Source organism: Podarcis tiliguerta (assembly GCF_965153285.1).
Source record: "Podarcis tiliguerta genome assembly, chromosome: 1".
Classification (NCBI taxonomy): domain Eukaryota; kingdom Metazoa; phylum Chordata; class Lepidosauria; order Squamata; family Lacertidae; genus Podarcis; species Podarcis tiliguerta.
Window position 1 is genome coordinate 62,273,520 of NC_139534.1, and position 273,825 is coordinate 62,547,344.

The window sequence follows — 273,825 nt, forward strand, 5'->3', positions numbered from 1 at the left end:
AGACTCCTGTCTGAAACTCTGGATAGCTGCCGAGAATCACTGCCGACAATACCGAGTGGGTTGGGCCAATGGTCTGGTGCTGGGTATAAGCTAGTTTTCTGTGTTCTTTGTTCTTTTGTGTGCGAGCGAGTGGGAAGTCGAAAGAGTAGTCAAACTTGCAAATGCTAAAATATGGACAGGGATTCCATACAGGGTATTTTTTAAAAAGAGACCTATCACAGACATTGACAGGTTGTTTCGAGGTCAGAGGGGGAAAAGGAATGTTATATTCACAAGCAAGCAAACAAAGAATAATCTTGACTGTACTAGAAAGAGCAGGGATAGGCCAAACCAGTGGTTTTCAACCAGTGTGTCGTGGCACCCTGGGGTGCACTGAACGAGTCTGGGGTGCTGCAGGCAACACTGGCCTCTGTCCCTCTTTCCTTCCCTCCCTCCTCTGATGCCTCCGCCTCCCAAAGGCTTGCACAGCTGTTTATTGCAGTAGCCCTGACTATAAGCTCTGCAGGCAGCACCTCTCTTTGGGGTGGGGGGTGGGGCAGCTTAGAGACCAGGGATGGCGGCAGCGGCTGCCCAGAGGACTCCCAAGGAGAGAGGAGAGGAGGCTGATGGAACACTAAGGTTACCAGATTTTTTTTCAATGAATCTGGGCACCCTTTTCAACTTCAATGGATTTTGTATAGGGATTGATTTGTAAATCTGCGGACTGTCCGCGGGAAACAGGGACGTCTGGTAACCTTATGGAACACTCCGCAAGGGAGGGTGTTCAAGAAAGGTCAAGAGGCGGCCAGCTCTGCAGGCGAGGGGTGACATAACTGGGCTCCTGAGCCCCACAGGAGTGCTGCAGAAACAATGTAGTTGGTCAAGGGAGTCCTGGACTCAAAAAGGTTGAAAATGTCTGGGCTAAACCATGCCTGCTTTGGTAGAGAGCTCTGTGCTGCCCTCGTGTGGATAACATTGGTATAAACAGATTGGCCAGTTTTAGATTCTGCACCAGTTGCCCCACTTAAAGTCAACATTCCACTGACCTCAGCAGAATTCTGGATGTGGTTGAATAAGGCACTCATGTATGTACTCTCTCATGATGAACCTTTGATGCTTCTGTTTGCAGTTCCTTCCAGGCTGTAATAATAAACCTAATGTAATACTTGCTAATATTTTATTTGTCCCTAGGGGCAAACAACTTCCTTCCCCCCATTAAAGCTGCATTGGAGGATTTTTACCATTGCATGTTATTGAGCTTTCTAGGCCCTTAATAACCCTAATTTATTTATTTTTAAAAATCTATTTCCATGTGCACTAACAGAAACTTTCTTCCCCGGATAAATAGCAGGTGCTTTTTGGGGTGGGTGGATTTTCATTGGGACGGTAATGTGGGACTGCCTTGTCGCCTCCGCTTCTGTGCACCCAGAAAATCTGTGCCAGATGTCTGAGGAACCTTCTGAATCTTGGGGAGAGGTGAGGGGGAGGTCCTATTGCATGAGTGGAAGCAGAAAATTCAACATTTTGGGAAAGAGTGCAACAATCACCACAAGCGTGGACTACCTTAGAGCCACCCTTCCCTCCTTTCTCAGAGGTGTGGTTCCGATGGTTATTATTGTTTTGCTGTGTTATTATAAATTTGTTTTTGTGGTGTTTGTTTGAAATGTGTCCTTGTTTCTTTGTTGTAAGCTACTTTGAGCATTTTTTTTGTGGAAAAGTGGCATACAAATAAAATGACTCAATGATGAGTTCAGTGAAATTCTGGGGAGATTAGCTTATCTCCTGCATTTATACCTTAGGACAATTTCACCATTATATTTCTGATCAGTGCCATTTTAGCTTTGTATTTTTAAAAACCCACTATTTTTATTTCTGCTCTTTTTGCATACACATATATAAAATATTAAAGGAACAGCATTTAAATGAAAATGCATTTTAGTGCAATAAAAAAGGCTAAAAACCCCCAACAATCACTCTGCTTTTTTTCTAGTCACCATTTAGCTATCAAGTTAATCTGTTATACTTCAGTCATTGTTCCTTTATGAGCTTTCCGCTGTTCAAGTTAAATGGGTCCATATATTTGAATTTGTTCAGAATATATCGCAGCAAAGCAGCCAACACTGTATCTTCATGCAGCAGTTTTGTTCCCTTGGTCCCTAAATGTAGTCAATGCCGTTTCAACTTTGTCCTGTCAGTCTGAAGCTTTGCCCAGCCATCCTTCAATTTGTTCAATCACCACAATATTGCGGCCATGATGTGGTCCCTGTCAGCAGTCACAAAGAACCAGGCCAGAGGGTATGCCAACTTTCTGGGCACCCTGGATATTGTGAAGACCATCGTCAAAGAAGATGTGGGGCTGAATCTTGGAGAGTATGGGGTCTTTAGGTGCTCCATCCATGAAGAAGGCCTCATCAATTGCCAGGCCCCATTCCCGAAGCGTTTTTATGGCCCGGATGCCCATGTCACGGCCACTGCGGGCAGTTACCAAGTAAATGCGGATGGGAGAGTCCTCTTTGCCAAATTTTTGGCGCATCTTGCCAAGATGCAAAGCAAATGCTTTCATTGGGCCCTGTAAAATACAGTAGACAAAAGAGGGAGGCATTATATTATTCCACAGAACAGTAAATTATAAACCAAACAATTCTATTCAGAGAGGGACAATAGGATTCTTGGGACCTTGTTTTTTATTTTTTTTTAAAAGTATAATGTAAACCACATGGGTTTATCTTACTTTATCCAAGTGATAACATTCAAGGAGTGATTATAAAAATGGCAAGTTTTTAAAGAAGTCACTGTATATGTGATCATTTTATCAGGGCATGGGAGAAGAGTTTTAAAGTGTACGTCGGCTGTCTGACTTTAGCATTCACTAGATCAAAGTACAGAAACCAGAGAAGATTGCTTTGTAAAGATAGATCAATGCGGCAAAGCCCCATCAAAAGAATCACCTTCCTGGCCACTTCAGTCCTTTGAATTGGGTGGGGGAACTGTGGCATTTCAAAGAGTCAACTGACAGGTGAATATGTGTCATTTGATGACTTGCAGTTGAACATATTCATCGCCTCCATTGAAAAGAATCAGGTTTGAGATAGTGCCAGGTGATAGGAAAACTGTCAGACACATCATCTGTAGTCGTCAGGTAATGAGCATGCCTGTGTGAATTCATCCGTCATCTCTCAGGCCTCTGCCAGTCAGGACCCATCATGCCTCTAGTGCAGCCTCCCCACTTCCACTAACCGTACAAATATGAGCCTTGCTGCTGTTATCTACACTCTGGTAACCTGGTAGTTGAATTACTGCAATGCATTATATACATGAACCTGCGTTAGGAAATGGTTTGGAAACTTCACTTGGCCAAAACAGGGCAGCTAGGTTATTACTGGGGAGTGGTAAATATGATCGTATTACACCAGTGCCCCATGATTTGGAAGCCACCCACAGTGACTGGGGCAACCTAGTTAGATGGATGGGGTACAAAATAAAAATAAAAATAATTAATATTAGCAGCAGCAGCACCATACCTTCCAACATTTCTCCAATGAAAATAGGGATTCCATGATAATAGTTTTATTTTTTTATACCCCATTCATCTGACTGTGTTGCCCCAGCCACATTGGGCAGCTTGCAACATATATAAACACATAATAAAACATGAAACATTTTTTTAAAAACTTCCCTATACAGGGCTTCCTTCAGATGTCTTCTAAAGGTTGCATAGTGACTTATCTTCTAGGCTCAGGGGTCGCATAACTCCATACCCTCCAACATTTCTCCAATGAAAATAGGGACTTGCTAAGGAAAAGTGGGACATTCTGAGATCAAGTCAGAAACCAAGACGGCCACTGTAAATCTGGGACTGTCCCTGGAAAATAGGGACACTTGGAGGGTCTGCTGCACTGGCTCCCAATCTGTTTCTGGAACTTTTAAAGCTCTGCATGGCTTCAGGACAGGCTACTTAAAGGATCATCTTCTCAGCAGTTGGGTATGTGCAGCTGCATGAGCAAAGCCCATCGACTTAAGCATAACCCTGACCTTGCCACCTCACCCTTGCTCAAGATCTCAATAGCTAGTTATATCGATTCATATATATTATAGAAATGAGTCTTAGAGGGAGAAATCACTCATACACCTAGTGGGGGGTAGGAATGGATGCAAGTAAAGGGTAAGAAAAGTAAGCAACCTCACCTCTCCCATGGGCACACTTTCCATCCTTCTCTCATACTCTACAGCCCCCTCCAGCCCCTTCTCACGAAAGACCCGCTCCGTCTCGTCTGAAAAGAGTACAGCATCACCATCAAAGACGACGCGCAGCTGGGTGCTGGGAGCCTGTATCTCCTGCTGGAAGATGAGTGCTGCTGAAACTCCTGTATGACAGAGAGACGGTTAGATTGCCTGCCTGGAAGTGGTTCAGCAGAGGATGCATGATAGACACAGCTTGGGCTAGGCCCCAATTTAAATATCCTATTCTCTGGCATGAAATGATCTCCTGAGGTTAAGCAGACACAGATGTGGTGTATCTCTGGAAGTGACAGATGTGAGGCATGCTCTGTTGGTTCACAGCCTGCTCATGACTATTAAAGCTTTTAGATGTCACAACTGACTGCTTTATTTTTTGTTTTATTTTGCTGTCAGCCTTCAAAGGGAGGAGGACAGGTTGTCTTTGATGCAGCTGCCTTGTCACAACAACAGGCTCCAGGGGGAAAGCAGAAGAGACGAAGCAGTCTTGTCTAGGGTTGAAGCCTCTCTCCCACTTTCTCTGCGCACTAGCTGAACAGGTCAGTGTTTCCTCAAGTTGTCTGTTCAGAAGTGTGGGGAACATTGCAGGGAAACGCTATTCCTCTTCAGAAACGAATGTGACTTTCCTCACAATCACACTACTAGAGGAACTTACAACACTAAACAATGACACCAACTGGGATTTATCCTGGGTACAAACCCACAAACAGCATTTCGGAGCGAGAGAGCAAGCACATTTCTCTGTTGTTTGAACTTGATGGTGCACAGATAATTTTGAGAGGACATATGGAAGGAGAGATGGTAGGCCCAGGACATAAAATCAAAGCAATGTCAACAAACTGTAACAGGAACTTTTTAGGCGAAAGAAAAGAAGAAATGGAAACAAACCTCTCTGAAGCGCATTGCACACATCTGTCTTGTCAGCTGAGAGGAAAAGCTTCACATTGTGGGTTTTCAAGTACTGGGTAGAATCTTCATCACTGACAAAACAAAACTTGGAGATCTCCAGACCTTTAATCCAGGGGCAAATAAATATTGTGCGGTCAGTTGTAAAGGGGGGACTACAAGGAGTTTAAGCATATTAGAAGAAAATATACCATATTACAAGGTCTGATTTGCAGGGCTGAACTAGGCAACCTCTTATTAATCTTGGTTGTGTAACACTTAGAAATTGTCACCAGATGTCACTATAGTGCTACTTGCACAGCTAGAACAAAAAAGTATCAAGTCTTTCATTCTGGACCAAACTGGATACAATGTCAATGGCATGTAAGCAATTGATGGGCATAGTGTTTTTTTAAAATGCCAATGTGGGGAGGCCCAAGCAGGATCAGGACTGTTATGCACAGGGAGGGGCATCATCAGTCATTTCCCCGGTCATCACCTTGACAAAAATCACCCCTGAAGTTGGCATTAGCCTTTGGAGGGAAGCTCCCATTGGTGCCCTAGAACCGGCACCTCACAGACTCAGTCAAATCTATGCCCAGTCACAGCACCAGTGTTGGAGTGCATCTCTGATGGGGTAAACATATGTTCTTTTTTAGCCCCATCCTAATATTAAGCAGTCTCTATTGTAATAAAAATCAAGAAAATCATAGGCATTGACCTAGCATTCAATCAGTTGTTTATCCTGTTTAGATATATGTAGGTTAAAGTGCCAGATCAGAATGTGGAAATGTTCACTTTTAATAGCAACTCAATTGATTATTGATTGTTGATTAGTCAGCATTGCAAAAAGATTACCCCACCATCTATAGAAGGCCAGTGTCTGCAGGTATGAGATATGGCTTATTCAATCCAACTTTGTAAGAGTCGGAGAAGGGAGGTGCCAAAATAATGTAATTATTGAGAAATTGAACTTCTTCACACAGTATTGGAACAATAGAGTACAGGACACAATACAGCCCTGCTCTGTTTTGGGATGGATATAAGCAACAGTACTAATTACTAAAATCTATGATTATATTATTCTAACAGCACTGCTGTTCTGTTTTTATAAATACTGTCAAGCATGGCAAAATGATTAAAGTGGTCATACGATTGGAACACCCGCAAACTATTCTGCATCTTTTATTGTTTTCTTTCATTTTCGCTAAAAAAGAAAGAGGAAGGAACTACAGAAAGTTGTGATTTTCAAATGGTGGGTTTTTCTACATTTGATGCACGTGCAGGGATGGGAGTAGTTATCTAAAGCACGTACCCAAGCCCTGAGAGAGGGGTTTGGGGCCCATGAGATGGTGCTGATAGCTTGAGGCAGTCTCAGGCTCACATGCCCTTGCATTTTGAATCTGAAAGTCCCTGTCTTGGTTCCAGGCACCTTCCCCCCTCAGGACTCGCACTGTGGTATGCCCTCAAGGGTGCCTGTTCCACCCATACAAGTCCTGGGAAATAAGTACAGCTGGTTAAACTGTACCTAGGTGAGTCAGAGCGTGAGACCACACCTTGGCTGCTTCCAGGTAGCCTTGTGTTTCTGCTCACATAACTTCACAGCGTCCCCAACTGACATCCTCACACAATGGGGAATAAACACCACAGGAAAAGTGGCAACCTTGCCAACATGTAAATGCAGCACTTGTTCTCTGCTCTTCCCTGCTGCATCCTTTGTCGAAATTTCCCTCCATACTTTTATGTTTGTAGCACATACCCTTTCCCTGAAAATTGTGGGGAGGCTGCAAAGTCTCAGAGCTCATGTTCACAGCTATAACCCAGATGATTGTTAAATGTGTCATCTCCTTCTTGGAGTACATGCCTGGTTCTGATTTTTTTTGGAATGTGGACCTAGTCACAGGCAGACTAGGAAACCATCTCCCTCCCACAGTGGTGAAGCAGGGGTACATACAGACACAAGTCTTCAAGGAAGCTAGTTGACATAAGTATAGACTGAACTATTTGCAATACGAGACACTGCTACGTGTGTTCATTCATGAGTCTCTTCCATCTCATCTCCACATTTACCTGTGTGTGTGTGTTTTTAAAAGCATGAAAATTCATAGTTAAATGTGGATTTAAGCACATATTTTATCACAAACAATGCATTTCAGTACATATTTCATTGCAATGTGGGCAATCCTAAACATACTTTATATAATGCACAAATTTCAACAGATTTTTATACATTCTTTGAGCCAACACAATGACTGTTTCGCAACATTTGGAGAGGTGTGAAATCCAAAAGAAAATTTCAGTGCAAATTTGGTCAGTGCACTGAAATATGTAGGCCAAACAACATTATCCTCCGTCCTGAGCTGCCAGTAAATTTTGGAGCCAAGCACTCCCTGCCTTCTTCACCTTCTGCCTGCAAACAGTATAGTCCTGTTCATATAGATCATGATCTTAAAACAAAGATGGTGTCTTAGGCTGCAGTCCAAACCATATTTATTCAGAAGTAAGTTCCCCACTGAATGCAATGGGCTTACTCCCTGGTGGGATTCCACCATAAGTTACTTACTGGTGTTATTTGTTCCTCCCTACTCCCTGGCATGTATATTGTTGTGAGTTTTTTCACACTTAAAGTGACCTCCATGCATGCACTTTGGCAATATACAGGGACTATTTGTACTTTAAGATCAGCAGGATGACCTGTGTGGTGTGAGGGCCCAGGGAAGTGCATTTTCAGTGGTGATTCTTTGCATATGGAACTCCCTCTATTTCAAGGTGTGTGCAGTCCTGCCTTTATGTAGTGTTAGGTCAGGCACCCCCAACCTGCAGCCCTCCAGATGTTTTGGCCTACAACTCCCATGATCCCTAGCTAACAGGACCAGCAGTCAGGGATGATGGGAACTGTAGTTCAAAACATCTGGAGGGCTGAAGGTTGGGGAGGCCTGTGTTAGGTGATTTGTCAAAATGCACCTTTTTGGTGTGCATTTGGAATACAAGGTTGACTAGAAAAAAGGTCTAATTTGCTGTTAGTAAATTGCTACATAAATTGAATCATTATGAGCTGCTGTGCTTTACATTTTAAATGAGTGTGTGTGATTTTTTAAAGAGTTTACTTCTTTTTAATTCGTTTGACCTTTTAGCAAAGTGTCCTGTGGCTTCTGCAAAGGACAGGATATATATCACTGAAACAAACTAATAAATGAACCACATCTATGGAGGGGCTTTGCCAGTGGCTGCCTGATTTGTGCAAATGCATGAGCCTTTTTCTAGATGACTACTCCAGTTATGAGTCTCCCAAGACACTCAGAAGAGGTCCTGTATAAGCATAAACTAGCCTCCTATTCCATACTAAGTGCTGTCTTCCTAGCACAGGTATCCTGTCCAGTGTCCTTACCTCTTTTCGTTTCGCGATCACAATACATACGGACTCGTCATTGTAATGTGCAGAAATGCAAACGAGCTCATGATGAAATCAAAATTACCCCCAGAAAGAATGAAATTTACAATGAGTGGAAAAAATGAAATCTAGAGGTTTCTGGAAAATGGCTTAACAGTCTTATGCCTAGGACACCTACCATGTTGCTTAGCACTGTTGATGACTCGCACACCACTCTCTGGACTGTTATTGGAGAGGACAATCACGTCAAAGAGCTCCTTCTCCTCTGGGTCTCTTTCAAGAAGTTTCTTGTTCACAAACTGTGCTGCCTGGGGCAGGGAAGAAGTGTCCAGAGGTGTATTACCATTCATTACAATATAAACCCTGGCCTTTAAGGCTATAAGTGGTGAAGGCAAATGTGTTAGCATTTTAAATATGGCTCAGATTATTTGAAAGCATCTTCACAACTCTGAAAGCACAGGTGCATATTACTGTGCGAGAGGGAGTCGTGAAGAAGAAAAACCAGATCTACAATTTTCTAGCAGTTTCGGGGAACTGCTTCTGTCACAGGCAAAACAGATTGTACAGTATTTGCACTGCTTATGGTGCTCTCACATACCCACTCCCCAGTTGTGGGACAAAGCAGTTTTGCAACCATTTATATATATATTAAAAACTGGAATTTTTTGCAAGGCAAAGTATGAATGTGCATGCAAAAGAACACTTATACATTCATTTAAAACATATTTACTGTCTGATTGAAACATGAGGGCGGCAAGATTAACAGACACTTTTGCTGTTGAAATGGGTGGCAGTAGATTTTTCACTTGCACTGTTAATCTGGCATTGCAATATGCTTTACACCCATAGATATGTAAATAATCTATGGGTGTAAAGCATATTGCAAAGCCAGATTAACAGGGCAAGTGAAAAATCTCCTGCCACCCATTTCAACAGCAAAAGTGTCTGTTAATTCTGAGATGAGAATTCTAAAAGACACAGGGGGTCTGTGTTTCACACATGCCTTGACCGAGCTGTTCTGGGCACTTTACCTGGATAAAAGCAAAGGCTGTCCCTGGCTCCAAAGGGTTGTTCTCGTTCGTTTGCTGATGCTTCACGTACTCCTCCTTTCCCTTTGTCAAAAAGATCTTGTGCTCCTTTTCCAGGTTGAAAATAGCCCTTGTTGTCACAGCAATGACCAGAGCTTCCTTGGGATCTTTCTGAAGAGGAGAAGCCCGAGAACAAAGTCGAGGTTTGGCAACCAACATTGGTCAAGAAGGAAAACTGCGCCGAAGGAAACCTGAACGAACATTTGTGTCTCTCCTGTATATTTGCAACTCCTCCCACTCAAAGCCACACTATTTGCATTTAAGACTGTTTCACTGCTATATGTTTTGGCCACCTCTCCTTACACGAACGGACCTGGCAACAGTAATCATCATCCAAGGCCCTTCTTCATGAGCCCCTTTCATAAGAGGTCTGGAGGGTGGTATCCCTGCTTGGGCAATGCTCTCTCCAGGAAGATTTCCCTGGCACCATCTCAATCTATCGTTAGGTGCCAGGATAAAAACTTCCCTTTTGACCCTGGCTTTTGGCCCTTGATTTGAAGGAGTTCTAAATATGTGTGGGCTCTCTTAGTGAGGGGACGCGGGTGGCGCTGTGGGTAAAAGCCTCAGCGCCTAGGGCTTGCCGATCGAAAGGTCAGCGGTTCGAATCCCCGCGGCGGGGTGCGCTCCCGTTGCTCAGTCCCAGCGCCTGCCAACCTAGCAGTTCGAAAGCACTCACGGGTGCAAGTAGATAAATAGGGACCACTTACTAGCGGGAAGGTAAACAGCGTTTCCGTGTGCGGCTCTGGCTCGCCAGAGCAGCTTCGTCACGCTGGCCACGTGACCCGGAAGTGTCTCCGGACAGCGCTGGCCCCCGGCCTCTTGAGTGAGATGGGCGCACAACCCTAGAGTCTGTCAAGACTGGCCCGTATGGGCAGGGGTACCTTTACCTTTACCTTTTACTCTTAGTGAGGCAGGATCTCTAAAGCCTGTCTTTTATTTGTTTGGATATGCTTTTAAAGGTTTTTATTAGTTGTGCTTATTGTAACTGGTTTTAATATTTAAAATTTGTGTTGCTTTCGTGAATATAATCAACAGCAGCAGCAACAACAATCTGCTTATAGCACATACCTCTACCTTCTTGGGAAACTAATTCTCAGAAACATGCATATCCTGGCAAGCTTAAGGCAAGCTATCGCTATAATTACATCCGCTGCAGAGAGCACAGATGTGATGAAGCAGAACTTGAACTCCAGTGTCAGGACTCCCAGCCCATGACTTCAATTTGTGCGCTGGCAAAGGAACTACAGAAAGCAGCCAGACTAGTTTTAGGCATGTTGGAACAGCAATAGGCCAGAGTACATCATCTGGTACCAGCAGCTTGCAGGTTAGGCTTGCTCACTTGAATTGAGTAACGAGAAGACTGTTATTAGCCCTTGTGAGGTACGTGCAAATCTGCAACCTTGTGGTGGTAAAAGCAGCTGTGGGTGGAGTTTTAGGAACCAAATGACTGAAAGGATAAAGGTAGTATTCCTTCTTGTTGTCATCCTTGGATAGAAACCCCTCACCAACAGTTCACAACAGAGATATGACCTTTAGGATTCCCAGGGAGCATTCTGCCTTTGAGTTAGACTGAGCCTAATGGGAAGCACCCTGCTTTGTTTTGGAGGATGACTCAGGATCCAAGGCAACTTCCTATGCAGTGGTACTTCGGGCTACATATGTTTCAGGTTACATACGCTTCAGGTTACAGACTCCGCTAACCCAGAAATAGTATCTCGGGTTAAGAACTTTGCTTCAGGATGAGAACAGAAATTGTGCTCCGGCAGTGCGGTGGCAGCAGTAGGCCCCATTAGCTAAAGTGGTGCTTCAGGTTAAGAACAGTTTCAGGTTAAGAACAGACCTCCAGAACGAATTAAGTACTTAACCCGAGGTACCACTGTATTCCTATGGTCTCTGAATCATAGAATATGCCCAACCAATCTGTTGTTCTAAGTTTGGGACCAAATTTTGAATCACTTGGTTTTCATTTGCCCATAACAGGCATAGGCAAACTCGACCCTCCAGATGTTTTGGGACTACAACTCCTATCATCCCTAGCTAACAGGACCAGTGGTCAGGGATGATGGGAATTGTAGTCCCAAAACATCTGGAGGGCTGAGTTTGCCTTTGCCTGGCCAATAACAGTGGTTCACATATCTCCAAACTGTATTTGTCTGGAAAACAAGACTCCTCAGTGTCTTAGTGTATACTGAAGGGGAAACCAGTTTCATTATGTTTAAAACCGTATTGTGCTTAATTGAAAGAAAGCAAAATATAGTTCCTCCTTTAATATGCTGACTATAAACTACTATAGCTATTAATGCCATACCTGGGTCACACTGGTGTTTATGACTGTGCTTTCGAGGTCTGCCATCTTCCGCTTCTGACCTTGAAGGAGGAGAAATAGCTGAGGCACCAAGCATCACATTACATTCTATCCAGTGGCAGGAAAGGGAGTATTTATCAACCGTGAGAAAGATTGCATATGACACCTATGCCACGCTACCTCTTTCCATAATTTGTAGAAACAGACCTGCAAACCTCTGTGGCACAAACATAACTTTTCATAAACTGAAGATAACATAAAAGCCAGGAAATAGCAACAGATTAGCCACTGAGACAAACAATATAAAACACAAAACAATATAAAAGCACCCGCAGAGAAAGTAACAGAGAGAAACAGAAATAAAAGGCTACCCTGCTAGCATTCTCCCCAAACTGATCTCACCTCCAAGGAGCACACCACAGCCATCACCACAGCAGCAATGGGTGATGCATGTTCTGGAGGCAAGACCTGCTGCCGCCGCTGTGGATTATGCCGCCTGAGGCAGTTGTCTCAGTTTGCCTCTGGGTGGGCAGGCCCTGCATACGAGGAATCTTTAAAAAAGCAACTAAGCAGCCACTCATGAAAGGGAGAGCCTCTGATCACCTCCAGGTTAGACTTTTGCAATGCATTGTGGGGCTGGCAGGGGTTGCCTCTAGAGACTGCACAGTTAACAACAGCCACTTGGCTACGAAAATAGCAGTCCTAACCCCACTTCCATAAGAGTAAGCCCCGCTGAAGTCAACATGGCTTGCTTCTGAGAAGACATGGTTACAGAAGACTGTAACAGAAAAATCCTACAGGTCTACTTAAGTTATCTGCATGAAAGGAAGACCAACTGGAATTAATGGGAGCTACTTCTAGGTAAGTAAGACTAGCGGTCTTGACTGCAAAACATTATTTATTTGCTTATACACCACTTGATTGTAAAACGAAACCAAACCCTGAAAGCGGTTTACAGAAAAGATAAAACAATAAAGTTACCAATAAGATGAATTAACCATAATAACTTATGACTTTTGAAAGGTTAAAATAACAAACTTAAAATTAATTAAAACTCATATCAACTTTCTAAATATCTGGGTTGCCTTGTCTAAGTAAAAATGCTTTTAGCAGGTGCCGAAAAGAGTACAGTGAAGGCGCCTGTCTGCTATCAATAGGCAGGAAGTTCCAAAGTGTAGGGTGCTGCCACACTAAACTATCAAGTTCTTACAGATGTAGAATAGGTATTATGTGTCACCTTTAACAGTGCCAGTTCTGCAGATCAAAGCAGCTGAGTGGGTGTATATGAGGTAAGGTGATCTCACAGGTAAACTGGTCCCAAGTTGTTAAGGGCTTTATATACTAACACCTTGAACTTGGCCCGGTAGCAAATCAGCAACCAGTGCAGATATCTGAGCACAGGTGCTATATGCTGACTAGGCCTCAGTCATGTCAGCAATTGTGCTGCAGTATTCTGCACTAACTTCAGTGCAGAACAGAGCTCAAGAACAAGGGAAGCTCCACATAGAGTGCATTGCAGTAATCCAGTCTTGAAGTAACCAATGCACAAACTACCCTGACAAGGAATTCCCAGCCCAGGAATGACTGTAGTTGTTGAACAAATCGCTACTGGTTAAAGGTACTTCTTGCTACTGTGGCTACCTGAACCCCCAGTGACAGAGCTGGATCCAAAAATTTCTTGGACACAGGAACAACTTGCCCACAGTGTCTCTGTCTTGCCAGGATTCAAGCTCATTTTACAGATCCCTTGGTTGGTTGGTAGGTAGTTAGGAAGTTACCCAACAACTTCCTGTTTTGTTTCTAAATTCTGTTAAACGTCTGCACATTCTTTTCTAACTCCTGGCTCGCCAAAGATCAAAAGTGTGGAAAGGTGGGAATTTTTTGGTAGCAAATCTGATGGGTTCAACACAGGAGCCCGAGAAGACCTGGTAGTCATTTGCTCCAAATCCCGTTGTTCATAGCAGAGCCCTACAAGCCCCGAGGTAAGCCAGAGCTATAAACTAACATTTTGACCTGTGATCCCATCACTGCCCCTACAAGCACGCGCAACTCTGGTGTGGAGCCCAGCTCACCCCAACGGATCTCCTTCCTTTAGCACGCCCCAAAGTTTGAGAGAGAGTGCTTGGGTAAAGAGCAGTAGCGGGGCAGCAGAAATAATCTCTGATTCCTTTCTGCAGAATCCCTGCATCTCCTTTTAAGGGCTGAGTCCGAAAAGAAAAAGAGAACGGGAAGGATCGTCCCGGGGGATACCAACTTCGGCAGCTTCCCGCATGAAAAGTGAGCGAACAGCAAGGATGGCCTGGGTTCCCTTTCACTATCTGCAAAACACACCCATACGCAAGAAATTCATAAAGACCAAAACTCACCAAACGCAAATGCAACTTGTCTCATCCAAAACACCCAGTATTTGAAAAAGATGCTGCCTCTTTCTATCCGGCAGAAGTAGAGGCGCCAGGCATCCTGGGACTTGTGGTCAACGCCGCTGCCTTTCTTCCCTCTTCCGACGACGACAAAGAAGGCGGCGGACTCGCTTTCCCAGCGTGCTTTGCGCTAGCGCGCTGTCAACATCCCAGAGCGGTGGGGTGAGGAAGAGTCTGGCGATGGGTGGAACCATCACGGCGATGACAGGGCATCTCTGAGCAGCGCTGCTAAGGGGCAAAGAGAGGCAAGCCCAGAATTAAATTTCAGGGTTGCCCTAGGCTAGCCTTTCATTTTGGGATAGGCTGCGCATTCATCAGCCGTAAGCCTCCCAAAAGCACTTTTCTTCTCACTGCTTATAATTTTACTACAACCCTTTAATTTTATGGGCTGTAAAAGGCAGCTGTTAAATATAGTCCTGCCACAAACCTCATGAAAATACAGGCTGCTTATAAAATACAGCGATCAACATATGAAGAGAATTTGCAAAAACTGATTTCTTTACCAAGTGTTTGTCTGTGCTCTTTCCTTCATTTCTGTTTTATTTTATTTATATATTTCAAGATAGATTTAGGGTTGTCATCTTTAATATTATTATTTAAAAAATAATAATTCAGATGCCTCTGTACATGTGCAGAGCACCATTGCCTTGAACAAAGCAAATATTTTTTAAAAAATCAAAACAAAAACCTAAGGAGGGGAAATGCCTTTGAATTTCCTCTTTTGACAAGAAACTGCCTTAAAAATACTAACATGCAAATATCGAAAGCACCGGCCACAATGTTTCCATTCTGCTTTTTATGACAACTGGCCAGGAAGAGAGAATTCTGGTAGGCCAGTAAAATTCAGCCTGGTTGGTAATGGTATTTAGACTGTTTACCGAAGGCTGTGCTCAACTCTCACCCTGTTTATATTTCCTGTAAATTCCAGAGCAGCTGAAATGGATAGGAACTTTGACATGGCGATGCCACCCAACTCCATGAGCTGTTGAGTTTCCGCCAAGTGAGTTACAGTCATTAAATTTTAAAATGTCTAGGCTTCATCCTGATGAAATCAGGGTGCAAGAAAGCACACTTGTAAGAAAGCCCCACCTCAGCGTCATGCATACTTCATACACTTCAGACATTTTAAGATCTAATTCACAGGGAAAGGCGTATATGCTTTGTTTGCAGGAAGTCCCAAGTTCAATCTCTGGCTTCTCCACACAATTCTCACTATAGCAAAAGACACACTGGCTGGGAAGAAAACCACATTTTCCCAGTAAGAGGACACTGTCTTTTGAAGACTTGGGAAACGCAATACCGCTGCAACAGAGGTACAGTGGTACCTCGGTTTTCGAACGTAATGTGTTCCAGAAGACCATTCATGTTCTGAAACTTTTGAAAACTGAGGTGCAACGGGGAAATTGAGAAAAATAACATATACACTCAGCGGAAGCTGTTTGACTTCCGAGGCGTGTTCAAAAATGGAAACATTTACAGCGTTTGAGTTCTGAAACGTTCATCAACAGAGACGTTCGAAAACAAAAGTACCACTGTATTGTGCTTTAAGGAGAAGATATTTGAGCACTGCACAACAAAGACACAACAACTGCACTAGGAATGAGTATTACAGTACTGTGCTGCAAATTGTCTGGTCAAGTCTTTGGTCAGTGAACACCTCTGACTTTTTGAAAAAGGATGTGGTACAAGTATCTCTCGCTAAGGTATTCCTCAGCTACTCTGGAGCTTGCCAAGCTTTGTTTGAGCTGCTGTTGCTATACCCAAGCCAAACAAATCCCGGAGGCCTTTAACTTGCAATGCCTTTTGCGTGACACACTCCGCTCATTGCCAAACAAACAGGGCAGACCTTCTCCTGAGGAGATGGGACACTGTCAGAAAACACTCTGACTGACAGCCTTCATAAACATGGCAGCCCTGCAGGCATGCTTGTTGCTTCTCAGGAATTTATTACTTCTCCCTTACAGGGTGGAGTAAAAAAGTATCCTAATTTAGGCGAGATAAGAAATATACAACCATAATGTATGCAAGATGCATTGGGTTTCCGTAACCCTTTGATGTGGCACATTTCAGTGCATCAAGGTGGACCTGTTCCCACACAGACCTGTTTTATAAAGGTTATGGGATTCCATTTTTATTTTTCAAAGTTAATCTCCAAAAGCTCCCTGTTGACTAGTTCATTTTATCGTATTTACATATTTTCTTAGACTATTACCATATTTTTCGCCCTATAGGACGCACCGGCCCATAGGACGCACCTAGATATTTTTTTCGGGGGGGGGGGGAATAAAGGGGAAAAAAATATTTCCCCCCCCAGGCGTGGGGCTGGCGCGGGGGAAGCTCGGGCTTCCCCCGACCCCAGCTCCCAGAACGGGACCCAGAGCGATGCCGAAGCTGCGCCTCCCCGCTGTCCCCCGAGTTTGCTGGGCTGGCGACAGGGAGGAGCAGGCTTCTCCCCCCCACCAGCCTTCTAACAAAGTCGGGGGACAGCAGGATGGCGGCGTTCCGCCTCCCCGCTGTCCCCCGAGCTTGTGGGGCTGGAGGTGGGGCTCTCCAGGCTTCAGCGAAAGCCTGCATTCGCCCCATAGGACGCACACACATTTCCCCTTCAATTTTGGAGGGGAAAAAGTGTGTCCTATAGGGTGAAAAATACGGTACCTCTTGTGTTCTGAAGTATCTCTGTTAGAGGAGAGACATGTAAACTGTTTTACTCCAAATGAAGATTGGGCTGTATATATGACCCATTCACTCCTTATTTCAATGTCCCTTCAATTAGTAATAGTTGAGAGCTCTATCTTTCCCCTCCCCAGATATTATGGATTACTGTACATTTGGGATGAGGAATAAATTTGTTTCAGTTCACATTTAAAGGCAAACCTACCTAAATTGCACTTTCTGAAGCAATATGCACGCAGAAACAAAGAATTCACATTTTCCCAAATTTTGTAGTGCAGCTCTCCAGCTATGTAATGTGTTTAAAACTGCCTAGAGCCTGTCATCTCACCTGTATGCCAGCTGTATGTCATCTACCCCTCCTTATGAACTGGATTTAAGCCAGATTCCTTGGCGTGCAGCAGGACCAGTAGCAAAAATTTATTGTTGCTTAACTTTCACATTTGCTTTGTATTTATGTACTTATTCTTAGAGTGGGCTTTTTTGTTGATTTTTGTTATTTTGAATTTACTGACATATTCTGTATTTTGTATATTTGTATTTCCAATGTTCTCTATTTTGATGTTTTGAATGTTCCACAGCTCATTATGGAAAACCAGCATGTAAGTGAAATCAACTAATGAATCAAAGTGTGCACAGAAAGCATGTATTAGTGAAAACAACATAAAAAATGAATTCCAAAAATGTGTATATTAGAAGAAAGTTGCATTAAGATACTTTTTTATTGCAAACTGACATGAAAATGTGGATAACTGAACTAAATATTAGAAAAATGAGAAACCAAATGAAACCAAATTTGTCAGATTTGCCCTATCCCTACTGTAAATTCACACAAACAGGGTCCCCCCCCCACAACCCTAAATATTTTAAGTTTGACAATGAAACCACTGTTTTCAGGCAGTTATTAGGGGATCACATTAGGAATATTGCACAACATCATCGTGGAATCATATAAGACTGATTTGATTGTGAAGTTGGGTTCATACAGATCCATTTGCAAATATGTTTGTATTAGATAATTCTACAGGAATTTAACCTGAGATCTTCTGGATGCAAAACACACACTCTACCAATGAACTATAGTCCCTTTCCCCTGAAATCTTGGCTGTACCAAAAAGTAAAAAAGAGGAAAATAAAAGAAAGCATGCTAAGGACATGGGTGTTGTTTGAATCCAGTGCAGAAATGTATATGTGTACTTAGATTCATTCGTTCGTTCGTTTCAATATTTATAAACAAGCCTAATTTATATAACAAAACACTTGGTTCACATGAGAGGGTCCAAACTTAGGAATGCCTCAGCTTGAGGACAATTGCATGGAGGGAACTGGATGGCACTACCAAATGGGTGAATTCATCCATCCATCATTCTGCTTCTCTCAGATGAGTTCTATTTCTTATTGATTTTCTATTCTCCAGAAGAATGAATTGCAATTAGAATTGTCCTGGCCACAGCACAAGCACCACGGAAGTAAATATTCTGCACCTGACTGTGGCTCACGGCTGGCTTTCAACGGTTGAAGGGTATGTCTCATGCAAAGCATACCATGGCATGGAGTTAATGATTAAACTGCCTATCCCTGAACTCTGCATATGGAAATAGAAGATTGGGTGGAGCATTACACAGAGCAAATCTCGGAGAGGCAAGAGACTGACTGACATGTACACACCATTCAACCAGTTTACTGATTTGGGTGCTGTGAACTTTATTCAGCATTAATTTTGCTGGAAAGGAGCACCTCACTAGTCAGAAACTATGTGTATGAGTGCACACATGCATGCATATTATTTAGTGAATGCAACATCAGATAATTATGATTTATTAAATATGTATACCACCCTCCATCTGTAGATCATAGGGCGGTTCACAACATAAAACTACAAAATGAAAAAGCAAAATGCATAAGACAAAAGCAAACCAACCAACCAACCAATGTCTCCCTAGAATTTAATCAGCCAAATGCCTGGTTGAAGAGAAATGTTTTCACCTGGCGCATAAAGATAGGTAATGAATGTGGGGAGAACATTCCACAAATGAAGGCCCGTTCTTGTGTTGCCACCCTTGTGGAGAAGGCCCATGAAAAAGGGCCTCAAATGGTGATCACAGTCTCCGGGTTGGTTCATATAGGAAGAGGCAGTCCTTGAGGTATTGTGGTCCTGAGTCATTTAAGACTTTGAAGGGTAAAACCAGCACTTTTAATTGGACCTGGAAACTAATTGGCAGCTAGTGCAGTCTGGCCAGGATCGATGCCTTATACTCAAACTGTCTTGCCCCGTGAGCAACCTGGCTGTTGAATTCTGAACCAGCTGAATTTTCCAAGCTGTCTTCAGAGGCAGCCTTAAGTATAGCATGTTTCAGTAATATAACCAAGAGCATCAGAGCATAGAGAAGAGCAGTTGGGCTATCCTTGTCCAGATAGGGACACAACTGAGGCACCATCCAAAGCTGATGGAAGGCACTCTGTGCCACTGAGGCCACCTGAGCCTCAAGCAACAGTAAAGGACCCAGCTACATACCCACTCCTTCAACTGATGGAAATGTAAACCCCTCAAGAGCAGGCAGTCTCCCATCCATCTGGTGTAGGGAACCATCCAATAACAGTGCCTCAGTCTTGTCTGGATTGAGCTTCAGTTTGTTGGCTCTCATCCAGTCCATTGCCAAGGCAACACGATGGTCCAGCACATCTATTGCCATGCCTGCAGATGTAAAGGAGAAGTAGAGTTCTTTGTCATCAGCATTTTGCTGACCACATACTCTAAGGCTTCAGATAACCCCACTCAGCAGTTTCATGGTAGATGTTAAACAGTGCAGGGGATAAAACTGAACCCTGGGGAACCCCACATGGAAGGCTCCATGGGGCCGAAGCTCATTTCCCAAGCATCACCCTCTGGAAACAGACTTCCAAGTAGGACTGGAACCACCACAAAGCGGTGCTACCCACCCCCAACTCAGGCAGCTGCTCCCCAAGAATACCATAGTCAATGGTATTGAAAGCTGCTGAGATGATGTCTTGCATATCTCAAACATATCTCTGAGTCGGTTAGAGTGGAATATAAAATTAATTTAAGGTGAGCTCTCTTTTCTGTTTGGAAACCCCCCCCCCGACAATGGGTATTTCCTTCCACATGGGTATTTATTGTGGGATTGGTGCTCCTCATGTATGCAACTTTTTATTCTATCTGACATGTCCACACAACATTTCCCTCAGAATACCAGCCTGTTTCTTCTCCCATCCAATCTGCAATCAGTTTCAAAAAAGACCTGTAACAGAAAGCAGTGGAAACAGCAAAAAAGATTAAACTCTAAAGACTAACTTTCCCCCTCCAGCAGGTCTTTTTCTATTGATGCAAACTAACACATGAATGCAGATGCCCATTAACTCAAGTTTATGGAGCCTGTTAGCTCTGTCACAGTGCTGTGTGGGTCTCTTATAATATTAGCATCTCACTGGGGAGTGCCCAGAGTTCCTGTGTAAAGGTACATAGTTTAACAACTGAGGTGGAGCTGACCAGAGCCATTCCTATCACCTTTCTGGTTTCTCAGTTGACAAAGAAGAATTTCCGGTTTAGCTTCTGCTTTACGCAGAAAAGGCAGCCAATTCCTGCGGTTGGGGATTAAATTCAGTGCATTGAGTTGAGGGTCAACAAGTTTTGCCACAATGTGCTCCTTTCAAGCTGTGAGGTAGGAAGAGAAATGGCTAAACACCAGGAAGAAGGATTCTGTTAAGCTATGATGAAGAGAAACTAAAAAACGTAAGTGGTCTTGCTTCTGTTTCCAATTAATACTTGCATTTTTAAAAAATCAAAGCTGCCTGCCTTACCTTGATGGCTGTAAAGTTGTTACATACAGGGTTTTGGGGGGTATTTTTTTTTTAAAAAGGAATTATATATTACAAACTATTTTTGAAAAACAAAATGCATCAAGAAATGTATTCTGAGGATTTAAGATATGGGTTACATACCAGCCCCCTTTCTGCATTTCAGAAGTGAAGATCAAATTGGCATTGTTGTACGAATGCAACCAATATTGCAAAGGAATTAAGTGGATGTGGAAATGATTTCCCATGAATTTGTTAATTATTTGGTGGCTTAGGCAGATGTGTGACTCCCCAGCCTTCTAAATTGTCATCATCTGGTATGCTTAAGAGCTGCCTATGGTTGTTGTTGTTGTTTTTGAAAAACTGGATTTCTGAAGCAGCTCATTTCTAATTCCCCAGAGATCTCTGATCTGTTTTATACAACTGTAACTGTTTCAACTTGTAATAGTTTCCTGCCTTTTAAGACTGAAGGTGATTTTGTGGTGAAGCCAACTGAAGGAAATGTAACCCCAGGTTTTGGGGTTTTTTTTTAAGGGTCCATAGGTAGGAGGATCAAGGGAATTATAACCCAGTTAGCTGCTATGAATAAACTGTAAAAATGGAAAGTCTTTTTAGAGTTAAAATTACCAAGCACAGAAGCACAGTTCTTCCCAAAGAAATGTCATCATGGCTTCTGCAAAAGTAAACCCTCCTGTCACACCAAACTTTTAGCATTCTGAGAGTGTCAATGAACATTTGGAACAGGAATGGAAGATACTGCATCTCAGGAAAGACTCCTGAGTAAACTTAGTTGCCATGGCATAAGAGTGGGGGGTCCTCTTATGGATGTGTAACTGGTTACAGGAAGTAGGAAGTAGAAATAAATTGTTAGTTTTCAGAATGGTGGTATGTAAGAAGTGGGGCTCCAAAGGATCAGTGGGGCCAGTGCTTTCTATCCTGTTCATAAATCTAGAGTTAGACTTGAACAGTGAGGTGGCCAGCTTTGCTGACAACATCAAGTTATTTCTATGGAATTTGGAGAATGAGGGCAGTTCACAGTCAAGCGAAATCTGCTTGAACCAAAATGAATGAGTGTGCATGCTATCAAAAATGATGCCTCTGTCATACCACCTTCAACACTCTGTTAGAAATTAATGTCTTCTCCCAGCCTGTACATCTTCTCCAGGCCTAGGAGGAGAATTATATTAGAAAACAATTTTCTGCTTTGTTTAATAGTGGCATGTTTAATGGGGGTACATTCATTTCTGATCTTTCACAGCGCCTCGTAGAGTAGTGTGCAATCAATATTTCATTGGAAAGGACATTTTCATGCACTTGTTACCCACCGTCAGATGTAAACGCTCTTACATTTCGGTACTATCCAGAGATAGAATCACTGAAGCAAAAGCTTCTGTTTGAGCTTCAGCTACAGCCTATTCAAGCAAGTGGGTTTGGGCTAGCCAGAGCTTGGGGTCCTCTGAATGTTGCTGTTCCCCTACTGCATTGGCAACCTGCCCCTGCAACTACTGTCATCCATGACCATTAACTATGCTGGCTTCGGCTGATGGAATGGGAGTCCAAAAGCACCTGGTGGGCTTCACAATCCCTGCCCTAGAATGCCCTACTGTTATTGCTCTTCCATTATAGTGGCCCTTTTTCCAGAGACCTCACAGTGTCAGAGCAGGAGCTGCAGGGGCTGGCTTCCTCTCCATTCTTGTTCTCATCTCAACCACCCAAAGTCTACGGCAAGGTGCTCTTGGGACATGTTAAGGAATTTCCACCAGGCTGGTGTAGCTGCTGATGGCTGCTGCTGCTGCCTTGCCACTGGATGAAAGGCAGCAGCAAAGGGACAAAAATTGCCCTTAAGGCAGCACAGGGATACCAGAGTATAATATAGAGAGCAGAAGAATAGATTCAAAAAGTGAGAACTGCCACAAAACATTTCAGTAAGGATGGTCCAGTTCGGGGTTCTAACCAGACAGTAGCAGTTGCGCAGGTGTGGCTGTGTTGCCCGACTCATTTTGCAATTCTGCAAGTCCCTGTCAGTTACTGGGAGGGCATGGGGTAAGGCAGGGCAGGGCAGAGAGCTCAGCTCAGCATGGTGCAGGTGCAGTGTGGGGAGCACTGGATTGATTCCGCTGCTGAACTGCACCATGCCAAGCTCCCTGCTGCATTGCCCCATCCCCTTCCCTCTCAGTAACTGGCAGTGATGTGCGGTACTGAGAAGTCAGTAAAGCAATGCAGCCTGCACAGCCCCGCCAGCTACTACTGCAATTAACTGGCAAAACCCTTTCCAAGGATGTTCCTTTCTGCCCACTTCTGCAACAGTCAGTCAGTATTCTGTGGCTATTTTGAACATGTTCAGTACCCATTGGGTGTTTTGGGGTCTGCCCATCCCCCGCCTTAGGGTTTACCATTCTTATACTTCCTTAAGGTTTCTCTGAGCCTACTGATACCTCCCTCTGCTGCCATTTAGGTTGCATAGGAATCCACCCTTCTCTGAGTTTGCTATTATTGTGTAGGATATTATTAGTATTATATTGCTATTATTATATAGGCTGTATTATTTAGGAGTATAGCTTGCCTTATCTTGGGGAATCACAACCCATATAAAAATGTGCATTCTTTGTGCATTTTTGTTCTGGTTGCTATGTGCTCTTGCAGCACTAAAAGTTGCTTATTTTGGTTCTTCACAGTGTACAATATCCTTTGATAGTTTCCCCTATTCCCCAGGGATGGAGAGGTACAAATATGTGTTGGGAGTTGTGCCCTTACAGTTCATTATTTCCAACTACCTCCACCAGAGCAAAACACACAGTACAGTTTCAAAGATGTGCTTTGTTACGTATGTCAGAGTGGGAAACAAGTCACATTTTCTTATGGTGGAAGTGGTGAACTGCAGTGCCCCACAGGCCCAAGTATTTTTTTTCAAGTGGGGGGAACAGGACCCAGGGACCACCTATCACTTCTGTCTGTGGTGGAAAGGTATCTGCTGTAGTGGTGGTGAGAATAATGATCCAAACAGAGCTGCATCCAGGCATTTTACTGGGAAACTTGGGGGACAGACTTAGATCTATATGCCTATGTATTATATTATTATATTATATTATATTATATTATATTATATTATATTATATTATATTATATTATATTATATTAATGTTGGCTTGGATGGTGAAATACTGCAGCTAAGAACTAGGAATCAAGACATTGACTATCCTGGAGTGTGCCTGAAATGCAGGAAGACTGGATTGGGTTTGGGGAAATAAAATTCAGCCCACAACCGAAGTGAGTGGAAAGATGGGCAAGAGACAGGGGAGCAGTGGTCTGAAGTCATGGGTGAAGAGAAAAAACCCTTTACACACTTATCCTGTGTGCACCTCAGGAAGGCATTAGGGAGTCAGGTCTCTGCAGCTGGTGGTTCCAGAGGCAGCCCCACAGCCTGTGGAAGTGATTTAAAAGCCTGTGAGTTACGGTGTGGATTTGGCTCCACTAGTATGAAAGGAGTAGGTTTAAGCCACCCACTGATCCTTTTTTCCTTCTCTTAACCCACCCTGGCTGATTTTTAGCACTTGGTCCCTACTTATTTTAGTGGAAACAAACCCAGTCGCTAGAATGCATTGTAGTCTGTTGTTCAGACGAGCTAAGTCTGTGTATCCAGACTCTGGCAAAAGAAACCCCTCTGCTGATATTAGGTCAAGCCTGGGTCAGCGCAGCTCTTCTCTGAACCCCCCATCCTGGCCAAAAGTGGAAGCCAAGGCAGTCTGTGGCTGCCCGGCTTAAAGGAATCACATGTAATGCATAGTCTCTTGTGATTTGGCTTCTTGCCCTTCTGTTTTTTAACCTTCTGGATGCCTAATACATTCAAGGGGAGGAAGCACCATCTTGTTCTATGCCTCAGGCAACAAAATGTCTTGGGCTGGCCCTGTCAAGGATAGTTCCTGTGTACTTAGTAATGTTATGCTAGCGAGAAGCCTGGAAGCATCAGCTTTTCACAATCATGAGTGAAGCTGAACAATCTTGTCTGTTTCATGCAGTTATGAATACGTAGGAGCATTCTGGAGGCCCTATTGCAGGGGCAGCTAACCTGTGGCCCTCCAGGTTGGACTCCAGCTCCCATCAGCCCTAGCCAGCATAGCCAATGGATAATGGAAGTTGTAGTCCAGCAACGTTTGTAGGGCTACAGGGTCTCCAACCCTAGCACAGAGCATCTATCAAGAAAAAGGTGTCAACCTTAGACACAGGGCAGGCCCCAATGGATGGTGTTGTGCAATGCTCATGATCTGTGTTTACAATTTTTTAAAATCTTCACCTGCTGAAAAGAAAGTTGAAGAGGCAATCTCCAGTAAGGAATGTTGTTTTAAAAACCATTCTTGCATTGATTGGAAAGCATGGCTTGCTATTTCCAGCTGCGTTTCTTGCTCGCTTACAGAAATGTTAACTCTCAGTATGAGTGGATGTGGGACAGGAGCCAAGATAAATAGGCAAATATATTGACGCATCTGCCGCCCTGATTTGACGTGCCTCTTGTGAGTGTGTCCCCAGGGCGGAGTTGGAGTTTCACACCTTGTTCTGATTACAGAATAGGTAACAGGCAATATGCAGGCAGGTAGAAAGGAAGGGAAAAGTCCATGTGTCTTACTCATTTATTGTGTATTATTAGCTAGGACTTGGCTAAGTAATGTGAAAATAATGAAAAAATCCTTATTTTAAAAGTCCCCTTCTCAAATTTGGAAATATTCCCACTTCCAAGTTCTATCAGTTCAAAGAAATACATACATTCTGTTGGGGTGTGCCATTTTGGGGTGGATCAGGAAAGGGGACAAATGAGTCTTCCACAAAAGTTAATCTGCTTATTCCTCCCTTATTGGACCTTAGGATGGCCCCCTCCACTCTGTACATGCTCAGAGGAGGAGATTTCTATTATTACTTCACACTTTAGAAAGCTAGATGTAGCTACAAAAGGATTGTTTGTGGTACTTGTTTATTTTTCTTTTCTTAAGGAGCTGGTATTAAAAATGCCTTCTGATTTCTGGTTCAAATTAGGCCCTTATTATGAACTGTAACCTGCATAGGTGAGGTTGGAAGATCATAAACTTTTAAAGGAAATAACGATTCCATTTGTTTTTCCAGCTTGCCTTCCTGAGTCAGAACAATGTCTAACACCAGCACTACACCTAGCAGCCCCAGTAACCTCACGGCAACCACTGCTGTGACCACTGCTCAGCCAAGCATCGTTGAAGACTTTCTTAACAAAATTCCATGTGAGTGCATGAAAGGGTGGGTGGGGTGGACTCAAATGTGATGTTTAAAGGATTGCTGGAAGACCTTGTCATGGGCCTCATTTTGATTTTCTAAGTTAAAGCCGTTATTTCTTCCTGTTTTAGCTTCCAAAATATGTGTATGTGTTTTAACTGAAATTCACTTGACTTTTTCCAGAACTTCTGCATGTTGTACAGTTCATTAAGGAAATTCAGTGCAGCCCATAAGGACAGTAATTTCGTTGGCTAATTCAACTCAACATATTCAACTCAACATATTCAAACCCACCCCATTCCTCTCTACATTGACTTGCTATATTTCCTCTCGAGGCACAATGGAGTACCATTTTGTGTAGGTCTGCACACATTGGAGAATACAAGAAGGGCAAAATCTTCTCCACAAGCTTAATTGAAATGAACAGGAGTTCCTCAATGTGTTCTTGAGCAACTTCTGCTCACTTCAATGGCTGTTGCACAGCTGATGATCGTGGAACATTTTGCCTCAGGAGTTCTTGACAACTTGAACCCTTCAGATGGTCAGATTCCTGCCTCTTCACTCTTTTCACTTCTCTTCCCTCATGCCTTCTCCCCATTTCCCTGAAAATATGTGAGGCACCAAATAAGAATAACAAAGAGAATTGTGATGCTATCCTCTAAAAAGAAAAAAAGAAAAGGAAGATGTTTGGCAAGAAGAGACACACTTACCTTTTGCCCTGCACTTTCCAGGCACAGGAGCACACTTTAAAGCTCTTTTTTTGTCCCTGCAACAAATGGCAATTTGGATTTTCTGTGGATTGCCATTTGCTCCAATTCAGCTTTAGAGAGTGGGTTTTCACAGGAAAAGCTACAGAGCGGGGGGGGGGGGAATCCCCAATGCTTGGACACAGAGCTTTAAAGTGTGGACCTTGCCTGGAAAGAGCAGAGGAAAGAAAAGTGTGAATAAGCCCATAGTCAAGTTGAGCATACAAATCACCGATAGTCATTTATAAGCTATGTCCACCACTGTGTTCCCATTGGTTGGTTTCTTTCCATTTCCTTTTCAGTCTATTATAAATTGACTTTGACAACATAAAGTGAGAGAAGAAATTATTTGGCTGTTTTCGTGAGGGAGACTGCATTACACATTTTGCACAAATGAATTTCCTCTACTTCTCCCAGAACAGTTTTCTCTAAGGGGAACAAGCATGGGGAGCAACTATGCCACCTGGTGGTTATCATTACAAGAATTAAAAACAAGAGGGATTAGCTCAGGAACTGTTTTTCACCCCCCCCCCCCCTTGAAGAAGAGCAGAAATTAAAAGGATTTACAGAAGCACCATAAAAAATAGTTTCTATTTTCCTGGTGGCTATATGGATAGGACTGTAAAGGCTTAGATTTCAACATTCCTGTCTGATCAATTTATAATTTGCCATTTTATATTGATTATTCTGATAAATTGTGTTCATTGAGTTGTTTGCTGCTTGCTGCATTTTGCAGGACCTAAAAGCAGAAGGATATAAGCCAGTAAGTGAAATGAAACAAATGCAATAATTTGCCTGATGTTAGGAGGTGATAGTAGAATTCCCAAAGATTTTGACTGCATTTGGATGAGCATATCTTGGCTTAATAAACCAAGGTATGAAAAAGCCTGTTGTTTGTGCACAATTAAACCAGGAAGTCTCTTATTCATACTTTCCCATTTTGTCCTGATTTGGAAACCATGGTTATCAGTTTTGGAACAAGCTAACATATTAAGTCAACTTCAAACCATGATTCAACATCCTGGCTTGTTCTGAATGAGGAAGCTATGGTTTCCAGCTCCAGATGAAACAGTAAAGGTAAAGGTAAAGGTAAAGGTACCCCTGACCATTAGGTCCAGTCGCGGATGACTCTGGGGTTGCGGCGCTCATCTCGCTTTACTGGCCGAGGGAGCCGGTGTTTGTCCGCAGACAGCTTCCAGGTCAGGGATTTGAACCACTGACCTTCTGATTGGCAAGCCCTAGACTCTGTGGTTTAGACCACAGCGCCACCTGCATCCCAGATGAAACAGTAAACTATGGTTAATTTAAGACTTCCTGGCTTGTTTGCTCATGATGTGAAGGAAGGGGCAAAGAGGCTGCTTGCTAATCTAAGATGTGAATGCAAACATTGCTTTTGGGCAAGGATGCTTTTATTAATGTGCACTACACAGAAAGTAAGAATGAGCACCTTTCTTTCTTTCTTTCTTTCTTTCTTTCTTTCTTTCTTTCTTTCTTTCTTTCTTTCTCCCAATGCTGGAACAGTACCCAGATGGGCTCTCATAGCTATTGCTGTCGCAGTGGGCCTGGTCCTCCTCCTCTTACTCATCTGCATCATCAAGTGCTGTTGTTGTAGGAAGAAACGCAAGAAGAAAGAGAAAATCGCCCTTCCCGGCACCAATGGCTCACTCACCCAAGCCACTCTGGTAGGTCTTATTGCTGCCCCATTGTGCCCTGGTGGGGTATGCTATGCACAAAGCAGGGGCAAATTAAGAAAACTTGAGAGATCTTCTCAGAGCTTGATATTTGGGGAAAGCCAACTTGAAAGAGCAGTCTACTTGTTTGGTTTGTTTGCGTTTGCTATTGCTATTGGCACTCTAGTTTTCACTACCTGGTTCCAAAATGGCTGTTCCTTAATGCTCACTCACAGCAACTATATTTTTGATTGCTGTTAATGTATCAGCTATGGGTTTTAAACTGATATTTTGCCACCAAGTGAATATAGAGTGAATAAAGTACAATACGCTTAGCAAACTGCCTCTTCTGTCTTAAAATTGTCCATAAAGAGAGGGTGCTGCTGTCTTGACAATAGATCCAACCTGATATCGATGACCTGGAGGGTGGACTGCAGAATGAGAAGCGAGGACAGCTGCAATATTCTCTGGAGTATGACTTCCGTAGCCAGGAGGTATGATTCTCAAATCCCAGGGTGAAATATTTGTGACCCTCTTTTATTATAAAGCTATATTATCACAACCTCTTCCTTTCTCCCTCCTTCCAGCATTCAAAATCTTTCATTTTCACATAACCAGATTTATATCCACACACACCCCTACTCTACAACAGAGCAATCCTAAAATGGAGGTGGGGAGATTTCATGCCAGAGAAAACACCCTAATGGGACTGCTCCTCAGCTGCCTTTCCTGGGAGCTTACAATTGCTTCCTTAATGATCAGTCCCAGCCATTGTCAGTATAGCTGGCTTTTCCTTCATTGTCACCCAGCCCATATGTCCAAAGCTGGAATCAGGAGGTCAGCAATAAAACAATAAGCACTTGATGTCAGTGAAGTTAACTCTTTATTCAAAGACACAAAAAAACTCAATCCTAGTGGCCACAGCAACCCTTCCTAGTAGGTCTTTCCCCAATTGTAGTTGTAAGGATTGAAGGTCCCCACCTGCCCACCGTTCTTTAAGTCTCTTCCTCCCCTGGTTCCTTCCGCAGCAGCCTAAGGCTCCATCATCATGTCTCTTTTTGTTCCACCCTCTTCATACCTCTTCAGGTTCTGGGAATCCAGAAGGGAGGGGAGCTGGTCACAGCAGGAGGGGGAGACTCCATGTCTTCTTTAGCAGCCTGCCTCATCTCTGCCTCTTGGCCGCTTCTACTTCTGCCTCTGATTCTGGGCTGCCATCTGCCACAGCCTCTTCCTGCTCACTAAACCCTGTTTTCTTTTCAGCTTCTGACACTTCTTCATCCTCCCAGTCTGCTCCCTCTTCTCTCTCTGACCATGCATCGCCATCCCACCACCAATCTCCAGATTCTGAGCCTTCTTCCCCGTGGGGTTCCCTTGGGGGTTCACCAGCTGGTGCCTCCCCCCACTGCTCTGCATCGAGCCAGTCATGACACTATAGCTTACATCAGTTATGCCATCCTAATAGCATTTTTTTCATCTGATTCCTTCCTATCCTCTGCTACTCGGAACAGTTTTTTCTAACTTTCCTGCTTTTCCATAGCATATGTAGCCTTGGTTTCCCTCACTCCAGCTGTAGCCTATTTCTGCAGTGTCTAAGGGTATGTAAGCCATTCTATGGTGTTAAATGCTTTGGTGTTGATTCTCTTTAAGATGAAGGTTGGAGTGAAGCAGGCGGCAGATCTTAAGGCTATGGACAGCGGAGGCACTTCTGATCCCTATGTGATTGCCTACTTGACATCTGATATGAGGAAGAAGTATGAGACAAAGGTTTACCGTAAGACACTGAACCCTGTTTTCAATGAGAGCTTCATTTTTAAGGTAGGAGGTAGTCACCTCTATCAATCAGTTCATTCCTCCACTTATATCCATTTTAGCATTGCAGTGTGTAGATTTGTTTACATTATGCAGAAAATCAATTAAAAGACCTTGGGGAAAGGGGAAGATAAAATCAGCATTACCAATCTGGTGTAGTTTAATTGATTTGACTGAGATTACACCCCCTTAAATGGCCAGCAAATTGTCTCGTTGAGACTAATATCTCGCGCTCACGTGATAGCAAGCACAGTGTCTTCCACCTGGCAATAGGCAGGGCAGGGCAGGGTGACATTGCTTACTTGGCTTCCCAACACTGGGGTCATGGCCAGTTCTTGAGAGGGTCAGGGGTGAAGTGGGAGGCAGGCTGGTGCCACGTTGGCACAGTGGCAAGAGCTGAGTACCAGTTGGTGTGGACAAATGGCAGTAGATAGTTATTTCCCTCTGCTTATAAGCTTCCTTGGGTTATCTTTCTGTCCATTGTTGGAGACAGTGCTATACACTGTGGACTTTCAGCCCAGTCTGTTATGCTGAAGTATGACATTCCTGTACCAAACACAATAATTCTTGCATTAAACCCATAAAATAGCTGTGGGCAACCTTTGGTCCTCAAGATGTTGCTGAACTACAACTGCCCTCAGCCCCAGCAAGCATGGCCAGAGGCTAGGGATTCAGCAGCATCTGTATGGCCAGACACACCATACAACTTTAGGCAGGCCTGCAATTTAGGCCTACTGGAAAAAGCTGGAAATCAGTTTGCTTTCTCCCTCTTTCCTCCTTGCCAGATACCCCAGGCAGATATAGCAGAATCCACACTGGTGATGCAGGTGTACGATTTCAACCGCTTCTCCAAGCACGACATCATTGGTGAGATGCGGATCCCTCTTGGTGATGTTGATTTGCAGCACGTCATTGAGCAATGGCAGGAGCTCACTGAAGCCAGCAAGATGGAGGTTGGTATTATCAAGCAGTGTGGCAAATCCTCTGGGCATTGCAAGTGTCTCCCAGAGTGGGTTACAAAAAATAATAAAAACAAAATGTGAATACAAAAAAGTAAAATAAGCTAAATGTCACTGTGGTAAAAGCAGCACAAAATGGTGAGTGGTGTTAAAGTTGCATCTAAAAAACTTCTGCAAAATAATTTTAAGGAGTCTTTGCCAGGCACTGAAATGACAATAAAGCAAACAGCAGGTGAGTCTTTCTGGGGAGAGTGTTCCACAGGTAGGATGCTACCACTGAGAAGGCCCTTTCAGGTCCTCAGATGATAAGCAGCCACAGGAAGCCTTCTATTGAAGATCTGTATGTATGACTAGGTTCACGAGGAGATAGCACCCTTATCCTATGCCATGAAGTGCCTTAAAGGTCAAAAGCAGCATTTTAAATTAGGAAACAGGCTGGAAGCCTATGTAGTTGGCTTAGCATAGCATAGGTGCAATCCCATTTATTCTGCACTAATTGCTGTTTTCAAAGGCGGCTGCACATACAGTAGTCTAACTTGGTGGTTACCTGAGCATGGATAACTGAGCAGACATGCTCAGACTGATTCTGAACATGGTATGGACAACACATGCTTTTTGATGTTGTGACTTAGTCCTATGCTGTGCAGCAACACCTGCCTTTGCCAAGGATGCCAACTTAGCTAGTTTAGCACAGGTTTTCACTTCTGCTGTGCCAGCTGAAGCAACAACATAGGGCCAGGCTGCACAATGTTCAGAGGGGAGTTATTGCTCATTACCCCATGCCCTTGCAAAACCTGCTAGGGCAAGCCCACAGATCAATGTACAGGATAAAGAAACTGCTTCCATCAAAATATCACATCACAAAAAGGGTTTGTTGTTAGCCTGAAATTCTGTGAAAAGAAAATGCCAAATGGATCCATTTAGTCACAATATCAACTGATTTGACCAATGGCGTCCAATCAAAAAATGCTCTAATTATACACGCTTCATTATATAAGTTGATTACATAAGGAGTTTGCCATACTGGAAGTTATATAATTTCTGCCACTTGCAGGGTGGCGTATGTTGCAAATTGTGCTAATTTTTTTGTAGGTTGGAATGCAAATCCTTTGCAGTCTGAGAACAGTGTGCCAAAACATCAATTCTGATTTTGGTTCTGATAAAACCAAAGTCTTTTTTCCATTCTGTTTTGTAGAGGTTTTCCAAAACAAAGTATGACATAGCGTGTTTGCTGCATATTCAACTTTTGTGAGCCAGCAAAACAGGATGGAAGGCTAAGCCAGGGGTGTAGGAGAGGCTATGGTCAGAAACAAAGCAGCACAGGCTTTAACTGAAACAAAATAAAAAAAATTCTTCCAGTAGTACCTTAGAGACCAACTAAGTTTGTCTAAGGTGCTACTGGAAGGATATTTTTTTATTTTGTTTTGACTACAGCAGACCAACACGGCTACTTACCTGTAAATAGGCTATAACTGTTAAACACTTTCTAAAATACCTTGTCTGAGAATACTATCAAAAAGGGGTGTGGTTAGCATGCAATTTCCAAAAAGACAAGTTCCAAGACTGAAATTGTATGGAAACCCCTATACAAGGAAGCCTTGTCCATCAGTTTTAAGTATATGAGGACAAACAAAAGTTGCTCAGTGACTGTACATACTTGTATGTATTTTTCTGTATTATATAATATTTCAAATCTGTTTCTTTAAATACAAGGCTTTGCCAAGCATGGAAGGGGATGTAATGAATGGATGTTGTTAAAAGGAATGTCTGCATGGCTGCAGGATTGTCAACAGCAGCAAGAGATTTCTTTTACTTATGCCGCTGGGATAAAGCCAAGCTCTAACTTTATATCCGACTACTTATTGTCATAAGGGTTTGGGAACAGGCACACACTATATAGTTATTATTTAAATCAAGATATTTTTACAAAACTTGTTTCTGCTTTCATTCTCTTATAGAACTAACTAATCAAGAAGTGCCCAGATTGACAACTGGATCACTTCTAGCTCAGACAAGTAGCTAGAGAGCCATTTTCAGTTGTAATAGCACTGCTAATATTGGTCATATCTAGTCTATCTGGATAATAAAGTCTGGAAGGAAGGCCTGTTCATTAATTCTAAGTATGTACAGACAAGCTGAAGTTGTCCAGAATGCACACAGCCTCCTTGACACAAACCTGTGGCTGCCACAGGCTAGGCTGGCCATATAAAGTCAATCTGAGGTCCCTTTGAGTCACAGGAGCAAAGTGCCTCCTAGGAACTGACACTTTCTAGAGGGAACTGTCTCATCAATAGTTCACTGCCTAGAGGCTACATAGAGGAACAAGGAAGGGCTGGATCAGGGATGGTGCACTGGGGCTCTCCAGAAGTTGTTTGGTTCCTGCTTCTGTCAGTCACAGCCAGCGCATGGCCAATGGTAGGAGATGATGCAACATCTGGAGAGCCACCATCCTTGGGCTAAATAAGGGCATACCAACAACAAGGGAGGGAATGTGTCAGCAAGTAGCCCACTGAATGCAGAGGCAGATGTAAGCAGGATGTGTGAATCAACCTGGAGTAGCTACTTCCCTCTGGGTCCATATGCCTCACCTCTCCCATGATCATGTATCCTGCATTCATACTATTCCAGACTATGAAATGTAGTTTAATTGTATTTAACACATAACTAATCCATAGTAAACGAACATGAATAGGTGTATCCCAAACAGTGGAACATTAGGTACTCTGAAGGGTTGTAAGAAGCAATGCCCACAGGCGTTTCATTAACATTTACCATTTTGTCCAAAGAGTAGTAGTCATGTCATCTATTGCTCATGACATTCCTTCAGACAACTGAGTTTCAATGATTAATCCCTATTGTTTGGTGATAGCAAATGCCAATGTGCCTCAGGATAAAACTGGCTTTCTCAATCAATCAATCAAACAATTTATTGTGTATAGCCAAAGGCATTTACAATGAACAGCAGAGGGCAAAAGCAAGGCTGAAATCACACTGGCTTTCTGAAGCACATCTTTATTATCCCGAACCGTTGAGGAAAGGCTAAGGAAGCTTTAATTGAAAAAAATGATCATGCGCTGCTTGAGAATTCCCCATGGTTCCTGGCTGGTAGCTACTGTAGGCAGAGAAATGAGTTTGATAGTATCTTGGCCCTAGCAAGGCAATTCTTATTTTCTGATTACTGCTGTGGAACTTGTATATTCCTCTTGAGCAGAATGTTGGGAATGTTATTCTGCCCAAGGGCTACATTCCTTTCTGAACAACCTTCTGGGATCCACAGACCAATGGTGGCTGGGGCCAGAGGCAAAAGTGGGCAGTGCAGTAAACATGACTGCTATCTCTGTGTAGTAGCCTCACTTCCACACACACACACACACACACACACACACACACACACACACACAATTCTTCATCCTGTTGAGCAAGTAGGGCCATCAGAGTTGAAGGACACTTTCCAGCCAACCCAAAGCACTCAAAGAGCAGTGCTCTGGGGAGAGTCTTGAGGGCTAGATAAAGCAGACTAGAGGGTCACATTTGACCCCAGACCTAGGATTCCCCAGCCCTGGTCTAGAGAGCACTATGTAGTGAATATAGCAGATAGGATACAACAGTTTAGGTTGTGCAAAGACCTAACATAATTAGAAGGCTGAGGCCAATATACTCTTTTCACAAACCATTGTGTTTTTTGGGTGGGTGTATTCAGCAACATGACCTTCAGGTAATAATAGTGCACTAGGGGCGGGTTTATACTGGGCTATACACATGTCATTCCCGTTTATCAGTTGTTCCATTATACTTCCCCAATGTTATTACAGTACAGTTGTACCTTGGTTTTTGAACAGCTTAGTTCATGAACAACTTGGAACTCGAATGCCGCAAACCCGGAAGTAGGTGTTCTGGTTTGCAAACTTTGCCTCGGAAGCCAAACGTCCAGCTCAGCTTTTGATGCTTCTGAGGCTTTTGATTGGCTGCAGGACACTCCTACAGCCAATCAGAAGCTGCACCTTGGTTTCCAAATGTTTTGGAAGTCGGATGGACTTTCAGAACGCATTCTGTTCAAAAACCAAGGTACGATTGTATTGCCATCTGGAGGGGCAATGTAGCACTATATCGCAACAACAATGGGACACCCCCATCCCCAAATGGAATTTTTCTGCTGTGAAAAACTACTTGTATGTCAACAGAAAGCTATGCTACATGCTCAAAAATGAAGCAAAAATTTTGCAGGAGCAAACAGCATTAAAAGCAGAATCACACATGGCCACCCTGATCCATCTCATCCACAATACACAACAAAAAGGATGTCTGGAGGGATCCTTGTTTCCTCTAGAATCAAATTCTGAGAACACTGATTCTCTTGGTCTGTAGCAGAAGCTGCTTGTGCACCGTGGTGATTGATTGATTCCTGTGACATTGCAAACTCATATTCCCAAGAAAGTGTTTCTACTTAAAAATATATATTGTGGTTTGTTTAAATAAATAAAAATCAAAGCAATGAAAGAACATTCCATCAAATAAACTAGCAGGTGGTACAATATTGATATAATAGGAAGGCAGGCTTCTTGCCTGGGGGTGGGGAATGACAAGACAGATGGCTCAATCAGCATTCAAGTTGCTCTGAAGTACAGGGAAAAAATCGTTTTCATCTTGTGGAAGAAAACTATATGGCAACCCCTCCCCCCCCTTAAAGGTATGCTTGTACATGCCCTTAGAACAGAAGCAGTATTATTCTCTAAATGCCCACATGGAATAGTGTATCCAGCCAATACAGTTGTCATGTGGGCGATCCCTCCCAACTTTTAAATAGCCATGGGCTGATTCAGTTTTGATGAGAGTTACTAGTGCTGCCAAAGGGGAATCCATGACATTTCCTAGAACTAAATCACCCCCTTAGCCAAAACTGCTATCAGCCCTGCCTGAGGTAGCGGATAGAGACAAGTAGATGTTTGGTTCCTTCCTGTAATTTCCTACATTAACCCTAGTGTGGCTAATAACAGCTTCATAGGAGCGTCCATTTAGATTGGGGGGAAATGGAGTGGAATCAATTTGATTTGAGAGGAGAACATCTCTTTGCATAGTTGGAGAGCCCTTCTTTAATCTCCATCTCATCACAACATCTTCTTCTGTGGTCAGGGAAAGGACTTTGAAGGACAGTGATCATGGCTCCCAGGCAGCTTTGAGACTTGGACACTCCACAATTGGGCCTTCAGTTTCTGCTCTTAGTTTGTCAGTGGGTTGAAAATTGTTATATTTAATCTTCCTTCTTCCTCCTGCCTTTTTCTTCTTGCAACAGCAAGAGCGCCTTGGGGAGATTTGCTTCTCACTCCGATATGTTCCCAGCACCAGCAAATTAACTGTGGTCATCGTGGAAGCCAAAAAGCTCAAGCGGATGGATGCACATGGCCTGTCAGGTAATGGGAAAGGATAGCTGGAGCTCACTGTTCAAAGTGAAGGGATGTGAAATAGATGTAGGGGCCCCTCAAATGAAGTCTGGAAGGCTAGGATCATCTTTGACCTACTACAACCTGGAGGACACCATGCCAGCTATCTTGCCCTGACTTCCCACTGCCCTTGAAAATAGGAAAGATGCCTCAATCATAAGAGCTGCACACCTATCTCTTATGCCATGACAGAGAATGTGCTTGTCTGCTGCTGCTGATATTCAGATCATGCTGCTGGAACAATACTTTAGGGCAAAGATTTACATCTTAAGATAAGGGAACTGTGTCAAATCTCAGCGAGTCTTATTTTTTAGAAACTAGCAAGGAATTATCCTTGCCTCCTCCAAAAGGGACGCGGGTGGCACTGTGGGTTAAAGCCTCAGTGCCTAGGGCTTGCCGATCGAAAGGTCGGCGGTTCGAATCCCCGCGGTGGGGTGCGCTCCTGCTGTTCGGTCCCAGTGCCTGCCAACCTAGGAGTTCGAAAGCACCCCTGGGTGCAAGTAGATAAATAGGGACCGCTTACTAGCGGGAAGGTAAACGGCGTTTCCGTGTGCGGCTCTGGCTCACCAGAGCAGCGATGTCACGCTGGCCACGTGACCCGGAAGTGTCTTCGGACAGTGCTGGCCCTTGGCCTCCTTGAGTGAGATGGGCGCACAACCCTAGAGTCTGTCAAGACTGGCCTGTACGGGCAGGGGTACCTTTACCTTTACCTTTACCTTTTACCTCCAAAAGATATCAGAACAGCAGTTTAGTCTCAGGATGACCCTTTAAGGAAGGACAGGCTGCATCCAAGGCTCAACAAGACCATTCAACACGTTTCACGAGCAAGAGATTTGAACCTGGGTTCCCACTCCAAACCCAACACCGAGTCCTAGACACTGTTGCTGCTGGCAAAGCTAAGTGGTGATGAAGGAGCTAGGAGAGGGGTGGGGAACTTGTATTCCCCCAGATGTTGCTGGACTACAACTCCCATCATCTCTTGCTGCGTTGCTGGGGCTGATGGGCATTGGAGTCCAGCAACATCTGGAGAGCCACAGGTTCCCTGCTCCAGAGTTAGGATGTGTGATTAAAGTCCAAAAGCCTGGGATGTGGTGATAGGAAACCCTTTGTAAGGTTGGGGTCTTGTGGAAAATGGTCCCATTTTGAATTAACTTGGTTTATAAAGACCTCAGAAAGAGACCTTATTCAGTACAGCCCCCTTATATTGTAGGAATATATAGATTCCTTCTTCAGACTGTCAACAGTTTCTGACTTTCCCCTCTCCCTCCTCCATCCCAGATCCCTATGTCAAAGTGCAGCTTATTCTGAACAAAAAGAGATGGAAGAAGAAGAAGACAAGTGTAAAGAAAAACACATTACATCCCTACTTCAATGAGGCATTTGTTTTTGAAGTGCCCCTCAGCTTGATCCAGGTATGTTTCCTCTGTCCAGAGGGCACCTTTTCATGGCAGACACATGTTTCTAGGGAATTAGCATTAACCTGGACATCTTTGCTTGTTGCCTGTGCAGAGGATCTGCTACGAACACTTCTCTTGTTACACTGAAATATGCTTTGATGGCTACAGCTGTTTTTACTATTGCATATCTGTTACTGAGCCTCTCCTTCTCTACCAAAGGCTCATAATGGTTTTACACATAGGGAAACTTACACAAAACTTACAAATAAAAGAATCTCAACACCATATTCATATCTAGCCACACAACACCTGCATTAATGGTGCGAAGCTGTAGCTCAGTGGTGGAGCATCTGCTTTGCATGCAGGCTAGGACAGACCCGTCTGAAATTCTGAAGAGCTGCTGCCAATCAGCGTACTGAGCTAGGTGGACCAAGGGCCTGACCAATGGCAAGACAGCTTTCAATGATTTCTGCAGCATCATGGGGGCTGCTTTTCCATGCATTCAACCCATGGTGTTGGTGCAAAGTTTAAAGGCCTACCACCATGGGGACATGGCCAATGGCACAGGTCCTTATGATGCAGTTGTTTCCTGTTGGGACTGACAGTTGGATGGTAACTGGTATGTCCAACATCCTGGAACAGTTGGGTGATAACTGGTACTGATGACAGGATGGTGGCCTTTAAAGATTTCCCGCAGTGCAAATAGATGAATTCCATGCCACTACTATAACATCTAAAACAAGGGTGGGGTGTTAGAATTCCTGATCCATGATTGCAGTCATGGGATTGTTGTCTGTCACATGATGGTATATGTTTTGACTCCACAGAGTGGGATGTGATGGAGACAGGATGTTTGTGTTACTGTGTTCCGTGAAGTGGGACTATTGTCCTTTGTTCTCTCTCTTTGCTATCTGATGCTAGAGAGAGAGGGAGCCATGTTGCAGTGCTCCATGTGTGTTTATGTGTAAATAAAGTAGATTAGCCAAAAAGCTGAGTTGCTGAGGTCTGTTACACAAGCTGCAAAGACTCTGCAGATCCCTAAGTGTGCTGATGTCTGTTGGCATCGGTAGCTGTGATGTTCAGGCAGAAGAAAGCTTATGGAGCTCCTGAACGATCAACCAGGAGGGAGAGAACATGCCAGTCGGGCATGTGTCTTTGCCAGGGTCCTACTCGAGACTATGACAAGTTCCTGACATGGGGAACCTGTGGCCCTCCAGATGTTGCTGGACTACAACTCCCTGGCTGGCTGGAGTTGTTGCGCATTAGAGGGCTACAGGTTCCTGATCCCTGATCTAGAGAACATAACAGTACAGAGGCAACCTTATGGGAAGAGGAGGATATGTTGTACATCGTGTCTGCAATGTGATGAAGCTCTCCCCACTCAGTGTTAAAACTACTTTAATGTACCTGTAGGTACACACTGGGCGTATGCTTCCTGAAAAGAATACATATTCCTCAAAGCTTCCATACTGCCCCATGCTTCTTTCTATTCTCTCATCTCATTGCTTTGTGTCTTCTTTCCAGAATGTAGACCTGGTGATTTCTGTCTGGGATCGTGACAAAGTGTCCAAAGATGACCAGATTGGGAAGCTGTTCCTCAGCTGCCGAGCAACAGGCAACCAGCTACGTCACTGGTCGGATATGCTGGCCAATCCTCGCAGGCCTGTGGCACAGTGGCACAGCTTGCAGCCCGTGGAAGACGTTGACAAAACCCTGGGACTGAAGACTCGCTTCAAGCTGCCACTACCGAACAGCTAAGAACAAAACAAACCTCTCCACTGGAGAAGAAACCCCCAATGTGCTTGGCTAGTAGGAAAAGTTTGCAAAGGAGCAGCTGGTAGCAGAAATCACAGTGTAGCATCATGATCACTTAGTCAAAAGTGTTCCGAAGGAGAATATTGATCGCTCTTTGCTTGAACTCAGACTCTAAAGGATATTTATCTTGGATGAGTGGGAATCCAAATGTGTGTATGTGTCTACAACCCATCACCATGAAATGCAGTCACTGTTTCTTCATGACGAAGAGAAGCACACAAGATTCACAAGGCTGTACTAGCTTGGATTTAAAGCGATGCTACTAACAGGATGTGCGGAAGGCCATGTGCGGACATGTGTGGAGCAGGAATTTCCACCAGGCCTATAAACATATTTGCAATCAATGCTCATTGCCCATGTTAAAAATCTTAAAAATCAGGGAACACATGCACACACACACACACACACACACACACACACACATATATATATATACACACATACACAGTGGTACCTCGGGTTACATACGCTTCAGGTTACATACGCTTCAGGTTACAAACGCCGCCAACCCAGAAATAGTACCTCGGGTTAAGAACTTTGCTTCAGGATGAGAACAGAAATCGTGCAGCAGCAGTAGGAGGAGGCCCCATTAGCTAAAGTGGTGCTTCAGGTTAAGAACAGTTTCAGGTTAAGAACAGACCTCCAGAAAGAATTAAGTTCTTAACCCGAGGTACCACTGTATATATATATAGCTACTAACAAACAGCTTGCTAAATAAAAAGAGACAGGTTAAATCGAAAGAATCAAATAAATTCTCCTTTCAACATTGCTGCTAGGTATTTTAGACAGGTTTTTCAGAGGACATAAGAGCCTGCTGGATCAGGCCAGTGGCCCATCTAGTCCAGCATCCTGTTCTCACAGTGGCCAACCACATGCTTAAGGGAAACCCACAAGAAAGTCCCAAGCACAAGTTCCTGCGGTTTCCAGCAACTGGTATCCAGAGGCATCATTGCCTGTGGAGGCAGAGCATAGCCATTATGGTTAGTAGCCACTGATAGCCCTCTCCTCCACGATTTGTCTAATCCTCTTTTAAAACCATCCAAGTTGGTGGTCTTCACTGCCTCCTGTAGGAGCGAGTTCACAGTTTAATGATGAGCTGCATGGAGTACTTTCTTTTCTGTAATAATCAGGTGTATGTGTGCCTGCTCCTTAGAGTATACCAAGAAAAAAGCACACCAAGAACTCTGGCCAATAAAAGTTTCAATAGTGGGAGTGGTCCCTACTCACAAATCAAAAGTAAATTGTAACAAAAACTAATTGACTATTGATTTGCGAGTTATGGGGATCTGAAACAAGATCTGTGTGTGAATTCTCAGCAACAAAAGCAAGCAAGCAGGGAGGGACAAATAAATCTTTATGGTTTCAATTTATTATGTTTGGGGCCAACAAAGAATAAATATGCTCAGTGTGACACAAAGGAGCATGCCATGTCATTATTTTGTTCCAGCTGGGTACATTTGCTGCTTACGTTGCCAGAGACATGTATGGATTGCAATTGCCACCTGCCACTACTATCAAGTGTGTCAATAAATGCTGCAATAACTAGGAGAAGATCTTGATTCCTCCTGCTACTAACCTCTTTGGAAGTCAAGTGTAGCTCAGCATTATGCCACTCTATCTTGTTCCTTCCCCTGGTACTTCTTCTTCACTATCCCTGCAGGGTTTATTGTCCACAAATGGATTTGTGAGATGATATTAAAAACAGGTTCTTCCTCTTATTTGTGGAACAAGCAAGCAAAGACTTTCTGTTTCTGGATCTCAGGCAGTGACGTCTGCCATCATATAGAGAGCAGTATCTTGGATACCCAAAATGAGCAGTGGTCCACCAATCGCAATTGGCTCTGTGGAGGAGTAGACCCTTCATAAATGACTGGGGCTCCTCGGCTGTTTGATTTATTCCAGCAGCCCCAGCAGGAGCTGCAAACTGGCAAGTTTTTAGCAACAAGGAAGCAAAAATAAAAGCCAGTTCATCAGTCTCCGACACTCCTGCTTTTAAAGCTAGGTAAGTGCCATTATGTATATTTTCTTTTAGCAATTCTCAGCTGGAGTCCTGAAGAAGAATGAGGAAACTGACCTGCATCATTGTAATGCTGCCTCGTACTTGTTTTGCCGACCTTGAAATATGGCCAAGGATCAAACTGAATGCTTTTGCTTGGCCACCAAACTGAACTGCAGGATTCCTGTGTATTTTAGAGCATAATCCTGTACTTAGAAGTATTCCCAGGTCAGTGGGTCTAGGACTGCAGCATAAGGCTAGTAGCTGAATTAAGCCTACAAATCTATAAACACACTTAGAGACCTTGAACTCAACAAGGCTTCCTTTTGATGCAAAACAGCGGTAACAGAGACTATTTACCATGAAGGACAGTTATCTATGTAAAATAAATGTGGCACCAAATAAATCATTCTAAAAATACATTTCCCTGCAACTCAGAAAGCATACTTTTACATTTATATGTAATGAATGCACATATTTTATGTAATGAATGCACATATTTTATAACACAATAAGACAGAATAACATTCGGAATTTCCACATGGAGAAAGTTGTAAGATTGAGCTTTCAAATGTGATAGCAATCTTTTGTTGCTCAGATTGATACCATGGCCGAATATGCCTTGATAAAAAAAATGGCATGCTCTTTATTTGCAATCTGTATATGTAGGGAGAAACAAGATCCTTCATCTAGTAAACAGCCCTACTAAATAGCCCATTTGGCTATTTAACCATGCTATATGGATACCCAAGCTTTTCACTCAACTCGTGAAAATCAGTAAAACATTAACGATTTTGTTGCAATTATATGTACTGTAAGTAAGAGTATCTGGCCCCGATACTTTAATTACCTGCAATACACAGAACTAGGAAACATCACCAGCAACCGGGTTGTCAGAGTGGCTATAACTCTGTTATCTTTCCACCAAAGAATCCTTAAGGCTAGTACTGTAGAATCTTAAAGACTAACAAATTTGTTCTGGAAAAAGTTTTCATGGACCAGCAGCATAAATATTATTCTCAATTGATGAGAATAACATCAGATGCATGACATGTTATTCTCCGTTGGCAAATGTGTGCATGCGCACATACAGCATATATGTGTGAAAAAATGGAGATAGAGTCAAATGGCAATGATATGCAAAAATTACAGGATGAAAATACAATTAAAGTTTAAATACATGTGCAGTAAGCACAGTGACTATTCACAGGAGCCATACTTAGTGAGGGGGTGGAAATCCCCATCCACACAAACACATACACCCCCTAAAGGCAGTGCTGTCAATCTTATTCGAACACCCATCTGCTCTCAGGAGATTGATACAGCAGCATTTTTTTTCATCACCTCAGAGTTACAAGAGACAAACCAATAAGATCCACCCACAGGACGCTTTGCAAATGCACAGTGTGTTCTTTGGATTTATTTAAATACGAGCGATCCGACAGATGATTCCGAGATGATCTCTCCCCCCACCCCGCGCCCCCAACTACAGCCTTGTTTCTGAGCAAGAGAAAAGATTTGCCTGCCAAGCACTTCGTGGCACTCGCTGAAAGCGACACAGACGCGGGCCACGACCACGGGGGCGGGCCAAGTTCGCCGCCCACCGCGGGCAGGCGAGGGGCGTTCCTGGGAAGGCGGAGGCGCCCCGCTTGCGCCTCGCAGACTACATTTCCCATCCTGCCCTTGCACGGTCCTCGCGGCCCCCCTTCTTTCCCTCGCCAAGAGATGGCTAGGAAACGCCGAGAGTCCGGCGTGGATCTCGGGGCGCGGAGCTCCTTCCTGGCAGGTGCAGCGCAGGGCGATCCTCGAGGGCTGCGTCTGGAAGCGCAGCCAGAACTTTAGCCCGAAGTTCTGCTGCAGAGCGCGGCGCCACTTCCCGTCGAAGCGGAGAAAGGAAGCTGCGAGCCCCGACTCCGCGTATGTGGGGCTGCCCGACGGGCGGAGAGGGGCGCGCTGGGGATCCGGAGGGCAAAACTTGTAGCGTGGCCTCTGCCACGGAAGTGGGCTATGGGGTCAGGGAGTGGGAGCCGGCCGCCCCAGGAGACACCGGAGTCTTTTATTGCTGGTTTTGCTTTGTTTGTTTTACGTCTGATGTCTCAGAATAGTTTATATCTTTCTCTTTCCTTTCCCTTGGTGAGCTTTATTGTGTGCGCTGGTAAACTTCCTCTGTGGTGCTCTGGGAAAGGACCGGGGCACCAACGTTGCCATTTTTCCTATAAGACCCTAGTGTCTCTGAATACTAGTCGCTGGGGGTGAATTGGGGGCGGGGGACAACCATGGTAGCCAGGGTGCTATTACCCTCATATCCTGCTTCCCAGGAGGTATCTGGTTGGCCACTGTGGCCAATAGGAAGCTGGAGGAGATTGGTCCTTGGTCCGATCCATTAGGGCTCTTTTTATGCTCTTGTCTTCTGGATGAGACCAAGATGTGGGTAGCCCAGCCCCAAGGGTCAAGTGGGGTGGTCTCAAGCAAGCGGTGACCTTTCGTCCTTCTGCTCCTGCGTGTGTGCCAATATCAAGTAATCAGAGATTGCCTCCGAACATGTTCCGGTTTGTGTGGGAATGTGTAAACATCATTTACAACACAGTGCCAGTTTGCGCATTTGATGTGGGGTGATTAATCTCAATGTGGAACATTTATAACATCATGCCGGATGGTGGTTAAATATACAAGACAGAGAAGCCGACATTGTGTAATGAAAGCTGGAGCATAGGGGGCAGGGGAGATAACTCGGGAAAGAAGACATTATATTGAGTCTGGATCATTGAATGATGTTCTCTTGCCCGCCTACACAACATCCACTTCTGTGCTGGCAGAGTTCCTCTTTCTAATGCTTTGGAGCAACATGCTTTCAGGCTGGCTCTTAGAAGGCAGCTACAGCTGCACCCTGAGCTGATGGGGCCTCTACAGCCAGAGTTACAGCTTTGTCTACAAGTGATGTTAGGGATTAAAATTATTAAAATTATTGAATAATTATTCAAGAACTCCAAAGGAGCTACAGCTCACAAACAACTTCTTCATTTTCTATGGATGAGACCTTCCTCTTGCAAGCACTTAAAGCTACTTTTAATAATCAGACAGCTCCCCTGAATATTTCAATTAATAATGCCACATTTCCCCTCCATTGCGACTTTCCCCAGGCATAAGGTATATAATGCTTTCTCATGCCTATATGATCTTACTGCCCATATATGGATATATACTTTGGCATGTTTTCACAACATGAGGAACTTTAGAACTCTAACAAGCAACTTGCTGCTTTCTTCATTTCGGTTGGGGACGAGTTTCAAATACAGTGGTACCTCTAGTTACGAACTTAATTCATTCCTGAGGTCTGTTCTTAACCTGAAACTGTTCTTCACTAGAGGCGTGCTTTCGCTAATGGGGCCTCCTGCTGCTGCTGTGCTGCCGGCACACGATTTTCGTTCTCATCCTGGGGCAAAATTCTCAACTCGTGGTAACTCTTCCGGAGTTTGTAACTTGAAGCGTTTGTAACCTGAGGTACCACTGTAATAGATTACTTACTCTCTTCTAATTTTGGTAAGAATAACAATTTGGTCCAGTTTTCCATTCAGATTTGGTTTGACACCTCTGGAGCATGCAAGCTTGCTTCTGTTCAGCATGCACACTTGAACTGTTTCATTACCACCCTTCAAAGGATTTTGCATATGAACTTGCCATTCTACCTTTTTGTCTTCTCCCAGTAGGCTAGATCTTCTATGCCCTGCTGTAAATCTGAGCTGTCCTGCTGCTGGTTTAGAGTCTAGAGCCCATCTGTTCTTCCATATTTCGGATTTGGATGCCATGGAGTCAACGGCAGGCATAATGATGAACAAAGGACCAGATTCTAGGAAAAGTGGGATTACGGGTAAGTAAGAGAAGAGAGACAGACCCAGTTCTAAAGGTACCCTCAAAGGGCTTCTACTGCACGAAGACATCCTGAAACACACCAGCACACCTAATCTGCATCCTGTTGTTCAGATAACTTGCCTGGATCTGTGGCAATAGCCTGTTTCCCTGTGTGAGTCCATTTCTTGTTCTCCCTTTCTCTGTCCCTGCCCCATGGAGGGCCATGGACACGTGGGTCTTCAGGATGAAGCCTCCTAGTACTAAGTAAGGTCACTGGTCCACAGAGCCAAGAGAAAGGCCGTAACTCATTGACATGCAAAGATTCAATCCCTGGCATCTCTATATCAGATGGAGAAGGACACTCGTCTGGAATCTGGAAGAGGTACTGCCAGTCAGTGCAGACAGTTTCAACCAATGGTCTGACTCAGTAGAAATCAGCTTCATATGTCTCATGTGTAGCTCACTGTTTTCTCCTATGAATGGCAGTGGCTCTCTAGGGTCTCAGGTGGAGGTCTTCCTTGGGCTGAGATCCTACCATGGATTGAATCTGGAGCCTTCTTCTCTGAGTTCATTGGATGCTTCCCACATCATGCCCCACTTGTAGACTTGCTGTAAGCATCTCATTGACCTCTGTTGTTGTGTGTGCCCTGGATAGGGAACTTGTGGCCCTCCTTGTGTTGTTGGACTCCAGCTCCCATCAACCCCAGCCTTTTGGCCAATAGTCAGGGATGATAGGAGCTGCCATCCAGTTTGTAGAACCAAAGCTTCCACATCTTTGTAGCATCATTATATGCCTGTCCATGGTACTGGGGAGTTGTTCGGACTATGAACCTTGACTCTTGCTCTAAATGTTTTGAGTTGATCCTCTGTGGTTGATTCAATGCATAAGTGCCATTTTAGGCAATCTCTGTTCATGTCAACATGGAAAGTCTTGTGCTTATTGTATTGACCCTCTTACAGAGACTCTGCCTTGTGCAAAGTATTTCATTTCATTTCATTTATTGAATTTATATACCACCCTATACCCGGAGGTCTCAGGGCGGTTCACAAAAAAAGATCACAATATATAAAATAAAAACAAAAACAAAAATCCAATAACCCCCCCCCCCAAAGAGCCACATTTTAAATGGTATAGGATATTGATTAGGTTAGCCAAAGGCCTGGTTAAAAAGAAACGTTTTTGCCTGGTGTGTAAAGTTGTATAATGAAGGCGCCAGGCGAACTTTCCTGGAAAGAGCATTCCACACACGGAGAGCCACTGCAGAGAAGGCCCGTTCTCGTGTTGCCACCCTCCGGACCTCTCAAGGAAGAGGCACACGAAGGAGTGTCTCACAGTGCAGTCTCTGGAATACCTTCCCTGGTGCAACATCCCAAGTGTTTTGCTGCATTAATGCATCACCGTCATTGCTGTGGCGAAATGTCCCTTGCACAGCAGACATAGGACTCATTTGCACAGCTCTCAGATTTTTTAGGTGCTTCAGTATGGGCTAAATGGTAATAGTATTGTCAACCATAAGCATTGCACGGGATTGGGGTGGTGGTGGCAGCTCGCATGTTGCATGCATCAGCTTTAACATGTGCTTTTATTTTGGCTTTTGATGTTATCTGATAAGCCATTCCTTGCTAACATGCATTTTTCTCTCAATTTCCAGGCTTGCTTACAAAGCACCTTTGGAAGGCCTTGCGCCTGTCTTCCCCCGTGGCACTTTCCCAACACTGTACAGGTAGGTGAAGCATGCGATGCATTCCAATATACTATCTGCTTTTGTATTCTGCGCCTGTGGACCGAATACTGAAACTGAATCTGGACGGTAAGAAAGAATTGGAACATTTGAATGATGGTCACATCATTTGTTGTGACTGTGAGAACAAATCATGCACATCAAGGAAATATAGGCACATCTCTATACTTTGCATGGATGAGACAGGTTGGACAGATATACTTCTTCAGGGTACAGAATTTGTTCACAACTCTTAGTGCAGAATCCAATGAATAGGGCAAAAGTAGCTGCTGTCTTTGATGGAGAGATGCTGGCCACACAGCAAAACACTGGATTCTTACTGGGAGGAAAGATGGTAGCCTGTGCATGTTCAGCAGCTAGAATTTCTTGTTATGGGTTGGATCCCCTTGTGGCTTTCTCCTTGGGCTTTTGATTCAGCAGACTAGTGAAAGGTGAAGGTGATTTTTGTGGATTCCCCATTTCTAATGCCTGCCACCTTCCATGTGGTTCTGGAGGATCCAGATTTTTCAAGGACTGCAGGAAGGATTGGTGAGAATTGCTTCTTTCCCACCTTCTCTTAGTGGAAGCTTCCGCTGGATCAAAAGCCTTTCTGCAAGCAGTGGAAGAGCACAATTGGACTCAACCCTATTTACTTCATTTATTTCCTGCTTTTCTGCAACAGTTTTCACTCGAAGTAGCAATCTTATAATATAAGTGCTGCTTTACCTGGAATAGTCTCTGTTGTATAAGCATGTAGAAAAGAGCATCTTCCAAATTAACAACAAATTGTTTTGAAGCACAGAATACATATCCTAACTGCATGTTTGGCTGTGGATTTTTGTAACTGGATTGCAATGGATTAGCAGCCTAGCAGGATGGATTTGTGCTACTGGGAAAAGCTTTGGGTGCTGCAGGAGTTGCTTTGGCATAAGCCATTTTGTCCTCTGTCACAGCTACGCTCATTTGTAGGATCAAGGTATTCTCGGGCTTTCAGTATGAACAGATACTGCTATTTACTAATTAGTTTTAATGTATAAACAAGTTAAGGCCTAGAGCCTCTAATAACTGTCACCCATGTTAACAACACTCAGTGGTGGTTCTTTTTCCATGTTGCCTCTGGAAGGCAAGTGGCACATCATACAGTTATTAACTGCATGCTCTTTGCTGAAGGCACAGGCAATGTGCATTTAAACCAGCCTTGCAATTGCATTTAAACCAGCCTTGCAAATAAGCCCATGAAAGTTACTAGCCTGCAAGCAAACCTACCAGCTTGCAGAGGATGACAAAGAGCTCAGTCTCTCCTACGGCAGCTTGCTGCACTTCTATGCTGGGTACAGAGGAGGGGAGCTTCCCTCTTCTTTCAGCAGCCAGCCTGGGTTCTGTTCTGGTTGTAGTGGAGCAATGGAGCGCTCCATCTTTCTGCCAGCTTGCTTACTCACCTGAATGGAATTCCTGATCACCTATGACTGCCAGGCTAGTGCTTAAATATCAGGCTGATTCAAAACACACAGGGTTGTTAGTCCTACTCAGAATGGGCCCATTGAAATTAATGGACATGGCCCACTAAAATCCACTAAGTTCAGCGGCTGTACTGTAAATAGAACATACAAAGGATACAGCTCACACATTTTAAGGAGTAGATGAATCATTTTAATTTGTTTTCGTTAGTGGTCTATTAGCATATTTTACGTTTATACGCTGAGACAGAGGGAATGCTTATAGAAATGGATGTGACAGCTACCTTCCAGTGAAAGGCTCTGCTTAAAGCTCTGTGTGTGCTCATGGCAAAATATAATCTAAAAGCAATGGCAATGGGAGTTGCGTGAAAGGAATTGCCTCTTCCCAGAGGCACAATTCATTAGCATTCATGATACGTTGTAGATCTGTGCAAAGGGGAGCTATTTCATGAGCATCTGTTCTTGGGGGGAACCATCCTGTTCTTGCAGGTTCTTGCCCAGACTTGATAATGAGCAGGAATGAAGTGCCGGAACAAAAGATAGTCCACAGAGATAGTCCCATGAAGACTCACCAGACACTCTGCTTATCCCTCTCATCAGACAATGCCAGGCAATACAGTGGCTTGGTCTCTCTGGAGAACCTTGATACTCAGGTGAGTGATGATCTAAGAGACATTTGTTGGGGAATACACAGTTTGTTGTCTGTCATGCGGCTGCATCAGTTTGTGAATCTAGTAGCAGGAACTTAACTGATACCTTTCTCCTCTTTTTCAAATAGATGAAACAAGCCCACAGTGGTGGGGCAGCCAGCAGCACTGGTTCCCTGGAACGGGCATCCTTGTTTTGTGCCTCTGTACCCAGTTCCTCATCCAAATCCATCCCCTCCAAGCCAACGGGATCTCCATCCAAGCCCAAGTCTTCCAACTCGTTGTTTTCTCCGTTGTTGCCAAAAGGCAGCTTTGAATTCAATCCCAATCCGTCATCTGTTTCTAGTTCCAAGAAGCGCCGCAATGGGAGTCTCAAATCCGGGGAGGCCAGTGATCCAAAGCCAAGGGAGCTGCAGGCGGGCTTTGGTTTCTTGGAACCGGTCATCGCCAGGGTAACGGACTTCATCTACTTGGGGAACCTCCGTGCGGCTTACAGTGGGCAGGCGCTGTGCAAGAACCAGATTGACAGCATCATTGATGTGAGCAGCTTGCCTAGCGACTGCAGGCTGAGCTTCATCCCTTGCACCTGCAGCCGAGGGCCCCAGCATAGCTGGTCCCGCCTCAAGGTGCACGTCCAAGGGCCTTTGGAGGAGGAGCGCCTTTCTCTGCAGCAGCCGTGCTTCTGGGACATCAACCGGTGCCTTGAGGCCTCGCTGGAGAAAAGGAAGCGGGTTCTGATTCACTGCAGGGATGGCTACTCCCTGGCTCCTACCTGCGTCATCCAGTACCTGATGGTCAAACACCACATGAGGCTGCTGGCTGCTTATGAGTTTGTCAGAGCAAGGTACCCAGTGAACATCCGGGAGTGTCACCAAGACCTGCTGGTGGACCTAGAGAGGTCTCTGTGGCCTGGAGAGGTGGACATGGAGTGCTCTAAACAAGCCATGTCGAGGAAGATGGCATGGACATAGGGTCAAGTTAGATGGCAGCAGTTTCATCTCACACATGTAGAAAGGTGGGGAGGAATGTGGTTCATGGTGACTGAAGCTTCTCTCCTTGCCTGTCCCTCCTCTCCCAGCACCTTCCCAGTATCTAGGAGAGGGAGCAGGTTTTTCATTGTACACACTCTCTTCACCCACCTCCTTTTTCCACAGCAGGGATGGCTCAACTTTTTCCACTGCATTCACTCTTGGCTAGCCTTTCAGGGGCCGTGCCCTGGTGGAGGGCTTGAGGAAAGCAGAAATGGGTGTCTCCAAAGTGAGCACGATCATCCTGGGCCCACTGTTTCCTACCCTTTCTCAGTTCTTTCACACCTTTTCTTCCACGTACACACTACACATCCCTGTCACAGTGTTGAACTTCCCCGGGGAGATTTAAATCTCTCCACCATGTCCAGTGCTGCAGTGTTGAGGGCTATTGCTGTCTCCCCTAAAAAGGGCCCAACCTCTGAAGACCATAGGCAGTGGTTTTCCTCCCCCTTGCAGCATTGCACTGGGGGAGGAAAGCAACCACTTGAAAGGGCTTGGCAGGTGTGATTTGGCCCATGGGTTTACCACCCTTGTTCTACAGCAAGTTCCTGGTTTCAGCACATGGGACTGCAGCAGCCATGCCTACTTTGGATCTTAGGATACAGTAAATAACCAAATACCATAAGAAAGCATGTGAGCGCTCAAAGCCAGTCAGAAGGCCTAAGGATGCCATTACGACGTTTCTGTTATGGAGAAGCTGCCTTATATTGAGCTGCCTTAAACCATCCTCCCCCAGTAGATCCTTTTGCAGCCCATCTAACTCCTTCATTGGAAGATGCCATGGACTAAGTTTATGTATGCAAGTATCTGCTTTGTCACTGAGCTGTGGACCAGGGCTATGTTTGCTCTAAAAATACTTTGCAGGGTGTGGGTGTGTGTCTTTTTTAAACTTGATTTGGCCAGTAATGAAAAGAACTGAAAGGGGACTGAAAATATTCAGAGGACTGTCACCACTGGAAATCTTAGTTTGCAATTCTTCTGCTTTCTGAAGTTGACCAGGGCATTGGCCAGACACATTCAAGCAAATACTGGTAATCACCATAAGACTAAAAAAAATTGCTTTTTTAAAAAGTGAAAACTGAGTTTCCTAGGAAACGAAATTATGCATCTAGTACCACAATCTGTGGTTTGGGAGGGTTTTTTTTAATGCTCCTGTGAAATTACAGTTTGCATACATCCCTGATCCTTGCTTTTGTGCTGAGATACACCAACAAGCTCTTTAAATTACCCAATTTGATGAGGTAAATGGCTCTCCACAGCAGCTATGCCTATTTCCATAACTCTGTAAATGTGATAATTCAGCCCTTTCTTAGCAGAGCCACCGTAGGCCTCTTTTATTGTCAGGGAAATTATAACACTGGAGCAGAACGTTCAAAGTGGAGGTTGTCTTGACAGCACTTTCCAGCTCCTACAAGATGAGAGTTTGTAAGATTTGCATAAAAGACTCTTAAATCAGGGATGGATGCGGCATTAGAGAGCAGGTGGGTTGTCAGCAGTGGAATTTAAATCTGGTGCTTAAAATCCTAGATTCTGTGATTGGAATAAAGTAGGTATTTATTCTTTTTTCATATATTCTGGTTGTATTTTTTTTCTTGTTCTTTCAAATTTTGTACTGTGGTTGCAGATTTTGATCATTTTTATGAAGAACACTGGCCGGTTTCATCCCCAGCAAACTGAAGCAGATGGGCGGGGGGGGGGGGCGGGCGGGCGGATGTCTATTACAGACTAGGGTGGTTGGGATGTGAGCTGGCCCTTGATCCTTGTCTGTTGCACCTGTAAAATGCTATAAATGCTTTGACTCTACCAGTCAGTAGCCTTGAGAAATTCTAACGCAACAAGCACAACAGGCAGCAAGAAAACTTGGGAGTTCCTATGTTTCCTCCAACTCTGCTTCAGCATCCTGAGCAGCAATGAAAACAGAATCCTTCCTTTGCTCTACCTTTCCCACCCTGAGCATTACCCAGGTCACATGCACCCCCTTTTAAAAATCCAATACAAAATGTGGCTCAGAACATTATGGTAGTTTTGCACCTCCCCTCCAGGTAGCTTGGCCAACATTCAAGGTGCTGGAGGAGCAAACCAGCCCTTCTGTTCTCTACCTCTCATTTAAATCAGAACCAGTGAAGGCGGTGAATGTCCTTTGTGAGTGTCTGAAGGCTGTTGGAGGATGGATGGCAGCTAATGGATTGAAGTTGAATCCTGACAAGACAGAAATATTGTTTCTGGCAGACAGGGTAGGCAGGTGTGGGGGACTCCCTGGTCCTGAATGGGTTAACTGTGCCCCTGAAGGACTAGGTGCGCGCCTGGGACTCATTTTGGACTCAAAGCTGTCCATGGAGGCGCAGGTCAATTCTGTGTTCAGGGCAGCTGTCTACCAGCTCCACCTGGTACGCCAGCTGAGAACCTATCTGCCTGCACACTGTCTCGCCAGAGTGGTACATGCACTGCTTGGACAACTGCAATGTAGTCTGTGTGGAGCTACCTTTGAAGGTTACTCGGAAACTATAATTAATCCAGAATGCAGAGGCTAGACTGGTGACTGGGAGCAGCCACTGAGACCATAAAATACCGGTCTGAAAGACCTACACTGGCTCCCAGTACATTTCCAAGCACAATAGAAAGTGTTGGTGCTGACCTTTAAATCCCTAAATGGCCTCAGCCCAGTATACCTGAAGGAGCGTCTCCACCCCCATTGTTCAGCCCAAACACTGAGGTCCAGCGCTGAGGGCCTTCTGGCACTTCCCTCCCTGTGAGAAGTGAAGCTACAGGGAACCAGGCAGAGGGCCTTTTTGGTAGTGGAACCCACCCTGTGGAATGAGTAGTTGTATAACATTTATACAATCTGAAGACAGCCCTGTATAGGGAAGCTTTTTAAGTTTAATGTTTTACTGTGTTTTTATATATGCCGGATGGGCAGGGTACATAATAATAATAATAATAATAATTATTATTATTATTATTATTATTATTATTTTATTAAGAATAAGACAGAAATCACATTGTTATCAGTTCTACCAGTTTGTGGTTCAAAGCAGTCCAGCATGCTGCAAACTTATCCCAGTGATAAAATTGACACTAGAATATTTAATCCTTTATAAAGCGTTCTGATTGAAGTTTGGCTTCAAATGTGTCATATGTGAGTAGCGTTTCTATAATATGAGAAATTATGTTAAATAAAGAACATTGTGACCCTATGTAGACCTGGCATTAATAGAGATGTATTTAAGAGGTGTCTGATTGAGACTATCCAACTGAAAAGTATAGGCAGAGAAGTATAGGCATATCCTTGATGCACATACATTCTGACTCAGAAAACACACAGGGGCTGCCAGCATTCAGGAATCAAGAGCCCTATGCATTTTGAGCTCTTCGGTAGGGTCAGGAGATTGATAGGCCTTTTTCTTATTCTGACTCTCTATGATAGCTGCTCTTTGTGTAAAGTCCTGTTAGCATTCTTTCTATGAGGACAGCCCTTTCAGTTTTCTGAGTTTTTGTTCTACCCAGAAGTTTCATAAATGATTCTATGAAATTAAAAGTGTCTTACACTCTAGGTATTGCAGCCCCAGCCCTACTGCAATAAGTTAGTTGTTCGGTTCAGGCCCGGTCCTGTTACTTTCAGCAAGGCTCTGTTGCAATTGACTTGCTGCATTTTACCTTTTGAATGTTGCTTTGGCTGTGCTTCTACCAGCAGGTGGCAGAAGGAAGCTGTATTCCAAAGCAAGAGGGGCGATATGAAAGCTGGACACTTGAGGTTAATAAAATGAAGTCCGATTCCACCTTGATCATGCCCATGTGACACAAGCTTTTCTCACCAGGCTATGCCAGAGCGCATTCATTACTAAGACGAGTTGTTCTCCCTTCTCTGGCACTGCAATCTCTCTATGACAGTGCAGGCAGCCCTTTCCTGAGTTGCCCAGGTGCCAGAACAGGAAGTCAGAGCTATAGTGCTTTCTGACTGTTTGCAGCTAGCAGGGTGGTTACTGATTAACAGGGAGGCTTGAGATGGCATTGCGTTTGCTTTTATAATCTAGCTGAATCAGAGCGGACATTTTATGCCAGAATCAAATGTGAAAGTGGACTTCTAGCAGCCTGGATTCAAAACATGAAGTTGAATTTTCAGGCTCCTGATTTATTCCAGAGTTCTGTGCAGGACTGGCTATCTTGTGGCCCTCAAAATGTTGGACTACAACTCCCATTAGCCCCACTAGGTAGGGATGATGGGAGTTGTAGTTCAGCAACATCTGGAGGTTCAACGGTCTGCCCTCCCCCACTCTGTAGCAGGGAGTGCCTTCTATCAGTGTGCCCCAAACAGTTGGACTACAATCCCCATCATCTCTGACCACTGGTCCTGCTAGCTAAGGATGATGAGAGTTGTAGTCCAAAAGCACTCTGTACTCTACTTTGGGTTTGTGTAGGGTTTACTCCTTAGCCTTTTCTCCTCCCCAAGATATCCCACAATGCAGCAGAGGCTTAGAATAAGTGCTTTCCTTCTAGAAGGGTTCCCTTCCCAGGTTGGTGAGCCCCGTCTGCCCCTCACTTCCCTCTATAGCACATGGAGAAACTGCCTTCTGCACTTGGGGTTATTTCTATACAAATTGCCCTGATCAATGTCACATTTATAATTAACAGCAAACTATCTTCCTGTGTGATGTCTAGATAATGCAACCACCCCAGTTTTTGTACATAATTATCTCTATGATCAATACATGGCAAACCCATTGCTTGCATTTAGAAATAGCATGTATTTGGGGGCTCTTGTACTTATTTCTGTCTGTCCTAGGTAGCCCAAGAAGACCCTGTGGGAAGAGAGGCTATCATACCAAAAAGGCAGGTTTGGGCTTCTTCTTCTTCTTCTTCTTCTTCTTCTTCTTCATCATCATCATCATATTAGCCATTCAGCACCTTTAAGGATCAGCATTCCAGTGCTATACTAGCCCTGCTTGCTGCTGTCAGGGGAATGAGATTTGCTGGAAGCTGTGAGGAGAATTTATACAGCAGTATTGCCTTGGGTGCTGTAATCCTTCTTTAGTATCTCTTTGAACTTAAGATCTGTACCTGCACAGCGTGTCAAACGTGGATGTATTGAGTCTGCGGGAAGCATTGAAAAGGGAGAGGAGGAGCAGGAGGGAAGAGAACATCCGAAATCCACCAAACTACTGAGAAGCCTTAAAATCCATCTTCCTTGGATATAAACTTGAAAAGCCAGTTTTCATGGACCGTGCAGCTTAAAGCTGCAGCTGATGAATGTGATTATTTCCTCGGTATTGACTTCTTAAACGATACCCAATTAGAATTTGTGGGAAAGTGGTGGATTTGGGCTGTAGGATGCTGACCCTTCTCTTAGCCAGTGGTGACCAAACTTGGCCCTCCTGCTGTTTTTGGACTACAACTCCCATCATCCCTAGCTAACAGGATCAGTGGTCAGAGATGATGGGAATTGTAGTCCCCAAACAGCTGGAGGGCCAAGTCTGGCCACCACTGTCTTAGACAGAGTGGGGTGGCCATGGTGGCAACAGATTTGGAGGCAGCAAATAGGGAGTTGTGGTGAGGCTCTGTGTGCTGCCTGCTTCCCTCAGGTGTGGTGGAGGTTGATGGCCCAGTGCAATTTATGAAGTAAAATTCAACTGTAAGTTCGTAGGGAGGACCTTTGCTTCATGCTGCAAAATGTATTGGACTAGCCCTTATGTAAAAAGTTTGCTTCAAATTCCTGCTTGGTTGAGAAATTTGCTGAGTAGCCTCAGGCAATTTGTTCAGTTGCACAGTGGCAACGAAACTGAGCTGTGAATCAGGAAGTCCCATGTTCAAATTCTGCTTCTGCAATGAATTTGCTAGGCGGTGTTAGACAAGCTACTGTTTCTGAACCACGACTCCCCCCTCCCCCCACTCCCCATCATGAACTGCTGACATTTACTTTACCTTGCCTTCTGGATTACTACGTATGAAGCACTTTGAACACACTAACACGCTATATAGATTATTATCACTTCACCTAGCCTACCTCATAGGGTTGTTGTAAGGGTACAATAGGAGAATCCAATGTGTACTTGGAGAAAAGGTGTGGCATAAATACAAAAAGATCAATAAGGTAGTATGTACCTGAATTGGGTGCACAAGGGAATTAAGGTGGGCCCTGTAAACGTTGTCTATGTTAAAAATTAACTGAAGTTCTGAGCATGTGTATATGTATATTTTTCATATGTGTCTTTCACTGGATTCATTTTACCTGTTTACCATGTAAAATATATGACTGTGCTCCCAACACTCTGCAAAATACACTTCCTCTTCTGTTATTCTCCCTGCTGCCTGACTTCTCCAAGACTTCTTGACTGCTTCCCAAATTGATTGCTTTAGCCGAGGGGGGTGGTTTGTATTTCTGGAACCTTACACACCATTGGTCTAAGGAAGACTCCATGCCCTTAAAGAGAATGGGTTTTTTGCTGAGCTGTTTAAGAAACACATTTATACCTCCTCAGTAAGCCAGCTGCCTGTGGCTTGCCAGTTGATCCAGTCCTCCCACCAGCGCTGTGTGTTTTTCTTCTTGGGACTTAGGTGAGCCCTTTGCATGTCTCTTATTGACCCCCCCCCCCCGCTTGCTGTTCAAAAAGGCTGAAAGAAAGAGTAGAAACTCTGTGGTTCCTAGATTAATGATTCTTGACTGGGGGGGAGGATCTAAACCCCAGTGTTGGAGTCAAAGTCTGTCCTCTGAGCACCCATCTGTCTTCTCTCTTTAGCCTGTTACAGCAATCAATTTCATCGGACTTTGTTGCTGGTCCCACTCCATAAAAGTGGCTTTGGCTCTCATGATTCAAGAGCTGGAAAGCTCAGATTTACTCCGTCCTCCGATTTAATTCCCACGATGTTAAGGAATCTGCAGTGTAAATTTGCACCTCGAAACCTGAGCTTGAGAATGCCGTCAAATTTCCCTGCTGAAAACATGGCCTGTTTTTACATTAAAACTTGCTCGGTAGAGAAAGCCTAACCAGGAAAAGAAAAAGAAGAAAGCATACGAATTTGCCTTTCAGGAAAGAAAAGCATAACTAATTTGAGTAAGCAATTTTGGGGCGGTAGGGAGCAGATGGAAATGCCACTTGTTGAAGAAGAAAGGGGAAGATGTAATGCTTGACCGCGTGACCTTTTTCGCACTTGCTGCTAAGAAAATGATTAAAATAGAGTGCTTTGTTTTCAGTGAGTCTGAGTGGTGCTGGTTTCACAAGTAGCATGCTGACATTTCTGCAAAAAAGGCAACTGACAAGTTGGGATATACAGTAGAAAATACAGAAAGGATACAAAACTGCAAATGACACAAACGTCTATTTTGATGATTGGCGTGATTTCACTCTGTTGTTCCTTATTTGTATTTTGTTTTATTTCTAGTATATGTCACGCCCACTGTCATTTGCACCTTTGCCACCTGTGGTTACCACAGTGACTCCCCTTATTGGCCCTCCTGAGTCACTAGGACAGGCAGGCCACAACCCAAGGAGACAGCTGCAGCTCCTTTGCAAGCCATTTTTAGAAGCACTTTCTTCTCCATTATGTGATAGGCCCTACACATTTTTCAGGATAAGGTTTCTTTCGGGAGGTCAGCCATGGCCTTCGGGGGTGTCCTTTCTGGCCATCTTTTAACTCTTCCTTGTCTCATTCTGAGTATAATGGCCATCCGTTTGCGATCCAAAGATAGCAAAGTAGTTCACACACTGGTGGGGGGTGGGGGGTGGGCGAGGCACATACCTTTTAAATAATCGATTTGAAACAATACAAAAATACAGGAAAACCTTAAAGTTTAATGCAACTTGTTCTCGAGAAGCCACTGAAATGGAAGCAAATTCCTAAATGTATAGCTGTGTACTTCTCTGGTTACCACCATTATAGCAGTCAGTAGAATGCATACATGTACTGATAAGAATCACTTGCAATAAAATGTAAGCTATTGACTAAGTAGCAAAGCATGCTTTGTCTCCTCACACCGGCTGCAATACGAGTTTATTGCAGAGGTTTCAGCACACAGTGTTCTACAAGGGTTAAAACTTGCAAGTTTTCTGGAAGGCTTGGTATAGATAGGTTTTTCCCATTGCGACTGAGCAAAGAGTATATTTGTTTATTATTGTAAGGTTGGATTTGTTGTGTTATAAAAGGAAAAATTAATAAAAATTATACGGGGGAAAAAGAGAGAATGTATATCGCTGCCTTCCATACATTTGGCAACTACTTCCTCACTCAGCAGATGGGGAGCAGTTGGGCAATAAGTACAAACCAATTTCTATTTTCTAGTAGTGACCAATGTTGTTTAATCCAAACAATACACTTGTATTAAATATATATATATGTCTTTGGTTTGTTGCAGGTGCTCATCAACAAAACCAAGATGTCTGAGTAAGTTACTGTTGTGTTTATCTTGTGGAACACATTTTTAGAAACACAATTCTAGAGCTACAATTTTTCTTTCAATCCTGTCAACAAGAAGTAATACTTTTCTGCACTCCCATCTGTCTAGTGCATGTGCTGCATCGGCTTCTCTATGCATATCGTCAACTGGATGGAGAGAGGCACATGCAAATAGATGCAACCCAGCAGGCTGGAGCTGTGTGCAAAGAGCTCTTTCAAAAAGTTACAATTCTTCTGGTTATCTGGCTTATCTTTCCCCTTCCTTCCCTGCCAAACAATAGATGGGTGGGATTTTAACCATTTCCAAAAATGCTTTGCCCACTATTGCCCTTATTGCTCCATGCTCAGTCTTTTGGATCATAGAATCTGTCTTTTTATTCTCAAAACTAACCATCTGTTTTTCCTTCCTTGCTTTCTGCTTGTGTCTATTTCTTTCTCCCAAACCAGTGAAGAAGTAAGTTTCCCTTTCTATTTTGGCTGGGGTGGATGGGGTGAGGTTCATGGGTAGAACTTTGGATCAGAAGAGCACTGGCATGGTCATGCTATCAGTCTGGGATAAACTCTGCCCTCTTGGAGAAGAGCTTGCAGGGCAGTGAAGATTACTCATCAACCAAAAAGCATTGTCTTTCCTCCTCTTCTATAAGCGAGTTTCAAACATTCCATTCCACCCTCCCAACATTCCATCACAAGATGGAATCTAGAATGGTGCTATGGAAATGAAGAGACAGCTGTGTGTGTGTGTGTTTGTGCCTGTGTACATGCAAATTTAGGCTCTCCTCAGTGGCACCCTTTAGTGCAACCGTTTCATTTTTCTTGCATAAATGAAAGGTTCTAACAAGAAGAAGTGAAATGCTGTCCCACTTGGGAAAGCTTGCACCCCCATCTCTGATACTGGGTTGCCTTGCCCCACCCCCATCAAAGAACTTCCAAGGTGTGCAATGATTAATAATAATAATAATAATAATAATAATAATAATAATAATTTATTACTTATACCCCGCCCATCTGGCCGTGCCTCCCCAACCACTCTGGGCAGCTTCCAACAATGATCCTCCATGCAAAGCTCACAACTATGTTTCACTCAAATCCACCCTCCCAGTACACTACTTCTACTATAATAATAAGTGGTTCAATAGTGGTATTTTTAAAAATCCAACAAGAGGAGGATGTGCTCTTTGGGGGCTCTTTTTCTCCTGTTTGCCATTGCTGACACTGCAATAAGGAAATGTGGACACCTATTTGCCAGGCTGACTTAGAAATTGTGTTAGCAGCTTCTGTGGGTATTAATAGATTACTCACAGAAGAGCTATTAGAGTGGACTGGCCCTAGGGACTGTCGTTGACCAGAAGGCTGATCCCTGCTTCTTTAAGCTGCCAATATGTTTGTCCACATTTATCATCTAATCTCATCCTGATGGAAGGCAGTGAAAACAGAGACACTAGAAGTTGAGATTAGTAACAATGGTCTAGGACTCTAGGACATTAAAGAGTACCTTATGTACCTTCAGAAAGTTTTAGAAGGGCAAGGCATGTGTTACTTCTGCTCTGCCTAAACTCTAGAGAAGATTGTGGAGTCTGGAATGCCCTCTGGGCATCTGCAGAGGGGCCTAATGCAACCTGGTTATGCCTGGAAGTGAAGCTGATAATTGCTGTGCATTCTCTGAATAGCAAGGTGTCAAGGGCATTACTGACCCTTCTTGACTGGATGCTTCTGTGCATGTGAAGTAGCATGTTCAGGCTACAGTAGGCCTTTCCTCACAAGCATAGAGGCCTTTGGCAAGATGCAGTCAGTGATCTCACTGCCCCCTTGCCATGCCAGAGGCCTACAGGCATACAAGATTATGCCATGATAGATCTTGGGTGCCATTCCAGGAGCTGCTGAAATAGTACTCTATTAGTACTATTTAGTAGGTGAGGTCCCTGTTCTGCTCCAAAAATCTTACTGTTGTAACTGGAACATTTGCTAGCCCAAATTTTGGTTGTAGCAGAGTATGTCACACTTGGTCTGCCTCTGTGATGGTTTTGTACTGTTCAGTGTTAGGTTGTTGTGGTGGTGGTTGTGGTGGTGGTTGTTGACAGCATGTATGCCTTTATTCATACATTTGTTTGTTTGTTTCCCATCCCTCCTATTTATCTAAAAGGATCGCTAAAGTAGCTTACACATAACATAGCAAACTGCAGTCAGAACTGTTTAAAACCATTAAAGCCATCCAATTAAGACCACTAATCAAAATTAAGCAACTAATACAAGAGAACAAACAGACATTAGTTTTACAGTCTTAACAATTAGGTAACCCCCCCCCTCAAGGGCTTTATTTTTATTTTACCAGATCCCTAACAGTCAGAAGGGAGGTGTCTTGGTGGACTTCCTTGGATGGATAGTTTCATAGCGCAGGGGAAACCACTAAAAAGGCCCTGAGTTTTATAACCACCTTCTAGGCCTCAGAAATCTAGAGCAGCTGAAGAAGGGCCCATCGAAACATATATGACTTACCATATGGGTTCCTTTTCTTACTGGTGCATTTGGTTTCTTTTCTTTTCACTTGGGAACAAACTTCCCCTCTCTTTTGCTTAGTCCCCACCACATGTATTAAAATGGATTTTCCCATAGGGATAAATTGCACAAGAAAGAGTTACAAAATGGGCTTCTGGAAGAAGCATCTCATAGCATACGTAGGCACACTAATGATAGATTTTGACCAAAGCCTACTGCAGTAGAGCCAAGTCTTTCCATTGCCTTTAAAAGTCACCTTTAAAAGGCCAAATTCTGGTCTGGCTGCCCCCATACTGTGGTGACCTTATCAGATTTCTTAAACATTCATGACTTGGATGGGATGCCCTCAAATGAAAGTACAGCAAGCAGGTCAGGGAGCTATTCAAAACATGAATGGCTATTCCCTCTGCCCCAAAGCACCAGAGATAGAATGTGCTGTTGTTATGAGGAGCCAACTTGCAGAAGCAAAGGGTCCAATTAGCATCATTCGAGGGCAAATCTTGACATCTATACCCAATTGCCTCTTGAAGCAATGTCAAAAGACATGCCTGGGGGAGGGGGAGAAATCGGCTGTGACTGTGAGAAGGACAAAACACTTAAGTAACCCACTTCTTTCTCGTTTTGCTTCTTGCCATTTCAGAAAAAGAAGAGGGCAATCACTGCCCGCCGGCAGCATCTCAAGGTACCTTTTCTCTCTGGTCGTTCCTAACAAAACGACTTCTGTTTCTTTCTTACTTTTCCCCTTGGATAAGAGATGTGGATGGTAAAAAGCTCTAAGCCTCACAGCACTGAACTCTGCCTGAGTGGCCCCTTTTCCAAAGGCCTTCTTGACATCTACAGAAAATTGGCCTGACTATTCCACACTAAGACCCTTTTCTATTGTTGCTTTTCATCTACAAGAGCTCTTTTAAAATGTCAGACACTTGACGGCATGGATAGGGAACTGGTGGCCTTCCAGATACTGCTTAATGACAGCTCCCGCCATTCCTGACCACTGGGAGCTGCTTCACAAAGTCTGCCATGTTTAACTTTTCAAGTACAACAGCCCCACACTTGCCATGGCAGTGGCAGCAATGATGGCAGTTTAGACACAGAGCTGCCACAATCATGTGGAAGAGGCCCCCTCACCCATATGTCAACAGGGAAGGGGGCAGATGGATGGATGGATGGTGTTGAGACTTCTCCACCACACCTCCCCCCCCCAGTGTTTTTTTGCCAAGCTGAGGCAACTTGTGATACTGGAGCTGATCTGAGGAAAAAGGTGCTCAGGGAGAGAATCTGCGTGGACATAATCCAGAAGTGTGTGTGTTGAGGGCAGGTATGGTTTTGAACCTCTCAGATATGGATCCTTTTTATTGTTAAAATCAGTGCCTACCCTCTCTTTCTACATGACTGGCGCAGCTGCATGTTTAAGCAAACAGAACATCTGCTGTTACAACTAGCTTGACTCTGTATCCAAACATTATTGTATTCGTTTTACACAGGATACTGAAGCTAAGGGGCAGTGGCTTTCCCAAGACCACCCAGTGAAGTCATGGCAGAGCCTGGCCATGAGCATAAGCCCTGGCCATACACCAGAAATGGGGGACCTGTGAACCTCTAGATCAGGGGTAGGCAACCTAAGGCCTGGGGGCCGGATGCAGCCCAATCGCCTTCTCAATGTGGCCTGCGGATGGTCCGGGAATCAGTGTGTTTTTATATGAGTAGAATGTAGAATGTGTCCTTTTATTTATAATGCATCTCTGGGTTATTTGTAGGGCATAGGAATTCATTTATTCCCCCCCCCAAAAAAATAATAATCTGGCCCACCACATGGTCTGAGGGACGGTGGACCAGCCCATGGCTGAAAAAGGTTGCTGACCCCTGCTCTAGATATTGTTGGCCTACAGCTCTAAGCAACCCTTACGGTTGGCTATTCCGATTGGGGTTAATAGGAGTTGGGCGTTCAATAAAATCTGGAGGGCCACAGCTTCCAAACCCCATCCTACCCTTTCCCCATTAGGCCCATGCTGGCTCTGCCCAGTCCATTTCTCTATGCCCAGCACTTCACCCTGGTGGGTGTTTGTGTATCATTGTGTATGATGACGATTGCCTTGAGAAGTCGTTCTGTTCCCCCAGTCATTGTGCTTGTCCCAACTTTATCCTCCAGAGTGTTATGCTCCAGATTGCTGCTGGTGAACTTGAAAAAGAAGCTGTAGCCAAAGAACAAGAAAAGGCCAACTACCTTGCAGAGCACTGCCCACCTCTGTCACTCCCAAGTTCCATGCAAGAATTGCAGGTAATAATTTAATCTCCTCCATTCACTGCTGCACAAGAACCGCAACATAGGATGTCAGTTCTAAGGTGTAGTTCTGAGGTGTAGTGACAATAAAGGTTTATTATTATATTATTATTGTTATTATTTAATTTCATTCACCTCTACTTTGGTCTCAGTCCATTGCCTGCTCCAAACAATCTTCAAACCCAGAGGTCTGGACATGCCTGTGTAAATGATAAATCTCCTTTCACACTAGGTCTTCACAGAGCATGCGAGTGAATGCATATTGGTCCAGACAGTGATTTTTATTTTATTTTTTAGAACACAGCTTTGCTTAACAACTTTGCCTGATAATACATGATGCAACAGCATTGGTAGAAACAGCTACATAGAACAAGGGTGGGGAAGTGTAGACCCTCCATATGTTGTTGGACTCCAACTCCCATCAGGCCCAGCCAGTTTAGCCAATGTTTTAGAATAAAGGGAGCTAGAGGTCATCAACAGCTGGAGGGCACCAGGTTCCTTTCAAACCTGACATAGGATATTTTATCAAAATCCATACTGTTGTTTAGTGATCAAGGTTGACATATTGAGTTGCAACATTTGTTATTGTGTTTTTGCTCCTATGTTGCTTTTGAAGCAAAGACATCATTTAAGTAAGGTTGGACTGTATTTCTAGGGCTGTATACACACACACATTCCGTCATGTTCAGCTCCCGTGTGATTTTTTTCACTCAGAATCACCTATATATCTGGCCTGGTCATTGCTTCTGCACATTGAGTGACTATTGTTGTAAACAACAGTCCACCCCTGTGCGTGCTTATTCAAAAGTAAGGCCTAAAGTGTTCAGTAGGGCTTACTACTGGGAATATTGGTTTAGGATTGCTGTTTAAGGGAGCCTCCTACATCAGATACACATTTCAAAGGCACAGAACCCTTTGCTTTTTTAAAAAAAAAGTGTTTATGTGTCTCACTGACCTGTGTTAACATGAGGTATGAAGAAGCAACTACAATGTGTTTTCCAGAAATATGCTGCTTTTCTGCAGTTTATGGTTGGATACACCAAGAGTCTTTAAGTTTTCCTGAAAATTTTGCACCCACATCTCTTCCTGTCCCACAGTCCCCTGGTCACTGAGCTCTGATGCAGTGTCCCTGACTGAGGGGAAAGCAGACTCAACCATGGCAAGCAAAATGCCTCCACCACCTTTCATGACTTGCTCAATAATCTCTTGATAAAATAATTCACATCCCTCAGCAGGGCCTATGCAAGTAGCCATCATTGCATCTAACCACATAGCAGGTTTCTTGTTCTGCAGTGGAATCTAGTCCAGTGAAGGAGGTGGCTGAGAGTGCAATATTAGGGACACAACTATGAACTAAGGACAGTATTCAGCTATGTGGTTGTAATAGGGCAAGGATTAGCACTAGTGCAATGGGATCCACGCCCCCCCCATCCAGCCCTGTTCATGCCCCACAATATTCCCAAATCTGCTCTGGAGGGTTAGGGGAACCCACAGAACAGATTTAAGGGGCATTTGGGGCAGACAGAGAGGGGGTGAGTATTCCATCATGCAGTGACAAATTTTGTGCTCATGGAATGTTCTCCTTAGCTCTGCTTTGACAACAAACCCAAGTCCCACAGAAGTAAGTAAAGAAAAAGAATTAAGCTGTAAATTACATCAGGTGTGAATCCGGATTCCTTGGTATGAAGGACACACTTTAATGCAAAACTAGCAATTCAGTAACACACACACACACACACACACACACCATCCTAAAGAAAGCATGAAGTGGCATAAGAGAATCCCATTTATTAATATATTTATATTCTGCAAGCCTATGCATACATTTCCCAGGGAAGTAGGTAAAGGACACCTGATGGGTAAGCCACACTGAATTCATTGAGACTCACTTCTGAGCAGACAGACACAGGATTGGATTGTGAAAATGCTCTCCACTTGATTTAGGTTCTGAGATTTTCAAAAAAGCAGCTGGACTGAAGAACTCACCATGAACACTTCTGAAACTGTGTAGCCAGACCTCTGTGCTGAAGACACATAAAATATAGATTTCCCCACAGAAAGACTGGGGAGGAAATGCCCTATGGGTTTCAGCAACCCTCTTTAATAATCTCTCCTTGTTTCTCAACAGGAATTTTGCAAAAAACTTCATGCTAAGATAGAGGAGGTTGATGAGGAAAGATACGACACAGAGGTTAAGTTACAGAAAACTACTAAGGAGGTAATCCAGCTCTGTGCTCTATTGAGTGTGTGTTTCAATTTCTGGGTTTCATTGTCCTACTTTTGTTTCCAAAGAGTGGGTTGGGTCCAGAAGGATACAATAACTTCTTGTATATAGCTCTTGAACAAAGGTAAAAATTCCACAGATGGATTCAAAGTTACATTTCTAGACTGTCGGAGGTCTCACTTTCTGTGTTAAGGGTGTGCATAAAGGGTATACCTGACATATACGATGTGTGTTCAGTAGGATAAGAAACCACCAAGAAAATATGGAAGGCTGGCATCTGCCACCTAGAAGAAAGTGTTTACTTGTTACTAGGGGTAGTTGCATTGGTACATTGACACCAATTTTCTAAAAAGCGTAAAAAGGAGGAAGAAGTTATGGAACAAATTACATTTTGTAATGTTCAAATTAGCTGTGGGAGGGTTAGTTCCTCTTTTGTGAGAACAGAAGCAGAGCAATAGGAGACAACTCTTGGGATTAAATGCAGTCTTTGCCATATATTTGTAGTACATCTTTGTAGTATATTTGTGGGCTATCACACAGAAAAGAGTAGGTACAGACATACCTTCAGTGTAACTCCTAGAACGACTTTCCCTTTGTATCCTTCCTTCAAGTGCCTGCTTCTGTCCTGTAATTTCTGTATACTTTACTTGGTCAGGCTGTGTCCTATAATTGAGTAGTGCTTTGTGCTGTGTCCCCCTAATCTAATTTCAGACACCTTTCCCACCCTTGCACCTTTTTCTTTCTCTGCCTCTCCCTCTAGCTTGAAGATTTGAGCCAGAAACTGTTTGACCTGAGGGGCAAGTTCAAGAGGCCACCTCTGAAGAGAGTCCGCATGTCTGCAGACGCTATGCTACGTGCCCTTCTGGGCTCCAAACACAAGGTCTGCATGGATCTTAGAGCTAACCTGAAGCAAGTCAAGAAGGAAGACACTGAAAAGGTATCGAAAGGGGTTAAAAGAAGCATCCGCTATGACTTTGCTGTGTAATTTAGCAAAGCTGTCTACCCAAATCCTGATTTGTAATGAAACTGCATGTCAAAGACATGGACACATTGTGTTCAGGTCTGGTATCTACTGCCCTACAAGTTTTCCTCCCCTTAGTGCCCAGTTACTTAGTTAGCATTTAACAATGTTCCCTTACTTCTTTGTTGCATTCATTTCCTTGTCACTAGCAACTAGCTTCAGGTTCTTTCTTTTGCTTCACCTGGTAATTGTCTAAAGTAGCTCAGTTGGGGGAAAGCCTGGGATGCTGTTTACCCCCCCCCTTTTTTTGGTACTACATTCAATGTCAATCATATTTGGTTGTACTTAAGACAATTACGCCAGTTTTTTTTTCCATTTTACCTCTTGGAGGTATGTAGCTACTAGTACTGTAATTGCAGATGCACAAATGCAGGCAATGACCTTTCAGTCCAATCTAGACTGCAGTCCTGTACGAACATATTTGGGAATAAGTCTGATTGAACATAACGGGGCTTGCTTCTGAGCAGATGTGCATAGGGTTGTGCATTAATTTAAAGCTACAGATCACAAGTAAAATAACATAAATTCATTCTTTTGTTTTACCTCCCCCCCTCCAAATAGAGTCTCAAGGCAACTTACAGCATTGATTTAAAAAAAACCACCACCCTTTAAAGCCAGAATAAAATACGAAGCTTTAAGACAAGCAGTAAAAGGAAAAACTGTCAACTATTCATAGCCCTGCATTTTTTTTCTGCGTCCCTCACCACTCCCACCAAAACCTGTCAGAGTGAAAACCTACCAGTTTGCTTCCTATGAATCAGCAAGAAACATGCTGTGTGGGTTTCTTAAAGGAGGACATATCCAAGAAGCACACTGATAACAATGGTAACAAAGAACCATTACTGAGATAATGGTGAATTTTAAAAGGCCACAATTAGACAACAGTGAGTTTTTAAAAATTGCATTTTAAGTCAGCTGGAAGATGACAGGAACCAGGAAGGGCATCCAGCTTAACCAAGCAGTAGGTGACTGCAAAAGCAGTACAGTTAGTTGACTTCCAGGGTTTTCTGATTATGAGGCTGTACCCAACTCTGTTTTACTTAGAGCAGACACATAAAAATTAATGGGCTCGAGTCAGTCATGTCTATTAATTTTGGTGGGTCTGCTCACAGTATGGCCAACATTGGGTGCGGCCCATAGTGTCCAAGACTCTGAATTGTGTCTGGAAGAATAATCATTTTCACTTCTTGCTGTGTTTTGTGTTGAGTTTTATGCTGTTTTGGGATTCATAGATACCAACGCTCAACTTTCCGGCTGGGAGCTTGTGAACCAGCCCTATATAACTGACACTCTTTGTTCTTACACAAGTGCTTGTAGCATTCTCTCTGTCAAGCAAGGCTGCGTAAGGAAAAGCAAATGGATGTGGCCCTTTGTTCAAGGACATTGACCAAGCTTGACTGTTTCTCCCCTTCCTCCCATAGGAGAAGGATCTTCGTGACGTGGGTGACTGGAGGAAGAACATTGAGGAGAAGTCTGGCATGGAAGGCAGGAAGAAGATGTTTGAAGGCGGCGAGTAATAGGAACCATGCAGCTGTTCAGTCCAATCCTCATCCCCCATCCAAGTCCCACTGCTCCTTTTCCACCTATCCTGCCACCTCATTTTCTGCCAATCCTTTACAGCGCTGTTTTTGGGATGACTGTCCTCAGGCCACAGTTGCATTTCATAGAGCGATCCACCTTACAGACCCTACCCGCAGCCTGACCCCATGTTATTGCTGGAAAGACAATTGTCTTGAGCTGTGAAATGTCTTAAAACCCATTTTGCAACAATGGTAGCTGCATGACCTGAAACAATCCAGTCATTAAATCCTGTAATTTGGTAGGACCTGTTGTTACAACTAAACTGATGTAAATAAAGCTTTGGAAGTGTGGCTGAATTTGTAAGCCTTGGGAGGCTGAGGTACAAAATGACTTTGTGCCGTGACTGCGTTGTATTTTCCTGACATGAAAACTGCAGATAGATCTCTCTCAGATACAAACTGCAGTTGCTGTTTTGCAATGCATACACAGAGGACTTCCTTGTGGTGCTTTTGTATTATGTGTGCCATGGAATTAACTCTTGCCTTTGAGAAGAGTTCCCAGAGTTTGAATGTAAGCAAGTTTGCAGCTGCACTCCAAATTATTTTTTGCCTCATAGTCACCTGTTTCTGGAGCACTAGGGACAGTTTTAGGAGGCACTTGTATGATCACAAAACAGCAATAGCTATTACTGACTGGGTGAACAAGCTACTCAGCTGCAGATCAAATGTCCATAAAAGCTCCTGTCTTCAGGACCTTGCTCTGTCCACAGGCCGAAAGGAAGAGAGGCTTTTTGGGTGCTGCCGCTGAATAGAGCAAAATGCTTCTGGTGCCAGTTGAAGAGAGTAGCTTGTTTTTAAGGTATTAGCAGGCAAAGGATTAAGCAGGATTATCCGTCTTCCACTAACTCAGATTTCTCACTGCAAGGACATTTTCTTTTAGCATAGTCATCATTATTGACACCAGGGTTGCTCGAAAAACTACTCTGCCTGCCTCACACCTAAAAAATCTGAGCAGCTGCATGTGACTTTTTCTCAGTGTGTCTGCTGGGCAGGCTAATGAGGTGCTCCATCCCAACTATGGCAGTGAGAGAGCTTATTAGATGCTGGACATAATAATTGACTGGCCTTCCAGTCACCTGTGAGACTCAATCTATCATTATTATTTATTAAATTTGTATAGCCCTTCATCTGAATATCACAGAGCAGTTCACAACAATCTGCTGCTTCAGTTACATGTGGGATCAACAACAAAATGTTGCAGTGTGGAGTGTCATTCATTCGATTCCAGGCCACCTTAGTTTTTCATTGCACACCACTGCCTCACTCATGACTCAATCAGCATTCGATGGTCACAGAGCATGCTCAGTCCTCAATGTTCTCTTCTGTGCTCCTCCCTTCCTTAGGCTTTTACTGTTTTGGCTTCATAAGCAATAGCACTCACAACCTGAACTTTGAAACCAAGAGAAGGATACGTCCTTAATGTTGAACAGGCCTCACTGGACTCCATGCATGGGACTGGGCAGTCAAAGGTTGATAATAGGCATAATGGATCAGAACCTTTATTGCATTGCCACTATGATGGCCATCACTTCAGTATTCCATTTCCAAATGGACTGCAAACCCCAATCAGATATTTATTATTATTATCAAAATAAAATCCAAATTAAATTACAATCTATAAAAACCAAATGGAATTACAAATTTAGTGAAGGGCTTCATATCAAAATATGCACAAATGTAAATACCACAAGAGAACAAGAGAGCACAAATAAATACCAAAGATTCACTGTGATTTGCAAGACATTTCCTAGGAACGAGTAAAATACAAAAATATGTATCTTAAAATTATAGCCATGCACTCCAACAAAACAATAAAGCATCTATTAGCAGAACCTCTCATGCTTTAAGAACCCATTAATCTAACTCAGCTACCATTAACCTCAATTAGCTAATGTACTACTTTTTGGAATGCAGCTATTATTTGGCTGTTATCAGCAAATTGACTATAATTTTAGTTTCATTCCAAAGGATTAGAGAATGATGGTTTTGAATGGTATATCCCAATATTTGACTGAGCATGCTGAGAACTCCTGCTGCGGGAGCTAGAAGTACTTGTTCTTCATCATGGCTTTGCAAGTAAGCTGGGGAAACTGCTGACTATTGAAACAGCGTGGCAGTGAGCCACATCACTGTGTTCGAAGGAAAGAAGGAATGTATCTGTATTTCCAGAAGTGGAACATGTGCAAAAAGGAGTGTGGAGGCCAGCTGAGCTAGATCCTGAAGTGAGAGGTGAAAGGAAGGAAGCCCAAGACTAAGCAGGAGTCTGAATGGAGAGAAAGAGATGTAAGAAAAATGCCCTAGATGTGAGACATAGGGGGCCACTTAGCCTGGAGACTTAGGGAAGGTTCAGCGGTGAGCTGTGACTCTGCAGGGAGAGCATGGCAAAAACTTCAAAGGCAGCATACTGTCAACCATCAACATGGCCTTGAAGCTGGAAACGATGAAAGGAGCTGGAAACAACACTTAGGTATAATCTTGATCTTTACAATAAGCCTATGGAGGATTATGACACCTCTTGTGATGCTGAGTGGCTCACTGTCCCTGGTAAACACTACGGGGGCAATTTATAGAAAACTCAAGTGCCCACCTGCAGGCCCCAACTCTTAAAAACGCATGCATGCAGGCAGGCACGTGGAGAGGGGAGTTGGAGGGAAAAGGGAAGTGGGGGCTTGCATGAGACAGATGGCAGAGGCTTTGGGGCAGTGGTGGTAGTCCTTCCCCCTGCTGCAGCTTCTTGTTATAACCTTCTATTGGAGGACAGAACAATGTGTGCAATGTGGCCTGATCAGAACCTCCCTAACTAGCCAATTGCCCTCAGGTGCTGTGGAGAACATCATTGTCAGGATTGAAAAAAGATTCAGCTGATGGTCCAGTCAGCTTCTGTACACAGAACAAGGTTGGGTGGTGGGAGACCATTTTGTCCTTTGGTCTTGGGCTGGCCTATGGGACAAATAGTGCTTAATGAGCTGTGGAGTCTAGAAATTGAATAGCGTCAGCATGTATGGGTCTTCTCCATTCTACATGGGTAGAACTGTGAACTGGGTCTGTGTCAGGTGAAATAAAATATGTTTCCATGAGCGTTGATGATGGAACAGCTAGCTGGAAGCATAAAGGAAGTACCGCATTAAAGAGTCACTTCCTGTTCACAAAGGAGTAGAGCAACTGTTGTTCCATTCAACCAACAGTGTCGCTTGCTGGTTCTGACAACCCTTTATCTTTAAATTTTGTTTAAGGTTTAAAATTTGTTTGGAAGGGCCCCAACTTCCTTCTTCCCAAAGCCCACTTTATTCCAAGGATTTTTCTTCAGGTACATACCATGGCTTACCTATCAAAGCCAAGATGGCCTAACTCTGAGCTGTGTCTGAGATATGAGCTAGTAGTGCTCAAGAAGTATGACACTCCTTAGATGCAGAAGGGGAGGAAAAGGGAGAAGCGGACGCCCCTTAAACTGCAATCAACCTGGGCCAATGGGATAAGTTTTCTGGGAGGTTGACATTTATTGATTAGGGAATGGGGAGGCAGACTGCAGGTTTATGCCTGGTATTATTTGGACAGAGCCAAATGCCCCCACCCTTAATAACAAGCAATTTCCTGCTTGGTGTTTATTATTTTATTTTCTGTATCATGAAATATGTCACAGATAGGGGGTGGAAGAAGCTGTCAGTTTCGGTTTTCTCAGCTTCTCATTTTACCAGTCTTAAATTCAGTTCTCTGCATCTCTGCAGCAAACCGTGATTTTTTAATAAAAGCACACTTTCCCCTATCATATGCGTTTTCGTGAACAGTGGTTGGGGAACTGCATCGTGAAATTTGGTTAACTGTGAATTTCGAAGGATGGCTGTGCTTAGGTTCTCATATTGTTTTGGGGGAAGTGTACATTTGATAAATTTGGTTTTAAAGGCAACGTGAATTGGCTTTCTTCCCTGTCACTAGCTGTGGAAGCTGCTCTGTTGAGCCAGACCTGTGATATACAGTGGTACCTCGGGTTAAGAACTTAATTCATTCCAGAGGTCCGTTCTTAACCTGAAACTGTTCTTAACCTGAGGTACCGCTTTAGCTAATGGGGCCTCCTGCTGCTGCCGCACCACCACCACGCGATTTCTGTTCTCATCCTGAAGCAAAGTTCTTAACCTGAGGTACTATTTCTGGGTTAGCAGAGTCTGTAACCTGAAGCGTATGTAACCTGAAGTGTCTGTAACCTGAGGTACCACTGTACTGCACAATGGGAAGCACAAAGTAAATGAAGGTTAGGAGAAGTGACTCGATTATTAAGTCCTGCAGGAACTTTCTCCAAAAGATAGATAATTTACTGCCCTATGAAACAAACATCTTCACAGCTGAGTTCCTCCCAACAGCATCTCTGACAGCATCATCTGGGGGGAAATATCCAAACGCATAACAATGAGGCAAAAGCTCTCATGTTCAGAGATCTGGCAGATCTGCAAACCGTGAGGCAGAAAAGCAAAGCAGGCCAGCTGTGCTAGCCCCCTAAGGCGAAAGAATTCTTTTCAAGCATCTTAGGCTGTGGGGAGGGATAAGTAGATTTGTTGGCATGGAGACGGAAACAGGTGTCCCTAGCAGAGGATGGAGCACACATCAGGTGAGGGGTTGCCCAGAATTAGAAATACTATAAATTGACTGGAAACATTTCCCCAAAATTGAAAATAGATTGGGGCAAATGCACAAGCAGTATATGTCATGCATCTTTTTCACAATGCTTCCATGGAGAGCATATCCCTTTTAGAAATACTTGCCCCAATCAGCATGGGCAAGCCACACGTGGAAACAAGTGTTGGTGCGTGCTGACTGTTCTCACAGCAATCATTACCTGTGTGAGGTGTGGGTGATTGACTCCAGAGGCTCACTCCCCCCCTTCTCTCCTAACAAGGTGAGCAACACTGGCAGGACTTGACAGTGCTGATCACCTGTGCAGCGGGGGAACTCCTGGCTCACAGCGGCAGCTGTATAACATCCTGGTGTGTGGGAGGCTCGCTGGATGAAGCCGTTGTCTTTGAATTAAAGACTGCCTTTTCTTTAAAAATCAAGAGAACAGCTACAAAGTCTATGTAACGAAAAATATATTTATTTCTCTCGCATAAATATTCTGATTTATTAATTTAGCAGAATATTAACACAGTAAATAATTTAAGTGTGCGAGTGCGTATGTGTGTGTAAACAGGCTTTTAACGTGGCACTTAAATATGGTTGAATTGCTAGAGAAAATGCTACGGTTTTGAAATATTTTAATAAATGTGAAAAAATATTGAAAGTCCCGTTAAGTTCAACAGGACTTGCTTCTTAGTAGACATGCAGAGCTTTGCACTAAGTCTTCAAAGCACGGCACATACATGATCTCAGTCATCAGGGAGCCTAAATGCTCTAAATGTAACTCCTGTCTCTCCTTTCATCACCTTTATTCAGCTCTTGTGCAAGGGATTTGAGAACCTTGTGCTCTCGCCTATCTAAGGGGCCCTCAGAACTGTGTCCTCTTGTCCAAGCCATTTTGGAGGAGTTGCTTCATCCATGAGCACACGGAAAATGTAGCAACACAGAGGAAAAGAAGGCACAGGAAGGAAGTGGTAGACTACTTGGTGAGGTTACCCCACCATCTCTCATTTCATCTGCCACAGTAGAGACCAATCTATGTACAAATCGTTCTAAGGCCTTTCATTAACTCCCCCACCCCACCCAGATGTTTCAGTTTGTTGTCCTCTGAGCTGTTTGGATAGATAACTTGTTAGAAGCCTTGGACCTGCAGATTAAAATATTCACTGATACTCAACAAATGTGTTTTGCATAAGCTGGGAGAATGATCTAATTCCTCACAACAATTCAAATGCCAATTATGAACCAATTATATATGGTGATTTTGAAGTACAGTTGCCTCTGTGAAGGGTAGCTCGTCTTAAATGCATCTTCTAATCCATGTAATGTGATCAAAGGGACCTTCCAAATTAAAATATATGTGCTATTTAATCAAAATAAATTGTTACTTTTATTAAAGATATTGAAAAATTACCTGCAATTGAAATGCAACATATACATATTTAATTGATTCATTAATTGAAAGACTCAAACCAGTTAATAAAAAAGGCAGGATTTAAAAGATAAACGATCAGCTCTTCAAGTTTATTTTGATATATACATGTACATACACTAGAGATTTACTGAAGAGAATAGCTTTAAACTGTTAATACTACTTGAGATCGTTCTTTTTTATCACAAACTCCAGTTCTGGGTTGGCTGATCTAAAAGCTAAGCCAAGAGTATTAAGCAGGTTTTATCATATTGCTTTTAAATCAGCTTAAATTGGAATATGTGCACATCAATCCTGAATGCATTTACTTGGAAGTAAACCCATTGTTCATAGTCAAAGAGCTCAGTATAACAAATCCACTTTACTTGCTATGGCACAGCTGCATACTGGGGCCATCAGCAGCCCCCTCTTTTTGTATTAAGGCCGTGTTTGGAAAGCAATACAGAGCAACACAATTACTAAGGTAGTTAGTAGTAGAGTATGTGTGGCATAGGGGTTAGAGTGTTGGACTAGGACCCGGGAGACCAGGGTTCAAATCCCCACTTGTCCACCTGACTTGGGCCAGTCATTGCCACTTAGCCTAACCTACCTCACAGGGTTGTTGTGGGAATTAAATATGATGGAGGAGTGACATGGAGAAATGCATGAAACAAATCAATAACTTTTGGGGTGTCATGGCGGCTGCTTGACTGCCATGAGGCATTTTACAACCAACCCTCCAACTGACTTAAGCGCTCTCTCTGCTCTCCCTTCTGGGGTGTTCCTTTGGCTCCATATTTGCCAGGCTGTGGACTTTGGCCCTCCCTCCATCCCTTCAAATATGCTGCTTGTAGATACTTGCTGAAGCAGTGTTGCAACTGCCCAATCTCCCAGCCCTGCTATTTGTTCTAAGGATCCTAACATAGACAAAACATAGATAAGACTAAGAGAGAGAATATGAGTTATCCATACATGTAGGAACAGAGGCTGCTGATGCAACATTTGTGAGGTTCAGCTTGATTTAAGGACAAAGACTCTTCTTCAAACTGCGATCATTCTTTCTTCCCCTTTGCGGCCTGCATCTTAGGGTGGGTGGGGAAATTTGTTCCTCTTTTTTTTTGTTGCTGCTCTTTCTGAGTGAAAAACAAACTCGCACCTTCAGCCTTACATGATATCCGGCGCTGCTGGCTTTAGAGTCAATACAGGAAGAGTGGGGAGAGCTCAACTGCTTGCTCGGTGTTCTTACAAAACCATCTACAGAGCCAGTTGACTCAATTGCACTCTTCGCAAGCAAAGAAAATGGCTGATGCGGAATGTCTGAGGGATGTCGAGTGCGAGATTGAGGTAGAAGAAGGGGCTGAAGGCGAGACACAAAGGTAAGGAAGGGCCTTGATGCATGTCTCGGCTTCAACAGGACACATTTCGGCTTGTCGTTCTCCTCATGTCTTGTGATGGTTTCAATGTTAGCAAAGTGAAAAAAAGAAGATAGGAAAGGGGAGGTGCTTATCTAAAAAGAGATCAGTCGGTGGGAGATCTGGAGACCAGGTTTGCTGACTACTTTGGGGGAACTTGTTCATGCTTCACACGGATGAGTTTCTGAGTCATTGCTGTTCATGCAAAAACAATGGTTTTAGCATAGAAGTGGTGAGAAGTGTGAGCTGGGTTGCTCTTGTTGAAGTATGGCTTCATCATATGAACGTGCTTGGGTGTGGTGGGATGATTAAGTACTTTGAACACACTTAAGGTGCTATATAAATGCTGAGTATTAGGGCTAAGATTGATGTGATGAGAGTAGATATTAAATTTTGACCTGCCTCAGCCATGTGAAAAGGTGGGAAGTCTAGCTTAAGGAGCAAAATGGGACAAGTGGGCAAGGAGTGCAGAACCCTCCCCTCATCCATGGCTTCCCTCATCATAATCTATAGTGGCAACTCAAGGCATTTTGTTGCCTTAAGCATAGCCCCAATGAAAATCACCCTCTGCTGCCAAGGTTTTGTTGTGCCATTCAGGCACCAAATTCCTGCTCCCCCCCCCAAAAAAAATCAGGCCACTTCACCCCACTGCATGGCAGGACCCACCCCAAAAATCTGTTCCCTCTTGATGTTGCATCCCCCCACCTCAAGCAGGACTCTTAATACTGGGAAGCATGAAATACTTGTGGAAAAGTAGCTGGGGGGGGGGGGAGCTGCAGAGATGTTAAGTTGTTGGAAGGGGAAGGGTTCTGTACTCCCCACCCAAGCACTGATGGAGCTGCTGCCATCAGGTCTAGTTTGGCTTTAAGAATAATGGGAATGAGAAGATGGAAATCTGTGCATTTCGGAGCACATCTCAAGAGCCAAAGTGATGTGGCCATGCATCTCCACTCTTCCAAATGCTTCATATCAGCTACGGAGTTCAGACTCCAGGACTTCAGATGCCCCTGACATTACCTGCACATTTGGGGAGATTGGGCTGTGACTTTCTTTCTTTCTTTCTTTCTTTCTTTCTTTCTTTCTTTCTTTCTTTCTTTCTTTCCCTCCCTCCCTCCCTCCCTCCCTCCCTCCCTCCCTTCCTTCTAGAAAACAGTATTGTTCAGCATTAAGTATTAACCTGAATAAAAAAAAGGTCGTATCTTCTCAGCATCAAAAAATGGAGCCATGTGGTGGCAGCGGGGTGGTGGAGGAAGTAAAATAACACACAGGTAAGGGGAGCAGATCAGGATTGAGACTGCGGCATGCAGTGGGGGATTTTTATTTTACAATTTCCCCTTGCACTGTGGTCTTGATGAAAGCCGCTCCTCTCCTTCCACACTGCAAGCCAGAATTTGCCTCGGAAGCAATGCTGCTGTTGGCACCAACAGCACTGAGGGATAAAAAGGCTATGCTTGATTCATGTTTTGCAAGGGTTGGGGGAATTGCTTATTTCCGTTCAACATAAAAGTGAAAATCACTGCATATCAATGGAAGTCTGTTCACATGATCCGTGGGCATGCAGCCAGTTTATTCTTTAACCATGTTGGCACTTCTTGGGATTGCTTTTGGTGACATGCTAATGACATAGGCACAGACCTATGGCTCACTGCAAACACATGTAAGGTAACATTTTTGGACAGACAGTTAGTGGAGACAGCCCTGTGCCCACCTTGCTATAAAATTTTGCATGAAGTTAGACCTCTTAGAAAATTTGTAATAAGGGACAAAAATCAGCACAGAATTGTAAGCACACTCCTATAAGCCTCAGTGCAAATAGTAGAAAATGGTCTTCCCCTTTGATTGATGTTTTAAATTGATGGATTTGAGTGAACAAAATAGTGGTTGAGGCCTGTTAAAGATGTATGGGTCCATGTAAGCTTGAGAACATTTGCCAAAATGAAAAGTGACAACCATAATCTATTTTAAAGGTGGTGAGTAGCTCAAGGAATGAGTTATTTTAACTGCCTTTGACTTCTGCTTCTTATGTTGCATTTCGCCTCTGCATCCACGCCCACCCCTTGCATTTTGAAAATGTGATGTAGGGAATTGGTCACAGAGCCTCATTTTTGCAATCCACATAGGAATTATCCCTGAGGAAGTCTTTGCAGGACTCAGACATGCACCTAGCCACTCCCTTGATTGCAAGACTCAAGGCTCTTTTCTAGTCACTCACTTCCCTTCTGCACAAAATGCCAAGAAAGGATCTGCAAGGATGAAAATGGCTCTTCATTATAACCTCCTCCTCCTCTTCTTTCTTGAAACTGAATCTGTGAACAGCATATTTCCTCTTAGGGTAACCACAGGGCTTGCTTAGTGCAGTTCCTCTTTCCCCTTGAATTGTTGCTATAAAGTTTTGTTGAAGCAAGTAACAGTGCTCCTCAGCATTCTTGCATTTTGTCACAGGCAGCTTTTGTCACAGGAATAGGCAAGGATAATTTATGGAAACTCATATGTTATATCCCTACCTCCCCCTCCCCTGGCACTATATGAGGTCATTCCTGCATGTTGATATCTCACCATAAAAAACACCAAGAACCCTTCACGTTTCTCTCAGAATTTGCCTTTCCATTAGTTCCTGAGGTCACCAATTAAAAACTTTAGGGTGATGCTGCAGGAGCTTATATGATGCTGGCTACATATAGAGTATTCAATCTGATTTGTTTTCTGGGGGAATATATGATGGTTGCATCACACAATTTTATGCCATGCTTTCCTGTGCATTTTCCCATGCATTTGGCCAACACAAAACACTGCAAGGAAGGTGCCAGCTAGAACTCTCTGGGGACGGCATTCTATAAGCAGGGCACCACCACCTGGGCTTGCCAATCAGAAGGTCGGCAGTTCGATTCCCCGCAATTGGGTGAGCTCCCATTGCTCGGTCCCAGCTCCTGCCCACCTAGCAGTTCGAAAGCACGTCAAAGTGCAAGTAGATAAATAGGTACCGCTCCAGTGGGGCTGTAAACAGTGTTTAGGTGCACTGCTCTGGTTCACCAGAAGCGGCTTAGTCATGCTAGCTGGAAGCTGTCTGCGGACAAATGCCGGCTCCCTCAGCCTATAGAGCAAGATGAGCGCACAACCCCAGAGTCATCCACGACTGAACCTAACGGTCAGGGGTACATTTACCTTTACCGCCCAAAAAGCCCTCACTAATGTCACCCGGAAAAGGAGCTCTGACAAAGATCTTAAAGCCCAGACACATTTGTAATGTAGACAGCCCTTTGGACAACACACTCCTAAGCAACAAAGGACTTCAAAGCTTAAATGCAGCACACTGGATTCTTCCTGAAACCAGTGGCAAGACACATTTCCTGCAGCTGGTACCAACCTATAAGCAGCCACTTCATTTTGCACCCACTAAAGCTGGTACAATAAAATAACATGCACATTGTGTTGACGTAAGTACAGGCCAATATCTTACGAGGCAGGCTAGCACCTCTCTTGTTGTGAAGCTGGGAGGTACATCACTAGAAAATAGCTTCTTACAGACACAATCAACTATCCTTGCACAACCTTCAAGGTTGCCTTCCTACTCAGGCTTCTCGTTTCCAATGCGCTACAAAGCTCAGAGGCTGCCCATGTATGGTCATCGATTAAGGCAAGCTTTGCTGTGCCAGCAGGCTCCATCCCTTCCTTTGCCACGTTCATCCTCAGCTGTCCTGAATTCTCTAGATCCCTTAGAGGAGACTTGGAGAGTCCTAAGTAAGATTACAGCAATTGCTAAGAATATCCAGCACTGGAAGGAGATTGTCTGGGAAAGTTGATATCTAGTGAGGTATCTCTGGACCCCTGGAACTGCATTCCAGAGGGTGGGGCAGAGGAGTTGCAGCTCTATGTATAACTCAAGCATGCGTGGCTGTACTAAAAACCTGGTGAAAATTCGGTGAAAAATATGGTGCACTTGAGTGAACAAAAGGAAAAGCTGAAATATAGCTTGACTGTTGCAGTGAGGCACAATGTATGATGACAGCTTACAAGGAAACCAGTTATCAGTCCATTTAAAGTTTCCCACTCTTTATTTGCTTTAGATTCTCCCTTCATTTTTTTTAAAAAATCTTTTCTTTGTGCAGTCAAAATTCCAGTCATGTCTCGGTTAACAATTAGCATGATAGTGATTTTATAAGTGCCCGACAAGGGGATGTGGGCGCTCCTGAGAATCAGTCTAACACTCTCTGTAAAAACTATTTAGTTACAGTCACAAAAACTTTTGATCACTTTGATCAATCTTCTGGAGCTTTCCCCTGAAAGCAAAGAGAAAAGAATTCTCATTATCAAGCTTCTGAAAAATGTCTGACTTATGTAGTTCAGGTCCTTTGAGAAACACACTGAGATAAGTGTTGCTTTGTTAAGCCTGAAGTATTTCCTGGAAATTGCAACAGCACTAGACTAACAAAGGCAGGGAGATAGTAGCAACTAATGAGAATGTGAATTTTGATTCATTTCTCTTGATTCGTTCAGACTTTGATGTGAAAGATACCTACCAAATCCAAACCTTCGTTGTTGTTGCTTTAGCGAAGGCCATCATAACTCATACAACAGTACAATGAAGAAGTGGGACACAGCTCAAAGCACCATAAAATATAAACTAATAGCATAACCCACTGTGATATTCAATGTATGTCCAATATCTTTTGCAATTAAAAAGAAAAAAACACTCATTACAAAAAGAAATCTTGAACAGGATTCTACCGACTTAGGATACAATACAATATTTTTAACAATAGACTTGATAGTGACCTACAATCTGGCATTCTTCGTCCTCCTTAATAAGCAAACCTACTAGAAACGTAAGGCTCAATGGACTTATTTTTGAGTAAACATGCATAAGCTTGTGCTGCATGTAATTTTCCATGCCCTGCAGACCTTCAAGAGAGTTTCACATGGAGATATGCAGAACGTGCATATAAATCACACAGATAACGTCTTCAGTGTTAACTATGCACGGGTATTTGTCCAAGCAACGCACTGGGTGGATTGCTTCCCAGATGAAGGTTATGAAGACAACTGAAGTTCAGGAGGAACAGTATTCTTCCATGGCTTCAGGAAAGGAGTGTGTTTTCATGAGACCTTTGGTGAAATAATCAAACAATTGAAATAGAGGAGACTGAGAGGAGATATGATAGCCATCTTCAGATATCTAAAGGACCATTACATGGAAGATGGAGCAAACTTGATTTCTCCTGCTCTGGAGGGTAGGACCCATACCAATGGACTCAAGTTACAAGAAAGGAGAGTCCAACTAAACATCAGGAAGAACTTTCTGATGGTAAGAGCTGTTCAACAGTGCAATGGACTCTCTTGAAAGGTTGTGGACTCTCCGTCCTTGGAGGTTTTCAAACAGAGGTTGGATGGCCATCTGCCGTGGATGCTTTAGTTGAGATTTCTGCATTGTAGGGGGTTGAACTAGGCAACTCTTGGTGTCTCATCCAACTCTACAATTCTTTGAAATGAAGTGGTGGCCGTAAAAACACATACCTTACCAAGGAAATGACAGACACAAGTATACCAAGGGACCATGGCACCTAAGTTATACCAACATACCTAGAGGCAAATGGGAGAGATAGCACTGGAGAGTGAGAGAGCAAAAAGAAAAATTCATTGAGCATAATCGCAAGAAAACCTGCAGAAGAACACAGGAACATCAACACTGAACTCATTACTATTATCATTATCATTTATATGGTTTCACTGATGTACATGGAGCTTACAATCTAAATTCAAAAAAGGAGCATCCACCAAGGGAGTGGAAGGAAGAAGAGGCAGGGCATGCAGGAAGAGGATATGAGATTGTTTCAAACCACGATCTTGTCTAAAACAACTGCAAGCACTTTCCTGTTTGATGTGATTGCAGAATAGTTTTGTTCAGCATATCGTTTGAGTGATCTAAATCAGGTACCTATTCCCTGTTCTTCAAAGCAAAAACATTTTCACTAAGTGGATTACAGTATCACACTGCTACAATAAGATTCAAACACAATTTTAAAACAGGGCTACATTAAGACAAAACAGTTAAGTAGGTCTTCTGAGCACACTTGAAAGCCACGAGGAAGGGGGCTTGGCTAATGTCCCTGGGCAGTGAGTTGTGCAGTGTCAGGGCCACCACTGAAAAGGTCCTGCTTCTGGACCCTGACAATTGTTGGCAGTGTAAGCCTCACCTCTCCCACATACATGTGGCCATATATGAAACAATCCTATGCTGAATGGCTCAGGTAAAATCCTAGCCACTTTCTAAACAGGAAATGACTGCTTAGTATTGAGTAGTAGAATTCTAACCGTTGGGGAACCATAGCAGGAAAGTGGTTGCAGTTTTTGCTGTGAGTACTCATACATTTTCATATTCATGCTTACCCATGGTTTGACTGAGCGCAAGGGTGGGGAATTTTTGGCTCTCAATATGTAGCCGGACTCCAACTTCCATCATCCCTAGCCAGCATGGCCAATGGTCAGGGCTGATGGGAGTTGTTCAGCAACATCTGGAGGCCAAATGTTCTCCACTCATGGCTTAGTGTTTTATTGCAGTAGCACAAGGGAGTGCAGATCACGAACATGCACACTGTAGAGCAGAACTCTTTTCTGGAACAGATTGTTCCTGCTTTGATTAAACTAGACAGTCATAGCAACTACTTACTTTCTTTTTTAAAAATATAGTGTGTTGGCTTTAGAAAAGTTAATAAACAGCACAGGAGATCAGCCATATGCAGTCATATTATGGATGTGATTTTAAACACTCTTCCCTGTGAGAAAGCTCCATTGCACTCAGTGGAACAAACTTCTCAATTACGCATAGGATTTTGCTAGCTCTTGCACCCCAGTCTGATTTCATGTTTTGCTTCTCGACATACATCAAATGGCCATGTGCACAACTATACAGGCTATGGTTATGCCAAAATATGTGTATTTAGACAAAACTGCGCCATGGCTATAAATCTTTGAGACTGTTCTGTTTCACACATGGGGAAAAACCATTCATTCTGCCTGAGGGACATGTACATTTTAAGCAGCCAGAAATCATATGTATTTTCTTGCTTGCCCTCAAGGGGGCAGGCTCTGCTTTGCCATTTTCTACCTCTTCACAAGACTGCTAAAATGTTTTATTTTAGCAGTTTAGATAGGGTTGCCATATTTCAAACAGTGAAAATCTGGACAGAAAAGTTGTTGAGCTATGCCGCTTTTGAGCTATTTTTATGGGAAAGCGGCAAAAACGGCACTGGTGCCATGGGCTGCCATATGTCCAGATTTTCCCTGGACATTTAATCCTGATTTCCACCTGGACACTGCAGTATTCTGGATATGTCCAGGAAAATCTGGACGTATGGCAGCCCTAGAGAGCTGCTCATAGAATGACAAGAGAACATTAAATCCATAGAATATGAAGGCTCCTTGTCTAGCCTGATATTAAAACATAGTGGGTTTCATACTGTTTTAACACCCCTATGGGAACCATACCAAGGCCTATTTTCTTGTTACAGAATGTGTGGAATATTGCCATCCTCTGGCATGTATATGGCTGAACCTTTCTGCACGCTGGCCCAGAGTATTAAAAGTATGAATATGACACATCCAGAGATAGACAAGGGGCAATGTTGGTCACATACTAAATTCTGAAGAAGATAACAGTTTAGTATTGTGAATTCTGAAATGAACACAGATTCATTTTGCTGGAGGGGGGGGGGAGTATCTAGCTTATAGAAAGCTACAGCTGGGCTCTGATTCACATATCCCTCCCCCCTCCCAGTGTGGTCAACATTAACTGACATCTTCTGACCATTTTGGGCATGATGAAATAACTTTATAAACGCACCCTTATGTGGCAGGCGACATCCTTCCATGTTGTTATTTGTAATGTTCATGCAGTACTTTCCAATGTACTCGAAGATGTACACTGAGTATATTTGATTGTCAGTAACACTGCATGGTTGTTGCTAGGTAGAGGGTTAATGATTTGCGATGGATTTACAGAGACCTGAGAAGGGGCTTTCCATATCCACATCCACACCCAATTCTTAGGACTGCTTTACACATTATGCTGCCCCAAACCTGGGGCTGCTATCTTCTGCTCTCAACAGGGAGCCACAGTCAATCCCGGCTTACTGAGGAGCGTCCCTGGCATGTAATTTTTTTATACCATTATGTTTTTTAAGTGTATGACTTTAGATTTTAAGATGTGAACTTTTTAAAAAAAGCATAATAGGTGAAGAATTCTCTCTGTACGTGCTGGTAAATTCCTGGAAAACATTCCAAGGCTGCTTTGAGTGGAGCCAGCAGCAATCTCACCACATGCCAGAGAAATTACCAGAATGAATAATGGCATCAAAATTAACGTCAAGTTATCGTGGCCTTGCGAGCTTCCAAAATAGTAGCACAAATTAGCCTCCTGAAACTACCTTGAGGCATTGGTTAGATTGTTAGGCCACGAAGTTCTAAATTCAAAGCCACACTTATCTGTGAAGCTCACTGCATGACCTTGGGGCCAGTCACCATTTCTTGGCCTAGCCCACCTGAAAGGGTTGCTGTAAGGCAGGCATGGGATACTTAATCCTGTCAGCCCCAGCCAGCATGGCCAATCACCAGGGGTTATAGGAAGTACAGTATAACAGCACTACGAAAGCCACTGGTTCTCCATTGCTGTTGTAAGGATAAAAACAGGAGAGAACCATATAAATCACACTGAACTCCTTAGAAGGAGGGTAGGATTTAAACGTAATAAAATGAAGAGTTGCCATCTCACCCAGATGGAGGCGGCGGTGGGGGAATCTCTGCAATGCATGAAGCCACAGACAGTGAGTTCAGATACCTAGAAGTTTTGAGACTGAGGTTTGATATATTCAGCAAAATCCATTCAGTGTTGGGGGGAACAGCTAGAAGCTGAAGGCCAGCTTCCCCATTCCCAGCTCACTGCCTTCCCCATAAGGCTAGGATTGTTCCCTCTGACATGCCATTCTCAGCCCCGAAGGGAAGGGGTTAACCCCACTCTTGCTTCAGATTGGAGTATATTTTCTTTGTCAATGTATCCATCTTAATGCACACCAGATGTGCAAGGCAGTTCCTTGAGCATCTTAATCCTGGGCTTCAGTAGTTGGAGTTGTCTTTCTTGCAAGGGGTAGGGCCGCTGGGGGCTCTCTGGAGATTTGATGCGATTAAAGGAGGGGGGGAGCAAAAGTCCCGCCCCCCACCTGGTCCCCTCTTCCCACACAGGAAAAAGCTGCCCCCAGCTACTAAAAGGAAAGTATCAATAAACAAACTAAAAGTCAAATCTGTTTTGTCGTCTACTGACTCCATTAGGCAGTGACAAGAACCTGCCTTCACCATGCCATCATTTCTCATTTTAAAAGTAGCCACATCAGGGCCAAGAGGCATTAATTGCACCTAATCAGCACAACGGGCATTTCATCATCGTGTCAGATTGTGAAGACTGAGCATGCAGAGATCTATGGCAAGGCTGTGGTGCTATCACTCCTCATTAATTGCATCACAAATAATATTCAAGAGATGGCCGGTGCAAATTGCACAACCGCACTCCACACAGCTGAACCCATAATAGCGACAATTGCACTATCTGGAGAGAGGGCTGCATTTTCCCAGCGTTGAGATCTTGAAAATATGTTATCTTCATAATAGAAGCACAACCTTGAGGGGAGACGTGAGGACACAGCAAAATGAGAAACAAAATGTGCATTTCTTGCACAATAAACAGAGAGTGCTGTGGATTTGCAGTTGCTGCTAATCCTTTTTTACTATTCTTTGGATGAACGAAGGCAAAATGCTTTAGGCACTTCAGTAGGGATTCATGAGGAGCAGCTGCCTTATTTCTGAAGTATTTGCACACATTTTACATAAGGTTGTATTTTATACTGCTGTCGCTGTCCCCTACACACACACACACACACACACACACACACACACACTTCAGAACCAAGGCAGTTACATGAGGATAGCCCAGCGGTTCTTGCATCTTTAAAACATAAATCTGGTTCATTGTGTATCTGTGTTTATGCCCATTTGTGCAAGCAGACACAGGAACAGGTTACAAGTTTGCCTTGGATTTGCACCCCTCAGTATCACAGAAGTCATGTGCAACGGTGCATGTATCTCCTGCATGTGCAGTCTTTCAAAGGAAGGGTGGGCCAAGGGTAGATATCACATGTGATGTCCTGCACTCAGGGTGTGGGGCTGTTTGCAAGCCTGAAATTCAGTCCCATGCTTCACTGTGTTAGAGCTCACATGTTGAGGAACTGTGCAACAGGCATTAAAGTGCATTAAGGAGCTAAAGGATTGTTGTGGGTTGGGTGGGTAGGCTATAAGCCAGAGTTCCCTTCTAATCCCTGGATCCAGCAAGGGTTAAAATCTCATGAAGGATTCAGCTCCTGGAGTAGCTGGGCCAGCTTCTACTTACCCCCTAAGTACGAGCCGCTAAGGTAACAAAGGATGTGGCTCTGTGCTAGGGAGGAAGTGGGTGGGCCCCCATCCTTCAACTTTCTGGTAGTTAGAAGGACAAAGACCGGAGTGGTGTGAGCTAGAAGTTAGAAGCAGGCTGCAGGCTGGGAAGCTGAGAGACAAAGCCATGCCTGATTCCTGCTGGAATCCAAGGCTGTGGCTAGGGAAGAAGCAAGATCTTCTTGGGGTGTTAATAATGTGAGTCTGTCCAACTCAGGCTCAGGTTATTTATTTATATATGCATGTAAATAAGCCATATATCCTAAAAACACCACAGTCTCTGCTGCCCCTCATTCCAGGGAAACTAAAACCTGGGTAAGCACCAGTAACTCCTAGAATCTTGCACTGCTCAGAGACTGGGGTGGCATTTAACAGTAAAATAAGGTGGGGGCGGGGAGGAGGGCAGAATCTGTTGGCAGTTGATCACTGCAGCATCCAGAGAATTGATGGGACAGATTCCAGTTTCCCAATGAAACACTTTGTTATTGTTGTTGGCAGCTTATGGTTTTATTGATCAGAAAGCACGAAACAAGAGTCCCTCCCTACAAATAACAACAATAATTTCCTTATCCAGCTTCTCACTTTCATTTTGGTTCACTTCATGTAAAAATGAATGGAAGGAAGGAAGGAAGGAAGGAAGGAAGGAAGGAAGGAAAATTGTTCTGAGAAAATTAGCATACTAACATATACGGTCCACTTTCACAATATATGGTCACTGGCACCAGGACCATCACTTTGGTCCTGCCATGGGGAAAAACATCTCTTAGGGCAGGGGTCTGAAACTCTTCTCAGCCCAAGGGTCAAATTTCCCCATGGACAACTTTCCATGGGCTGCATGCCAGTGGTGGGTGGAACCAGAGTCAAAACTGGGTGCAGCAACAGCTGTGACTCTTACTCTCACTCTTCCCCCAGCCCCCCCTGCTAACCTGGGTTCAGCCATTGTTTGGCTTAGCAGTATTTCTGAACCTAGACTCACAGTTCATCTGAAATGAGACAAACCCTGAGGCCAGGCTCACACATTATGCTAAGCCAAACCATGGCTTAGCCCCAGGTAGCATAGTAGCAGGGGGACTGGGGGAAGAGTGAAGCTGCCATGATCTTTGTTCCAACAACCTGCATGTTTGTTCATTTGTGGTTTGTGTCAGTATATAGATACAACAATTTGTGTGTATAAATGCTAATATCACAGAAATTTTCTGTGATCCATAAGCTTCCAGTATGTTTTTCTGGTCTGTTTCTAAACACCCATATGCGTGATTCATTTATAACACTCCAGACCAGGCTTCCTCAACCTCGGCCCTCCAGATGTTTTGGCCTACAACTCCCATGATCCCTAGCTAGCAGGACCAGTGGTCAGGGATGATGGGAACTGTAGTCTCAAAACATCTGGAGGGCCGAGGTTGAGGAAGCCTGCTCCAGACTGTGTGGAAAATATGTTCTTTCCCGTTTTCATGCATGGGATGATGAGAGGGAGAGAGAAAGGTAGCTCTTGTCCCACAGATGGGAGTTTTCATTAAAGACCGTGCATGTGGTGGCTGCTCTGGATCTCTGGAGAAAAAATATAGCCTGTTGGCAAACTCTCCATAGGCCTAATTTCTGACTCACTTCCAAAGGGGAATCTTAATTTCAGAAACACAATTTGTGGCTGTGCTGTTATATCTGCCATCAAGCAGTTCCTGTTTTCCTAAAGAAAGAAAGAAAACAGTTTCCTATCTCCTGCATTGTACTCTTGAGGTCTTGTTGACAAGATCACTTAATGTGGATTAGATAACCTTTACCACTTTTCAAGTTCTTTGCTGTTCAGCTACAATGGCTGAAACTTGGTAAAAGGGGTTGGATCTTCCCTCTGCTTTTTCAGGGCATATGAAGAAAATCATTCTTAAAAACGGATGGATTCCTTACCCCCCTCTCCTACTTTTTCAGAGCATGTTCATGGAATTATTCAGTAACAAGGTATTCTACTCCTTCCTTGGAATATTTTAGGAAAGACACATGGAAAGAGTAGGCAGTCTGCCCTGTCCCACACCTCAATCACCCACAAGGAATTAACAAGGATGGATTAGGACGGGGTAAGCAACCTAAGGCCCATGAGCCACAAGTGGCCCGTGGGGGTTATTTAACCATCCCACGAGCCACCCCCGAACTGAGCCGCCCACTCAGTGAGTCCCCGCGCGCTGTGCTAAACCAGCGCAGTGCGGGGACTCGCTCCTGCAGTGCCAGATCGTGTGCACAATGCAAATCGTGTGTGCATGCTGAGATGCCAAAAATCACGCCTGCGCAGATGCAGACGCCGGAAATCGCAACCACACGTGCGATCTGGCGCCCAGAGGGATCTCCGCTGGAGTGAACCGGCCCAGGCGAGGTAAACCTTGCTGACCCCTGGATTAGACATTAAGGCGTCTTGCAGCAGCTGCTTAAGAAATTACCTTGTGTTACTTGCTGTGCCAAGGTAGTGGCTGCATCTAGCTGTCAACAACCTGATTAAGCTGAGTGTTTGCAGAAGGTTGGACTAGATGATCCTCAGGATCCCTTCCAACTTTATGATTCTATGCTGCCCCTGTACTTTTGCCCCAATAGCAGTGATAATGCTTGGGCTGAATGCAAGTTTGGAAGCTCCCGAGGGACACTGTCCTCACTAAAGTTACAGCAACTCCCTGGTAACCTTATGCCACCTTAATCTTACCTAACTTTGAAAAAATGGGGTCCAAAGGAGTGACTCATCTACAGGGTGATCTTTCGAAACTAAATCAACAGAATGACTTCTGAGGTTCAAGGACGATGTGGCCCTCCAAGTAAACAGAAGGGTTTCCTCACTCCAGCATGATAAAGATCAAGCTGTGAGCCTAATTTGCTTTGCAAACTCTTCGTGAGATCTCTTTCTGAGCATGTTCAGTACATCATATACTTGATATTGCTACCATTACCATTTATCATATAATGAGTGAAAGCATGCTCAGTGCTGCACAGAACACAGAGCCGAACAGAACCCATGCCTCAAATGTGTGCACTCTAAAACAATGTTAGACAAGCATCTTTTCTGCTGGTGGCCACATTTCCTCAGGGAGTCATTGGTCTGGGGGTGCATGTTGGCAGTGGGCGGAGCCTGACCTGATGACAAAAATGCTCTGGATTAATTTATCCAGAATAAAGGTAAATTTTCACTATGATGACCTCACGTTAAAAATCCCAATTCTGCATAGAAGAAAGTCCATTGGTTTTGATAGGGTTACTCAGAAATGACTATAAAGAGGATTATTATGTTCATTTTTTGAGTACAAAAGACCATTACAGTCCCTGTTCTGGAAAGCAAGTGATAGCAATTCTTTTCTGACTTTCATGTATCACATACACATAACATAGATGGCAGAAGCATACCAATTATCTTTCAAACTTCTGAAAGGAAAGCTTCTTCTCTCTAAAAACCATGCAATCAGAAAAAAACACTATAAACATCTGTTTATTTTTTTAATCAACTAAAATGCTACCCCTTCCAAAATACAAATAAAGAGAGGAAAACACAAAACACTTTCAAACACTTTCAAAAGCAAAGTAAAATGAAAAGGGGAAGCAAACAGGAAGGAACTCTGACCATCCCTGACCATTGACCAGCTTGGGTGGAAGTTAAAGTTCACAGCATCTGATGGGTCCATATTGGCCAACTCTGATTTAGGGGATCCAAATATTACAGAACTTTATGCCTGTATAAGATAGAAAATCTTACAAGGGACACTTAACATTTCAGTTAAATGAAAACAATATATTTCTAGATAAATTAAGTGTTGTGCAGATGGCAAAGCAAGGAGAATGAATGCATGGACCACACCGAATTGCCCCAACCCTGATTGATGTGTGCTTATTTGAGCTTTTGTACAGACCCTAATAAGTACAGTCTCTTAATTCCCAGCCATTGGTCTCATGCTGGCTGGGGCTGATGGCAATTGTAGTCCAAAAACTCCTGCCACATGTTAGCCGCCCCTGATCTTGATGAAAGATGGTGAGGGCAAGAATGAGGAGAAGCCTACAAAGAGAGAATATTGAGGTGATGATTACTTGACTGTGAAGCAAAGAAATGAAATGCTTTTGTTATTTTATACGTGATATGAAAATTGAATATTTTGGAAATTTGAATACCCCCTCCAAATATTAACAGGACAGGTAGGAAAAAACATCAGCGAGGCAATGAGTACTGTAATAAAAACTTTAAACCATAGTGGATAGAGATTATTTTCAGTTCAGTGCTGTTTGTCTTACAGTGGTACCTCGGGTTAAGTACTTAATTCGTTCTGGAGGTCCGTTCTTAACCTGAAACTGTTCTTAACCTAAAGCACCACTTTAGCTAATGGGGCCTCCCGCTGCCGCCGTGCCGTCGGAGCCCGATTTCTGAGCTCAACCTGAAGCAAAGTTCTTAACCTGAAGCACTATTTCTGGGTTAGCGGAGTATGTAACCTGAAGCGTATGTAATCTGAGGTACCACTGTATAAGTTGACTATCACACTCCTTCTTTATATCACACTCCTTCTTTATAGCGTCTTTCACACTCCTTCTTTATATCACACTCCTTTATAGCGTCTTTCCTCCCAGCATCTGTTCTTCAAAGTCAACATCTCTCTTGTGAGGATTTTTAACATTTCACAAGGAAGAAAGGGCCTGTCAGAAATTAAATGTAACGTGTTGCTTCATCACAAGTTGGACGAGGTACCAGGAGCTTTATTCCAGAATTCCAAAGATGGATGTTGGGCTAGGGATGGGCATGGCAGGCAAAGTTTGATGGAGTAGAGGTTGTGGAAAGAGGAAGGAAATGTCTGAGGGGGTGAGAAATATATGCCTTGAAATCCTAATTCTCCACCTCTCATGCCTCTCTCCCAGTTCTATAGGAGAGCTGAGGGACAAACTGATTCTCATCTCGTAGGCCGCACAAAGCTGTTCAGACTTGCTATGAAAATATTTACATTGAGTTTTCCTGACTGCTTGGGCAGTGGCCACAAGTATGCATTTTCCCCCTATACCTCAATTTGTCACAGACCCAAACTAAAGTCACTTGCAGTAATTTAGCCAATGCGAACTCTCAAAGGGGGTTCATTTTTTAAAAAAATCTCCACATTAGCAAGCCTCAGTGGCACCTAGGCTCTTTGATAAACCTTTCCTTATCTTTCCTCCTCTCCCTGCTCCTGTTTCTCTTCACATTCTCTGGGCTTTTCCAGAACTAAGGCCTAAGTTGCCCACTGGATATCATATTAATAAATACAGAGGCTTTTAAGGGCACATCCATATTTTGTACACATGGAGACTGTTATGGCATACACGCAAGGATTACATTCACAACGGCATTGGCAAAACAAAAAGCGCTGGAATACTAAGTAGCATTTGGAGGAGGTCATACCCAAATCATTCCAGTAGTTTGTGTCTTTTTATCATCTGGGCCTAACATAACACACCTGTGTATACCTGGTCATTGCAAGATGACGCAGGGACTGCAGTGGGCTTATTTCATTACCACAGTCAAAGGGGAATTCCTGAACCTTCTGGACAGGCTCTCCCCTCTCTTCTTGACAATCATCGGTTCTTCACAATTAGAGTTCAGATTCAACCTAATGACCTCTTGGTGGTTTGCAAACACTGCTGTTCTTCCTCCATTTTACACATTGAAACACGTGTGGGCAACGAGTCTTCCATTGTCCAAAGGAGCTGAGTCACTGAGTGCTCCAGGGACAACACTATGCATCCAAGTGTGAAACAAAAATCAGATTCAGGAGGACCCCACAGCGTCTGCTTGAGCTACAAACCCACATTTCTATGCTGATACAAACATATATGCATACTACAGTGTTGAGGTAGAATTCAGCTGGTGGTCTAGTCCACTTTTATACATGGAATGAAGCGGGGAAGGAGGCACCATTTTGCATCAGGCAGCAAACTCTCTTGTGCCAATCCTGCTTGGAGTCCGAAGTGGTACAATGTGTGATACCTGCACATTTAAATTTACTCCTAGATTATGTGTTTGAGGCATATATCGTTAGCACACCTGTCTTGCTATACCTCACTCATACCTGCTGTCTTCCTCTCCTCTTTGCTATGAACTGACTAACTGGACTTTATTTTATTAAGCTTTTTCCTTGCAAAGCATGATGTCCCAGTGTCTTTTGCGTGGAACACAATAGCTTTGTAGATACAGAGTAATCTGCTGGGATTATTGGGTATCAAGAAATGCATCTCAGTGTAATGAGTTGAGATACTTTCCACTTTTGCAATCCTATGGCTATGTGAATTTGTTCATGTGATTGTGCCCTTGGTTAGTAACAGTTTGTTTGAAACTTGCCCCCAGTACCAAGCTGTTCTGCCTGGGAATTGCAACAGTATTTGCAAACAAGTGCTGTTGAAAGAATGAGGATGGGATACAGCTCTTAAAGCTCTAGTTTCATGGGGATTATCATTTGAAGCGCTCAGCCCTTTAACCTAATGCCCTAGTTAAATGAAAGGGATTGTGTTTAATGGGATCCTACCCCCTGACGATAGACACATGTAATTAGCAAATCTTTACAGCACGTCCAAGATATAATTCCAGTTTCTACAAAACTTCCATAGGGGGATGTAGATTTCAAAAGCCGAATATTCCAATATATCCGTGGAGAGAAAAAAGAAAAGTTGTCCACCGTGCCAAAGGCTCTGCTGCTCTCAGTGATACAGATATTTTGAGCATCCAAATCTTGTATGGCAGCCTTAGCCATACTTGCAAAGTATGTCTTCATCTTAACTTGCTTGCAGAGGGATTCTGCTCTAGCAAGGAGCCATGGGTTTATTTAGTTTTAAGAAATCTTAAATTACCAATAACAAGGCAGTCTGGTATACATTGTAACACTATTGGTTTGTTTAAGCCAAGAATGGGGAACCTCAGGTCTGAGAGTGGCAGGGAGTCACATGTGGCCCTTTAGGCCTTTCTCATTTGGCCCTCAGAACTCTCCTCAGGCCACATTCCTCATCAGCCCTTCTTGCACCATTCTTTGATGCTTTGTGCCTGGATGGAGGGTAGGAGCAATTGTATAGAAACTAGCCTAAAGTACAAAGGTAAAATTCATATTCCTTATTATGCCCACTTTTGCCTCTGGCCACACCCAACATAGTCAAGTGGCCCCTAAAAGGTTGCTTAGGATGGAATGTGGCACTTGGGCTTAAAAAGTTTCCCCAGCTGTGGTTCAAGACACGAGTCACACAAGAGCTATCCTACAGGTGATCAGACAAACCTTGGTTTATTTCTCCAGGGTTTGGTTTGCTTTCCATCTGCTCTTGGCTCAAGCCTTTGCAGTTGAATGATCATCTGGTGTCTGTCTGGTGAAGCAAACCATGGTTAAGAAAGTGTGCTAGCTTTACATTTGACACTAAGTCATAGTTATAACAAACAAAGGTTTGTAAGCCAAAAACAAATCATGGTTTCATGTGATTTATTGGCGGTAAACAAATCACAGCTAAGGTACTGAGCAGCATTTTTGCACAACACTAACTTGGCTAATTAAGCCATGGTACATCTTTGTGTGGGATGCAGGTGGTGCTGTGGGTTAAACCACAGAGCCTAGGACCTGCCAATCAGAAGGTCGGTGGTTCAAATCCCTGTGATGGGGTGAGCTCCCATTGCTCGGTCTCAGCTCCTGCCAACCTAGCAGTTCAAAGGCACGCCAAAGTGCAAGTAGATAAATAGGTACTGCTCCAGCGGGAAGGTAAATGGCGTTTCCATGCGCTGCTCTGGTTTGCCAGAAGCATTTTAGTCATGCTGGCCACATGACCCGGAAGCTGTATGCCGGCTCTCTCAGCCAATAAAGCGAGATGTTGTTGTTCTGCAAATCACAATGTACAGTGGTGGATCCATCTACAGTAGCACCACTTTCACTTTTGCTTCACGGACTGTGCAGAGCCTTCAGATATATTGGTAGAATTATAAACAGAGAACAGATTAGCAAATTAAATAGAAGAGAAAATGTCCTTGAAAAAGAATAGATATCAACTGGTATGGAAAACACAGAAAAGTTAAATATTAGCCAGAAGAATGTGATGGCTTCAATGTGTATCTGAAAAGGACCGCCATACATGTTGAGGAAATACCTAGCACTTTGCTCAGCCAGAGAAAGCTGAAAATCCCCTTTTTTCCCCTGGAGTAATTTGTCAGCTCCGTTCAGAGCAGGGTGGGGGAATGTGTAGTCCTCCTCCCATCATCCCTGGCATGCTGGCAGAGGGTGATGGGAGCTGGCGTCCAACATCTGGAGGAGCCACACACTCCCCATCACTGCCAAGCTAACCAAATCACCTCACACTCACACATGGCACATATACATCTGTTAATTATTCCAGAACAATTACTCTTTCTAGTCCCACACTCACAACACTCAATATGGATTAGAATTGTCACTCCACCTATAACCACTCATTGAAACGGGGGGAGGGGGGGAATACTCGCTATTTTAGCCATTTGTTAGCCACTCAGTGTCAAAACTATTTTCCCAGCCCCATGTGGAGGCCATTGCAAATAACGCCCTTGCTGTGTTGTTGTCATTTTTATGGCACCATCACTGTGTGTTGCAATTTACTGAGCACAGGAGGAGAGGTCCCTACCCCATGGAGCTTACAATCTAAAAATTAGCACAGGGGAATGAGCGGATGAATGGGAAGGGTAAATGTGTGGAAACTAACTTGCACACAGAAAAATAATATATGAACAACCTGTTTGCAATAGAGCAAAATTTGCTTCCACCAGAAGCCGCCTAAATGTATTTGTTTCCTTTTCAGATGACAGATGTACTACCACCAGGCTGCTTTGCAATCCCTTTATGCTGGGGTCTTATATACTGTGTGTGTGTGTGTGTGTGTGTGTGTGTGTGTGTGTGTGTGTGTGCGTATATATATATATATATATATATATATATATATATATATATATATGCAGGCCTATCCTGCTCTGTGAGAAGGCCTAGCCAGAATTGATTTTTGCTAGAACTTTTTCCTCTCTTCTTGCCAAACATGTTTTAGCTTTCTGATGATTTTGCAACCAGCCCCGCATAGCAAAAGGATTGTGTAATTAATGAAGGCTGGTGTCCTTTTCCCTCTCTGGGGCTCTCTCCCTCCCACCCACCACAAAGACTGATTCACTTCCTCCCTTGAAATTTCTCTTACCTTTAAACCCTTCCTCTTTTGCTGTGAGCTGATAACTGGCCCCCTTCTCAGTTCGGCTGTGTTTTCACTTCATGGTTTACTGTGCAACATACCCCTGCTTTAGAGTTCATTCTTATTGTACCCCTGTTTTGGAGTAAGTTCGTGTGGGGTACACTACACAGTGTCATTTCAATGGGTCTACTTCAAGTAAACATTAGCTGAATACAAGCCTAAATCTACCACTGCTTCTTGTCCTAATCCTGAAATCTGTAGCATGGTGCCTGTGTGTGTATCATAGCCCCATCACCCCTCACATGAAGTTTTTTAGCTTTTTCATGGGGTTGTTTAGTTGTGGGGGTTGCCTGAGTATTATAAGGTTTCCCCCTGTCATTTGTTTTGAGGTGTGTTTTGGCTGTTTGAGGGGCTTCTGTGCATTACTAGTTTGGGACATTTTTTGTGGTGATCATGACAGTTTAGATTCCTAACTAATACATGACTTGGCCCAGAGAGAGGACAATGGGATGTTTCAGCAGGAGATGGTAGCTCAATGTATGAGAAGGATATTATTTTATTTTGTATTATTTAAAATTATTTCTAAGCAGCTTAATACAGTGGTACCTCGGGTTACATATGCTTCAGGTTACATACGCTTCAGGTTACAGACTCCACTAACCCAGAAATAATACCTTGGGTTAAGAACTTTGCTTCAGGATGAGAACAGAAATTGTGCTCTGGCAGTGCGGCGGCAAGGGGAGGCCCCATTAGCTAAAGTGGTGCTTCAGGTTAAGAACAGTTTCAGATTAAGAACAGACCTCCGGAACGAATTAAGTACTTAACCCGAGGTACCACTGTATGCGAAATCTCTAAGCGGTACATAAACATGCAAGCAGTAAAATGTATTGTCTTATGGGTCAGGGAAAGCTAAGGTGAATACCTGGCTAGCCTTGTGGGATGGAGGGTAACAACAGAGAGACATTCATGGCAATGTCAGCAGAGTCCAATCCTTCATCACCGCCCTTCTTGGCTGCTGGGAGAATGCAGTCTTGATTCCCTTCTGCATGTCACAAGATTGTGATGGTGGTCTTCTCTTGGTGGTCAGGAGGAAGGACTTTTTAAAAATAGCAGCCAGACCCAAAGTGGGTAGTTACAGGGGGGAAAGGGCAATTTAAAAATCCTCATCATGCAAACATTTTGTTATGCTAGGCGATGTAAAAAGTGACTGATAATAATGTGAAATGTACTTTAGTCCAGGCTTCCTTAGAGCCCCAGACCATGATCAGATGGACCTGTTTCTTCCCCCCCCCCACCAAAGACACTCCCTGAAGACTCCTCTGCAGAGTATTCACCAATGTTTCTAACATGAAAGTAACACAACACTCTTCCTTATTAGTGCTGTCAAATTTCCAGCTCTGAAGATTTTCTCCCACTCCTTGGCTTCTAAATGCCATGCATTTTCCTCATGTGTGTAACACGAGGAAAATGCATGTGTGTGTGGTAGTGGCAGATGATGTGTGCACAAATTATAACCCCATTTCACTGGGCATTTTAAGAAGCCCTGTTGGGAGGGCAGAGGATGAGGATAAAGTAGGGTCTCTTTGTTCCATCTCCTTCTTTTGTATGTAACAATAGTTTCTGCCAGCTGTACCACAGCATAGGACAGGCAAGTCCAAAGTCCGTTTCGGGGGGCCCAACTTGGCTCATCCCCTGTGGCAGTATATTTCCTGGGGTAAAATCCTAAAAAAAGGTCAACAACTTTGGACGGCTCTCCCACATGTTCATTTCATCAAATCTGGCCCTCTTTGAAAAAAGTTTGGACACTCCTAGCACAGGAAGTCACAGTGGTACTAAAGCAAGAGTAACACTCTTCATCTCTTGTGGCAAATATAAGCATACCCTTGGGACCAGCAAGCCATTGTCTATTGGCTATGACATTGAATTATTTGCTGCTCCAGCCAGGGCATCTTTCACCCAATGTTTGGACTAAAACAGCTCCATTTGTTGCAGCATCGACTCACCGAAATGGCTGGCTCATTCTTCAAAAATCCCAGAAGAACTTATCTTTTCTCTCCTTCCATCTGCTTTCACCACTGCCCACCCCTCCCTACTGCCATTCAGACTTATCCTTCTCCTTGATCCTAACTGCCCTATTAGCTTTGGAAACTCATCTGCTAGCATACAAGTGTTCACCTATCATATCATTGCGGATTGAGACTTACATGATGCCTGAGGAATGAGGGTGGGGGCAGAGGAAAGAGAAGCTGTGAGGTGTTGGAGGGGGCAGTCACAGAGAAAGGCATGTGCAGTGCTCCTGCAGGGAGCTGATTTTCCTTTATAAAATCCAGTCGCTGCAATCCATGTAAATCAGGAGTTTCAACATGCAGTCTTCCCTTGCATCAGCACATTGTCCCCACCATTGGGGACAATGGCGGTACCCAGATGGGCTGCCTGTGCAATCATTTTGGTAAAGGCCATTGAGCTGAGTGGCCTTGTCCTTCCCCATGCTTACCCTGTCCCCTATGGCAACCATGCTCCCAGCCCCCCTCTTGTCACCAAAGTCAGCTTTTCACATTCCTCCCTGCCCCTCCTCAGTTTGCTATGAATTGTGCTGCATACCAGGCTATAATAAGAGCATGGTGACCAACCACTGGACCATTTTTTTTCATTTAGCTCCAGTCTCGGCTGGTGATGCTATGACTCCTTGCCCTCAGCCTTTAAATTGCTCACTCCAGATTAACTCATTTAAAGCCCTTGGGAATGCTTTCCTTTAGGGACCAGAGGACTTCAGATATATCTACAAACAAACAAACTTGCTGCCCAAATAACTGTCCTGGCTTCTCTAAAGGATTGTTGGAGTTCAGTTCGATGAGGGTGCTGAGAATTTGTTTCAAGATGTCTGGCCTCTCCTCACAGAACTACGGTTCCAATGATTCACATGGGGAGAAGATGGGTAAAGCATTTTACAATCTAGAACCACTCCTCTCACACGATGGATCCTAAAGTATCTGAATACAGAGGACCTACGTAACACTTCTTCACTGATGTCAATGCATAGTTGGCTTGATTGGCCAGTATAATCTATCTGAAGACTTCCTTGTAATAGAAATCAGCAAGAGATTAAAAGGTAAAGGTAAAGGTACCCCTGCCCGTACGGGCCAGTCGTGACCAACTCTGGGGTTGCGTGCTCATCTCGCTTAAGAGGCCGGGAGCCAGCACTGTCCGAAGACACTTCCGGGTCACGTGGCCAGTGTGACGAAGCTGCTCTGGCGAGCCAGCACCAGCACAGTGCATGGAAACAGCGTTACCTTCCTGCTATAAAGCGGTACCTATTTATTTACTTGCACTTAGGGGTGCTTTCAAACTGCTAGGTGGGCAGGAGCTGGGACTGAAAGACGGGAGCTCACCCCGCTGAGGGGATTCGAACCACCGACCATACGATCGGCAAGTCCTAGGCACTGGGGTTTTACCCACAGCGCCACCCGCGTCCCTATAAGATTAAAAGGTAAAGGTAAAGGTAATTCCTTGTAATAGAAATCAGCAAGAGATTATTCTTATTGAAATGCTGTTTTCCTTCTTTGCAACTTCACCATGGCACCTATCAACACAGAGCCACCATTGTCTTGGCCTGGCTAAGTCTTCCTCTTGTTTTTGCCCAATCTTCATCTGAGTGGATCGGGTCAAGACAAGAGCCCAGACAGGACTTTTTCTTTATGCAGCAGGTGAAGTACATGGGAAATGATGGATACTCCCTGCTCTTCCGTTCCCAGTAGCACAATTTCTCTGCACCGAGAAAGCGCACTCCTTCTTGCAGTGACCAGTTGGGGGCCTCCAGGAAGCTTATAAGCAGGGCATAAATGTGATAGTCCTCCCCTGTTGGATGCTCCACGGTCTCATCATGGTTGGGCAACAAAAGGGTACCAGATTTGGTGCAGTGCCTACACTATTGTGCGGACGGGCCCTCGATGTATGGCTGTCTCACTGTAATATAGAAAAGGTGCCCAGTCTACATTCACAGTCCCTGAATGAGCTACTGTGACTCTGCTATCTATGCCTGCAAATTTGTACGTGGAGGTGCTTGCCTTTCCACTCCAAAGTTTTCTGATGACCCTGTCTTATTTTCACCGTCCCTATCAAATTGATTGCACTGGAAAGATTTGGTTTGTGGGGAGAGGGTATTTTATAATTTCCTATAGCTTTTTCATTACGCAATAATGCAAATTGCCGCAACTTCCCTGTAGCTGATGTGCACACTTGGTTTTTTCCACTTTGTGAGCAGACTCTGGGGAACCATGAGTAGCAGTGGCTTCTCATCACATATGCACTAGATGAACATATAGCAGAGCTCTCTCCTATGTTGTCACCTCAAAGAAAGGTATCATAGAGCTGGAAAAGAGTAAGAAAAGGGTCAAGGGGATGGAGCAACTCCCTTGTGAGGAAAGAAAAATATAACATCTGGGGCTTTTAAGTTCAGAGGGAAAGCAAGCAGGAGGAGACATGATAGAGACTTACAAAATTATGCATGGTGGAGAAAGTTAATCCATCTCTCATAACACTCAGAACTCAGGGACATCCAAGTAAGCTCGGTGTTGGACAAATTAAGGGCATATCAGAGAAAGCACTTCTTAGCACAACACCTAGTTAATCTATGCAACTTGCTCCCAGTGACGGCCATCAACTTGGATGGCTTTAAAAAGATGATGAGACAAATTCAAGAAGCATAAGGGTATCAACAGCTACTTTGCCACAAGGGCTGTGTTCTACTTCCACTGCTGGAGGCAGGATGCCTCTGAATAACCATTGGGAGAGTACTGTGTAGTTTGGCTGCTATGGATTGTTGAACAAGATGGGCCACTGGCTTAATCCAGAAGAAGAAGAAGAGTTTGGATTTGATATCCCGCTTTATCACTACCCGAAGGAGTCTCAAAGCGGCTAACATTCTCCTTTCCCTTCCTCCCCCACAACAAACACTCTGTGAGGTGAGTGGGGCTGAGAGACTTCAAAGAAGTGTGACTGGCCCAAGGTCACCCAGCAGCTGCATGTGGAGGAGCGGAGACACGAACCTGGTTCCCCAGATTACGAGACTACCGCTCTTAACCACCACACCACACTGGCTCTTATCATCAGCAACAATTTACACACCAGTTGCACACTAAATCCTACATGATTGTGCCTTCTGTGGGGTATTTGATAACCCTGATTCCATGGGGGTTTACTGGACTACAGTGGACCAGCAGACTTGGCCCATAGCTTCACTTTTTTTCAACAGAGCACAGTTGGATTGCCTCTTAAGTGTTTTAGCAGCCACATAAATTTATCTTCAGCCACTTGCTCAGCTCTTATTAAGAAATGCCTTCAGCCTGGCTTCATACTATCGATTTGCAAACATTTGCTTTGTGATTACATAATAGGGAAACAGCTAGGGGTCGTTGAATGGATCAGAAATGGAAGGGAAGACAAATGGGAAGTGGAAGCGAAAGAGAAAGACCAAAAGATGAATGAGGAAAGGAATGAGAGGCAGTATGGTGTAGTGGTTAGAGTGTTGGACTAGGAACTGGGAGGCCAGGGTTCCAATCCCCACTTGGCCATGAAGCTGATTGGGTGACCTTGGTCCAGTGACTGCATCTCAGCCTAACCTACCTCACAGGGTTGTTGTGGGGATTAAATAGGGAGTGGACCACGCACCTTGAGCTACTTGGAGGAAACGGTGGGCTAGAAATGCAATGAATTATTAACGAAGCAGGGAAGTGTCCCATTCAGTTTAAACTTCCCCCTGAGTTTATTCTGCAATCAGATGGGAGAAAGGGAGGGGATTCACCTCTGCTAGCTAGCTGAAAGCTTTCCTTCTCCCTGACATTTCCAGTAGTCTGAGAAGGAGAACGTGGAGGTGGAAGAGACCAGGGCTGGGGGGGGGGGGGGAGACGCGGATAGGGGGGCTTAGAGAAACAAAAGGAAACCAGCTGCAGAACTTCCTGGACAGGGAAAGAGAGAGGGAGAGCGCGCACACTATCTAACGAGATTATTAAAAAGCAGGGAGAGAAGGGAGGAGGAGGAGGCGGCTTTCCGCGCAGGCAGGAGTTCAGCGCCTGCCCCGGGTTCATTTCCCCAACCATGACCAGCGCGATCCTGAGGCGGAATTCCAGCAAGCAAGGCTTGCAGAACCTCATAAGGTAAGCCTCCCTTTACCTGCCACGGGCGAGATGGGGTACCGAGATGGAGCTCTTCCTTTGTTTACACGGTGCTCGTGCCACGGACGGGGCTGATTCCTCGCCCCGAGGGCTCTTCCCCCTAACCTCACCCGCCCACCAACTGGCCGAGATTTTTGTGGGAAGACGCCGATTCTTGATCCTACGTGAGTCCACACGGCGTTGGCTTTTTCTGTTGCGAAGGCAGCGACACCCGCTTGCAGGCTGGGGATTTCAGACAGCGAGAAAGCCTCTTCCGTTCAGGGAGTGATGGAATTTGGAGCGGGGGGAGCCCCGGATCTATGGATCGCTTTCCCAGATAATCGCACCCTACCGAAGGTTGCACCTTAGGGCTTTACCTGAGCCTACAGGGCTCTGGCATTTGTGGAGGGCGGAGAGAGCGATCTGGCACTGAAGGCAGTTGCCTCTGGGGATCTGCTTTTTGGGGGTGTGAGAGAGAGATGGGATTGGTAGCTAATATAATTTGCAGGGTAATTAACTTGAATAAGGAGAAATTTAAACGGTGAGGTCTTTTAAAGAGACAGGGTAGTAATTAACTAGTAAAAATGACCGAACTTCTGACCAAGATGCTAGAATCTTTCTTTACTGTGAGCAGTGTGGTGGGAAAGCGATTGTTTTCTTTTTGTCAGTGAAAAGGACAATGTGCACTGAAATCTCGTTTGGAGAACTAAGGCGGCGATCCCACGCACACTTATGACAAAGTACATCCTATTGACTGTCATGGGGGTTACTTCTGAGTAAGCATGCACAGGATCGCACTGTTAAGGCTGCAATGTTATACAGTGGGAGTAAGTCCCAATGAACGCAGTAGGACTTACTCCTGAGTAGACATGTATAGGCTCACACTGTAAACATCTTTGGAAAAGAGAACAGTGGAGCTCTGGGAAAGGCATTGACTAATTCCCTTTAAAAATAAAAATAAAACCATCTCCAGGCTGTAGAATAATGAGGTTAATGAAATAATGTTACCGAGAGGCAAGTTGGACATTAAACTTGACCCTTCAAAGAAGACAGGTGTCACTGACAAGATATTCTTGGATAGTTTGCCAATGTTAGTTTGTGGGTGTCTATGCAAATTTTGAAGCATTCCATTGTCTAAAACTGAGAATGGGTAAAGGTGGCAGGCTGACTGGGCAGATGGAGATGTCTTTCGACAGAGTTCATAGGGGAGTTTCCATGGGATCTCTGCCTACTCTGCCTGTTCAGGCATTGCTCTATGCCCTTGATCTTCAACTGGTGGGTCAGGACCCACTGCTGGGTCACAGCCTGGTCTAAGGTGGGTTGCAGCAGCAGCATCTCTACAACCATACTGATATATGGTTATGGAATAAATAAATTAGAAATGGGTCCCCAAATGCATGTTAAAGGTGGGTCCTGGGTCTAAAAAAGTTGGAGGACTGCTGCTCTGTGCTATGGCTGGCCAATGCTATTGATTAATGCTGATCCAGCAGTAACTAAAGACCACAGGGGGGAATTAAATCTATGTATTGGTTAGAATAGTTCCAGTTCAGAGAACATCTTCTATCACAAAGCAAGAAACATGGTTAGGGAGGATGTAAGTCAAATATGGGAAAAACAGATGATCATATATTCTGTGGTCACTGCTTAAAAATGTTCCATGTGGCAGCTCTAATCCCAGGTGGGACAGAGCCCATTGTCTGCAAACTTTGGCCATATACTGTAGTAAAACTTGTTACACGCCCCAATTCCACATGTTTCTAAGGGTGTGGTATAACTCCTAACTCTGACAGGTGATCAGCTCCTCGTTGCATTAGAACCATTAGGTGCCAGGCTAAAACATTGCTCCTCTCCCAGGCTTTTGGTTAATCTACGGCCTTTGAAACTGTGTGATGTATGTCTGCGCGCATGCGCAATTGCTTGCTTTATTGCTACATTATGTATTTTTGTGCTTTTATATTGTAAATTGTCCCATGTTCCTCAGGTGAAGGGTGGTTCGGAAATTTAATAAATAATAAATCATCATCCTCAACTTGGATTCTCCCCCACCCCCCCCAAAATGTAGTGACCATAAAGTAAATGGCAATCTGCTTTAATATATAGACCCTCACACACGTGAGCCTATACTGTTAATAAACCGCCGCAGAATATTGAAGATTAGAGAGATAACATTGCATTGCAAAGGTTTTTGAGCAAGTAGCATCACATCTGTGCAAATCAGAAGAAATAGCTCTGAAATTATGTGGTAACCCCCACAAAAGTTACTACAGGAGAAATGTTGTTCCTGGTATTGTGGTTCCTGGAAGTAAGTTCCCCTTGTATTGTCTTACAAATGGTTCTTGTACTTTCAAATATGCAGTCTCTTGAAACCTTACTCTATAGAGTCACAATGAAATCAATGGAGCCACTTTTAGAGAATAGGACTGGAGGGTTTCAGCCCAATAGATTTCTAGGATGTTGATACATTCATTCACTATGTTCAGTTTAGATTTCCCTTCCTACCTTAAGGGGTGCCTCCCTTCTATAGATAACTTCTCTCTTAAGTGCAAAGGAAGGTTGTCTCCCTTGTCCAGTCTATGGAGGGTCTGCCTTGTACAACTCTTGACCTGAAGATCAGGGAGGGACCAATTGCAGTGGTAATTCTCAAGCTGACTTCAATGGATACTTGGCTTGGTGTCTTGTCCCCATCCCCACCCCGCTAAGATGGATTCTTAATCTTGTTTGAGTTAATGAGTTTTAACAAAGTAGAGTGGGTATGTAAAAAAAAGTTGAGAATCCCACAGAAATCAATGAGCCTGACAGCACTTCTTACTCAGAAGTAAACCCCAATGAGTTCAATGAGACTTAACTCATATAAAGCCCAAATTTGCAATCCTATTCTCACCTAGGAGTAAGTCCATTGAACTCAGTGGGGCTTACTGCTGAAAAGACATGCACAGAATTGTATTGTTTAAGCATCTACCTATATGTTAACAGCACAATAAAAGCATTTTCCACTGTGTTTATTCTGATAGACATGTGTATTGGATTGCAGACTACATTTCAGTGATTTCATTGGAATATTGGCATACTCCCTTTTCTTTGGATTGCTCCCAAATGTTATGTTTTTTAAAGAGCTTTTCTTTTAATCTGCCTTATGGGGTTAAAAGAATCTAAACTGAGAAAGAGAAGCCCCCTCCTCAGCATGGGGCACAATAAGTTGTTATATTGCATGGAATCTCATTTTGGAATAATTCCACTTGCAGTTGGCTTGGGATATGTAAATAATTTCACGTGTAATGGAGCTGTCAAATGCAGTTCCAACACTCTTAAAAATCTGGGGTTCCACGCATGGGAAACTAAACAAGATTGGGTGGTGGCAATATAAGACCAATGAAGATAATGACACACTGTCCCATTTTTACCAAAATACAAAGCTGAAGATAAATGTCTTGCTAGGTGGGGAGAGCAGCAAAGTCTTCCAAAATAAATGATGAATTGTGGGGGTGGAGAGGGTAAACCAGCTACAAACATTGAATCCTTCAAGTACCCATAACAGGTTTGCAAATATCACCTAGTTCATAGTAGGAGAAATAAAGTTGTATCATATTTGATGGTCATTTACTGTGGCAAACCCTGACAGCTCAGGCAACACCTTCAGAAACATTACATCTGGGTTTTATAAACTGTTGGGAAAGAGAACTTCAAGCAGAACCACCAGGATAATAATAATAATAATAATAATAATAATAATAATAATAATATCCTTCCCCAAACAAGAGTGCTCTTGCTTGCACCTGTGATGCTTCCTTTATCCCTTCCTCTGGATCTTCTGAATACCTGAGATGGTGGAGCAGGAATCACACCAGAGCTAGGATTCCACATGGTGAAACATTCAGAACCCACCAGTTCAGTATTTTTTTTAGTTTAAGCAGTAGCCATGCTTCTCAGGTTTCGCCTGGGTAAAAATTCTTCTTGAATGTTCCACATTACCAGTTCATACACATTCCAGAGCCAGTGTGATCTGGAGGTTAGAGTGTTGGACTAGGATCTGTGAGGACAACAAAAATGAAACCTGCCTGTCCCAGAGTCATAAAGCTACCATAGACAAAGAAGACTTAAAAGGTTCAGTAGTTAACTGAGCAGCTAAAGTTAATGGGATCAAAACCATTATTTTCCCCAATAGAGTTCTGACTACATATCAAATTTTCACCTACCCAGCTTCCAGTAAAACAAATAGAGGGACTGAACAATGTACAGTTTATCTTGAGGTGTTCGTTTTACAACTGATACTTAAATCTTCTTTTGACTTTTCCGACATCTAAATTGTTTCTTGTATAGTTTACATTGGTCAGAATTTACATTTGGTTCTTAAAACTGCCCCCTTTCCATTTTGATCCCACGTTAGTGTGAGCCTTCAAAAGTGGCGTATTTCAACTACTAGGCTCTCCTTGCCAGTGAAGTCAATGAGGCCAACTCAAGAGTCCTTTACATGTCAGTGAAGCCAGTGAATGTGTCCCCAAAGTCAGGGGAAGTCATATCTATGGCAAGTCTGGTAAACAAAACTGAAAGAAAGGGTTGGGATAATGTTGGGGACAAAGTGATGGGATGGGGAGAAAAGGATAAACAGAATTATTTTGTTTTGTGAAACCTTACGTGCATAAAACTTGAGTGAGCTAATGTCAGTGTACAAGCCTGAGATTTGAGTAAATGTAAAGGCAGGCTTGGAGGGTACTGTAGTGGCAGACATCCTCTCAGAAGTGCGAGGCATTGTTGTCATTGTTTACTTATTATAATCTGGGATAAAGCAACTTGAAGCAATGCTGCATCTAACAAAGGCTCTGTTTAACAACCCTGGCAGGCACTGGAAGGGAAGGCGAGAGTTAGATAAGATGGTAATTGTCCATTCTTTCCCAATGTCATTCCTAGTTAATTACACAGTCCCTGGCAATAAGGTCTCCCAGCAATCACCCTGGGCTCCCTCGGCTTGATGGGCACTTCCCAAATGCCAGGCTTTTCAGATGCAAATGGGGTACTCCTTGCAAAGCTCTGCTTGTTATCTCTTTTCATAGGTCAGGGAAGAGGCAAAGGAGACAAAGCTCACCTTTTTAAGGCTATGTTTGGGACACTTTTATGGGTTCTCCACAGCTACTCAGGATTTTGTTAGGAGGGGGGAGGGACCTTTTCCAGGCCAGGGGCCCTGTTCCCATCTGAAATATTCTCCTGGGGCCAAATACCTGTGGTGGGTGGAGCAGGAGGCAAAAGTAGGTGGAGCAATGAGTGTAATTTTTTTACATTTGTACTATAAGCTAGTTTCTAGAAAGACTCGGAATAGTGTGGCCTGGGAAGAATTCTGAGGCTAAATAGAGATGAGCAGAGGGCCGCTTTTGCCCCCCAGGCCCGAGGTTCCCCACCACTGAGCCACAGTAAAATGTGTCGGAGAGACATGTCTCCAAACACACTGCTGGTGTGCACCAAGCAACAATGGGCAATGATGACTCCGTCACGCATCTCCACCATGGGCTTGGAAACAAGTGCCTCTCTTCCACACCTCATATGTTTCCTGCAGAAAACATCAAACTGACCACAGTGAACAAAGCTGCTGGCTGTCATTCTTGATACTAAACAGAATGCAGCTAAAAGTTCACTCCTAACCATGACTACTCAGAAGGATGACCTGTTGAATTCAATGGGGCAAGCATTCAGTTATGTAGGGTCAGAACTGCCACCTCAATTCTAGAAGCATGGGGCAGGAGTGCATTATACTGTAAGAACTAGCTTCTGTCAAGTTGTGGGAGGAGGCCAGGCAAAACAGGTACAGTGGTACCTCGGGTTAAGTACTTAATTCGTTCTGGAGGTCTGTTCTTAACCTGAAGCACCACTTTAGTTAATGGGGCCTCCTGCTGCCGCCGCGCCGCCGGAGCACGATTTCTTTTTTTAAATTTATTTATTAAGGATTTTCTTGTTTTACAGAACTAAGTGTAATGCCTCGTTTTTTTTGTCCCCCCCCCCATGTAACATTTTTACAAATCCATTTCATTTGTTGAGGCATTAGGGGGAGAAGAAAAAAAAGAAAAAAGAAAGGGGGTGGAGAGAGGGAAGATGGATGGGGGTGGGGTCGGGTGGCGGTGTTTCTATTATGTTTAATGTATGTAGAGTTTGGTGTCAGCGTTGCTTGTGTTGTTCACTTGTGTTCCTTTGGTGGTGAGAGAGGTTGGGGTTGGCCTAGGGTGTGATTGTTTGCTTGTGATTGGCTGTGGTGATCTTTGTTTTCATGTGTGAGTGAGGTGGGTGGGTGTTTTGGATCAGGTTAGCCATATTGATTTGTATGCTGTTGGTGGATTATTGTCATTGTCTTGTTTGGCTGTGTATGTGATAAAGGGGAGCCATACCGGGGTGAAGGCATCTTCTTCTGTTTGTCCCTGCGGAGCACGATTTCTGTTCTCATCCTGAAGCAAAATTCTTAACCCGAGGTACTATTTCTGGGTTAGTGGAGTCTGTAACCTGAAGCGTATGTAACCTGAAGCATATGTAACCCAAGGTACCAGTGTATAGGCAAAAGTTAAGTCATAGCCAGTGCGGGAATAGCATTGGTGGAGGCCAGTTCATTAGGGTAAATGGGGAACTGCCCACGAACCTCAGCCAGTCCCCACCAATCTTTCTTCTTACTGACAACCATGCATGGGGGTGGAACTGGCTGCCAGTTTCCTCCTCCTCCTCCATCCAGAGTTGACTTTGTAGAACTCGACAGGGAAGAGCGTGGCAGTGAAACTAGAGCTAGTTGGCTCCACCAGTCATTGGTTCTGTCTCCCAACTACTTCTGACCTCCCTCCTTCCTGCCCCAATGAGCACCAGCCACCATTGGTGGAGTATCTGAGTTGTTCCAGGGAATATGAATACGGGAAAATAGAAAGCTGCTTGGCACTGAGCTTGACCAATCATACCTCCAGCTCAGTATTGTCTACACTGACTGGCAGCAGCTCTCCAGGGTTTCAAGGAGGGTCTTTCTCAGCCCTACCAAGAGATGCTGGGGACCTTCTGCACGCAGAATTCATCTGGTCCAATTCTTTTGTTAGTTGTGAACATCCTTTCAGACCGCAGATAGGGAAATGGTCTCTAGCCTCCTGCATAAAAGGGTGTTTGTTAAATATAGGAATGACAGTAATCACAGATAGTTATCAGTTAGCAACATTTGGTCAAGTAATGGGTTAGATGTATAAATTAAAACATTTTGATTAAAAATATTTGTGCCCCCAGTTAATTGGACAACACAATTTTTTTGCCGGGGGGGGGGGGGAAGGTTACTTTATTGGCCTGAATATAAGCCGCACCGGAATACAAGCTGCTCCCTTAAAATTCTGCAGGCACTCACACCTGCTCTGTTTTACTGTATGTCTGTTTCAGCGGCGATATATTGAAAGCCCATTTTTGTAAGGTCGCGAATTTAAGCCGCACGTTAACTTTTCATGGTCAGAATTTGGGGAAAAAGTGAGGCTTATATTCAGGCCAATACGGTATTATTTTTACTATAATAACATTGACAAGGACAGGGGCCCATTGTAGAAGAATTTCCCGTTCTGTCTCAAATTGAAGGCTGCTTGGTGATGATGCCTGCTGTGACACAGACTAGTATCATCAAAAAGCAAAGAACTTGTGCTTTTGCACTTAAAGCATAACTATTGCTTTGTTCATGTGCAAAGTTATGCAGATGCAATCCATTACCTAGTGAAAGAATTATATGATTTAGCAACTAAGATGTTGAAATGAGGTGGTGGGGAATCCTATTGGTTATCCATGGTGGCGTATACAGTAGCATCCTTTTGGCTATAATCCTCTTCACACTTACCTGGGATTAATGAGACTTACGGTACTTCTGAAATGTAGATATGCACTAGACTGCACTGTGTATTAGTGATCATAGCAAGCTCAGTGGCTGTCACTCTCTTCCATTTACAGAGGGCAGTACTGAGGCACTGTGGAAGCTTTGTAGTTTGGGGAGCATACCAGTGGCGTAGCGTGGGGGATGCAGGGGGGGCCGGCCGCACCGGGCGCAACATCTGGGGGTTAGGGGGCACAAATCCACGGGTTAGGGGGCGCAAATTACTTGCCTTGCCCCGGGTGCTGACAACCCACGCTACACCACTGGAGCATACTGAACATTCTCTGCTTGAGAACCCTGACCCTCTCACAGAACTGCAGTTCCCAGGTTTTCCTGGGCAGAGGGAATAGCTATTTAAACCAGTTAAAATCTTTGACTTGTAACTTCCGAAGCTGTGCACCAAATCATGAGCAATGCCAGGAACAGAACAAGGAGCCCTGACACGCATGCACAAAGCACTCTTTTACATCATAACAAGTTAGCAAATGACAGGAAAACAGTTTGGTGCTGATACAAAAATTGAGTGGTGAGTACGCAGTGCTGAACACATCTAAGGCTGGTGTGCTGCCTGCCTCTGGGGTTGCAAGATGGAAAGTACCCTGAGCCGAGCTTAGCTCAAGCTGCTATTTAAATGGCCGGATTCCTCTTCAGCTGGGCATTCATGAGATACCCCCATTCCACTCCTGATGCCCACCTGTCCCTTGGAAGCCTGATAGCTAAGTCCCCTCTTGTCAGTGTAAGAATATGAGCTGTCCCCCTCTCTGAATACTGTATGCGTTCATTCCCAGAATTTCCAAACACTGTGGGTTGCTGTGTCCCTAGTGCTGCAGCTGCCTTCTACCCAGCCCTTAGCTGTGTGTCACACCTCTAACTATGTGCAAGGACTCCTCGTGGCATGTCTGGTGTCAATGGACTGCAGTATCACTATGTCAGTTACCTCCTGAATCAGAGGGATCTCCAATGGACACAAGCTATCTTGGACTCAAGTGGGACTTCTTGACAGAGAACTCAATGAAATCCAGCCTGGGTACTGGAAAGATGCTTGAGTGATGGCTCTGGAAGAGTGAGGCTGGTCTACACATGCAGTTCAGAGAGTGGGCAGAATGGACTGTACCATTTCAGATTGCAGGTGGGGGGCTGCCAATTTTTGAATGCTTCACTTTTAAAGGATCTCATGGGGTGGGGGTGGGGAATCTAGCACATCAAGGGGAAATGGTTTATCCTGCTTGGTGGGGGATAACCTTGAGCTCCTTGAAGGAAAGGTAGGATATAAATGCAATAAAAAAAGAAGAAGTGTGGCAAGAGATGCAATGGGGGCATCTCCCTTCATTGCATCTGTATGATTGAGGGTATGTGGGTAGATTATCCAGGCTGGCAACCCTACCCCTCCGAAAACCCTTATAAATTTTCAATCTCTGAGTCAGCATACAAATCTGGACTTGTGAAGCCGTGTCCGAGGCATTAATGCACACATTCTTAAGCGTTGCCTTCAGCCATTCTAGACTCTTTGTGTGGCAGAAGAAGTTGATTCACTGCAATCCACTCTGAACTGCATGGTGCCACAGAGGCTATAATCAGTGACCTACTAAGTTGTTCAGTGTCTGCAGCCCCCTTGCTCACTGAAGAACTATGGAATCTGGGCATGCTGCCAGCTGGACAAGTTTAACATCTGATCCCCAAGTGATAGGGATTTTTCCACCCTAGTGGTCTTTGCATGAGGGCTACCAATATCTTTAGAAATGCATCCTAGACAGATTCAGAGTGCAAGTACCAAACGAAGCACAACTTCATTTTAAATATCCTTTGAACTGGCTCTTGGTTTCCCTGTAGTACGTACGCTATTATATCAGGAAGCCTGCTAGTCTGGGAAGGCTCTCCAGGGGTCTTTCCTCTGAGCCTCCTTTCATCATTCATATTTTGCATTCTGAAATATGTCTCATCTTGCCTTGCAGGCTTGTGGAACGTGTAAATCAACTGTTTCAGGCTGTCACTGCCCATCACTTTGCCAATTGACAGCTTCTCTTGTTAGAAGAATCTAAAGTCGTGGCTGGCAGGATGTCTTTAATTGTTGAGGGTTTTGTTCTTTCTTTTTTTAAAAAAGCAAATCAAATATTTAGCATGGCATATGTTATTCCTTGCATTTCAATTTTCTAGGTAGCTTGTACTGCGATTTCACATTGCTCCTCTTACGCAGACCCTGCATTCCTTGCGCGAGACTTTTGCTCAGTTATCTTCCACTCACTAGCCAGTGGGGGAAATGAATAAATCTGGATGCCACAATTCCCAAGCTGGGAGCCTACAATACATGCAGGCATGAGCTGAATCATGTATGAGAAGGATTCTGATATCTGTGGAGAACAAACACTGTTTGGCAAACGCAACTGCGGGAGAGGCGAATGATTGATGAGAGACCATTATAGCAGCTAAGGAATGAATGGAGATAAACACTGGGGGAAAAATGGAGTAAAAATACTGTATTCACAACTGGCTTGTTAAAATGGTCATCAGCCACCTTCTACCTGACAAATATGTTAACTGTCTCATTAATGGAGTCATTGGGCAAAAAACGCCCGTCTCTTTCTTTGTGCCCTTGATATCAAAGAGGCCATCCCAGATATTGTATTCCATTTGGAAAATGAGCTGGTGCTGCAACCCACATAGGGACGCCAACAGTTTGTTGCCTTTTACACTGTGAAGCAGGGGTGCGGTGGGGCTTTTCCATTCTAAGAGCGACTTTCCCTTTTGAGGGCTACATGCCAGTTCAGGGCTGGGCAAAAGTGGGTAGCAAAAGAGGTAACCAATCTTTGTCCTCAGAAGAGTTTCAGGGACCAAGCTGGAGAGGCCAGGGCTGTCCCTTGTTCCCTCGGTTTCAAAACTCTTGTAGGGCTCTGGCTACTCTGGGAAGTAGCAATTATCTGAAAAGCTGGTCTCCCTACCTCTGAACCAATCAGACACTCAGTGGTGGACCTTGGGATCTCAAATTTCAGCAGCACCCTGTGTGATGCTGAAATTCCCCCCGCCTCTCACCTTCCATTCTACAACATAGCTGTGGTGCTCCCAAGACTTTATGCCCAGTGCCACTGAACTGGTCACACTCCCCCAAATCTGCCTCTGAGGTGAGGCTCTGTCCACGATGTATCACATTTCACTTACAATTGGTCAGTTTCTGCTAGGTAGGCTAACACTTATGTGTTGAGCTTCCCCTTCCTGGCTCTATCCTCGTGTTGACAATATTTTAGTTAGAAACAGTATGATTTAGAACGTTTTCAGGCAATTCCATTTGGGGGTCTCCTTTCTATCTCCCCTCCAGTCATTCTTAATCCTGCAGTTCTTGAACTCAGGTCCACAGAAGACATGCTCCAATTCATTCTTAAGTCATCCAGCAAGATATGCTATGTAAGAGAAGCGGGCAAGGACAGACCCCTATTTTCAGCTCATCCCCAAGGCCTGAAAGAAGGCTCACATTTGTCTCTCGTCCTTTTGTGTGAAAGGTGTGGGCAGACAAGCCAGTAAAAGTGGGTGGGCGTGGAATGGGGTCAGAGGAAATGGCTGTTGGCTCTATTTTAAGCAGGACAGACAGAGCTAGGCTAGAGGAAGATGCTCCCTGTGGAGGTTTTTGGGGGGCGGGGGGGGGATGCTCTGTTTTGTTCCACATAACAATGTGACTGTTATCTTGTGTACTACCGAACTAGAAATACAAAAGGGTCATACAGTTAAGCCACCCCCTTGTACCATAAATATCTGAGCACATTCCGACACAGTTAATGATGCTTTGTAATAAATTCATGCCTTCAGAGACTCAATGTTTGGTCTGAGTCCCTAAAAACATAACCTATCGTTGTTTCCCTTTTCCATACCAGGAAATCACTGCCAGGAGCTTGCAACACATGAACAGTGTGACATTTTAATATGACATTAGGACACTGGGGAAGTTGTCAGAGCCAGGGGCTGGAGTCAGACTATGAAAGGTGGACACAAATTGTGGCGAAAGAGTTTCAGGTGGAAGATAAGCCAGAGGACGTCAAGGTTAAATTATTCCCTGTGTCTGCACAGCACCACTGGAGTGTTGCGCATTTGCTGGGAAACATTTGGTGTAGAAAATACATTTAGCCATCCATTTAAAAAGGAAATGATATACTAGAGGGGGTTATTTATTTCAGGAATTTAATATATGGAACTAATTCTACTATGCTGGTTAGCTAATGAGTGTAAAATGCCCCAGTAACTGTTGTAATCTATTCATTTGGCTTCCTCACCAAGGAAGCCACTCTACAAAGCATTTACTTGAGGAAATCATTTATAGCATTGCAATAGCAATGAGTGTGGAGATTACAGAACACCCTAAAGGTAAACTAGTGGAATTGTCTGTAAGCAGCTATTGAAGTGCTTGCTTGGGTGAAACCTGCATATAATTGCATTTTTCTCATTTACATAGAAACTAAAATTTAAAAAAAATGTATTAAAATACAGCGAAAATACACATGCAAGGAAAGCAAGTGCCTGATGAATTCTGAAACATGTTTACACAAAGAATCTAGAAGGCTTCAAACATAATTATCTCAGGATTATTTGATCCTGCACCAACCTCTGTCTACATAGACAAGGAATTCCAGGGTGTTTCAAGCAGGAACCCTTGCTGACTATATGTAAAATTAGAGTTGATCCAAGCCAGCATAGTATACTGGTTAGAGCAGGCATAGGCAAACTCTGTCCCTCCAGATGTTTGGGACTACAATTCCCATCATCCCTCGCTAACAGGACCAGTGGTCAGGGGTGATGGGAATTGTAGTCCCAAACATCTGGAGGGACAGAGTTTGCCTATGGCTGGGTTAGAGTGTCAGACTAGGACCTGGGAGACCAGGGTTCAAATCCCCACTCACTGAGTGAACTTGGGTCAGTCACTCTCCCTCTCAGCCTAAGCTACCTCACAGGGCTGTTGTGGGGATTAAATGAGAAGCGGTGAACCATCTTGAGTTCCTTGGAGAAAAAGGTGGAATATAAATACAATAAAGGAATAAATAAATTTTGCTGCCTTATTATTGAGCACTCCTGCATTAAGGTGCATAGTAACCAAGCATAGTAACCCTTGCAGTAAAAATGCATTGATAATAAATTGATAATTGATAATAAAGTAAATAAGTAGCGATTTGCTCTCTTTTTGTGACTTCCACGCTTTGTCCAATGGCAAGGCTAGGCTGATATTCTGGTTTGACAGTTCCATACAAAATGTGTACACCACATGAATTGCATTTGAGCTTTGTATTTGTGTATTCGTAAGCACTTCGTCTCTTTAAAGTGAATAAAATATCTTTCCTTAATCATCTCTAGTGTGTTTCGAAGAGAGAAGTGAATGAAAGGCCCATGCCCACAGTTCAGATATGACACACAGTGAATGTGTATTGTGTTTGGTAGCATATTTGTCTTCTGCCACAAAGCAACCAACCAACTAAAATACAGGCCATGTTACATGACACACGATGGGGAGGCACATTGTGTCCTGGAGTTCTACATTTTACAACAAAAAGATGGGTCAGGGTGAGGGGAGCTGAACCTAGGCTCTCCCATCTTACCTCCATGGGCACTTTTGCTCCCAGATTGGATGCCAAAAGTGTGCTGAGCTGGGGAAGAGCAGGCATTAACTGATAAGGGTGCAGACAGGCAAAGTGAGATGAAGAAGGGAGCAGGGTTCGATTCCCCGCATCCATGGGTGCATAGTGTGTGTGTGTGTGTGAGAGAGAGAGAGAGAGAGAGAGAGAGAGAATTAGACCCCTATTTGCCCCTACCTCTTTATCAGAATTAACAGAGGAGGCTGCCCTGTTATGTCTAGGTAAGCCCCAGGTCTCTAGATTACTCTGTATTCCATGCCCATTTGTGCATCAGAGATTGCAATCCTGCTAACATTTCTACCATCTCTTATCACTGAAAAGAGAAGTGAATCAAGACTCAAGAAGCTGTTTCTTTGTGTGTGCATGTGGGCTCAGACGTTGATTGCTTTCTTTCAGCTCTTTCTCCTGTCTGATTCACCAGGAAGCGCAAACAACTGAGAAACTCAAGTGGATCAAGAAGGATAACTAATTGTGCAAAGGGGGCCAAATAAAAAGAAAACATGTTTTCGATGTAATTCTTTTCCTTGGCTTTTCACTTGACCATCCCTTACGATGCAGACATAATACATATATGGCATAGTCCACAGGTGTTTTTTTATTTTTTATTTTTGCATACAGAATGCCAAACTATATATCATGCTTAATGAGTAGTATGCTTTTGTTTATATGATTACAGGCTTGGGGGATTATTACTGGGTCTGCAGCACATATTTCTTCCCTCTCCAGCAGCCGTGACACCCCCACATCCCTTCTGCACAGAACATTGGAAAGTTTAGGGCCCACACCCAGAATATCTCTGGCTGAAACTGTGCATTATGGGAAAAATGTGTTTGGATTCCTGGAAATGAAGAAGAAAGCTATGGCGTGATGTCATTGTGTTAGCATTTTCCCACTTGGCCTCTTCTGTGGGTGCTGGGGAAACACTAATGTGGTGAGATCATGCCACAACTGCTTAATACTGGGGTAACTTAGAGGAGAGGTCTTTCCATAATGTGTAGTGCCTGATAACAGCAGTCAGATGTGTTTATGTGCCCAGCCAATGCCACGTGATTTTCAGAACCACAGACAATTGTACCCGCAAGCCAATCGACAAATCCTATGCAAAAATATATATTCCAGGAGGTGCACAGCTGTGGAGAAAAATAAATTTCCTTTGACTAAAGTCCTAGTGAGGTGTTCCTATATCAGCGTGGTGCAGGTAGTAGGGACGAGTGCCCTTGCCCTGCACTCTCTGCCATCTTTGTTGCCCTCCACAAGTTGGATGGTGATTGCAGTGTGAGCCAGCTCTGCTCATGTTGTAGACTCCCCACTCATCATCGAACCCTGATTTTCAAGGGTTCTAAAATCACAGGGAGCCTGTAAGAGGAGAACAGGCTCCTTGTTGCAGCCAGAACACCTCCAAAAGAGGAAGGAAGAGCATTGAATGCAGGAATATATCTGTTATGTACTGAAGTTCTCAACCTGGGCCAGCAGGGGGTTACTGTAGATAGTTTTTACTCAGGTCCACATATGCAAATAAGGAATTCAAAGTGACGTTCAGTGATTGGATAGCTACAGAAAGTTGCTACTGTTGCATTGTAGTGGAATTCTATATAAGCAGGCTGGCTGAACCCTTCAGTTCAGTTCTGTTCTGGCCTGTGAATAAACAAGAGCTGTTTGAAGAATCGCTGTGTCGTCTGATATGTTCACCTACAACATAACAATATCAGACCTGTTTTATCCCTGTTGCAAGCAGTCACCTTCCAGCTTGTGGAGGGGGATGGGGGGTGAGAGAGCTTGTCCCCACTTCCTTTTCCGTGGGGTGTTAATCACATGGAGTAGGAACACCTGAAGTGGGCTTAAAATGGCTTCATCGCAGAGGAAGCACAATTTCCTGTCCAGCTGTAGCTGTAATGCTTCACTCTGACTCATCTCACCCTTGATAGAAACAGAGGACCATTTCTATAAAGATAACTATGCCACTTTAAGAATCTTGAGCAAGTTTTTAAACCCATACATCTCCACATAAAATGATCTCCACAAAAATTGTGGTTTTTGAGGAAAAGGTACTGCTGCCGTCTTGAATTGATGTAGTGAGTTGAGTCAGCTGGTTGCAACTTCTCCAAACTGGCAACAATTGGTGGTTCGTTCATATAAATAATGCAAACATGAATACATCTACTTTCTGCTACTGAAGTTGAATTAAAAGGAAGAACCTGATAATGGAGAGACAGGTGGAAACCGTAGGAGTGAGATTGTTGCCAGGAGGATGCCATTTGGCAGAGCGCTAGTGCAGCCTATCTTTCAAGCATGTAGCTGTATCCTTTTTTTGCCTTTTTGTATGCGATGTCGCTGGGCTACTGTTGCTCTTGAAGTAATTGTCCTTCAATTAAATTCCGTGCAGCCAGAGCAAAAGAAAGAGCAACAGATCATGAGCTTCTGAGGTCATGGAGAGAAAATTAGTCACATCCAACTGAGAAACAAAGGGAGCGGCGAAAGGAGGCTACAATGGCAATATAAATGCCTGTTACAACGTTCCTAATGGACTCCCAGTGGTCTAATCCAGGGCAAGGATGCAAGCTAGATCTGGGAGGGGCGTTGCAATTCCAATTTTAAACCCTTGGTTTGACATTCTGGAAAAAGCTCAGTTTAAACAAAATGAAGATCCCAAATACATCTACCAAAATTGTGACTTTCTCTTCCTACTGGAACGGGGCAAGCTGGAAAATTTTGGATTAAGAGTGTTTCTGAATCAGGCCTTTTGCCAAGTATTGTCACATACATATGGGACAGGGGTCATGATGGAAAGTCCATGAATGACTTCATTTAGATTACTGTATTAGAAAAAAAAAAAAAAAGAGCACACTACTTTGGCTTTTTGCCAGGGCCTAGACAACTATTTCCATGGAAACTGTGGAGAAAACAGTAAATATGAGCGCAGAATGAATTAAGATAGAGGTTTCTCAGGTCTATGCATCTGACAGTTTTGCTGTCTTTGTTCTTGGGTCTGTACGCCCAAGCTCAAAGTTATGGGGTGAAGCTAGAAAGCAGAAAGGGGAAAAGAAAGTGTCCGTTTACCCTGAAATACTTGTGTGTGTGTTTGTGTCTATCTAATCTATATATAGAGTTGCATCCAATTGTGTCCCTCCTCTGATTGTATTCATTTATTTAAATATTTTCATTCAGAAAAAGATCACAGTGTGGTTTCCAAAACCCAGTAACAAAATTAAGCAACACAATATGATAAAATGTGAAAAATTGAAATAGAAACAAAAACATATCCTAGAATATGCTTCCATGAACAAAAATGTGCTTAGGTGGTGACAGAAGCTCAAGGATGTAGTTGGCCATGTTACTAGGCGAAGGGAGTTCCCCGCGGCCCCTCCATACCTGGGACCCCTGTTTTGTTACATGAATGACTTGATGTGGTTTTTCGTGCTTGTCGTGTATGTCAACTGCTTTGAGATCTTGTAGACAGTACAGCGGTCTATAAATGGTAAAAACGTAAAGGTACCCCTGATAGTTAAGTCCAGTTACGAACGATTTTGGGGTTGTGTGCTCATCTCGCTCAAAGGCTGAGGGAGCCAACGTTTGTTCGCAGACAGCTTCTGGGTCATGTGGCCAGCATGACTAAGCCACTTCTGGTGAAACCAGAGCAGCACACCGAAACACCGTTTACCTTCCCGCCAGAGCAGTACCTATTTATCTACTTGCACTTTGACATGCTCTCGAACTGCTAGGTGGGCAGGAGCAGGGACCCAGCAATAGGAGCTCATCCTGTCGCAGGGATTCGAATTGCCGACCTTCTGATCGGCAAGCCCTAGGCTCTGTGGTTTAGACCACAGCACCACCTGCATCCCCTATAAATGGTAATGATAATTAAATAACAAACACATACATTTGACCTGTAGAAGCTGGTATTTGATAGCTGTCATGATGTCAACAGAGCATATGCCATGATTTGGTATGCATCAATCAACATTTGACAGTCTCTAGCTGCAGATTTACAGTAGCAGTCATCATTTGGCCACAGCTGACAGCTGACATGTAGTAGCACATGTTATCTGACAATATTGGATAGATGGTTTGCGATAGGATTTAATAAATCAACTTTGCTTTGCATTTACATTTGGATTTCAAATTTCAGTTTTGAAAATGACATTGGTATTTGGCCCACTGGTGTTGATGCCCAAATCCAGATTTCAAAATGTCAGCATGTCCATTTCACACGTTCCTTCTGAGAGGGGAGGAAGGAGAAGCAACAGAAAAGGGGGGGGGAGGGAAGAGGGCGCTGACAGAGATGAAGGAAGAGAAAAGGGGTAGCAGAAAAAGAGAAAAAAGGAGTGGCCTATCCATTTTGGGCTCTGACCCATCCCCTGCTTGTGCCAGCTCTGTCTCTCACACACACACATTGCCCCACCCACATTTTAATGTAAAGAGCATTGGGCAACAGTCAGGCTTTTGGTGTCATAAATGAGAAGGATTACAGCCCAGTACTACAGCAGAGTCCAGCTGATGAAGAGCACTGCATCCTGGGTTGCCTTCTCTAAGCTGTCATCTGCAGGCAGCAACTGGGTTGATCCTATTTTACCTAGGCCAAGAGACTCATGGAGAGGACATCTGCTTTTCCCCTGCTGACATCAGAGACAATCAATGGATCCATACCCACCAGCTGAACCTATTCCCGCCCCCACATCCTGCCAAGGGGCACTGGAAAAATAAGTGTGCCCCTTTGGTAGGGATGCTGCATGTTTTCACTTCTATACTTCTCATTTATGAGCAGATAGGGGAGGTTGGGGAGTATGGGAGGACTGGCATTTACACAGCACTCCTGCCATACAGGTATGGGATTTTGCTTCCATGTTCCTTCCACATTGAAGCAATGTGAGATGTAGCCCTCAACAGTTGCCGATAGCATGGTGGGGTGGCAGTGGTCATCTGGCCCTGGGTCAGTCGTGTTGCTGCTGCTTTTGGGAAGGGGTGTGTGAGGCAGAGGTGAAGTGGTTCAAAGTTGCTGGATTGTAGTAATAATGTGGTGAAGGAGAATAGAAAATTCGAAGGTTAAAAAGATGAAGAATTTAAGGTATAATACACTAAGATAAAGATAAGGACAAGACAGAGGGAAGGGATTTGCTGATTAAATATTTGAATTGGAATACAGAGAGGGGAGGTGTGGGGAAGTCTGGGAAATAAGCGAATGTAAGTAATATTATGAAAATGGAATTGTTTTTATTTGTTTTTACTTGTTTTTCTTTTTGATTCTTGTGTTTTCTTTTTTCCTTTTTTCTATGTGAAAATCTTAATAAATTATTATGGGGGAAAAACAACAACAAAGTTGCTGGATTGACTGCACAATTGCATTTGGAGCACTTTGGAATTCCCTGCAGATTTATATCAGGCAGATGCCTTCGCTGTACAGTGGTACCTCAGGTTACATACACTTCAGGTTACAGACTCTGCTAACCCAGAAATAGTACCTCGAGTTAAGAACTTTGCTTCAGGATGAGAACAGAAATCGTGCAGCAGTGGTGCAGTGACAGCAGCAGGCCCCATTAGCTAAAGTGGTGCTTCAGGTTAAGAACAGTTTCAGGTTAAGAACAGACCTCCGAACGAATTAGGTTCTTAACCTGAGGTACCACTGTATTCTTTTCGGCACCTGCTTAAAACATTTTTGTTTAGGCAAGCCTATCCAGACATGTGTTATAACTTCTTTTACTGTTCATTTTAATTATCTTTAAATTTTTTAAACTGTTTTAATAGGGGGGGGGGAACACTGGTAGTTTTAGTATCTCTTGTAAACTGCTTAGAGGCTTTGCTACAATCGAGCCGTGTATTGACTTTGTTAAATGAACTAAATTTGTGCTGCACCGCCCTTGCCACTGCCTTGCCCCTCTATCTCCTAGTAAGCAGCACCACTGCAAGACCCTTCTCTGCTGGCCCTCATCTTAAAAATTAAAATATGTGAACCTGCACTTTTATTGCTTTTTTGGGCTAAGAAATGCTGGTTGGTTGATGGGCTTTGCACGCAGGCCTTTATCCTGCTGGTATGTTTTGCAGAAACCAGCGTGGTCTGCTGCTAAAAGGAGCTGGCACCAGAACCCATGTTATCACCCATGTTGGAATGTTACGGAAACCTTATCGTTCCCTCTGGGATCTGAGGGGTAGTTCTGCTGACAGAGAATTTTATTATCTGGTGGCTGGGATGTTCTGAGAGGAGTTTTATGTCAAAATTTTAATCTTCTGTTGGGGAGGAAGGAAAAACAGCATGTAGCAGAGTCGGTTCGGGAGGCCTGCGGGACGATAGCACTGGGTGTCCTCCTCCAACTTTCTCACACACCCACCCACTCCGTTTGTAGCAATGGTACAGCTTGGCTCAGGAATTCTGACTAAATTACTATGTTTCTAAGAAAACATGTCAAAGTCCCTCACCATTCACCATTCTCCCTCCCTCGTGGAGACTGAATGGCGGCCCAGGCTTTTCAGCTCTTTTCTTGGCCTCTCTCCCTGTCAGAATCAGCATTTTCTGAGTGTCGTCTATTTCACTTAGTTTCAATTTACTTTGTTCTCGTTTAAATCTCAGTTTAAGTCTGCCTCTAATAGCCCAAGGGGCTGAATTCACTTGTGCGGTGATGCAACAGGGATGTGAAACCCAGTCTCACCCCGCCCCTTCTGTGAAATCTAGATGACATCATCTGCCAGAGCAAAAGGATAACTGATGGAATTTCCTTGCTCTGGCAAGTGAATGAGGTGATGAGGAGGCTTTCAAGTTTATTTGTGACAGATGCGCCATGGCTGCACGCGAATGCCGAGGCTCCTAGGGAGGAGATTGTGGTTGCGTTGTGCTTCCCCACTCATTTTGCTGCTGTGCTACACTGAGCTAAGCCATGTTTTGACTTAGATTGTTGTCTCAACCCAGGCTTGTGATTTAGCTTTCTCTAGCTATAAACTGTAACCAATGTTTGTTCTTGGTTTACAGTTCTTGGTTTGCCCAGGAGAGCTAAAATATCAGCCCAGGTTTGTGCAACACACTAAGCCAAAACGTGGCTTATCTCAATGAGACACAGCAGCAAAATAACCAGGCAGAAGCAACATGGCTGCAGTCTCTTCCCCAGTAGCCTGCGCGCTACTAGAATATGCTAGAATAAATTGGAGAATGAGGAAGACTATCAAGCAGAGACTGGATACTTCTTTCCTTTTATTTGATAGGGTTTCTGCTTCCACACTAGCACTTTAAATGGTAACAGTGCTTTGTGAGATGGTTTGCATTTCTAATGAAATGCCAAAGGATGCATTTCATTTGGCTAAATATGTTTTACATGTTGAATGTATGCTGTCACAAGTAAGCTGCAGCGAGTTCCATGACGTGTACTCCTATCATAGGCTGCTTCCTTTATATTTAATTAAATGAATTGTGCATTTACTTTAATTGTGTAGTTGGTAATGTTTTACAGTTCTGCTGTGATTCTCTGCTTTGGGAGGATCTATGCTCTTGAAAAGGGGCACAAACATATCACTTAGAACAAACCAAGTAATTTGTCAAGCTGAACTACACGAAGCATACTTTAGCTGAGCACGCTCTTGGTTTGGGTATGCCTTATATTTCAAAGGGATAGTGGTAAGGCCCAGCAAACTTGGCTTGTGTCCCAGGTAAAGGGAGTGCTGGTGCAAGAGTTCCATTGAAATATTATTGGAAAGGTAATAAGGTTGACTTCCACTACACTAGAGGTAGGAATACTACAGCTAGCTGTGCATAGAGTTGCTAGAGTAGAAGCTACATTAGCGATGGGCTTCCACTACAGCTAATTTTATGATCAAGACAATTGCTGTGCAGCACAGTGCCTCAGAAGCAATACAGCACACAAAGTGGCTGGTCGGGGGTGGGAGTGGGGCTATTGTGCTAGGTTCCTGTCAGGTAACTGCTGTTATTTACCAAGAAGGGGAGGGAAGGTTTATGCTGGGCAGATGCTCCACCAGCAGGGCTGGATTGGCTGTGCTGGTGCATTTGCACCTTACCTCGGAGCCAAGACCATATAACACCGGTTCTGAAAGACCTACATTGGCTCCTGGTACATTTCTGAGCACAATTCAAAGTGTTGGTGCTGAACAGTAAAGCCCTAAACGGCCTCAGCCCAGTATACCTGAAGGAGCATCTCCACCCCCATTGTTCAGCCTGGACACTGAGGTCCAGCTCCAAGGGCCTTCTGGCGGTTTCCTCATTGCGAAAAGTGAGGTCACAGGAACCAGGCAGAGGGCCTTCTTGGTGGTGGTGCCTGCCCTGTGGAATACCCTCCCATCAGATGTCAAGGAAATAAACAACTATCTGACTTTTAGAAGACATCTGAAGGCAGCCCTGTTTAGGGATGTTTTTAATGTTTGATGTTTTATCGTGTTTTTAATATTCTGTTGGGAGCCACCCAGAGTGGCTGGGGAAACCCAACCAGATGGGCAGGGTAGGTAGGTAGGTAGGTAGGTAGGAAGGAATGAATGAATGAATTATTATTATTATTATTATTATTATTATTATTACCACCACCAAACTCCTTACCCCTCCCCAACCTGGAAAGCTGATGTAAGGTCTCTGCTCAACCCAGCAAGCCCTTTGTGTCAGCCTGAGTTCACCAAGTGTTCTTTCATATGTTGGCATTTTCTAGAAAGCTTCTTTATACTGCCTTGGACTACCTAGCTCAGTATTGTCTGCCCTGATTGGCACTGGAGGCTCTCCAGGGCTTCAGGTGGGGTCTCTTTCTCTTTCCTGGACATGCTGGGGACTGAAGCTTTGGCCTGCAGAGCAGATGCTCTTCCACTGAGCTATGACAGTTGAGGATCTGTGCTGCACATGGTGGTTTGAGCTTTGTATTTTCTCCATTGAACATAGCAACATACCTCTGCTTCACCTGACTTCTCTTTCTCTGTGATCGATAGGCTGACGGCGCAATGGAGTGTGGAGGACGAGGAGGAAGCAGCCAGAGAGCGGCGCCGAAGGGAGCGTGAGAGACAGCTGAGGTCCCAGGCAGAAGAAGGCCTGACCACCACCAGCACTTCTTCCGAGAGTGGGGTGGCAGCGCAAGAAAGCCGGTGAGAAGCGACTGAGCATAAAATGACACCCCCCCACACCCCCTTATTCCAGTCCACTGTTAAAACACAAACTAAAATCTCACAGTTGGCTGCTTGATGAAGAATTCTCCAGAACTCAACAGTATGTCCTCAAATAGAAGTTAATTCAATAAAAGTGACAAGGAAGTTTTGCTTTGTTTTTATTTCATTTTAAGGAAATATTATTTACAGTTGTATTATTTTGTGTAATAAATTAATACAGTGGTACCTCGGGTTACATATGCTTCAGGTTACAGATTCCACTAACCCAGAAATAGTACCTTAAGTTAAGAACTTTGCTTCAGGTTAAGAACAGAAATCGTGCTCCGACGGCGAGGCAGCAGCGGGAGGCCCCATTAGCTAAAGTGGTGCTTCAGGTTAAGGACAGTTTCAGGTTAAGAACGGAGCTCCGGAACAAATTAAGTACTTAACCCAAGGTACCACTGTATAACATTTTTCAACCAACTAATATGGTTACAATAATACTGAGAAAAACATGATTATTATCTGGCTTGGTATGCCAGCACTGTGTGCAGGCCAAATGAATCAGCTCCCATGTGGTTGGCTGCAATCTCGTTATTTCAGGAAGAACAATAATTTCCTCTAGTGTTTGAGATGGCAGTAATTGGGCTCTCCTCATTTAATCCCCACAACAACCCTGCGAGGTAGGTAGGTTAGGTTGAGAGGTGGCGACTGGCCCGAGGTCACCCAGTGAGGATTATGAGAAGAAGCCCCATGTTTTCCTCCCTTGTAAGTCAAAGGCAGGGGGAATTCAGCTGGTAGGAGAGGGAAGGTGAATCATTCTCTTGCTTGCCAGTTTTCCCCTGCAAATGTTTTCCCAAGCCATCTCTAATATTTTCTCTCTATCCCGGTCAGGCTCCAAAACTGAAAGTGTAAATGGGATGAAAATGTGATTTTTTTGTGGGGGAGTGGGAGCAATTGCTGGAGAAAATGGGGTGGCTCAGTAATGGCTAAGCATATATCCCTGCAACTTCCCTCCTCTCTCTCTCTTTCTCTCTCTCTCTCTCTCTCTCTCTCTCTCTCTCTCTCTCACACACACACACACACACACACACACTGTTCTCTCAGAAGATGCATGGTTGGGGCCATGTGTTTGCTAGGGAAATGCCCCATTAGAAAGTGACCCTTTTTTAGTGTTGCATCTGAAGTCTGGATTTTGGAGGAGACGTTAATACAAAGAGAGAGAAACTATGCTTCTAGTTATTTTTCTATAAAAGAAAGGTTTTCATTTTCACTTAAAAAAATAGTTGACTTGATCGCTTCATGCCGCTCCCCACCCATTTCTCAGCCTTTTCTGCAGCTGTTGATCTGGCTGCAAAGGTCAACATATGAATACTGTCTTTCTCTTAAGTAAACTCAGCTCGCACTTATGGTGACTCATCCTCTTCTTGTACCTTGTTGCACCAATCCCTCATTTCCAGGAAGGAAGGGGGCTTCTTGCAGCCACTTTCAACAAACAGCTGTGATAACTTCCCTGTAGGTCCAGATTATGCTTGTTGGACATCCTTTATAGGGTCCCTTACTCCAGAGCATCAGAACCTCACAGAATGTCTTGGGCACCTCTCTACCTTCAGCTGAGTATGATGAGTATACAGGACTGAGAGTGGAGGAATGACAATGGCCAATACCATCAACACTATGCCATGCTTGGCTTCCAGAGGCATCCAGCTGGTGACTGTAAGGAGAAACAGACTAGGGTGGAATCGTAGATTCTTACTTCAGCACACTAGAATTATCCATGCAGCCTCAACCAAAAGACCAAGTCCAAGAAACATAGTATTTTGTGAGCTCATTTGCAAATTGTACCAATGATAGTCTGTCTTCAATACAGTATTTTACCAACTCAAGCTCCCATTTTAATTTTCCTAGCTTTTTACAGTTATCTGAGTTGTGCAATATTTCACACAGTAGATTCAAGTTGTCATCATTCCTGTAATGCTTGCAGACTTGCTACTATAACAGTATTGTCTCTTTCCTTGAATCTGTTTTCCAATTCATTGAGTGCAATGGTCAAGAACAATGTCATCAAGCTTTCTGAGCTCTAGTTCTCTTTCATTCCCTCCTTCAAAACTGACACCCTCACTGTCAATAAAACTGTCAGAAAACTTTTATGTGAGCTTACAAAGAGGTTTTGATGATGCTTTGTGGTCAGCAGTTTCCATGCTTTCCTCAGCTGCTTCCATAGTGTTACTGAAAACAATATCCTTTTGCATTTCTTGCAAGTGCCTTGTAGCACAATAAGTTTCAATGTTGCCTCAATATCCGGAGTCTTCTGCTATAACAGTGATGATATAAGTTTAAGATATCCCAGTTATTTTAGCATAATTTCAGTAAGAAGGGAGGGCAGATAGACGACTAATCTAATTGAACAATTCAATAGCTCCAGTTTTTAGATGACCAATTTTTTCACAAGGGAAAGATGCACTGATACATTTGTGTTTTCCAAAGAAATAATTATTTATCTGAATGTATAATCATAAATGAATCCGAATGTCCAGTCCATTTTGAACCAACAGGCATTTTAAAAAGCTACCATTATAAATCTGAGCAACACACCCATTCTTAAGAAAAATACATACAACTGTTTACATAAGTCAAAATATTCCTTCATATTAGGTAGAACCTCAGTTACGGGCACTATTGCCAAATGGAGTTGGTGATTTAAAGCAATGAAGAAACAAAATGTTTCAGTCAAGTTCTTTTGAGATCAAAGCTTGAACACCACCAGATGTGCATTTCGAGACAGATGCTTTGTCATGCGACTGAGTAATTAGTTTGTCAAAATCTGACTGTAAGCCAGCTAATGTGGACAACATTTCAGATGTTATACTTCAGTACTTTGTGAATGAAGCTCTACAAAAATAACACAACTGTCTTTCTATCGGCTTCATGATATAGCAGAGCAATTGCCACATCTACAATGCCTTGTTTCGGCAGGTCCACATAGCAGCAGGGTCGCTTTAATATGTCAAGCGGTATATAAATAGTCCTCATAAATAAAAGTAAAGATTGCTTTATCCAGAGTCATGAAAAAGGAACATTTGTATCATTTGTATACGTGAAAATGTACGTAGAAGGAAATGTACAGTGGTACCTTGGTTTATGAACTTAATCTGTTCCGGAAGTCTGTTCTTAAACCAAAGCCATTCTTAAACTGAGGCATGCTTTCCCTAATGAGGCCTCCCACTGCCGGTGCCCTTCCACCGTTTGGCTTCCATTCGTAGACCGAGGTAAAGTTCGCTAACCGGAACACTACTTCTGGTTTTGCGGAGCTCTTATATCGAATAGTTCGTAAACAGGGCTGTTCTTAAACTGAGGTACCACTGTACATAGAAAAATAGCATGTCTGAAATGGTTATCAGGTAGGGCTAACTGATCTCCAGAAACATTTACTGATTCTCTGCTGATTCTCCTTTCCCTTTTCTCTGTCATGTCAAATGTACAATATATGATATATATTTCGTGATCAATGTTGCAACTTGCGAGTGTGTGCTGCTTAAACATTCTACGATATCCAGTTCAGAAACCTCAGGAGGACCTGGCATTGTGGGACAGGCAGAGCATCATCTCAACTACGGAATCATTTTGCATTTCCATAACTGTTTCGAATCAAACAGGCACTGTGAGTGCTTTAAATTGCGCCTGTCTGCTGTCAGAAGATCTTTCATTCTAAAAGCAGCTGGGCTCAGGCAGTGAAGGAAGCCTGTGAAAAACAAAAACAGTGTAAGAGGTTCTAAGCAACTCTCTCACATCCCCGTTTACTTATTTTCCTTTTAGTTAACTCTGGCCTAGGAGTTTGTGCATCTTTGTATTAAATTGCAGCCGCTGTGTTCGATCATAGCTTTGGAATGCAGTCTGTATACTCCGAAGGCCAAATGACGGACTCTTGCCAGTTGGGTATAAGTGCTCCTTTCCCTCTCTTCCTTTATTAATGGATGGAAGAGATTATTTTCTCAGTGCTAACACATACACATACACAATCCTTAACATTAAAAGCATAAGAAATATCTAAAGTTTAGTTCCCCACCCTCGAGTCTCTCCCCCCCCCCCAAAAAAAGAATGTAGGATGCTTTGTATTGCTTCAGACTGTATTCTTAATGTGAATTACCTCAATACTTATTGCTGGTGGTGCAGTGGGACATTTGTCTGCCAGCTAATTAGGAATCACTTGGATAAAATGTCGGAATATATTTTAAGGAGAACTTTCTGCACTCCGAAGCCAACAGGAAACTCTCACTGATTTTTTAAAATAATCCTTGAGTCAGATGATCTAGACTCAGTTTGCTGATAAACTATATTGTATTTGTGGAACTTCTGCCATCACATGAGCTTTCAAAAGAACAGAGCAAGATCAATTTTCTCCTGCGCCAGCAAATAACTGTTGTGACCAATAAACACATAGCAACAGCCCAAGTTATATATTTCAAACTCCTACTGGTATCAATTGGAGACTTAAGCTGCAATTCTATCTGCGGTTTCCTGAGAATAAACCCCAGTGAAGACAGTGGGGCATGCATCTGAGTGAACATGCATAGAACTGTGCTGCTTATCACTCCCACTGAAACCAACAGGATTGATCAGAGCCTAGTTTTGACTGCACACAAACCTTATAGCCAGCAGCAAATTACAAAGCGCCAAGCATAGGCAGAGTCCTATAAATTAATCACCGTTGTGAGTTTCTATACCAAATCACATTGATGCTTTATAAGGGCTTTTGTAAACAATCAGCGAAAACATCCCCCAGTTACCTTTAAACTAGGGTTTAAGCTTTTTTTATGAGGACCCCAATAGTGTTGAGCTTTTTTTCAAAGGAAAACCCAGAAGTTTGTGCATCTTAGACAAACCCCAAAGTTGTTGTCAATGGCAGGTGTGTGAGTCCCAACATAATTCATGGGGAGAAGGGACAGTAGCCAGGCTGCAGCAGATACTAGACCACTATTTCATGACTTAAACAAAACCCACTGACTGAATCTGTACTGCGGTGGTGGGGAGGACACAATCTCTAAAGAATTAATAAGAATACCACATAACTCTAAATAAATATTCAGAAATAGTGCAGCATTGCTAAGGATGCTTTTGTATAGATGGTTAACCCCCCCCTCTCTCTCTCGTGTGTGTGTGTGTGTGTGTGTGTGTGTGTGTGTGTGTGTTGACATCCTGAAAAGGAGAGTGCACAGTCTTCAAAGAGCTAAAATCCAAAATTTCACAAAATGGCATGAGCTTGAGAGTGGAATGGTTGTGTTTCTTGTCACTAATCAGGACTCCATCTGCACTATAGATTTAAAGCCGTCTCATACCACTTTAAACAGTCATAGCTTATCAGGGGAACTGTAATTTGTAAAGGGTGCTGAGAAAAGAGACTTCTGCTCCCCTTGCAGAATAAAATATTATTTATTGAATTTATATACCCTTTTAAACAATCCCTCTGGAAATTGTACCTCTGTGAGGGGAATGATGTTATGAAGGCTTGGTGGTGCTGCAGTTGGGGCTGAGTGGGTGTACCAGCTCTCTTGCCAGTGCACCCACCCAATCACAGTGTCCCCACAGCTCTGTCCAGGTAAGCGACAGTGATTCCAGAGTCTGGAGGGTGGAGTTGCCCTAACTCACCACCCGCTTCTGGTTTCACTCCAGCTCCCATCAGCCTGACCATTGGCCACAGGGGCTGGGACAAAGGGGAGTTTGCAACATCTGAACGACCCACAGGTACAGTAGCTAAAATGAGAACAGTCAACAAAGGCAGTGACCAGAACAATGTGTGTGTTATTCTGAACTTCCATTGTGTTAAACATCTTTCTTTCTTTCTCCCGTGTTTCAGGATTGATGGTAAGCCTTCTGGGACTACAGAATTGGAAGAGGATGAAGGCTTTAGCGATTGGACCCAGAAACTTGAGCAGCGCAAGCAGAGGTGGGCAGGGGAAGGAGTGCCGGAAGCAGAGCAGACATGTCAGGGCGACTGGAGAGAAGCCCAGCCGGTGGCACCTGCATGCTGTGAAGAAAGGTAGAGATGCTTTTTTGTTGCTCCGAAAGAAGTGGCAAACTCTTACGCACAAACCAGAAGAACTGGTGTCAATCCAGTAACAATTCTGTGCAGGTGAACTTGGAAGTAAAGCCCACCAATTGAATGGGGCTTACTTCTAGGTAAGGGGATGTAGCCTGGCCACTCTCGGGACAAAACAATTTGATTTACTGCAAGCCATTTCCGTTATCAAGAAATTTTCCAGTCCAGGCAGATTTTTATTTGACATTCCTGCATTAGTTCCACTGAGTAAACACATGTATGGTGGGTTTATTGTTTGCTTCTAAAAAAATATATGGCTGGGGTATGTAGGCTGTTTCAGCTGGGAGAGAGAAAATATGGAACACCTGCAGCAGGACAGTGCAAAGGAAAGGAAAGGGAGGGTGTGTCCTGAAAACCTTAATTAGGAAAACACATTTAGGTGAGATGACTCTGCTTTGCTTCCTGTTTTCCTGGAGGTTGAGGGAGAGCCACAGCTCCAGTGTAAGTAGACTTTTGATAGTAGGCCTTTTACCAGACTCTGGGTGGAATTTAGAGTGAAATCTTTCTCTTGTGTCCTTTAAAAGAGTTGCTTCAGACTCTGAAGTGCATTGTGAGGTTTCATTATATCTGTTGTAGGCAATATGTACTCTGATAAGTTATTACTGCCTTAACACAGGGAGACTATAAATTCTTTGTAAACTTCCTGGGAATTTGTTCTTTCTAACTGTTGGTTAGCTTTCCCCATTGGATTTTAGGATTTCTAGGATTATTGGGCCTTGGGGGAGTCCACAGAAGGATATACATAGAGATCTCCTACTTGCGAGTTGAGAGTAGGCTTCATATCACAGGGACTTCCCAAGAGTAGAATGCCAAATGGACTTGGGTGCTATTTGGTCACAAACAGGAGGTTGCTAACTCTGTAACTGACTTTTGGCATGTGCCTCTTAATGCCAGCTTAATGTGCTGACCTTAAGCTGGTCGCCTCAACTCAAAAAGGATATTGTGGAGCTGGAAAAGTCCATCACTGGCTACCAGCCACAGTGACTGTTTTGCCTCCACACGCAGAGGCAGTAATGCTTCTGAATGCCAGCTCCTGAAAACAAAAGGGGGGGGCGAGTGCTGTTTTGCTTAGATCCTGGTTGCAGGATCTCATAGGCATCTGGATGCCTACTGTGAGAATAGGATGCTGGACTAGATGGGTCATTGGCCTGATCCAGCAGGCCGCTATTATGTTCTTTTGATGAGGCTTTTTCTGTCCTTTCGAAAGCTTCATTGTGTGCAAAGCTGCTGCCAGCTCTCATCTTACTTGGTTGGCAACCCTATACAAACACAATGTTGTTGGTTCTTCATTGGTTTGGGGTGGTGTTTAGGAACATGGCCCCACATTTTAACTAAATTATAAACCAGTGTGCACATTTTTATTTTCACTGCTATGGGGGTACCTTATAAGTAATGAATGCAATGCTCATCTTTATACAGCATTCATCGACCCCCTGCCCTGCGTGGAGATTCCCGGTACATCATAGTTGCACCTGGGGCCTTCTGAATGCAAAGCAGGTGCTCTGGCACAGAGCTGTGGTCTCCCCACCCCTCAGTTAATTAAAGCAGTGACTTTAGAATTAAAGATATCGTGATTGGTGAGGAAAAGCATGGAGCAGAATGGATGCTGCCTATACGACTACTGTGTATACGAAACATTGTGAGAAGTGCATGCCAAGAAAAGTGTGGAAATTCATTCAGTTGCAATTTTCTTTGCAATTTTGCATAGCAGAAAAGCAATGAGTAGTATGCTGAGAAGCACCTGGGGTGAGCAACGCTTTATAATTGATTATTCATAAGCATAGGACCTATAGGTAAGCCTTGGGTACTTTTTACTGCCAACAGGACTCTTTGCATAAGGAAGAAATGATGTTTTAATGGTTTACATTTCTAGCATTTTGTTTGTGGTTAATACCTGGTTCCAAATTCACATAAATGAAGATATGGATTTACCTTGTGCTCCATGTGAAATGCAGGGAGGGGTTGCCAGAGCTACGACCAGCATTTATTGGGTTAATTTGGCATGCCTGTCCACCTTCCATGCTCATACTTTGCACTGCTTTAGTAGGAACATCTGCTCTGCCTCAGAGCCCAGCAATGGAACTGTGTAAACACAACTTCTCGTGGTGCCTACACACATTCCCATATGTTTTTGGTATGGACATTGTGGGTCAGTGGAAGGTTAAATCAACTTCAGCTTGGCATTTACATCCAGGAGAGTCATAATATAGACAAGCGCCGCCATGCAATAGTGCTTCGGTTTAGGAGATGAAGAGGAAAGAGGATTGAAGGGGAAAGATACATGATGCTGAGGTTCTGTGGGGTTTTTCCTTGAGGGATTTTGAGTGCAACTGTGACCCAGAGGTCAAGCATCCTCTCTCCCAGTACTGCTGCTGCCATCAAACTTGCAACCTGACATTTCTCCCCTGCTACCACCGCAAAAGGCAGGATATGGCTCGCAAAGCGTCACATGTCATTTCCCCCTTGTTTTTCATTGACGGACCACAAAGCAGGGGGTGTCTTTGCTCTGAGATGTATTGCACAAGTATCCTACCAGTAACATGAATAACTTCTGCTTCACCAGATTCTGGTTATTCTGAATGCCCTCATCTATTTTTCCCTGGGTTTTTCAGATATAGTAGTTCCTTGTTTTGAACAATATATCAGGAGCACCACTGGACTTGCTATCTTTACTTTTGATACAGGACAGTTTAGAACCTGGTAGAGTCAGCCTACTCATGCCACTCATTAGGCAGAAGGAGACAATTGCACCAGGCAGCAATTTTTGGAGACTCTCAGTGACATTGTGTTTCACTTGCATTTGGGTGTCAAGGTGGCTTGGGCTAAATCTGGAATGTAGACTTTGTTAACAGAATACAAGGCTCCCATATATGTGTTGTGCTGGGTGCTCCACAAAGTCTTTCCCCTATATATACTCTCCCATTCTGGCCCCTACTTCTGGGAAGTACTAAGGAAATGCAAACAAGTGTCTCACCATATTAATGGTTATGTGGCAGCTCATTGGCACAATGCCGTATTTTGTTTTCCACATAGAACTCAAATTGGTGGCGTCATTTGAACTAGTAGACTTCCTTTCCTGTGAATATTATAACTCTGCTCTTCTTAAAGATATTAAAAGTGGGTGCTTCACTTTTAAAAGAAAAGGAAGTTAACTGATACCTTTGTCCTTTTCTCTTATCCTTTCTTCCCATTGCCAATTTTCAGTCCTAGGTCACCAAGGCGTTCCTATGAGGAAGAAGAAGGCAATCTGATGGAAGCAGAAGCCAAGCTAGGGCAGATTCACCTGGATCAGGAGTCTCCCATCTTCATCCGGTTTGCACCTGGGCCTTCAAACTTCCTCAAGTTTTCCTCTGGTTCCATCTCACAAGATCAGCTTGAAGAAGAAGCAGAGCTGGATCAGCAGCAAAAGCTTAACGAGGATGTGGGTATCAGAGAAGAGAATGAGGATGTCAGAGAGGAGCTCCAAGATGTCGAAGAGGAGCCACAGCATGTCGCAGAAGAGAATCGGCATGAAGAAGAGAGAAAAATGCAAGAGGTCAGATGTGTTCTGTCATCATATGCCTACAAATTAGTAGGCTAAAACCAAAATGGAGGAAACAGGACCACAAGGGAAATGGGCAAAATAAGGACATAAAGAAAGACAAAAATCTGCTCGGAAACTTTTATTGGCCCTCAGTGTCTTGTAGCGGTACACACTACTACTGTTGTCACTGCAAGCCATGGGAATGGGATGAGGTCAAATATGAAGTTAGAATAGAATCATAGAATCATAGAGTTGGAAGTTTAAAATTACCTTGAGAGAATGGGAAACTCATCTGAATCTGACAAAAATAATTTTAACAGACACAAATGCAAAGTTATGCACTGAGGCAAAAAATAAAATAAAAATGAAATTCACAAATATAGGATGGGGGAATATCTGGTTAGGCAGCAGGCCATGTGAAAAGGGTCTGAGGAGCACAGTTGACTACAACTGTTGTTGAATCAGCAGCATGATGTGCCTGCAAAAAGGGGGGGGGGCTAATGTAATTTTAGGCTGCAACAATAGAACTGTAATATTGATATCCTGGGAAATTCTTCACTAGTCGGAGGTCATCTGTCTGGACCACTGTGTCCAGTTCTGCACTTGGAGAAGGGAGTAGGGCAACTGGAAGAGCAGAGAAGGTAGTCAGAGGTGTGGAAAACAACTCCTAGAGGAAATGTTGCACAAGCTCTTTTTGCTGAATTGCCACCAATTCTTTCTCTTCAGGAGAAGAAAAGGAGAAGGAATGAGGAGGAAGAGGCACCAGAAAAACGGCAAAGAACTCCAAGCACTTCCAGCCAAGAGGAAGAGTCTCAGCCTCCTTCAAGCCCTACGGTAAAGGTATGCATCATAATCCTTAGGTTCCTTAGGACACTGGAAATCCCAGTAAACAAAGGTTGGGTCTCTCTCCCCCCCCCCCCCAATTTGGGGGACTATACAGTGGTACCTCGGGTTACATACGCTTCAGGTTACATACGCTTCAGGTTACAGACTCCGCTAACCCAGAAATAGTACCTTGGGTTAAGAACTTTGCTTCAGGAAAGAACTTTGCTACAGGCTGTGCTCCAGCGGCACGGCAGCAGCGGGAGGCCCCATTAGCTAAAATGGTGCTACAGGTTAAGAACAGTTTCAGGTTAAGCACGGACCTCCAGAACGAATTAAGTACGTAACCAGAGGTACCACTGTACAATGACCTAGAAGAGCAGAAGGGTACAGAACTGTACAAATCAGGTGGGAGAAAGGCAGTCGTTACACTTTTTTCTTCTCTTTTCCCAGCCTTAGCTTGGCATTTTGGGGTGGAAGCAGGAAGGTTGTATCTATCTTCTAGACCACTGACTAAGCTGGTATGTTGTCGTTTCTTATTTAGATCGTTGAAAGAACTGAATCCCTGAACCGCTCCATACAGAAAAGGTAACTTCCACCCAAGGATTGAATGTTCTTAAGTTATGCAATGTTGATGCTGTGTTTCACTGGGTTAAAGGCAACTATGCTGAAAGTAATAATAATAGTAATTTATTATTTATACCCTGCCCATCTGGCTGGGTTTCCCCGGCCACTCTGTGTGCCTCCCAACAGAATATTAAAAACACAATAAAACATCAAACATGAAATACTTCCCCAAACAGGGTTGCCCGTTTTACTTACTTCCCATGTTACATGCTGCCTTTCAGAGCAAAGTGATCCCAATGTAGCTTCTATGAATAGTAAAATAAAAATATAAAAACAACCTAATTATATTTGCAAAATTAAAAGCAGCAGTTTAAAATGATATAAAACCCAAGCCGTTAAAAGTAGATTGAAATAAGTACAACAAATTGAGGTCCCTTTAAAAGCTAATAAATATGGGGATGGTGGGGCCATAGTCTATATTATTACTATCTGTAGATCAAACCTCCCAGGCATATTGGGCCACCACTGAAAAAGTCTGATCAGAAGTGCCCACAAATCTAATTAATCTTGACATTTAGCCTGCATGCAGGATCTCTGAGGGTGATCTTAAGGCCTAGGCAGGTTCAAGTGGGTGCTGTGTTGTCCTTCACAACACCTGGCCCCAAACCATCTGTTCTTCTTGATAATGAGGGCAAAGAATTGGGCTGTGTATCTCTTTCTTGGGCATAACACTTAAAACTTGCTCAGACTTGTGCTTCTTTATTCAGACAAAGAACTGAAACTTGGTTAGATATTTAGCCAAAAACACTGGCCACAAACCAGGATGTGCAACTAAAGTTTGTGCTAGACAAGGTTAAATACTGGTATAGTTCACATATCACATTAAGCTAAATCATGTGCAGGGCGGAGATTGTGGCCACTATGCTCTTGCTTGGTAGTTTTGCTCCTGCACTGAGCAGGTTAGTCTGGGTCATTCCGACCCAGAATAACCACAGGCTGTAACCAAGATTTGTCCTATCACTTGTGGCTTTTCTGTGAGATCTGTACTACAAGGAGAAACAAAACCATTCAGGGGGAGCAGAACAGCCTTGATCTCTTCTCTAGGAACCCACACATTCTCACTAAAGCAGAGTTTGGCTTGGTATGATGTGTGAGCCAGGCCACTATTTATCATGAACAAACCATGGTTCAACTTGGGTTCAGGCAATCTCCCCAGTCTTTCTGCTTGCACAATGACAAGCAGGTATTACTGGTGTCTCCTTTATACAAGTCCTCTGCAGCTGCAGAACTTATTAAGCAAGCTGGTTTCCTTGAATTCTGAGGATCTTAACCCAGGGTTACAGCAACAAATCATGGTTAAGAATTTTCTTCAATTAGTTCTTATTGTATTCCAAAAATCACTGGCAAGTGGGAAGATGGCGATATGAACATGTTGGGCTGGATTAGCTTAGAAATGCACAGGTTTGCGAGAAATCCTCTTTCCATTGGCCTCTTCTGTTCTCCTTCCAGTAACAGTGTGAAGAAGACACAGCCACCTCTTCCAGTTTCAAAGATTGATGACAAACTTGAGCAGTACACTCATGCCATTGAGGTAAGGTGAAGCTCCTTGACTCTAGTTGTCCAAAACTTTGCTGAGGTTGCAGGCTGGTTTCCTTCCACTCCTGATTAAGTTAGGGAATGTGTTAATGGCTTTGAAGAACCTGCCTTGATTGGCTCTAAATGGATGGCAAGCTGGTTAGGTACTTCTGCTGTTGCACATAATAGGATTCAGATTCTGGCATGTCTCTGCAGATGTCATGTTTTCTGTGGCAAGCAAAGTCCTATGTGTGATGCTGTGCATGTGCTACTAGATTGGTGTAGGCTAGGAATCAGCATGTGAAGGTGCCTCCTCTGCCCTCCTATCCAGTTATCACATGTGTGGGTTGCGGCTGACTTTTGTTGGGCCTAGTGAGATACTTTCTTGTTACAATGCTCTGTTGCGCGTCTACTGTAGGATGGGAAACCTGTAGTGCATGAGATTATGTAGAATTACATAACCCTCCTGCAGCCAAGCTGGTGCCAGATGTATTGCTCTGCTTTCTTTTGGAGCAGCCCAGGACCTCCATACATACTGCTCAGCCTTGAACCTTGGGGAGGTTACTTTGGTGCTACTAATGTAGCAGTTTGACTTCACCCCTGGTGGTGCACTCCATTGTCCTTTGAGACAGACAACATCAACCCTAACCATTGGCCATGGAGACTGAGTCTGCCTATTCCTGCCCTGCTGGCTACAGATTTTCCACCCTTGTCTTACCAGCTATGGTATAGTTTGGCTGGCTAGTTTGGGCGTGTGTTTTCATTATGGGAGTCTCTGAAATGACGGTAGTGTCTGCACTAGAGGTGTTTAGGAGCTGCTCTGCACCCTGCCTGCCTGTCCTACCATCAGCAGGAGCTCTGTTGGCACAAAGCGGTTGTGCATTGCAATTCCTGTCTTTGAGAGGAACACACCCACCTTCCATTAGAGCTTACTTAAGCAGGAGCATCACTGTGATGCAGATTCTGCCTCATGTAGGTACCTGGTGATGGGAGTCAATTGAATGTGTTTAGAAAGAGTCTGATACACATGGTTGTAAAAGAGGTGAATTGGTTCAGAGTAAGAAGCTCTTTCAGATTTACGTATGTCCCTTCCAGACGTCCATCAAGTCTCCAAAGCCTGTGCGTCAGCTTTCCATTGACCTGCCTTCCACTAGTGCTGCAGTGGCCAGCACGAAAAGCCTCTGGGAGACAGGGGAAGTGGCTCAAACTTCTGTGAAGACAACCCCCTGTAAGGTAGGGCTTCTGTTGTGCTTTGTGTTTAAAGAGCCTACTGTTGGAAAAGGTTGATGCTGTTATAGAAAAAATGAAAATGCACCTTATTGCAGGAAGCATTTACATGATTTAAGGTGCAAAAATGCACTCAATCAAATGGGGTCAGAATATAGGGCTCCCATACTGATACATAAGGGACGTGGGTGGCACTGTGGGTAAAACCTCAGTGCCTAGGACTTGCCGATCGCATGGTCGGCGGTTCGAATCCCCACGGCAGGGGTGAGCTCCCGTCTTTCGGTCCCAGCTCCTGCCCACCTAGCAGTTCGAAAGCACCCCTAAGTGCAAGTAGATAAATAGGTACCGCTTTATAGCGGGAAGGTAAACGGCGTTTCCGTGTGCTGCTCTGGTGCCAGTTCGCCAGAGCAGCTTCGTCACACTGGCCACATGATGTGGAGTACTGCTTTCCTTGAGATACTGCGTAGGCTGTATTTCTGTACATTCCCTTCTAAGGGACCCGGACCCGGAAGTGTCTGCGGACAGCGCTGGCTCCCGGCCTCTAGAGTGAGATGAGCGCACAACCCTAGAGTCTGTCAAGACTGGCCCGTACGGGCAGGGGTACCTTTACCTTTACCTTTATACTGATACATTGCATAAAAGTTCTGTCATTCTAGTAAAGCCTCTTGCATGGAGGTGCCTGTGGTAAATGTTGACACCTAGGTTGTTATACAGGCTCCCAGTATACTTCTGAGCACAATTCAGTGTTGGTGCTGACCTTTAAAGCCCTAAATGGCTTTGGCCCAGTGTACCTGAAGGAGAGTCTCCACCCCCATTGTTCAGCACAGACAGAAGTCCAGCTCTGAGGGCCTTCTGGCAGTTCCCTCACTTCAAGAAGTGAAATTACGGAGAACCAGGCAGAGGGCCTTCTCGGTAGTGGTGCCCACCCTGTGGAATGCCCTCCCGTCAGATGTGAAACCAGTAAGCAACTACACAACATTAAGAAGACATCTGAAGGCATCCCTGTATCAGGAAATGTTTAATGTTTGACATTTGCTGTGTTTTTATTATGCTGGAAGCTGCCCAGAGTGTCTGGGGCAACCCAGTCAGATGGGTGGGGTATAAATAAAAGCACCATCATCATTATCAAATGAGCTGGAAGAAAAGCAGCTCAAAATCCTACCACTGTGTCCATGCTTTTTCTAGGACATTGTGGCTGGAGACATTGTGAATAAGAGAAGCCTGTGGGAGCAGAAAGAGAACCCAAGGACAGATGAAAATGCCAAGGTGAGAGATCCACTTGTTTTTGGAGATGCTCAGGGTTTAAACTGGTGAAGAGAATCTTGGGGCAACCTGGAGTCTGTGTGGCTGCTCCTTTGGAAAGGCATTGTTTATTCATATGGTGCTAAATGTTGTGTGGAATTTGCTTTTAATATTGCTTCTTGCAAATTGTGGGAAAGCAGTGCCTCAGCAGCATGAAAAGGGCTCTAGTGGGGAAGCACTCTGGAATAATCACCTATAAATGGAAACGTGTATGGTGTCTTTAACACCTTTGGATCGCTAACAGTTCAAGTGCTCTTCCAGGGTTCTTACTTAACACTACTTTTTGACATGAGCTCATCTGTGGCAGGATGACCATCTGTGTACAGTTTCACTTCTCCTATAACATGCTTTGTTACAATAAAAATCCCCATACTCCCTCCTCGGGTGTAAAAGGAGAAGTGTAATAACTGGATCAAAGTCAGACCACTTCAGAAATACTGAAAGTTGGATAAGCACACAAAACACTTGGAAAGCGGGTGGTGTGGGAAGAGGAGTAAGTACTTTAGCCTCTGAAGCATCTTCCGTTTCCTCCCCTCACGTTTAGCTTCCTCAGAAGCTTCCTGGCAAGAAGTACAAGTACGTGGCAACAGGGCACGGCCAATACAAAAAGGTCTTGATAGAAGATGGGGCAACCGAAAAATAGCCTGCTTTGGCACCAAAACACACAGGTAGGTACAATGGGCCACGCAACAGATTAACTACTAGTGATTTTTTCCTCAGTGCTTGAAAGACCACCTTGCGTGCAATACTTTAGTAATCTTCACATAATTTACCGTTGCCATATTACAGGTGGCAAGTGAAGCAGAGCAATATGTGTGTGTGTGTGTGTGTGTGTGTGTGTGTGTGTGAGTGACCCCTTTGTACTTCAAACTCACTCGCTTTACTGGTTCTCATCCAATCTGAAACTGACTTGTGTACAGACAGCTGCTTGTGTACCATTCTTAAGTGACTCTGTCTTGAGCCACAGTGACAATTATCTCTTCTGCATGTAGGGAGAAGGATTTCTCTGGTAGCTGTGGGAAGCCTTATGTCTCTCTGGCAACAATGCTATGGCATTTATTTAGTCATGAAAGACAGCACTTACTTTTTTCTCCATAGAAACACTTTATTCAATCTATATATACAAAGGTAATTAAAAAATAAAGCCTTGATTCAGGTAGCTGGGTTTTGCAGGAACTGCACCTAGAAGGTACAGACAATGCAAAGCTGTGGAAGGAAATCTTAAAAAGGTTTCCATCGGAGTCTTATGAAGGATTGTAGTGTGAATTATAGGCTCAGAAAAAGCCCCACAGAGGCACCATCTTACCAAATTACTTTCCCCCTTCTTACTACATCCTACCTGACACTTCTGTTTCCAAATATGCCTGCTTCCTTTTTACTTAACACTTTTCTGTGTTCCATATTAACACTTTCCTTTTCTGTGTTCCTGATATGCCTACGTACTTTCTTGGTTCAAAATCCCCTTGCGTCTAAACCATCATTGGAGAAAGAGCATTTATGAAGACTGACTCAAACTGAACTTTGTCTTTCACATCCACTTTTGAAGGGCAGCTGATACCCAAGACAGCTCACAACCTATTTATCGGTTTGTGCATTACCCTTTATGTCTTTGCGTGCATTACCCTTTACGTCTGAAAGACCTCATAATTCTCCAAAGCTTGGCTTGTTTCCTGGTTCTGTAATGAAGCACACAATGCCTTCTGATCCTTCTCTTTACTCATGCATTAAAGCTCCTTTCCTTAAAGGTGGCTGTAGGGATTTTGGGTCCCATAGCTTAAAATTAAAATGCAGGAAGTTTCCACCTATGAGCCATATTGTGTTTTAAGAGCAGGATGACTCAATATGAACACTGCTCGTGTTAATGGAGCACACTAACTGGGAAGGAAAACATACCTGTCAGCCAGATGTTGGCTCTGCAACCGGGTGAGGAGGAAAGGGCCCTTCATGCTTGTTGCAGAATCCTTACTCTTAAAGGTTGCTGAAAATAGGAGGGAGGTGACCAGAACGTAGCCAGAATCGCCAACTTTTGGCAACTGAGGCTCTTCCAAGGATCATTCTCCCTGTGCAAAGCATTGAACTTTACAGCTGTTTTTGCATATGGCAGGGGAGAATTAAGCTAGCTAACCCTTTGTTCTTTAAAAAAAGAAAAAGGCAAGTGGCCTTGTGCCATCACTAGTGCCATATCTTATTTACCATCCTTTTTACTCTTGGCAACATTCCCTATTGGCAACTCTTGGGCAGGCAAAGTGGAAGTGCATTTCAATCCTACTAAGAAAGACCTATTGAATCTTCCCTAAGAGCAGATTCCAAAACTTTTGCTTCTCGCCAGAGCTATCTTTCAAAGCCTTAACTGCATATGGTGCTCAGCAATATATAAAGTGTATCCAACGCTTTTTATTTTTCAAAATGCAGTCGTGGAGGGGCCCATGCTATTTTGGGGTTGAAAATTCTCCTGTCTCCTAATCTACTTTTTGATTTACAGGGGAAAATATATGGGTGCCTATATCTACATTGTGGGGCAAAGGTGGCATAAGTGGAAATAATTACGAAGCTGCCTCCTTCCTCCTCCTCCTCCTCTTCTGGCTTTAGATTGCAGCTTCTGTGGTGGCATTTTTTTAAAAAAAGATGTGTTGGGGACAAGTTACACATGGCTGGACTTAAATGTTTTGGCTTTTGTTTGCTGCCACTGAAAAGCAGAACATTAGATGACTGCACTCTATGATAAAGCACAAGAAACAGTAGAGGAGCTGCAGAATATTAGAAATCACTATTCACTTCACACTTTTCAGAACCATTAGTGCAAAAATAAAAGCTTAAGGGTGCAACTGTGTGGCTATAAAATGGCAATAAAACTCAACACCTCATCTTTTAGGCAACCATCCTAGCAAACCTGAGCTTGGAGCACCCCTGGAAGGAGCGGGACCTTATAGTTCCCTTTACACTTAGGAGAATTCAGGCAGCTGACTCCTTTGAGCTCTCTTGCAAATTCCATCTGAAATGCTTAAATGGTTACACTTGCACTGGGAAGAACACACTCCTTAGAGCCATAGTGTCTGCATTGGTGATGCTGCTGTGGTAAGTTTGCGATTTGCTGTGGCAGCAATGCCTCAACTGAATGGCAGTATTAAGCAGTGTGATGGGTCTTTGTGGAAACTATGGGGAATTTGTTTTGCATGGTACAAGTGTGGGAGTGGGTAAAATATGACCCCCCCAAAAAATGCTCTGAGGCTGCAGCACAAGGTCATCCCAAAACAGATTGCCCCAAGTATTCTGCTAGAACTGCTTTAAAATAGCGGACAAAAGCTCTAAAGCTAGTATAGGAACTGCAAAAAAGAAGCATGAGTGAGGGCAAGGAACAGCAATCTGTGCTCCTGATGATGCTCCCAGGCCAAAGGGCCACATTAGCATCCTAGTGTCCAGAACTGACTCTGGATCATTCCCTGCTAAAATGCTGGCATTAAGCAAACAAAACTCCAAACCAATAACTATGTTATTGCAGATACTGCATTAAGCAACTCACTTGATTCTCGGTGCAAACAATCCACTCCCAACCCATGATTGTGTGCTCATGTGAGGAAATCAGTGTGTGAATTGGGTGCTACGTGGATCCTAAAGTAGTTGGAACAAAGTGTCATGCACCCCAGTGGTAGAAATTGCTGTATACCTTTTCCACGTGTGTAGACATGTGGCAAAGGACAGTTTGGCTGTGCTTTGGGGTAGAGGAACGTGGCTCCGAATTGGCCTTAAGTGCGAATCAGCAGCAGTGCACTTGGATTGTGGAGGCCCACCACCTTCTCAAGGTTGCTTTCAGTACTTGCATCCTGCAAATACTGTATCTGTAGCAAAAGTGACCAGAAGTGCCTTTTAATGCCAGGGTGGGCATGCTTGGTTGTAGTCATGTATGAGTTGCATGAATCCCTGGCTGATTTTTGTGCTGCATCTATAGCCATCTTCTCTTGGTAAATAAGTAAATGCAAAAGTGGAAGCAGCCCTAGAGTGAGCTGGTTAAGATCTATTGGAGGAAGATGTACAAAGCTAAAGTCCTTCTGTGCCCTTGCACAGTGGGCTTACTGCTAGCTTAGTAGTGCTGTCCTGGAAATAAATCATGGAAGTTGGCAGCCAATGCACTTTTACTTGCCTGGCTGCCCAGGTATAAAAACAATACCTTTTGTCACAAATCTCCCTAACCTGGTTATCTCAAGGCAATGAGAAAACTGCGAGTGACCTTTTACAAGCTAGGCTCAGTATGACAAATGATGGCAGAGTATTTTTTATTATTTATTCCTGTAGTATATAACATGTTTTGTCTCAAACTGTGCCACTTCCTAGTGGACAAGGATCTTGACATGGTCATCTAATGTCTCAGCTAACACCACAAATGGATCTATTGCAATGTATTTTGCATGGCATCACCCTTCAAGAGTGTGTAGAACCTGCAGCTGCTGTGGAATGCCTCTGCCCACTTCTGGGGCTCAGGGAAGATATTACAGACCAGTTCTGGTGGGATCTACACCGCCTGCCTGTGTGAATGCAATTCATTGTGCTGGTTCTGACCTGGGAACCTCTGAATGTCTTGGATCCTTGGGTGCCTTAAGGAGATCCTGTTTATATGAACTTGCCAGAGCCATTAGGATCTGCAAGGGAGGCTGTTGAGATCAGTGTTTGAGAGGCTGAATCTATCAATGGGCAGAGCAGAGCAGAGCACAATTCCAGGTGATGGAATTATGAAATGCAGTCTCTGAGGAGGGCTGCCAGGCAACAACATTCTGTGTATGTCCTTTGTAATCTCCAGGACTTTAGGCTCTGAATCTAGTTTGAACACCTTGTGATGGTTTGAGTGTATTTTGCCTAAAGACTATATGGCAGCCTTAAACGCACATTGCTGAGTGGAGTGCTGCCTTGTTATTAAGAAATGTTATACAGTTGAATCAACTGTATAAAACTGCCTTTGAGAGCCTTTAAAACCATTGGTCTTTGCTTTTAATTTGCTGTTCAACTTGAAACTGAATGCCTTATGAAAATAAGACTTGAGGGGAAAGAGGGGTTCACCTCACATTCCTTTTTGACTTACTTAGGGTCACTACATGCAGGTACACAAACAGCAACCCTGTGACGGATTTTATTAATTTTCCTTTTGCGTGATTCCTCCTTTGGCATACTCGTGTATTTATTTCAGCTCCTCCCAGCTCAGGATGCATCCTTCAAAAGAAGCCTTTAAGGGGAATGCAGATTCATTCATTGCTTCCCTTCAAGTTGCCACCCCGAGGCAGCCCTGTTGAAACTCATCAGTGCTTCGGGCGGCTGGCCTTGGATTCGGCGCACCTCAAACAGGGTAGTGATCTTTGTCATGGGTTTGGAAGCCAGCTCTTTCAGCTTCCGGGCGTCAAAGCGCGGCCTGTGGAGGAGAAGGGGCAGACGCCGCCGGAACGAGAACGTTCCTTCTCTCCTAACTTCCTTTTCCTCAGCTGCCTGCTTTTTCTCTTTGCTGATGGTCATCTGATACAAGATGGCATCCCACATCTTGACAGCTCTGGACTTGGTTGCTCTCTGACCAGGGCCCTCTTGAGAGGCTTCTGTTTCCGCCTTTTCTCCCACCTGCTCAGGCTTGGCTGGCTCGGCCTCTGAGACCGGAAACTGGGGCTCCTCCGACTCCACGACCAGGTGCTTTTTGAGGCGAGACCAGCCACTAAGTTTGCTTCTGGGAGGGACTGGTGGCTTAGGCTTTGGTAGGGGGCCTGCAGTGCTTGGAGAAACCGCAGGTGCCTGTGGCAATACAGTCTGCTTGTCAGCCCTGTTTTCTGGCGAGAGAGCAGGGGTGCCAACAGCTGGTGGAGCAGATGTAACTACCTCTGGCATGGTGGGCTTCTGAGGGGCGCTGGGACTTGGCTGCCTCTGGGCCTCGCCTTGTGGTTCAAGGCCTCTGTTGCTTCCTGGAGTCACAGGCCTTGTGAACTGAGGAGTTGGGGATGTGACCACTATGTGCTGTCTGGGGACATGCAGTATTGCAGTTTTCACTGTCCTGATGGGAGGCTCAGGGACTGGAGTCATCTCTAGTCTAGGACTAATTGGCCTGGTTTGGCTTGCAAAGGGCATGGCTGGTGCCTGGCTTGGTGGCGGGTGTGAGTGATTTGTCTGCAAATGGGTAGGTGTGGTGGGCCTCTTGGGAGACCCTGCTGACTGTTCCAACACGGGGGTCTTCGCCTGCGGTGCCTGCATGCTGTGAATGTAGGCGTGTGTTTCGGTAACATGGGTGACTGCCGCTGGGGTCTCCACCACCACAGGTGTGGGGGAAACAGGGTGCTCGGGGAAAATGAACACAGAATGTGTGGCACTTGAAGAGGGCAAGTGTGTGTGTGTGTCTCCTCTGGGTTGCCACAAAGGCTCAGGGGTGCTCTGTCTGTGAAATGGCGATGGGGAGGGCGAGATGGCGAGTTTGAGATGCTCCGAAATGCTCCTCTGCTCTGCAGCGGTGAACGTGAAGGGTTTTCCTTTAGGGAAGGGAGACGAGACGTGGTGGGTGACAGGCTTGATGGAAAAGCGGGGAGGGAGGTTGATGGTGATGTGCGCTGTGGTTTCTGTAGGCTTCCGCGGGGAAGAGCGGTCATTGTGCTCCAAGTCTGGGCTGGCTTCACTCACAGGGGAGAGGCTGGTCCGGAATGATGTGGCTTGCTGTGCTGATAACGTTGCTTTCTTCTTGGCTGCTTTTTTCAAGAGTCTCTGTAATTTAAGATTGTCCATTCCAGGCTTTGGTAGAATTGGAGGGGGTGGAGCCTGTGAGTGTAGGGAGCCCGGCTCGTGGGGTGGTGTCACAGTTATCAGCATCTTGACCCCCTGAAACAAAAAGTGGGTATTTTTCAGTTGAAGATATAAACTTCCTGACTGTTCATTATGATTTTACTCCATAAATGTGCAAATGAGTCTTTACTAATGTATGTAGGGAAGACCAAAACATATTCATTAGCCAAGTACTTAAGACTACCAACGGTTTAAAAATCCTGAAGAAACTGGGTGAAAACAATTCTGCTCCACCTATTCCTGCTTTGAATAATTAAACTGGAACAATGTGGAGACTGGGTCATGTTTTATCACACCAGTGAGCCATCTGAGATCAAACACCCCGGCTAGAACTTCCAAACTGGTTCATGGCACCTGAGAGAACTTGGTTCGCACCATCCGTCAACTGAGGTGATGCATGTACAAGGCAGGTCTTAAGATCTCGACCATTAAGTATCTGTATGGATTTCAACAATCTCCTTGATCCCTTTTACTTGTTAGCTTGTGTGAAGGAGGTCTGCATGCAGAAAGGGGTCATGCTGCTGACCCCATTCCTGAGGCCTTGCACCTTCCTTGCCCTGATCTTTTTAACACTTTTTAAGCCATCCGCCCACTTTATATTGAATGGGGCAGATTTGGGTCAAAAGATGCTGGCTTGCTACTGTCTTATATAGCCTTTATTTGATCTATAATAACAACATGGATTCCTGACGTGATCCTTTGCATGCTGGCTCCCCCAAATTTGCTACGCTATGAACAGCGAGTCAGCTAAAGGTGAGCTGTGCAACATGAGAGCTTAAGAAAGCTGATGTACAAGCTGCAGGTTCCAGCAATAGATGGTGTTGAGTATCACTCGTAAAAGTTCACTGGGGCTATCGGGTCCTCCGTGCTTCTCCTTGGTGATTCGTGTGCTTATTTCAGCTGCTGTGGTGTGCTAGCCAAAACACATTGCTCAGCTGATAGCAGGTCCTCCGGGAGCTGGAAAGCATCTACTGAGATGGAAAAGCCCTCTTTGCTTATCCTGAGCCTTTGATATGGAGAACAGATGTTTCCACTTCAGGGTACACAAGTGGCTCAAGCAGCATTTTGCCTAGGTTGCAGTTTGTCTTTCAGCACAAGCTAATTTCTCCTCTGGAAGGCTGACTTTTTTCTCTCTTACCAAAGGGGCCTAGAAAACGCTGTCTGCAGAACCGTGTCTCCAAGTGTCATTTTAAGGGTGATTTGCACTTGGAATCTAGGGACTGGGAGCTGACTGAAAACATAGCTCTGGTGAATACTTGTACAGCAAACTACCAGTTGGTGGAGCTCACCTTTAACCCAAATGGCAGTACAATATATTTATATTGCACAAATTGCCACATGTGTGCATAGGGCTGAAACTCCCAAATGCGGATTTTGGGTTTTCTTGTGGGTCAACATGATTACCCTTAGTTTTTTCTTTTTCAAAAGTAGTCCTTGCATGTTCTGAGGAGTGTGAATTGCTGCTTCTGTAACACTCAAAGAGGTATGTGCCACATTTCTATCTCCTTGTGCCTCCAGGGCAGGGCCTGCATCAATCACCCTGAAGGAGAGGCATGAGCTCACTTTTTCAAAACAGAAACCTGGCGAAAACAGAAACCATGGTTGATTTGTGCTTCCTCTTTCTCAGGATGCTCAAAATCTTAATCCATCCAAATCCACAAGAAGCAATAAAATGTAGATCCCGTTAATCTCTTCTGACCATGATATGGAACAGGAGGAAGCATAGTGTATTATGCTAGAGCAGACATGGGCAGACTTCAGGCCTGTGGGATCTGCTTGTGGGTTGTTTTTTCCTAGGACCTACCCCTCCCCCATGCCCACTGCAAAATTGTAGTTTGGGAGCAATGACAATTGCCTACTGCAATTTGAATACACACTCTTGAACCAAGTAGACTGCCAGAGAGGGCAAATGGTCAGAATGGCGCAATGATGATAGACCACTCCAACTCTGCCTTCTCACCACTCAGATATTGCCTGCTGCTATACAGAGAATCTCAGTGGACAAAGCAGAGAGAGACTAAGCCTCTCAGATTCATCCAACTAGGTCTCTGTAACACAAATCAGGTCAGCATCCTCATCCAGGATCAAGTCCTGGATAACTTGTTTTGTCATGCACCTACCTGGATTTTTAAAGATGGAGAAGGGACAAATGTTGGACTGTAGGCCCACTTTGGTATATTAATAGGTAGCTGCATATACACCAAATGCTATCTCCAAAAATATTTTGAAAGGATATGAGGTCACCTTTAAAAGCCTTTTTTGCTTCTTACAAGTCAGTAATAACATAGGAAGTTGGCTTCTATTTACCTTTATTCCAAATAATAATCCTTACCAGTGCTTTTTTTCTAGAAAAATGTTTAGGGGGTACTCTCATTTTCCTACGCATATTGAAATACTGCCCCTCAATGAGGCCAAACAATGTTCACAAAATGTTTAGGGGTATGCGTACCCCCAGAAAAAAAGCACTGATCCTTACACTTGCTGACAGGAAGCAAAAACTGGTGGAATGTATCTGCAGGAGAGTTTTTTCAAGGGCACCAATATTTAAAACCTTGGCTGTTCTTCCCCACTCCCCAAGCATGGTGGTTTTATTTGTATCCGGATATCTTCCAATCTATAAAATCCTTATTGTGATTGCTCTGAGAATGTGTTTACATTTTCCACTTCTAACCATGCCAAAACCTTTTCCAGCTCCAAATTTTTGCTTAATATCATTTTTCATGTTTGGAGCCAGGGATGGTAGAAGCTCTCGTTAACCTTTCTTTGGGATCATGTGACGTACTTAGAAATCTGGTGTGGCCCACCGCTCTCTCCTTCCCTGTCCCCACCTCAGTTCCTGCTTTGAATTTTTCGCACATGGCTGAACAATAAGTGCAGGGACCCAGTGGCATTTTGTGTGGTCTTACTGAACAGTCATTTTTATAACTGATCGTGACTGTGCAGCTGAGTAACTTTTCAAGGACCTCTGATAGTTTGGGATACTTGCAAGTCGAAACTTAACTAAAGCAAGAGAAGCGTGAAAAGGCCAGGGATTAACAAGCATTTCCTTTAAGATGGTGCCAAATCACTTTGCTTCTTGCGGGACCTCTGCTGTTCTCTGGTGTGTCACTTTATATTTAAGCCTTCAATCAACTGTATACCTCTAGCTTCAGCAGAACAGAATAGCTTCCAAGATGGAAAAGTAATTTGCAATCCCCGAGTCGAATATAGAACCAGCTGTTCAGCTTGGAGAGAAGACTGAGATGTGAGGAAACTTGATACTTGTGCCACAGTTGCTGAACTGCTAAGGTAAAACTGTAGTCCCTCTACTTTTGCAAGGGCTATTATTATGCTTGACCAAGTCTTCTTCATTTTCTCTTGGCTCAAAGAAGAATGGCAGAGCCTGACTGACCGGCATGCACTGGTACCAGAATAGCTTGCTGAAAAATGCACATGATCTCTCTTCCAGGCACAAGAGGTTTTAGACCTCGGTTCAAAGTGCTTCATTCTGCAATGCTATTATAGCTACAAAAGAAGGAGGGGAGTGTGCTGGTGTTAATCATCCTATAGTCTAGTAGAGTAGAGAACTTGGTAATAGTGAGCGTCCAGGTGGATGCTGCTTTGGGGTGGAATTTGGCACACTGGCAAATTCAAGTTGTGCAATTAAAATTTTGCTGGAACTTTTTGCACAGCAAAGCCATTTCCCCCTAGAACTGGACTTCCTGCAATCAGGAAAGAGTTGGGAAAATGCACTTGAAAGTCTGGAATAACATTTGCTTGACACAACATAGCTAACGTCTCTGCAAATAAACTGTAATGAATGCTCAATAAACAGGTATTCTGGAAGTAACCTCAGTGCCGTAGTTCCTTTTTATTTTTTTGTTTTGTGCCAGAAGATGTGCGCTTCCTTTCTTAGATGAACCAGTCCTACCTGGTCACTGACGGATGTCTCAACACACACGAAGTCTCCATGCCTCCTTGATTACAGAAAACCAATCTCGCCAATACTGTTTTGGGCAATGGAAAAGAAGTTAAAATGGGAGACTGTAAAATTGCCTAAACTGGCGGTGAGACTGGACTCCAGCCGTGACTTTGGGACTCTCCAGCAGGGAGACCTTGCTTCAGGCAGGGACCAGACACTGCTGGCATCTGTGTGGGCAGAAAATAGCTGTTGCAAGGCTCCACCTGTGTGTTGCTTGTGGGTGGTAAGAGGCAAGAATAGACATTGGTAGTAAAGAGCAGGGAGCACCCAGCATGGATTCTCAGCCGTGCAAGGGATGACTTGGCTGCACACCATATCCTATCCACAAGCTGCCTCCGGTCCCCCAGGCCAACAAAGTGACTGTGAATTTGCTTTATGCTCTAAAAGCCGGTTTGCTTCCAATGCATCTTGCTTCAGGCTTAACTACGAAAGGTAAAAATAGCTGTGTTGGCACCACACCTTTGCCTCTTTGCTCCGCCTCACTTGACAATGCATTCCCCAACCATCTATAGGCAATGTGATGGCTCTTTCCTAGTGTGAAGATTTCTTGGACGCAAACACCTGATGTTCATTGTCTGCTGTGGCCACATTCTCGGAGCGAGGGCTGCAGGGGCAGTGCCCTCTGGGGTCAGGAGGGTGCACATGTGTGTTGCTGCAAGAAGTGCTTACCTGCAGCATAAACTTCCTTTACTACAGGAGTGAGGGCGGGGAACTGTGGTCCTCTAGATGCTGTCTGACTACAACTCCCATCATCCTTGACCACTGACCATGATGGCTGGGGCTAGGGTTGCCATATTTCAAAGAGAAGAATTCCTGACACCTGCAAGCCTAGCTGGGGAAGATGGTATTTGGGAATCCAACAGAGTCACCGGACAGCGGTTCTGGGGACATTTTTCTACCTACAGCTGCATGATGCCATTTTGTGGTTTTTCTTTCTTTTTTACAGGTTGGCTTGCTCCATAATTGATGGACACCTGAGGCAATACTTCTATGCAGTGCTGATGTTCCCCCTGCTAAAAAGGAACTGTGTTCAAAGGATGACTTCACTTCCCAGCTCAAATCCAGCAGCCTGCTTCAAAACCCAGCTACTGATTTCTTCACAAATGGGAGCTTCTCCTCAAGTTTGACTTCATTTAGACTTGGACACAGCATCAACTCAAGTGGCAATAATCTAGTTGTTTTTAAAAAGCTATCTCTAGATCGGCTTTTCATTCTTTTTTTTGGAAAATTAGCTTGCGTGCTGTTCTGTACCCTAATTTCTTAATTTAGTAAAATGAGAGGTTTGCCTACTTCTCCTGGCCAAGCCTAGGGCCTATCTTAATAACCAAGGAAGAACGTTTAATTTTCCTTAACTACTTTTCAGTTGTGAGCAAGAAAGTGAAAGCAGTAGGAAAACTTAGGAGTTTATGGCTGAGTCTAAGGATCTTTCCACCACCTAAGCCTTCAAAATGACAAGGCATACCAGTGTCTCACCTCTTGACTAACATGGATGCTTTTGATGATACAGGATGCAATCTTGAGCATCCTAGTGCCCAGTGCACCTAGGAGGCCTCTTCCCCCTCACACCTGAACCATTCCTGCCTTGAAGGGAGCAGGGTGGTTCTAGCAAAGTTACCAGATTGGTGTATCGGTTGGGATGAAGGCCTGCTCCCAGAAGACAGCCAAATGGACCCATGGCTGCTAATACTTTGCAAGGAGTGCCTGACTTGCTGCAAAGAGTGCCACACCTTGCAGTATAAATGCATCTCTTAGCTTGCCAACTTCAAACACTTTTTGCCTCTCCCTCATTATACAAAAAAAGGGGGAGGGCACAATATCCTGCTTCTAGCCTCCCAAGACTAGCAACTCAAGGGCTTAGACAATGTTATACATATCCCCACCCCACCTCCTCTGTTGCTTCTACTTGGTACCATTCTGTGTGACCTGGACTTGTTTTTGTAAGCCTTTAATAAAAATTCTGAGAAACAAAGGTTTGGCTCTTGTAGTGACACTTAGCCATAAAGCCTTCGGCTCTGTTTGTCTAAACTGGAAGTGACACTAAGCAAGAACTTTTAACAACGGTATTCTCCAAATTGCTAGAGAGCAGAGTGGGAGCAAGAAAAGACGGTGCACCATGAGGATAATGAATTTTTGCAGCCCTTTCAACTATAGAAGGGTTCATGAGGTGATGCAGCCTCATGTCCGGCAGGTGTGCCCCCATCTATGTGCGTGGCAGGCATGAGAAGGGCTTGACTTGCAGTGAAGGCTGGTGCCCACTGGGGCCCGTAGGTTAGAATATGGGGAGGTCAACAGTAGATGGACCTAGAGTCAATGATGGACCCTGTGGTGGACCCAATGGTGAAGAACAACAGTAGGTGAACCCAGATGGATTGGCAGAGCTAACTGATTATGCTTTGGTCCCATTCCCTTCCCTGCTGAATTCTACAAAGGCAACACTGAGATTAAAGTGGAGGAGGCTGATAGCCAGTGTCACCAACTGGACTGGTTGTCAGTAAGGAGGCAGGCAATGAAGACAGCCTTAGCTTGGTGGGACAGTGGCCCATTTGCTCTAATGCGCCAATCTCCACTATATCTTTGTGCGCCAGCATGTTGTGTGGAGCTCCTTGTGCTGCATGGAACAACTCTATGTGCATGGAGCCCTTTCTGATGTCCACCAATGTGCAGATGGTCAGGTTAACCCATTAGTGAAATGGAGTAGGGCAGCTTGACCGCCAGACCCCTCTGAGTTCTGGATTCCTGTATTTCACAGCTGGTTGTGGGCACCAGGCTGGCGCTTTCTCTACATTTCTTGCTGCTGTGCATGACTCGGAGCTAGTTTTAAATCAATATAGCTTCGTTAATGTTGCCACATTAAACCTTAACACTTTTATTTGAAGATAAATCCCATTGTTTTATAAATAAAGGATGTCTTACACATTACACAGCAACAAACCCAAGCTTGCCATGGGTGTGGAGTGTGCACATAACTAGAGGCTGCAGCCAACCCTAGCACTGAGTGTATCTGTGTAAAAATATCCCACCTGTATTCTGTTCCGTTTCATACTTTAGGCGAATGCAAGCTTAAGCATACAACTAAAAAATGGAATGTCTGAAGAAATTGTTTTGTATTTCTAGAACTGCAACAGTTCTAAATATTTAGATTACTGGAGAATGTGACTTGTAGAACTGAAGGCCAAAAGAGTATATAAAATGGCAACAGGAAGACTTGATTTAGGGCCAGTATTCTTTGTCCTGTAATGATGTACAATGCTAGTCATGCTTGGAATAGACCTGCTGAAATCAATGTGACATGCCAGAGGTTTAACAGGTTTCAGTGGGTCTACTTTGTATATGAATAACATTGGCTACCACCCACAGTATATTTTAGGTGATTACTTCATGGGCAGTATTCAACTGACTTTTACTTAGAGTTGGCACCTTGAAATTAAGAAAGTTAGATTTATTAATTTCAGTGGGCCTGCTCTGAATGAAACTTGGTTGACTGCTGACCAATGGATGTGATATATTGCTTAGGGATGGATTCAGCTAATGAGTCCTGCTGGTGGAAGCTTGTGTGAGGACTTCCACTAGCACAATGGGGCTTCCACCTCACCTCCCTCTGGGCTCTGGCAGGACTGGGAGAGCCCTCAGAACAGCTTGCAGGGGGAGGAGAAGGTGGATTGTTCTGTCTGGCAAGCAGAAATGCTTGCGCTGAGGGAATGATCGCCATAGCACTACGTTAAATTCCTTCCTTGGTGTGGATTTTCAGCACTCCATTAACATCAGCGTCTTAAACCTGAAACCTCTCTTCCAATTCCAGAATTTTACTGACTTAATTTCTCAGCTATGCAACAAACAATGTCTAACTGTAAAACTATTCCCCTCATTAAAATTCTGCCTGCTGAAGTAAACGGATGAGATTTTCCTCTCTCCCTCCATAATTCATAGGCAATAAACGTTTTGTGGGTTTCTCCAATCCTAGAAAATATTCAAACATATCAGTGATGATCCCAGGAGAAAAACTGTCCGGTTAACAGGACAGCAATATCTCTCTTATCCCACTGATGATCTGTCCCTCTGTAAGTGTCTCAGTTGGGAGCTCCAGATGATCAAAGACTCCACATTTTAAGAAACTGAATGAGATAAGTCATTAAATCTGTTTCACGTCTGGATATCCTGAGTGGTTTCCTAATGCATCTGGACAAAATAGCCTGATTTGCATATCTTGGCAAGCTGCCTTATGGCTGACTTGGGACTGTGTGAATGTGTGGGCTCCTGGATGCTTTGCTCTTCTCTGCTCTTTTAAAATTCCACACAGAGCAAAGTCAAGGTGTTGTCTGAACCTTGGCTCATAGTTGAACACACTTCTTCCTACCTGTGAATTGTAACCAAGGTCTGTTCTTGGCTATAGCTCATGGGCCGTGAGAAAGAGTGTTTAATCATGAGTCTATGAGTTCAGAAAATGTGCTAAACTAAACCTTGGGTTTATCCACACTTATGGCAACAAATGGCAATTTGGGGTTTAGCTCTGATTCAGTGGTAAAGAATGGGCTTTCATGGGGAAAGCCCTGGAGCAAAAAAGAGAATGCTTCGACACAGAGGTTTAAAGCTCAGACTATGCCTGAAAAGCATGAAGGAAAGGTAGGAGTCCTTACTGGGTGGAACACTGCCCCAGGCTACAAAGACGGTTCAAAACTCACTAATACTTCATGGGTGACGTGGGTGGCGCTGTGGGTTAAACCACAGAGCCTAGGACTTGCTGATCAGAAGGTTGGCGGTTCGAATCCCCACGACGGGGTGGGCTCCCATTGCTCGGTCCCAGCTCCTGCCAGCCTAGCAGTTTGAAAGCACATCAGTGTGCAAGTAGATACTTCCACTCCACTCTGGCGGGAAGGTAAATGGCGTTTCTGTGTGCTGCTCTGGTTCTCCATAAGCAGCTTAGTCATGCTGGCCACATGACCTGGAAGCTGTCTGTGGAAAATGCAGCTCCCTCCAGTAAAGTGAGATGAGAGCTGCAACCCCAGAGTCGGCCACAACTGGACCTAATGGTCAGGGGTCCATTCACTTCTATTCACATGGCTGCTTAACAGCGGGTTGCATTACTGATATGGCATTTGCTTTCTCCCATGCTAGGAAGAAAACTGGCAGCTGCCCTCCATGCCAGAGGTTCTCAAACGCTGGTTTTCAGAAGCTGGTAGAACAGGAGACAATATCTATACTTGGCTCAGTGCTTCATTTCTCTCTTCCAGACCCTCCCCTTTCTCCCTGCAAAAAGGATTGCTTTTCCCAAGGCTGGATTTATAAAAACAGGCCAACAGATCAGGTCTAGGGCTCATGATTTTCACAATATGGTGCTTGTGTAGTCTATTATGTTTTCCTAGAAATCATGAGCTAAAGGGACACACACACACACACACACACAGAGAGAGAGAGAGAGAGAGAGAGAGAGAGAGAGAGAGAGAGATTGATTCATGTGTGTCCCATTAGGCTGAGCCCAGGAATACACATCAATTAACATACAGGAATAATACAATAAAGCAGATGCAATACATTTTTAACTGCCTATGAATTGCTGTTAGGTACACTGATAGGAATATTCAGGCAATTTATTTTTTAAAAAAGTTTTTTTAAAAAAATAATAATTCAACGTTCATACTTCTAAACAAAAGGATTTAGCAGAAGACAAAAAGTACAGAGGAATCATGCTCCACTGTGCAAACATGAAAGGCTCTAATCCTGGGGAGGGGAACCTCTGGCCTTCCATGTTAATGAACTATGACACTCATCAGCCCCAGCAAGCAGAGTTCAGTAACATGGGGGGGGAGGTCAAAGGTTCCTCGCCCCTGCTCTGTTCTGCTGTTGGACCACAACACCACAAGAAGGGCACCCACAGATGACCTCAGTGATCAGGCAAGTATATAGGGAATAAGATGATCCCTTTGATATCCTGGTCCCAAGTTGTTTAGGACCGGCCACCCCTCTACTACCACAACAACCCAAGAATAAGCCAACAAATGAAAGGAACTTCAAACCACCACCTCAATCTTCCAGCAATTCATGGACAGCCCTCTGCCTCTCCTCCAACTTCCTTTGCCCCTCACCCTGGCAGTTTTCCTCCCCTCCACCTGCAACATGGGAGGCAAACCACATGGGACTCACCTATACAGCAAATAAAACATTTTAGGTTTCATTTTCGGAACATTTTTTTTAATGTGTGTGTAGATTCCACCTTGGTTGCACACTGTCTCTCCATGCAAGTCTCTCTCTCTCTCTCTCTCTCTCTCTCTCTCTCTCTCTGGATGCTGTTTCCCTGCTTCTGCTTCTCCATCCTCCATCCCTCTCCTCTCCTTCTAAGGTCTTCAGAGATTCGGAGTAGGGAAATAAAGACTTCCTTAGTTAAGCTTCTTAACCTCAAAAGGCTGTGTCAATGGCAAGACTTTAGTGGCCTACAGAAAGTGACAGCAGATTGATAAAAATAAGTCACACTGAAGTTCAGCCTAGTAACATTGGGTGTGAAACAGAGCCCCCATCTTCCTTATGCTTTAAAGGCCAGGCAGGTGACAGCAGAAAACAAAGGAACCGAACAGCTGCAAATTTCCTTAGTGGTAGCTGGGGAAACTGAATGCCATAATCCTCTTGGCCAAAAGGGGCACATTCAGTTTCTCTATAGGACCAATATTTGAAGTACATTTTCATGAAAACTATGGAATTGTTTTTCAGTATTTACTGAGTAACTGTTTGCAACACTGAATTCTGATATTGAGGAGATTACTTGCTATTTCTAGGAGGGAAAAAGATGCAGGTGACTGGCACTTCTATAAAAACCCATCTCCATTAACACATGGAAAGTTCCATGACCTAATTATAGCATGGAGATACTATTTGGGAATTCAGGTTGCTTCGACAGTACAGCTCTTTAGTGCTGCTGAAGTAGTGTTTTTCAAAAATGAGCTAGAAGTGGAATTAAAATGGTGATTCCGTACCATTAATGGTGCTATATTACTCAGCAACACCACCCTCATGGCCAAGAAATTTCCATAATGCTTATGCAGCTGTAAGTCCCAGGCAGCGAAAATCCCCTGCAATGTTAATTAGCAGCTTCCTCCTTGCAGCTTCTATCCCTTTTTGCTGCCTGTTGAGGGTTCAGCAGCTCTACTGAGGGATAGCCTCTTAATTGCACCTCAGACGAGAGGAAGCCCTGAGTGTGCCCCCTCCCGTTGCTCAAAGTTTCACCTTACTAATTTCGGCCTTGCTTGGCTGGTAACAGGGAAAGGAAGGAACTAGGAGAGAGGCTCGTATCCCCACTGTATTGCTAGTTCCTTGTCACCAAGGTCTGCTGATAGGGCTGAGCCTGGCTGGTCCCTTCCAGTTTTCAGGCAGGAAAGGAAGTTCAGTCATGTTTCTGCAAGACTCATAAAGTTGCATTCTTGTTCTAAGTTCTTATGGTGGCAACGTCTACCATACAATGAATGAGATAGGAAAAACAGGAAGCTGCTGAAATGGATGTACACTGCACACACTGACCCATGTGTTTAGGTTGCACCTGTGGTCCAGGACCTATCACCCATGGTGAAAGGGGGGATTTCATTTCCCATAAGCCTGCATCCTTTGTATCTCCTATTGAGCAGTATGAGAACAAAAAAAAGAGAGGGCAGGAGTTTAGAGAGCCGCATTGATGCTTGCCAGGAACAGTGCAGATAAATTTCCAATGTGTTCCAGAAAGGATGCTTGAAGATTCACATGGCAAGAAGTTTTGGCCTCTTCTGACCTAGTCTGAGTGCCATCAACCTCCGTATCTTATTACTAGTCCCTTAGCTCTCCGGTCTATCTAGTTATTCTAGGGCATGTGAAATATGGATCTAAAAATAAGGTACAGTTGAGGAATATGACGGCCAGTGGTAAGGGAGGATGGTTCCCAGTCTCAGTGATAGGAAGTGACAACAAACATAGAGTTAATGACAATACAGGGCTTGGTAACTGGTGAAGATAAGGCTCAAAAGATGGAAGGAATCATTGAGTCCTTTCCCACAAAATTTAATTTAGTAGAACAGGTTCTGCTGGAATTCCAAAAGGAGTTTGGGATTCCAGTTGTCCACTTCTGATGATGAACGTATCAGAATTCAGTAAGGTCCAGAAGATGGATCCAGATGCTGAAATTGCATCCCCTCTATGGCAGTCCAATCTAAGATTTTTACATAGCAGCAAAGCCTCCCTGCCATTGACAGAACCCAAACGTGTTCCAGTAAACCCCAGCAAACAAAAACACATTTGTTATGGGCAGCCCTTCAAACCTGAAGGTTATAGTTATTTCTAGAATTCACCAGCATCTCTATTAAGGCTCTGAATAATTGGGCTGAGGGTTTGGGTAGAATCATCAGAACACACCTTGAATGATTTTGCATCAGTAAAAGAAATGTCATTAAGTAACAATGCTATCCTAGTCATATCTGCTCAGAAATTCAAGGGGGTTTACTCCCATATAACTGTGTAGGACTTCCACGCAAATGGAAGCCTGTTAATTACACCTATTGCAATCTTGCATCACAGTGAACTCAGACAGAGTTTCTCTTCTGTTTTCCCAAATTACAGTCCTAACTAGTTATATTTCTAGCAGGTTCTTCTTTGGAGAATGTCTGAACCTACACTCATGTTTCTTCTCACTTCCTTATTCCCTTGCTGCCTTGGAATAAATCCTCACACAATTCTTGTGCTTATGTGCTTCCTCCCACTTGCATTGCAGGTCTCAGAGATACACACACACACACACACACACACACACACCTATTAGACTATTAGATTATGGATTTGCACAACTGCACGTTGATGCGAAAACATCTGATGCAGCGTGTACCAGAAAAGCAGGGAATTTAAAAATGGCATTGCGAAAAAGCCAGATATTCAGATTCTTCTAGCATTTGAAATCATCAAGGTGCATTGATGAAGACAGAGGTGCATTCAGTGAAATAACATTGGAGGTTCTGAAGGGTCAAACTAAATGTGACATGGGAGATATGTAAGGAGAATATTCTGGGGCTGTTATTTTGCTAGAGTTAGAGAAGGGGTGCTCTGGGAGATGGTGTTTAACCTTTTCCCCCTCTTCCCCTGACCTAATTCTTTCCTAGTTGCTTTCAGGAGATGGCAATTTAGATTGCAAGGAAGATAAGGGTTAAAAGGCCACTCTCAGAGCGCTCTTTCCCTGATCTTGTGAGGCTGCTAATGTGTGTGAGTGAGAGAGGACTAGCATAGCTCAGCCTATCAAGAGCCTAATCATGGATAGTTCATATCACATAAAGGGCTCATCCACACTTATCTTTTGCCCCAGCTTTCTAGGCACAGGTCTGGGCTTTAAAACCAGACATACAAACACTTTTCTTCTTCTTTTTGCCCTGGTGCTTTCCCTGTGGAGACCCACTCTTTAACGCTGAATCAACCCATGCTTTCTGGGGATTGCTGTTTGCTCCAATTCAGCGGTAAAGAACAGGTTTTCTTAGGGACTGTGCTGCTTTAAAGCACATGCCTGTGCCCAGAAACACAGCACAAAAGGAAGCCTGGAGGAGCCCCTAGTTGAGTCAGAAAACAAGAGACAGTACAACTGGCAGCGTGCAGAAAAAGCATGTACCAATTCTCAGCAGAAAACTTGGAAACAATCTGCAACCATAAATCACACGATCCAGCATGGACCCCTTTTCAACAGCACATTTTGGTAAGACAAGTGAAAACAATTCATGTGGACATACATTTGATTAAAATAGTATAAGAGTTTAGATGTGCTTATTAAAAAACCAAAACAAGAAAAGTAGCATCCTTCTACCTGCTGCTTTGGGGGGGAGCACTGCAATAGCATTCCTCTAGTTGGGCCATCATTAAATCACTGTGAGGTAAATACTGTGTCCTTGAAAGTTTCACAATGCATTAGCACCTAGAGACAAAAAGGCCTTTTTTCTCCCATTATGTTCATGACACAACCTTAGCCTATCAAGGATGACTGGTGTGCTCACTTTCAGGTGACCTTGGTGGTAACCGTTTGATGTTGCTGCCAAAACAATGGCTGGCCCTTGTTGAGGCCAGCAGGGGGAAGTAGGATTTGGTCTGGATAAGGGAGTAAGTGGGGAAAGAAGCACTTGATCACACAAGTCCATTCCTCATCCCTCAAAGTGCCCCATCGTTACAGCTGCACTGAGGCATAGTTTCATACTAAAAGGGTTTAGTGTGTAGAACTCGTATTTCCCCTTTTATATGCATTTTTGCAAGCACTATTCACAAAAATAGCATATTAATCCACACGTACCCCAAAATATGGTCCTAAGTACACATTTTTGGTTGGCGAATTGCATGCAAAATTCGAAGAAGTGTGAATTTTCAAGGATAGCTGCTTTGGGCTGTGCATATTTTGAAGAAGTGCAAATTAGGTAGGATTGCATTCAAATGCAAACTAAGCAAATTTCTTCCCTATCTCTAGGTGGGAGTTTCGAGTCATAGCAAGGTTTGTAGGTCAGTTGTTGATCTTAACTGAAAATTAAATTGCAAAAAGACAACAACAACAAAACCGCAAATATGTTGTTGCTACTTTGTAACATGCAAGAAGAATTATAGCTATGTTTTGTCATCAGGGGTCAAACATATGCACAGCTCACGGAAAACATAATTTGTGCACGCAGAACATTATTATTTTTAATTATTATTATTGCTGTGGATGAAATTATTACCTGCCCTTCACCAGCAAATCCCAGTGTGGGTTGCAACAATTTAAAATTCAGCATGAGAAACAGTTAAATAAGTTTACGGACACAAGAATAGGGTAGGCCCTGACAGCACTAATTTCAGGTGTCAAAGTCCAAGGTAAAGAGATGGTGCTTAGGTCATGAGTATAAAGGGAAAAGAACTCGTTCAAGGTAAAAGGTACGGAGCAGAGAGATGAGCTAGACAAAGCAAAGTGATGCTGAAGCAGAGAATGTCTACATCTGCTCTTCATGAGTGAACAGCTATTAAGATCAAGGAGAAGGACTGTAGTAGCTGTTTTGCAGGTTGTTAAAATAAACCCAGTAGCGATGTATGGAAGTGAGAGCTGGACCATAAAGAAGGCTGATTGCCAAAGAATTGATGCTTTTGAATTATGGTGCTGGTGGGGACTCTTGAGAGTCCCATGGACTGCAAGAAGTTCAAACGTATCCATTCTTAAGGAAATCAGCCCTGAGTGCTCACTGGAAGGACAGATCATGAAGCTGAGGCTCCAATACTTTGACCACCTCATGAGAAGAGAAGACTCCCTGGAAAAGACCCTGATGTTGGGAAAGATGGAGGGCACAAGGAGAAGGGGACGACAGAGGACGAGATGGTTGGACTGTGTTCTTGAAGCTACAAACATGAGTCTGACCAAACTGCGGGAGGCAATGGAAGACAGGAGTGCCTGGCGTGCTCTGGTCCATGGGGTCACGAAGAGTCGGACACGACTAAACAACAACAAAAACAAACCCAGAAGGTGTACCTGACCCAGTGATATTTTATGAATTAGGACAGTGATGCATGCATACAATTCACACGGGTCATGGATCAGGCATCCAGCAGGTGAGCCAGGTACTACAGCTGGCTTTATGAAGGATCTGAAATGTGCACACCATGAAACATGATAGGAATCTGGCTCGCACTGTTGGTCTTTCTAGCCCGGAGCTGCCTTCTCCAAGTGACAGCAGCTTTTTAGGCAGAGGTCTTTCCTAGCTCTGCTGCCTGAGGTCAGTTACCTGGAAGAGATGGTAGGGACTGAAACAGGACCCCTCTCCATGAAAGCATGTGCTGTGCTGGTAGCTACTGGCTCTTTGCTATGTAGGCAATCCTCCTCCTGGATGAACCTGATTGGGAATTCAAGTCTGCTGTGCAGTCTCAGGTTCTGTCCAGCCTTTGCCAGCCCGGTGCCCTCCAGATGTTTTGGACTACAATGGGATGAGAGTTGTGGTGCAAACATCTGGAAGGTGTCAGGATGATGAAGGCTTTCATATGTTTATGCAAACTGCATAGAGATCAGGTAGGTTGGCAGGAGAGCTGCACAGTTGTGCTTCCCAGACTGTGGAACATCTTGCCTAGAAGGGTTTGCCTGTCCCTGTTCACCTTTCAGCAGTCAGCATAGATGAGACTGAGCTGGATGGACTCAGTAAAAGGCAGCTTCTTATCTCCCTGTGTTGGGCCAGTATTAAAAAAGGAAAGAGAATTTCCGGATGCCAAGATCCAAATTTGGGGCAAGTACTCTTTGGTGAGAAAACCCCAGCAAAATGTTTAAAATCACAAAGATATGTAGCAAAGCAAAGCATGGAAATAAAAGCCACTATACCTTTAAAAAGGCCCTCCCAAGTTCCAAGACCACATGTTTGGTAAGCTAAAAATGGTTTACTTACAAACTCTCCAAAGGTCATATTCATGTGCTTTGCCATACAGCATTCAGAAAAAGTTGCACAGGTAGAAAAACTTAACTTAGTTCCTAGATTATTGGTTCCTAGATTATTGCAGTAAACGTTTTTTCAAACTGCTGCTTTGTATTGTTTTACTTTTGGTTTTATTCACCTGGGAGTAAATCCTATTGCACTCAACAGAGCTTACTTCCAAGTAGACTTGCCTAGGATTGCTCCACAAGGGTCCACGTAAACTAGAGATGGGGAACCAGGTGGCTTCCAGCTGTTGTGGAACAACTTCTCGCATCACTCCCAACCACTGGCCTTGCTGGCTGGGGCTGATGAGAACAGGAATCCAATAAAATCTGGAAGGTCACAGGTTCCCCATCTTGGAGCTAAACGGAGGTGCAGCATTTTATACAAAGCACTTTATATGAGTCTTATTTTACAGAGTCACTAGATGCAATACTGTGAAAGTGCAAGGATGCACCCCTTTTCTTGTCACAAATGTCCATAGGGCAGGCTTAAACAGTGTTTGGGGTCTAGAGACCCCAGTTAAAAATAAATGATTTGGAATTAGGCAGAGGTTGGAAGACAAGAATACAAAACATCAAGCCAACTCTTTGTAAAGATTGATTATACAGACCTCAGTGCTGCCTGTGGTTGTTTTGCCATAAACAGAAAATCTGAGCCAAATCAAGACGAACACATGGGAATGGATGGCACAAAACAAGAGAGGAATGGAATGCAATGAAGGAGTACAATGCCCACAAATGGTGTGAGAAGCAGAATTTGTACTAAGAAACTAGGCATCAAATAAGAGCTTGTTATGGCAGACAATAAATGTGACAGTCTGCATGATGCCATAGGACTCTCAGACTGTGTGTGTATTACCAGTTTAAAACACAGCTAGGTTGGGTTATTTTCCTCCATTCGGACCTAAACTGGTTTGGGGGAAAACATATCAAAATGAAAAGAAATTACAAAATAGATACAGGATAGATTATGGGTAGATACTCTGTTATGTGTACATTCCTTCCCAAACCACCACCACCAGCAGCACTGGTTACAGGGCAAAAGGGAGTGTGTACACAGCCTTAGGTGTTAATGCTACAAAAGACTCACTGTGCAATCCTATACATGCCAACTTTTGAGCCCCACTGAGTCCATTGGGGCTCGCTCCCAGGTAAGTGGGAGGGCTGCAAATCAACATGTCCAGCAACACCGCAATCCCTCTGGTAATCCTGAATACCCCAATGAACGGTTTCAGTCGTAACCTTCAGCAGCAAAAATAAACGCTACTGCAGCAGTAGTACTGCTCGTGATGCAGATCTTTCTGGAGTGAGCTTGCTGGGGTGGGGGGAGAAAAATGACGAGAAAAACGAGAAAGGCTGCATCTGAAGCCAAACTAACAAATTAATCAAATTTCTCAAGACGCTAAGTCATGTGCGCTTGGGAAGGAGCTGACATGATAGTGTACTTGCAATCTAAGTTTAAATATTTTGTCCTTTCTCCATATGCTTCTTTCCTTTTCTTTCTTTCTTTTATTGCAGACTACTGTCCAAATAAGAAACCAGCTGATCTATCTGGAAAGGGGCCTCTCACAGCCAGCTCGCTGGGTATAAGTTTCTCCTGTACGCATAACTGCCAATGCACAGACCTCATCTCTCTAGCAAATCCCTTGTACTGTACGGTGTTATATCAGCTCCAAAGGCTGCCTAGAGTAGGCAGCGAGTTCGGCGTTGCTGGGGATGCCATCTCTTTTCCTTTCAAACGCTGCAGGGCGCCTTGTGCAGCTTGTGTTTTTAAAAGCAGTCAACAACAACAACACCAACAGCCTTATTCACGTCCTGATTCCTGCCTGACTTCCCATTGCTTTGGAAAGTGACCGTGGTAAATAAAGCAGTTTCTCAAACAAGGGGGTTGGGGGAAAGCGTGGCAAATGCGTTCCTGCATGCAGAGAAATAGACATAATAGCAAAGTACGTATTTGCACTCGACAGAGCCTTGTTTCAAACCAAATCGAAGCACTAAATCGGTTCTTCAATGCATGCGCCTCCCACCTCCTTTCAAACCCAGAATGTGAAGAAAGATTAAATCTTTAGTATAAGTGAGCAGAATTTGCTCCCTTGGGCGTTCATTCATTCCAAAGGGGAGGGATTCTGCAATAAAGACGAGCAAATCGGGGGAGGGACCGGGTGGCTTTTACCTGTTGAATGTTGCTGAATGGTTAAAGGCTGCAGCTTGTTGCTCTCAGCTCCGCGTGTTTAAAAACCGGTCTCTGCATCCTTGCCTGGACTCTTCCCTTCCAAGGGAGGGGGAGAGACTGATGCTCCCTGCCCAAAATAAAACATGCCCCGCTACAGCTCCAGACCTAAAGGTCTCCTCTGTGTCTCGGAGGCTGCTAAAGCACAGAAGCTCTGCTGAGGGGTCTCTGTGTTTGTGTGTGTGTCGACCCCTCTGGATGGCATAGGGTTACACAGCAAAGGAGCCGTGCCAAAGTGGTCTATCTTGGAGAAGAGGCGGGGGTGGTGCTGGTGATGGAACAGACAAGGCAATGGAGAAGGCGTTATATACCTTTGCGCGGTGGAAACAGGGTTTGCAACTGAATGGTTGCGCTCTGCCCCCTACTGGCAGAACGGAGCAGCTGCGTTCTCGTCCAAAAAACGTCCAAATGCGCCTGCAAAATATTTGGTATGTACTTCTCTTGCTGGTCTAAATCAAGGGGCTTCTTTCCTCGCCTCCCCGCTCCTCCTCCCTGAGTCTCGAATTCGTGCTCCAGGCAGAACCCAGATTTTCGTATTTAGAGAAATAAATACATTATTTGTTTGAGACTCCCTCCCAGGCCTGTCCTTTAAAATTCTACTTCTTGCAACCAAGGAAGCGTGAAATGCTTGTCAAGAAGTCATTTCCCATCCTGCATTTACAGCGCTTTGTGCTAACCACGGTTACTGAACACCTCTTAATATCAGAGGGTTTGCATATTTTAAAGAAGTGTCCCTTCTTCCAAGCAATCAAGGGTAACATGAGGATATTCATGCTTTTCTTGAAGATCCCTGGGTGAACATGAGCTAGTCACTGTCTCTCAGCCTAACCTACCCCACAGGGTTGTTGTGTGGGTAAAATGAGGAGGGGGGGGCGGGGCGGGGAGAGAAGCAGCATGTATGCTACCTTGTGTTCCTAAATGGAATATGGGATACAGATGTAATTCATTTTCTTTGAATTTTATTTTATATAATATTTTGAAAGAAAGCTGGCGAGTAAAACAGTGAAGTGACCAACTGCCACTGGCCACTAACAGGTCTTTGTGGCTATAAAATCAAATCCAATCAATCTTTATTACGGTCCAGAGACCCAGCAAATCGTTACAATAAAACCAATAAAACATCTCAAACATGAAATGTGATCATTTGACAGTATGTCCAGAGAGTCAGTTAGATGTAGCAGCGACCATTTTAGGTCAGAATGTCTCTGTTGTTGATATTTCGATCTGGAAAGCCAAACTGTGTCTCTCTGGCAAGGCTGATGCTACTACTATGAGGCAAAAATGAAATAGCCATCCTGGGCAGCGTATTTTGGGGGCAGCAGGGGCAAACTGTGGTGCTGAAGAACAGAGCTATGGGGTCCACCCTAAACTCCCACAGCTTATTGGCTGCCTTCAGGTGCAGTTTAGGATACTCTCCTCTTCTCAGTGCTATACAGTACATACATGTAAAGTGCCCCCAACAATCATGGGAACTGTAGTTTACCCCCCGAGAGAGCTGCAATTCCCAGCACCCTTAGCAAATTAGAGTTCCCAGGTTTCTTTGGGTGGGTGGGAATAACTTTTAAATGTATGGTGTGTACAATCAATTGCCAGTCTAATCAGCTTCTGTAAGTGGAACAGGAGAGGCAGTGGGGCAGGATAGGTGCCAGCGTATCCTTTGCCTCAGTCAGGCAGCAAAATTATCTTGGGCTGGCTCTGCTGCTACCCCACCCCTGGTTCCACCGAGCTTGTGATACGGTTTGCAAAGCTGGTTTGCCCTACCTTGCTAGACCAGTGTTGTTTCTGATGTAGTTCAAGCACTGGGACTCCTCTAATTTGTCATGGAAACTATGTATCCCAGCAACATCCCTTCCTGAGTGTGCACACTGTACCTTTAACATGCATTCTTTCCCTCAAAGAATTCTGGGCATTGTAGTTTACCCCTCACAGAGGTACAATTCCCAGCAACCCTTAACAAACTACAGTCCCCAGAATTCTTTGAGGGATAAGAATGTGCTTGAAAGGCACACAGTCTTTTACCTCAGACCTTTTTGAAGAATGCATATGCGTGGCTTCTTATGTGCGCAGCCTGTAGCGTGGTCAAGACAGGAACAATTAATGGGCTTTAAAATAGCGTAGACAACTGAAGAGCACCAGGCTCCACTCTTCACCACACCAGCTCCTTGGCGCTGGACCTCCTCCTTTAAATTGTGCTTGCTTGCTTGGGTTTATAAATATAGAAACCTAAGCTATACGATGCCCCCCCCCCTCCAAACTTGTCCCTCCCATCTCAGCCTGGTGCAGTTCCTTCAGCTGCTCCTATACTTGGTATGACCTTTTCCCATCTCTTCCCCACCCCCTTCCCGGCCCTCTCCCTTTCCTTGCTCTTTTCCTCCCCAGTGTTGTGAGCCTGGTGGCCAATGAGCTTCTCCAGAAGATCAAATGTCCCTATAACAGGAGGACTTAATCGCCTGGTGGAGTTTGCAGACCCCGCAGCCTTTCTCCCATTCGGCAGAAAGCTCCTTGCTTCTCACAGCAGCTCCCCCCTCTCAGGTAAGGAGGAGATTCAGGCAAAGGGCGTAGCTCTGTGTGAAGGGGACCCAAAAGGAAGAGAAGTTGCAAATCTCTGAGAAAGGAGTTCAGGGAGTCGTGGGCCTATCATAAGGCTGCGTGTGCACTTGCGTTCTTTTCTGCAAAACATTCTGGGTCCTGTAGTTTAAGGCAGAGGTTGTAGCTACAGGGTGGGGCAACCCAGGTTTTTTGCCCCTTGTGAAGCCTCCATAGGGGTGCCACTGAGGCCCCCCACCTGTGTGTGTGTGTGTACACAGATGCGCATGGGTTGTGTGTGCCCAACTGGGTCTTTGACCTGGGTGAAGTAAAGCCTAGTTTTGACCCTAGTTAAGGCCAGCTGGGAATTGTAGCTTTGTGAGGGGTGAACTGCAGTGCTCAGAATTCTTTGAGGGCTTGGAAAGTGCTTTAAAAGTTATAGTATGTACACATCCTAAGTCCATGTCTCGCGGTCATTTCCCTGTTGGGCCTACCATTTTTCTTACCTCTTTTGAGGGGGGCTTGCTTCAAGGTTGTACTAATAAGCAGCGGCAGTCCATGATAGACAGATGATAGATAGATAGATAGATGATAAACAGATGAGGGAGGGAGGGAGAGCATTTCAAAAGTGGAGCCTAAAAGTGAGCACTTTTCCCAACCTGTCGCCCTCCTGATGTTTTGGACCACAATTCCTGTCAGCTCCAGTTTGTATGGCCATGGTGGCTGCAGCGTGATGGCTGTTGTAGTTCAAAACAGCAGGAGAGCACCACTAGGTTGCTGTACACAAAGCTCTCAAAATCTTCCAGTGGTTGTATTAATCTCTGCTGAAAATGCTGCTCCAGGTGCAGTTTTCCCTCACAGCTCGAATTTAGTTACAAAGGGGAGATAGAAGTTAGGGTAGAGATAGATAAAAGTAAGCCTTTTATGTCAAATGAGGTAGCCATTGAAAAGGAGAGCAGTCTCAGAAGGCTGTGGAAATAAAAGTGAATACTAATTAGTACAGCTTTTTGGCAAAATCCCATTTACTTCAGAGAGTTATAGTGGCATGGTTTGGGATTGTTTTAGTTGTGGACTCAGTGTGTCAAACATGATGGGAGTTCAGTTGAGAGATGAAGTGATATTGAGTCTCACGGCCTGGCAGCTGTTCACACATTGCATGCATTGGTTATTCCCAAGTCTACTGGTGAAAATGTAATAAATGTAATTCACTTCCTTGAAAAGTAATGCTGGACTCCAGGAATGCAAAGTATATGGATACATGTTGCACGTATCATGCAGTTCCCACAAACTGGATGAAAAAGTGTGAATCTGAATAGTTTGGGGCTGACTAGGATTTGTTAGGATTCTTCAGTTTGCATGTGCCTGACAAGTTTCTACAAGCAGATCAAACCTGATGGGGATTGCAAGGCACTAAATTAAATATATAGTTGCCATATTGGAAAACAGTGGCATAAAAATTCTTTGGCAGGAAACAGGCCTAAGCATAAAATGACTGAGGAATCAATGAATGGCCTCTTTTGAGTAGAAGTGTATCAGTAGCATGTTTGTTGTCGTGGCTGAGGCTGCAAGCTTACCTGGGAGTAAACCTCATTGAAATCTCTGGGACTTACCTGTGAGCAGGTGCATAGAATTAGGTTGTTTCTCAATCTTCACAAATGTTGGGGTCATTTTGATTAAGAGCATACCAACAGTTAATTAGTGTATTGTTTTTTTCCTTCACCATATACGGAGAAAGAGACACTTGCTGCTCCCAAAAAGGAACGGGTGGGGAGAATGAATCCAAAGCTCTGCTTTCGTACACTGAGATATGATTTTGGTCAGTGAGGAAGTTGCCTGAAAATAGCTGGGCTGTGTGACGACACAGGACGAAGAATCAGTGCTTCCTTCTAGAGGCTGCTTCGAACCACTCTGCATGGCAGCCTCTGCCCCCCAGATGGCAAGTCATTTTGTGCACAGCAGCTCACAAGGTGGATTGGATAACTTTCTCCATGCCACTGCAGGCCATTTTTGGCTGTTCGAGCTGCGATGGAGAACATTGCCGCACGAGGACTGCCACGTGTGGTAGCCATAATCTGGGAATCAGCCCACAACAAGTGGACTAGAATTTCTCCCTTGTTTTTCCAGAAGTACAAGGTCCAGTGCACCACCCCTGGTCTCCCCTGCCACTCTCACCTTCTGAAGCATTAGCGATCAAACTGTGTGTGTGTTCACCATAATTTAGGTTTGGGCCACATTGACTGGCTACTCTTGAATATAAGCAGCAACTTTTTCTACGGGCTAGGGTGCAGCAATCTTGTGTGCGTGTCTGAACATGTTATTTGTCTGACAGACACCAGTATCTTTTTTCACCTTAGACCAGGGAAGGCCTACGAGATCTACTTTTTTCCACCCCTCACTTGAATCTCAAATCTACCAATTGGAGCCTGGTGCAAAATATGTATATTTAGAATTGGAGAATTTGTTTTGAGTACCAGAACGGAACACAAAAATTCCACACAAAATCCACTCAAACTTCCAGTGTAATTTTGGATGGAGTGGTGGTACGGGGGAGTATTCATGTTTCTGTGATTGTGAAATAATTGGGAGTCAGAAATCCTTGCTGACTGATTGTGACCTTCCAGGAGATCTAGATCTACCCTTTGCCCTGCTCTGCATAGACCAACCAATCTGCTCTTTTCTTGCATTATCATGAGCTAACTTGTCATTGGACTATTTCCCCCCCCTCCCATGTGGAAGATTCTGCTTTCCTGACCAGATATTCCTATCTATCTTTGGGTTGAAATCTTTGCACATTTGAGACTAAGCCTCATTGATTTTAATGGGACTTACTTCTGAGCAGATACACAGAGGATAATGCTGCAAACATGCAGTTGTTTTTATTCAAAGCGTCATGTTTTAAAGGGAAAATGCTGTGGCTTGTGGATGTTTAACTATGAAACGATCACATTGAGGTAGAGTTTGGCTGCCGTTTGGTTTATGTAACACCTTAGCATATAGCCATCCATAATGTGTTTTCCTGTTGCATTTATTTGCGTGGAAAGTTTGAACAACATCTGTGATGCCTTCTGCTGTCAGATCCTTAGCAGAAATGTCACAAAGCAGTCCAGCAGAGGGTGCAGCTGTGTGAAAGGGGATCGATAGGCCAGGTTTCCGAGTCTTTCTTATTCTTAGCTGACTTTGCTTGCTTTGGAAGTGAGCAGAGGCATGAGAGACCAGCAGCACAGATGGATGGGATTAGGAATGAGCAACTTGGGCTGCTGCTTCTTACTCTCAGGGCTTGGTTTTTTTAAAAACTCCGGCTGTTGGAGTCTTGGTCCCAAATATAGAATCGCATTGCCACCATCTAAATGTCTACAAAGAATTTCTACTGAGACAGGGCAAGGAAGAAAATGCAGGGAGTGTAAAGAAATATGTCCTAGATGGTTATCGGATAAGTCAGATTGACTAGATATTCTGCCAGGGGAGTGGATCTATCTGCCAAATGATAGATGGTGGCCCGGACAGTTGCTTCATGATTTTCTCGTGCCAGCAACCCCCACCCCCGCCTCAGACTTCTAGCTTTACCTGCCAGGTCTGCTCTCCAGTGCATGCCCATTTTCTTTCTCTATCTTCCTCTCATCATCTTGCCGCCTCACCTCCCTTGTATGGCCAAGGAGAGGGAATGATTGATAGGAGGAAGGCTATTTTCATAAATGGCTTCTGAGGTGTGAGGGAGTGAATTCAATCTATCAAGGGGAAGATGGGTACATTCTCAGCTGTTAAGAAGCTCCGGAGGAGATGGGGACTGTGCTTTTAAAGCCAAGAGTTGGAATAGATTTAGGCCGAAAGGAACATATAGTTCAGAGCAGGAAGCAGAGACGGGCCTGGGGATTTATGTGACAGAATCATGATCCACTTTGTCTCATTCGATTTGGCTCCATTTCGAGCATTTATTTATAACTTCTGTAGTTCTGCACCGGGGAGGGAGGGCCTTACAGAGGGTTTTTTGGGGGGGGAGTTTCTTTGAACAGCAAATAAGGTGCGCCTGCCTGGTAACTATTGTAGTATTGGTTCTTTTGCCACTGACAGAATCATTGAATGTTTTAAAGTCATGCAAAACTGGCATGTACTACTGCTAATAATACTACTACAGCAAACTGTCTTAAAAGGATAAAGGCCATGGGATGAGAAATCTGTGATTTGGCCTTTTTGACCCAGCTTTTTGTTTTCCTTTTTTTGAAATAATTCAAAGCAGCTTTTGTGGGCTCTGATACTGATGAGAGCTTGGAGGGGGGAAGCAGGTATAATATAAATGCCTCTCTCTCTTTCTCTCTGTTCCCCCTCCCTCTTTCTGGTGTGGCAAGAATAGTAGCTTGAGAAAGCAGTTTAGTTTAGGTGGTGGTTTAAATATCCTCTTCAATCAATGTGGGAATTCTTTTGTAACTATTACTGTTCTTTGGAAAAAAACGAGGGTCTGTTCATGAAACTTCCATATCTCATCTAGTTTTGGCTCCAAGTCTTCTACTGTCTCCTGAAGACCAGCAAATTGGGATGTCTGATAGATCAGGATATGGAATACATTCCAAAGACTGTCCTACCACAAGTTGTCTATAAGATGAAATGTCGGGAGAAGATTAAAAACAGAGTTTATTTTGAACCAGGCTCCTTAGGACTTTGAAAGAAGGCACATCTACCTTAGATGTTGAAACTGGTCCCCCTCAGGAGCCTTGAGGGTGGGCAGCACTTATCTCATAGGGTGGGAGGTACCAGAATGCAATTCTCAGATTCTGCATGGACATGCATGATCCGAAAACTATATCCAGGCAGCAATGGAGCAATGGAAAGGAATACTTGAGTTGCATCTCTGGGATTGTATACTGCTTCAGTGGCGCAATATACCGAAGCACTAAAATAGTGCTGCCACAGACAAATGATTAGGTTGCCTGTGCATTTGGGTCAGCCTCAGTTTTGATGTGAGGATTCTTTTGAGGGGTATTTCTAGCCCTTTCACAGCACTTCCCCTGATTCCTGGGTCAGTAATTGTTATAGCTGAACAGGTTTGAGTCTTATTTAAATGTACAGTGTTGATATGCCATTGGGACCACTTTTCAGTAGCAGAAGTCAGCTGTGGTACATGTGATATACTCATCAAGAAGCGAGTGCCTCTGAAGGTGCATGTGGAGTACATTTACTTGCTAACTTTCTAGCACCACTGAACATTTTGGGTAAAGGAGAAAACTGAACCCTGGCTCTTCTCCTTTTTAGCTATCAGCCACAGGATATTAGAGGAAGGCAAGGTGGTCTTTAATTCCCATGATGCTGTTTATGAGGTGATCTCCCAGACTGCCATGGCCCAGAGTGCATAAAGCCTAGGAGAAACAGTTTGAAAGTGTTAAAGAGACTAGCTTTGAGACAACTTTGGAATATATGGCTCTCTTCTTGACAAAGTGAAAATACGTTGACACTCAGATTTAAGAACCAGTTGAATGAACAGCCACCCCCCCATTTATTCCCCCTAACATTATGAATATTCCATGTCAGTTTTTCCATGTTTTCCATGTCAGTGCAGGGTGTAGCCTAGTTATCATAAATGGTGATGATCTGTATCACCTGAATATTTCCAGGTCATTTGGATTCTTTTGTTCAAGTATTTGAGTTGTGTCATGATCTTGTTGCTTATTTTTTATCAGATGCAAGCCCTCACTACAATTTAGGCCCCCCCCCTTTTTTACAAACAATTCACCAAACGTGTGTATGTTCATATACCAAGAAGCACATATTCAAAATCTGTACACCATTTTAAAAAAGCAGAGTTTGGATGATATGCCCCTTCCACATCATGGTTTAGTGTGCAATTTTTTTTGCAGGGTCCACATAACATTGTCATTATCAGAATGCCATCTCAGATTTTTCTCACCCATTTGATACATATTTACCATTTCTGGCTTGTTTGCTGTTTTATTTATTGGATTTTCTGCAGAATTTCCGCCCTCCCTTCCCAGCAGGTGGGCGGGTTTGTGACACCCAGTGGGTTTTCCTGCTATCGTCCCACCCCCTCCCAGCTAGGACAATGGTCAGCCGGCTGGGGTGGGGGTGGGGGTGGGGCGAGGGCCAAAGGAAAAGAGGCCGACCCCTCGGCCTAATCCTCACTTCGTTTCCTCCTCTTGCAGGTTTATTTGATAAATGAAAAGAAAACAAGACCATCTGGAAACAATGCCAGAATAGGACTGAACCAGATTTTCTGGAATGTTTGTGACACAAAAAGGAGCTTTTGGGGGAATGAGATGTTCTTGAAAGACACCCCCTTCCCGGCCCACAGCCCTTTACCTTTTTTCATGGTAGTTCATGGCTGTTTGTCCTTGCTCTCCATTAGCTGGTCTAGTCCAGCACCCTGTTCCTACAGAGGTCAGCTCAGATGCCTCTGGGAAGCCCACAGGGAGGAGGCGAGCAACTGGCATTCAGAGGTATGCTGCCTCTGATACTGACAGTGATATTCAGTGGTACCTTGGGTTACATACGCTTCAGGTTACATACGCTTCAGGTTACAGACTCCGATGACCCAGAAATAGTGCTTCAGGTTAAGAACTTCGCTTCAGGATAAGAACAGGAATTGGGCTCCGGTGGCGCGGCAGCAGCCGGAGGCCCCATTAGCTAAAGTGGTGCTTCAGGTTAAGAACAGTTTCAGGTTAAGTACAGACCTCCAGAACGAATTAAGTACTTAACCCAAGGTACCACTGTACAGCTACTGTGAGTAGCAGCCATTGATATCTTTATCTTTTGTCCATTGTCACTGCTGAAAAGGAAGAAGGGTGATTTAAAAAAAAAAGTTTCAAAGTTGTAGTTGATCAGGACTGCAAAGAGCATTCTATGCCATGCTGCTTCCTCAGACGGTGCTCTGAATGATTGTTAGAGGGCACACTGCATGGACACTTGGGGAGGGAAGTCGTGGATGTCATGGGGGGCCTGCAGTGCTCACCTGACCTTCTTCCAGTTGCACAGATGCTGCATACTTGGTCAGGGAGGGAATGATGAGGTGACGCGATGGGGAGGTCATTGTGACGCAGATGCACCAACAGGGAATCTGACCTCACCACCACCTTGCCCCTCCATCTCAATAGGCAGCAGCAACACAGCTGGAGGGAGGTCAGGTGAGCAGCATCCCACATTACTGTGGGGGGGGGGCATATCTTGCAGGGGGAGTAGACGTCCCATGGACTGTGTACTACTTTCCTTTGGCTCAGCCCTATACCTGAATGAATTTATACACAGAATTTGGTGGTTCTGACCTAGTCAAGCTTTGCCATCTCTTGTATCAAGTGCCTACTTTTGTCCGAGTCACTCATGTATCGTCAGGTTTTGTTTTAAAGCCTGACTAATTCTATGCCCCCAAATACATATAGCATATGTATAAAAGAGTCAAGCTCCATGTGGTACCCTAGTTCTTCAGCACAGTTTATTAATACATAATGATCAGTTATAGGCATTGCTGCATGTATCTGTTTCTGTGCTGGTTATTTTAGGAATATGCCTTTATTACAAACATAATAATGTATGCAATCGTTGAGATTTTCTGAAAGTTGCATCCCTATCTGGCTAAAAATCTGTCCAGGGAGGAAATCACTTATCAAGTCCGGTACGCAAACTTTTACTCGAGGAGTCCTAAGGAGCCAATCTGTCACTGCTTAGAAGCTCCTGTTATTTTCAACTCCTACCCTGGAAATTAAATATCTTCTTTTGCCACATTCCCAGGACCCAGTACTTACTGGCAGTCTACCCACAAGACTCTCATGACCATTATGAAATCCCTAGTCAGTGGGGACCTTTTCTCAAAGTGTCAGCAGCAGAAGAATATATATATGAAAGGGCAACAGAATGAACCCATTTTCGGAACCTTACTTTTTAAAAAGCTTACACGTCTTTAAAAGATGTGTAAAAACGACCATGTCTTTCCTATTAAACTGTATTCTGTGATTGACTGGCATAATTATAAATTAGCCTTGTAGTCAGTCTTTCCCAACCTGATGCCCTCCAGATGTTGCTGGATTACTGAGCCCACTGTCCCTGACCATTAGACATGCTGGCTGGGGTTGATTGGATTGGTAGCCCAAAACATCTAGAGGGCTCCATGATGAGGAAGGCTGCTATAATTTTTTAATAGCATGCTCACAGGCATTTTTGCAGTTGTTGGTCCAATGGATGACTTGTCAGTTGAGGTCCCACTGGCAGGGCAGGGTGTGGGGGGGGAGTTCTTGGCCAATTTCTACCATTAGCAGCAACCACCCTACAGATTCCTGATGCACCTAAAATGGCCCCTGCTTGCTTGGAATTGCATTAGCAAATAAATCATTTTTTTAAAAAAAATTGTCTGTGCTTCTGCATCTTTATTTCTAAGCTCAGAAGAACGTTAAAATAGGCGTGTTGGACAAAAGCTGTTCCAACACCTCTCAGGTGGGCGCCATTTCCATTCTAAGAGAATGAAGGAGGTGTTTGTGGTGAGTTCCAGCACCTCTTTTTCTAGAAAAATAGCACTGACCAAAACTATTTTGGGAACAGTTAGATTGGAAGGGGACTTTGGTGACTCTTCTGTGTTTTCCTCTTTGCTATGGAGAGCCTGTACCACGCCATCCTCAAAACCAAAATATTTTCTGCCTGTTGTCAGGGGTTTATCACTGGAACGCTCAAAACCTCACGACGCAGCGGAACGGGTGGGGTTCGGGGCAGTGTTAAGTGCACACCCTTCGGAGTGTTTACGTTGTATCATTAAGTGTTGTCACTGGGAGCTGGGCAGGACCCCTTATATGGCAGGACTCTTGCCTCCAGGATTATGAGACCCTTCTGAAATAGAAACCTTGTGAGCCGCAGATGTTCCTTTAGGACGCACATCCATCTGCCTGCTCCTTCAAGACTCCTCTCATATATCAGCTGAGTAATGAACTCAAGTCGGGGCTTGGGTTTCCTGGGGAGGAGCCTCTGTTTTCTAATTAAAGCTCCGTCCATCATGAATTTTGCTGGATGTTGGACGAAATCCCTCTTGCAGAGCTCATCGTCCCTGACCTCTCTTAGGTTTTCTAACCCTTTAAAAATAGTTCTGCAAAGGCGTTGCTAACCATCACCAAAAAAGTTGTTGCTGTGCTTTCAGTTCTCCTCTGAGGCTTCTCCTGCCGCATTGTGCAGTGTAAGCAGCAAACGCAAGGCCAGGTTGACCAGGCACTTAGCTGCTTGGGCGAAACAGTGATAGCATCTCTGCCGCCTTGAGCACCATTTGCTATGCTGGGAAAGTGGGAACCCAAATCCCTCATGATCCCAGGTTTTTCCGGAGCTTACCCAGTGGTATTAAAGCTGGCTGTAGTAAATACAAGAGCTAGCCAGATAACGTTACCCAAATAACCTTGTTAATTCTGGCGCTTTTCCATCCACCCTTTAACAAATGAGCCTACAGCTGATCTCGTTGTAGTTGTCTTTGGAATGAATAGAAGCCCTGTAACCGCAGCAAATGGTGTGTGTGTTTGTGTGTGCGCATGCACTCACACACAGAGCCTGCGTTTTATTTTATTCATTCAATTTATATCCTTCCTCCCAGAGGAGATCAGGGTGGCAAACATAGCAAAGCAAATGATAAATATATCTAAAAACTGTTTAAAAACATTCTAGAGGAAAAAAACCCAGCAAAAACGTTTTCTCAAGATGTTATTGCCGGGCTGCCAGGAATATTGTCTTTCAGCCACCATGCCTGGGTGAACAGGAATGCTTTTAAATTTACCCTGAAAATCAGCAAAGTGGAAGATGGATATAGCTCACTAGGGAAGGCATTCCACAAACGGGAAACTGCCACTGAAAAAGCCCTATTACCGGCCACTGCCAACTGGGCAACCCCTGTGGTAGTACCACAGCAAGGCCTTACTTGCCAACTGTAGAGTCCAAGAAGGTGCTCTTTGGGGTATTTAAGACTTATGCTAGTACTAACCAGTGGCAACCAGTGCAGTTCTTTCAGGAATAGTGACACGTGGCCTCATTGGGCTGCCCCACTTAACTAGCCTAGCAGTTGCATTCTGCACTAGCTGAAGTCTCCACACCATCTTCGGGAGCAGCCCCCCAAACAGTGCATTACAGTAGTCCAGACAGGATTGCAGCATTCCTCTCCCAGTGGTATTTCCGTGCTGGTTGCTGAGAAAGAGATATGGACCCAGTGGGAGCTTTTTTTCTATGCCTATTAGCTGTGGCGGCAGTGGGTGGGGTGGGTGTAATACACTAGACTGCAGACTAGATCCAGCCCATGGGCCAGTGACTTTCCATCTCTGATCTAGGGGAATGTTTCTCACTACCAGATATCAGGTTGACATGCCTGAAGTTGCCCATTCACATATACATCACACAGTGAGGGCCTGATTGTGTTCCATCTAGTGCTCATAATAACGTGAGTTCAATTTGGAGGGCTTGAATACCACAGTGTTTGACATCTTATTTCAACTTGGAGTTAAGTGTATGAATTACTGTAGCTTATAAGGTTCGGCTCAGACAAGTGACAGCTAGCCTCCCATTTGATGATTAATTTTACTGTAGGGTTTATGAAGTGTATTGCTACAATAATCCCTTCTTCAACTCATTTAATTGCCATTGCTCCACATCATATCATGGGATTTTTTTTTACATCTATAGAAAGATCAGGTGTGCATGGGTGATATGTCACATACTTATTCTGCTCTTCACTTGTTCTTTCATCTAGAAACCTGCCAACATGTCTGACAACGAAGAAGTGTAAGTAGAAGCATATCAATATTACCATTGGTTTTAAAGGGCATTTTTTTTTTTGGGGGGGGGGGAGGTTTTCTCAGAGGAGAACAGTCATGACCTGTTCTGAAATCAATGAGAAGCAACCCTTAAATTTACTGCATTTATTTATTTATTTATGAAGTCATATGACCTAGGGCCAAATCCACAACCCTAAATAGCCAGTGCTATTTGCTGCTTGCAGAGATCATGGGCAGAATGTAACATCTTAACTGTATAGTTTGGAATTAAGGTGAAGAAAATGAGGAGGTTAGTGGTGAAATACTGAGGAAACAGAGCACATATTATGTATTTATTATGTATTTTAGAAACCCAGGTTGTTCTGCACCACACAAGCCTGGTTTGCACTCAGCACTAATTCAAACTATGGTTTAGCTTGAATGAGGAAGTATCCTGGTGCACAGGGAGCAAATTGTTGCTGCTTTGTTCACCTGCTGCCACTATGCTATCAGGAGAGAAACCATGGTTTAGTTTAGCATTATGTCCAAGCCTGGGGTTGTGATCTGTAACGAGGTTTGTTCTTAATAACAACCAATGTTTGTTTGTGGAGAGCAAACCACAAACCTTGGTTCGGACATAACGCTAAGCCAAATCTTGACTTTGTTGCTTTTGTGGCTTTGTGGCAGCAGTACAAGCAGGGAAGGAGCAAAGTAGCCACAATGTTTTCCTTGTGTGCCAGCATGCTTCCCCATTCATGCTGAGCCATAGTTTGGTTTGTCTCATGTGCAAGTGAAGCCATACCATGATCGCAGCACAGTTTCCAACGTGATATAATATAGCAACGTGCAGCATTAAATGACATTAGTATTCATTAATTAATAAAAACCAGTCACTGATAAAACAAAGCAGTGCAGCCTCAGACAACTTTAACTAATTTAATCCAGTGTGGTGTAGTGTTAAGAGCAGTGGAACCGGGTTCGCATCTCCGCTCCTCCACATGCAGCTGCTGGGTGACCTTGGCCAGTCACACTTCTTTGAAGTCTCTCAGCCCCACTCACCTCACAGAGTGTTTGTTGTGGGGGGGGGGGAGGAGGGAAAGGAGAATGTTAGCCGCTTTGAGACTCCTTCGGGGAGTGATAAAGCGGGATATCAAATCCAAAACCGTCTTCTTCTTCTTCCAAACATGCAGGATGAAATAAAAAAGGTTCTATAGTACATCCCCAGGAGAATTAGATCTGTCATTGGTAAAAACACAGAAAGCTGATAAGGTGATGGTTTAGTGGAGCTGAAGCTAGAATGCTTCATAGAGAAAGCTAGAATGCTTCATAGAGAAAATTTAGTTTTCAAGGGAGTCTTGAAGTCATGATGGAGTGTCTTGACAAACAGAGAGAGGGATGCAGTGCTCACATGCATAAAACCTCCAGCCTCCAGCCAAACTAGTGATGCTCTACCATTTTTTTATTCTGACAATGACTTGGAGCTGAAAGATGATAGCACAAATAAGGCAGGATCTATGAATTATACTTACAAGCAGCAAGTACATCACATGATAGCTATAATTTAGTCTGCAATACTGTGCACATTCACCAGACTGTGAGTCCATTGAACAGAGTGAGATGTCCTTTCAGTGTAAACACACATAGGATTGCTCTGTTCATTAATTTGAATATGGTCTTATCTTCTGTGTTTCCTTTTCTGTCTGTCTTTTTTTTTGTAACAGGGAGCAAGTAGAGGGTGAGTATTTATAAGCTTTTCTTAATTGTATATCAGCGTCTATTTTTTTTAATATACCTTTCCAATGCATATTAGGTGTTGTTGTTTTTTTAAAGCATCTTAGTTTTTAAAAAATGTTCTCAGCATATATATAAATATTCAGAAGGCAGAATCCTAAGAGGGTATCTGTTTCTATTATTCTTGTCATGGTTTCATACTGTGAAGGTCTCATAACTTAAGTCATTCATTTCTTTATACCAAATTCCTCCCCTTCCCCATCTGTAATCCATCATACACAAGCATTCTGGGTTCTGGCTGACCATGAGCATAGGATCATGGTATCTCATTTTATAAAATTCTGACCAGTGTTGACCTTGCTTACATGGTCAATGCCCGTTTCACACGGTTGGATTTCCTGTTCACTCAAATCATATCTATCCTCTCTCCTCCACCTCCTATTTTTGCTTTCTTGTCATGCAGCTGCTGCCATCTGTTGGTGACGGATTTGACAATCACGGATCCCATAAATATGTCTCTTTTTGTAGCTTATTCATTTCAAGATTATCTTATTGCTGCTTGTTACCCTGTGGAATTTTGAAAGTCATTAGCAAGGATGGCCTAAAAATGAATGAATTTTTTATTTTTATTAAACAAAAAACTGTATTTGCACACTGTCTCCAACCTATGCATTTTAAAAAGTTTTGCCTTTTTAAGATAACACCATTGTAGGCTGGGGAACAAGTACTATGTAACTTTCTATCCTGTGTCTGTTTCCATTGCGCAAGATTACGTATCCAAACATATTAGCTGTTTCAAAATATATGAATTTGTGCATTGTAGTTCATTGCTGTTCTCTGTATTTGTTCACGCTCTCAGCATATGTTCCCTGTCAGAAAGCATCGTACTATCAGTGCAGACTTTTGTTGTCTTGCAGTCGCACGTGGAAGCAAATTTTCTGCGCAGGGTGCTTGGTCATGTCTATGAAGCATATCTTCTTTTTGGACTGAAGACAGACGACTCTCTTTTTGAACAGTCTTTCCTCAAGCTGATGCCATTTAAGAGGAAGCTGTCTCACAAAACTGTAAAGCTGGAATGAAGCTGAAGATCACATAGCTGCAGAGAAATAGTTCGGCCTTTTGAGGCAGCATCTTCTGGGAACAATTTAAGCACAGCACCTGTGGTCAAGAGGAGAGTGTTTGACCTGTCCTTGTTTTTGTCTGGAAAATGGCTTCTCCAATCTCCCCAACCTCTCCTGGTGACGCTCCAAGATCAGAAACAACCCTGCCAGGAGAAAAATTAGCTGAGTAGAAGCAATTGTTGGGGGCATGGAGTGAGAAGAGGAGTCATCATTTTTTCCTCCCATACATGTGGCACTTTAAATTATCCCACACCCCACTTCACTTCGTAGGATCTTGGCATGACCTGTATTATCATACATGGGCTGGGCTGCCATTATGTCTAGTTCTTCCCTAAATTGCACTGAGAAGCTGGTTTGATCTTCCCTGAGGATGACTTTCACAGCAGCAGCATGTCATATGACCACCGGTGGAAACCTCTTTAAAGTGGGTTGACACAGCAGCCACTTAGCAGGATGGTGCCAGCTTGCTGTACAAGATCGCCTGGCTCCCACCATGAGGTTTCTAGTGCCCGAGACTGCTGAAAGATGCCACTGTGAATATTTCGTAGGGGCTGATCTACAAGGTGAGCCAGTGCAAGAAATACTGGCCACTGCATGGAGCACTTCCAAGGTGGAGATAATTTTGCGAGCAGCCTCCACATTGTGGCTGTGTCATGTGGAATTGCTCCAAAAGCAAAAGGCAGCATTTTGTGCATTGCTTACTCATTCCACTACCAAACATGAGCAGGGCTGCTGAATAGTATATTCCATATTGGATATGAAATATGTTCAGTAAAATAAATCCAGATTGTTGCAACAGTAGCACTAAATATCTTGATTCAAAACCTTTCACTGATTTTAGCAGCCTCTAGTTATACATTAATGAAGCAGGAACATTTAATGGAGGAAATTGCATTGTTGTTTTACTATCTATTGAGGCTTATTGACCAATACCATAGCTATCCAATATAAACAGAATCAGGGAAAAAATATTACGGTTGTAATTCGCTCTCAAATTGAAATACAACCCTCTCCAGCATTTACTTGTTGGTATTAAATTAGTGGATTCTGAAGCTACCATTCCACCTACAAGAGATCACCAGAGTGAATCAGAGCAGGCAGTGAGCTACCTTTGACTGCTTGTGTGAACCACACAACAGTATCCTATAGAAATCATTTGGAAGGAAGAATTACTTCTGCTGAAAGTTCATTTATGCAATATGCCCTTCCTTTACAGAAGTGCAATGGAATCTCAATCAAATTTTTACATCGGGACATGCTACATCTATTAGAACAATATAATTTACTCATGCCAACTCAGTTGAAATCTCTTATTCTTGAAAGGAAACAATGGCCAGTTCATTATTTTTTTGTACTTGATTAGCTCCAGACTTTTGACTGAGAAGAACCATGGAAATAGGTTTGGGTGTTTTGTTTTGGCTTTTTATAAATAAAGGGTGTTTTTATTTTCAGTGAGTTTTTATCTTTTGTATCGGTCTTTGTGGTCCATGTACTGCGATTGCTATGCTTTTTTGTTGATTCTGTTGCTTTTCTCGTTTTCTTTCTTTCTTTCTTTTATCTAAATGCAGAGGAATACGAAGAAGAAGGTAACCAAAACCTGGAATGTGCCTTCTCTCTCCTGGATGATCCCTTGATCTTCAGCTCTTTAGCTGCCTGTCATTCACCCATCTCTTTGTTATTGTCTGCTAAAGATGATCTGAAATGCTAGGTGAATAACCAGCCCAGTGACTTTAGAATTAAAACTGGAGGCATTTCACAAGGCCAAAGGGGAGATCTTGACAGCCACCAGATTAAATGCATATTACACAGCTAGCCTTTAACCCAAGCAATTATATGATTGCTCAGTTGTGCATCTTGCTGAATTCCCTTTCTGGCCCTCATAATTAGATTTGAATTTGTGGTGGCAGAAACTCCCATTATAATATTTAAGTCCCCAAACAAACTGTCATCAGCACAATAAGTTAAATGTGCAAGTTGATAATATAAAATTGGGAAATGTACATCATCTTTAGCTGACTACAGGTTTGACAAGTTACAGTAGTGTATAATGATACAGGCACGTTTTGAAGATGGAGTGAAGAAGATTCCCTTTCACACAGTTCTATCAGTGCTGAACTTATTGCTTGTACTGTAGACTCTTGGCAGTGACGGGGTCTTCAGAAAAGCTTACAGGATCAAAGTGTTGAGTGAGACTACACATTAGATAGCCTATTAGGTACTTGGATGTGGAAGTGCTAATACGTTTTTCTAGTGCAAGAGTCTTCTTTGTTTTGCTGTACTCCATACCAGGATACCCCTCAAATATTTTGAAACAGGCTACTTAGGACTCAGCTACATTGGCAAAGAAAAAGCGCTTTATATGTGTTGTATATGCCTTTATATGGGACGCGGGTGGCGCTGTGGGTAAAAGCCTCAGCGCCTAGGGCTTGCTGATTGAAAGGTCGGCGGTTCGAATCCCCGCGGCGGGGTGCTCTCCCGCTGTTCGGTCCCAGCGCCTGCCAACCTAGCAGTTCGAAAGCACCCCCGGGGGCAAGTAGATAAATAGGGACCGCTTACTAGTGGGAAGGTAAACGGCGTTTCCGTGTGCTGCGCTGGCTCGCCAGAGCAGCGATGTCACGCTGGCCATGTGACCCGGAAGTGTCTCCGGACAGTGCTGGCCCCCGGCCTCTTGAGTGAGATGGGCGCACAACCCTAGAGTCTGTCAAGACTGGCCCGTACGGGCAGGGGTACCTTTACCTTTTTATATGCCTTTTAACACTGTGACACCAGAAGGTGCTGATCCATTTTTGCCAACCTGATTTCTCACAAAGTTTACAACGCATTTAACTGAAATGCTTCTTTGATGTGTTTAGAGTCAGCCTTACAATCCCTTGGCATTTGATGATAGAACTTTGCTCTCGGGTTATAAAGGGAGAGAGAGAAACCAGCTTGGAAGAATATTGATTTTGTGATTGTTGTTCAGTGATATATAAAGGATTTGTTTTATTTTAAAGCATTTCTAAACAGCTTAATATTTAAACATAAAAAGAGTAGAGTGATTGAATAAAGCAGGAATCTAGTAATACCAAGGACCAGTTGTATAAATCAGGGAAACCGTGGGCAAGCAGAGATGCCTTTACAATATGGATTTCTTCTCCCACCAGGAAACAGAGGCCTGCCCCATTGGGCTGGGCTGTGTGTGTTAGTCAGACCTTCTGGGCTAGCCTGCTCTCCCATGTACCGCAGTCATTTCCTTCCTATATGCATGTGATACTGTGGATAGCCTGGTTCAGTTGTTAACACTTTTAGTTGTACCAGAAGAGAATGCTGGGATTGGAGCAGGAATGCCATGGTGTTAAAAATGTAGGGCAGTGTAGCCCTTGATGCCCAACATGTCTAGTGTTTGGGGGGGGGGGAGGGAAAGACTATGGAAGACTGGAAGACTATGAGCAACCGACTCCAACACAGAAACTCCATAAAATCACAATTGGAGGCTTAAGGCTAAATTTTTATTCTTAGCTCCTGAGTACGATGCTGCTGAGGAGAAGTTCGTTTCCTTATTGAAACAACAGCTTTTAAGCCAGTACCCTAATTGAAAAGCAAAGAAAAAAACAGTGCTTTGCTTAGGATGATTGTGAATGAAGGTCCTTTTCAAACTCCATCTTCAGCCACTTGTCAAACCTAACAAAGAAATAGTCAAGGGTGCTAACCTAATACAGGCAGCTTCTTCTGGGAAAAATGAATTTCCTTTTCCTTTTCTTCCTTCCTTCCTCCTTCTTCTTTTCCTATGTTCCTTCCTTTCTGTTGGACAGGGGGAAACCCCACATTGATTTCAGTGTGTGATTGCTACGCTTGGCGTTTCTCTTCTCTTTAAACTGCATGCTCCCCTCTCTCTTGAATTATGTTTTTCTGGTTTCTGAATTGACCATCTTTGTTTGATCTGTAACTGTCTTCTTCTGTTTGCTTCCTGTTTTGTACATTCTCTTTTTTTCCTAACCACTTATTTCTCCAGCAGTAGTTCACAAAAAGAGTTTTTAAAGGGTTTGGGCCGCTATCTTAATGTTATTATCTTGTTTGTCTTTGCCTCTTGTTCCCATGATGTCTCCTATCAGAGGAAGCACAAGAAGAAGGTATGTGTGTGCGTATGTGTGTGGTGTTGCCCTCTGGATTTCTCTCTCTTCCTTTTCAGAAGAGTGGTTTGTCTGCACAAAGGAATCCTAGGGTGGCAGAAGAAAAAGAACGAGATAAAAGAGAATATTAACTCCAAAGGCTTGATTCCATGGCATCAATGTGGGTGGGTGGGGGAGTCGATGAAACTGAGTTGATGTTGCAGTCTTCATGACAACTCAGTTTTGAATCCCCTATACACTATAAGAAGTGTTATTTTTTGTTGTTGTTCATGGTAAATAACAGAATTGGTTGCATTTTTTTCAAACTTCTATTTTTTCCCTTCAGAATAAGACTGTGCCATAGCATCCCTCTTTGGAGAAATATAGTCATTTTTGGTTCATTTTCTCCACAAATTGCAGGATTTGAAATGTGACATATTATATAAATAACCTCTGTCTAACAAAATATGGGATTTTAGGATTCAACCTAACTCTGATCTATATGCATGCTTTATAAACAAAGAAAGCCAAAAACTGCCCATATTCTTACTATCCAAGTAACATTTCAAATCACTGCTGAATGTGTTGTGTCCATTCAATGTGTATGTGATTCATTTTTCCCTGCTTGACTTGCAATATTGTTATTTCTAACTTTACCCCTACAACCTCATGTTCTTCACACAGTTTGGGCGGGCTGATTTCATTTTTATTGTTTAACTCTTTTTTCTTTCTTTTGCTGTTTCCTTCTCTTTTTTCCATTCTTCCTCCAGAAGAAGCTCAGGAAGAAGGTATGTGTTGAGGCATCTCTGGTTCTGACCATTTAAATGGAAGTTGGAGCACTGCATTTCTTAAGGCTGTGGAAGGGAAGGTGTGATTATAGTACTGTCCTTGCTAATTGAGTGCAAAAGGGCACTGACTGTAGGCACTGACTATATCTAAATAGACCCTTTGAAAAATGTACAGCCACCGACACGCCCTAAGCCATCTGCGCATGGTGCTTGATTTTCTATTGACTTCAGCTGAATTACCTATGGCGTAAGAGACTGGATAGTTGGAATGAATGGGATATTATGTAGGTGGCTCAGACTTCCATTCCACAGCCCTGCCTTGGAGCAAGCAACTACTGTATATCCTTTGGTGTGTGTTGCTGCTAATTCCAATATAATGGCTTCTCTCCTACCCTCACAGAGAAATTAAGGCAGAAGAATACAATTGGGAAAACATTGCATTGGAATTCAAAATCCACATCCGCTTTTCTTTCTGGCACAACAGCTTCCATATGTGCTCATGGGGTGAAAATATGTAGCCAAAATCAACTCTTAAAAGTTGGTATTATTTATTAGTAATAATAAGGCAAGATTTAGGATTAGCTGCTTGATGAAAGCCCACATGAGCTTTCAGCAAAATGCAGCCCAAACATTGAACTCATAAATATGAACTCATACAGATGACCAAATTACCCTGGCATGACATAAGTTGCCTGGCGTAGCTTCCTTCCTTCAATGAAGGAAGACTTTACCACACTTCTGTGCAGATATGAGGGGGGGAATGTGGTGAAATTGACAAACGTTCTACCCTAATCTACAGAACTCGCTGTTGAATTTGCCCTGCTGTGTTGCTTAATATCATCCTGTACTTGTGAAAGATACTTTCTGTCTGCTTGAGTACATATACGCCTTTAATTCAGCTCCAAAGCTTTAGTTTGGCTCTTTAAAGAAAAGTAAGAAACGGTTATCTGCTTTTAATGCCCTCTTGAGACTCGATGTCTGCAGCCATGATTCAATTCAGGATTTAGTGGAATAGTGGAATAGAGAGTAATTTGTTTCCGGGCTCCTGCTTCTTCCTGAATTGACAATGCATTGCATTGGCCTCAGGCTGATCCACCCATTACCCAGAAGTCTGTGCTGCAGTCCCATGCTGAAGAATTCATACAATAGACAAACATGGCAAGATGTGAATGCATATTCCCAGCATGTGCCTGCCTGTTGACTGGCACTAGCTTGCCTCACATAGTTCCACAACAGGTTTTTGAGCGCTGGTTCTTCATGGCCTTCTTCTTCCTGCCCTGTTTCAATGGTTGAAAGGGTCAGAAGCAACCTAAACTTTGTGCTGTTTTGGCTTAACCACATGTGGTGCTAACAATGTGATTAGCAATAACACTGAGAAACCGTATTGGCTTCTAGTACTTGCTATTAGTGAATGAAACCAGTGTGTCTACTATCTGCTGGCGAGGCTCAATGGAGAATTACGCACATGACATCTGCTCTGTGTCTGGCTGGGAGCTGCAGCATGCAACCCAAACCATAGGTAGTGTTTCTAGAATAGCCAGGTAGCTCTCCTTGTTTGGGATACAAAGGAGCCGACTGGAAATCCAGTTGTGCCTATTTTGCTTGCCATACTGATGCCACTACAGTCCCCCATGCCATCTGCAAGGACAAAGTGTGTGGTGAGAAGGAACGGCACAGGCCAAGGCACATTTTGATTGTGGGGCTGGGTGGTCTCTGTGAGTTTGTTCCTGAAGTATGTAGATGTGCCCCAGGAGGAAAGGAACAGCTTCATAAACAAAGCCATTGGCCATTCTTGGCTTACAATTCATTTGCAGTCTGAACTCTTTACATTTCCTATTCCTCATTTGCATGAGCTGCATTTGTCTATGTGCATTTCACCATCCTTGTCTTAACTGCATTAATTTGCTTTCCCATAATGAGCTGACTTACTTATCAACACTGTCTTGAATTACTTTAAGCCTCTTGTAATCGTGTTGTCATTTTTCTAATATTCTTGTTTTCTATTGCCTTAATCTTGTTCCATGATACTTCCCACCTGGTGAAGTTCATGAACCAGGTATGTGACTTGACTTCTGAATTCTTCTCTTTCCATCTCATATCAGTGTGTGCAAGAATTTGAAAGTGATGGAAGAGAACAGGAGAGCAACACATTACCTTAATATCTATGTTGGTTTCCCTGGAGACAATCTCTCTTTCCCTCTATCTCATTTTCATTAACAAATGGTGATATTTATTGTGCATTAGAACAGTGAAACCTTGTCGTATAGGACAGACACTCAGCATATAGGATCTAGAGCAGGGGTCAGCAAACTTTTTCAGCAGGGGGCTGGTCCACTGTCCCTCAGACCTTGTGGGGGGCTGGACTATATTTTTGGGGTGGGGGAATGAACAAATTCCTATACTCCGCAAATAACCCAGAGATGCATTTTAAATAAAAGGACACATTCTACTCATGTAAAAACACGCGATTGGACCGGATCCGGCCCCCGGGCCTTAATTTGCCTACCCATGATCAAGGGCAGTGGTTCTCAACCTGTGTGTCCCCAGATGTTGTTGGACTACAACTCCCATCATCCCTAAGCTCCGGCCTTGCTACCTAAAGGTGATGGGAGTTGTAGTTCAACAACATCTGGGGACCCACAGGTTGAGAAAGGCTGATCTAGGGTTTATCCATTGACTGCAGTGCTCTTGTATAAGCCAACTGAGACTCTGCTAAGAACACGGTGAAGCACAGGATTACTAGCTGCCCAACACTTTAGACATTCCCAGGGAAATACCTTTACAGTGGTACCTCGGGTTAAGTACTTAATTCATTCCGGAGGTCCGTACTTAACCTGAAACTGTTCTTAACCTGAAGCACCACTTTAGCTAATGGGGCCTCCTGCTGCTGCACCGCCAGAGCACAATTTCTGTTCTCATCCTGAAACAAAGTTCTTGACCTGAAGCACTATTTCTGGGTTAGTGGAGTCTGTAACCTGAAGTGTATGTAACCTGAAGCGTATGTAACCCGAGGTACCACTGTATATAGTATTTGGTTAGTGTACCCATCTCTATGATCCAAGCATTCCCCTAATTGCTAGCCTTCCTTCAGATTTTTATAGGACTGCCTTTTGCCTTTCCCTACACATGTTCCAAAAGACTGGGAAAATTAAAATGCCCTCTTTAGTCTACTTTCTTTTCATTCCCTGGATAAGCTGTAGGATATACGTTTGCTCACACTGTCCACCAGTAGCTGATGGACTTTGGTGGAACCCTTCATAGACAACTAGAAGCAGGTCTGAGGTCATTTGGGGCGGGAAGCGGGGAGGTGGGTGGCTGAGAGAATCATGACAGGAGCTGCTGAAGCCCCTTCAAAGTACAAAGGGGCAGGCTATCTTGTCCTCCTCTCCCGCAACTTTGCCCATCACTTCCACATGCTTGCCTCTCTAAAAGAAAGGTGAGAACTTATGTAAAGTCCAGTCCAGATGACACAAGTAATTCATCGTTGACATCCTTTAAAAAACCGGTATAGTTTATCTGATTCTTAAGGGCTTCGGTTTTCTGAAGCACTTAGCAAAATAAAATAAAATAACTGCTCTTCCACAGATGAAGTTCACAACAGACATGAATCCTTGTGCGTTATGAATAGTGCATTTGTGTTTTTTTAAAAAATTGGAAAACCATGTCATGTTTATTAAATTGTGAGCCTGAAGGCTAGTATAGTATAGGCATTTTTATAAATATTAAATAGTTATGTTGTTTTTACACCTAACAACAGCAGGTGTACTATGGTTAGAGTCACACATGCACACAGACACAACAGCCATGGCCCATATCAGAAGGATATATAGCTTTTAGGAAGTGCTGCTTCCTATGCTACTTTTCTGAAATGGAGAAATACGATCCATGCTCAGAAAAGCAACATGTGAAGTGATCCTGAATTCCATGTATGCAGACAATATGTGCATATTTCATATTCCACATATGCAAATCACCATAGGGTGATATCCAACTAAGCCATGTTCAGAGCAGACCCATTAAAAACAATGGCTTAAGTGCATTGATTTCATTCGGTCTGTTCTGAGTATGAGTAGCTGGCTATCATCCCTATGTATTTAAGAAAAGTACAAATAGATTCCAAGGGTTTCTATTCACATTTGCAAATCAACTTAGGCTGCAATCCTATACCTACCTACCTACCTACCTACCTACCTGGGAGTAAGCTCAATTGAACTCAATGGGACTTACTGCTGAGTAAGCATGTATAGGACTGCACTGTTTAATATTATACAAGAGACCCCATGTTAATTTGCCTGTCTCTCCACCTCTTTTCCTTCTTTTCCCATTCATGTTTGTCTCCTTTTTTATTTTAAACAGGTCATTAATTTGTGTTCCCCTTTAATCCCTTTTAATCAATTACTTATTTCAACCTTGACTTGCAAGAGTCAAAGGTTGCAGTCACCCTGTATTTATTACTTGTCTTGTCTTCCTTTTTCTCTAATGGCACGCCCCACCTCACGAAGTCCATGAACCAGGTATGTGACATGACTTCTGAATTCCACTGATTATCTGAAAGGGTGATGTGTACAGGAATTCAAAGGTGGAGCAAGGAAACAGGAGATAACAGTTTCAATAACTCTTAACACTTGCTTGGTTTTAATTTCTTTTCCTGCAACCTCCTTGATTTGAAAATAATGCATTTTTCCCATCCTTCACATGTAAGTATCTGGGAGAAAGAAAACATTTGCAGGTGCTTAAAATAGAAAAGGTAGAAAAGACATAGGGTTTTCTTAAATGGGCAGCTAGTGAGGGAACTAGGCAGAATCAGGGAAGATCTGAGTCCTCTTCACGCATTATGATGAGCACAGGTAGAGGGGGGAGCAGGATCCCACCCACTGTCTTTCCTTCAATACAACACACAGCTAACTTAAGTCGCACTGATTTAATCTAAGTCTGGATCCAATCTATTGGCTATTTCACAAGCCATGCTGAAAGTGCTCCTCCCTCAACACGTTTTCATTGTAACGGGTGAAGAGAGCTAGAAACTAGAGTTCCTTTTAAATGGCTTCAGTTTATTAAACTGTAATGGCTTTGTGTAGACAAGAGCTACTATGGATAGGCTGCTGTATTCATGAGTGAATATTCTTTGTAAAAGGGCATGGTCGCAAAGATCCATTTTTTGGTTTTGGAATTCTGCATGTATAGCTTCGTTTTCCCCAGAGACGCAGATGGAATCAGAGTTGGTTTCCATCTTTGGGAATGGAATGGAAGCCACTGATGTGCAAAGAACCTAACCACATGACAGATCAAATTTATTCTTGTAACAAGAATAGATTTAAATCAAACCTTTGCTAGATAACCATGGAACTTCCTTGCTTTCTTGCACGCCTAGGTACTAAAATGTTACAATGAAGATCATAGCTACCCTGAAATTGACTGCAGCTTTTTCTTACTATTCAAAATATGAAAGCTTACCATGGTGCAAATTGCCATGAACAAAGCATGCAGATGCAAATTTCGGACCATACATGTGGTTCTAAAATGGGCTGATGAGACTATCTAACCAGAAACAGAAATAAGTGTGCTCATTTCTGGTTCTGTGGAGATGATTCCATGCAAGCTCTTTAGAACTGCTGCACTCCAGATGAATGGAATGATACTTGCATTTCTTCTGGATCAGCCAAGAAAACATTTTTGTAAAGCATAATGGCGAATTCCTCTTGGCCCGGGCTATGCTGACAAGTGAATGACAAAACATGTGGCATTTTTCTATGTGCCTTTTTATCTGGTATTTGCCATTCACCTTCATTGATTCCCCACTGGGCTGCTTTCATGTGATTTTTTTCAATGTTATTAATTTTCTTTCCCTCTACTCCCCCCCTCCCCCTCCCCTCTTGAAGCTCTTAGAAGCGCCCAAAGACCTTGTAATAACATGTTCCTCTTGTTTCCGTTCTCTCGCTGTCCGTTACATCTTGTTCCATGACACTTCTTCCCTGATGAAGTTCATGAGCCAGGTATGCAACACGACTTCCACATTCTTATGTTGATTCTGATATGTTCACAGAATGTACATAATGTCTTTGAATGGGATGTTGGAAGAGAAGAAACAAGATAAATAATGATTAACAAACTGTCACTTACAGACTAGTGGGTTGTTTTTTGAATGCTCCACACTTATACCAGCAATAACCTAGTTTTTCCCTCCCTCCCCACATTCCTACAGCTTCCCTCAGTGCCTCTTCTGCACTAGATGTTTATATTTAACCAGTATTCTTCTATTCCCTTTTACCCATTCCTTGATCACCTGATGACGCTCAAGAGTGCTTACATGCGTATTCTTTCTTCCTTTATTCTCTCCTTCCCATCACTGCTTGTTTCCACCTTGACGCCTCCGGCAGAAGTCCAAGAAGGTATGTGCTCTCTACTTAAGGAACTGTTTGTCTTCCTTTTCTCCTCTAGGGCGGTGCAGAATAGCGTTTGAAGCTTTGCAGCGCAATCTGACACACGTTTACTTGGAAGTAAGGGCGCTGTCAGACAGTTGCTATTTTTTGGTGGGATTCAGTCAAATTCAGGCTGAAAAACTGTAGTTGATTGGAAGGTCTTGCGCAATGAACACGCTTCTCCAAAAGATCAGATTTATGGTTATAAGCAAAGGGACAGGAAAATGCACTGAGAAGTGTGGGATAACACTTGCTTTGACGTAAGGTCATCTCATCTGCCTGGCAACAAATTCTACGGGAATGATGGTTAAATAGCCAGCATTGTCTAACCTCCCTGCAAACAGATCAGGGTGAATGTTCAATAAACATACAGTATTGCCTGGAAGTCTACTTCATCATACTGTTTTAAGTGGCCCTTACTTCTAGGGAAAGTGTGCATAGGATTGCAACCTTAGATTTCATGTTGTGAGGAAGGATGGGCAAACTCCTTGCATAGGAGTTTTCTTTGCAGATTTTCACAGAAGGTTCCAGATATGCACACGCACTTTCAATTCAATCTACCTCACAGGTTTGTTGCGGATATAAAACCTAGATTGCCTTGAACAGCCTTTGAAGAAAGGTGGAATGTACATGGAATTGAATACAAAATGGAAAGTTTTCATCGATAAATCTTTACAATATGAAAAGGGGACTTAGATGTTCAAACTGAAGAGTGCCACTCTAGTTTTTTGAAAGAGATTTTCACCTGCTGTGCTTTAATACTAGAGGATATTATGCTTCTGAAAGGCATCCTTACTTTCAGAGGGTTAATATTAATGCATTATGGGATGGTGAAGTTTTAGAAGGCCAGAAGGATCATGAAGAAAGGCAAGAAGGTTACTAGTGGCTGTTGAAGTTTCCACTAACTCATTCATTTGTTGAACATTAGTCATCAGGGCTGGTCATAGACTGAATGCTGCCCCAGCCAAAGGGTGGTCTTGGCCTCCCCCTTCTGTTTGTTCAGCTTTTGATCACCTTACTTAAGATATCATTTGCAGCAGTGCTTTTTTTCTGGGGGTACGCAGGGGTACACATACCGCTAAACATTTTGTGAATCTAAGTTTGCCCTCATTGAGGGGCAGTATTTCAATATGAGTAGGAAAATGAGAGTGCCCCTAAACATTTATTATTATTTTTTTTAGAAAAAAGAGCACTGATTTGCAGCCTATTTCATAGCTTTAATGCACAGTTTGCATATAGGATCTCTATCTTTGGCATATAAGTTGACAAGTTCAAACATTAGGATCTGTAAATATGAACTGTATATATGTTTTATTTCAGCTACTGAGCACATGGTTTATTTATTTAATGCATTTCTACCCCATCTTACAGGCTGCAGTACCCTTGCAGGAAAACACTGGAGCACATAAAACACCAAAACCACAATAATTCTATGAAATACATTTTCAAAAATCAGTAAAAGTTAAAAATTTCCCCAAACAGCAAATTAGCCAGCCACAGACCTCTTGTTACTTTGTATGATTGTCATTCACATCCATTTCTGGAAGTTATATACTCAACAAAATCTAAGGATGATGATGTTGATAATAATAATAATAATAATAATAATAATTTATATGCCACCCATCTGACTGGGTTGCATATCTGAAAGACTGTCTCCTGCCCTACAGACCCTCTTGGACGTTAAGATTGGAAGGAAGGGCTTTCTTGGTCATTCCACAATCCTCCAGATTTTGGGAGGTTGCAGTGACCTGGGAGAAGACATTCTCTGTGGTGGTCCCTAAGCTGTGGAACTCCCTTCCCACAGAAGTGTGCCTGACACCTTCATTATATCGTTTTTGCTGTACGATGGAGATGTCATCGTCATCATCATTATAGAAACAAGCTGTTCCCCGCTACAAGGACCTTACAGTCTACACAGTAAACATGGCATTTGTCCGCCCATGAAGCCAACAGGACTGCTTGGGTGGAGAAAAATATGTCTTGTATGTATGACCTGGCCCTCAGAAACTGACATTTTTTGACAGTCCCATCGCCTATTTCAGTCATAGGACACAATGTATTGCTCTTCTTTGTTTCAACTGCACAGGAAGAACAAATGGTTTTTAGAAACTGGAAAGGAGAAAGGGGAGAGACAAATAAGGGTGTTGTGAAAAATAGGAGGAGGAAAATCTGAGCATGTTGACCCAGTTCCTTTTTTTCCTTTGCCTTTCATCTGCAGCTGGAGCCGAAGGAGAATATTGTGATGGTATTTTGGTGACATTTGGAGATCGCACACTGTCTTTTCTAACACCTTTCCCCCGCCTTTCTGCTTCTAATCCTCACCCAATGTAAAACCAGGAACTGGGCCAAATCATCACAGTTGCAAATGTACAACCTTTCATGCCTCCGTACTGTTAAGAGATAAAAGTCTTAAGCCGTCAGCAACCCCTCCTCTTCCCCCAATCTGTTGTCATTCCCAACAAAAGTAAAATAGCATTGATTTAAGTCCAAACAACTGCAAGACATGTCTTTAGAGGGGTCCCTTTGCATATACTGTGCAGGTTTCTAAATATATATATATATATAAAATCAATAGCATCTGGTGGCAGACGGACAGTTATCAGGATTACAGTAAATGAGGAGGGGAATTTAATCCTTTCCTCTCCTGCTGTGGTCCTTAGAAAAAATTCCTCTTCTGAAGGGATTTACTTTGGGATGAAATCCCCCACAGTTTGGCCCCCATTCAGGCCATTAATGGGGTCTTCTCATAGTGATTTGAGGTTTTAGAGTAGAGACCAAAAAGGACCTTGGGACAGAACAACAACATTCCTTACTGATGTGTTTTGATCCTTTCTAGATTTCAGATTCTGAAGGGAGAGTGTAAACTGTTTTTTACATGAGATTACTTCAATTCCCTCTCCCCTTTTAAAATCCCATGCTTACTTTCCAGCTTTCTGAAGGACTCTTTCTTTTGGCAGGATCATTTTAGGGATTTATGCCTTGTATCTCTTGTTTGTAAGAACCAGAACAATCTGAACCTCAGATAAAGTGAGGGGCAATTGAAGAAAGGGTTTTGCCATGATGATTGGGTTTGTTTGTTTTATCCAGTTCCTTAAAGAAGAAGAAGAAATGCTGTCTTGAAGATACAACAGTAACCTTGAGACTAGTCTCTGTGCACACACTACATCTTGTTTTGTCACGTGTTTTCTGTTAATTAAAAAGAAAGAAAGTAGAATAGACTTTTTGTTTTTTGTTTTACCCTTATCCTGAAAGTACAGAAATGTTACTTTTTATTCCAGGATCAGAAAACTAACCTTTTCAAAACTACATGTTCATGGAATTATTCCTGTATAATCAACAGATGCTCAGACCTATGGGGTGATATTCCACTTTAGCCATACTCAGGGAAGAATGGACTTCAGAAACTAAAGTCCATTGATTTCAGTAGATCTTCTCTGAGTTTGGCTTAGTTGGATATCACGTGGGGTGGTTATATTGGCCAATGGCACATGTATTTCAAAGCCAGTTGTGAGGAACAGATGAACAATAAAAATATAAATATGTGATGACATTCTTATAATCTGTTCTGATATGATGAAATAGGAATATATATGGCACAAGGAAGGAATGAGGAACCATTGACCCTCCAGATGTTTTTGGATCCCAGTTCCTATTACCGTATTTTTCGCCCTATAGGACGCACCGTCCCATAAGGCGCACCTAGTTTTTTTGGGGGGGAAATAAAGGAAAAAAATTATTTCCCCCCCAGGCGCGGGGTTGGGGAAGCCCGAGCTTCCCCCGACCCCAGCCCCCAAACAGGCAGCTCTCTGCAAGCCGCGGGAGCCCAGTGCTGGCTCCCGCTGCTAGCGGAGAGGTCCGCGAAGCCTGGACGCGCTGAGCTCAGCGCGTGCAGGCTTCGGCATGCAGGCACCTCTCCGCCAGCAGCGGGAGCGCTCCCGCTGCTAGCGGAGAGGTCCGCGAAGCCTGGGCGCGCTGAGCTCAGCGCGCGCAGGCTTCGGCATGCAGGCACCTCTCCGCCAGCAGCGGGAGCGCTCCCGCTGCTAGCGGAGAGGTCCGCGAAGCCTGGGCGCGCTGAGCTCAGCGCGCGCAGGCTTCGGCATGCAGGCACCTCTCCGCCAGCAGCGGGAGCGTTCCCGCTGCTAGCGGAGAGGTCCGCGAAGCCTGGGCGCGCTGAGCTCAGCGCGCGCAGGCTTCGGCATGCAGGCACCTCTCCGCCAGCAGCGGGAGCGCTCCCGCTGCTAGCGGAGAGGTCCGCGAAGCCTGGGCGCGCTGAGCTCAGCGCGCGCAGGCTTCGGCATGCAGGCACGTCTCCGCCAGCAGCGGGAGCGCTCCCGCTGCTAGCGGAGAGGTCCGCGAAGCCTGGGCGCGCTGAGCTCAGCGCGCGCAGGCTTCAGCATGCAGGCACCTCTCCGCCAGCAGCGGGAGCGCTCCTGCTGTTTGTGGAGAGGTCCGCGAAGCCTGCATTCGCCCCATAGGACGCACCCAGATTTCCCCTTCATTTTTGGAGGGGAAAAAGTGCGTCCTATAGGGCGAAAAATACGGTAACTGCAGTCAGCCTGGGTAGTGGTCAGGAATGATGGAAGTAATAGTCTAGAAAGATCTGGAAAGTCACAAGTTCCCCACTCCTGATGTCAGGGAGTTGAGGCAAACAGGACTTAGTGGGTCTCTGAATAACATCCATGAAATATTGTTTGGTGTGATTTGTATTTTGTTCCTTAGGTTTTAAAAAAGCTATTTCAGATCAAAAAGCTCACTGCTTACCACATGAGAAATATAAAGGCCTCTAAAAAAATTACACTTCTCATATATCAACTTCACTGAGAACATCCTCCTATTCACATGTTATGTAGCAGTAAAGGTAAAGGTAAAGGTAAAGGGACCCCTGACCGTTAGGTCCAGTTGCGGGCGACTCTGGGGTTGTGGTGCTCATCTCACTTTACTGGCTGAGGGAGCCAGCGTACAGCTTTTGGGTCATGTGGCCAGCATGACTAAGCCACTTCTGGCGAACCAGAGCAGCGCACAGAAATGCCATTTACCTTCCCGCCGCGGCACTACCTATTTATTTACTTGTACTTTGTCGTACTTTCAAACTGCTAGGTTGGCAGGAGCTAAAGGATGGGTTAAGAAGAAGATTTGGATAGTTCCAGTGCTGAAATAATCAGCAATTCCCAATGTTTTAACCTTTACTGGCTTAGAAAAATCCCAGGCAATTCTATTCCAGCCTTATCACTTTCCAAAGCAGAAATTTACAATATCTCCATTTAAGGCTGATACTTTAAAACCTTGCTGTGAGTTGGAGGGTGGGGAAAAGAAGAGTCTTGCTTCACAGTTTATTTTACCTAAACATTATTGCTGTAAAAACAAATAGCCCTGCTTCAGCTGAGGGGGTGACATTTTAAACTTGATTCTTCATATTATTTGCCTTGTAAATTCAGAACCTGAATGTTTGGAGTTCCTCAAATAAGTCTTCGTTCATGATACACTGACCAAATGGGCTCTGAGCTTTTTATTCCTGAAATCTCACTGCAAAAGTGACAAAGGTGGCACAGAAAGAGCATTGTATGACAGAATTCTTTGAATTCATACATAGCATGTGGTCATAAAAGACATTCAAGTTTCGAGAATCAGCACTCAATGTGGAGAAGGAAGTTGCTGACTTCCTGATGCTATGTTGGAGCTTTCATGCAAGCTCTTGTTTCGTTTTTCTATACTGTTTTACTTCGAAGTAAAACTGGTCTGCCGAGGAGTGTGTCTCTATGAAGTGTCAAAGATATGATTCAAGTGCCCTTGGGATGATTCTATGAGAATGGACATCCCTTTTGATTCTTTTGCTTTAGCAGACCAGACTAGGATATATTGTTGTTCTAATATTGTCTTTCTCCATCTTTCCTTTCCTTGCTTTCTCTTTTCTTCCTGGATTGCTCTATTTAGAGAAGAAGCCCAGAGTTGTACCACCGTAAGTGTGCACTTCCAGATATTGAAAATACCGCTTGTTCTAAATAATCATGTTAAAACTTGAAGGTGGCTTCAACCAGATGTGCAGTGACTTTCGTATTTAGCTGGCTGAACTTCTCTTCCCCTTGTGATGAAATGTGAAGATCCCCTTGGAATATGGCAGGGAAGTTCTGCCAACTGAATGCAGAAATGTGCATCCAACTGGTTGCACTTATTTAGAGCATGGGGACCCTGTGGCCCCTCAGCTGTTTTTGGACTCCGCTCTCATCAGCTCCAGCATCAGCAACATCTGGAGGACCATAGGTTCCTTACCCTAATTTAGAATGTCCAAAGCCACTCTTCTGGTACGAACCAGCTATGCCTTCAACAGGGTATAGTGCCACAGTTCATGTCTGGAGTGGCATGGAATGAAGAAAGAAGAGGAACAAAGCCAGAGTTAGATAAAGAAACTGTGATGGTGGTGCTGATGGGGTACTTGGGGATTAACTAGTCATGTACAGTGCAAAGTAGAGTGCACTGGTCCAGGAAAACATTTATGGTAAAGACAGACTTTGAGAAGGGATTGAAAGGAGGAGAGGGAGAAGGGTGGAAGGACAGAGAAGGAAGGTTATTCCAGGTGTATTGAAGCCTGGAAGAAGGTAAGGAGGACAATGCAGGGCAAGGGATAAAAGGGGGCATGGAGCAGTGGGAGTTAGAAAGGGACTGTGGTGTTATGTACATTAATGGCAATGCCATCAATGCATGTTAAGGATGTGAGTATTGGGGCTAGGGAATGAGTGGCATGCATTAAAGCAGATGACCTTTGACTGAGAGGAAAACGGTGATTTCTTAAGAGTGGTGGCTGTGGACCAGTGGCCTTTCAGATATTGTTGAACTTCCATCATTGCCACCCAGGGATGATGGGAGTTGTGGTTCAGCAGCATCAGGAGGGCCATGGGTTCCCCACCCTGGTTTAGATACTAGCTGGTTTATAGTAGCATGTGTTTACAAATGGAAAAAAACTAGTATTTCTCTGTTGCATACTAAGATTGACACAGCAAATCAACTATTCTGTAAAGCAGGAGTGTCCAACCCAATGATTAAGGGCTTAATCTAGCCTTTTTGGGGATCTCTAATCCAGCCTGCAGCATCTCTGTCATACTTCATCCAAACTGATCCATTCACATCTCTATGGTGCCAGCACTCTTAGTAGACCAAATGTCATGATTATTGTATTTATGCTGCAATCTTTAAAGGACAGATATTTTATCAGATCTGAAGGAACAATATTTTCAACTTACCGGTAACTTATAATTGAAATGCAGTAGATCACTTGGTGTTGAAATCAGGTGGAACTGACATTTTGTAGCCCAGAAATATTTGAGAGTGCTGCTGTTGGACATCTGTTAGGAGGTGAAATTGGTCCGTCAACATTTTTTAGTTTGACACCTCAGCTCTAAGTTGTCATTGTATTAAGCTTTCCCAATTAGTGTTCCTACAACCTTAATTTCAGTTACATTTTCTTCTGAATAGTTCTTTCGAATAGCATACCTCTCCTTAGAATGTTTACCTTTGATGTTTATATGTCTTACTTTCTCTTTCTCCAAAGGCTGACTGCTCCTAAAATCCCAGAGGGGGAGAAAGTAGACTTTGATGTAAGTATTGTTGGCTCCTTTCAACACTATTGACTCCTGTAAATTTTCATTATATTTTAGACAAGAGGGTTAAAAACAGGACCTTCACCTCAATCCTAAAAACATATTCCTAATTTTTTTAGGTTTTAATTAATGGGGATGTGGAAGGATTCTTTGAGTGGGAAAACCCAAATAATCCAAATCGTTCCATTTTCACTGTTTGCATCATAGCCATCATTCCACCTTCTTTTTCTTACTCCAGGACATCCAAAAGAAGAGGCAGAACAAAGACTTGATTGAGCTTCAAGCCTTGATTGATAGCCACTTTGAAGCTCGGAAGAAGGAAGAAGAGGAAATCCTAGCCCTTAAAGAAAGAATTGTAAGTTTCACTGGTGTGGTCTCCACAATAATTTATTCTCCAAGAGGACAGTTTACTGCTGCTCAAGAGTCCCACAATTTAGTTTTAATAGAGACACAATACTTAATGGTTACATCCAACTGAGAGTAGAACCATTGAAATAAATTAACATTACTTATTTAAGTCTATTGATTTCAGTGAGGCTAGCCTTGAGTACAACCCAATGAACCATCCCTACTCTCTAACACAAAGGAGTGATTTTTTAAGAGCTAACACTTTTTTATCTAAGTATAATTGCACCTTTTTGTTTAGGTGGAAGGGATACCATCCAAATGAGCTTCTAATAACATTATTGTTATTTTGAGTGAGGGGGAATTTGATTCTTATGCTATTTTCTCATCTGAAAAAAAACCACATGACATAAAATCCACAATCCAAATGGGCATTGTAGTCTTTACTGTCGTCTGCAGCAGAGGTACTGCTTTATCCTTTGATCGGCTTAAATACAAGTGTTTTAGAAGACATACAACAATTTGACCACACCCCTGTGGCTAATGCAGACCCTAGGTGGAGGGACCTCCTCTAGGGATATTTTGGCTATCTGTATGGGATCACTGTTGAACCAATTTGGACTGTTTCACTCTGAGGGAAGTTTCTTCTGTCAAATGTTGTTCCAGCCAACAGTACATAAAGAGTCACAATGAAACATCTAATTGCTTCCTCTTCTTTTGCATGAAATGAACAGGAGAAACGTAGAGCGGAAAGGGCTGAACAGCAAAGAATCCGGGCTGAAAAGGAAAAGGAGCGTCAGGCCAGGCTTGCTGTGAGTTGTTGTTGTTGTGGTGGTGGTGGTGGTGGTGGTGGTTGCTTATTGAATCCTATACCCGGAGGTCTCAAGGTGGTTGACAGAATAAAATCACAAAACACATAATCAAAATAACAACCCAATAACCCCCCCCCCCAAAACCCCACATTTTAAAAGGGCATAGAGAGACAGAGCAATCAAGAGACTTCTTCTGGCAGAGTTAGTCTAATACTTTTTGCTCCATTCTGCAGTCTACTGCTGCTGGTCTCCTTTTGGCTCCATCCCACAATCTACCATGGCCACTCCCAAAACTCCTTGTTCTGCACTTATGATCCCCAAGTATGATGTTGGCTATTTTCCTCTTGTCCCTTTGTAGGAGGAGAAGGCAAGAAGAGAGGAGGAAGATGCCAAGAGAAGGGCTGAGGATGACATGAAGAAGAAGAAGGCTCTGTCCTCCATGGGTGCCACATACAGCAGCTATTTGGCTAAGGTACATCCACTGCGTGACTTGAGGGAATGAAAATGTGGCAAATGGCACACAAGTGTAACCACGCTCATCTGAGAAACCCTCTGGTTAAGTGTTCCCTGTATCTCATGGGTGGCTCTTATCAGTTGCTAGGAATTCTCTAGCCCCACATTGGCTCTGAAAAGCTTTTCCGCTTTCAAGGGAAGCCAAGGGAGCTTCAGGATCCGCGCAGAGACACTTGGGCTTTGGTTTTCTCCTGTACAAATGCCAGCAACTTAGTTTTGCTTGACATCAGCCCCGCTGGGTTCTAAGGCCTTGGCATGGGCCCCAGCACTTGCCCCACAGTGCCAGGGGCTGATACTGGGCCTGCAGTCAATAGTCAAGACCAAAGAGCAAACCAGAACTGGAGGTCAAACCAGGAGGCAGGATCAAGAAGCAATCCAGGAATTAGTCACGAGCAAAAGGACAGAGCTGGAGGCAGAACAGGGCAATAAGGACACAAGAATTCCTACCTATATGCATCCTGTGATATACTGAAAGTGTTTGGGTTTTTCCCCCCCACAGGCTGATCAAAAGAGAGGAAAGAAACAAACTGCAAGGGAGTTGAAGAAGAAGGTCCTGGCAGAGAGGCGCAAACCTCTAAACATTGACCATCTTAGTGAGGACAAGCTGAGGTAAAATGGAGTTGTACGAAATGGAAGGAGTCAAGTGTATTTATCATTTATTCATTCAGTTTTGATCCTGTCCTTCCTTGCAAAGGAGCTCAGCAAACAACAAAGGACTAAAACAATTCAATTAAATTGAGTTAATATAAAATAAATATTGAAATACATTACGAACATCTAGAAATAGTCACATGCCTGCACAATCCACAATTGCAAGGTTATCAAAAGGAAAAGGAACGCTTTTAAATTCCTCCTGAATGCTAATAATGTTCATACACCTACCAGGGAGGGCATTTTAAGCTTCCGGATTATGGCGAGATCTCCCATGGTGAGGGCAGCCCTGCCGTCAGAACCCAGAAAAGCAAGGGGGCGACCAGGATTGGTGGCACCTTACCCTTTGGCCATGGGTTCAAAAATGGGACTGGCTACCCCATTTGTACACTCCTATTGAAGGTAAAGGCAGGTAAAGGACCCCAGACGGTTAAGTCCAGTCAAAGGCAACTATGGGGTGCGGCGCTCATCTCACTTCAGGCCAAGGGAGCTGGCGTTTATCCACAGACAGCTTTCTGGGCCATGTGGCCAGCATGACTAAACCACTTTTGGCACAACAGAACACCGTGACGGAAGCCAGAGCACATGGAGATGCCATTTACCTTCCTGCCACAGTGGTACATATTTATCTACTTGCACTGGTGTGCTTCGAACTGCTAGGTTGGCAGGAGCTGGGACAGAGCAACAGGAACTCACCCTGTCACACAAATTCAAACCACCAACCTTCTGATCGGCAAGCCGAAGAGTCTCAGTAATTTAAACCACAGCACCACCCACGCCCTATTATATTCCTATTGATATAAACACCCTTTAATAACCCGTGCTTGTAGTATTGCTCAAGCATATCATTGTTGTCCTAGTTTTGTTCTTTTAGTTTATGTGAACTACGACAGGTTAATAAAATCTCAAAAGTGCCATATTTGTATAAACAAGATGGCCCTTTACCTTTGCCAACCTGGTGCCCTCTAAATGTTTTGGACTACAACTCCCAACAGCACCAGCTAGCGTGTTGCATAAAACTTTGCCTTATGGCTACTAGTTCTTTGGGATCTGTGGAATCTCACTGTATACAAGTTGTACAAGTGACAATAAAGTATTTCATATTTCATATCTACGGAAGATGTGCTGTGGGAACGTCAACTGTTATCCCCTTTCTTCTTCTCCTCCTCCTCAATTCACAGGGAAAAGGCCAAGGAGATGTGGGACTGGTTATATCAGCTGGAAACGGAGAAGTATGAGTATTTAGAGAAGATCAAGAGACAGAAATATGATGTGAGTAGAAAATGAGATCATTCTGCTTATGTCCAACACCTAAGTGGAAAAGGGTTGCAATTCTCCTGGGAGAAGCATAGTGTGTGGACCTTAAGGCTTATCAATGGGATTTACATTTCATTTGACTCTGAAACTATTCGCCCAGAGTGGGTTTTGGTTTTCTAGCAGGAGAAGAGAACTTATGCCTTCATGATGTGCCTGGAAGGAGAGCATGAAAAGCGTTTTTAGCCCGATCCATGAATTTACCTGTCTCCATCATAAAGTGCCTTGAAGAGTAGAATGACTAATTTCATGGTTTTATTTTCCATCACAGAAACCAAGAGAGGTACCCTATAATCTCTATAGGTCTGTCAGCACTTTTCAGCACTGGGTTGAAATATCGAGGGGTATTCTAATGCTGAACTCTGTTCTGATGTCACCTGCTTCTTTCACCCATGGATCATGTCACCTCCCTCACTACAAGTAGACAGAGAAACCAGCAACATGTCTTCTTTTGTCTTCCTAACCCTACATGACACCTGCCATATTTTTTACTTTGAAAAAACAAACCCATGTGTGTGTGAATGATCACATTGGATGGGAACATGGAAATATTCCAAATTTCTCTATGAACTGTGAGCATAGCCCCTGCTCTCCTGTCATGTGATAAAAGAGAAACCACTCTGTATTTGTGCAAAATCTAGTGTGCAAAAAGCTAAAGAACCTGCAGTCCAACCGCACGTTGCCAGGCCTATGCACACTATACAGGTGGTACCCTCCTTATACATGTACGTGAGCTGAAGCCTAGAGAGGACAACTAGTTGTGCTGGGGGAAGACGGAACATGACCGATGTGCAGAATCTGCCCCATCGTGCTTGGACTCTGTTCTTTGATGGTATATAAGAATAGGGTATCTGTTGACGGACTCCCTGTTTAAGCATTTGCCTTGTGCTAGAATGTTAATGCAATCCTTTGCATTTTGCTTACAAGTTACGATATAAAGCAGAGATTTTTTAATGTGTTGCTCCGGACTATTTACCTCTTTCTGAGTACATGCTGCAAACATCTGGATTTGAAAAGTACCCCAAAGCCAATATAATTATCTCGATCTCTCTTAGATTTTATCACTACGTTGCAGGGTGGAGGCACTGTCCAAGTTGTAAGTACAAAGAGTTTGCCCACATGACAAAAGCAGCAAAAAAAGGCTGTTTTGCGTGCATGAGCCTCCTGCATGCCCAGAGTCCGGGTGCTCCAGGTTCACGCAGGACAGGAGGCTGGCACTCAGTTCCTGGCACAGAGAGCAAGAAGCTGAGCATTGGACATGGCGCTGTTCTTTCCTTCCATTCGCTCTCAGAGCAGGTTAAGCGGATGAATACGGGTGCAGGGTCACACATTGCAGAATATAGCGGTTGTGCCTCTGGACCTCTGGATTCAGGCATCTTGTAGGTTAACTGGATGATGGCAGCAAAACAGGGGGACTGGGAATGAAGGGCAGGATCGGCAGAGACTTCTTGAATCCAGTGGTTATCTCAGGCTTCATAGAACGCAACCACAGAAATACGATGTCAGCCTCTTTCAATAGAATTATTTCTATAGGATCAGAGCTGCAGTCCTCAGATTAATCCATGGGGGGTATTTCATGGGGAGACCGGTGAGAAGCAGTGGCTGGTTAGGGAGATTCTTATAAGTTTGCCCATGTCCTACAGAGAATCCAGAACTGTGACTGTGTGCAGAGCCAGAGAGACAAGTTTAATGTGGGGTGGCCATCCTCGCCTTGCTCTGCTTGGGAGCTTCCCAGTGGCATCTCTCTGGCTCCTGATGGGAACAGCATGTTGGACAGGGTGGAGCTTGATCTTGATCCAGCAAGCTAGTTCTTACGACATTTTCATGCTTGAATGAGAAATAGAAAAGGGACAATTGTTTTTAACACAGGAACTAGGTAGGGGGCAGGGGCAGGTAGGCGAGTCTATAATAGAAGGGAAATAAGCAAGGCAGCAGCGGGACAAAATCCATACAAAAGAAAAGACAAAATTAGCATGAAAGGAAGGAAGAATGGAAAGAAAGCATTCTTGTTAGAGCAAAAGCAAGCCAAGTTGCTGTTCAGTGCTTGCCGATTCTGTTCTTCCTGGGAGATTGAGTGCCATGCCTGCTGTCTTCAGCTTACTGCAGGTTTAGCAATGAAGGTAAGTCCTAAACCCTGAGGCTAGGCTGATGAGCAAAGCGAAGTTGGTTCCTTAACAAATACCTGGTTTAAGAGGGCAGTCCAAGAGCCATTAGGGAGTTCCACAAGGCAGATTTTGCCTGCAAAGTAAGTATACCCGGTGGCCAAGTTTTTCCTTTTTATGTCGTTCCGTTGCTTCTGGTGTTAGAGTCTCTTTGCTTCTGCTTGCCATGGAAATCCAAGATGGTGAAAAACAAAATCCAAAATGGTGGACAAGGATGAAACGTGAACTCTTGCATTGGTTTAAAGGGTGTTTCAAAGGACAAGAAATAATATTGCTGGGTGACCTATTCAAGGACTCCTGAGAATAATATAAATATGGCTAATGAAGAATTTTAACTATGCTGAATTTGCCAGGGTCTAATAGGACAATTGTATTGTTTTCTCACCTTATTTCTTAGGGGCTGAGGAACCTATGCCACATGGCAACCAGAGTAACTGGAATTATAGGAAAGGCTCATTAACCAAGCACACAATTAATTATAAAGATTTTTTTTCCCTGACTTCTGTCACAACTCAAAACACAACACCCCTCCAATAAAAAAGGAGACAACCACAGAAATTATCAGAGCCTGGGAGCTGATTTCAAATGTCTGTGGTTTATGCCTACTTCTGATATTTCCTTCCTTTACCCTTTGGGAGCTCTTACTTTGGCTAACAATGTGGAGCATAGCATCAAGTGGATTATTTGATGACAAGTAGTGCATTTGGTTTGGATGCAGAGGACTCACATTTGTTTGTGGACATTTCTGTGGGACACCCTCACATGTGGCAGAGGAGCATAATAGCCTTTCTCTGTGCATTGGCTTCTTTCCATGTTGTAGCACAGTAATGTTTGGAGCCAATCATATGTTCCATGATATGTCCCAGCCATTGCCTTTCTTACCATGTGGAAGCAGTGGTGCTGCTGCTGTGGTAACATGAAGGGGATGTCACAGTCTTGGTTATGTAGCAGGTGGCTCCCTACAATTGACATTGGCAGTTTTTATCATTTCATTTATGCACAGGAAAACTTCCATTGCCATAAGCTTATGGGAGCACCTTAGTTTCTCCTCCCTCCTTTTAAAGGTTCCTTTGAGTCCCTTAGGGTGGAGGCTGATGTGGGCTTTGTGCTTCCAATGTGGCAGCTCCCAGGAGAAGCGTCAGAGTTAAGCTGAGCAAACTGAACTGGTTAAACTTCCAGCTTTGGAGTCCGTCCATTTCCAGCTCCTCTTCAACACAGGTCATTCTCTGTGTTCCAAATCAATGTTTGCTAACTGGCTGGTAAATCTCCAGCAATGTTTATGGGCTGGGGAAGAGGCTGCAACTGAACTGTGAAGATGAGCAGGGGGAAAGGGGATGACATAACGCATACATAGACAGCTCACTTCAGGAGCAGCATCATAATGCCTGTATTAAAATAAAAGCTTTCAAACTCTCCAGAGTTCCCAAGAAAGGTCATTTTTGATCTTCCTGTTCTTGTTTTCTTGCCACGATTTGACCAGCCATAATGTAGTCAGGTTCCTTGAAATAAACCTGGATAAACACTTTAACAGCATTTCTTGCTCACTGGGGTGCCGTTATAAACATTTAACAACTTTCCTGGTAAGTTTACTGCCGGTTAGCAATGTCTTTGTCTCTCAGCTTTTCACCCCAAAGGGAAGTCTTTAGGATCCCACCCTATCTACATGCAGCAGCCCTGCTGCCAGGTAACAACCACCCACCTTCCCTCCACTATGGGAAGTGAGATCACTTTTAAAAACCTCGTCACATATGTTGTTTGCAGATCACCACCCTCAGGAACCGGATTGATCAGGCCCAGAAGCAGTGAGTAACCTCCTTGTCTCCCTCTCCCAGCCCAAAGTACAGAAAAATCCGCTCTCAACGCTTGTCAGCGGTCACTTCAGTCTTGCTGCCCTTCTGTTCTGCTGCGAGGGGGATTGGGGGGGGGGGGGAGAAGCAGGAATGACAAATTCCACCCCTCTCCCTTCCCCATAGTAAAGATTGGCGAAACTGAAGTGAATCTTACCATGCGAAAGAACCCACCCCTTTCCCCGCAATCTCAGCAAAGCTCACCTGGGGCTGTGCTGCAGTCCTTTGTGCTTTCTGATACTGCAAGGAACAGGATGTAATAACACTAATCTCATCCACGTTTGCTGGTACCACATGGACACCATGGGCCACCAACGGGTTCTTTTGAACTGGTCACCTGACCCTTTAAAAATTCCCCTTCCTCCTACCTAATTCAAATCCCTTCCTGCTTGTTTTGTTCCGTGTCTTCTTTGTTGCATGCGTCCACTAAGAAACCAAATGCATCAGAGATAAAGGCCACTGGGAGGGGAAGTTGTCAAAGATTGGGAATGGGTAGTTGGGGAAGAGTGGAAGAAAGGAGCAACTCTGTGCTTGCTTGTTCTTCGTACACAAGTCTATATTGGAACACAGGATGAAGATAGGAAGCGGCCTTACATAGATTCAGGCCATTGGTCCATCAAGCTCAGTATAGTCTACACTGAGGAAAGGAAAACAGCCAAAACGGCATGTCTCCTTATGCAGAATGGAATTAATGACAGATTTTTGTTTGTCTGAAGTCAATCTGTGTCATTCCAAATGATAAAAAACCAAGTATTAAGGGCTGGTGCCACTTGCCTCATGCTGAAGCATCTCATATTAATGAATAAACAATGTCAATTCCTGACAAGGTAAAAAAAGTATCAGCAGCATATTCCATTTGAGTGGACCTGTGTGGTCCAGATTTCAAAGATGAATTGAACTTTAAAATAATTTGCTTTGGATGGTGTGGCATTCTAAAGTAAGAAGTGGCTCTTTATTGTTAAATCAGAACACTTTTTTAAATAAAAGGAATATTTGAAAACTCTGAAGCAAAGTGCTCATGGTTTCATGCTGTATTTCAGTATAAATTAGGACCCAGTGATAATAATGGAAACAGAACAGCCATTGAGATGGATCCAGAAGTTCTTGAGCTGGTCTGAAGCTTTTGCAAAGCAGCACTCCTAACAAGACCTGCTGCAACAATGCAGTGCCATCATCCTCATAAGCCATGTTTGCTATATGGGCAGTTCAGGCGGAGATGTCAGCGATAGGATGCCAGTCTCTATTGTCTGAGAAAGCACTTGGCAGCCCCTTGTCTCTCATGCATAAGGTTTAATTTCAGAATAGAGTGTCCACCTGCATTAACTGCCAGGTAAAGTATGCACTCTGTCTTCTCTGTGTGTATATGCATGTATGTCACTGTGGCAGATCCTCCCATAGGTGAACCTACTGCTGAACAAATCCACTGGTCTTGGTAGAAGCCATGTAAGCATTCAAAAGATACTCCTTGTTGCTGTTGCATCTGAATACCTTCCATGGATAAGTCAGTACTGGAAGTTTCCTAAGGAACCTTTATTCCAGGCAGTCCCTGGCTGCTAATCCAGGGTGGTTTGCTGGGCAACTTGCAGTACCATCCAGCTATAAATAGTGTGCAAACTGTCCAGTAACTTCAGGAAGGAGCCTTATCAGGATGTGCATGGGAAGGTCAGGAGTAAGCAATGAACAAGCATTGCAAGAGGGATCTGCTGTTGCCACAGTGCGGAGACTCTAACACTAGACTAACTCACTCACCTGGAACTAGACCTAGCTCATGGCAGAAAGGTAAGTGCTGTGCATGTTTCGGGTGCTGTTTTATCTGCTTGCAAAATAAAGGAATTTGGAAATCATTTGAACCACCACAGGAGAACTCCGGGACTATCTCCTTGTTTCCTGGATGGGCGGGGGGGGGGGGGGGGAGGAGAGAATAGGTGATTAGTTCCAGTAAAGTTTAAAGGCATTTGTGCAATTCTGAAGTATTTTTGTGAACAGCCATTGTTCATCAAATAAGTAGTAAGCATGATGCACCGTTTCAATCCATTTCTGCACATTGTTACCATTAATGCTTTAAGTCAAGAATGGGTAACTTCTGCATTCCCGGGGACCACTTTTTTTGCGACACAGTGGTCCAGGAGCTGGAAGTGTATTTTACTGTCAGCATTGCCCTTTCATAAGTCCCCTGGCTACATAATAAACCTGGCACTACCTAGCTAAAAGGGCTTTACAGCTGTGGGCTACATGTGCTTAGCAATGTATGAAATCCAGAGTGATGCAATGCAATTTTCATTTCTGGAAAATCTGAAACTGGGGGCCTGTTGTCACTTTTTTTTTTACCACATGAGGTGAGGTAAATTTGCTTCTGAGGCCAGCTCATACCCATAGAAGGTCAACTGGCCACCCCTTTTTTCAATGCTAAAACGTAACAACCTGGAACTGTGTTTCATGCACTTTAATGCTGATGCACCCAGTTAAAGGGACATTGGATCAGGCCTGTTCTGGTGACGAGAAATGTTGAGCGACTCGCCCACCGAAGGGTTGGTAAAGGATGTGTCTGTGGCTGGCGCACTGACGTGTTTTTCTCGTATCTGTATTACAGCAGCAAGAAGGCCGGAGCCAAGGGCAAAGTTGGAGGGCGCTGGAAGTAAAGTTCCGGAAGGTGCCTGCAGGCAGAATCTTCAGCGGTGGCATGGCTAAAGATCGCTGGCCTCCCCTTTCCTCTTTAAACACAAATTCCGTTCCCTCGCCTGAGCAAAACCATAGTTGCAACATCAGCCTGGATTGCCTACTGCTTATTTCAAGGGCTCCCACATCTTCCAGAGCCAGTGCCCTGGAACGGAGATGACTCCCTGCTGACACCTCCTACGACCTGCTGTGTGTGTCCTTTTATTTTCCCAATCCCAGCCCTACACTGACTGCCCAGTAGATTGCAGTGTATGAATCACTTGGTTTTGTAAATAAAGTGTGACCGATAATGTACTTCAGCCATACACTCCTGACTAGCGTCTTCATTTTCTTCTATTCTGTGATTGTCTTAGAATGCATCCCCCCCCCAACCGCCCTCTCCTGGGAGCAGAATGTTTAGTGGCCCAGACGGCTGGTAGAATTTAGCCACAGACCATGACATGTGTGCCGATTTACACCCAGCAAAGGCTACAACAGCAGTGGGGAACCTGAGGCCTTCCAGATGTTTCTGGACTCCACAACACTGCCAGGCTCAACAAGTGAGGCTAGGGATGATGGAAGTTGTAGTCAAACATCTGGAGGTATCACAGTATAAGTCATACTTGAATCCTATGCATATTTACTTAGAAGTAACTCCACTGAGTTTTCTTAGCTATCCACTATGACTACTCTTCTTAAATCCCTGTTAACTTTGTTGCATTGAGCCTCTAGGACAGGGATGGGGAACCTGTGGCCTTTCAGATGTTGCTGGACCCAACTCCCACCATGTCTGGTCACCGGACATGCTGACTTGAGGGCTCACCCACATTTCCATTTTTCCTGTGATTTATAGGCAAGGATCCAAAATGTTTTTCTTTTGTCCAGGAAACTCCACATTTACAGCTGAATTGGAACTAATGTCACTCTGCAGAAAACCTGACTGATATTCTCCCCCCCCCCCCAATTCAGCAGTAAGCAGGGGGTTTTCCTAGGGGAAATGGTGGGCCAAAAGATGGACCTGCCTAGAAATCACATGACAAGCAGATGTGTGGATGATCCCCGTGTCTCATGGGAGCTCATGACCAATAAAATCTGAAGGGCCATAGGATCTCCCGCACTTGCGGTAGAAGAAATGGGGAGAGGTATGCTGAGGGTTGCAGCTCCTCTTAACATGATTTGCTATCCCATACACTGCTTCCTTCACTTTACCCCTGCAGAACTACTTGCCAATAAAGGAAAGGTAATTATTTGTTTACTAGCAGCCTCATATCTAGTGTAGCTCAGGAATTCTAGAGACAAGGGCGGAGGGGAACCAGTGAATTTTGAAATCTGTGTTTCAAATCAGTGCAATTTTGAAAAGTTCAGTCTGCCATTTTGACTCAAAGTAGTGCCCAGTTGTATCCAAACATAGACGAAAACTGGTCCTTGAAATCTCAAACCATCAGGCAAAAATTTAGAATATTGTAAGAGGTGTCCAAAGGTATCACAAACAAACAACGTTCCAAAATATAAAGCAGAGGTGGCTGGCTGGAAAGATGGAACCACAAAAAAGTCATTCCTTTTTCAATACCCTCAGTCACATTCACAGACAAGAACTACACAGCATCGGATTCAGCCAGCAGGACCCCACTGGTGTGCCTTAACTAGTTGTTTTGCACACCTGGAAAATAGGAATTTCCTCCAGGCTGCAGCACCACACAAATGCTGTACAATAAGACGACCACTAGAGATAAGTTGGGCTCTGCACTCTCCTGACCTGCAAGATTTGAATGAAAACCATATGGACAAGTCCTTTTCCAGAATGTGGCCATAGGGTGAGGGAGCTCTGGCCTTTAAAGTTCAACATGCAAAGCATGTTGTCAAGGATCTTTGGGAATGGCCATGAAAATACATTCAGTTTTGGCTCTGCTAAATAAACAAATAAAGGTTGGCCATTCTGCTTGATCATAGCAAGGCATCAAGAGAGCTTTCCCCCCTTCCTAAATAGCTTGGAGACATCACTATTTGCTGAATCCACTGATTTTCCAAATAGCCACAAGAACAGGTTGAGATAGGGCACTTCTGACTAAATTGTCCGCAGGCTTCACTGCCTTGCCGTGTCCGTAAACTGAGCATGTGAATAGGAATGCACTCAGCTGATTGCTTTAGCTGCACAGTGTTCTCTAAACAAAGCTGAATGTTGGAAGGTTCAGGACACCTAAGGCAAAGTTTCTCTTCACAGAGCACATAATTAAAATATGCAACTCATTGCCACAGGAGGCAGGGACCGCCACCAACTTGGGTGGCTTTAAAAGAGGACTCCTCAAACTCACAGAGGACAATGGCTATGAACCACGATGGAGATGCTCTGCCCGTCTCATGTGCCTATAAGGAACCGGGGAGTTCCACTGATTCTGGCATATTTACAAGCCTCTCCCACCTGTCACCATCTTGGATCCACTTATCATGCAGTATCTCAAGGGGGCTAATAAGGAACCTGCGAAGTAGGTCAGCATCACTTCTCTCAAATGAACCCCAAAGCGGACCAATTCCAGTGGAAGATGCACAAAAGGTGACCCTTCACCTCCTTCCTTTCCGTAGCTCTGTCGCCGCGTCAAATGAGTGCAGCGAGCCTATCAGCCCTGCAGGGGGCGATAGAGTGACTTTCTAATTTAAATCCTCCGCGCATAGAAAGAGGGGCTTAATCGGAGGGAGTCCATAGAGATAGAAAATGAACTTTGTGACACGCAACGTTCATTTTCGCATTCCAGTTGAATGCAGCCGTACGCGCAATACAATATGTAGGATCCCTTCTACTTCCAAATCTCTATGGTGCCGTGTGCGGTTTCTTTGAATGAGGAGCGTTCCTGTCATTTCACTGAGACTAACAGGGAACGAGAGCAAAGATGAGCTGCTCGTATCCGCAGATTTAAATTTAAATTTCGACGCCCATAAGCAATCAAACTTCTGGGTCCCTTCTGAGAAGTGGGCTCTGCTCGCAGAAAATGACAGGACCCCCCCCCCCCGTTTTTTAACGTCACTGAAATGAGGCAGCGCGTCTCTCCCAATAGTTTTTAGATATGCCAAACGCAATGCAGCTGCATGGGGCTGAGCATTGGTTTGGGGCTGGTAGTGCAGCCCAATACGAAGACTCGTACGTGCCTGCTCCGGGGTAACCCCATGGGAACAGAGTCCAAGGCCGAAAAGGGATCTGAACCAGGCTGGCTTTTGCTGCAACCGGAGGAATGTCTAGTACTGAGGCTGGAAACCCCCGCGCCTGCAGCAGGGGGAGGGGAACAAAGGGGGCTAAAGGAGCCAACATTCACCCCGGACAACAGCCATCATCGCCGCTCTATAAGTTCCTACGTCTGTGCGCTCCCCTCTCGTAGCAGGATGTGCCCGCCCCTTCCGGGGCAGTCGGAGAGCGTCGGAGCAGGAGGTCGGGAATCATGGCCCGGCGAATTCTGTAAGTGGCCGGTAGCGCGAGGGAAAGAGTTTCCCTCTGGCTCCGCTTCTGCGCCCCGTGCCGGGTGCGACTCTGGCGGCGGCGGCGGCTCACGCTTCTTTTGAAAGGGCTGCCGGGCTTAGCGAGGACCTCGCAGCCGTGGTGGCGCAGCCCGGAAGGCGCTGCCCCTGCTGACCTCCGGCGGGCGGGAGGCTCCGCGGGTCGAGTCCCAAGCGCGGCTCCTTCATAAACGCCACGGAAAGCGAAGCGGGGCAGGCAGAGGCAGGCAGGGAGGGAGGCCCGCAATAAAGCCTGCACTGCAGGGGGTTGGACTAGATGACCCTCGGTCCCTTCCAGCTCTACAGTTCTAGGAACTCCCGCCATACCTGGCCACGCTGATGGGAGTTGCCCAAGGAATTTCTGTCACTGTGCTCTACTGTTTGGAGGTCATCAAATAGAAAATCCAGTTATATGATTAGAATTAAGCGAATGCAGGCTTTTTGCTGTGTATGAATGGTCGTCTTTGTTTAGTTGGAGTTGCTTGGAATAGAATAAATTCATTTAGATCACCTTTCCTTAAGAGATAGATGTATAAAGAAAAAGAAGCAGCTTGTTCTTTAAAACTAAGGTTTCATAGCAGATTTATTCTTTTTATTTATAGCTTGATGGAGAGTTTATGATTCCCACTTCCTGGGAATAAATGTACTTGAAATAATATGTATAAGAATTGCAGTCCCCCCCCCCAATGGAATTATTTATTGCTTCCGTCTATAGATATCCCCTGTACCAGTATGGAAATCCTCAAACAAGGGTTTTCCGGACAGATTACTTCTTGACAATGGTGAGGCCTGGTGTCCCGCAGCCAGAAGACACTGTGCAATTCCGCATCCCCATGGAGTAAGTACATACAAGTAAAGGAACGTCTGCTTATCAGGTTAAAATGGAACACTTCAAGAAGACATCTCCCCAGAATGTTGCAAATAAGGCTTAGAATCATAGAAAGGACCCAAGGGTCATCTAGTCCAACCCCTGCAATGCAGGATACTCAGTTGAAGTGTCCATGACAGATGGCCACCCAACCTCTGCTTAAAAACCTTCAAGGAAGGAGAGTCCACCACCTCTTGTGGGAGTCTGTTCCATTGCTGAACAGCTCTTAGTGCCAGAAAGTTTTTCCGAATGTTTAGTCGGAATTTCCTTTCTTGTAACTTGAATCCATTGCCTTGAGTCCTATCCTTCAGAGCAGGAGAAAACAAGCATGCTCCCCCTTCCATGTGACAGCCCTTTAGATATTTGAAGATGTCTATCATATCTCCTCTCAGTCTCCTTTTTTCCAGGCTAAGCATAGCTAACTCCTTCAAGCACTCCTCATAAGGTTTAGTTTCCAGACCCTTGATCATCTTGGTTGCCTTCCTCTGGATACATTCCAACTTGTCAACATCCTTCTTAAATCGTGGTGCCCCAAATTCAAGACAGTATTCCAGGTGTGGTCTGACCAAGGCAGAATAGAGTGGTACTGTTAATTCCCTTGATCTGGATACTATCCAGTGGTGGCCTTCCAAACAGGTTTAAATGTCTGGGCTCTCTTCAAGCACAGCTTCACATAGATCTGATTTGTATGTCACATTATTCCAAACTATGACATAATGGGATTTTGTGGGATCCTGGGGACTGCTTTGTTCCTCCCTAGTTCTCCCACTGGGCTTGGCTGAGTTGAGCTTAGCCTTTGCTGTCTGAGCCCAGGTCATGAGTTAGCTCTCCAGGACAAGCAGTGAGCCATAAACCATGGACATACCTTGATTACAGCTCACAATTAGTCTGGTGAAAGCTAAATTATGAGCCTGGCTTTGGAGAGCATGCTAACCCAAGCCATGGTTTATCTCAGTACAGCAACAGAATAACTGTGGAAGAGCAATGCAGCCATGATCTCCTCACACAGAGCCTGTACATTTGTGTGTTCATTGTCAAGCAATGGTTAGGCTTAGTTGATGTGCGAACCAAAACAAAGAATGCATTTCAGTCATCTAGCCTGGAGGTGACAAGTGCATAGGTTGGTTTCTCCAGGAAAAGACCTAACAGCTACTCCTGGGTGACTAGAACCCACAGCCAACAGTAGCTCTATTGTGTCTGGGTTAAGCTCCAGGTTTTTTTTTTCACTCTTGATTTGTGTTAATAAAATTCATCTCTTGCACCCCCTGCCAAATATATTTCTCCCAAAGACATAGATTGTTATGTAGCTATCTTAGGTAAAGGTAAAGGGAACCCTGACCATTAGGTCCAGTCGTGACCGACTCTGGGGTTGCGCATTCATCTCACTCTACAGGCCGAGGGAGCCAGCATTTGGCCGCAGACAGCTTCCGGGTCATGTGGCCAGCATGACTAAGCCACTTCTGGCGAACCAGAGCAGCACACGAAAATGCCGTTTACCTTCCCGCCGGAGCGGTCCCTATTTACCTACTTGCACATGACGTGCTTTCAAACTGCTAGGTGGGCAGGAGCAGGGGCCGAGCAACGGGAGCTCACCCCGTCACGGGGATTTGAACCGCTGATCTTCTGATCTTACCATTTTTAAAAAATATATATGCTAGAAGTGTTTCTTTCTGTGTTGTAATTGTTTGCATTTGGTGCAGAATGACAAGAGTGGAATTGAAGGATTACCTTGAAAGTATATATAAAGTGCCTGTGGCTGCTATAAGAACCAGGATACAGCATGGTGAGTCTTCTGTATACATTTGGAGGGCATTTGGAGTTCTGTTTTCCAACAGAACTCTTTCAGTTTATTCCTCCCTCCCTCCCCCAATTAATTCTCTCTTATTTGGAAAGGCAGTTGTTCGCTATTGATTATTGATGCCCAATACAACAAGATTATATTTCTTTCTAATTGAAACAGTTCCTGTATTGATGTTGTTGTCATCTCTGTCTTCTTATTCCTGGGAGGATCACATGTTGATTACACTCTATCCTTAATGATTCATATATAATCCTTAGAATTTACTAATTATCCAGACATCCTCTGGGGGGATTGTGGTCAAAGCTAAAAATTTGGGAAAGGTGGCCCTGAAACAAATGAGTGTTCAGGTCCATCTTCATAAAGTTCAAAGGCATAAACCAAACTCAATTTTGGACAAGGAAACACAATGGAAAATGTGTTTGCATTTGTCCAAAATTGATTTTTGCCACCTATCCCAGGACTTAGGAATGTTATGGTCTGAAGGCCCACCATCTTGCTGAAGCTGAGCAGGTCTGCATCTGACCAGTACTTGTGTGCGAGACTCCTTCAGAACCACACACCTGCTGCAGTGAGCTCCGTGGCAGAAGAAAGGCAGGAAATCTAAATGGAAGAAAATGCAGTCCTCACATTCAATCCAGCCCCTTTGTAAGAAAGTCTGGAATATGGTTTTCCTTCAAGAATATCGTTGGTATAGTAGAGAGCAGTAGAGACTCAGGATTGCAAGACTGGTTAGGAAAGTAAATCTTTTTAGATAATAAGCTTCAAATTTATAAGAGAGAGAAAATAAACATAAAAAGGAGATGGATAAGTAAAGGGGGAAAATGTGAGGTTTGCTAAAGCACCCTTAGCCAAATAAATGAGACAAACTGCGCTGAACTTTCTAACCATGCTGAGTGCTTTATTGTCAGTGAGCACAGTCCACGGGGAGTTTGATTTCTATGAACTTTCCATCCTCCTTATAGAATCCTAAACCACTGGAAACTAGTACGTGTGCATGAGGAGAGAGAATGGTGGGGGTTGAGGAAATATAATGAATGTGTTGAGATTTAGCTCAGACTGTTCCAAATGTGTATATTTTCTGGGTTCTGTATTAATTGTAAATACTTACATCATTTTAGAAACAGAAATGACACTTTCTGCTGTGCATAGATAATGCTAAAGATGGCAGGTCAGGCTGAGGAACTTGAACTGTGCCAATGTGGATGCTGCTCTTAGTTCAGTAAAAAGTTTCTCTCTTGTACCGTGACATAATATGTGGATTTTTAAAAAATATGTACTGATGCTTTACATTAATTATCTTTGTGTGTTGCTATGACCTACAGTTCATGCAGCTAAATAGAAAGTTGATTACAGTGTAAAACAGCATTATGGGCAGTAAAGCTACATCTTTGGCACTGGTGAGACTACAAAACTCATTTCCCCCAAAGATCAGAACCGACTCTAATTGAAAGAAACATTTATTAGGGAATGGAGGAATTGCTAGTTTGTGGAAAGTGAAGTGAAGCCTTCATCTGCTTAACAGGTTCAATGAAGCAGAGGGATCACAGAAATCGACGAATCAAGAAGCCTGATTACAAAGTTGCTTATGTACAGCTGGTGAGTAAATGCATTTCTCAAGTCGCTGGGCCCAAACATTCTAAATCTTAAAAATCGTTAAAGTTAATGCAATTTAGGCAGATCTGCATAATGTTCCTTCATTTACACAGTGTAGCTTTTGGGAGATTCTCTTTTTTTCAGTTGCCTGTTTTGATTTGATGTATTTCCCTTTTAAGAACTAATAGTATTATTATCATTATTTACTTTTTATTAAAGATTTTATTGGGTTAGAAAAATACGTGCACTGTCTCTATTTTCAGGTCACATAGTCTTTTCTACAAATCAGATACATTCAATGTGAGGCATTAATGTTGTACACGCTATAAGGTTTCGGGGGGAGGGGGGGTAGACTTACATTCTTTTACTTAGTGTATATGTGGGGGTTTTGTATCATTGTCACTTGGGTAGGTTCTCATTAATTTTTATTTATTGACATATTTATCTCACATTCTTGAGGGGAGAGGCTGGGCCAGGATGTTACGGTTCTGAGGGCTACAAGAAGGTGACTGAGAAATTGTTTAAAGTGCTTTTATCGGCAGTGTTCACTGTTTTCTTAGTGCAGCAGTTCATGGACTCAGAATGTTGACTCTGTGATGCTAATGGCATGTCCATTCTGCTAGTTTCACAACTGGATTCTCACTTTTTTTGCAGCAGCTGAAGAACACACATTTGAACAGGACAGCTGTAAAGTGAAATCGTTTAATCTTACTGGCAATATTAGTAGCCATTCTCTTTTAATTTTTGGTATCCTCAGCATGTAGCCAAAAATTGTGTTTGCTCCTCTCCCAGCTCAGGAACTGGAGGGGTTTCATATGCCATGCTGCATTGGACTTCATGGATCAAAGTCTTGCTGTTTTGGACCTGTGAAGCTCAGGGAGGCTGCGGAGATCAGCTCCTCCTGCTCCTTTCAGGCTTGAGAGAAGGTCGGGGAGCCTTGCTGAACTTCACAGGTGCTCTTTTGACGCAGACAGACTTTGATGCAGACAGGTTTGTGTGTGTGTATCTTCACTCCTTCTGTGCCCTGCGCACTCTTTGTATCTTTTGGCTCCCTGATAATTAACGATTGCATCTTAATGAGTTGCTGATCTGTGAGATGACTCTTCATTCTTTCTATTTTAAGCCACCTTTAGTTAACATTTTCAGAGACAAATGGAGAAGCTCTTCTTCAGCCTTAACGGGTTTGTCCTTATCTGTGCAGAGTTTCTAGGTTGACCTTAATCTTGCTCTCAACAATGACTCACCTTCAGTTCCTCATGACTGGGAAGTCTTTGAACCAATAGTCATATTTTTTTAAAACCCACTTCTCATTAGTTTTTAATTAGTGGCTAATCCTGTAGGGCTCCTGTTATGTTTTTCTTGCTTAGTTGTGCGTAACTCAGTATTACATTAGAAATAATATTACTCATGAATGACGTAGGAGGAAAAACATTGCTAAGGCCTGATTTATATGACTTGAGGATAGCATATGGCTTTTCAAATGGATGCATTTGAGGTGGTGGCCATCGTAAATCAGGTACCTCCCCTAGGCTCTGTTTGCAAAGGTGAGCTAGGATGCTCTAGCTTCCTGCCTTGGTTCGTGATGTGGTATCATTTTCACAAAGAGCTGGTCCAGGATGAAACAGACAAGAAGGGAGTCCTTGGTCATTCCGAGGTTCTTTTCCGCCCTCCTTCCTTTGCTTCAAACCTGCTTCACCCCTTGATTGGTGTAAACAAGTCCAAGACTCAAACAAGTTCACGTTTCTTAGACGTTCCGGGTAATCCTTTAAGAAAGCCATCTGTTTTGGAAGGTTTTCATGTTTGCCTCCTGAAAGAGTCAGTAGGTGGCAGCATTATTCTTCCCTGTATTCTTTGTCTTTGGTTGCTGGCATTCTTACGCATCTGAGAAATATTGTTTTGTCTTGAAGGCACCAGTTACGTTTCCCTACTCTGGAAGTCATCAGCTTCTAGTTTCCAGGGCAACTTATGCAATATAATATGCACACATTAATCATTGCATTTCAAGTGTTGGAAGATGAAAACCCTGATGTGTTAGACATCATATAACACATAGCCGTACGGGCGAGAGTAGAGAATTGACTCGCATGCACAAGGACCAGGTTGTCTGGAAGATTGAGAACTCTTTCCCCCCCCCCACACACACCGAACTTGGCAAGTGAATAGTTCAGCGCAGGTGGTATTTGTCTCCCACTGCAAATGACCTCAAATTAGTGCTTGTGGTCAATATCACCTTCAGGAGTTTCAGTCTGTTCTTGGTGTGCTCTCTCCCTTCTTCCCGAGGAGAAAACGTTTTGTAGCCTTGATTATGATGCAGAACTAATGATTGCCTTTTATGCTTCAAAAACTAGAACCAGGTTATATATCAAAATGGAAACTGCTTCTGTGCCTGGAGAACCTCAGCTGCTCTCTGCCCTTCTTCCCTCGCCTCCTGCTGTTAGTGAGGTTTAGGCATGCAAGATCTGCGGGTGCATTTACCAGGTTAGCTGATGCCAAATCACCTGAGAAGGGTGTGTGACCTAGTGGCTAGCATAATCGTCTTGGAACCTTCTAAAAACACTGAAGCTTGTTGCTTTGAATAGTTCACGGCTGGCACGCGTGATGTGGTTTGGGGGTCGTGCAAACTATGCCAGCTGTGTTCTTGGTTGTTGTTTTTTTGTAGCCTGCTGGTTCTGTTGCAGAGAGCCACTGTTCATCAAATTACAGTGCAGTCAACAACTTCACCTGGTAGAAAGAGTAAGGCACTTCTTCCCTGTCCCCGGTTTGGATCCTGTTACAGTCATGTATGCCTTCAGAACTTCAAGGCGAGATTTGCGTAAAGGACCATTCATGGAGCTGCCCTTGGATGGCTCTGTGGAAGCTTCAGCTGCTGCAGAACACAGCAGTCCGTCTGACGGGTGTGGGTCTACTATCATAGTAGAACTTCCCGGGTTGGAGCAAAGTGGTTTGTTCGTAAGGTTCATTGCTCCCATAGCTGTAATCCTATCCTAAACAAGACCCATAGCAAGTGTCCATTGACCCTGCTGAGAGATTTTGTCCATGGGTCCTAAACAAATGGTTGTAAATATGGCAGAAGTTCAGATTTGACTTTCAATGAGTAATAAACCACCATCTTTTACACTTGCGGCCTTTGCTATGACAAAAGATATAGGGTTTCTGTATGGATATTTAGCCCTCGGCATGTAGTTATTCCTCTGGATATAGTTGAAGTTACAAAATGGTCAAGTTAAACTAGCTACTGAACATGCACAGTAACTATTTTTCATAAAGCTTTCAGCACTCCGGAATCTGACCAGTGCAAAATTACTGCATGGTATTGTGAGGATTTATAAGGCTTTCAGTTCTGAGAGTTCAATGTAATGTCTTGGCTGTTTCAAATCCTACCTGGCCGCTGGCCAAGATCAGCATTTCTCGGCAAAACAAGAGGTGGAAAGAGCCAACTTGTCTGCACTGACTTCTATTTATTAAAAGGTTCCAGAAACAGATTGACTTCTGCTCAATATTTGATTTTGACCAGCCTTGGAACTGGGAGCACTTTCCCTCGATAGCTGGAAGGGTATTGTCTAGTTCTGCTATCACGTCTGAGCATTGCTCTGTGCCTTCTTACTTGAAACAAATGAAGAGGATGGAAAAGAGATGTAGCATTTCATGGTAACATCTGCCCTGAGCAGCATACTTTCAGCCTCCCAACTCTGTGACTAGGGTTGAGTGTGCAGAAGAAAAGTTCAAGGACTAGCACCTTGGCTCATCCCACAGACCATATCCTTGCCCTTTGAGAACAGAAGGTCCCATGTCTACCATAAGACAAGGCCTCTCAGTTTTCAGCTTGGCAGTAGCCCCAGCCCTGGTATATGTAGAAACATCACTCAATGACGACATTGTGCAGGCAAGGAGAAGGGACAGGTGGCAACCATGCTAATGTTGCTTGGTGACTTTCCAGTGCTGCCCCTGGTGTCTATACTGGAGTTATTTTTGTTGCTTTATTTTGTTTTTCTAGTTTCTTTAGAACTAAGGTGGACAGCAACAGCACACAAGCAAAATGCTCCCAGGTGTTAAAAGCCTTTTCTCTCTCTTTCTTGTCTTGTTTCTGGAAAATGTTCACGCTTGGATTTCAGTAGACCTCCGGAACAGTTATCAAAAATGTTTCTGGGATCTTTCCTAAAGGGCAGAATTAGAGGTGCAGGACAGAGAAATTGCATTTGGCAATGGCATGCAGGGGTGGAAATGGTCTCTTATGTATGTAAGGGTCTGACCTCCTATGTTAGAACTTGGAATGACGTAGTAGTGCTTCTGCTTTGAGTCCTGGATCTCTGTAAATTGGGACCAAGATCTATCACCTGTGCTGTAGGGTGAGAAGCCATAGATGTAGAAAGCTAAAATTGCCTAGTTCCCTTGTGCACACATCCAAAATCATTGGCAAAAGCTCAGTTAGCTTGCAAAGCAAAATTTGATTTGTAGAAATGCAGCAAAAATGCTCATGTCTTCTGAGTTTTATATGCTGTTGATTTCCAAGTTCTTTAGGGGTGGGCTAAAGCTGTGAAGGTATTTTGGAAAGTAGTTTCAAAATAGCCCCAGACAATATTTTTATAACACCTCTTTCTATGCGACGTTATTGTCTGATAGTTTTATTATACCAAGTTCTCTACTTGAATTGAATGGAAAGCTGACAGGGTTGATTTTAATGAGGTTGTCAACACTGCATACACTATGGAAAAATAAAGAGATAATGTCAACGGAATAGAATGCTGTCCTCGAATAATAGGTTCCTGCTGTTAAATAAAAGCGAAAAGGTCAGCTGATGATTGTTTTCCAAATGGGAGACGTTGAGTCTGTGGCAGCGCTCTCTGTGCTGGCATGGACTCTCTTCATTATGGGGAGTGATTGCTGTAAATGTAATCCTACATTTCAGGAATTACATGTATTTCAAGAATCACTTTTTATTTCCTATCGTTACACAGTTTTGTCTAGCATATCATTTTCCTCGGTCTGTTGTGCAGCAGACATGGAGGCACTCAATAGCCATGGTCTGTGCTTTAATGCACGCTCTCTCTCAGACACACACACACACACACACACACACACACTCTTCTGGACCAAAATGCTACCAGACCTAGGGTTGAGAAGATCACTGAAAATCTTCCCTAATTGATCTGCTTCAGTGGTGATTCTGTCTCCACCACTTTTATATCTTAAAGGGGGAAAGTACCCATAAAACTGCTGTTTGCCCCCCAGCAATTTTAACCACATGGAGGTGCATTTGTCTTCTCTTGATACATTAGTCTGGGTGAAAAGAATGAGTTGAAGAATGTTCCGAGGCAACCCAAGACCATCTGCTGGATCAGTGTTGTCACTCACACCTGCTGCAATCGAGAAATGTAATTTTGTAAATGTATACAGTCTTTCAATATGTTCTCTCCAGCAATTGATCTTTTGGCTAGGCAGGAGCATCTTTTGATCTGACCACCTGCTTCCTGAATGGTACCACAAACCCTTGCACCATATTTCCTAAGTCACTGTTTTCTGCATGGACATCTGGGTCATTATTGAACCGGTGCTGGATATTTGCCTGCCTGTTATTTATGTAGTAAGTGGCACTAAGAGAGCCAGTGTGGTGTGGTCATTTGGCACTAAGGCTGAGGTGTCACAGGTTCAAACCTCACTTAACAGTGAAGCACACTGGGTGATTTTAGGCCAACAGAGTGACCAGCCCGTCTTCCAGGGTTGCTGTGAGAATAAAAAAGGGGGAGGGATTTATGCTACCCTCTGCTCTTTGGAGGAAAGGTAAGATAAAATATTCTGCATCTAACTTCCTACAAGCTCTGCTGACTATTTTGGAGGTTGGCAGTAACGTTCTGGACCAGCTGAAACTTCCCACAGCTGTTGAAAGAGTTGTAGCTGCTACCGGAACATGAGATTAAGCATTTGTTTTCTATCTTTAGGCTGCGGGACAAACTTTTCAGTTTCCAGACTTGTTTCCAGAAAAAGAAGAAGTCATTGAGCCCGGCTCTTTTGAAGATACCCAGAAGAAATTTATGGAAGATGAGAGGCAGAGGCAGAAAGGCGACCCCAGGCAAGCAGACGTTCCCAGCTGGTTTGGACTTTGATGGAAGCAGCTTCGAGGGACTCAGACCATTGCACCCAGGATGGGTTCTCATCTTGTACTGTCATTATGTGGACGTCATCCCCACTTCTATAAATCCTTTTGAAAATACACTGCTCATACTCCTTTTGTGCAGCAGGATCATTTCAGCTCATGATGTTTCTTTTTGTGGATGGAACTGCTAACTGCTCTATCCATCCCGAAGGCCTTTTCCATTTAGGCTGTTGCTCTCCCCTTTTCCTGGTCTGAATAGTTTATTTCAATGCTGTTTACTGGCATATAGAAAGGCTGGGACAGCCAATACTGTAACCATGAGGGCCATATGCAAGATTTGGGGTGACCTTTTCTATCTCTGAATTGGCATAAAGAAAAAAATTGTCCAGGAGCAACTTAGCACTAAGTTCCATTTCATGTGACTCAGTGTGGTGCCTTCCATGGTTCTAGATTCAGGTAGGTAGCCGTGTTGATCTGATGCAGTCAAAATAAATTAAAAAATTGTCCAGTAGTACCTTAGAGACCAACTAAGGTGCTACCGGACAATTTTTTAATTTATTACGTCTGCGTCAGACCAACATGGCTACTTACCTGAATCTGAATTGGCAGACAGCCTCATACTTTGGGCACCTCACACTGTTTCAGGGATGACCCTGTTGGGTGTGTGGGATTGATGTGGGCACCATTAATGAGACACTGGCACGATGGCGTATTTGGGAGTGGAGGTATCGCGCAATGTCTTCCTGCAGCCTGAAAGATCGTTCTGAATTTTCAAAACGTGTATATACAAACTGAGCTCCTGACCCAGTAAAAAGCACTGCTTTGCCCACTTAGTTATTGTGTGTGTTGTCTGTGTGTTGGCTTTGTCTATCAGGATTCTCAAGTCATTGCATAAGGCTGCACTTCTCTCCCCGACTTGAATCAGTTACAGTGACTTGGGAAAAGGTTGCCATTTGCCTCGATTCTCGTTTAAAGAATTCTTTGCGCTTTTGTGTATGCTTAGTCCTGCTTTCCATTTTCTTATCTCTTATTTTTCAAGTTTGTTTTTCAGTTTTCAATGAAGATGGCACAACATTAGGCAGCCTGCTCTGTGGAAGCTGAGCTCTGTTGCTTTTTAGGGAAATACTAATTCAGATGTCGTGGTCTGTGGCTGGATATCCCAGAGGCCTATGCTGCTACCTAAACCACCAGTGTGTGCTTCAATAAACATGACCCTTTCCCTTCCCCGGTTCTCTTTAATTCAGCAAAGCCTCCGCCACTGTTTAGTAGGAGGGGAAAACATGCTGGATGTGGCAGACTATGAGCATTTTTCTGTTGTTGAGCTCCAGAGCTGCACTGTGCCCAGCCAAAGGCTGGGGCTTTGTTGACTTACTCGCTGCAATAGACCTAAGCCCTTGTGACTGGTGCACATAGCCTAACCTGGCTTACGGAGGTTGGCTTAGCTTGCATACCTTTCTTTATATCCAGACTCCTTTAGAATCCTGAGTGATCAGTGGGTCAGGCTTGCTTAAGCCTGTGGATGACCCACGTTCCCTTGGGATCTTCCTTTCCCTTTTTGCTAGCCAGCTATGCAATTTTTCCACTGTTACTCAATCAAAAGCAGGAAGCCAAGTTGATAGACCATTGTCTCCCAAGAGGGAATAATATTTGAATCCCAAGGCAAAGCACATTCAGTGCAACATAATAGATGTATAGAAGTCTGAGGGGGACCGTTTCCTACATCTACCAAAGTGTTGGGGTCATTCTTACTCATATCACCTGCTTTTTAATTATAAGCTTAATTCATAAAATTTTCCCCACCAAAATATTGCCTACACACACACACACACATATATATATATGCAGTCGTACCTTGGAAGTGGAATGGAATCTGTTCCAGAAGTCTGTTTGACTTCCAAAACGTTCAAAAACCAAAGCGTGGCTTCAGAAGCCCCGTCGGACGTTTGGCTTCCAAAAATTGTTCGCAAACTGGAACATTCACTTCCAGGTTTGCCGTGTTTGGGAGCCCAAACTAGAAGTAAGCTGTTCAAAAACTAAGGTACGGCTGTGTGTGTGTGTATGCGCGCAGAAGCAATTAATACATTCTTTTCTTTAAGCTGACTTGAGCAAGTTTTCAGCTTAGATATAAGGATGCTCTGTTCATCCTATGATACTTAACCTGGTTTACACAGCTCCTAGTAGGGCATTTCTTCCTGACTCCCTTTTCCACATCAAGACTTTAGGCAAGGAGAAAGCGATTGCCTGGGGATTCAATTGTGCTAAGCTACTTCTGGTAAACTTTGGCTTCCTTTTTGCATAACATTGCTGCTCGACTGAATATGCCCTCGGTACAAAAAAATACCACCAGCAGAAGTTCTTCAGATTTGAAGGTGGAAGGTAGTGGAAAGCTAGGAGATGAACAGGGCACAGAAAGAATTAATCCCCACCCAGTTTTTTCTAGCTACACCCATGGGCTCTACACTGGAGCCTGGATGGCTGGACAGAGGAATTGTTTGGGGATGAGGATATTTATTGAATGTGGTGCCAGCTTGTCCTCTTGTGTAATTCTTCTACAGATGTACAAAACAACACAGAATGTCAAAGCTTGGTGAGTGCTTTGGCTTCTACTCAACTGATCTGCCTGGATGGTAGATTATTGATCTTTGGAGTGGTCTTTGGGAGGCAAAGGGTCATGATTCATGCTTTCTTAACCAGCAACATAGCGAAATCGCCGAATAGTGAAATGGATAAAGTGGACTTTTGTCCACAAAGGCTTATACCATAATAAATGTTAGTCTTTACAATGTCTCCAGCCTTGTGCTTGCTGTTTTAAATTCAAAGTGGGTGATCATTCTGAAGCTATCCCTAGTTTATTTTTTAATAATTTGCTTGCAGGCTGAACTGCTTCATTCCATTCCATCTCTTAATTCTGAAACTCAAGGAGTCAACCCATGAAACTTAGCAGTACAGTCAGGGCAGGTAAAAAAGGTTTTACTGTTTCACTTAGTGAAAAACTAACTTTCGACACTAGCTTCAGTGGGTTTTTCAAAGAGGAGAAGACAACATGTCATGGAGATAATAACAGATTTGGGGTATTGTAGCTGAATTAAATATCATTTTTCAGGAGCAACATACCACTAAATATTGGTTTATGTGTTCACAAAATTGTTAGATGCTACCTACATCCCCTTTGTAGGCTCTCTGGAGCAATGCCTTCCTGTTTTTTTGTTTTGCTTTCTCTATATGATCAACTGAAGCAGCAGCTCAGTTACTGAGGAGGCTTCATGTGAGCATATACAACTTGAATTTTCTGCTGTTGAGAGCCTGTCATTTGGAAAAGCATTGAATCTTCCCCACTGACACCTTCTTTTTCTCTCCCCCCCTCCCCCGCCCTCAAACCTTGGCCACAACAAATGTTTTTCATTCAAACTTGAAATCAGAACAACTCATAAAATGTTTACAAGGAAACAGCTGTTCCCCTGAGAGGCAATCTAAGTAGGACTTTTACGCACACCCCTTCTGCTCATTAGTTGCCTTTGACACCCCCTTCTCCTTTTGAGTGTCCAGCGTGTCGCTTGCTGCTTACAACTGCTAGGAGCTGCCTGTCCCTTTTGTGTACAACTAACCAAAACAAATATTTCGGAGTGCGTCATGATCTACTTAAGCTAGCAGGTTGGTCCAAAACAGAGGGCGATCAGAGAGATTTTTTTTTGCCACACAGTAGTTAATGAGAAAAAGCCCTGGGTCCACCTACAGCTGGTCTTAAAAAAGAAAAGAAAAAATCAGAATATAGGCTGGTTTTCCAAAAGGATACAGTATTGGAGTTACAAAGAGATGGCTTACCGTTTTGGATCGAGCTGGTTTGACTGAATAGTTGGCCTCCAGTATTCTGTGTAGCACAGCTGCTTTGCAGCCACTATTGAATATTTAGCACCACATGTGTGCTATACAGGGCAGAGAAGTCAGTGTTCACTGCGGGGTTTGGAAAAATGAACAATTATTTAAATGATTAAAAATGGCACCTTCATATTTGGAAGCGGCATGGCTCTGATTACCAGATGCTGGGAATAAACCACAGCAGATGAGTGCTTCTGCATTTCACAAGGACATCTGGTTTATCCACTGCTGGAAACGGAGTATTGGATTGTGGTTTGCTTTCATTCTGACTCAGCGAGGTGGGCATGTGTCTCGAGAGGCAATGGAGTGTGCCTCGGGATGAAGTCAGACTGCTGCATTAGCAACACCAAAGTGACCTCCCCAGGGCACAAGCCTGGGCAGTGTGTGTATGGAGGTCCCGGGCTGTCCAGGCCTTGCTGATGTGGTCCAAAGGAAAGCAGACCAATTTGGCACTAGCCTTGCTGCGGGAGTTGTCAGAAGGAGGTGTACAAGGCACTATCCAACCGTTCTAGGGACTCCACTCTGGAGTTGTGTAGGGTTTGCTACTTAGCCTTTTCTGCTCTCTAAGATATCCCACAAGGCAGCAGATGTTTAGGACCAGAGTTTTCCTTCTCCTAGATAGGCTACCTTCCCAGTTGACAACCCCCAACTACTCCTCATTTCCCTCCACACCATGTTCAGAAACCGCCTTCTTGACCATTGGAGCCACTATTGGTCTCGTCTGCTCAATCCACTGGATTGCATGCAAGGGAAGTCCCTAACTCACCCATCAGCTACCATCATGTGGTTTAGCCGGCCAGTCGAAGCCATTCCCAGGTTTGGGCTGCTGTTGCATACTGACAGCTTCTAGGAGCCACATGTGAGAGCTGAGTGCAGGGTGGGGACCAAAGGTGGACAAACTACTCCAAAAGCAGCTCAATGTGTCCCCCACCAGAGGTACTACTCCTCCCTTAACACATCATACAGCAAGGTAGAGCAGCTATGTTATGAGTACAATACAACGGGGCCCAGGGTGTTGCTAGGGACTTGGGGCACAGGCCCACAACACAATTTTTTCATACAGTCTGTATTTGCTGTTTTATATGTATTCAGGAAAGTGGCATCTTGCCAGTGCTGCAATTCACAGTGTGTCCATATAGGCCAAGTTTTTCTTTTTCTTTTAGTTAAAAAAAATTAAAAGGAAGGATCAGGAATTCTGGGACTCACCACAAAAAAGCTGGTGGTCAGGCGCCCTGGACTGTCTCATAACTATGGGTTTAATGGGGTTAGGATGAAAGGCAACAAGAATAGTGAGAATTTGGTAAGGAACATTTGGGTAGTAATGAAAGGTTGTGTGAGGCTAAGGTAGGGGAGAATGGCCTTTGCTAATGGAGTAGGCCTTTGTAAAGAGGGAGGGAAGCAGTACAGCCTTCCTCAACCCAGTGTCATCCAAAAAATCTGGAGGGGTAACTCCCATTAGCCCCAGCCAGGGATGGTGGGAATTAAAGTCCAAGACATGTTGAGGGCACCAGCTTGGGAAGGCTGGTATCAGGAGGTTGCTTGTGGCTTAGGCCACCAGTAACATGGTGGAATTGCTAATGGTAGATATGGAAGGCGAACTTCTTTCTTAGATTCTCCCACTCCTGCTTAAGCCTTCTCTTTTTCAAAGTATCTGAACAGCAGCCTGCAAATGGCTCATCTGATCCAGAATGGCGTCTTCAGCTGTTGTGGCCCTTTCAGCGGGTGCATTTTTCAAAAAGAAAACATGCAATAATTTGAAGTTAGCCACCGGACTTCAAAGTTAGCCTTCTGCCTCCTTTTACAGTGGACTGCGGAGAGCCAGCATGTCTGCAGTGCCAGCTGGCCCTGAAAAGGTTACCTGGCCAACTTCATTCCTGCCTCCCATAGCAGTGGTCAACTAGTCTTGGGCATGTAGCCAAGTGGCTCCTTCCTCTGAAAAGCACACTGTGAGGTAGCCATGAATGAGCATCCTGTCAGCAGAGTCATACAGTAGAAATTCTGCATCAGTCAACAACTGCCATATGTTCGGATAATACCGTATTTTTCGCTCTATAAGACGCACCAGACCACAAGACGCACCTAGTTTTTGGAGGAGGAAAGCAAGAAAAAAAATATTCTGAATCTCAGAAGCCAGAACAGCAAGAGGGATTGCTGTGCAGTGAAAGCAGCAATCCCTCTTGCTGTTCTGACTTCTGGGATAGCTGCACAGCCTGCATTCGCTCCATAAGATGCACACACATTTCCCCTTACTTTTTAGGAGGGAAAAATGAGTCTTATAGAGCAAAAAATACGGTATATCTTGTGGGAGACCTGGCTAGTGTAATGTAGGGGGTAATAATCAGAGCCGTGCCCTTGGTTCAAATGTCACCTTTATGACAAGCTCACTAGTGGCTACAGGCAATTATCTCACAACCTCAGTTCCCCTTTGTACTACTGACCTACCCTGTGGTTGCTGTGTAAAGATCACTGAGAAACTGTATGTGTAGCGCTGCTTTGAACACTCAAGACTGCTACGTAAATGCTAAGTAGGGTTATTTACTGAATGCAGATTTGACTTTGCACAGATTTGACTTTAAAAACTGAAAGTAGATTCTGCCAAGCCCTCCACAGTGAGACCAGCTCTTACATTGCGTAGGCAGGAGGGGAAGGTAAATGACACTTTTTAGAGAGCTAGACAAATATTGACACTTTCTAGTGCAAACTTTTTAATTTATTGATGGGGCAACATGCATGATTAACACAAGAATGGTTTATAGAATAAGAAGCCCATATACCAGGAGTCCTAGCAATCGGATTCTGATAAAACCCAACCCCAAACCCTACTTTTCTCCCCCATTAAGAGCCCCATTTCCACAGAAATCAGATACACAGGCACAGGCAAAAGAGATTCATCATTTATATGAACTGCCTCTTGCTTGCTTGCTTGCTGACATTGGGCACTCCAGATCCTGGTGTCACTCTTTTTCCAGACTTAAAAAAAACAGGCTCCAAAAATGCAAAACAAAGAACCATGGTGAATGTGGGATTCAATCCCTGGAATCCCTGGCTCTCTAGCCTTTTGAAGAAACAAAGGGCTCATGGCCCCACTAGCTTTTGTGGCTAGCAGTCCACTCAGCTGCAGGCAGTCCTGATGCATTTTAACCTGGGACTTCTCCTCCAAAGCAGCCCCTGCCCCAGCCACCCCAGAGGTCAAAGCAGCCCCTTCTGGGAGGCAAGAAGGAAGTCGGCTGCCAGCTGGTATTTGGCCGCTGCTGGTAGCTCAGGAAGGCAACAGCTGTACCTAGGAGGTCAGATCCTGGACACAGAAGTGGGTGCATGTCTCCAAGGAGCAAAATGATTATTGGACAGAAGTGCCTGGAATGAAGCAACATCGTTTCTGGAGTGACGCACAAAGCTGTTTCTTACATTTGGCACAGGGAGGGCTGCAGCTGCTGGCCTTTCTGTCAAGTAGCGGAGCTGCAGGATGGATCCTTTCCCCCCTGGCTCTACATAGATCCATGACAGAAAGTGAACCAGGGAGACGGCGAAGGGATTTATGGTGTCTTGCCTCATCTACATGTAGGGGACGACTGCATCTGCACATCCTCAAGGCCAACAAACGGCACTGAGATGATTAAATTGGCTCGCAGTATTTTATTGTGTAATCCTCACATGAAGCTTCAACGATGTAGGGCACGGCGTTCCTTTACATGGCAACTTGAACATGTTTGCCCCCGGTCCTAAATCTAGCTGATGGCTTTATCTGTGGGGATACATTTGAGACTATTTCACACACACACAAAATGACTTCATGAGGCCGTTGTCCCAGTAGATTTGTAGAAAAACTAGCTGTGGTAAATTCTGAGGTTCAAAGCAGCATTTCAAAAGCCAGCTCGGCTTAAAGGGCTTTCAATGAATCTGGGCCAGAGCAGCAGTCCCAGTCCCACATCCTGACAATGTTGAGACTTGCTGGCTTCTGTGTGGCTCCTTAGGTGTGGTTAAAGGGAGTGTTGGCTATTCTGGATGGAATTAATGTGTTAAGGTGCATCATTTCCCTCTCACAGTACTCTTGGAGAATTCTGATGTGTTCAAGGCGACAGTTGCCCTGCTATTTATGCACATAGGAGGCAAAACATTCTGTCCAAAACAGGTTTGCCTCCCATGTGGTGCATTTGAGAGAGACACACAGGATGGAAGCTGAGATTACATAAAAAGTCGGCTGCAGAATTTGGATCTGAACCCGGTATGTCTGAATGTTTCTGCTTTCCTTTGTTGTATTGTAATTGTTAACTTCTTGTAAGTTTGCCCTGAAAACCTGTTGAAGAGTAGACTATAATTCAAAAGACAAACCCCCAAACCCAGGTCTTTTGACTCCCAGTTTGGGAGCACAGACCATCTCACAGAAGATGTGGTAAAACTATACATTAAAGTCACCTGTTCAGCACAAAGTAAAACGCAGAGCAATAGACTCTAGTTGTCTTTAACTACAACTGCACAAATTGGCTTCTTTTTGTGTCCTAGGAAGAAGATGACATGATCATTAAAAAAATCAGCCTAAGAATGATAATTTGGCTTTCCCTTCCACGTTACTTATTCCGCTCTGGACACTGGGGACTCAAACTTTCAATATTTTTAACACTAGGTGATTTCAAGTACAGCCATTGCCACCCTCAGGACCTATTGCTTCTCCACTGGGTTTCATATTTGGTCCACTCATCATGAGTCTTGTTTAGCACAGGACACCCTTGGTGTGTCCTATCAGCTGCAGAAAGTTGGTCAGCATACTTGGGCAACCTTGTAAACATCTTGTTTGTTCCAGAGAAAGGGAACAGAATGATAATGATGATGGCAGAAATAATAAGAATAAGAATAGGTTTCTGTTTTGAGCACTCCCCCTTGTTCTAGACAGCAGACAAAAGAAAATAAATACTTGATAGGCATGTGGATTTCCACGCTCCTCTCTGCTCATGTGGGACTTGACTTGAGCACATGTGGTGCCATATGGTGTGGGAGGGGTGTGGCACCAAAAGCATATCCCGATAGCCAAAAGAAAAGAAAAGAAAGAAGAGGGATTGGACCCAAGGCATAGTTTGTTTCACCACAAAAAAACACTGATTGTAAATGAGTTGGAAGGAAAATTGTCTCTCCCACCCCCCCGCAATGCTCCACCAGTTTGCTGTTCATTTGTCGGGACTGGGGAAGTTGTTTACTTTGCTAGGGAGAAGGCAGATGCAAGAGAAGCTGTTTTGCATGCAAGGTTTTTATGAAAGGGTTGGGAAGAGGAGGAGGGAAGACAAGGAACATTCCAAGTCCTTTGCAACAGATTTTAAAGATCCAGAAGCCTGTTGTTTTGCTTGTTAAAAAGATGTATCGAGACCAAGATGCAAGTTCTCAGATTCTAGGCAAAGCTAAAAAAAATAAAACAGAAATGGCTTTTTGTGTGCATTGCCTAGTGTTGTGTATATACAGTTTTCCTTGGTTGGTATGTTCAACCAGGACAGAATGACACTGGGATATCTAGGAGAATGCACCTTGATCCAAAGGGTATTCACAGTTCAGATGTTTTGCACATGGGGAATCTCCCATTCGTCTATACAGAAGCAGCCAATGCAAGCACTCGTGGATTGATTATACCCAGCAAAGCGAAAGGGAAGGCTGTTCCTGGATGGTTCCCTCTGTGCCAATTGCATGATTGGAATGACAAAATAGCAGTAAAAATAACCATTGTGCTAGGCGTCTAGTGGGAAGAACATAAATGGTGTCTTTCTTGTGTTATGGGGGAGATAAAGGCTGTGACATTCATTCTAGAGCTGAAACCAATTTGCACCCAAATTAATCTTTCCTTACAAACATTCAAATACTTATTTGAATATTTGGTGAATATTTGATGTTCAACAATGCATTTGACGCCCAAAGATTTTGCAGTAGCAGTCAACACTGGGCAATTATGTAACAGCTGGCATTCAGCATCAGTCAGCATTTAATGGTGTCAGCATTTGAAAATATTTCAGCTGGACACACAGCTACCACCAGTATCTGACAGTAGCCAACACGTAGCAGCCAGCTGTTGCAGTCAACATCTGACTTGAAGCAGGATGTCGTATTTAACGAATCTGACATACGATTTTTAGCATTTTGCCAATATATCTGACAACTGATGCGCAGTATTTGATAAGTCGTGGCCAATATATGCAGCAGTAGATGTCAAAATGTCAGTAGATGTCATCAGTATCTGTCAACTGATGTAACAGAATTTAGGAAACATCATTCATTTAACAAATCAAAACAGGAAGATTGTGAAATTATGATATGAAATCATGATTTCAGATGCCGGTTGTAAAATTTCTGAAGGCAAATTTCAACATTAAAACTTTTTTTCTTTTTGGTAATCTGTAGTTTTGCTGGGTTTTGAAAAACTGTATTTTGTTTCTGCTCTATTTCTTTCTACAACAGATCCCAAGCAAATGTCAATAATATGTAACATTCACAGCCATACCACACTGCCTGAAGCAGATTGGGGCTGTCAACACTTTTTGCCACAATCTCTGCCCCCCCCAATCTTCTTCATCCTCTGTTGCCTTCCAGGATCCCTTCAGATTTGCTGCCTGAGACACATGGCTCAAAAGAGGACCAGCCCTGTAAACATATGAAATAGGCTCAAATGACACTTTTCCCAGGGCTGACATGAGGAAGGATCCCTAAGTGCTCATTAGTTTAGAGCAGAGTTTCTTAGAGAGACTCCGATTCTACTGCCCACCTCTGAGCTCCCTCATTTGGTACAAAAGACAGAATCATTACTGAGGGAGCTCAGAGGTGGGCAGTAGAATCGGAGTCTCTCTAAGAAACCTAGCAACTGACCCTTGAATTTTAAACACTTTTTACTTGTTAGTCCATGTATAGAGTGAATAATGGAGTTGATAGGAACTTTGACTTTATTTGGTGCCTGTGCTGAAGATTGCACACCAGGTCCCCAGATGCTTACCAGCAGCCACGAACCTGTGCTAGAGGTTATCTTCACTTATGTGAATTGGCCTGGTCTGTTTATGGCTATTCAAGTAACTCCCACATGCTTAGTCATTAATTTAGATCATTCCTTTGCTTTTGGTGGGGTGGGGGAGCAGGATCCAGGAACTCAGCAGCCAGACGTGGTGGGTGTTATTTTGGAACATTTAGTGAAAGTGACTGCATTATTTTCCTGTGTCTTTCTCTTGTTACTGTAAATATTTTCACTGAACATTATGTATCAAATACTGCTTTCGGATTATACTTGTGCTACGAGATCTGGGGGTGACGACAATGAAGTGCATGGCAGTGAATGACTCATACCACAGAGAAGGTAAGGAGACTCTAGGATCTCTTCCTCCCTTTGGCTGAATGGCTCTGATGATATCGGGGGGGGGGGGGGCTGGAAGGGGAGAAGGAAGAGGGGCCTTGGAAAAGAGAAGGCAGAAAGCCAAAGGAAGTGAGGGGGCTAGGGAAGGAGAGTTTGAAGAGGACATGGTTCTGAAGAATTATGTGCAGAGGCGAAGGTCAGAGTGGAATGAAAACCGAGTGTGAACAGAATTATGTTATCAGCTGGTATTTGAGTTTGGTCCTTTAAATAAACAGAACGATCAACTTCTGTAGGGTTGATCATGTACTAAGGTCCAGTATACAACAGCATGGTAATAAATTCCCAAAGAATGGAGATGATTTTTTATAGAAAGTTGTTTCTTCCTCCTCCACCTGCTGTTCTTAGATTTCCTTCAGCTTCCTCTCACTACTCAGGAAGCAAACTTTGAAACTTCCTGTTTCTTTCTTCACCTGAGCTCCTAATAGGATCCACCAGGCTCTGCCTGGGACTCACTCCACATGTGCTCTAGATCTTCTGCAAGCACTCTCACACACAGACACCTCCACAATCCTGTGACATAATACACGGACAAATGTCCTTCTTGGCCTCTGTCTCAATAAGGTAAATATCTCCCTGACCTACTGGGACAGAAAGTCATGCACACAAAGCAATTGAAAGGAACTAAGGCCTACAACATTTAAGCAAATATTGGTGAGTCAGCAGTAATTTCATTACTATCATGTTTACAGTGGTAAATGTAGAAGAAGAAATGTTTGTGAGCACCTCAAGTGACTGTTGCGGGGAAGCCACTGGCAGACCTCCTCTAGAAAGTCACTCCACATTTTCAGTGACGGGGAGTTCTGTCATGGTCAGGTTTGGAATTGGAATACCAACAGTATTCTCCTCAAAATGCAGGAAAATTATTAGTTTCTTCTAAACTCAATTTGATCAAAACAGACCCTGTTGTGATACCAGTTATGTCTTTCCCGAGTCTAATAAGGTCTGAACTCTTCCTCAACTTCCTAGCAAGCCTTGAAAGCTCCTCCCTTCAAATACCTGACCATCTCTTTTTTGTGCTTGGGTGAAGAAATGTCTCTTCCCACTCTTGCTCTTGGCATACTAGTGAGAAAACTACTTATCCCAGCATTCCTGGCACCTGGAGGAGCAGGCCAGGCACCAGAAGGGGGCTGGGGACAATAAAAAAATTCCTCCTTTCATCTCACTGCTACCCATGCAGTAAGGAAGGTAATGAAGCAAATGGGAAGAGGGATTTAAGAACATAAGAAGAGCCTGCGGCCCAACTAGTCCAACATCCTGTTCTCACAGTGGCCAACAAGATGTTTGTGGCACAAGAGCACTCTTGCCTCCTGCAGCTTCCAGTGGCGTAGCTATGGGGGGCAAGCTGGTTTCTTTGTCCTGGGTTAAGCCTCTATTGAGGCTCCCAGCCTGTGTGTTCACACAAATGTGGGTGCCAAACTGGGTCTTTGACCTGGGTGAAATAAAGCCTAGTTTTGCCCCTGTTTCCAACAACTGGTATTCAGAAGCCTAGTGCCTCAGAACATGGAGGCAGAGTATGGCCAACATGGCTAGTAACCACTGGTAGCATTACCCTCCATGTGTTTATCTAATCGTCTTTTAAAGCCATCCAAACAGGAAGCCATCACTACCTTGGGTGGGAGCGAGCTCCATAGTTGAACCATGAACTGTGTGAAGAAGTCCCTTCTGTTGTCTGTTCTGAATCTTCCAGCATTCAGCCACCTTGGATGTCCAAGAGTTCAAGTGTTAGGAGACAAGGAGACACATTGCAACCTAAGGGAGTTGCTTGGTCATTTTAGTTGCCTCTTCCTGGACCTTAAAATTTCTTCTTTGGTTCAGATCCAGGCAAGAGAAGAACTTTGGGGCCATAATGATTGCCTAATATTTGGAAATGAGCACTACAAAGTGCTGAGATTCATATTATGGAGCCAGGATATATGAGTTTGGGCAGTGTTACTGGTGACGATTGGAATGAGATTAGAGCATGCCTATAGGCAATTTTTTTCAGGCTGTGTCCGGCTAAAAACAAAACACTGTAAGCGTCGGAGACATTCCAGTACAAAGCTTTACACATCCATCTCAGGAACTGCAAAAGGCTGCTCAACTGGGAAACTTCAACTTGCCAGGAAAAAAGTGCTCCATGTTATTAATATATGGGATGCCAGTCCCCTCATCCTTCACAGCTTTTTTTGCTCAAATGATTCAACTGGTAAAGACACATTTGTAGTGAACACTGGCGCTCTACAGCAAGTCATAAGGGTCTCTTTAATCCCAGACGCCTTAGTGTCCTATGAAAAATGTGAGAATCCCCCAAAGCAGGCTTGAACCCAAACAGTTTGAAATGGCCTGTTTTGCATTTACACTGTGTTTTCTGCCCTTTTATTTCTGTTTTATCATTTTTCCTCTTTCTTCGTTATTTTAATAGCGCTCTTCCTAGTCATAACAAGCAACTTTTTCCGAATCTGGCTTTGATTGATTTTATTCTGCAGATGCTACTTATGGCTGTGAAAAGGGGGTGGAAGAGGAAGAAGAGGGCAAAGAGTTTTTCTTTGCTATTGAGGCTGTTTTCATCCAAAGGGGAAAAGGAAGCATTTGTTTGCCAGCTAGATTTCATTGCAGTCTGAAATTTGCCTGGTTTGCATATGAGAGCTTATTGATTTTGAAGCAGCCAACTGTGGTTCATGAGACAAATTCATTTCCAGCTATTGTGCCTGAAAGAGGGAATTGAATGGTGACCCCACCCTCAGCCATAGCTATTTAGCAAGTTGTTTCCCTAGATATATAAAAATTAAGAAAAGGGTTTTATATAATACCATACCCCAGTTCTTACATACAGATTTCCCTCCCACGCATAGTGGCTTCAACACCACAGCCAAGTGAGGGAATCCATGTATGAATTGATTTCCCTGCAACATGTCCAATTACACATTCATGTAATGTCTTCCCTGTTTAGGGAAGTTTTTAATGTTTAATGCTCTATTGTGTTTTTAATATTTGGTTGGGAGCCACCCAGAGTGTCTGGGGAAACTCAGCCAGATGGGTGGGTGGGCGGGGTATAAATTGTTGTTGTTGTTGTTTGTGTATATGTGTGAGGGGGCCTCAATGTGGTGAGCACACTGCATGATCAAGCAGCAGAATGGCCCCACAGTACGTCTTTCACATGGTTATGGCAACTGGGGCTATTCTGTGCTAAAGAATATTGAAAGTAGGGACTATGGGAACTTTGTTGAAGAGGCATCAATATACATTGTTGCCTCTTCAACAAAGTTCCCATAGTCCCTACTTTCAACTAGAAGAGTTTTTTTGATTTGCAGATTTCTGAGATCTTGTAGGCAGATCACTGGCAGCAACTTTTTAAAAAAAAACTTATTAGTTACCCCACTCCCCCAGAAAGGATGAATCTGGGTTGAACAGATGGGAAATGTAGGGTGGCTTTTTTTTTATGCTGACTACATTGTGTGGACTCTGCAAAGATGTTGCAGGTGCAAGGGACACTGATCCCACAACAAACACCTTGAGCCAGCAGAGTCCATAAAAAGTGGTGACCTAACTTTTAAAGTGACAGTTTGGGCCTTGGGCTCCTTTCCTTGTACTGCCCACAAAGGTCTGATGGGACTCAGAACAAATACATTTTGCAGTCGTTTTTTGTTTATGTCACCAAAACCAGTGACAGAATGCAAAATACATCAGGCTGGGAGCAACCACAAGGAAGGCCACACATTTATTCACATATGTCCATTCTACTGAGTACTAAAATAACAACCACCATCACCACCACCACCAGGTGGTATGGGAAAACATGCTTCACCAACTTTGACTGATTTTAAAATGGCCTGCAACCACCTACTTGAGACTAATAGTCACTAAATGTTTCACTAAGGAGTCTAACCAAATAGTATACTTTATATTTTATGCATAATTTAGTTTATTTCTGCCAGTGATGGAGAAGAATACCCTGATTTATAAGATCCAGTAGTCATGATCTCCAAATCACAGAACTCCTACTGAGACCTTTGTTTTCTATTGTTTCCTCGACTATTCACTTATCAAACCTTTCCTTATAATCACATGGACTGGAAGCTTGGTGTTTGTTGGTTTGTTTTTAATTTAAGGTAGCTGAGATTCTCAGAATCTGAATCTCTTTCTCTCTCTTTTTTATTCTTCATCTTCACTGTTGGAATTGTAAAACAGACCCACTGCTGTATGTAATTTCTTGCTTTCTGCTGAACATCTTAAGCAATTGATATGGGAGAAGGTATGTTGTAAGAGCTACGTAAAAGAAAGGCACAATATTGAGCAAAGATTTTTATTTTTTTTAGTCAGTGGGCTTGTTTACAGGGAAAAGACATATTACTGCTTATTACATGTATCTGTGTAATAAGAAAAAGAAATGAAAGCATAATTAAACACGTCCCAAATCTCATTGTGTATCTTGGCTTGACACTTTTTGGACCTCTCCCCCTTCTGCCTTTCTTGTTTCCCAGGCTGAACTAGGCCATTAAATCTAGGCCAGTCTTTTCCAGTTATTCAAGAGTGATTATCTTTTTGAGAACAGTAAAACCCTTGCTGCAAATATTGGTTTATAGTTGCTGTATTTTCAGGTGTTTAACATGGTTCCTGAGTATGAAACGAGAGCTCCAACAGTGCAGCGACCAAACTAAAAGAAACAGAGCTACTGCTTTTAAGACTTGACTTTGCTTTTATGCAGTTTATGATCCTTGTAAAGAATGCACCACCCTTGTCTCCCTTTGGATGTCTACGAAGAGCACAGTCATTGCCTTACTGGGTGAGGCCAGTAGTCCATCTGGTCCAGATATTCTTGGCCAGTTGCTTGGTGCCTCTGGAAGCTGACAAGAAAGGCAGAAAGGACTACAACTCCCATCATCCCTGAGCTCTGGCCTTGCTGGCTAGGGTGATGGGAGTTGTAGTTCAACAACATCTGGGGACCCACAGGTTTAGAAAGGCTGGTTTAGGCTTTCCCTTGTTGTTCATCTATTCCCCAGTGTCTGGTATGCAGAGGATCACTAGCTGATTTTTTAGCACTTTCCTTATGGCCCCCATCACTTAAACCAGTCCTCCCACTGCATTATTACGAATGAAGGCTAACCACGCTCTCTCTGGTTGGATATTTAGAAAGAGCCCCTCCTGCCTGACCCCCTCTTCTTTTTTAAGGGTGTGTGTGGCTTTCAGTCAAGTCTTTATTTCTGGATCTTATCCTAATTTCATACCTTGGTTTGACAAGAGCCTTTAAACCACTTTCCTCCTTCAGATGTCACAGGAAACAGTGGTTTAGGAAACCAGGGTATCTTTGCTGAAGTCAGGCATGCGAGGAGAGACACAGCAAGCACACATTCTTAGCCTGGATCAACCCCATGGATTGTCCATACTGAGATCATAATGACACCTGAACCAGGCTGTTGTACTTTGTCAAACGTACACTGCACGACCTCAGACTTGCTTTCTGGCAGAGCAGCCAAGAATATTCAGCTGAAAAATCAAATCAAATGGGAACAAAGGAAGCCTTGATATTCATCACTGGGTAATAAAATGGAGTAAGATGGCAGACCTTTCAGGATGGATTGTAACAGTATTAGGGACATGAATACAGGGCTGGCCCTGCTAGCAGAAGTCTGCGCAAGAACGTAGGCTAGTGCAGTGGGGCATCTGACCCCCTCCCACTTGGCTTGGGGGGTTGAGAGCAGGGCCGGATTTAAGTTTGATGAGGCCCTAAGCTACTGAAGGTAATGGGTCCCTTTATATGTGATATTTTAGGGAGCAGGCTAGCAAGCGCGGCCCATTACTTACATCATAGGAGCCTACACAACACAAAACACTGTTGCTGTATGTAGGTTTTATTTTATTTGTTTTTATCTTATATTTTGGAAATGTACATCCAGTTTTTCTCCCTTTAACTTTTTGGGGGGCCTCCAGGAGAGTGGGGCCCTAAGCTATAGCTTGTTTAGCTTATACGTCAATCCGACGCTGGTTGAGAGAACCCCCAGAATAGTATGCAGTGGGGGGGGGGAGAAGTAAGAAAATTCTATCAGGCAAGCAGAAATATTTGCACGGAAAGAGCTAGCACCTTAGCACTATTGTGAATTTATCCCAATGAGAACATTCATTATCAGTAATCTTTTTTAAAAAATATGTTTGAGATATTAATAATCTCTGTTGCTGAAGTTTCAGTGTTTGTGGGGAGAGGATTTAAAAATGGTAATCTAGTGATTAGTAAATGAACCTACCGGAAATGTAAAACCTCTTGCTGAAGGAATACCCTCATCTACTCAACTACAGCCACTGAATGTTTTTTGAACTCCAATAAAGCCTTCTCTTGTCTCCCCCGAATGCCTGAATTTCAGAAGTACTTGATTTATCTGTTGTCGTGTGATAAAATATCTGTGGAGCCTATAAACTTCTAATTGAAGGGAGTGTAGATTGTACGAGAGCACACTTTTCTTCTCGGTTGTAAGTTCCTCTGGTGCATTTTGTCTTGTCCGCCAACCTTTTGTGTGCCTCTTTGTTCCAGTTCTTTTTTTCTTTTACATAACCCATGGATGTGTGTACTTGATGTGACGGATATGGCTTAGAGGTTTTGCCCCTCCCAACTCTTTTCATTGTGGATGCTTTCAGGATTTTTTTTATTTAAAAAAAATCAACCACTAGAGAAATCATCTTGCAGATCCCTACTGAATGAAAACATGCAAATCCTTGATTTGTAGCTCTCATAAAATGTGTTTTTGCCAGAATGTAAAAAATATTTATGTGGCAGAGAAGGTGAAATATGAATGCATATTTTCTTCTTCTAATGCACTCACAAAGGACAGGGGTTAGCAGTGACGTGATAGCTCAGTCAGTGTTTTCCAGATACTATCCTTATTTTTATGTAGATATTTTAATTTTGTAGGCTCAATAAGGCAAGTCAGGCTTTTACTTTATAGGGTGATTTACTGATTCCTTTCTCTGCTCACATTTGTTTCTGACGTTTTGTCCTCTGCTGTGTAATGCCACCTGCAGTCTGTTTGGATAATTCCAAAAGACATTGATAATCAGGGTTGGTTTACATGTTACTTGCTCCCCCAACTGCTGCCAGAAAGCTGTTCTATGTGCTGAGACCCACACACCAAAGCGTCATGGTTAAATGTCTCTTCTGCATGTGCAAGTCTAAATGCATGGAATTTTTGCATACTAACTTCAGGTTGACCTGGAATCTGCTGATTCCAGTAGGCAAAGCATCCACATATGTAGAGCTTGCCAGCTTTTCCAACCCTATATGTATGAATTGGATGTATCATTAATCTGCATGTTCTCTGGGGAGGGGAAACAAATTATTTGGGGCAGGTAAGGCTGCTTATCAGCCATGGCACAGCTGCTTATTATTTTTCTAAAGTATTTCTTCTTCTTTTTGGGCTGCCATTTTACACACACACACACACACACACTACAATTTCCCAGACCTAGCATTGTTCCAGGGCAGTCTCTCTCTCTCTCTCTCTCTCTCTCTCTCTCTCTCTCTCTCACACACACACACACACACGTGAACCTTAAGAGTTTTATTCTGTCAAATGATTGGCTTCAGGATGTGGAGAGGGTTCTTCCTAGGCTGCACGTCTCCCCAGACCAAACTCCCTATTAGAGATGGACTTTGGTAATATGGCATCCAGAGCAAAAACAAAATTTGGTGCCCCTCATAAATATAGATATTTCCCCTCCTTGGCTTGGTAGTTGTGCAGGGGAACTGGCCACATCACCCTAAATCTGGTGCTGCTCCTATTTCCCTCCATTGGTCTTACTCCATGGCCTCATAGGGTGCCTTTGCCCCTGGCCCTGCCCACCATACCTTTGCCCCTGGCCCTGCCCACCACTGGCATACAGCCCCCAGGAGCAGAGCCATCTTTCCCATAAGGCTTAGTGGTGCATTGCACCAGGGCGCCGGCCTCTCAGGGGCACCCCAGCGAGTGGGGGAGCTGCGCAGCTTTGCCAGCGGCCTCCCCTTCCCCTGCACGCCTGCCAGCTGCACTCTGCCAACCATATAGCTGGCAGATGCACAGCTTCCCTCCCAAGCCTCTGCGGGGATTGCTCTCCCGCAGCAGCATGGGGGAGAGTTGTGCCTCCCCGATGGCTGGCAGTGCACAGCTCCCCACCCCACTATCTGTGGTAATTTGGGGGCACTGGGCGGATATTTGCACCCCGGTGCCGCATCTGCTAAAGACGGCTCTGCCCAGGAGATTGCTCATGAGAGAATGTGGCTGGAAGGATGAAAAAAAAAGTCCCCCATCCCTGCCCTAAAGAGGGCAGCAAGGCCTCTCTGGTAATCTCTCATGGTGCCTTTTTGCTGGCGATGTGACTGGCTTGCCCTGTGCCTCTAAGCTAGCCTGCTGCCTTCAGGGCAGCGGAAGACACTGTCCCATCATCAGTGTTGAAGACAGATTCAACTGCCTGTCTGCTCAGCTTTTGAACATGGTGCAGGAAGGGGTGCCATCTTGTCCTTTGCCTCAGGCAGCAAACTTTCTTAAGCCAGCCCTGAGAACCAGGCACATAAATCCATTGAAATCAGTGAGGTTTAAGCCACAGGCAGCAGAGGTTGGACCCTCTTTCTCTGTGACTTGGGCAGCTCTGTTTATTGTGTCCCTCAGGTGCTCTTAACTCTATGTAGGCTGGAGAGACTCGTGTCTTCTGCTAGGATTGTCCACTTCTGAGACAAGCCTTGGTTATTATGTTTTCTGCTATAAACTAAACCTACTGGAGTATGAAACTCTTATTTTTGTTGTCAACAAGCAGTCACACTTAAATCTTGAGTAGAGAAAGCTTCAAACTTAAAGAAACACAATGAGCCCAGGAAAAAGATTCCTATTCTGCAGGCCTACCAGTTGAAGGAGCATTTGAAACATGTCTCTTGGCATGTTTGGTCTGCAGGGAAATACAACCAGCCGGTTGCTGAGAGGAAGCAGAAGAGTGTGATACAGGCAGGACCTGGAACTTCCTACCAAGAGGGTTATTCTGTCCTCTTTCTAACGACCTTCCATAAGATCCAACGTGGTGTCCTCCAGATGTTTTGGGCAAGAGCTCCTATCTGCCACAGCCAGCATGGCCAATAGTCTGGCATGATGGGAGGAGTAGTACAATAACATCTGGAGGGTAACAGATTTGGGAAAGCTACACAAGATGGCGAAAACCTTCATGTTTAGGAAGGCTTTTGACCATAAATAGTCGCTTCCTTTTTCAAGTGGGTTTTGCAGTGCTTCAAATTTCTTTTGATGGTTTTATAATTATTTTTAAAAGACCTTTTTATCTCTCTGTTGTCCTACGGCAGCATTAATGTATCATTATATTGCAACCGTCAAATGGTTTTGAAAATTATGATTGCTTTACCTCATGTATCCATGCCTTGGCTCATTGGGAAAACGCAGGGTATAAATGTTTTTAATAAATAAATAAATGTCTCAGGGAGGATGAGAAATGAGGGAAAGAGTGGGAAGGGGAGATAATGTGGGGATGAACCATGGCCAGGCTCTGATTGATTGGTTGCCTAACCACTTCAGGCTTGCCACTCTTGTACATTTAGATCTTTTGACGCAGCTCTCCTTGTACAAAGGGAACTCAAAATGGAAGTACTTCAAAGACTTTTTTATATTGACACTGTGGTGCAACTGAGTTCTTCATGTAGAACAGAATATGTGCCACGTGTGTTAATTAATTCAATGTTTCTGACTTGAGTTAACCTGGACTTTGTAACGGCAAACGTTCCTATTATTTCACTATGTTCTCTTGGCCTTGTTTTCTTATATTCACTCTTAAATTAATGTTTAGTATTTTTACTGGTCATCTGGAGTAGAGTATTCCTCCCCTCCTAACAAAACAATCTGCATCACAATATGCTTTCCTAGACAAACAGTACCCTGCTCCCAACTGAAACATGAAAAATAAAAATAAAAAAACCACCGAAGGAGAAAAAGCACACTTGGCTAAGCTCCGTTTAACATTATCTGATGTACAGTATTTGTTATCCTTAGATGGTCTGTTACTGTCTTTCCTTTCCAAAGCAATGTGCCAGCAACCATGTGTGTGTGATTTGCTTATACTGCACATCAGTCTAGACACCCACAGGGAAGTTCTCTAATTGATAGCACGTGCCTTTGGGTCACCCCCCGCAGAAGAGTCAGAAGCCATTGGCCTTGGCAAGGAGCCCCATCACACAATACACACAGACACACACAGAGAGACCTATATCTACAAGGGGGCTGTTCAGCCATGCTTTGCAATGAGTATATCTTTCAGGATGGCACTGATGCATCACTGTTCACTGGACGTATGGCTGGCTCAGGCAGCTGAAATGACGTCAGTCACCTGTTGAGAACAAAGCAGGGCACTGGAGGGAGGCTATACTAACCTCTCCCATCCTCTCCAGATGAGTGACCACTTGTCTGTTAGCAGACATTTGCATTGGCCAAATCCAACAAGGACAACTGTGTGCACAGCTGTAAGTAATGGATGGGGATGATTTTAACCTAGTGCAGTGCCTCCAGTAGATTGCATCCAGCATGACATCTTGTACATAGAAACTTGCTTTTGCAGTTGATTGCCCTTGACTGATCATGGCATCTATCACGGGGCTGTAACTCTCACCTGCCAATTGCCAATTATTATTGTTTTAAATGCAATGTTTTAAATGCATTGTTTTAAAATGCAATGCAACACACTTCCTTTTAGTAACCTTATTGCGAACATATTTTATGGGCTGGATAGATGTATATGAGAAATGAAGATCTCAGACATATGTTTGACTATGCTCCTGTGACGTCGGAGAATGACACATAAGCATTCTAGCTCCTTAGGAGTAACCTCCAATACAGTCTAGGGCAGGGTTGGGGAATCTGGCTATTCATATCACAATGACAAGCATTTCTGATGACTGGGCATGCTGGCCGGGGCTGATAGGAGCAAGTCCACTGGTCAGGGATCATGGGAAATTTACTCCATTCACATCTGGAGGGCCACAGGTTTCCAACCCCTTCAACAGGCATCCTGAAGTGGTCTTGGCACTTGGCCCTAGTAAAAGACAGCTGCCTCCATTTCCAGCCTCGCATCTCCTGCATCATGTTCTGCTATCTTTGTGCCATGCCTTCAATATGATTGCAGATTTTTTTGTTTGATGTTTTTAATTTTGTGTTCCAAAGGATATTAGTCAGAGGAAGACGTTATCGTCTAGAATTTCCTCTAGTCAATGAGGTACAAGGTAATTTCCTCTAAGTCAATGGATTGTATTTTATTAGCTTCATTGTGACGTCACTTTAACTCTTAAGTATTTATATGAATTTAAAAGGGAATTGCCTTCGGGACATCTGCTCTACCAGTTGTCAGTGCTGTAACACTGAGAGCAGAAGGAGCTGTCTGAGGTATCTTCTGGGGTGCAGAAAGAAATTTGCCACTTGAGAATATCTCAGTTTGTATGAGCATTTGCATAGACGTATGAATTTCAGGAATGAGGTTCTGACCGCATAAGTCCCAGTGTATGGATATTAAATCTGTGGTTGTCTGACTTTTTTTTTTTCAGAATGATGCCACTGACATAAACAGGGCTTCCAAAACATTTCCCAGCCTTTCATGTTCAAGGCAGATGGTTCAAAATTGTCCAGCCTGAAGGTTCTGTAATTTTGTCTGATGATGATAGCTTTTTGCATATGCATGCTGGCTCCTCAGACTGCACAGTTGTTCTGTTGCTTTCACACACTCCAGAAGAGAAGAAGAAGAAGAAGAGTTTGGATTTGATATCCCGCCTTTCACTCCCCTTCAGGAGTCTCAAAGCGGCTAACATTCTCCTTTCCCTTCCTCCCCCACAACAAACACTCTGTGAGGTGAGTGGGGCTGAGAGACTTCAAAGAAGTGTGACTGGCCCAAGGTCACCCAGCAGCTGCATGTGGAGGAGCGTAGACGCGAACCCGGTTTCCCAGATTACAGGACTACTGCTCTTAACCACTACACCACACTCCACTCTATAATAGTGGCCATAGTTCTCATTCCTCAGAGGTGCATTTATTGTATGCATTTTAAATCTTTCACCCTATGGCATTATCTCTGAATCAAGGTCTGTCTTCCTTTTTAAGGAAGTGCATATTTTGAGGGGCCGAAGTTGGAGGTGGAAGCCACTCGGGTACCTGGGGCGGCGCACCCAGGGGTGGGGCGAGCTGCCCATGGGGTGGGGTGCACTGCGGGGGCTCCGGAGTCTGCCTGCCTCCTCCCACTCAGCTGCCCTACAGCTGGGGGGGGGGAGGCAGTGGGTGGGCCATTTGGGCAGCACGGAGCCTGCGTGCGCCCAAGCCACTACGTCTCTCCCAGGAGAGAGGCATGACTCAGGCATGCTGCAGGCCCCATGGTGAATGCTGCCCAGCATTTTGTCACCCTCCTCAGTGGTGACACCCAGGGTGGCCAGCACCCACCGCACCCCCCTTTGTCTACTCCTGGCTGAAGTTCAGTAGCGTAGCGAGCCAGGGGCAGGGGGGTGGTCTGCTCCTGTAGTGTGGCATGGTGCCTGCTGTGCACCGGGGATTGTTGTTATTGGTGTTTTATATTTTATTGTTATATAACACCCTGACCAGGGCTAGCCTGCCCATGAGGCAGACTGAAGCAGCCACCTTGGGGAGCAGAATCCCACAGGGGCACTGCCATCACTGCTGAAGAAGTGAGGAGAAGCAGTGGGGGGTGGCTGTCAGTGAGATCCCATAAGATAACTCTGGTGAGATCCTGCCACAGCTTTTCCTCACTCTTCACTGGCAAATATTTGAGGGGGCCGAGGCCTCCTAAAGTGGATGAGCATTGCTTTTCAAATGGTGTCCGTCCATCACAACTTGTTATCAGTTATGCTTATCTCCCCCCCCCCCCCAATATTTTATTCAAATTGGTACCCCTGCTTGAGGAATCTTATCTTAACAAATTTCAGTGTGAACTTAATCTGATTCATGACCTCCCTTCACAATATGAGAACTGGAACTTAGTTATTCACTAGCCTTTTGGAACGCCACAACACATTTCTTGTTTTGTTTTGTTTTTTAAAAAGTGTTAAAATAAGGTTTCAAAAGGATGTTGAGAGAAAGTACATTTGGAAATATATATTAGCTGCAAATTTGTGTGCAGATTATTATTTTTTAATGGCACATTAAAGCAGAAATGGGACAAAATGGCCTTAAGAGTGTACATATATATAATTGTGACTTGGACTGGAAGTAAGATGGATTTGACCATCCCTACATCTGAAATCTCTCAAACCTTACTCTCAGTGTATAACTCTCTTCGCATTAGTAGATATATCTGTGGGATGGATGTCCTGGCTGCTGGCTAGTGTTGAATGTGTTGGTTTTTTGGGGTGGGGGCAAACTGTTGCCTATAGGGTACTTCAAGAAGGTCTAGCAATTTCTGATAGCTTGAGAAGACCTTCACAGTTCTGTGTCTCTCCTGTTTCCCTGGCTCACAGTGGCCCCCAATGTCACTTCCTATACACGATGAATATCCCTCAGAGTTCTGAAAGCAAATTTGACCTTTCATTCTTTAAAAAAATGTTTTTGTGGCTATTGGTATTTTCCAGGGGCCTTAGCTTTTCCCAACTGTGTGTCTGCAGAGGCCAGCCAAATTCCCTTGTTAGTAAAATGCTGGATTAAGAGCAGCAATGTGGCTCTGCTTGAAAGCTATATAAATGGTGTGACTCAGGGTCCATGGAAGAAGTCTGTTCTACAATGTGGAGCGTAGTAATGGTGCCATGGCAGTCAGCTTGGAAGTCGAACGGTATCATAAAAGGGATCTCTGTAGAACAGAGTGTAATATATAAACAGTGGAGCAATAGGCCTATTTTATAATCTGGAATGTAGAATGTAAACAGTGGAAACACAAGTTCAGTGGAAAACCCCCTATTTAAGAGAAGCAATGCCTTTTCATAAATGGTGGAAACACTGGGCCAGTGTAAGGCCCCTGTTCCAATCAATACTGTCTGCAATATATGTGAAGAAAATATTGGGTGCAATGAGCTCTTTGGCAATTGCAACAACAACAACAGGAATTGTTGTGTTTCTGGATATTGCATAGCTGCAAGATCTCCTTGCTTTTAGTAAATTAGTATGCTTCCTAAATTGGGTTTGCAACTTTTGATTTTACAAATAGCATTCACCAAGAAGGGGCATAGTGAAGTCAGAGTAGAACCTGGAGGGTCAGTGGCAGAGCCCAGTGGAATCTGGCTGGTCATGCAGGTGGGACAATAACAAGCAAACTTTGCCAGGTTGGTGCTGAAGTTCAGTGGTTTTTAAAACTCCAAAACAATAGCCTGCTAGAAAGCAATCTTACTGGTTGGCTCAGAAAAACAATATACAATTGCAAACAATACCATATTGGCCTTAATATAAGCCTCACTTTCCCCCAAAATTTTGACGTGGAAAGTTAAAGTGAGGCTTATATTCGTGACCTTACAGTGTGCAGCCAGGAGCATGGGGCAGACAGTGCCAGGAGCATGGCAAAGTGGTGCCCGCCCCATGCATAGTCCCCTGTCCTCTCCCCCAAGGCTGGGAAGGGAGAGAGAGAGAGAGGAAGGGGAAAGGCCACCAGCAACGCAGTGCGGCCCCTCCCCCATATGCAGCCAGGGGCAGCAAGGAATGGAGAGGCTTATATTCAGGCCAATACGGTATTTACAACACATTACTACTGAAGATTAAGAAAGATCTTTGTGCCCCCTTAAGTTTTCAGGACTCTCTGGGCCTGAACCATGTCTATTACCTCCAGGGAGTGAGTTCCATAGTTTAACTATGTGTGACATGAAAAAATCCTTTCTTTTATCTGTCCCGGATCTTCCAACATTCAGCTTTCTTGGATGCCCATGAGCTCTAGTAAGAGAGGGAGGAAAAAACAAATACCAAGGTGGCTTACTAAAATGAAACAGTGACCATAACAGTACTAACAAAACATAAGAAAAAAATAGTGAAACATCACTATTGTATTACGCCTAAAATAAAATGTTAACATTTTATTTAAAAACCCAGTATCTCATCTCATTGGGTGGTACAAGATTATTAGGAAGTAAAAAGAGGAATAAAGATTATGGGTTGTATGTGTCTAAGTCACACTCAGAACAGACTCATTGAAATGATGGGTCCACTCTGACTTACCTTTCACATAAAACCTAGTAAGCTCTGTGGAATTCCTGAAGATTCAACCTTCTGATTTCAAATAAATCAATAAGCAGATAAGGAACAATGGAAGAAAATGCAGGAATAAGAGGTGACGGAAATCAAGATGGGGCGAGTTTTTGTGTGCTAAGGAGCAGAATACCAAGTTGCAACAGTTGTTGTGGGGCGATATTGTGACAATCAAATTATCACAGTCTGGTCTCCATCCCGTCATACCAAACTCATCTAAATGTAATGCAAGTTGCAGCTAATGAGCAACCTGTGTACACAATCAGAAATGGAACTGACTGTCCATTTTCTTGTCTGTGGTATTACGTGGACAGCTATGGCACTCTATAAAGAATATATTTCAACCAGCAGAAGCAATACTCCATCTGATGCAAATAAACTATATATATCAGGGTACTACAAGAAATCCTCACCCGAAGTACTCCTCTTAGTAATACTCCATATTCTCCACCCACCCCCGGTCCCCCAAATCCCTTCCTCTGCTTCTTTACTTCCTTGCCAATTTCATTTGTTGACTGAAGTATGTTGGGTCAATTCGCATCAAGCTACATCTCCTTTACACTACCAATATTACATGCAGAGGTGTGCCTAGGGGTTAGTGAAACCAGCCTCTGCTGGGACACAGGCCCGGAAAGGCACAAAAATTACCTATCAGACTATGAAAGGTGTGTGGTGCGTATTTTTGGGAGATTCCATTCCACCTTTTATTGTAGACATGGGATTGTTGTGTGTCACATGTCTGTTTACATTCCAGCAGAGACTGCTGGGTCTCTTGAGCGTCCGCTCAGTGTGTATTGCTTTTGTTTTTGAGTATCTCCCCGAGAAGATGGCAAGGAGAGACGACATGTTTCTTTGTTCTGATTTATGTAAAATAAATCCATAGTTTTAGTATGTATCCACAGCCTCAAGCCTCTCCTGTTGTGCAGTTTACACTGCTACGTATAGTGTGCTCAAGTCAGCTAGCTTGAGTCACTGATTTACGTCGGAGCCAGAGGTCGATGGATCTCCGCAGCGTGAAGGCTGAGGGAAATGATCCAGTTGCAACGTTCAGAGGGAGATGGATGTGTGTGATGATGTGTCAACACTGTCATGGCGAGATCAAACATGGGAGAAGCTTCCTGTCATTCTTGCACGGTGGCTAAAAGGCATGTGGATTTTTCACCCTTCCTCATTGCCTTGATCTCACACTGGACACTTTGAGTACATGGGTCACATAAAATGTAGCAATTTCTAATGTGGCAAGTGAATTTCCCCCCTTCTTGCTGGGCATGGAGTTCTGATACAGCTGCTTATCAAGGGTCTCAGGGACCTTAGGTATGCCTCTGATTACACACTGCAGTGGCTTTCTTGAAGACATACGGTCTTGCGAATTAGGGTGGTTTATTTATTTAAAAGAAGAAGTTTTGAGCCTTTCAGTTCACTCTACCATTTGGGCTCTGATCTAAATCCAAAATATAGGGAAAGGCTCCAGATCCACGATTCACAAGTGTTTTCACTCTAAATTGTAGGTGATCAAACTCCTATGGGGAAAGGTGCCATTTTCCATGGATTTCATCTGGCAGGTAACCTGATGGTGATCTCAAGAAAATTAATCATCCCACTGTGCAGAGCCAAGCAAAACAGATAACCATTTAGGAAAGAAAATACCAAACAACTCAATCCACTGATTCACTTTGTTCTGGAAATCCCCATAGTCTCAGGTTTCTAATCCTGGCCTTGTTTTGCACTTCTTCCCCACTCCTTTTTGAAGAACCCCTTTGTCTTTAAATGCAACTATAAATGAACTGTCATAGCCAGAGGAAATTTTTTTTTTTAAAGTCCACAGCTGTCCAAGCCCATTCCTGGAATTAACTTAACATTACCCTGAAATGGGTGCAAAGAGGTGAAAACGGGACTCATCTATTATTGACTGACTTAGCAATTGCCTCTCTTGGGCCTTCTTGCCTTAAATCCAGATGACTTTTGCTGGACGAAACAGAGGTGAACATCACCTTGGCAGCTCCTTTGCTGTGCTGGACAGGTGGTTTTAGAAAACAAAAAAAAAAAGAGAGAACAAAATGTGTTCCACAACCACAAGCATTTTCTAAACGCCTGCAGGTCCTCATGAGAAAAACATTGAGTAAGAGGGAGAGTTTATGCGACATTTAAAGCAGTATTGTGAAGATACTGTGGCAAAGACATGCTTGTATGTATAAACCATGGCACAGCATCCATGCTAGTTGTTGGTGCAGGAAATGGTCTGAACTTCATGAATGAAATCTAAGTGTGTTTGGTTCTCCTGAGCAGTGGCTGGATGATCTTATGTAAGCCACTCAGGTGTCTTTGGTGGAAGAGCAGAGCATACATATAACAAAAAATACTTACATTTTGGAGCAAGGGCTTTCATCAGGGAAGGGAAGGGAGGAGTTACTTCCACTCACTTCACCAGGTTTTATGAGGAGAAGTTGACTATTGTTAGAAGCCTTCCCATTATGATGTCTTCTCTGATGAACCTGCCTAGAATGAGAGTGGGTGGTATTTAGCTAAGCTTTACTCAGAATAGATTGTTGAAATTAATGGCCCTTACTTAATAATGTTAATTAATTTCAGTGGCTCTTCTCTGGGTAAAACTTAATTGAATGCCACCCAGTGACTTTTAAAAACAAAATCTTATTCTTGGACAGATCTTGGGAAGATCAGCCTTCCTATGCATGAGTTTGCTTCCTGGTTTTCTCTGCATATCTGAGTGTTCTGGCTTCAAATTGGTGGTCTCCAGTGTGTGGTTTCTCTTGTGAAACAGGGAATATTATGCTTCCCATTAAAATGAAATGTGTAACATGATCCAAGAGATGAACAAGGTGGGTAGACCAAGGTAGGAGGGAATATTTGACATTCGAAGTAGGGTGGCTACTTATGCATTGTCTCAAAAGAAGACAGTTTTGCATTAAATGTGCATATGCATAATGCACACTCTTAAGACAGAAAATGTGGCCCACAGCATAGACACAGACTGATTTAGAGACTGTCCATTTAAAAGCATGATGCTTCTGCCATTGTGTTCATACACTGCTGTTTATTCAGTCTGTGGCTGAAAAATGATGCCATCAGCCTCAGAAATAAGTTCCACGGTGTTCATATAAAGGGCTATAAAGTCTTGTGACCCTATTTTCTTTACAAATACATGCATAGTTCCCATAGGATCCCATTCTAGCTTCTGTGCTGCCTTTGTTAAAATGTTCTTTTATTTAGTTTACATTTATGTTTACCACAAACGTATTCCCCTTTCCTCAAAGAGCCATCCATACCAATCTCTTAGTTGCCATTGGATTTCCCTGGTGCAGCTTCCCCCTTGGACTCTAGCTGTAGGCAGAATATGAACCATTCCTTGCCGTACAAATTGTATGCAGGCTTGCTGTTGATTCAATGGCTTCCTGTGAGTGACAATAAGATCCTTGCCACAGGGAACAAAGGTGTTAGGGAAGGATGTTGTGGACCTCGAGCAAACACACATTGTTCTAGGTCACCGGTGCTCCTTCTCTCCATGGCAAGAACGAAAACAACAGAAAAGAAGCGGGAGAGAGAAGCAAAACAGACTCTCTTGCCAGAAAGGTGGTGCAATTGTCTCCCAAGTATGTTGTGGCTCTCAGATCATGGCCAGTAACACGGCATTGCACAGGCATGACTTCACTTGTTTCCATTAGAGTGCTTTCTCCCGTTTCTTTTGTCTGTAATTGAGAAATGCATGAGCTCATCTCCTTGGAGCAGGAAATGAGAACCGTGATAAACACATTTCTTTGGATACATGTTGATACCCCAACTATCTATACATTCTAAAATGGCCAGAGATTACCGTGAGAGCACAAACACAGGGCACATTCTATGTACCTGATAAATGCCCTGTTAAGTGTCAATAGTTAAGCGACACCTCTGTTCCTTCCCAGATATTTAGACATTTGCTGCTCCATCTTCCTTTTCATAATGCACCCCTCTTCCTCACCCGGACAGGCTTGCTTCAGAACTTAACTTTCCTAGTGGTTGGTTCTAAATCTGCAAGTGACCCCTAGGACCTGATTTGTCAAGAGGGCCAAAGAAAAATGTTGCCCTCAAAAACATCCCTTTGAGAAAGAAAGGCTTTCCTGATAGAGAGTGTGTGAAATCGGCCACCTAAGGAGGAAGTTTTATTTATCTATTTCCCACCCTTCACCTTAACATCCCAGGGTGGGTTACAACATTAAAACAGTTTAAAACAACTTACAATCATAAAAATGAGATGGGTTCTAAAAATGGACACCTCAAGGATCAAAAGCCAAGGTAAAGGGGTACATCTTCAGCATCCTCTGGAAGTTGTGTAATGAAGGTGCCAGACGTACCACTGTGAGAAGGGTGTTCCACAGCTTAGGGGTCACCACAGAGAAAGGCCTCTCCTGGGCTGCTGCCACCCACCAAGCCTCTAAGTGTGGAGGAACTACCAAGAGGGCCCTCTCTGCCAATCTCAGGACCTGAGAGGGTCTGTGGGGAAGGAGGCAGTCTTTCAGATATTTGGAGCCTGAGTCGTATTCATCATGGAGCCTATCCAGTCAAGAGTATAAGGATGCTGATCCTTAGCCTCATAACTTTCTAAAGCGCTCCAGGCCATCTCAGCCCAATGACCCTCCATGCAAAGGCAGAGTACAGAAGTAAGTCACATACATTCCTCTTTCACTCTGTTTCCTAAATTATTTGAAATTACTGGTGCCTTTTAAACCCTGTGTTTAACCAATACAGATGACTCTACAAGTTCAGAGATACTTCCATATGCCTAAAGAAACTTGCACCCACAATCTGTCCTCCTAAATATTATGCTGCTGCTGTTTGGGGGGATTAAGAAAAGCAGACTAGCATGGCTTCCTGCAATTTTTATCAGCAAATTGAAAGTATCTCTTACAGAGGTTACCTTCTCTGACCTTTTCTTTAGAAAAGGCCACTATATTCCCTCTAGTTGTCATCAGTTCCTCTCTAGTGCAATCTAGAGCTCTTGATGTTGGAAGAGCAACATTTCGGGGGGGGGGGGCTGTTTTAGTTAGTCTGGAATGAGGGACTGTGTTAGTCTGGAATGAGGGACAGATCCATCTGTTATATTTATGATTCACTAGAAAAAGTGACTGTACTTTGAAATATGGGACTTCCTCTGGAATCATTGACATATTGCAATGCCACGAACCTCCTAGCGTTTTATCCTTTCTATTAAATCTGCTTTGCATTGAGTTCTTCTAGCTACTCATGAGTATAGGTGTACTTACTTACTTTATTGATTGATTGATTGAATTTATGCCCTATACCTGCAGGTCTCAGGGCGGTTCACGCCGATTCTCATCATGCTTTTTCTAGAAGAGGAAAGGACATCTGTCATTTGGGAATGTTGAGAATTTACTCACACAATAAATTTATTTCACATTACAGATAAAATCTTAATTCATTCCTATATTGCAATACTGTACAAATGTTTCGATTTAAATGCTTACCTAGCATTTAAATGAGCCACATTTCCTTCTCTATTGTCACAATGCCCAAGTTTTGTTGAGCCCTTCTTTTAGCAGTACCATTCATTCACCAAATCCATATGAAGAGGGTATAAACAGTATAGTATGGGGTGGCTGGTCTACAGTTTTGGAACTTTCTTCTCCAGGAGACTTGCTAAATTCATAACACAGCTTCTGTAAAACATTCATCTGGAATTGTTTTCAGTAGCAAGCATTGAGTTGGCACGATTCTAACCTGCAATATATTTTGTGTGAATTTAGTAGTGCTTTAATATGGGAGCATGTCTTATAGATAATTTGCATCCACAACCCACTTTTTGATCCTCACTTAGTAGAATATCTAGCGAGGCCTTGAGTGAAATAGAGGTAAGAGCACAAGTGGGATAATACAGCAGCAACATCCAGGGCTTGCCCACATTTCAGCACTTTTAAGCTGTTAATCCACTCCTCCCACCACCACTTATATGAAGAGTAACTTGGGTCTTTCCTGTTCATGCCAGTAGGCGTTTCTTTTTATGTCTGTCGTTGCCTTCTGATTTGTTTATTCTATGCCATTTAAGTACCAACAGGACATGCACACAGATAGCTGTGTGCACCTTGTTTCTTAAAAAAAAATTGTCCTGCGCAAGAGGGGTGCAAAAGTGTGCAGTCAGGCAATTGTAAATTTTCTTGTGCAGTTTTCTGGTTTTGCGCAAATCTGAGAGATCAACTCCCACCATTTCTCTCCCTCCCTTTATATCTCACCAAATGCCCCCCTTCCATCCCTTCACACCTTGCTAAACTCCCCTCCCACCTCTATTTACAACTCAGTAATGCCCCACCCTTTAAACATTACCACCTCATACGTCTGCAGCTTGACTGGCCTGCCTCCCCACCTGCATCTCTGCCCTCTTTCTCACCTGCCCACATCCTCCATCCTGCAGTTCCCTCTTTCTCACCTAACCCAGACTTGTTTCTCCAAGGGTTGCAGATTCCTCCCTCTCACCAGCCCAGCAGCTTGTCACATTGTTTTTTCCAGTGCTGTCTGTTTGTAGCCAAGTGAACTGCAGCATGTTGACACTTTGACATTTTTATCTCTTAGAGATGTCTAGTGCCATTTTCTTGTGCAGCATTCTGGTTTTGTGCAAATCTGAGAGATCAAATTTAATCTATCAATATCTATATCTATGGCTAAGCTACTGAACACCCTTACTATCAAGAAGGAAAAGAAATGAAAACAATAGGAAATTCTCAACATACTTTTCATATTGCTGCTAATCTGTATACAGTGGTACCTCACGTTACATACGCTTCAGGTTACAGACTCTGCTAACCCAGAAATAGTGCTTCAGGTTAAGAACTTTGCTTCAGGATGAGAAGAGAAATTGTGCTCCGGCGGCGCGGCAGCAGAAGGAAGCCCCATTAGCTAAAGTGCTGCTTCAGGTTAAGAACAGTTTCAGGTTAAGAATGGACCTCCGAAACGAATTAAGTACTTAACCTGAGGTACCACTGTGGTATATATGCCATCCAATAAAATCTGAGGCATCTACTTGTGCAGTTTTCCGGGTTTGTGGAAATCTGAGGGATCACCACCTGCCATCCAACATTCTCCCATTCAGGAGTGCACTGGAAATAGTTACCAGCAATGACAGAAAAGAAATAAAAGCACTGAGGAAGTAGAAAGGAGAGTAGCAGAAAGTAACAATTGATCTACCCCAAAACAAAGAAAGATTCAGCAGTCAGTGTGGAACCTGATTTTCACCAATTTATACAATTATCCCCATATTGGGTAAACCTGAAATTACAGGGAGAAAGCAACAAGATTGGTGTAATCTGGGGGCAACATTATGTGGACTATGCAAATTAAATGAAAATGTAAACAGCTGCAAACATACAGTAAATTCCAGTGCAGACAAGTCCCTGGAATCTATCCCATCAGATAATGGATGAATTGTGAAAGTGGTGGGCTCTAATGAAGTTTATAAACTAATTTATGTAACAGTTCATCTGTTGGAATAGCATCACTATAATAATAATAAAAAAATCCAGGTCTTCATTTTAGGGTTTTGGGCTCATCCTCTAAATGATTTGCAGTCATTGGCAGTTTTATATCAACCACATAGCTGAGAAGGGCACAGTTCACTCCTTCATGCAGATGGAGATGTTGACTGGTGCAGACCCTTGTGAGTCTTGCTCAATATCTTTTTTTTCCAGCTCAATGACAAACCATTCATTGTTACCTTTTGCAGGAAGTTTTTCATCCAACTGCATATCAATGTCCTATATTAACACTTGCACCTATACCATACAGAACTAGTTTGAACTTGTAAATTCCCCCTGCTCTCACACCTCCATGGTTATGTCAACACCATAGGTTGTTTGAATTTAAATCCATGTTCTTCAACCATCGCCAGTCTCTCTAGAGTCATTCAATTAAAATAGTGTTCTTCAGCTAAGGGGAAACCTGCACTTTGAATTAGATCTAGTAAAACTAGTCTTTCTCAAGTGGGGGCCCCATATTTGCTATATTATATTTATGTTTCCATTGGATATTTTTCTACTTGCCCTCCCCTTTCTCTCTCCCCCCACCTTGCATAGATTTTTCCTAAATGAAACAGTAACCCAGTAACACTCAAGCCTACCTTTCAAACCCACAATGTTTGGGTGGCCCCTAAATTAGGCAAAACAAGCCTGCCCAACCCTAGAACAGACTGGACTCATTTTCTAGTTTACACACCCTCACTCAGGTCATTGGCATAGCCTGTTTGTATGCCCTAATAAAATATACTTCTGTTCTAGGCTTGGGACACCAGTTAATTCTAGGAGGTTGGGTATGTGTCGAAGCAGAGAAAAATCAACTTAAAGAAATATGAGACATATTAAAGCTTATCCCAGGATGCATCTTAACCAAGCAACACAAAATAGCTATTTCTGGGCATTTATTTTCCTCTTTTGTTAGTTATAAACAGGGATCTCTCACAAATCCACACAGTCTCAAGCTTATTTCACACAAACAACAGTCAATGGGGTCAAACAGTTTTGAGGCCAGGTTGCATCAAATAGCAGGTGAGAGACACCATGACTGAATATGCCTTCACTGGTACACTTCTTTCCCCTGATACCTAGCTTTCTGTGTGCAAAAGGTATAATAGCCTAGCTTTCTCCCCAGATATGCTGATTTTGTATAAGAAGGAGATTTGTTTTTCATGGGGAGGCATTCAAGCATGTGATTCCCCCACTTGTAACCCAAATCTACTGGATAGTCGAGGAATTTTGCTACCTCATCTGCTGTGTCCATGAATTGTCAATGAGTAGGTGGAGCCTTAGGAATAACGATATCATTTCCCAGGGCAGAAATATATCCTGGGAAAGGTATGAAGAGGCAAACACTGGGGTCCAGAGCCCAGTGGGAAAAACCCTTAGCACATGCATCTGCATGCAGGTAGGGCCCATTATCATGGGGGCATGGTTGGTAAATGTCTTGCCAGAGGAGTAGCCCTGGGTGATGCAGCCTGCTACCGCCATGCACACTGGGTGACTAGGCAGCCATGTGTTAATGCCCCTGTCCTGTAAATACCATTCATAAAAATTCACCAAAAACAAATTTGCTTGATAAAGCTGTGCTCTGGATCACAAGGATGATTCTGAATCCATTCAGCTGAACGTTCTTAGGCTGTGTACACATTACAATTTACTTTGGCTCCAGTGTGTTCCCCTCACTGGTGTTTAAAGATGTGTGCACATGACGTAAGCCACAAGCCACAGGTGTCCTGTGGTGCCTTGAAAAATACTGGTGCGCGGCACACCTTCGCTCAAACCACTTCCACCTGATTTGAACATGTAAGCCACTTTCACTTTATAATTAAGGTGTGTGCATTTGAGACAGCTATTGCACCTGTGTAGATCACAGTTTCATGAATAGGAGACTGGGTTGCAGGTGCATGGAAACCAAACATGCCATGTGCAACAGTTAAAGACATCCCCACTTTGTCTCTGCTATGTACAACCTTCCTGCATTCTAAGCCACTAAGAATGCCCAAGAATGCATCTTCAGATCCATCTTCTGAACATGAGAAGGCCCAAAGTGGCGCTAGCACACCTGAGTACACTGGGGCACTGCATACGTCCTTCCCCACTATTAGTCTCTTTCAAGCAACTACTTGAATAGAGCTTCATTCTGCCTGGAAAGGGCAGGCTGTTCCTTCTTCCTTAACACACCTGCATTTGTCCAGCTTCATTGCCTCAGTTTGATTTAATTGGTGGGTTGCCTGCCAGCAGGCCTGCTTTTCAAGGGCTATCCCTTTCAAGCGCGGCCAGAGGGTTCCTTTTGCGTCTTCCATTTCAGTCATTGAACGGGCCCATTTAGAAAGAACTCAGCCACTCTTTAGAAATTAATCTGTTTGAAATAATATTCTTTCTCTCTCTTTTTTTTTGTTTTTCCAAGACAGGAAAAAGGAGGTTCATTTATGCCCTATCTTAAAATAATCCACAGAACTGGGTCTGTATTTCCACCATCTCAAAACCCTCAAACAGTGGAGAATTCAGCCAGGGAGTACATGCACCCTGCCCTTGGGGAGTTCTCATGCCAATTCAAGCTTTCAAAAGAAAAGAAAAATATCCCGATAATATTATAAGTGCTCAGTAGTTGGGAGAAGGGCAGAGAAACAACTTGGGGTGGGGGTTAGGGAAGAGAGAATGGCTGCTGTTTCTAGATGGTTCTTGAGGACAATTGAATTATTGCCTTGTGTTCTTATGACTTCTTCCTGTAAAACTCACTTTCTCTTAACCAGCTAATAAATGCTGGAAATGTGGTCAGTGGTAGCATTACCAAGAATAACCGCCCTTTAGCACATGTGGTGTTGGCATTTGGGATTTTCTTTGACATTTAAAGCCTTCTGTTACTTTCTCAAAGGCCAAAGGGATGAGGAGTTGTGTTGGGTGGGTAGAGAAACACCCTGCAATTGAGCAGCCACTGCTGCTGCAGCGCAGTTTCCCTTGCTGGTTTTCTTTATGTATGTATTAAACTTGTTGCCTGACTCACTCCAAAGGCTCAGGATGAGTAGTAGCAATATATAAAAAGCACGAAACCCAACAGACTATATGAAATAGACCAAACCTTATAAACATTAGAACTCGAGCCTTTGATGCCCAGAATAGAGAGTGACAAAGGTCCTCCCTCTGGGCCTCAAGTGTTTTCAGCTGCTCCTCTTGCTTTTGAATCTCTGGACTATGACAGGTCTTGGAGAAAATAGCCCTCACCAGGCATGGAAAGGAGTTGCTCAAACGACTTCTTCACCTGGACTGCTCCCATGGGTGTTTCTCACAGTTTTGGCTCCTTGAGGAGCAAGTTGAGAGTGTTATGGGTTGTACAAGCAGCATCTTGAATTGATACCCACCACTGCTTGCAGAAGCTAGTCAGATTTCTTTCTTCAGTTCACACAGGATCATAGAATTTGTAGAGTTGGAAGGGACCCCAAGGACCATCTCATCCAACCCCCTGCAATGCAGGAATCTTAAGCAAAGCTTCCATGACAGATGGCCATCCAAGCTCTGCTTAAAAACCTCCAGGAAAGCAGAGTCCACCACCTCCCAAGGTAGTTCGTTCCACTGTGGAACAGCTCTTTTGTCAGGGGGTTCTTCCTACTGTTTAGTCGGAATCTCCTGAAACTTCAACTGGCACAGAATTCAGCAACCAGCTTGCTCCTTGGGGCAAGATGGTTTGAGCATATGACACCTGACTGTACTGGCTGCCGGTTAGTTTCCCAGCTCAATTCAAAGTGCTGTTTTTGACCTATAAAGCCTTAAATGGCTCAGAACCACAGTACCTCAAGGAATGCCTCTCCCCATATGAACCGACCAGGACTCTGTGACCATCATCTAAGACCCTTCTTCATATGCCTCTTCCATGAGAGGTCTAGAGGGTGTCAACATGAGAACGGGCCTTTTCTGTGGTGGCTCCCCATTTGTGGAAGGCTCTCCCCAAGGAGGCGCATCTGGCCCCTTTGTTACATATTTTTAGACACCAGGTGAAAATGCTCTTCTTCTCCAAAATCTTTGGTTAATTAAACCATTTATGGCCTTTTAAACTATGTGTGTGGTTTTTGTTTGTAACTATGTTATGTATGTTTGTGTTTTTATATTGTAAACCATCCTGTAATCCTCAGATGAAGAATTTGAATTAAATTATCATTATTATTATTAGTAGTAGTAGTAGCAGCATAGTTGATGTAAAGTAGATGCACATTTCATTCTCTGGACACCTGTATCTGTATGCATGATATAGCCCATAGGCAATGTACTTATTAAAACTAATAATGAACCGTAAATGAACTCCACAAATTCACTCCCTAGTTTCAGAAGTAATAATAACCATCTCCGCAGACTTTCCATTGAACCAATAACCATGTAAATGCCCTTATGAAATATAGATATGAATATTGATTTGGTTTTCATCCTAGACTTTGATCTATGTCAGGAAGCTTCAGCTGAGGCCCATGTGTGCATCATGTGTTCAACAAGTTCTTACGAAAATCTGCTTCAGGAGCTTCCAGGCCAAAGCACCCAGTGGGGAGTTTAGCACCCTTCCCCCTTTGCTCATTCTTCTGCCCACAGCAGACTCCTCAAAATTAATGAAGGCCAGATGTGAGTGTGTGATCACTACATTTTGCAGTAGGATTTGGCACGCTGCCCCTTGTCTTCTGTATCCTCAGCACAACTAACAGCAGGCAGAGCCTGCCTCCTTTAGCTGAGGTGGACCCATTTCAGCCTCAATGGCTCTGCAGTTTCAAAGGATTTCTGCTCCCCTCTGCCACATTTGAAAACCAGAAGATTTTCATCTCTCAGCCATAGATGTTCTTAGAAGCCTCTGGAAGCAGCATGCAGGAGGAGAGGCAGATGGATTTGGCATGACTCAGAACAGCTCACATGTTTGCCACTGGAACATCAATGTTACAACATTTCTTAACATGAGAATACTGTATAAGAAGACTGCCAATGGCCCATCTAGTCCTGCATCCTGTTCTCACAGTGGCCAACCAGAAACCCACAAGCAGAACCCAAGCAGTAGTCTATGCATCATTATACAGCTTTGGGCACACTTTTTGTCATCTCAGAATTTAGATGAGGAAAGTGCAGTTACCCTTGGGTTGTGCAAATGTCTTCCTAAAATAGGCATGTCCAATATAGAAGCCAATATCCAAATGTGGTTTTTGATACATTTGACTAGTCTATCCACTTCTGCTTCTCCTTTTTCCTATTTGAAGTTTAGTTTGCTTCATTTCTGCATCACTTAAAAAAAAAAAAAGTTGCATAAAAATGAATATGCATTTTTGTGAGGACAGTTGGTTCAGTTCACTTATTGCTTCAGGGAATTAGATACAATGAATTTCTCTCCCATATGAACCTCAAGCTGCTGAGAAATGCACTGCATCATTCAAAGAAGGACAAAAATTTGTGCATAAGTAAGTTCTAGTCTGTATCTGAGAAGAGTGGCTCAGAGCATTTTATTTTGGAATTTACAGAGATTTCTCAAGCATCCTTACATTCCAGGTGGTTGTGGTAGGCTCATGGGAGGCCTTAAAAAAAATGACAGGAAGGTGGGTTATAAACATATTGAACAAACAAGCAAACAAACAAACATCCGACTCAGCTTCCCTTCTGCGCCTGTGGTTCCAATGTACCTCTGACCTTTAGGCAGGTTCTGCATTGGCGTGTGATCCATCTGGCCCGCAAGGGAAACTGATCCAGATGTTCCACAGCTGTAAGGAGAAATGACCATGCAGAACTGAGCTTGAGGATCAACCGCACTGCTAAGGTCCTGCTTGAATCCATCCTGTGTCTTTGAGGGAAAGGTATCATCCCATAAACATGTGGTAGCAGTTGGGCAAATGACCTCAACAACACATAGACACCACTGTTTCTCGGCTGCTTACAGAGTCTATCCAAACTCTTAGCTTGACTTGGAAACTCACTAGGAATATTTAATGAGCCATTTTACCCAACTTCTTCATCTACGTCTTTCTTGAGTTTCGGACACTCCCTGCATGGAGGACATCTATGCCTGTATTTGTCTGTAGGTAAGGGGGAGAAGGGAGTAACATTTAAACACTGAGCTCTCTCTCTGTTAGACACTCTCACTTTCTTTCTTTCTTTCAGTCACCTTGTTAGAAATACCTGTGGGTAGAAATAGCATTATTGGAACAACCGCTTTGAGTATGGTAACATTTTCCACTCAGATCCCTGACTTTTTATTTCATGTTTTCCTTGGACTGGCACACATGCAAACGGGTGAAAAATATTTTCAGCCAATGTCTCTCCAACAATTGGCCTTCCCCGATTCTGTCCCTAGAGGGCAGCTGAAATATAACGTATCTATTAATAATGTGTTCCAGTGCAAACACTATACTTCTATAGTAGGGAGTCTTGAAAGTTCGTCAATAACACACTCACTAAGAGTTGATTCACAGGGTCATTTCCCCTCCCTCCAGAAGCAAGCCGTGCTCCCGAGTTTTCCTTGGAAGGCTGCTCTTGTGGGATATTGGCATGGATGTTGCTGCAGCGATTCCTGGAACAGCAGTGCTGCTTTGACAGTTGGGATTGCTCCTGGCTGTGTGGCATGGTGCACTGCCACACTTACGGGGGTACCACATGATTGTGAGCACAAGTGGGGCCAGGGAAAGCTACAGTCAGTGGTGCAGCTAATGCTGGACCCCAAGGCCATACCCCAGGGGCTCCCCAGAGAGCAGCAGTGGATGGCACCAGATCTAGCACCAATCAGCAGCAAGGTTGGCATGGGCATGCTGGAATGCACCAGAGCTGGCATCTTTTCCATACACACACACACACACACACACACACACACATATAATAGACAGGGGTAACTAGCTAGTTAATGAACATGGTTAAGTTGGGTCAGTTACTTTCTATAGGTCTACTTTGAGTAAAGCTTCATTGAATACCAGCCTTACTATCCTTTTCTACAAATTCTTCCCAAGTTTTAAAACTTTAAGTAGTTTTAAAATGCATGCAGAGCTAATGCTCTACTCCTGAGCTGCATCCTAGGATTAATGGATTTTTGGTTTTGTTTCTCTAGCATATCAAGAAGGTAGAAGTGGTTGTAAAGCATGGGATGGTTATGAGGAGGAGCAAAATGTCAGTTGTGCATTTATTACATCCAAGGTCTGCTCCACTGCCTACCATTTCTCATGGTGGGAAGCAAGTTGCTGGTGTTTGTGGCCTGAGGAGGGGGAATAGCTTAGGGAGAGTCCTGAGAGCCAAATAGAGAAGTCCAGAGAGGCCCAGATCTCACCCACCACTGGTCTATAGAAATAAAATGCTGCTTTGGTTAATAATGTTTAAACCCTGATCCTACTCAGTGGAGTGTCAGTCTAGCCCTGGCTTCTGAAGGGGCCTCAAGGGGCATCACAGTTCTCCTGCTTCCACTCCCACCCTATACCTGGAGATGGTGTAGTCTTTTATGGTATGGTATGGTATGGTATGGTATGGTATGGTATGGTATGGTAATACAGGAAAAGAAGGCTTCACCCAGCACTTGAATTAATGTTTAGGTAGCTCCAGCCATTGGCAAATGTACCCATATTGGGTTTAATAATAATAATAATAATAATAATTTTTTATTTATACCCCGCCCTTCCCAGTTCAAGAACTGGGCTCAGGGCGGCTAATAACAAATTTAAAACACTTTAAAACACTTGATTATAAAAGCAGCATAAAATACAGTATAAAAACTACACCGAACGTATTTGGGAAATGATACTTCTGATGTAGAATGGTGCAACTGTAAGTTTATTTATCCAGCTCTGGGAATGTTGTGCAAGTTGAGGAATTTGAAGGCATCTAATTAGCAAGATTTGACCCATCTGTCCAGGCTTGGTTAAACTTGCAGAAACATGAATAAGCATCTGCCTGCTCTCATATGAACCCATCCATTGACCTTGGAGGTCCTGCTCTCTGCCTTGTCCTTACGTGAGATCAGGCAGGCAGGAGAGTCAGGGAAAAGATGAACTTTTCCGCCAGAAAGTGGGTGGGAAGATTCTTACGCAAAGTTGTAGATATGCAGCCAGGAGGGTTGTCAGTGGCTTTTGAAGTGGCTTGTGTAAAGGTAAAGGGATACCTGACCATTAGGTCCAGTCATGACCGACTCTGAGGTTGAGGCGCTCATCTCGCTTTATTGGCCGAGGTAGCCGGTGTACAGCTTCCGAGTCATGTGGCCAGCATGACTAAGCCGCTTCTGGCGAACCAGAACAGCTCATGGAAACGCCGTTTACCTTCCCGCTGGAGTGGTACCTATTTATCTACTTGCACTTTGACATGCTTTTGAACTGCTAGGTGGGCAGGAGCTGGGACCAAGCAACGGGAGCTCACCCATCGCGGGGATTCGAACTGCCAACCTTCTGATCGGCAAGTCCTAGGCTCTGTGGTTTAACCCACAGCGTGGCTTATGTAGCTGTCCCTTAATACCAATCTGACCAGCAGCAATTAGCAGGTGATAATGTCATGAAAACCTTTAGCCTGTGATCTGTGCATATCAAACTCCTGTTAAAGGCGTTAAGAGAAGGCCAGGTGATTTTCTCCCTCCCCACCCCCTGTTTTCAGGCCAGTTGGCAGTTGAGGCAGCCAACTACTGCATGAAAGCATCTCTAGATTGTGGTCAGCGTGCTTAATGCTGGACAGCCTGGGGTCCAGGTTAGTTGTTTACCTTCTCTCTTTCTGGCACTATCCTGGGCATGCATTTAAATGGACCAGAACCAGCGTAAGCTCAAAGGTAATTTAATGCTTAAAAGAATTAAGGCTTCAATACCAACCAGACATATTTGGGAATAAGTGAAGCTTGCTTCTCTGTAAACATGCATAGGGCTGGACTGCAAGCGGTTGGGTAGCAGAGGACCCCCCCTCACTCACCATCAAAACATCGCCACAGCTGCTGGAGAAGCGAGGGGATGTTGCAATGCACCCAGCAAGAATGTGCCACACATTTGGGGGGTAAGACAGGAACTGATGAAACTGTCCTGTTTGTGGCAGGACGAGATGACGAAAACAAGAGCAGGGAAAGCAGTCGGTGCAAACCCCCAAAGCCGTGTATTTTCTCTGTTTGGTTGCTTTTGGAACAATGTGGCAACAGCCATCCAATATCCTAGGGCTCTTGTTTATCTGGGTTTTTTTTTTTCCGTAAATGAAAAAAGACGAAAAAATGAGAGAAAAACAAGTGTTGCTTCCAAACGGAGAGTCATGTGTTTTGATTCAATCTAATTATACAAAATGATATTTTTATAACCCCTGGAGTTGCCCCTGCTTCTTTGTGTCTTTCTTCATTTGTTTACGTTTAGCACAGTCGAGGATCCAAGTCTTAGTGACTTTTGAAGGAAGGAAGGGGAGGGGGGAAACTCTGCTGGCCTTTGGTATTTGCTACTCTCCATTTCTTCTGGCCTTGTAAACAAACATTATGTTTTCCTTGCTTCACGGTCCTCCTTCCTACTTGCTGCGGCCTCTATTTTCATTCTTCTCAGGAGCACCTGAACAGCCTTCTAGAGCACTGAGGCAGTCCCTGGATGCATTGCCCCCTCTCAGCCAACTGGCAAGTCGGTTGGACAGCTCCCACGAGGCACAGAGCATATGTGGAACGGTGCTATGCGTGTTATAGGCACCATCAACTGGAGACTTAAGGGCCAAATATGCACCCTCAGACCCACTTGCTAGCCTTTGTGGCTATCCAGGGGCAAGAGAGGTGTGTGGAGGTGATTGCATTCCTATCTTGCAGTCCATTTCAGAGAAGAGGACTTGGTCTCCGCTCTTTAAAATGTCTCTTCTGTAAAAACTAGGCCCCATCTGCACTATACACTGGAAGCAGGATGGTACTGCTTCAGAAAGCCAATGATTTCCCCCAAAGAATCCTGGGAACTGTAGTTCGTTAAGCATCCTGAGAGTTTTTAAGAGACCTCCTTTCCTCCCACAGAGCTACAGCACTCAAAATTGTTTAGCAGTCAATCCCTCTTCCCAAGAAACTCAAAGGATTGCAGCTGTGTGAGGGGAATAGGGACCTCCTAGCAGCTCTCAGAACCTTTAAGAAATTGCCATTCCCAGGATTCTTTGCGGGGGGGAGCCATGACTGTTTAATATGGTATGTTACTGGTTTATATGTACAGTGCAGATGGCTCCCCAGCTGATGAGCTAGGGAAATTATTGTTGTGCTTACCTTTTTCCCTTATGGGCTCCTCTTCTGCATATTGCACACTTAAGATGGGCCATTCTGGTTGCTAACTCTCCTATTTGAACTCTGTCCCTCACATGCATAGTGTGTTTCACTGAAGCACAAGGCTTCTACTTGGCTGGTTGGGTCACATTTTTGTCTCAGGATATTGTAGGCTTGTCCTTGCTTGCCTGCTGTTTTCTTCAGCTGTGCATCCTTTTCCTCCTTTGCTGATTGTTTGGCCTGGGCTAAGTATTTTATTGATAGTTCTCTTAACAAGAATTGCTGATTGGCTTGCTTGATGCCCATGTATGGGTTGGTGTTATTCATATTAAATGCTGTTAATTGACTTACTGGTGTGCTTTAGGCTTCCGTCCATTTTCAACATGATTTAAATCAGGGATGGAGAACCTCTGGTCCTTCTGATGTTGTTGGACTACAACTCCCATCATCCCTGACCATTGGCCATGCTGGCTGGGGCTGATGGGTGGGACAGAGGTTTAAATGAACTATTCATTGCTGAACTGTCAATGTTACATTTGTTAAGTATTACCATTTTTGTGTGCTACTTGGATTTTCTATGAGCTACTTTGAACACAATGTGTTTGTAGGAAATGCAGTTTACAAATGTAACCATCACCTATAAAGAAACAGTTGGTGTTTATTGGGTTCCCCAGAAGACATCAGCCTCTGCTTGACCACAGGAGGGCAGTAGTGCTCTACATGGAAATGCCATAGGGAGAAGATGGGACACAAGAAAGATGTCCTTTTGCCTGTGGAGATCTAATAAATGACTGAGAAGTTTGGAAGGTAGGTGGTCTCATTGGCTGGCATCTTAGCATATCATTCATCCTCAGTTTGGCTGATAGCACTGAGGCACATCTAGTTCCAGATAAGGTCAGGTATAGAAGGCTTCCTAATTCTGTGTATCTGCTAAGAGAAATGGTCTGTAGTTCCTCTGAAGTTGCTTTTGCTTTCGGGCAAGGGTGAATGCAATTCATGGTTGCAAGGATGTGAATGCAAAAAAAAAGAAGAAGCTATTTTGTCAAGTAGTTCACGCTCTGCTTCTTGATAATATTTGTATTGCTTCATTTTCATAGAGTAGTAGAGTTGGAAAGGGACCCTGAGGGTCATCTAGTCCAATCCCCTTCAATGCAGGAATCTCAGCTAAAGTATCCACAACAGACCCAATCTTAGCTTAACAGCCTCAAGTGAAGGAGAGTCCGCCACCTTGTGAGGGAGTTTGCTTTACTGTCAAACAGCTCTTACCACCAGAAAGTTCTTCCTGAGATTTAGCTGGAACCTCCTTCCTTGTAACTTGAAGCCCTTGCTTTGGGTCCTACCATCCAGAGCTGGATAAAACAAGGTTGCTCCATCTTCCATGTAATGTCCCTTTAGATATTTGAAGATGTCTATCATATCTCTTCTCAGTCTCTTCTTTACCAGGCTAAACATACCCAACTCCCTCAACTGCTTCTCATCAGGCCTGGTTTCCAGACCCTTGATCATCTTGGTCACCCTCCTCTGCACTTGTTCCAGCTTGTCAATATCTTTCCTAAATTGTGGTGCCCATAACTGGACACAGGACTCCAGGTGTAGTCTGACTGAGGCAGGATAGAATGGTACTATGACTTCCCTTGACTGGGACGCTATACATCTGTTGATGCAGCCTAGACTAGCATTAGCTTTTCTTTTCTTTTTCCTGTTGAATCACACTGGTGACTCATGTTAAGCTTGTGGTCTACAAAGACACTTAGATCCTTTTCATTTGTACTACTGGCAAGCCAGGTGTCCTCCATCTTATATTTGTGCAGCTGTTTGTTCCTGCCTAAGTGCAGAACCTGACATTTGTCCCTACTGGAATTAATTTTGTTCCTTTGGGCCCAGTTCTCCAATCTGTTAAGGCCATATTGAATCCCAGTTCTGTCTTCTGTGGCATTAGCTGCCCCTCCTAGTTTGGTGTCATCTGCAAGTAAGCATGGTGCTTTGTAGATCTGGTATGACTCTTTGCAGCAGGTAGTCCTAAATTCTGAAAAATGGCATTGAAGCTGGAAGATCTCATTGAAGAGATCTAGTCTAAGTCCTGCTGATGTGGAACTAGGGAATTCATTTGTTCTGGAAAGTTCAGGTCCACATCAGGAATATTTGTTGCATATGTGTATTCCTCACATCAGAGTTGTGCACCAGCATGGAATGTGTAGTTTTTCCTAATGCCAACAGTTACTGTGCATTTGTATTTCATTTTCCTGTATATTTTATTAAGTTTCATGTACAGACATAATGTTCAGCCACATTAAGCATGTAACATAGAAGTGTCTATACACTGATTAACCTTTGATGTTTATGTTTTGAAGGCTGTTACATGTAGCAAAGATTACTTGCTCTGGAGCACTACTCCCCATTGCTTCTGAATATTAGTGCTAACACAATTCACAACCACCACTTCTACACCTAAGCATGCAATGGAAAATCTGTTACTCTACCACTCTGGAAATATAAGCGGGTCTGTAGCCTAAGTGATTATGCAACAGGCTTGCTGTGGTTCATCTTATGGAAGGGGAAAGGACACCATCATGTTCCCTCACTATCACTACCTTTGCAAATTTTGTAGAATCATTGAAGAGACGGAAGGGTCTCAAAGGCTGATCTTAGTCCAACCACCTTTGCTGTCACCTTCATTCTTGACTTTGACTTTGGATTACCATATGGCCGGGTATCTGTGTGCCTGATTCTACAAACCAATTAATTCCCTGGCTCTTTTCCTTCCATGGAAATCCTAGTCATATATTTCCTCTTCTTGATACCTAGGCAGTACCCCTTTGGAATAAGTGGGGCAAAGAGATCAAGAGAGGTTTTTCCTGACAATCTCTCCACCATGAAACGCATACAACCCAAGCCCTTCTTCCACCATTCATCTTGCTTCATCTTCCCAGGATTTTGGAGTGGAAGGTACTGACTGATTCCATCTGCCAGCTTGACTGTGCTTCAAAGGCAGCAAATCCTGGGGACTTTTAAACTTACAAACAGAAACATGCATTGGAAAAAGGCTGAAAGAAAAGAACAGCTCTCTCTAGGCAGGCTGGCTCAAGCCCCAGAGCAATCTAAAGCAAGCCCCCCAGGAGCCACTCTTCGGTGACAGCCATGCAGCTTTCTTTTTGTCAATAGAGCCTGTGCTGCTTGATGCATCCAGTTTTATTCCTTAGGTGCTCTATGAATATGATATAGAGGAAGCAAAGGGAGGAATAAAGAAAAATGACTATATCTGGTGTTGTGAAATGGACTTCCATAAGCAATATTTTAAAACTACATATACAACTTAGGATGACTAGAAAAAGAGGATCAGGCCTGGAACATCACCACTGACCTCATTAGATTTCCATCCCCCCGGTTCGTGAATCATATGCACCCTAGAAATTGAACAGTTAAGACCTATAGAATGATTGATCTCCTGGAAAGGAGCCATATTCTCTTTATTCATATGGAAACTTATGGAAGAAAATCAACCCCATATGCTGCTGTTTTACTATAGTGCCTCTAACTGCGTCATTTCTTATCTCAAGATTACATGTTACAGCAAATTGCACATCCCTTAACATGGTCCAGAGATGTCGTAAGTTTCTCCCAGTTGGCCCTCAAAGGCATATTGCTCAGGACCATCTGAACAGGCTTTTTTGAAAATAGAAAAGGAACCCCAGTTGATGAAAGAATGGAAGACACATGGACTTACAAGAAACATGGAAGGGTTTGGGGTTTTTTTGTGATTCCTAATGGAATAGAATAACATGATAAAAATAAATAAATTAACTACTGCTATCTTATGTCGGGTACCATACAATCAGAGGGGAAATCGGCCAATTTTTTTCTAGGGAAAATGTGAGCAATTAGGAACATATTAACACATATGGTGGGACTGCCCCTTTGTCCAGTCATTCTATGGGAAAGATTTAGGCAAGAAAAAAAATCAGCTGCAAAGTGAGACAGGGTCCTAAATTCAGTCTCTAGCCTTTTTTGCTCAGCGATGTCCTACCTAAATGCAGAAGGAGCTTTTGTTATATTCCAATGATAGCAGATCAGTTGTAAAACAAACAGGGACAGGAAGTCCTTCCAACAATTAAATACTTGACAGTGATTCCATTGGGAAAACTCACACATACCAGGTCAGAGATGTAAGAGAATGGGGTCTGATGCTGATTTATTTGTCTCCTGGCTTCCCTTTATTTTGTACACAAAGGCTTATTACATAGATCAAAAGCCTCCAAAATAATGTATATTTACCTACGATTGAATACAATCTAAGGAAGCTCAAATCTGTACAAAACCACTGACATGTTTTAGTACAAATGACACCCTATTTTCCATTTAGCAAGCATCAATCTGAGGGTTGATTGCAGTCTGGAAGCTCTGATTGTTGTTGTTTTTTGAAATTGTTATTGTTTAATTATATTTGCTGTCATTATCGGGCTTTGACAATATGCAGAATGCAGAGTCTCTCCCCACAACCCCTGAATATTCCAGGATAATAACTGACTGTGACATCAGCACCAGCTACAACCTTCCATCACTTGCTGCTATGGTAACTGGTATTAAACAAGAGAGCTTGCCAGTCCCCTTTAAAAGCCAAGAAGCAGTGAGCAGGGATGATGATTGGAACTCCCATTCTATTCCCCCACCCCCACCCCGGCACTTTCATTCAGCCTCTTCTCCAGCCAGATATGGGGCAAAACTAAAACCGTGCTTGCTACTGCAGGCAGAAGTTGAGTCAAATGTTGGATGGGTGGGTTTTGGTGGTCCAGTGGGTATATATTCTGTCATAAAGCAAACTACATATCACAGGTTCCATATTTTTGTAACGTGTCCATCCAAAATCTTAGCCAGCCACCCATACTGCTTAACATCTTGGAGTCTAATCTGTCCCCTGTTCTTCTTTTGGTAGTTTGGAGTATAACCTGTTTATACTTCTATATATATGGTGAAGCAACATTAACCCTGTTTACATACTACAGTTGTGTACACTGTACACCTATTGAATGGGATGGGGGAGGGAGAGAAGATATTTCACTCTGCTCTCCCTTCCTTATTCAGATTGAGCACATATCTCATGAAAACATCTTTACACCTAGAAACTGTACACACAAGATGTGGAGATGTGATGGGGAGCCCTGTTTTTGCAGGGTTCTCAACCTGTGAAGAGCTCGTGCAGATGCCTTTTATATCCATATATGCTATTTTACCAGATGCTGAACTGACAAAAGGAGGGAAGTTTCTATCCTTGCTCTATGCATGCTCTGTGTACATGACTGCAAGATGTGTAGAGGGCTAATGTTGCTTTGCCCCATCAAAAGAATAGTGTGACTAGGCCCTTAACTGCTAGGAGAGGGGCAGGGGATAGGATTGACTCCCAAACATTGTTAAGAGAGGGGCAGAAGCCAGTGGGTGTGGGAATGTGCCCTCCTCTATGCCTGTTCAGTGGACATGATCTCAACATACATTGAGTTCCTCTGGAGTGGCAGCCAGCCCTGTGAATGCATCCTCAGACTTCTGTGTTTGCAGCTCACCAGCTTCCCAGAAAACCCTTGGCTTGAGCCAAGAGGTAGTGAGCCATGATCTTCTTGGTACACATTGGAGGTGTGTTGGATCAATGACAAGACCAGGCAGCACACTAAAAAGATCAGCTTTGGCCTTGGGGGGGGGGATAATGGATCCATGAGTCCCGTCTCCTGAACTCACTCCTGTCCTCTTCTCAACTTTGTCTCATAAGATGTTCTGGACTCAAGGGAAAAGACATTGTTTGCTATGACACTCCAGTGTGTTGTGAGTGTCTGCCAGGTTAGGTGCCAGGATGTTACAACACAGAATTCGGGAAACACCACTCTTGTGTCTTTTTTATTTTTTTTAAA

General features: G+C 43.8%; 8 protein-coding genes and 1 long non-coding RNA gene across 41 annotated transcripts; 6 read left to right on the forward strand and 3 right to left on the reverse strand.

The window, feature by feature from the left end:
- Nucleotides 1-1,825: 1,825 nt before the first annotated feature.
- On the reverse strand, nucleotides 1,826-14,527 carry LOC310670274 (cytosolic 5'-nucleotidase 1A-like). Of its 4 annotated transcripts, none has more exons than XM_083425350.1 (7): nucleotides 14,251-14,527; nucleotides 11,888-11,941; nucleotides 9,523-9,690; nucleotides 8,670-8,799; nucleotides 5,104-5,226; nucleotides 4,165-4,343; nucleotides 1,826-2,548 (listed from the first exon to the last, which is right to left on the reverse strand). In XM_083425350.1, the coding sequence occupies exons 2-7, from the start codon at nucleotides 11,930-11,932 to the stop codon at nucleotides 2,246-2,248; spliced, it is 948 nt and encodes a 315-aa protein (XP_083281476.1). In that variant the 5' UTR covers nucleotides 11,933-11,941; nucleotides 14,251-14,527; the 3' UTR covers nucleotides 1,826-2,245. The 4 variants fall into 4 exon arrangements, with proteins under 4 accessions (XP_083281476.1, XP_083281475.1, XP_083281478.1 ...); XM_083425349.1 differs by having other exon boundaries at nucleotides 11,888-11,946; nucleotides 14,251-14,419; XM_083425352.1 differs by having other exon boundaries at nucleotides 11,888-11,965; nucleotides 14,251-14,414.
- Nucleotides 14,528-20,488: 5,961 nt separating this feature from the next.
- On the forward strand, nucleotides 20,489-40,277 carry SYT8 (synaptotagmin 8). The gene is made up of 9 exons (XM_083425231.1): nucleotides 20,489-20,725; nucleotides 25,903-26,033; nucleotides 28,293-28,453; nucleotides 28,840-28,935; nucleotides 30,089-30,256; nucleotides 31,036-31,203; nucleotides 36,500-36,617; nucleotides 37,926-38,059; nucleotides 39,569-40,277. Exons 2-9 carry the CDS (start codon nucleotides 25,925-25,927, stop codon nucleotides 39,800-39,802), a joined length of 1,188 nt encoding a protein of 395 aa, XP_083281357.1. The 5' UTR covers nucleotides 20,489-20,725; nucleotides 25,903-25,924; the 3' UTR covers nucleotides 39,803-40,277.
- A 3,103-nt stretch (nucleotides 40,278-43,380) lies between these two features.
- LOC310670259 (uncharacterized protein) lies at nucleotides 43,381-52,125 on the forward strand. Its single transcript, XM_083425288.1, has 5 exons — nucleotides 43,381-43,772; nucleotides 45,563-45,723; nucleotides 47,357-47,428; nucleotides 49,372-49,535; nucleotides 49,661-52,125. Exons 2-5 carry the CDS (start codon nucleotides 45,660-45,662, stop codon nucleotides 50,498-50,500), a joined length of 1,140 nt encoding a protein of 379 aa, XP_083281414.1. The 5' UTR covers nucleotides 43,381-43,772; nucleotides 45,563-45,659; the 3' UTR covers nucleotides 50,501-52,125.
- Nucleotides 52,126-56,960: 4,835 nt separating this feature from the next.
- On the forward strand, nucleotides 56,961-68,832 carry TNNI2 (troponin I2, fast skeletal type). 2 transcript variants are annotated; one of them, XM_083425803.1, is made up of 7 exons: nucleotides 56,961-57,106; nucleotides 58,902-58,930; nucleotides 62,076-62,117; nucleotides 63,585-63,713; nucleotides 65,845-65,934; nucleotides 66,701-66,877; nucleotides 68,383-68,832. In XM_083425803.1, exons 4-7 carry the CDS (start codon nucleotides 63,591-63,593, stop codon nucleotides 68,476-68,478), a joined length of 486 nt encoding a protein of 161 aa, XP_083281929.1. In that variant the 5' UTR covers nucleotides 56,961-57,106; nucleotides 58,902-58,930; nucleotides 62,076-62,117; nucleotides 63,585-63,590; the 3' UTR covers nucleotides 68,479-68,832. The 2 variants fall into 2 exon arrangements, with proteins under 2 accessions (XP_083281929.1, XP_083281928.1); XM_083425802.1 differs by having other exon boundaries at nucleotides 56,988-57,106; nucleotides 58,902-58,943; nucleotides 62,082-62,117.
- A 6,676-nt stretch (nucleotides 68,833-75,508) lies between these two features.
- Nucleotides 75,509-152,088, forward strand: LSP1 (lymphocyte specific protein 1). 2 transcript variants are annotated; one of them, XM_083425180.1, is made up of 11 exons: nucleotides 75,509-75,933; nucleotides 124,098-124,250; nucleotides 130,105-130,287; nucleotides 133,552-133,882; nucleotides 134,597-134,710; nucleotides 135,237-135,280; nucleotides 136,769-136,850; nucleotides 137,930-138,067; nucleotides 139,247-139,327; nucleotides 139,908-140,031; nucleotides 151,066-152,088. In XM_083425180.1, the coding sequence occupies exons 1-10, from the start codon at nucleotides 75,857-75,859 to the stop codon at nucleotides 140,004-140,006; spliced, it is 1,302 nt and encodes a 433-aa protein (XP_083281306.1). In that variant the 5' UTR covers nucleotides 75,509-75,856; the 3' UTR covers nucleotides 140,007-140,031; nucleotides 151,066-152,088. The 2 variants fall into 2 exon arrangements, with proteins under 2 accessions (XP_083281306.1, XP_083281307.1); XM_083425181.1 differs by lacking the exon at nucleotides 75,509-75,933 and adding an exon at nucleotides 100,995-101,738.
- On the reverse strand, nucleotides 93,911-97,709 carry LOC310670456. Of its 2 annotated transcripts, none has more exons than XR_014507573.1 (3): nucleotides 97,590-97,709; nucleotides 96,509-96,682; nucleotides 93,911-94,343 (listed from the first exon to the last, which is right to left on the reverse strand). It is a non-coding gene; the product is annotated as an uncharacterized lncRNA (long non-coding RNA). The 2 variants fall into 2 exon arrangements; XR_014507574.1 differs by lacking the exon at nucleotides 93,911-94,343 and adding an exon at nucleotides 95,603-95,718.
- On the reverse strand, nucleotides 140,448-165,063 carry PRR33 (proline rich 33). Its single transcript, XM_083425155.1, has 2 exons — nucleotides 164,687-165,063; nucleotides 140,448-146,194 (listed from the first exon to the last, which is right to left on the reverse strand). Exon 2 carries the CDS (start codon nucleotides 146,183-146,185, stop codon nucleotides 144,599-144,601), a length of 1,587 nt encoding a protein of 528 aa, XP_083281281.1. The 5' UTR covers nucleotides 146,186-146,194; nucleotides 164,687-165,063; the 3' UTR covers nucleotides 140,448-144,598.
- A 2,065-nt stretch (nucleotides 165,064-167,128) lies between these two features.
- TNNT3 (troponin T3, fast skeletal type) lies at nucleotides 167,129-210,342 on the forward strand. 27 transcript variants are annotated; one of them, XM_083425408.1, is made up of 17 exons: nucleotides 167,129-167,275; nucleotides 177,972-178,003; nucleotides 179,697-179,710; nucleotides 182,396-182,413; nucleotides 184,919-184,936; nucleotides 185,686-185,703; nucleotides 190,206-190,217; nucleotides 198,057-198,081; nucleotides 199,669-199,714; nucleotides 199,956-200,072; nucleotides 200,797-200,874; nucleotides 201,233-201,346; nucleotides 201,887-201,996; nucleotides 203,220-203,310; nucleotides 204,408-204,448; nucleotides 207,276-207,316; nucleotides 209,952-210,342. In XM_083425408.1, the coding sequence occupies exons 2-17, from the start codon at nucleotides 177,984-177,986 to the stop codon at nucleotides 210,047-210,049; spliced, it is 861 nt and encodes a 286-aa protein (XP_083281534.1). In that variant the 5' UTR covers nucleotides 167,129-167,275; nucleotides 177,972-177,983; the 3' UTR covers nucleotides 210,050-210,342. The 27 variants fall into 27 exon arrangements, with proteins under 27 accessions (XP_083281534.1, XP_083281525.1, XP_083281536.1 ...); XM_083425399.1 differs by lacking the exon at nucleotides 190,206-190,217 and adding an exon at nucleotides 191,685-191,696; XM_083425410.1 differs by having other exon boundaries at nucleotides 185,689-185,703.
- A 3,012-nt stretch (nucleotides 210,343-213,354) lies between these two features.
- MRPL23 (mitochondrial ribosomal protein L23) lies at nucleotides 213,355-224,247 on the forward strand. Its single transcript, XM_083425827.1, has 5 exons — nucleotides 213,355-213,461; nucleotides 214,215-214,337; nucleotides 216,068-216,150; nucleotides 217,691-217,764; nucleotides 223,698-224,247. Exons 1-5 carry the CDS (start codon nucleotides 213,445-213,447, stop codon nucleotides 223,860-223,862), a joined length of 462 nt encoding a protein of 153 aa, XP_083281953.1. The 5' UTR covers nucleotides 213,355-213,444; the 3' UTR covers nucleotides 223,863-224,247.
- Nucleotides 224,248-273,825: the final 49,578 nt, after the last annotated feature.

What these genes read in the sequence shown, in the direction of transcription:
- TNNI2 (XM_083425803.1), top strand. Translation starts at nt 63,591, where the DNA reads ATGCTCCAGATTGCTGCTGGTGAACTTGAAAAAGAAGCTGTAGCCAAA. An exon ending in TACAGAAAACTACTAAGGAG is followed by an intron (nt 65,935 to 66,700) that starts GTAATCCAGCTC and finishes CTCTCCCTCTAG; the next exon opens with CTTGAAGATTTGAGCCAGAA. An exon ending in AGAAGGAAGACACTGAAAAG is followed by an intron (nt 66,878 to 68,382) that starts GTATCGAAAGGG and finishes TTCCTCCCATAG; the next exon opens with GAGAAGGATCTTCGTGACGT.
- LSP1 (XM_083425180.1), top strand. Translation starts at nt 75,857, where the DNA reads ATGGCTGATGCGGAATGTCTGAGGGATGTCGAGTGCGAGATTGAGGTA. An exon ending in AAGAGAGAAAAATGCAAGAG is followed by an intron (nt 133,883 to 134,596) that starts GTCAGATGTGTT and finishes CTTTCTCTTCAG; the next exon opens with GAGAAGAAAAGGAGAAGGAA. An exon ending in GGACAGATGAAAATGCCAAG is followed by an intron (nt 139,328 to 139,907) that starts GTGAGAGATCCA and finishes CCTCACGTTTAG; the next exon opens with CTTCCTCAGAAGCTTCCTGG.
- LOC310670274 (XM_083425349.1), bottom strand. Translation starts at nt 14,275, where the DNA reads ATGAGACAAGTTGCATTTGCGTTTG. An exon ending in CAACAGTGCTAAGCAACATG is followed by an intron (nt 5,227 to 8,669) that starts GTAGGTGTCCTA and finishes CCTGGATTAAAG; the next exon opens with GTCTGGAGATCTCCAAGTTT. An exon ending in AAAGTGTGCCCATGGGAGAG is followed by an intron (nt 2,549 to 4,164) that starts GTGAGGTTGCTT and finishes TGTATTTTACAG; the next exon opens with GGCCCAATGAAAGCATTTGC.
- LOC310670259 (XM_083425288.1), top strand. Translation starts at nt 45,660, where the DNA reads ATGGAGTCAACGGCAGGCATAATGATGAACAAAGGACCAGATTCTAGG. An exon ending in ACTTTCCCAACACTGTACAG is followed by an intron (nt 47,429 to 49,371) that starts GTAGGTGAAGCA and finishes CTGTTCTTGCAG; the next exon opens with GTTCTTGCCCAGACTTGATA. An exon ending in TGGAGAACCTTGATACTCAG is followed by an intron (nt 49,536 to 49,660) that starts GTGAGTGATGAT and finishes TTTTTCAAATAG; the next exon opens with ATGAAACAAGCCCACAGTGG.
- MRPL23 (XM_083425827.1), top strand. An exon ending in CAATTCCGCATCCCCATGGA is followed by an intron (nt 214,338 to 216,067) that starts GTAAGTACATAC and finishes CATTTGGTGCAG; the next exon opens with AATGACAAGAGTGGAATTGA. An exon ending in AAGTTGCTTATGTACAGCTG is followed by an intron (nt 217,765 to 223,697) that starts GTGAGTAAATGC and finishes TTCTATCTTTAG; the next exon opens with GCTGCGGGACAAACTTTTCA.
- SYT8 (XM_083425231.1), top strand. Translation starts at nt 25,925, where the DNA reads ATGTCTAACACCAGCACTACACCTAGCAGCCCCAGTAACCTCACGGCA. An exon ending in CTTTCTTAACAAAATTCCAT is followed by an intron (nt 26,034 to 28,292) that starts GTGAGTGCATGA and finishes ATGCTGGAACAG; the next exon opens with TACCCAGATGGGCTCTCATA. An exon ending in ATGAGAGCTTCATTTTTAAG is followed by an intron (nt 30,257 to 31,035) that starts GTAGGAGGTAGT and finishes CCTCCTTGCCAG; the next exon opens with ATACCCCAGGCAGATATAGC.
- PRR33 (XM_083425155.1), bottom strand. Translation starts at nt 146,185, where the DNA reads ATGCTGATAACTGTGACACCACCCCACGAGCCGGGCTCCCTACACTCA.
- TNNT3 (XM_083425388.1), top strand. Translation starts at nt 191,933, where the DNA reads ATGTTTATATTTAACCAGTATTCTTCTATTCCCTTTTACCCATTCCTT. An exon ending in CTTAGTGAGGACAAGCTGAG is followed by an intron (nt 201,997 to 203,219) that starts GTAAAATGGAGT and finishes CTCAATTCACAG; the next exon opens with GGAAAAGGCCAAGGAGATGT. An exon ending in ATTGATCAGGCCCAGAAGCA is followed by an intron (nt 207,317 to 209,951) that starts GTGAGTAACCTC and finishes TCTGTATTACAG; the next exon opens with CAGCAAGAAGGCCGGAGCCA.